This window comes from Perognathus longimembris, chromosome 11 (genome assembly GCF_023159225.1).
Source record: "Perognathus longimembris pacificus isolate PPM17 chromosome 11, ASM2315922v1, whole genome shotgun sequence".
Taxonomy (NCBI): domain Eukaryota; kingdom Metazoa; phylum Chordata; class Mammalia; order Rodentia; family Heteromyidae; genus Perognathus; species Perognathus longimembris.
The window spans coordinates 62,943,418-63,231,775 of NC_063171.1; the positions used below are offsets into that span (position 1 = coordinate 62,943,418).

General features: G+C 41.4%; 2 protein-coding genes and 1 long non-coding RNA gene across 7 annotated transcripts in view; 1 reads left to right on the plus strand and 2 right to left on the minus strand.

Moving 5' to 3' along the window:
- Positions 1-13,658: 13,658 nt before the first annotated feature.
- Positions 13,659-139,692, minus strand: Nek7 (NIMA related kinase 7). Of its 2 annotated transcripts, none has more exons than XM_048357371.1 (10): positions 139,409-139,692; positions 86,319-86,403; positions 67,274-67,414; positions 63,135-63,197; positions 61,180-61,290; positions 47,909-48,017; positions 47,011-47,118; positions 34,087-34,181; positions 30,082-30,195; positions 13,659-16,556 (listed from the first exon to the last, which is right to left on the minus strand). In XM_048357371.1, exons 2-10 carry the CDS (start codon positions 86,373-86,375, stop codon positions 16,446-16,448), a joined length of 909 nt encoding a protein of 302 aa, XP_048213328.1. In that variant the 5' UTR covers positions 86,376-86,403; positions 139,409-139,692; the 3' UTR covers positions 13,659-16,445. The 2 variants fall into 2 exon arrangements, with proteins under 2 accessions (XP_048213328.1, XP_048213329.1); XM_048357372.1 differs by lacking the exon at positions 139,409-139,692 and adding an exon at positions 123,029-123,047 and having other exon boundaries at positions 86,319-86,405.
- On the plus strand, positions 122,159-143,863 carry LOC125359579. Its single transcript, XR_007212580.1, has 3 exons — positions 122,159-122,178; positions 131,018-131,021; positions 142,221-143,863. It is a non-coding gene; the product is annotated as an uncharacterized LOC125359579 (long non-coding RNA).
- Positions 143,864-276,101: 132,238 nt separating this feature from the next.
- Lhx9 (LIM homeobox 9) overlaps positions 276,102-288,358 on the minus strand; it is a 20,310-nt gene continuing 8,053 nt past the window's right edge. For 2 of the 4 annotated variants that reach the window (XM_048357204.1, XM_048357203.1), the window contains 3 exons: positions 287,524-287,879; positions 281,309-281,511; positions 276,102-276,834 (listed from right to left, as the gene is read on the minus strand). In XM_048357204.1, coding sequence (XP_048213161.1) covers positions 276,778-276,834; positions 281,309-281,511; positions 287,524-287,879 — 616 coding nt within the window. In that variant the 3' untranslated portion in view covers positions 276,102-276,777. Of the gene's footprint in view, positions 276,835-279,568; positions 279,827-281,308; positions 281,512-287,523; positions 287,880-288,358 lie in introns of those variants that run through there. The other 2 variants (XM_048357202.1, XM_048357201.1) reach the window with 1 other exon arrangement.

The window sequence follows — 288,358 nt, forward strand, 5'->3', positions numbered from 1 at the left end:
GGCACTGGTACAAGGCTATGCTTGATATTTTAAAGGAAATATTACTTTTAAGTCTCTGGATTTTTTTTTAAAGTGGAGTACATATCCTAAAAATGAAAAGTATCACCACATACAATTCAAAACTAGCTCAAATCTTCTAAAGACAATACCAACCAAAGCACATACAAAGCAGAGCTGATAAATTTCTGTAGTACACAGTATTATCGTGAAGTACAATGCATCCCAGGCTTCTCTGAGCAGATGGTGGAGTCGAGAGCATGGCCGACAGGCCTGTCCCAGGAAAGCTGGGGCAACACTGCCTTTCCCAACCCCATGGGCCCTTCATGGGCCCTTCTCATTCTATACCAGGTTTACTGGCTAGATCTGCTACCATTCCTAGTGTTGTGAAGTCAGCAAGCTAGCATGCATTGGGAAAAATGGTTTTTATTAAATTTCATTAAAAAAAACTAGTATCTTATATTGATGGCTTACAGACACTTATTTCTAAAAGCCGTTGCTTTGGGTCAGGTACCAGTGGCTCACATCTATCATCGTAGCTAGTGAGGTGGCTGAGATCTCAGGATCTCAGTTCAAAGCCAGCCCTGACAGGAAACTCTATGAGACACTTATCTCCAATTAGCCACAAAAAAGCCAGTTGGAGACGTGGCTCAAGTGGCAGAGTGCTGCCCTTGAACAAAAAAAGCTAAGGGACAGACCCAGGTTCTGAGTTCAAACCCCAGTATCATCACACACACACACACACACACACACACACACACACACACACACACACACGATACTTTCCTGTACCTTGTTTCCAAATATATAGTCAAGGTTAATATGGTCTCTGTATGATACAACTCAAGTTTATTTCATATTGCTAGCATTGGATAGCAAACTTATAGTTCAGGAAATAATAGCATGTTTAAAGAATATAAGTGACACTTTTAAACGCCTCATTTTTAAGTGCCACTCGAATTTCTGTAGTTGAATATGTGAAAAGACCCTATCTTGGCTTTCAACGCACACACACACTTGCACACACACACACACATACACCCTGCCACACACAGACATACATAAGCAGGCCGCACGTTTTCTTTTAGCCTTTAGGAGATTAAAATTTGATTTTCTCCCCCCAAGCTAGTGGAGGGGTTGGAATTGAAATCAAACTGCTCTCTGCTTCCCCAAATCCTAGGCACGAGGGTCGTTTCTTCTGACTGGCTGTCCCCGGAGAGAATGAAAGCGCAGGGGGCGGAGGCGCGGCGGCGGCCAGCACCTGCGCAGGCTGCCGGATCAATGGTCAGCACCAGCGGGGCTCTGTTTAATGAAGCCTACACCGGTGTCACTGCCTGGCTCACAACAGTGGGTAGCTCTGGTGCCAACACAGAAAAAGCGCTATCCATTGGAACACAAAAATAATTGCTTCATTTTGCGGGTACAAAGATAGAAATCTGATTTTGTGTGTGTGTGTGTGTGTGTGTGTGTGTGTGTGTGTGTGTACATGAGAGCGAGCTTTCAATTCTTAACTGGAAGTGAGCATCGCTCAGAACACAGCGTAAAACATGATAGAGATTGTGCAAGGCGAGCCAGCTCACAGACCTCCGGGAGAGCCACCAAGAGGGCTTTATAGTCCCGGAATGGCAGGCTCAGTCAGCAAAAATGCACCCCAAAAACATACTCTCAGTGAGAGAGGGAGAGAGAGAGAGAGAGAGAGAGAGAGAGAGAGAGAGAGAGAGAGAGAGAGAGAGAGAGAGAGAGAGAGAACAGTTGTTTTCATTTGTGCTTTTTCCCTGATAAAGTGTTTTGACAAATCAACAGAAGCAGGGAGGAAAATACCCACTGACATGATTTACACCTAATTTATCTCATTATTGCTTCATTATTATGGGGGAGCTCAGCGGGGCACCCTTCCTCAATGCTGTACTTGGCATACACTTGAGAGTTATCGGGAAAATGGAAGTGACAGGCCGAGCTCCTTAGCTATTACAGGTTTCAATTTTCTTGGATTTCCTCACTTTGGACAATTACCAAAAAATAAGTTAGTTTACTCCTTTGCTAATGTGTTTATAGTATCGCTGAGACTGAAACTATGGCACAATTTCTTTGAGACATTAGGATAATGCAGCCTAAAACTAAGCAATCCCCATGCTGTATGTAGGCTGTACTGATGGCTCCCACCTGTATCCTAGCTACACAGAAGGTTGAGATCTGAAGGATTCTAGTTCAAAGTCAGCCTATAGAGAAAAGTACATGAGAGTCCATCTCCAAAAATTACCAGCAAAAAGCTAGGCCAGAGGTGTGGCGCAAGTGGTAGGATGTCAGACAAGCGGCCAAGCCTAGCAAGGTTGGGATCCTGGGCTTAAACCCCAATAATGCAATAAATAAATAAATATGAGGAATGTATCTAAGCACCATGCCTGATGAGTGGCCACTCAGAACACAAATTAAATGAAATATTTACTGTACGCCAATGAGAAGGAGATAAGAATATGCTTATTTCTGCTCTGTAACACAGTTCTGGATTTTCTCCGCAAGTTCCTATGCTTTTTACTGTTCACCTTGAGTCAAATCCAGAAAATTATTACTTGGACTATCGCATGGAAGTGTTTTCTCTAGCAAACACCAAGGTTCTGATAGTCATTCACATGTCTGTCTGCATCATTTTGAGTTGATCATCGCAAACTTCACTTTTTCTTCACTGTTTATTTTTTTTTAAATCTTATTGTAAGGGCTGGGGATATGGCCTAGTGGCAAGAGAGCTTGCCTCGTATACATGAGGCCCTGGGTTTGATTCCTCAGCACCACATATACAGAAAATGGCCAGAAGTGGCGCTGTGGCTCAAGTGGCAGAGTGCTAACCTTGAGCAAGAAGAATCCAGGGACAGCGCTCAGGCCCTGAGTCCAAGGGCCAGGACTGGCAAAAAAAAAACAAAAAACAAAACTTATTGTAAAGGTGCTGTATAGAGGGGTTACAGTTACCTAAGTTAGGAAATGAGTACATTTTCTTTAGAACTATGGCACCCCATTCCTTCATTTTCTCCCAATTTTTCCTCTCCTGATTTCTCTTCCTCCCCTCCAAGTTCATTTCCCACTGCTGAATTAGTTCACCCTTTGTTTTATATATGGATATACAGTTTTCCCATTTATTCATGACACTGTAGTTTCCAACACTTATTTCAGCAACTCCTGAATATAAGTTGAATACTTTTGAATATCAGTTGAATGTCAGTACATAATGCATTTGTCAATTTATTTCTGGAATCTGTTCTATCTATTCATCTATCTGTTTGTCTTTGTGCCCAAACTCTAATGCTTCATTTACTCTCTATATGATGTCTTCAAATCAAGTATTGTGATGTGGTTTTTGTTCTTTGAGCTCAAGACTGTGTCACCAATTGTGGGTCTTTTGTGAGTCCATGTGAATCTCAGGATAGCTTTTCGCTGAGAATATCGTGAGTATTCTGACTTTGGGTACTATGGACACTTTCACAGTAGTTAAACTCATGAATATGTAGGTATTCCCATCTTGTAGTATCTTCTTCAACAGAATATTCAATGTAGAGGCCTTTTATTTCCTTACTGAAGTATATTACTAAAATTTAACTTTTTACTTTAGGTATTAGGTAGAGTCTTTAGATTTCTTTGTGCAAGGAGTCATATTATCTACAGATAGATGGTTCAACCTCAGCCCTCCTGTTTGCAAGCCTTTTATTTTTCTTGCCTAATAGCTCTGGCAAAAATTTCTAGTACTATGATGAATAATACAATACTAGAGTGGTGAGTACTGGCACACTTGTCTTATTCCTATTCTTGTAGATGCTTTTAGTTTCTATTTGGTATAATATTGAGCTACTGGCTTTTCAAATATAGCATTTATTATAGTCAGCCAAAATCCTTCCATATGTAACCTTTTACATACTTTGTTTTTAAAAAATCATGAGTATGTGTTGAATTTTCTATCTATTGAGGCAGTATCATAACGTTCTGATTCTGTTCATATGATGTATTATGCTTTTTGCTTTAGGTGTGTTGGATTACACTGTCATCTTTGGGATAAACCAACTTTATTGTGGCGTCTCATTCTTTTCATGTTCTCCTGAAATTGATTTGCTTGTGCTTTATTAAGTATTTTTGCATCTATATTCATCTGAGATATTAGTGTATAACTTCTTCCTTTTTATTTTTGTGTTTTGATAAGAGATTAATGCTGCTGAGAAAGTCAGTTCTGATGTACTTTGAGAAGACTTGAAATTAACTTTTAAAAATTTGGTAAAATTCAGCACAAAGTCATCTAATCCTGGGTTTTTCTTCTTGGGAGATCTTCTATTCTTTTTTTCTTTTCTGCAGTACTGGAATTGAACTCAGGGCTTCATATTTACTAGGCAGGTGCTCTACCACTTGAGCCATGCTGCTACACCTTTTTCACACACTATTTTGAAAACAGGATTTTGCTTTGTACCTGGGCATGTACCTGCACCACTATTTTAGATTTCTGTCATAGCTAAAATGTCAACTGTGCACCACCATGCCCACCTAACATTTCAGAAAGGATCTCTCAAACTCTGTCCAGTCTGGCCTTAAACCACAATCTACCTGACCATAGATAGCCTCCCAAGTAGTCAGGTTCTTCCTAGGGTAGGATCTGGAGAATATCAGGCATTCTCCTCTGTCATTCTGATCCTCCCACCCTATGCTTTCATTTGTAAGTCCATGCTACAATATACACACACCAGGGCTCCCAAAACTATGACAAATTCTAGGGCTGGGAAGGGGAAGATACAGTATGAACGGATAAAACTTTTCTTCCAGAAACAATTGGTATGCTAAAAAATGGTGAACATTTACTAAAGGCCAAAAGAGCCAGCTTTTATGGACAATTACTAAGTAACATGCATTTATGATTTGTGCATAAAACCAAGTTATGATGGTAACAAAGCAAAGTCCATTGGATGAAGCAGGACTATATATCCATACTGATAAAAAATAATAATAAGGTATTATGTGAGCTGTATGCACAGGAAATTTCCTTATAGAGAAATGCCCAATTAATACACAGAGGAAAAGAAGGAATTGGAAAGTCACCCCGACAACAATGAGAGCACCTATTTAAAACAGCAGAGAATGAGGCTGGGTACAGTAGTAGCTCACACCTATAATCTCAACTACTTAGGAGGCAATGCTTGGGAATATCATGGTTTGAGGTCTGACTAAGCAAAAAGTTGGTGGGACTCCATCCCAATCAAGAGTCCAGGTATAGTGGCACATGACTATGATTTCAGCTACAAGGGAAGCCACAGATAAGAGGAGGATGGTCCACATTGTCTTGGCAAAAAAAAAAATGTGGGGCCTTATCACAAAAATAATAACAAAATGAATAAAGAGCTGGAGTCATGGCTCAAGTGGCAGAGCACAAGTGCAGGGCAGAACTCTGAGCTCAAACACCAGCTTAAAAACCAAAACAAAATGATACAACAACAAGATGAAAAAAAAAAAGGATCCTTGGGTAGTATGGGGGCTAAAGAAGATTGTAGGGAAATATAACGCTGCATATCCTTGGAAGTACCCACGCACTGCATTCTATTAATTACAAAGGAAAAAAAATCCCCACAAAATTGAATAGTTAAGGTCAGCAACTTACCGAGTGATGGGCAAACTGACAGTCTTGCTTCAGGAAATGCTGGCCTGAGACCAATCCGCATCACTCCTGTGTTGGAACTGCCAGAATCTAATCACGAAGAAATGCCAGGCAAACCCAGATTGAAGGGCACTGCCCAAAATAACGGGTTTGTACTTTTCAAAACTGTCAAGGTCACAAAGGACAAAGAAGGAGCTCAGGCGCTTTTCCAAGATGAGAGTGAACGAAGAGCTATGCTGACTAAATATACTGATCATCATTTGAAGTCCAGATGAAAAGCTAAAAATAATTTGGGCGCAAATTACCAACATTTAAATATTACTTGGGAGGTAGATGGTAGTATTGAATCGATGCTAGTCAGGTATTATTGTGGGAGTTGTGTGGGAGAGGGCCTCTGTCTTTTGTTTTGTTTTTTGGCCAGTCCTGGGCCTTGAACTGAGGGCCTGAGCACTGTCCCTGGCTTCTTCTTGCTCAAGGCTAGCACTCTACCACTTGAGCCACAGAGCCCTTTCTGGCCGTTTTCTATATATGTGGTGGTGGGGAATCGAACCCAGGGCTTCATGTATACAAAGCAAGTACTCTTGCCACTAGACCATATTCCCAGAGGGCCTCTGTCTTTCAGGAAAGAGATGTTAAACTGTCTGGGTACAATAGAGTATGTGTGCAACTAACACTCAACTGGTTCAAAGTAATTATATATGGCAAAAGAGTGACAATGTGGGGAAGTGGGCTGAAGAATTCATAGGTTTCATTTGTTTGGCTGGTGTTTTGTTTTTGTTAGTCTTGTAATTTGTCTATAACTTGTATTGATTTCCAAATTAAAGTTTTTTTTTCAATGTCCATAAAGCCAGCCTAAAGCAAAAATAAGTTATTTTAATGAGAAAAAAAACTCTGATTTTTTTTTGTTTGGAAGGATAAGGACAAAAATATATTAAAATTGCTAAGGAATAACCTATGTTGGCTGCCTCCTTTGATGTCTTTCTCCCAAAGGTTGATCAAAGTTAACAGCTTAGTTTATATCACTTCTCACTTACCTGGTAACTGAAACATATTGAGATACTCTCTTTCAAAAATGTTGGCAGTATTTGGGTTTGAACTCGGGGCCTTGAGCTTGTTCACTTGACTGGCATCAAACTATTTTGTGCTACATCTCTAGCCTAGCCTTTTGCTGCCTAAGCTGGGTCTGAACTGGGATCCTTCAAATCTCAGCCTCCTGAGTAAGCTAAGATTACACGAGTGAACCACAAGTGTCTGGCGCACTTTCCTATAGTTGCTGTTGTTTTCAAATAGAACCATCACACTAGTGGCTTGAAACTCATTGTGTGGAAAAATAAAGGAATTAGGAAAATGAGTTAAAATTAGTCTCATCCTTTCATTAACAATAGGAGCCTGGCAAACCATTTATTCAAACAGTGCCCTAATCAAAGACCTTGACATTCTTTTGCCAATTCTTTGTCCCCTGTGTGTAAAAGGTGTATAAACAACATCACAGAAAGATAGAATTGGTAAGATGATGGTCTCTGTTAATTGCTGCTTTTGTTTCTATAATGGATTCCCCAAACTGAGATTGTAAGCGCATTTATTTAGTGCATTTAACAGATCTGCCACATGGTTTTGATTTATTTAACTTCAATTTATTTTAAGCTTGCTGGTACAGAAAAGCAAAAAGTATGGGACAGCATGCAATGTTCCCACACATGTACATGCCGTGTACTGCTTGTCAGGTTGAACATGCGTCTTTCTCAAGCATGTGACATTTCTACGATGAAAACGTCAGAAGCTCTTCCCTCGCTTGTGAGAAGTATCTAGTACATTGCAGATAGTGACAGTCACCATCAGGTAGTTGCTACTGCCCTGGGCACAGCACACAGAGTGCATTTCTCTATCTCCACTACAAAGGCCATCATGTTTCAGATTTATTGTCCAATTTCTTCATTGTTGATAAATGACTGTCTACTGCTGTGAACTTTCCATTTATATTTTGTTATATATTTTGTTATATTTTGGTTTTTCTATTTGCTTGATTTGGGGCTTATCAATTTTCAGATATTCACTTACAAATGGCTCCCTGTTCATTATTTGCATTGTAATATTGCTCATGGTATTCATCAACCTATGGTGTACACTGCCTCCCTCTTATTTCTATGTTCAAGTGTGATTTTTCCATTCAGTCTCCTATTTAACGCTGTAACGCTATAATTGGAAGATGATTTTCATTAATATATATTAATTGTGTATCTTCATGGGTACAATGCACATATCCAACCAAACATCCAATTTGCTGTGGTCATTTCCAGCCACCACAACCTCAAACATGTCCAGTCTCCAGCAATCAGTATTCCACTTTCAGGTCCATGGTTTTTAGGCTCCACATTTGGGAAAGAGTGGGTGATCTGGTCTGGGGCTCTTCTTTATTTGGAGAGTTATTATTTGTGCTTCGATCTTGTTGCTTGTTACTAGTCTAGAAAGGTTTATTTTTGTCGTGTGGTTAAGTTCTGGTAAGTTGTATGTTCAGCAAGGTCTCCATTACACCTACAATTTCAAATTTGTCTGCATAGTTTTTCAAAAACAACTCATAAAGAGCTATGTTTCGGTGGCATTGCTTATAATGTCTTTCCCACTTAGCACTAATTTCATCTTCAAATTGAATTTTTATTTATGATATATTAATGAGGTCAACCATGTTCATCAGTGGCTGTTAATCCCTTTTCAGATATTGATGGAAAATGTCTCAAATTCTGAGCATCATGTTTTCCATGGTGTTAAGAGTTTGCCTTTGCTCCACAGAGGGTTTTAGCTTGCTAGATTTCACTGTTCAGTTTTTGCTCTCCTTTCTTGTAGTCAGGAGTTCCTATCCAGAGAACTTTATTGCCTGCACTGTCTTGAATTGCTTCCTCTGTTTCTTCCCATAGGTTGAGGTCTTATATCTAGGTCTTTAATCCATCTTGAGCTTATTTTTGTCCAAGGTAACAAGGAGGAGTCAAGTTTCAGACTTCAGTGTTCACAGCGTCATTTATTGGCCTCACTGCCATATTTCAGTGCTTGGCTTGGGCGTCCAGTGAGGAGACAGCTGGCTTCAATGTGTGTGTTTATTTCTTGGATGTCTGTTCTGCTCTGGGTGTACAGGTCTGCTTTTCTGCCAGCCTCCTGCTGTATAGTTGGTATGAATATGTGGTATTGCCTGAAATCAGGTATCATGATGGATTGGTTTCTTCTACTCTCTCGTTTAAATTTGCTTCGGCTCTTCAAGGTCTTTTGTACTTACATATGAGTTCCAAAGTTAATTTCTCTAGTTCTGTGAACAATGCCATTGATATTTTGGAGGTGACTATATTAAATATGTAGACCAGTATGGGTAGTATGGCTATTTTAACAGTATTTCTTCCAATCCATAAATATGTAGGAATTTCCATTCTTCAGTGTCTTCTTCATTTTTTCTCCTGTATTTATCGTTTTTGTTTGCTTAGTGAATTGGATCTCCAGATAGTTTATTTGACTGATCTTGCCACTGCAAATGGAAGTGCTTTTCTGATTTCTTCCTAGTCGGATTTGTTGTCACACAGATAGAAATGTGACTGTTATATGTTGATGATACAATCATCACCCACAAATAGGGCAGGGACTTCATTCTGCTGCTGCTCTGCCTGGAGGGGCATACGAAGGCACTGCCCGTGCAGGGACTCTGCCTCACTCTGGCTGTGTGCTGCTTCTACTCATTCTTGGATGTGAACTATAAGGTCATTGAGAGAAGAGACTCCGAGGCTGAGGCACCATCCATCCCTGGTGTGCACAGCTGGAGGCTGAGGTTCTCCCAGGTGGACATGAAGCACAGGAGACTGCAGCAGTGCAGATCCTTCTGTGGTTCCCACCCCTGGCTGCCCTGCACTTGTCAGCCACGTGCAGCAGTCAGGACTGTTAGAGATCCTACCCCTCCTTTCCCTGTGTTGCATCTGAGTGGGTGCTACTTTCCAATGGAGCCACCAGTGCTAGAGGCCCTGGCTAGTAACTAAACTGACATGAAGAGTGCTGAGAAAATTCCCATCACCCCACAGGAGCCACTGCTTGGATGGCAAGAGGAATAGCCAGTGTGTACCCCACCACAGTTGTCCCTGCCATGTCTATCTGAGCTGTTTAGATGCCCTCGGCCTTGCGTGGCCCACAGAAACAGTGTTTGTCACTTGTATATGCTATATAGTCTGCCATAATATACTGGCAGGCAGAGAAGGAACAGGGAAACTGAACTATGGTGCCCAGCTAAAATCAAAGCCAGTGTTACACCTTCCTTCAAGAGAATGTCATTCACTATGACATAAAAATGGTAGAGTTATCTTCTTCATCATATGCACAAATCACAATTATAAGGACATAAGATTGATAGAAAAAAGCAAGGTAATGTGGCATCTCCAAAGGATCATAATTTTCTAGCAATAGATTAAATATAAATCAAAGTGCATGAAATGACTGGTAAAGAATTTAATAGTATTCCTCACAGCTCAATGAGATAGAAGGGATTGCAGAGAAATAGTTAAGAAGACAATATTAAACAAAAGGACAAAACCCCTGCATCTTTGGAATACCTTAAAATGAGATGGTGAAGTTTGGGGCATAGAGAACCCACTGGGAAATACATGGGAATCCTGATACATAAGGCTTATAAACCTCAAATACACATGAACTGGAAAGATCTTTACTGCCACACACTCTACTCAAAACTCAAAAAGGATGAGACAGAGAAAGAACTTGAAAATCTGGCAGAGGAAATTACCATTCGTATGCCCCTCCAGGCAGAGCAGCAGCAGAATCATGGTGTTCACTCCCCATCTGCCCTATCAGCAGCAAGCACCCCAGCACGGCACAGGAAGGGATGTTAGGAAGCACACGAGCGTGTAGCTCCAGTCCTGGCACTAGCTCAGTGCTAGTCACACATTGGGTCAGGAAAGATACGTCCAAGTCTCCTGACATCCCTTCCACTCCAGGTCACAACACCCACCTCCAATACCACAGGGCCCTGCAGTGTTTAAGTTGATTATTCCTGTTAGTCAAACTGGGTTCCATGAGGAGCTATCCAAGTAACCACTACAGGTGGGTACCCCCTTGGGGTCTCAGTGACTGGACTAAGCAGGGAGTTTTAACTCCGGGCGAGTGCAAATTGAGACAACCATCTCCTTTCCATGAAGGCTCCCAACTGCAACATATCTGCTGTTCATTGAACACACAATATTATATCACTCACTGGGAGATATATTGAGATGAGACCAAATCCTCTTCCAAAGGGAGGCTTCTGTTAAGGTTTCTGTTACTTACTAAGAGAGCGGGCTACTAGCCTGTGAAGAGGGTTGAACGGCTTCAGTAGCTAGGACTGGCTGCTTCAACCTTGGGGGTCCTGCAGGATTCTCCCTTGCACCCTTACCCCCTGCAAAAGGGAGAGTCTCACACCCCAGCTGTGGAGTTCGGGTGAAGGGTATTGAGATCTTTGGTGTGTTACTGTCCTGAGTTGTCTGGATCTTGGAAGGCTCCAATCACTCTAGCTGATTTTCAGTGCTCTCAGAATCACACACCTCACAATACGGCTATGCACCTGTTCATCATCTCCACAGAGATAGTGCAGAGCACTGCTAAAGTTTTGCATTTCCCCCTATTTTCTCCTCACGTTTTTCCTCTCTATTTCAAATTTCACACCGCTGATTCACCTGCCGTTTGTTTTTCTATCCAGCATGAGTTAGGTGTCTAAGTTCATTTCCATGAGCTGTACCAGTACCTTCCATTTAGCAAAACATAAACAGGCTTTCCCACAAATAGAAGTCACCTCTCGGATGTGAAATTCTCATGATGCATAGGGGTGACCTTTTAGCTCTTCTCCACTAGTCTCTCCTCCTATCCCTCCTTAACACCATCCTGCCTTAATTAGCTTTGTAGAAACTCTTCATTTTGATAGGTCAAATTCAGTCTATTTTTATTTTATTTTTTCCCATATGAACTTGACATCATTTGATTTGGGTTAATAAAAAAAGATCTGAATTGATTTGTATTACAAATATTAGTGTATGATATTTATGTCAATTGTCTCAAGCAAGGACAAGTGTTCTTCCTCTCCGTCTAGGATTTGTTTTCTGTCTCTCAAGAACTTCTGTTTTCCTTTAGGTGTCTTCCATCTTTCTTTTAGAATTAATTCTAATGCATTTTCATTTTAGCTTTTATGTGATCTTTTTCTCCAACTTTTATAACTAATTGGTTTTGTAGAGAAAAAATATCTCCCAACACACCATCCCTTCTCCCCCAGATAAGCAAGCTTCTTTTGGCTCAAGGTCTCTGCCAGGCATTCTTTCCCCTCCTGGTCATCTTACCGTCATTTGTTCCTCTGCTTGGCCATCTTACCTGCATTCCTTTAGTTGGCTCCTCTTCATCCTTTTAAGACCAGAGTTAGCCACCATTTCTTTAGAGTTTAAGGTTAGCTGGATTTTTGGTTTTTTCCTAGCACAGAGAGAACCACCTAAATATTCTGGCCCTATGGTGTGAAAGAGCTTGAGGTATTTGCAAAACAAGACCAGTGGGGCTGGAATAGAGAGAATAGGCCTAAGAGGTTGGAAGGGAGGCAGAGCAGGTGCATGTGGCCTCTCTACTCTTAGCAAACATTTATCGAGCATTCCTTTTGTAATTTTTACATTGTAATACATTTCACAAGGACACCACCTGCAGTATTTCTATACACAGGTAGAAAATTTATAGCCCTACTGCATATGAAAACGTATGGATTAGAGAAATTCAACCATTTATCTACACATCTGGAAAGGGATGGACGACACAATGATTTCCTATCCACTGTAACACTGAGGATGAAAATAATTTACTCAAAGGGGGTGATGCTGATGAAGGTACCTTGTATTCATAAACTGCTTTGTCCAACAGCCCTTCTTTTGTACAACTGCTTGCAGATTATAAAAACTAAAAGAAAACAACTTACTCAAACCTTAGGGTTTCAAATTGTAACTCCAAATTTTCCCTTCACCGTATCTTCTAAGGTTTAAAATTAGGCTCGCATACTCAAGGGAACAATGAAATCAGACAACTAAAAAGAAAACTCATCAGATAAGCTCCTCATTTAAGAACAATAGTACAAGCCAGGTGCCAGTGGGTCACACCTGTAATACTAGCTACTCAGGAGACTGAGACCTATAGCTGGACTAATAAATACAAGTATAAATATATTTGACTTTCCTGGCATTAACAGACATGCTTTTCTGGTGGAGAGTATTCCCAGGGCCTTGCTCTCTCTTGGCCTACTTGCTCAGGTGGCACTCTACCACTTTAGTCATGCTTCTAAGCCAAGCTTTGCGCTGGTTAATTGGAAATGGGATCTCATGGACTTTTCTGCCCAGCCTAGATTCAAACCATGAGCCTTCAGATCTCAGCCTCCAGCCTTGTAGGACTGTAGGTGTGAGTCTATAGAAAATTTGTAACTGGTCTCAAACACCATCAAATGGTTTAAGTTTGCTATTTATTTTACAATTATAGCCTCTCTCTCTCTCTCTTTCTCTCTCTCAGACCAATGGCTCATTAATACAAATCACAGGGTATAAAACAAGCTGTTGACTTAAGACTGTCTGACGGGCGATCCTGCTGTGAAGACTGCCCATTGGGCTGGCAGGATTTCCCCTCCTAAATCATTTCAGGCTCAGTGTCTGCAGTCAGAATAGCAATCCTTAGTTATGAAGGGAAAAGAACATTTAATATATAAACTTAAACTATCTGCAATACCTTTAGCAGTCCATTGCATGACAAGAAATCTTCTGCCTCAATTTTAAATTCAAAAGGCTAATACTGGAAAGTGAATATTGCTTTTCTAACTTTCAGGCAGCTTCTTGTACTCGCAAGCAGCTCATGGGGGATGGATGGGACTAGAAGCTCTGAGTCGGCGGGAGCTCTGCCTCCACGCGCTAGTGTCCGTCCTCGGGCCACAGTGAAGGAAATGCCGAAGAGCTGGTTCTGTAGGCAATGAAACAATGAAAATCTGTGGAAATGAAACAATGCAGACTTCACAGAAAAATGGACACTCAAATTCTAGAGTACTCGTTTTTTATTTTTATAAATTTATATTAGGATATTGTACAGTTTCAAAGCTAACAACAGAATCTTTTTGTATGTGTATTTAAAGCATTAACAAAATAAAAGTCTTTCACAAAAGAAGTTCATGTTACAGTACTATTGAAATATGAGGCACAGAGTAATTATGCACTTGTGGGTTATAAACAATACATTCATTTTAACGAATAAACATTTAATGTGGTAACAACATTTTGGTTAAAATAAATATCATGGTAAGTGTCAACAGCAACACCTGAAGTACAAGGCTACAAGAAAGGTGTTTTGTGATAGATCCTATGCAGAACGGTAGAGCACATGGGGAGTGGTTGTATTATCTACTAACTTCATAATCATTGCACACTTCGGAGCCCTTTGTTTATACGGGGACATACCACACGCACCACTCCTCAGCCTCCACGTGCGGCACGCAGTCACTCGCCCCTCCCCAGGGCATCCTGGGTACCATGGTCTGAGCAAGGTTTGGAATAGGATGGACCTTGCATCGACAGCTTCTTAAATCAACGCCAATGTTTTGCTTAGTGTAACATCTGCTTAGAAACAGAAATATAAAAAGAATTTTTAATCAGTAATTATAATGACTAGAGCTGCTAATCACACCCATCGTTCCTTGAAATGATCCCACTGGAAATTAAATTGGGCTTTCTACCATAGCTTCTTCAGGTAAACAGGAACATTCTGATTAAAAAGGAGATATTGTATCTGAAACAAAGAGCTTCCGCACAAGGAAAATAGTCATATATTTCCCTGACAATTAAAGTTTTCCCTAGCTATTTCTTTGTAGAAGCTAGCTTCATAGAAAAGAGAAGGACAGCTTAAATCTCCACTCAGAAGGCTCTGTGAGGGGTTAAGCTAATAAAGCTTACATCCATGTATGCTTCAAGACTGAAAGAAAAAGTCAACATTTCATCTCAATTATATGAAAATGATTACAATTATGGTCAACACAAACAAGTCTACTGGTTCTTTCTTCTGGGTACAAGCTTCTGGTGCTTAGTATGAAGGTTCTGAGTCATGAGAGTCTGGTAAACAGCTTCATAAAAGAGACCGGCAAGGTTTCCTTTGCTTATTTAGTCCAAGATAAAACTACCCTTCAGATATCCATATGGAACCAGGCAAACTATTAAACACAAAAGGTTTTATACCTTTTTGACATGTATATATGCTTAGAGTTCACACATTTGAGCAAATGAAAATACAAAACTATGTGGAGAAACAAAACGTGTAGCTCTCCCGGCTGACATGAGCTCTCTGAAGACCAGGCCTCCTGGATGGCAGGATGGCCGGGCCACGGGTGGTGGTGGGTTGGTGACGCACACAGAGACCTTCTCAGTGACGGTCACTGACCTCGGGTTTCACAGTTCTGAGCGACTGGTGGCTATGGTATGAAGGCACTCAGAAAAACCGGTCTCCAGCACTTACTACACTCAGCCCATTTCCTTCAACTAAATTAAGCATTCCCCTCTCTATTGTCTTCAGGCACAAATACACTACTTCACTCAAAGCTTTTCCACAAAATGTTCCTCTCATTACAGCCTGGCTATAGTAATGGCCAGTTTCCATGTCCTTAAACATGTTCTAAAATCACTGCCAATTATCCACATACACAGGTACACTGTAACACACATACTCACTTCCTCTCTGACAAGACAAAACACATGCATACCAGGTGGCCAAAATTTTAAAAAGTTTAAAAACTATTTTCAATTTCAATGGGCATCACGTTCTCAGAAAAATCTGAAACACAAATGGCTAAAATGCACACATAATATAAATAAGAAAGTAATTTGAAGAATATAAAAAATTTTCAGGGGAAAAATCAGAATTTCAATAAAATCTATGAATAAAAACATGCTTACATTATTGTGTACAATTATGACTTAAAATGCATTTAGACTCATAGAGAAATTGAAATATAGTACTGCAAGATTACTTGAAGAATATTTTTCAAATGTACAAACAGTAATAAAAACACACAGAAAAGGCCTTAGGCAATATGGAACTTAAAAATTACTATCACACCAGCCAAATGGATCCTTAACCACTTTTTAAATGGATTCATTTGTACCACTTAAATGCTGAGAAGATCAAAGCTATTAAAAGACTCTTCAGTGTCCAAATCACATTTTACCCCCACACCTTTTCACATTTAATAGTTGCACTCTGAATGTGTAAGCTAAGAATTTTGAATGTTTCTCAAATACTTTGTTTATATTTAGCGTAAGAAGTATATTTAAAAGATAAATGCTAAGAACTAAAACACATACTTCGAACTTAAAAGAAAATTCACACGCATTCACAACCGTGTTTATCTCAGTGTCCACAAGCAACTAGCAAGCGAAGGAGGCCGGTGTTCAGACACTTCTCAGGTTTCCAATCGCTCTGACGAAGGCCAAGGCGCACCCTCCCTATCTGGCACCGATGGTCTATCTCCACACAATTTACCACCAGAAAAAAATGCAAGTCATTCTTAAAACCCTTTAGGCATGAGAGACTATCTCCTTTCCCTACCTTTCTACTGTGCAATTTGATCATCCGGAAGCCATTCTGGGGGGGTTTCCCAGAAGGTGCAACAGATTGGTACAAAATGAAACATCTGAAAACTGGTTAAGGATTCAAAGCCCACTGGCTCTGAAGCACGAATCTTGACAGGCAGACACACACGGGGAGGTATGATTTGCAGAAATACTTGACGCTGTCCGGGTGACGTTCCTCACGAGCCACGCGCTCAGCTGCTGGCGGTGCACGAGTGCATCCTCTTGGCCACGTCATACACATAGGTGACGTCCGGCCGCTTCTCCGGGTCTGGGTAGATGCACATGTTAACTAACTGTCGGAGCTGAGGAGGAAGCAACAGGACAGGCTTTAACCAACTCCTCGGGGCTGGGAACAGTTAGCTATTGATGAGCAAAGCCTATTCCTTTTTCTGGGGATGCTGTGAATAATCTTACGGTCCGCTCAGTGTCCCAGGAGGCAGTAATTCGAGGGAGAAGCAGTTCCCACCGACGGAGGCTTTCAGCAAGTACCAAAAGCAGCAGGTGTTTCCCTGTCCGACTCTGGTTAAGTGCACACACACAGGCCTGGGCTTGATCTAGAACTGAGGACCTTAGCCTGGACTCTTAAGTTCAAATTTTCATAAGAGACAATGGGAGTAGATATCTAGCATATATATTTATTATGAGTTAGTTCATATAAATATTTATGAATATAAAGTTTTATATTTTATGTAGGGAAACCGTTCCTCCAAACTAAAGCAGTAAACTGTCAGGAAGATTATAAATATCATTTTAGACTTACACTGTGTTAAGTAGTATTTAAGTATCCCGTCTTTATCCAGAAGGTTGAGATTTATTTCACCAAAATAGCACATCTCAGTAAATTAAGAAAATATCTTCTTGTCGTATGGTACAGATCCACCAATTAGAAATGTATAAGGTGTAGCTGGGCACTGGTGGCTCAGGCCTGTAATTCTAGACACTTTGGAGGCTGAGCTCTACGAGACTACAATTGCACGCCAGCCCAGGCAGAAAAGTTTGCTCGACTCTATACCCAAAATAACCAGTGAAAGCTAGACTAGAGAGATCAAGTGGTAAAGCACCAGCCAAGCAAGTGTGAGGTCTTGAGTTCAAACTGAACTGCTGCCGTAATGCTGCCACAAAGCAAAACAAACAACAGAAAAATCAGTACAGGGTTTTCTCTCAACTCTAATTGACATCAGTTTAGGAAACCACCTTCTTTACCCTGTGATCTGTCCTATTTGGGTTCTTTTGCCTTGTACCTTGCATCTTTAGGAATAATTAAGCATTCTGAAAACTTGTATTGGATCTTTTCAGCAAATGTATCAGCACTTAGTAAATGATCAAGTTAGCATCGTGTCTTGACAGTCCTCAATTCTTACAAGTTTTGCGAAACGAATGACGAAATGTGGCTGAAGGCTGTTGACACTACTGTGTGACTGGAGCTGGGGAGAAAGGCCATCATGACAGAAATCAAGGCCTGTCCCTGGGGGCTGCCAGATGCTGGCTTTGGTGAGGAGACAAAGGGCCCTCTGGGAGTCACTGGCTCTGGGAGTCACTTTCTCCAAGTATTCAACAGTGAGGAGGCAGCAGATGGCTGGCCGGTAAGAGATCTCCCAGTTCTCATTCCTTCAGCTGTGTCAGTCTAGCAGAACAAAGGTTGCTGACTGGACTGCAGCCACACCTCTGTAAGCTCTCCACGAGGGGCAGTAACTTCATACCCAACGGGAGGACCTGGAGGTGTCACGCTCTGCAGACAGGCAGACAGCAGTGGTACAAACTGCTGGGCAGTGAACCTCAGGCATTGTCCTGAGCTCGTGTGAATCCAGGGGGTGGGATGTTACCAGCTAAACTAAAAACAGGTGCATCCACCCATGCACAATTCAGGAAGCAGTAGGACAAGCCTGATAGAATGATGCTACCTTAAGAAAGACAGTGGGTTGTAAGAAGTAATTAGATGTTTTGTTTAGAGACAAAGGACAGGCAGGGAAAGATAACTATTGCACAAAAATCATTCCATTTAACCAGAAGATACAGTAGTGACTTTTTTTAAACTTCCCAACACTGCCATGTCCTTTAAAGCTAGTTTTGATTTGTTAATTTGTTTTGTTTTTGTTGCCAGTCCTGGGGTGTGGACTCAGTGTCTGAGCACTGTCCCTGGCTTCTTTTTGCTCAAGGCTAGCACTCTGCCACTTGAGCCACAGCTCCACTTCCAGGTTTTTTCTATATATATGGTGCTGAGGAATCGAAGGGCTCCATGTATAGGAGGCGAGCACTTTACCACTAGGCCATATTCCCAGCCTAAATCTAGTTTTGAAAGCTCCCTTTTCCTGTACGGTATTTCAGAAGAGAGTGGAAATTCCAACCTACTGACAATAACTAACTAGCCCCTGGCCTGAAGAAAAAAGCCACAGCAATGGGGGAAATCATGCGACGCAAAGGCAGGTGAAGAAAACAGTGACTGAGCAGGTATACAAATTTAGATATGCAAAATATGAAAAGCACATCACAATAGGTATGAACCAGCCAGTCAGTTTAACTTTTCCTAACCAAAATCTCCCAGGATTCCCATCTGCCCTGGCAGTGGGCCCCTCCCTCGGCGGCCACGCAAGTAATTCCTGGAGGATGGGCCCTGGTGCCACCACAGGGCCGGTCCTCAGAAGATGGTCTGGAGAAGGGCACTGGGTCGCTCCCAGATGACAAGGACAGCATGACTCCCTTCTCTGTCCTGCCCTTCTCGTGCCTTCCTTCCTGTCTCACTCGCTCCTGTGCTCACTCATTTGTTCATTCGAGCAAGGCCTTTGGAGTGTTTGTTGGTGTGCTAGACACTTCATTAGGTGATCAGAATAAAGCAGCAAATGAAGCAGAGGAAGCACCTGCCCTTCTACAGTTTACAACCCAGTGAAGGAGGAAGTCGTCCGCAGACTTGCAGGTGAGCCGCAAAGCTCTAAGTGTCGCGCAGGCACTCAAACTCTCGGCTCGCCGCGCTCACGGAGCTGTGAGTCGCTCCAGTCAGCACGGAGGAGCAGCAGCTGACGGCCGCACTGCAGGCGCTGGAGCCACTGTGGAGCCTCGGGCGCCTCTGACACTTCAGGAAGCATCGGCCGAGCTCCGGGATCACCAGGCCTTGGCCGCACACTGCATTTCATGCTGTGCTTCTCAGCAGCACAGTCAGCCCGGCCTTGCAATGCCCATGACGTCAGAAATGGGCGCACACGCCCGTCCTCTCACGCCTGTCATTCCCACATTCAGCTTGGCGTTCTGAGATGACATCCAATCAGGTCAGGAGCTGGGGTTTGAAGGCAGGGCTGGGTGCTTGCTAGGCAGGAGCTGTACCTGCGGGCCACACACCCACACCCCACCACCTTTGTTCTTTTAGCCTTACTTGTCAGATAGGGTCTCATGCTTTTTGCCCAGGGCCAGCCTCAAACTGCAATCTCCTACCTCTACCTCCTGGGTAACATGGGCCGTCGGTCTCTGCCTTCCTGCCGGCCTTGCATGGAAATCCTCAGTTGCCTATGACAGGTGAGAGCAACCACACTCAACCTCTGCCTGGTGTTTAGGTCGCTCCTCGGCCCCAGTGCCTGCCTCAGAGCTGGATTTCAGCCTTCACCTTCATCTCCGCGTGTGCATGGAGCGTGTGTATGTCCTCCTGGCCTCCGCTGTGCCTGTCACACAGTGTCCCCTGGCTGGGCTGAAGAGCCAACGGGCAACTTGCACCCTAGAGGACAGGGCAGGGTTTATGGAGGCGGCCCCCGAGCTGAGGCGTGAAGAATGGATGCAATCCATGTGGTGGGAATGAGCTTAAGGAAACAGACTGGCTACGGGTACTCAGCCTGAGAGAGTTAGGTGTGAGGTAGATGGCAGCAACAAGCACTTGGGTGAGGAGGGAGCAGAAGACAACACAGATGTAAGGAGTTTAGAGTGGATTCCTACAGGCAACAGGAGGGAGACATTAGTAAAGCTTCGCTTCAGAACCTCTTTTATTGGTACTGTCAAAAATAGACCCCAAAGAGACCACCACTAGCAGAAGACTCAGATTCCCCAGAGAGGTCAGGCATGAAATATTACTCATGAGACAGCTTCATCCAGGGCAAATGGGAGAAGAGTTCTCATACATCCATTTGGTCTTGTTTAAGAGCAGATATCACTCTTGGTTATAAAAAGATCTCTTACCTCCAAAGAACCCTAACATGTTAGCTATTATTGTTTTTTTTTTTTAAATTTTTGTTGGTACACAAGTTTGAACTCAGAACCTCACTGAACGTTCACTCATCTTGCTCACTTGGCTGGAGCTCTAACCACCGGAGCAGTCCTACTTCCAGTCCTGCTTTTTGCTTGTTGTTTTGGAGACCTTTCTGCCTAGGCTGGCTTTGAACCACATCCTCCCAATTTCAGCTTCCTGAGTAGACAGGATTATAGGCAGAAGCCACTGATGTCTGGCTATTCTTTTATTTTTAATTGTTTCTAAAGCACCGTCATCCTCCCACACCAATCTCATTTCACAGGTATGTTAAAAAGTAGACAGTAAAACCTGAGCCAGGTCATTGGGTATTAGTGCAGGTCTTTTCCCATCTTATTGTGGAGAGCTGGCTTAATTCCACTTAGTCACTTAGTTCTCGTGATGACTACAACAGCCCTGCACGCTTAACAAGCTCCATAACACCAACTGACTGGCTGAATTTCACAACATCTCTGGTCCCTCAGGTTGAGGTAGCCTCTGAGTTCCAATAAGGGATCTGAGTTACCAGGTACTAACAGGAAGTATCCATTCCGAGGTGGTCAAGGTAAGTGAGAAAAGTGAATTCTCCTGCAGTTTATTCCACTGAGAAACTGCTCTGACCTCCATCAGGTATACCCAGTAGCACAGTGTAGCAAACATCACTAAAGGAGTCAACTAACTTTTCTGTTCATGTTTTCTAGCAAGTCAACAGATTAGAATCCAGGTCCTTGCCAAAGACTATATAACTCTGAACACTGGTAGGTCCCACAAAGCACCTGCTAAGAGAGAATGACTCTGTGCTGCATATAATTCATCTTTACAGCTTTAGATAAGCTAAGTTCTATACTTATTTTTACTCACCAGATGACCCCAAGGGCACATACTGACAATATCCATACAAGTTGACTATCCTGGCAAATCACCTTTCCAAACTGCTTTAATGCTTGTTTTTTATTCTATCAATTATCACTTTGACATCTGGAGAAAACTGCTGCTAGGGACACTGACTCATTACCCAGGGACCCTTACACGAGATATCTTTGTCTTAACAGTAGGAAAATGTTCTTTTAGCTGAGGCGTTGCTATTTCTTGTTCCGTTTCCTTTTGTGCTGTGAGACAAAGGAAGCAATAACCAAACGAGAAACTCTACTACAGCACCTGGTCGCCATGGGACAGGGATCTCATCTGCACTGTTCCAACCCTGGACTTCACTGTTTCTTCCTGTTTCTCTTCTCTATTTATTGCTCTATTTTTTTCTGTAAGTCATCTCAAATCTTTCGTAAAAAGAAAAAATGGTGGATTTAAAATTATATAGTAAGAGATTTACATAGGCTCAGTTTTCAATTTGATGGACTTTTCCTTGGCACATATATCCAAATACTGGTTGCTCCAAAAATAGACTTAAATTGGCGTGAGGGAAAAATCAGCTGCAATATAGGCTTTTGGCATAGGAAGAAAAAAAAATCACAACAAATCATTTGATATCTGAACCACCATGAAGTAACAATTTGGATGAAAATGCAAATTAGTATGGATCCATATGTAGTCTTTCATTACATGAAGAATTAAAGGTATATAAACATGGTCACACCTTATTCCTTCCTCTTTCAATGTATACAAAATTATGATAACATTCAGATGACAGTCACATTTTCCATATCATGATGAAGAGGACCAGAGGGCACCTCTATCATACAAACCAAGAATAGTTTTGATAGAGGTCAGCACTCATTACAGAAATAACAAAGCCTTTAGCTTTGCCAGCCAGGACTCAATTTTTAGGTTGTTAGATAACTACGCACTTCAGGTAAAATCATTTGGTTGTTCAGGGATGAACTTTTTGGAGCTGGCATACACTTTCAGAGGCTGCTACAGTGACTTAGATGTGCCACATTATTAGTGTTTCTAAAACTCCAACAGATCAATGAAAATACAGATCCTAGAGAATTTCCAGATCAAAAGCCAACTCTTAGGTTCTGTAAGATAATTGTGGACTTCCAATACATGCTGACAGATCAGAGAGAAAAGGATTTACTCAAAACCTTTCTACACATTTTCACATGACTTAGTTTATTCTGGTTCTCATGACTATTCCACGGGTGGGAGCTATTATTCCTATAATTTTATGGAGTAGTAATGTTCCTGTGGTTAAAGACCCGGACTCACACCTGAAACAAAACAACCTAACTTCAGACTCAAGCTTCTGGATACTATGATGTACTGCCATAGAAAAATTCTAACTCGGTCTGCAGGTTTCCTCATCGCTACCTCTGCACACATGTGGATTGCTTTCCACACAGTAGAGAGCAGACAACTAGGCTAATTTTCAAAAGATAGCTCTAAAGCAGATGGTCAAAATAGAAACCAATAGAATTTGTCTTGGGCTCCAAAATGAGATAAGAGACAGGCCTTCTTTATCCATAATAGATCCACTTAAACAGTGACACAAACATCCAGTTGATTTTGTGACTAGTGTGGCAATTTTGATGTCATTTTAATCTGTCTCATTCATTAAAGTGGCATTAACTCTTCCAAACAAAATGTATATGAATTTTAATCTGAATAATGTCCTCATTCTAGATGATACACTTATATTACAAGGGTATAGGATATTGCTTGATGGTAGAGCACTTACCTAGCATGCACAAGGCTCTGAGTACAATGCCCACTATCAGAAAACAAACAAAAACCTACTGATATAGACCTTATATAAATTAAAAATATTAAATCATCAAAGTAAAATTATTATGCAGCAATCTCCCTCATCTCTGTTTTAGATTTTTTTTTTAAAGTTCCTACAGAGCTTTGGAAGAAGGCAAGTTACTTCAAAACTCAAATTATCCACTACAATGAAGTTCCAAGGATTATATTATTAACTGTCCTTAAGAAAAAGATGTTAAGATAATAAAGTTAAAATTCTCTCTCTGTTATTTTATCTCAGGTTTCAGTTTCTAAGAATGTTAGGCAATCATTAGCTGAAATTTTTTGCTATGCTGGAATTGAAGCACACAGCTTTCCATTTATCACTTTAAAATATAGAACCAATATTCATGGCCATGGCATTCCAACATGTATAAAAAGAAGAGCAAATAAAAAAAGTATTTCATGGTTTATATTGTCTGACAAATTTTATTTATGTTGTGCTAGCTCCTGTTTATTATAAATGTGTACTTTATTTTTTTAATTATCCTATGGAACTTGTTAAACATAAGCAGAAATAAAGGTCTGCATGCACAAGAGCCTTTCCAAAATCAGAGAAAACTGCTTAATTCAGGTGTTCCAGAGATAGTAAAAAGGCAACACAGAAACACTTAAATAAGTAAGATATTATAAAGTAAAATAAAATGGAGTCTCTAAGATTTCTAAAAGACTAAAAAATTAATTTTCTCAATGAATCAGATAACATACTAATATATTTTGATCTACATATTTCTAAAAAACATGAAAACACATAGGTCAAGAATAGAAATATTAAAGAAAATGTTAAGAGTCATTGTTGTCAGGGTGATAACCCAATTACAGATCAAGTTCAGTCACGTACAGGGTATAACAATACGGCTCTTTGTGCATTATAGCTCTAGGTCACTAGCACAACTCTCAATAGAATAATAAAGACTAGTGCTACTGTACTGTTTCTTTTTCACCCCATCTTAATCCCTCTGAGACCAATTATGTTATATCAGCCTCCCAGATATATCCAATTTCCATCTACCCAAGGACATATTTTAGCGCCCCCAAAGTGGGTCTAATGCATTAAAGTACGCTATATTTTGGAGCTTTAGATATTTATACAAAATGATTAGGTGTATCTAAGCTGCACACTAACATCTCACTAGTGAGAGGCTTGGGGGAAGAGGGAAAAGGAAAAAGTAGTCCTACACAGACAGAAGGCAATGTAATGTCTATATTTCACAACTGAAGATCACTCAGTATCTTTTAAAAACTCAAAGTCTTGCAGAAAGTTGCATGTTTTACCAGATCCCACAGGATGTGTGAAATGCAGGGAGTCAGTTTGGATTCGTGTCTTTAAGGAGCAAGTCTCCACTGTCACTTCTGAAGCACAAGTGAACAGAGGGACTACTTAAATATATTTTTAAACAAAAATGGAACATTCATAATTTAAAGATTAATGTTACATGGCAATTTTTAGTATAGAGAAGCCAATTGCACTTATGTGATGAGAATACCAAAGTTAATAAAATGATTCAACAAGGAAACTCAAATGCTCAGTGTTTGGCATAATATTGGGTGCTAATTTTACTAAATAATAAGCATAACTGCACATTTTAGAAGCTGAATTTTCTTACCTCACTTGACATTTGACTGCATAATTACAGATGCTACAGAAATGTCTGAACAGCTTTAACTTCAAGTGGTACTTGTGCCACATAGTAAATATAACGTACTTCATTTAAGTGTCCGTGAAATAATATATTAGTAAGAATTTTCCAGCATCAACTTAAGTAACACAAGCTAATTTCCAGTAATAATTCTAGGGAATTCATATAATTCTATCAACATCTAAGAATCTAGCAACTGTAGAAGAATTTACTGAGACAAAAAGTTTTTAAAAGTTACTTTAACTTCAAAGATGGGAAAAATAATCTCTACCTGGTATTCCCACCCTGCATTTTCTCATTTATCTTAGCTTTATTCTATGGTGGTTCTTTTACAAGCCAAAAGATAAAGGCCGTAATTTTGCCACTGACTCAAATTTTGAAACATCCTCTAAACAATTTCTGAATTTAAAAAAATGTTAGGTTAAAAAAATTGCTCATAATCTTTACAGGTTTGATACAGCATTTTCCTGTCCTTAATAATGAACATTTAGAACATGAAATACAGGTAAAATTACAACAAGCAATAACACATTGCTCAGTGTATTACTCTGATGCCTGACTTGAGAAGCATGTAGATTTCTATACTCTAACATGCAAAAGCCAACAGCAGGCCCAATCCAGCCTCTCACTGACTGCGCCTCTGCCCTCCACACGTCCCCCTCCATGGCAGGGTGAGAATGCAAAAGATCCAAGTGAGGAGCTGGTAAGTCTCCTATGTGGTAAGCTCAGTGACAGACTCCCTAGGGGCTCCTGCAGCACAGGGACAGAAGAAGGGAAGGGGAGAGGGAGGGGGGGAAGGGAGGGAGGGAGGGAGGGAGGGAGGGAGGGAGGGAGGGACCAACTGGAGGATCCTAAGGCTGACACTGGCCCTCACACTGAACGCATCTCCACTTGCTACCATGTAGAGTGGGAAGTAGGCCACCACCCATCTCTAACCAAAATCCCAGTGATATGGATTACAGAAAATGATTACTTCAAAAGCTGGAAAACAAATTCTGGAATTCATTTTTATCAAAGCCACTTAACTATGTCATACTCTCCAATGACTTAAGACATATCTGAAATCAGTGTAATGCAATTAAAAATGTATTGTTATGAATATATAATCAAGTGCAGGAAAGCTGCTACCATTCTTACTCTTCGTCTTTGATTTCAAATCCTCGGGAAAACAAGGGTTTTTGTTTCTGGAACAATGATGGTTGAGGCAGAGTGCTTGCATACTTGCAAGGAGCAGCAGGAGGATGCTGTCAGGCTGCACTGCTGTGCTATGTTGCCAGAGAGGAAAGAAAAAGCCTGCTCTCCTGCCTCTGTTCTCTTAACTTCATGAAAGAGAAGGAAGAGAGCAACTGGCCCAGATCCATGAGCAATGCTGTAATGAAGGTCCTCTTGATTACCAAGAAGCGTTAGCCATGTTCCCCATGTGTTATGGGTGCTCAAAGTTTTTTCCCTCCAAGCATGGTTTTGCAGTCTTTAACTTCCTAGTCCCCTGCTCTATTTTCTCAAACCAAGCCCTCCATTTTCATTGTCATCTTTTATGTGCCCATCTGCAAACCCTGCTGCTCTTGACTTCTCAGAACTTTCTCCCAAACCTATCCATCCCATGTTTTTACCAAGACTTTCATGACGTGATTTAAAGAATAAATATATAATTGTGATGACCATTCCAGTGACAAAGAAGGAAAAAGCTCTGTCCTGATTCCCAATAATTATCCATGGGCATTTCTGATGACAATGCTTACCTAAAAGAATGAAAAGCATACAAGGCACGACACTGGCAAGAGAAAACTATCACATCTGCTACTGTATTTCTTGAGTAATTTTTGCTTTTCTACATAGTCCTTTGGAGATCTTTCTCTCATTCAAACTGGACTGATTAAGTCATTCACTTTTTAAAAATGTATTCCTTTAATCTCACTCCTATACTTCCTCAATTAGTGGTCCAACTTTTAAAAATGTTTCAGGCCCTAGAGAAACAGAACAAACGCCAGAGAACTGTTCTTTGGGGGCAGAAGCTGGGCAGTGTGGAAGGGAACACGTGTGTCAAGAAACAACGCAGGAAAAGGGGCCTGGGAAGGGTCCAGAGGAGATGATGGCCAAGCTGTGCTGCAAAGGGGATGGATAAATTTACCTAGTAAAGAGCAGAGCAGGCGGTCCCGCAGAAAGAGGAAACAAGATCCAGGAAAGCGTGAGGTTTGTGGAACTTCTACTAGAACTGGCATTGAAAAGTGAAGGGAAAAAAAGAATTGTCTTTTGACTTGCAGGTATTTATATAGTGTCTTCTAATCATCAACACATTTAATTTACACAAAGAGATATCTCAGGGAAGACATCGGCTTTCAACCCAAGATTCTTGTTGACTGCAGTAGTTCCACACTGATACATAACTTAAAACAGAAAGCATATGATGCTCAAAAAACTATAATGAAATGATCTAAGTCAAAAACTATGTACTCCCTAACAGCCTTCATATGCAGGTTAAATAGTTTAATCTGGAGCTCTAATACTATGTATGTTATAACAGCATAATTCAAAAGAAACATTCTGACATACAGGCTCATTCTTATTTTGGGTTTTTAAAACTAACTGGTACTTTTGTTTTAAACAATAACATAAGAAATTTTAAAAGATACAACCTTCTAAACTCTCTCATGGAGTTATTACAAAATGACTATATCAAGCATAAGCTTCCTTAAGATTCCTATCAACTGACTGACTAGCAGACATAGCTCAGGTTCTTATGCAATGTTCACTTCAAACTCTCCTGGAACAGGAGCCTTCAGAAGCTCAGTAGCAGCTAAGTACATTTGTCAAGCTCTCAAATATATATTGACCAAATTCATTTACTTACTACTTTTATTGTTTAAGTTATAATGCCTTGCCACTTTGGCTATATAATGGACACTTCCCTGGTCTTTTAATTAAAAGTACACTATTGAAAAACTTTGGGCTTTGCTTTTCATTGGTTCCTGTATTTAGTTAGCTATACTAACAAATTAAACTCAAATTATAGTTTATATATTTATATATATATGTATGTGTATATATAGATATATATATATGGCCTACCTTATTTTTAAAAAATTAAGAAATTATGTTAGCAACAAATCTTCTCAGGTTTTAGTTGCTACAATGGATTTTGAATAATTGTTTTACAAATTGAGTTTCCACTTAAGGAAAGAAAATGTTTATTAGTATACCTGCATTTCAAAGCTTTTGTTCTGAGACATTTTCTACATAACTGATCAGATTAAAGTAACACTGTTATAGAGTCTGCCTATTTTTCACATTCATTCTTGAGTAAAAAAATCATTTCCTGTTTACCTATTATGATATTGTACCTTTCTATTGCATCTGGGCATGGCAACAGATTTTACCAATACAAGGGACCGCACTCTTTTTTGGAAGACACACCATATGTGTTTTGCTTTATAGCTCTTTTAAAAACGGGTAACTCTACAGAGCAAAGTAAAAAGTGGAATCTATTTTCCTTTCCCAACCCGAAGACCTTCTATCTGGGCCAGACTTTGATATTTGCCCCTTGGCTGAGAATCCACATCTCCAACTTCACACTTAGCTGCAGTGAAGTAGCCCCGCAGGCAGGCCGACTTCAACGAACCACTAGTGGTATCATCATTAAAATCCTGCTGAAGGTCACCATGGTAACCGCCTGCTGAGGCCTCACGGCTGCACTCCGCATCTCCTAATCAGCTACCATGTGAAATGCAAATTCAGACAGTCTGAAAATTAGTCAAGAAGAATAGGGGATGAGGATGCAGATATGTGAAATATTCATGTGCTTCGTGGAAAAAAGAAGACAGCATGAATGACACAACAAAGAAAGGCCCCTGACATTCTTGCTATCATTTTGCATTATTGTTCACACCCTACTCTATTTCTGGGCTGAGAGTTCTGAAGTTGGTTTTGTGAAGTGCCATATTTATATTCTATACCCAAAATAGTAATTAAAAGCAGCTAACATAACAGCATTAACACCAAATAAAGATAATACCTCTAAATTACCATGGCTGCCTTTTAAGAGTGTATTCTAATTACCTAAATAAAAATGCCATGAGACAATAAACTGGGCATCATTGATTATCAGTATCAAAACCATAAGAAGAAAACATGAAGCAGAAATGCTTTATACGTGGTTTTAAGAAAATTCTGTGGAGATATTTATTATTCAAGTTACACAGACTGAAATTTCTCTATACATTGCTAAGACCAAATGCTGTTCATTTCCTTCACAATAGAACGACAGGCAGGATTACCTAATAAGTGAACATTCTAATTGTTTCACATTTTCCTTTGCTCCTCTCCATTTTCCTGGGGCAAAATATCTGTTGCTCATGAGGTGAGATGTCCTCTGAGACAGTGCTTTCTCTGGGCGGGGCCCAGATGCACAGGCCAGAAAGAACTATGGGAACACACCTTAGTTGACTTGAGAGTCCATTTCTGTATATTTTCTCCATAAATACAGGTGCAATCAGGGTGCGCTAGGATAAGATCTTTTTTTTTTTTTTCTATATATGTGGCGCTGAGGAATAGAACCTAGGGCTTCATGTATACGAGGCAAACACTCTTACCACTAGGCCATATTCCCAGCCCCTAGGATAAGATCTGAGTTGCTTTATTCAATGGAGAACTGGATGCTGGGTAGTGCCAAAACAACTCATTTCAGTGGGATACCAAGGCAAGCAAGGATTCATGTCTCAAAAATGTTTAAAATTCCATCCATTCTATCCAATATAACCTCAAACTATTTATCCATGGTACTGACTGTAGCATTAAGGCACTCAGAACACAGACAGGTATCACTACAGGGGAAGAATAAAGCTTAAAGTACAAGGTTGCAACAGAGAGCTAGAAGATGGATGTTTCAGAATTCAGAAAACTCAGATGGGAGGGAAACTCTGTGATGTTTGCTGGTCTGGATGGTGAGAAGGAGGGGTTGGCCTGCTGAGAGGGGGCCATCAGGGTGAGGTAAGGGTCACCAGACATGCTCAGTAACCACAGCCTGGGAGTGGGCACTGGTCCTTCCCTCCTGTGTCCGGTCCACTGCAGCCACGCACTACGCCCCTCACACCCAGGAAGTGGCCAGTTTCACGCCACATGTTGCATTGTGTCCCCTCCTCATTATGATGGCAGTCAACTCTAAGCAGCAAGAGGCTAAAAACTGCTGCTTCTATCGCGTGTGCTATTCCACTGGATTTCTGGGTATAATTCTGTAATCAAACACGCACATTGCAAAGTGAACAAGAAACACATGGACTGAGGGGGACTTACTTCTTCTGAGTAGTGATCTGAAGGAAGAGGTGGGTAGTCGCACTGCTCTATTTTCTTACACAGCGAGTATAAATTCATCTTGTCACCATAGAAAGGACTCTGTAGTGCAGCCATCTGAAAAAGGTCCCCAATGAAACTGATAGAGCAACACAGTAACTTTACAGGGCAATTTCAGCACGTACATAACACTGGGGTGGCAAATAAGTATAAACACATTAAATAAAATTATCTGATCATTGTAATTTTCATGTAAATCTCTTTCTGAGGATTACTAAGTACTAGGAATCTACAATTCAAGTTTTGGTTATGTGATTTTTTTCTAGCACATCTAAAATTCCCTAAAATGAAGGTATATTTAGCATATTTCTTTAGATACACAACATTAAACAAAATTAAGAAACAGGATGTATCACTTAAGAATGCTTTCCATGTATAATGCCATAAAAAATGACTGGCATAGCATGACAAATAGACATCACAATGTATAGCACAATTATATAATGATTGGAACCTAAGAACCATAAAGCAGATGTAAAACTGAATTATAACCCAGGAATGGCTTAATGAACAGAATGAATGCATGTCTTCTTCTACTGGATCCTATATTCTGTAGGAAAGATTATTCTGAGAAGGGAAAAAAGGAAGAAATCTGAGTAACTGATCTCAAATAGTTTACAATGAGTTAGAACCTTTTCTTTTGATAATATCTCAAAAACACTGAATACGTTCAAAAAGCCTACAAATCATAGGTATCACTTAAGGCATCCAAATGAGAGTTTGATGCAGAAAAAACATGACTCAGAGGATGAACAACATTCAAAAAACAGACATTATTATTGAACTTAAATTTATTTTAGGACACGGCCCTAACTTGACATTTAAAGTGCAAGCAAATGCTATGTGGTAAGTAGGGTTACAAACTAAAAATTCAATTTAAAATGTTCACATCCTGTTCAGAACCTTCTGAATCTTTGAACCGCAGCAGCACGGATCCAACATGGAGCGCCAGGCTGCCCAAAGCCAGTCACCCTTTTCTACATGTGCTAATAAGTTTGATTTTGGAAGGACAATGTGTACATTCCCCAGACAGGCAGAGTGTGGGTGAAACACGCTGGTCCATGCTGTGCTACTCAGTGAGCGTCAGTGGGGACAGGACAAGCTGAAAATGGCTCTCATCTGTCTTCCGTGCTCCAGACAGGGTTTAACTCCTTCAGAGCCTTGGCTGGGAGAACAGGCCCGGAAAGCAGCTCAACAAACTGGTAACCAGCCTCCATGCAATATAAAACCTACAGAAACCTACACAGACCAACCAAGGAATAGCTGTTCCACATGGCAAGAAAAACAAGAGAAGGAAATTTAAATCTCCCCTACAACAGAAAACACACTAGCAAAGAGGAAACTTTTAAAGAAGGAACCATGATATTTTTAAATTTAAAATGCAAGGATGCTTCATAATGAATAGAATGTTCAAAATGCCATCTTAAAAAATGCATTGTGTTTATAAACTATAATCTCCTTACTCTCTAAAAAGCCTTCAGTAAATGTACACATATTCATTATCATATGCTAGGAGTTCATTATACTACTTTTGTCTCAATACTGCAGTGTTAAAAAAAAAAAAAAAAAACCTGAATGTCCCCTAAGGAGTTAAACAGGAATAGTATATTTTCATGCATCTCCTGCTTTGACAGATGAAAAATGTCAACTGTCCTGTTTTTATTTTCAAGCTTTTGCACTATTCATCTGGTTCATTAGTGCATCTCGATGCTGCCCCTGACAGCTGCTCGCCCTCTCCTCCCAGCAGCTGAATTTTTCAGGCTAATTTGATCCTCCACACTGAGACGATCGCTAGAATGATTGACTTGCTCCCTGACCTCCAGGGTCTGACTTTGCTGATTAGTATTCCGGGGGTGTCGGAGGGACGAAAGCCCACTGTCTGTCTTCGGGGCTGGTGGCAGCTCTCTTTTTTTTTGAACTGTAAGCCACCAACCTACAACCCTGGAAGGATGCAATTGCTGCGCCGAACAATAAAGGAAATGTGTAAAACCCACTTTTCCATGTAAAGGTCCGTGTAGCAAAAGCTCAGCGTCTTGATTTTAATTAGTAAAGTCTACTTTGTTGCATATCAATTAAAACTGCACTCCTAGGGTTTTTTTTTTAATATAAAGGTTTCAGAACTATTTGAAAGTCTAATTTTCTGAGTTTAAAATATGTTTTCAGAAAAAGCTCCCTACTCTTCATTGTTAGCAGTAATCTCTTAGTAGGTTCCAATATTAAAAAAAAATCTATATGATGTTATGTGCAATTTTTTAAAGCTGAATTGACAGATATTTCTATTAACATTACATTCCAATGTAACTAAAAAGATAGAACACATTAAATTAAATCTTTAGACAAATTATAATTCTTGCATAGAGTAGCTGAGAAAATGCATTAAGGTGAAAACTATTGTTAGCATGACACTTCCACTAGTGTCATGGAAATACACAACTCATGAATGCAGAAATGGCCAAGGAAGTAACTTCTACTTTAATGATCACTTTAACAGTATATAAAATTTGGAGCTTATCTTTCAAAGACAAATTCACTTCAGTTGACATGAGTTTGCTAGCCCTAAAAGCATTGTGCAACCTTGCCCCCTAAACATTAATCAGCTCAACTCAAGAGATTTTTATTAATAAACTTAATCTCATTACTGGGAACTAACCTGTTACTTTCTTTTAGGTATTTAAATGAAAAGATGTTCCTTGGATAGTATTCAACTATAACCTAAAGGACTCCAAGGTGACCAAGCAGGAAGACATCTTACAGACACCAAGTGATTAATTTTAAAATTAGAGGAACACTGTTCTCCAGCTGATTCTTTTTCAACACTTCACCAATTCACAGAATATAAGACAGTGAGTGAAAAATACCTTGTCGTTCCATTTTTGTATGCAAACCATTTTACTACATCACCATTTCATAAAATCACACAAAGAAAATTGAGAAGATTTTACTTGAGTAATCATGTCTTTGATTTGGAGTAGTCATTAGTTACATTAGTAGGAAGACTAAAATAAATCATCTCAGCTGCCAGAAATTAACTGGACTCTGCAGTTAGTATAATAACAAAAGATCATAATATAAATTAACAAAGGCACCTACACTTCTAAGTTATGGTGGTCCAATGAAAACAGATGACCTCATTTTCTACTCAAGTCTCAAGAATAAAGAAATAAACCAAAAAGAAAAAGTAAGACATACAGTTTTCTCCCTATCCACAATATATTCCCTTATTGAGATATGAAAATTATTATACACATTGAGCATATTCACGTTATTAAAACAGAGGTAGACTAATTTCAATTAACAGCTTGGAATCAAAGTCTGTTATCCTGTCATCTGATAAAATAATAAAATGATAGTCACTAACTTGAGATTCTCTTCAATGCTGTTGCTCTATAAAATGGTATGAAAAGTGTTTGTTAATAGTATGCTTTCTTCTCTGTTCAAATTATTCCACAGCAGTAGTTCTAGAGACTGGACTTACACAGTTCCATCTTCCTTTGATACAGCAGAGTCCTTCCTCAAGCTTTGCCAATACAAATTATGACTCATGAAATCTATTTTAAGTGATCACCTACAAGAATTGTCAATTTGTATACCAGCCTTAAAGCTGAATAATACATGAAACAAAACACTGATAAATCCATTTCATTATTACTTTCCTGAGATACTCTAAACAAGCTTTTCCACAGATGTTTAAATATCTACTTTATTGACATAAAAGTTCATATTTAGAAAAATAACATTTTCACCAAAAAGACACTGAAAATCAATTAGAAGTTAATGTGTAGGTGTCTATTACTATTAAATTCAGTGATAAAAAGTGACTAGCTCGATAAGCTCATTCTTCCTGATTTAACAGCTGATTCTGAACATGATGCAGGAGAGGTGTGCGCTGCGAGGGCAAGACAAGCAAGCAACACGCAGCACTGCCTGGGACTGCCCGGCCCTACGTACCTCGTACAGCAGGCAGCCAAGAGACCAGATGTCAGACTTGAAGTTGTATCCATTCTCGTGTATTCTCTCTGGAGACATGTAATAAGGGGTACCCACTGAAAACACACAACAAATGCAACAAGGAATGTGAACATGAAAATGCACCTATCAAAAAAAACATACTATTTTATTTAAAAAACAAACATGTCACTAGATAATGAGTAGGATTGCAAACTATTCTTGAGAACATTCAGAAGTATTTAATCTCCTCTTTACTCCTTGACCATTATAAAGTGCACGGATACTAATACCATAATAAAAAGGCTGTGGTGTTTTAAACTTGAAATTATACTCCTTTGGTCAATAGAGTTAGAATTTAAGGAGCATAATTAAGGCGGGAGGGGGGGGAGGAATTGTAACAACAACAACAAAAACCCACCTAAAAGGTTCATAGTGGCTTTGCTTTCTGTTTCTAAAACATGGTTTTCGTATCCCAAATAATTAAACATGATAACTTAAGCAATTTACTTTAAGCCAATAGCAGTGTGAGGTAATTCAGGAGAAGCTGTACAAAATCAGTTATACTTGCTAACTTTTACAGAAGTATCCCTGAGGACATGGTCCCACTACAAATGTGCTCACAGTGGTACCATAGTTACCCCACTGCAACACAGGAACATCGCACACGAGGTTATGCATGTGAAACCACCCCAGTTCCGGAAAAGTTCTCAGCTCCCACTACTACTGAGACAATTTTAGAGACTTTTTATTCAAGTGTTTTTAGAAGTACTTAGTACTAAAATACTATGACATTTTTCTCTTTCTATAGCTCTTTTAGAAAGTATCAATATTGTTTGAAAATAAGCAAAAGTATTTTACACAGTAAAAACATTTAACCGACATTCAAGATGAATGACAATTCAAGTTTAAGGGCTATAGTCTCACCACTAGCCAGCAGTAGGTTTTTGCCTAACAGAAAGTCAAAATCTAGAAACAATATTTAGGAATCTTATCTACCAGAGAAAATGGCTGCTACTCATGAAGAAAAGAGCATTCTGCTTTTTCTATTAATTTTCAAGAACTCTCCAGGTACATACTGTAAACCTTAATGAGATTAACTCTCAATACTAATAACCAAGGGTTTTGGAGACAGTAAAGAACCACATCAATAATCAAAGCACTTTCCTCAAAGGCAGGAATCACTTCTCCAAAAGAATGAAGTTATAACCTAAGTAAGCTTGTGTGAAAACTATTCCAGGCTAACACCAAGAACACCATGGGCCACGTATCAAGCAAGACTACCAGCATTCCATTTTCACCAGTAATGGCTACATTAGTCACAATGCATTAGAGAGAGAATTGTTCATGAAAGAAGCAAAAGAGGAAGCACACAAGCACACCTCAATAAGCCTGGCTCTTCAGTTAGGAAGTTACGGAGGCAAGTTTAATTGCAGTATTCACCTCGAGACACAAATTTATCAATTTCAAGGAGTGTCAAGAAAACAGAAGAGCTAGGTTGAAAGTACTGTGACTGCGTAAAGCCATCTAGCTTTGGGAGTTCTGACCACTTTCTCCTGCAGTTTGCATAAGCAACACCAATGACGGGAAGCAGTTACAGCCTCTCTCCACTTAAGGAAGGCAGGTAGGTAGTGTTGGAATAATGAGCAGGCTCTGCCGAGGCTCCTGGTTTCAGGATATAAAGCAAGCGACTGGCAGTGAGGAATGTGCACAGCGGCTTCACGGAACCCACAGGGGGCAGCTGCAAACACTGAGGCTTGAAGGTTCAGAGTTTACCCAAAGCAAAGGCAATTTTAACCAGGAGCTCTGGGAAGCCTGCTGATACATTAGGGGTTTGATATGAGTGTGAAAGATTGATGACGGGGAAAAGGAAGAACAAATGCTAGCATTTTACAGAGATTAGCCCCAGCATAACACCTTAACTACAACACCAACAGAACTCACCGCCACGACCCACAAGTGAAGGGAGCAGAAAAAGAACCATTAGGCATTCCAAACTAACACGAACAAGATTTCAAAGTGCAAAAGGGCCTTGTGTAGTGTGCTGCTGGAGGTCATCATGAAAGGTGACACACTCAGTGCTGCTATTTCAAGCCTAGACATGATACTCCCTCATATGATAAAGAACGAACACGCTTATCCTGTATAGACATGTTTTGTTACAATGTACACACTGCAGTCATCTTCAATGCATATGAATATGTAAAGCTAATAAGCATGTTACTCACCTCTTGATCGACACAGTTCCAAAACAGTCATTACATAAGAAGTAGCACTCTGCACTCCAGCTAACAACTGGGTAAATTCATAATCAACCATCAAGCACAGGGGGCCCTAAGAGAGGGGCAGTGGCACGGTTTCCCTCTGCCATGCTCCCCCATGCCCTCCACTCTGGACCCAGCTCTTCTGCTGACTGACACTGAGCAGAGACATTCAGCACCACCCCAGCAGAAGCTGATTCGTCTTTACCCCCTCTCACTCTAGGGGCCTGAAGTTCCCAAGCTCAGGAAGGTGTATACTACATCCAAATGCAGCACTATATTTTCAACATTTCAAACTTAATGAAGATATAATTATGTCCTAAAATCCCTTTAAAAAAAAAAAGAAATCCATGACAGCTCTGCCTATGATTACTGTTGCCTAAAGAACGTTGTGACTTCATTTAACAGCGACATAAGAGGAGTTGTGGAGAGCGACGCTGAGACATTACAGCCATCTGCAAAAGACTGCACACTGAGGAGCTTGCATTGAGAAGGCTGCACAATCCCACTTACTGTCCAATGCTTTACAGCCAGGGTAAAATAGGAAGACACTTTGCAATAGCATATACTTGTACCGTTTTAGCCTCCACACAACGTGAGTCAACATGAGTAAGGAATGGGCAATACTATATAAAACAAGAAAAGGCTTGAGATGAGAGGAAAATTGCCACAACTGATAATATTATCTGAACTTTCTTTCATCTATATCAACACTTTATTATAGGCTCTACTAACGCAAGTCAATCATTCAAAGGCAAAAGTATTTTTATGACATTATATGAAATATATTTATATGGTATATGCTCTATAAACAGTTGCATTCTAATTATTCTGAATAAAATGAAGACCAGTTTGTAGTATGTTCAAGAGAGCCAACAAACTTTGCTTGCAGAGACTGCTGTTGGGAAGATACGACTAAAGTAATACCATTTCGGTAGAACAGACCATATACAGAATCTTTTCAATACTTTGACTAAAACTTAAGCACTTTAATCCCTGCAAAAAGTTGAATAAGGAGGGCTGGGAAGATGGCCTAGTGGCAAGAGCACTTGCCTCATATACATGAAGCCCTGGGTTCGATTCCCCAGCACCACATATACAGAAAACGGCCAGAAGTGGCGCTGTGGTTCAAGTGGCAGAGTGCTAGCCTTGAGCAAAAAGAAGCCAGGGACAGTGCTCAGGCCCTGAGTTCAAGGCCCAGGACTGGCCCAAAAAAAAAAAAGTTGAATAAGGAAAACGAAGGATGACTACAGATTCTGCATATACAGCTAGAGTTCAGTTGTTTCTTCATGTCCTTTTAAAGGAAAGAGGTAAAGCAAAACTGGTTCTGGGTCAGGAGGCCTCCCATCTTAACCCAGATCCAGCGAGATGGGTGCATGCCACAGGGAACCATGGGAGACCCGGTGAGACCGGTGTGTGCTGGAAGACACCCTGGGAGACCCTTTGTGCTCTCAAGTTCCACAGCACTACAACTGTGCATAACTCTATGTGGAAAATTAAATGAAATCAATAATAAATGCTTAATCTATTATTTAGGCCAGAGTGTTCTAAATCAGAGAATACAAACTAGCCAAGTCAGCTCAAGAAACACTGCCTCCTTAGAACTAGTACAAAAATACAGAAAAGAAGGCTTTGAACGTACCTTGTTTGGGAAATTAAAAGGGACAAGTCACCTTATGCCTCAGTTTGATGAAACTACACACACAACCAGAGAATAGTATTTTCTTTTTTTTTTTCTTTATAACTAGTCAACCATGCATTATATTGGCAGACTAAAAGGAGAGTCTGTATTTCATAGTTAGTATTATCTGGAGTCAATATGGAATAGCTAAATGGTAGATCAATGCTTAGGACGTTTAAAAAATATTGTATGCCAGGTCACAGGCACACTTGATAATATTTAGAGGCTTTAATGGTGCTGAAGAGAAATCTCAGCACCTTATGTTACAGTTTGTTTATTCTGCTCTAGGCACTGTAATGAATTCACCACATGTATTATTTTAGTGAATTTTAACAAATGTCTATCAGACCATACCTCACGGCATATACTGTTCTAGGTGCTGAGAAGACAGAAATAAAGAAGACAAATCCTTGACTGTGGGAGATCCCTATTCAAGCAAAACAGACACTATTTTTTTATTGTTATCATAAAGGTTGATATACACAGAGATTATGGTTGCATGAGTCAGGTAAGGAGTGTACTTCTTTCTGGACAATGTCACCCCTTCCCTCACGCTCTCCCCATTTTTAATTCCCATCCTACCCACAAGTTGTAAAAGTTCATTTTCAACATAGTGTCCAGTCAGTACCATTGCTACATTTGTTCGCCTCAAACAGACACTACTAAGAGAGAGCTCTGCATCTATATAGCTATCTATGCTATTACGTTGCTTTGGGAAAGAATCATAGGGCACTCAGACAACAAGTGACCAAAGATCACACAACGGGCATAGTGTGGACCTAGAAACCAAACTCAGGACGTTCTGTGCGTAGGAGACGGTTATTTCATTAAACCTGATGGGCTCACTATGAAATGACTGGAGAGTAGCTGTAGCACTCTAAATTAAATTGTCTAAAGTGAAAGACAGGCATGAAGTTCCAGGTTCAAGGGACTACACATGGAAATTCTGTCACTCTGCAGCTACTCTGACTGTTTTAAATAAATCCTTGCTATGGCGGCTGAGAGGTTAAATGTGCATAGTTTAAAATTAGGTAATCGCTCCTTACTGAAGCAATTATTCAAACCAGGAAAGGCTGAAAGTTAAAAATAACTCATTGCAAGCAGCCTCAGCGCTGACTGAACATATGCTGCCCTCCCGGCTCCACGCCACCTTGAACAATGAAGGGGAAAAGCCAGAGACAGACCCACAGGGAGGTGCGAGGGAAAGGTGTGGGAAAAACAAGTGTGTGACCACAGGTGGCACCTGGCACCAAAGAAGAAACTGTTTGCATGTCTGGTCCAAGAGCATTCCTTTTCCACGCTGAAATCAGAGGATGCATCACACTTGGAAAGTGTGGGGACCACGAATTGTACACTCAGGAGACTCCAGTGTGAAAATTCTGATATCTAGCTTGAAGGATCGCCCATGCATTCACTCTGCGGGCAGGATCACCGAATCAGAGAACCATTTGTCTCACTGTGAAAGATAACAGGAGTTCAAGAAACCCATGACAACATGGCATAATTTCTCCCAAAGGCTTATTTGTCTAGCTATAGGATCAATATCAGAGCATTGTAGTTAAATTTCTTTAAAAAATGTTTTCCACCTGCAAGATGTAGAACAAATACAAGAACAAAACTTACACATGTATATGCAAAAAGAACATTCTCTAGCTTTTGCCTTCTGGGGATACTATGAAAGAAAGCAAAGGCCACACCCAAACATTTGCCATCTACCTTCTCTCGCGTTTCTCCTCTTCATGAGAGCAAGCGGAAATACAGAAAGCAGCTCCATGCACACGTCCACAAACACAGCTTAGGTGTTAGGTACAGAGGTTTTTCTCACACAGAAGATACACTCCTCCCCCCCCCCAAGTTATTTATAGAAGTCTTTGGGACACATTATGTAATAAAACTTCATAGCTGAGTTTTCCCTAATTGAGTCTCACTACAATTATTTTTTGCCCCCCTTACATCCGCTGAGCAGCACGAGTACTGGAAAAAATGAGAAGCCCCTTCTGGATTAAACTTTATAGCATGTAATTTTGAAAGTATCAAAATGCTTGATGTTGAAATCAGGAAGCCATTCTTCCATTCCAACTTTTCAACCATTTGCACTTGACCAGCCTGCAAGACACAAACGACTGTGCAGCTGTCAAGTCTACTGCAAGGATGCGCTAGGCAGAATTCTGGCCCTGGGATCTTTGCTCCCTGCTGTTATGCTTGCTTAGATTATAGTACATGGCAAAGGATTTGCAGATATCAAGCTTCAGACCTAAAAACAGAAATTATCCAAGTCAGTGAGAAAAGTCAGTGGTCAGTGAGACAAGCAACAGAGGACAGGAGTGACTGGAATCATAAAAGTCACTGGCATTGGATGTTTTAAAGTTTGAGAATGCTAGCTTTGAAAGTAAAGGAAGGGAGCCCCAAAGCCTAGGAATTGGGGCAGCCTTCAGGCTTAAGTGAGTGAACAGGAACCTCAGCCTTACACCACCAAAAAAAAAAACAAAACATAATTCTGCCAAGAACCTAACAGTAAACAAATAGTTCTCCCCTGCAGAATGCTAGGGTCCTGAAGACGCCCTGAGTACCGAGGTTAGCCTAGCGAGAGCAACAGTCACGTCTGCAAAACAATACATTTCTGTCATTTATTCCACCAATTAGTAATAGTGTAGCAGTAGTAGTAATGCATTTGGGGCAGTGACAGAAAATAACCCCTAATGTGCTGGCTCCTGCCCGGCGTGGGGCAGGGATGCGCAGATCAATGCTCTGAGCTCCAGAACAAGAACCACACCAGGGCTACAGAACAAGGGCGAGGGCTCAAAACACACTTCACTTCCAAGAGCTCACTGCATCACCCAGACAGGGTCTTGATTTCTGTTTTCTTTTCTTTTCTTTTTTCTTTTTCTTCAGAAGAGAAGAGGTAGGTGAGCAGAAGTCAATCACTCACTCATGATAGGAATAATAATATGACAGATGAAGAACTCTTAGTGACTGATGCAATTCCTTAATAACCACACCCACTTCTAAGTTCACTGAATTAGGGATTCGAAATAGAAAGCAGTGAAGATAGTATTGGCATTTAGCCCAACGATGGTGTTTGGAAGTAGGAGAGTAAAAATGTTTAGTTAAAATATTTTAAGGAGCCCAATAGCTATACCCTTATGAACACATAAGATGATGCTAAGTGAAATGAACTCCATGTTATGGAAACGATTGTTATATCACAGTTATAACTACTTTCAATGTCCCATGTGTATCTGTAGCTACTATTATTGACGATGTTCTTGTATCACCTTCCTGTGGTTGTACCTACACTATCTCTGTAATCTTATCTGAGTATATTGGAAACCATGTATACTGGTATTGGAACTAGGAAATTGAAAGGGAATAACAAAATTGAGAGACACAGGGTAAAAAAAGAAAATCAACTACAGAAGCAATACTTGCAAAACTGTTTGGTGTAAGTGAACTGAACACCTCAGGGGGGGGAAGGGAAAGGGGGAGGAGAGTGGGGAGGGTACGAGGGACGAGGTAACAAACAGTACAAGTAATGTATCCAATGCCTAACGTATGAAACTATAACCTCTCTGTACATCAGTTTGATAAGAAAAATTTGAAAAAAAAATAAAATAAAACTGTTTCTATTATGAGACATTGAATTTTAAAATAAATAAATAAATAAAATATTTTAAGTCGCTCCATATTCGGTCCTTATCACATGCATGGTACTGCTGTGCACACACTGAGCCAGAGAAAAGAATCCCACGGATCATTCTGGATTTAAAGGCAATCTCTACACCCAGAATTTCTCAATTCGGAAGATGAAAACTCCCCAGGGCTCCTACTTCCTCAGACCTACCCTCCATCCCATAAAGAGAGTTTATATTTATTCTTGGTTGTACTAGCTACCAATATGCCACACAGGAGGGAAAGGAACACCAAGAATACTAAAAAATAAAATGACGAAATGAGGTTAGTTTTCCCTTCTCTCTGGGACATGAACAGTACTCACTTTTATTTTCCCTGGTCAGGGAAACAGGCGCTGCTAGGTTTAGAGAAAGAAGCACGACTAGAAGCCATCTAGGTTACGCTCAAGCAGTTTAGTTAAGAGCCAGTAAGAGACTCTGTGCACCTTTCCCCTTAGGGAATCACAAAAAGGTAAGGTAACACAAAAGCTGCCTGAAATGCCAAGTCACCATCTGGAGGGAGGGCCGCTGTCCTGAAAAGGAACACAGGCCCGCAAATGACACTAGGTAACAAGAGATATTTTACGGATGAGCAATGGACTTTTGGTTTTGATTTTTTGGTATTTTATTCTGCAGTATAATTTCACTTATACTTAATAACCGTTAATGTATCCTTTATAAAAAATAAATACATGTATCCTTTATGATTATGCTGTCTTTATACTCCATTCATGCAAACAGATATTTATTAATCATGTTGTGTTATGCCCTCTTTTTTTTTTTTTTTTTTTGGCCAGTCCTGGGGCTTGGACTCAGGGCCTGAGCACTGTCCCTGGCTTCTTTTTGCTCAAGGCTAGCACTCTGCCACTTGAGCCACAGCGCCACTTCTGGCCATTTTCTGTATATGTGGTGCTGGGGAATCGAACCTAGGGCCTCATGTATATGAGGCAAGCACTCTTGCCACTAGGCCATATCCCCAGCCCGTGTTATGCCCTCTTTGAGGCATCTGGATCATACCAGGGAACTGAAACCGCAAAGATTTATATCATGAAGGTTGTCTTAGCTGGAACATATAGACAACAAGTACGAAGTGTAAGTTGCATAGACTGTTAGAAGATCATGATAGGGAGATTACAAGAGGGAAGGGATCAGGAACTCCAGAGATGGACTGGGAGCCGAGGGTCATGCATAGTACTAAATGGAAGGATCCTCATCACCTGGTCCTCAGCAACTACTCTACCCATAAGACAACACTGACAGCAGGAAACTGCTCAGAAACTGAAAAATACTGGGCTGGAAATGGGGCTTAGCAGCAGAGTGCTTGGCTAGCACGCTCGAAGCCCTGGGTTCGATTCTTCAGCACCACATAAATAGAAAAAGCCAGAAGTGGCGCTGTGGTTCAAGAAGTAGCGTGCTAGCCTTGAGCAAAAAGAAGCCAGGGACAGTGCTAAGGCCCTGTCCAAGCCCCAAGACTGGCCAAAAAAAAAAAAGAAATTGTAAAATACTATACACACACTCACCATCACCACTGATATTGTTGATACTTAGTTGCAACAGCAGACTCATGTGTCACTATGATTGGAAACATAGGTAGTTTGATATGGTTTCACTAGAAATCATAATGCACATTTGGACTATATAAAAAATTATAATTTTTTTGCTGACGTAGTCAAAATATCTGATCTCTTAACCAGCTGGCTCTGAATTGGAATATTTACATATACTGAAAGAGAATGAAAAGTGGGGTAAGAAACAGAAATGCACCAAAAGTGTATTCTGCCTCTTATGTGTGTCCTAATGTCACAAGATTAGTTAAGAAGAGTCACCTCTTCAACTAAAGCTGCTGGTGGGCAGAATGGCCAGGAGAGCAGATTTCAGTATCCCACAGGTCTCTTTCCTATTTTTTCCTCTTGTTTTATTTTTTCAACTCTTGAAGCAGCAAGAGCCCTCAAGCACAAAAAGAAGCAAACATATATGTTCCTATATAGGCTGCTAAACAATATGAGAAAAGATAAGATTATTTCAAAAAGAATAACAACTAATCAGAAAAGTTAAACAAAGCAGTTAAGGGAACTTATCATTCTCTAGCATGCTAACAAAGCATCATAGTTTTCTGTTTGCTTCACAATGAACTATTTCTCCCACACAAGGTCAGCTCCCTGAAGAAAGAAGCCTGTCTTGCTCAGGCTACCTTCCTCATCATCTGGGTAACACAGGTGGTGAAGCTGACCTCTGAGTTAATCAAGTGAGAAAATGCCATAAGGTACTGATCAAATGGAAAACTAAAGCGTGTGTGATAGTGAACTCAGCCTAGAGAGCCACAAAACGCTCTCTCCTCCTGCTCCACAGCCCCTTTAACTCTCTAAGTTTCACTTCCTCAGTCATGTGCAGAATTCTTACATCTGTACAAATCTTACACGTTGAATCATCTGCAGACTGCAAGGAACTATCATAGACATCATCACCCACCTGCCGAAGCACAGGGAGCGCTATATGACTGAGGTATGTTTGACCAATGAACAAACAACACTTGAACAGACCAGAGAAAATCTAGACAATGCCTACAAGTAGGATGGGAAGTGAGAAATAAATGAAATAGCATAAAAGTGCTATAGGCCCTCCACCAAAGCTTTCCAAATTGCAGGTCAGGCATTCATGAATGAATTGTGACATCAACTTAGACGACATTGTTTTTCAGGAAAATGAAATTACATGCATAAAGCAGAACAGACCTCAGAATGCAGAAAACGGTTGTGTGAGATTTCTGCTTCCATTACTCAAGGCTGTGGTCCTATGAGACCACTACATTGTTGGGGATTATCTCGAAGAAATGTAAAAGTCACCGACATTGGCTCAGAAATCTCAATACAAGGGAAAGCAATGCCGTCACAACAGTTTCCTAATGTTTCTTATATCTGTGACTTTGACAACCAGTATGAAAGAAAACAAGGCAAAATTCATAAGGAATATGTATAATACCTACATAAATCTCCATAGCCCCACGGCCTATCTAAATCAGTGTGAAAACACTAAATGAAAATCTTAAGTAACAAAAGGGAGGATGAAAGTACAAAAATAAAAGAACCAAGAATCACAGATCACAGCACCAATAAACCGCTGTTCTGCAGGGTGATGAGTGCTGACGTAGTATACCAGAACACCCAAAGAAAACAGACACGAACTGGACACAGAAAGGCCTGAAAGCAGCAATCAATTCTGGGTATTTTTAATCTCCAGTGTTGATCAAAGTTCCTGGCTGCCTTCAACTTGCATCCTGTTAACTCTTCATGAAAACCTTGTCAAAGCTTAGAACACAATGTGAATTCCTCTTAAACCTGGCTCTGCCTCTCTCCCTTCAGCTGTTCCAGAAAACCTTCTGCAGGCAAAGCTATCCATCAGTCATCCTGAGACACCTCTCACATTCCAGGCCATTTTACAGCCATGTCTTTTGACCCTTTAGATCTCGGTTCAAACACCACCTCCTCAGAGGCCTGCCCCAGCTCACCCCTGCCGAAGTAGTTCCCCTTCTAGTCATTCTCTAGCATGCTAACAAATCATCTTATTTCTCTATTTGCTTCACAATTATCTGTTTTTTCCACAAGGTCGGTTCCCTGAAGAAAGAGACCTCTCGTGCTCAGGCTATCTCCCCTGTCTCCCTAGAACAGCATCTGGTTAACACAGGTGCTGGAGCTGACCTTTGAGTGAATCGAGTCAGGTATTTTAGCAGAATGAATAAGTGGCAGAGAGAGAACCCTCCTCTTCTCCTCCTCCTGCAACAGCAGCACCACGGCAATACTAACTTCACATTAATACAGTGTATTAAATTACATTTTCACACTCATAAGTGAGGGACTTGTTAAGGATCAATTAAGGATTAAGGGACAAACATAGGATGGTTATTTGCCATATTTCTTTGTCACAAATCTAGCAGCTGAGTTTTAGAAAGTTAATAAATGACTTATCAAGGTCTTAGGGAGCAATATGCACACAAATTCAGGTGTGCTGCCTCCAAGCTATTCTCAGGTTCAGACAAAGCAAAAGGAACAAGATAATGAGGTGGGGAAGAACGCCCAGTACAAGCACAGCGTGAATACAATGCGAGAGGGCCAAACTTCAGAGGCCTTCAAGGCTGGGCCCACAAAGTGGCATGAAGTTCTTCAGGAAACAAGGAACTACCAATGACTTAGGGAAAGGTGACCTCATCAAGAAGGACGTAGTAGAAATATGCAGATTGGATTAAAGAATACTAGAACAAACAAAGGGCTCTTTGTCCATGCTAGTAAGTAATTATAAATTAAGGCAGTGGAATGCAAAGTAAACACACTGTAAGGTATCAGGCGGTGGTAACGAGCAGCCAATGTGAAAAACAAACAAATAAATAATGAATAAATAAAAAGGATCTTCTCCCACTTTGAGGATCTATCATGGTTTGATTATTCAACCCTCATCAGAATAATATTGGTAACTTTTAACCCTTGCATTGGAGAGTTATTACTATTGTATGTTGTCATACTTTTCAGAAATAGAATAATCAGAAGTTATGGCAGAATGACAGATTTCACTGTATGTTGCTCTGTTCTCATGAATTCAAATGATATAGAAATGCAAAATCAAGACACTAGAAAAATCCCAATGACTTGCCAATTTCTCAAAGATTGTTAAATAGAAAATATTCTAGAAGTACAAATTCCAGTTAATGAATTATAAGAAGTTAATACTATTATTTGATTTCTGAACTCTATATGTAATTCATATATATACATATATACACATATATGTATATATATGAAAGCAAAGTAAAAATGTATATTTGCATTTTAAATTCCTGAAAACATCTCTAGGAGAGATGTTAAGTAAAACAATGTTTCTTTATAAACTATATATATGCCTCATTTATTTGGAATTTCACCAAAATTAGGTTTTCCGGTCTATAGTAACCACAATTCACGGTAAACATTTCAAACTATCACTATTGTATAGTATTGTTGAGTGTTTAGGAGATGCTCTCTTCTAGAAGCGTCTCTTCATTGTGTTGTCCTATCTCTATTACAAGTGGACAAAAACAAGGCTCCATGGTGAGAGTAAAAACTAGGTTTATCAGCAGTTTTTTTGTGTTTAAATGAGTGCCTGTCTGCGGACAAGCTACCAGGAGTGCCTAACCATCAACTTACCTACCACAGCACCATGCGAATCCACTCAGGACATCACCACTAATGTGAGTAGTTCATTGAGAATAGATGAGCTTGGACTTCTCTTTGTAACTATGAGCAACATGATTTTTTTAAAGACCTAAATGAAAGTCCACTGTGGCTCTTACCTAAAGAATGTGCAGCTGTGGTTTTGGAGCTGAAAAACCGACCGAGCCCCAGATCTCCCAGTTTCACTACCCCAGTGGCTGTGATGAACACATTGGCTGGTTTTATGTCTGTGAATAAACAAAGACACCATGTGGAAGAACGTTAAATGGGAAGAAACTTCATTTCATGGTAGGATTTTAAATGCAGCATTGACATTAAAGTTGCAATTTTAAACCAAGCACTTCAGTTTGAATAATTCTATCCATTCTCAATCCTCTCATAAACAATCATCTGAGAGACATGACAAAGGGTGTTATTAATCCCATCTGAAGAATCTATTTTCAAATAGCTTCTCAGGAAATTCAATGCACAAAATTTGTGTGCTACTTTTACCGATTTTGGATTTTAAATTATGATTTAACACAGTTGTGCATATGATTATCTCTTTAGATTGCTTAAAGAGCTTTGAGTCTGTTCCCTGCCTGCAGTGGATCAGTTGGGTAACGATCTGCCCAACCGCCTGGCTGGGACTCCCAAATATGACAGACCGAATGCTAGAGACGAGATTCTAAGTGGCCAGAGCGTGCATTATTCATCTGAAGGAGGAAAAAGAAAAGAAAACCATCACGGAAACCCACTTTTTTCCTAGTTCATACTTAATACTTTCCCACACCTTTCTTTTCTTTACAACAGAAGCTGGAAGCTTGTCAGAAAGTCAGGAAAAATACCGTGTCCATTCTGACTTAAAAACCAGTGAGCGAGCTGTACCTAAAGGGTTCTGATTCTGATGAAATTCTAATTAGGAGATACTCTGCCATGGTGAAAGTCACATGTTGCCAAGTTTCTTAAGGACCGGTGTGACTGAGAGTGACAGGAAGTCTGTGACAGGAAGTCTCAGTCCTTGCTGACACGCCTTACCTCTGTGCATGACTCTCCGGGAGTGCATGTGCTCCAGCGCACTACACAGCTGCACAAAGTACTTCCAGACCGTTCTCTCCGGAATCAGCCTCTTCTGCTTCTTAAAGTGCTTTGGAAAAAATTCAAAATAATCATTATGAGAATTGAAGTTTAAGACTGGATTCTGCCAGGCAAAAATCCCAAAGAAAGAAAACCACGTCTACCTTTATCTACTCATGATCAATATCATACATCATTTTCTACACTGACATGATTCCTATGGTTCCACAAGTTAACAAACGCCAGAAAGAAGCCAGAAGCCAGTGGTTTACAGCTGTAATCCCAGCCACTCAGGAGGCTGAGGCCTGAGATCTGGTTCCAAACCAGCCAAGACAGGGAAGTCCATGAGACTCAGCTCCAATTCACCATCAAAAAAGCCAGAAGTAGATCTGTGTGGTTCAAGTGGTAGAGCACTTTTTGAAGAAAAAAACAAACGCTCAGCATGAAAGGAAGGAAGAGAGGGGAGAAGGGAAGAATGGAGGAAGGGGAGGTGGGTGGGAAGGAGGGAAGGAAAGGAAGAGGAAAAGGAAAAGACAGAAAAGCCAAGAAGAAAAAGTCCAGAAATCTAAAGGTAATTACATTCATTAAAAGATAATATTCTCCTGGCAGGTTGTAGTAAAGAATTCCGTTTAAATAGTGAAGCTCCAGCTAATTTGAAATATCTACTAAGATATTAAAGGGATTTATGTAAAAAGTTTTTATGATATTCCTGCACACTGACAGGCAACACGCACTGGAATGGTCTAATTCCACAGAAGTGAAATCCTGGAAGAGCGCTGGGGTGAGCAGCTAAGAGCTTTAACAGGCTACTACTTAGGAGAGTACAGAAATTACTGAACAGTTGCAGAATCGAAACTCATATTTACACCCCTCTTTCACTATCAAACCTTCTAGACTATACTAATAATGTACACAAGAACAAAGTTCTTTATATAAAAGACATGTTTCAAAAGCAAAAATGCAAGCTGGGTGCTGGTGGCGCATGTCTGTTGTAATCCTAGCTACTCAGGAGGCTGAGAGCTAAAGATCACCGCTGGAAGGCAGCCCAGGCAGGAAAGTCTGTAAGACTCTTATCTCCAATAAACTACTCAGAAAGGCCAAGAAGAGGCGCTGTGGCTCAAGTGGCAGAGTGCTAGCCTTGAGCAAAATAAGTCTAGGAACAGCACCCAGGTCTTGAGTTCAAGCCCCAGGACTGGCAAAAAGAAAAAAAAAAAAGGAAAAACGCAATTAATTTCACACAGATTTCCACAACATTTTCTAGTAATTTTAACTTTTTAAAATATACACACTATATTAGATGTCAGATTCTAAACATGCTCTTTAATACATTTTATCACAGAAACATGGCATATTGACAAGACAAACATGATTTTTCACAACTGAATATGGAGAAACTATACGTGAGAAAATCCAAAGCTACCACCCACTCAGTTTTTACATCTGTGACCAGAGGAGGGCAGGCTGAAAGCAAACAGTTCAAGGAAATCCACTTCACACTTAGCAAAAGACCATTAGCCACGGCCTCACATGCAGGCAACGGAGCAAAAATACATCTTTAAAGCATGCCAACTACCTTTGGCTAGTCTGGATTATAGTACATTTATAGAAATGAATTTGTTTTCCATTTCACTAGCTATTGCATCAGTAACGCTGTATCCTATAAACAAAATAAGAATTGACCAGTCAGATGGTAATTTAAAAAGCCAATCAGGACCTTGGTAAATTTGACAACCTCTCACATCCTGTTTGGATAGGAAGTGTTTGTGACTGCACCGTGCCAACATCAACTGCCATCCGAAGACGCGAGGCTGCAAACTCAGTTCTTTACACATCATTTTCTCTGAGACTTGGAAGGAGGCCAAGCACGGAATGTGCGTGTGCACCCCCCCCCCCCACTCATTAGCATTTCAGAGGACTGTTTGATGTCACCAGGAAGATGGGACCTGATTTCTTTGCATTCAAAAATAAATATACCATATCTTGTAAGCATCAGGCCATGAAAGAGAAATTGTATACTTTACTATGAATTCTAATCTCATCCTAATTATAATTCACTTAGAAACTTACACTTTTTAAGTCTCACAATTCAAAACTAAATACGAAAGAAGAAGTATAAGGAAAAATTGCCTTCAAAATGTACATTAGAGATATTAGACCAAGATGCCTTGGGTTCATATTATTTTTTTTGAGACTGTCTATTACAAGTTAAAAATGACAACAATACACAAACTGAAATCTAATGCTACCTAGACAGAATGCTCTGGGAAGACTACAGCCAGTGAAGTAAGGGAACACAGAAGGATAATTTATAAACTTTATTTTGTCATAAAAGAAAGGCAGTTTGATTATTCCATTTCTAAGGACTGTGTAAGCATTTGTGGTTTGCCAGTATTCTTGAAGGACAGGTTTTCTTGGTCGGTGCTATTGGGACAAGAAGCGCTGACAGAAAGCCTGACCACTGGATCTCACTGCTGACTGTCTCTTAAAAGAACAAGACCCATAAAACATAATGAAAATGTCCATTTTTTAAATGTTTGTCTTACCACTACAAAGCAGGAATTTACAGGTTAACATATTACCAAAAAAACAAAACCAAACCGCAATTCTCTCCTAAAACTTGTTCTAATAAAACATCTTTCAAATTTTCCAAACAGATTTACTGTTCAAAAATCCTATTTCCTCCTGAAAAAGGCAGCCCTATATAATTATAAGCACTACTAACCAATCAAGATTGTTAAAGATTGGTATCATATTTATAAAGACAAAAAAGATTATGATAGGAAATTTTCGGCTTGTGGATGCTACAAAACACAATTTTAACTTTGTCTGTCTATAAGTAACAATCAACTGTAACATAATTTTTAATTTTGTCTTAATATATGCTAGTCTTCAAATATGGCTTCCTTTTTAACATTTTCTCCCTTGTGGAAATGAATTCCAGGAAACGGAAACAAGAGGATTTTTTCTTCATTGTTATCTTTCCTTTTTATCTTGTTTGTTTTTCTGTTTTAGAGAGGGTAAGTGGGCACAGAAATGGAGGGAGAAAGGGTGAACAAATTCAACTACAGTACTCACTAGACACTATGTTGAAAATGAACTATACAATTTGTGGGTGGGGACTGGAAGGAAAAACTGAGAGTGAGGGAAGGGGTGACACTGTCCAAAAAGAAATGTACTCTTTGCCTGACTTATGTAGCTGTAACCCCTCTGTACATATGTAATGATAATTATATTATTAAAAATTATATGATAATTATGTAATAAGAAATTTAAAAATATAGTCTCTATCATATTACCTATATGAAAACTGTATATCATTCAAATAGAAAAACCACATATAACAAAAATCTAATCAACTCATAAATTTACATACCAACACTGGATTACACTGTTTGCTCATTTATGTGTAAAAAAAAGACTACGTACATTTCACTTGGGAAAATTCAGTGTACCTGGTATCACATTTGCACCTCGTATCCAAGTGATTTGTATTTAAACAAGGAGACCAGTAGATGCAAGCTGCTTCTACCAAAATGGTTAAGGAAATGCCCCTTAACTGTCAAGACCCCTCAAGTGATGAAATGTCCTCTTACAAAGCGAAGGTACAGACCAAACCCAATTGTACAATGGACCATCTGCCTAAGTTCTGTTCTTCTGACCAGGTAACCTGGCTCTGCCGTCAAGATACTGCACTAGGGCAGAGAAAGTGTGACTTTTTTTTCCTTTCTTAAAAAATCGTCTTTAAGTAGTTGTACAAATGAGTTGCCATTTACCAAAGCACTTTATGAAGCCTTATCCTTATCAATGCCACTCCCTTTCAACATTCTCACCCATCCCTCTCCTACCTATCCCTCCCCTCACTCTTCCTAATTTTTTTGGACATACATTTGACTCTTATCTGCAATTTCCCCTGCTTCTCCTATTCATTCATCTACTTTGCCTCTGACCCCTTTCAAGAACCTGCTTTCTTGTGTTTATTTAATTGAACTTTTACTTTGTCTTTCTAAGAAAGACACTATTCAAGATCTCCCTTGAGTCTATCATATTCCGGTTAATTCATTTGTATACGCTTGCATACTACCCAATGTGTTTATTTATGTTATGAGTTTGTAATCCCAATCTAGCTTCTACATAGAAGGCCAAACATGGATCCTTTATCTCTCTGGGTCTGGCTTACTTCACGTAATTTTTTCCAAGTCTTTTCATTTCTTTACATATGACACAGTATCATTCTTTCTAAAGGATAAGTAAAATTCTATTGTGTATCTATCCCACATTTTCCTGATCCATTTATCCACTACTGAGGGGCATCTGTGCTGATTGTATACCTTGGCTACGGTGAACACGGCCGCAGTGAACATGGCTGTGCTGACTGGCTTTCCTGCATCCTGGTTTGTAAGTTTTGCAATTCTAACTGTCTTCCTTAAGAAATCTCTGGAGGAGCTTCAATACTAGTAAGCTGCATAAGTTCATCAAGGACCTTGATTTACAAACAACATTCATATCCGTGACACAGAGAAAGATTGAAGCCCAAGGTATGGCAGTCTGTAAGAAAGATAATTTCAGGCAAAATATGGGTACCACAAACAGTGGCTCCCCAGGCACACACCCCTGCAGCCGGGTCAGTCCTGTTCCCATCTGCACACCTTCCCGCTGTTACCTCAACCATCTCATCATTTCTCTTAACAATGGGGCCACAGCTGGGTAACTGGTCCTTAGAAGCAATACTAAATTTCCTTAGCAATATACTGCTGCAGTTTTCACTTTATTTACAGAAAGGAAAACCAACAAATGTGATGTGGGCATCCGATACATTTTTGAAGAGGACTGGGAAAAATGGCAATTCCCTGATACGAAGTAATGAAGTTATCAGAGAACTAGAATTACAGGCACCAGCTGTTCTCCACTGCCTCCAAGTATGTATCCAGCAGAAGTGAGTTATGTTAAGGTAAGGAAGCATGTCCTACCTGGAAGTACTGCTACAAACAAGCAATAACCTTCCTTTAAAAACAGGTCTGGTGCCAAAGCTAAACACCAACTGAACCAGCACCGGCTCTCTGTTTCTTCACTGTGCTAATTAGTGTGGAGATGACCTGTGAAGTTCCTGCCACCACTAAATATAATCTGTGGTTCTAAAACCTCAGCCACAAATAAAACTAAAGTAAAAATGGCCACTTGGCATTAGCGTACCCTTAAAAATGATGGTATGACCATCCTTCATATGCCTAGTTGTGAAAACATCCAAAGCCCCAGAGATTCTCCTTGTGTCATGTATGCAATATTCTACTGGCTCTTTAGATACAATGCCACGTAGCTAGAAGCGCTTTGTATTCAACTTGTTATTGGGTCAAGTGTTTCTTACCAGTAGGTGTTTTTTGTTTTGTTTTGTTTTTTCCAGTCCTGGGGCTTGGACTCAGGGCCTGAGCGCTGTCCCTGGCTTCTTTTTGCTCAAGGCTAGCACTCTGCCACTTGAGCCACAGTGTCACTTCTGGCTGTTTTCTGTATATGTGGTGCTGGGGAATTGAACCCAGGGCTTCATGTATGTGAGGCAAGCACTCTTGCCAGTAGGCCATATTCCCAGCTCTCACAAGTAGTTTTTAAAACTCACTTTGCAGCCATGTTGACAGAATGAATGCAGAGACTGGAAATAGGGACAATAACTGACTCTTCTAAGTGTGACATTATTGGTGCACTTCCTAGGCAGGAACTCTACCTCTTGAGCCACATTCTTAGCCCTCTATGCTTTCATTATTTTACAAACAGGGTCTTACTTTCTGCTCCTGCTGGCCAAGATGGAAATTCTCCTATTTATACTTGTGCACATTTAGTATGAAAAGCTCATGTTCCTGCACCCAGTTTTCTTTACATCTCCTTTACTTTTTTGCCCCAGGCTAGCCTCACCTGGCTGTCCTTCTGATCTTAGCCCCCTGAGAGGCTAGGATTACACGTATGAGTCACCATGTCCAGTTGTGCTCTTATCATATAGCAATCTTTCTATGGAAACACCTTCTTAAAGTATTTTGATATATTGACAGACTTCTCTGCACTCATTAACACAATTCCATGGAAATTACATATGTAGAGTATATCTAAATTAAATTTTTTGTATATTAACACTGATTTGCAGTTATGTGGGTGTATTTACTGTCTGAATAAAACTCAGGTACCTTAGGCAGTTCTGATGGATCACTTTGTCACCCTAGCTACTTGGAAATTGCAGTGCAAGGACAGCTCAGGTAAAGTCTAGCAATTACCTCACTTAATAAGCCAGACACGGTGTTTCACAGCTATAATCCCAGTTATGTATGTGAGAGGCACAGACAGTCCAAGGCCGATACCAGGCAAAAACACAAAACCTTATCTGAAAAATGATTAAAGTAAAAAAAAAAAGGGGGGGGACTATCTAGATTTTTTTCCTTTCTTTATTGTCAAAGTGTGGTATAGAGGGATTACAGATTCATATGAAAGGCAGTGAGTACATTTCTTGTTCTACTTGTTACCTCCTCCCTCATTTCTCCACCTCCCCCTTCCCCCTTCTCCTCTCCCCACAAGAGTTGTATGGTTGGTTTACACCAAATGGTTTTGTAAGTGTTGCTTTTTGAATGGTTTGTCTTTTTGTTCTTTGTCTCTCGATTTTGGTATTCCCTCTCCCTTCCCCAGTTCTAATACCCATATAAATAGTATCCGGGGTACTCAGATGAGATACAGTGGTAGGGGGGTACAACCACAGGAAGGGAACACAAGAGAAACAAAACAATCAAAGAAGCAAAAAGACAAGGAAAAAGAGGGAAAAAAAATACGAGTCCACATGGCATGTTGAAAATAATTAAAACAGTGGTGTAACTCTTGTTTCCGTAACGTGGAGTTCATTTCACTTGGCATCTTCTTATGTGGTCATATGGGTGTAGCTATTGGGGTACTTTGATCTTCTACCATGACTAGCCTAACCATGTACTAGCTATTCCCTATGAGGGACACCATAGGATTTATGTTTCTTTGGGTCTGGGTCACTTCACTTAGTATGATTTTTTTCCAAGTCTTTCTATTTCCTTACGAATGGGGCTGCGTCATTCCTTCTGACGGAGGCATAGGATTCCATTGTGTATACGTACCATATTTTCCTGATCCACTCGTCTACTGAGGGGCATCTTGGTTGGTTCCATGTTTTAGCAATGACGAGTTGTGCTGCAATGAACATAGTTGTGCTGGTGGCTTCAGTGTGGTCTTGCTGTGGTCTTTTGGGTAGATGCCCAAAAGAGGGGCTGCTGAGTCCCAGGGGAGCTCTATGTTTAGCCTTTTTAGAAACCTCCACACTGCTTTCCAGAGGGGTTGAACAAGTTTGCATTCTCACCAACAACGTAGTAGGGTTCTAGATAAAGGCATTACAACTACAATAAGGAATGAGCCCTGCATGGCTGCAGTTTGGATAATTCTTAGGAAAAGCTTTCCATTACTAACATGCACAGGGTGGGGAAAGGCCTTCCAGTACTTCAAATGCTCTCTCTCCTGCATCAGAGTACTAGAGATAAAGTGAGATTTTCAAAAAGTATAAAGTTAATCTTCAGGACAACACAGAGGATCACAAAGAGAATGAAAGTATTTGCCTCTTTAGGAGGTTTTGTTCTCGTCAGATCAGACAACAGCAAGATAGAGGGATGTTTTAATTTTCTTAATGAGCAAAGAGAACAGCAGAACAATAATGATGCATGAAAGTCTCCGAATAGAAATCCAAATGAACAGAAATAAGTTGCTCAAAACAAGAGAATCTGTATCTCCTCTCTTTACTAGCTGTCGGCAGCTACTAGAACTTGTGCGTCACACAGTTTGCAACAGTGGCTTCAGATCAACATCATCATCACAAGTCCGGAACAAGGAACTCCTCTAAGTTTTCCTAAGTAAACACAGCTCAAATTTACAACCTTCGAGTTACACTGACCAAACGTGAACTTACTGCAACCTTAAGTGCTAAGCTATTCACTATCCAACTGCTTCGGTACAGAATGCATGTGTAATGTTGCTCTGTAAAAGTATTCTTGTAGGTAGCACCCCTGTATATATACACACACATGTAATAAGCAAATGTATGTGAACACATATAGTTGTGTATGTAAAGGAACCTACGTGTCTGTATGTGTATTTAGAATACTCACCTGTATATACATTCAGATAGCATCACTAATGGGCAGCCCTCACATTCAGAACACCTCTGAAGTAAAATCTAAGGCGATGAAACCCAACCCAAAGGGCTCAGTGGAGACAGCAGCACCTGCCAACACTTGCAATTCTCGAGGCTGTCTGGCCTGGGCTACGCATGAGCCGAGGCTGCAGCGTAAGGTGTTTCAGTGAGCAGTAAATCAGTTATCAAAGGCAGATGGTGCTACTGGGAGGTTTCATTGCTTTTGGGGTTCCAAAGGTTGACACCGTAAGAGACACTACAGGGTTTCATTTCTCACGCAACCCTTAATTTGGAAAAGTAAAATAAAAATGTGTCTTTTTGTTAATTTACCGAAGTCTGTGCTAAGCTGTACCTCACTCTCCAAACGTCCCAAGTCCTCCCCCCTGAATAGGAGCCAGGTGTGTCAGTACCATCCCCACACTACACACACACTCCGGGGCAGAAAGAATCTCAATTTCCTCATCAGCTGACTTGGCAAAAATCAAAGGGGACATCCTCCTGGGTAGGCCCTGCCTATTCAGAGGAGTCCTTCCAAGAAATCAGTGTGATCTGAACCAGAGAGGGTCTCCTGCGGGCCTTCCAGCAACCAATGCCAGTCAGATGACCTGGAGGTAACAATCAGGAAGCTGGGAGGGCCTTTGTCTGCCCAGCAGCAGAAGCATGGCAAACAGCCTGAGCCTCTGGGAGCTGCAGCTGCTACCTGTACTCTGTTTGCTAGGGCTGCAAGTCAGCCTACTAACAAAGCCCTACACCCCTGACCACAGAAATGATGAGTTTAAAGAATATTTTTTAAACTGCTGCATTTGTGGTATTTTGCCATATAGTGCACATGTGCGTGCACACATGCACACACACACAGACACACACACACACCCCTAATATTTAGTACAGTAGCAAATACTAAAAATCAAAATGTAAAACTAAGTTTATGACTGTAGTTTATTGGCTGTGTAAAGAAAAGGGTTTTGAAGCTCTATAGATTTAAAGAGAATGATACACAAGTGCTAAGTGCTAACAAGTAGAAATACAAAGTTAAGAATTCAAGAAGATGGCTTAGTTCTATCTAGCCTCTATCTTCTATCTAGCCCATGTCTTCTATTTAGCCAGTATCTTGTGACATTATTAAGCTCTTTTGGCAGAGACCAAACTTCTGTATTTCCTTCTAAAGAGATTTATTATATAAGGTTGTACTTTGTGTTACTGGTAGTCTAGCAAAATGTACATTTAAAAAAAATACACACATAGGCCTATATTACATTTTCTATTTGTCTCAAACTAAGTCTCTACCAGGCCCTTGCACACACAGGTGTTTCCCACAATGCAGTGAATGAGGCCCTCTTGCAAAGGGGTTATGAGAGTTTGAAACACTTTCCCACTTGTGCTGACAAGCAGAAACAAACAGAACTCTGGTTCTCATGGGGGAGGGGGGACTGGCCTCCCATCCTCTGCATGGCATTCATCGGAATGGGGAAACAAACAGTCGTTTCAGACCAAAGAAAACGTACAGCATACACAGCAAGACCTCACTGAAATCTGACGGTTTTGTAAGTATTTTACTTTAAAATTCTGATTGCTGATAACGAAGAAACGTATGATGAAGAATTCTGGATTTCCTTTTATCCTAAAACTCATCTGGGAAGTATTTCATCTGACCACAGCCTCAGGTACTCCTCTGTCACTAATTAGAGAAATACTGAATATTTCAATGAAAAATTGCTTAATTATATTTGTCAGTCTGCTCTAAACCAATTAATTATTTACTTGTAAAAATCTTTGATGCAATGCTATCCAGAGGTTCACTTCTGGAATGCAGACCAGAAGCTATATTTCCTCTTCTACCCCAATTAAGCTGAAAAGTCCCGAGAGTGAAGCACACTGTTGTGGTACACAATGATTTACAACATTACCCACTATAAAGAAACGAATCACTTTCTTATTTAATGCTATCCTTTATCAAGTCACTGTCATGTTCCTTCACAAAAGGACATCGGTGAATTTTTTTTTCCTAATGTAGTCACTCCTACAGAGAACCGCTTAAGAACCAAAAGAAATCTAGAATTTCTTAACTGCGCCTTCCTCTATCTTCTGTGTCCGAGCTCTGCCCACTCTAGTGCAGGCACAGCTCGTGCCATCTGAGCAGAGCGGACAGATAGGGAGGTGTCAGGTCTGTCACACGCTGGCCCTGAAACAACAGAGGAGTGAGTGCAGAGGGGTAGAAGACTCCGGCTCGCTGGGCTCCTCCTCTCAGCCAGGCAGCTGCGGGGAAACCCTGCACAGTCTGGTGAGCAAACCCCGCCCAGTACTAAAAATCAGTGAAAAATAGCCATGCCCCCCACCATGAGACCACATGACTAAGTGCTGCGAGGAAGGGCATTCCAAGGATACTCGTGCCAGACAGGCAAGCTAGGGGCCAAAGGGAAAGGCCTGGGGACATAACAGGAGTGAAGACCTGCACGCAAACAGACATAACCTGGATAAGGATGGAGAAGAATGTCCCACGAACTATGGATGTGAACACCAACAAGAAGGAAAAATACAACACGTGAAGGATGTGAATGGTCCAGGTGCCAGAGAACAAACAAAGTAGTCACACAATACAAAGTAGTTACAAATCCATACAAACTAGAGCCATGAGAGGGATTCACTATAGTCAGGACGCAGAGACCCCCCAGAGAGCGAGGCTCTCCCAGGCAAGCTGGCACCCGGTAAGCCCATAGAGAAGTATTTTAAGGGAATGAAAAGCAGAGCCCAGCGCTTTGGAGAAATGAAGCAGTAAGCTCGTGCTCATGACTGCTCAGAATTCTGTTTTTCTGACTCTGTCTTACTAACGGGGAATGATTTTACTCACTTTCCCATCTCCTCTAGGGAAGTGATCTAAAACACTAACCAAGTTTCGGGCAAAGAATTTGCTATTTGTTTTACTCTCTTATAAGAACTACAATATGTTCATGGCTGTCTGGTAAAACATTGCATTTGTGTATTTGATTTCTTTATAAAATTATGAGTATCATTACTACTATTCATTAATTTGCAAAAGCTTTAGTTGGTGGATGGCTGCTTCACCTAATGGTGGGAAGTCTCTAAAACAGACTTAGATGACTTCAAACACAGACAGTTCAGAGCATTCAGCGGCTAATGACAACATTAACTTCTCATATAGCACTTTATTAGAGAAAGCTCTGGTAAACTGTCAACTTACAGATGAGAAAATTAAGAGAAGGTTAGTGACTTGGGAGTCAAGAGCAGCTAACATTCCAACACAAAACTCCCCCTCAAGAGCAGAATTTTTAACCACTGAGCACCAGTATCAGAAAAGTATGCTCATAAGAAAGTATATATTGTGCATCTATTAATGTTTTTTCCTAGGGACAATGTCCAGGGCATTTATCAGTCTTCCACAGGAACTCTATAAAACTAAAATATCAAGGCAATTAAAGGAAAACTGAGTTTTTGCATCAGAAAAACCTGATTTCACAAATATCAGTGTGTTTGTTTTATTTCTTTGGTAGTTTTGGGTACTAGTTGTGGGGCTTGAAAACAGCCTTTTTCACTAAAGGTTAATGTTCCACCACTTGAGACACAGCTCCACTTCTGGCTTTTTGGTGGTTAATTGGAAATAAGAGTTCCAAAGACTTCTCTACCAGGCTGGTTTTAAACCATGATCCTCAGATCTCAAACTGGGTACTCAGCTTAAAAAATATCAGTTCTATTTGCGAGTAACAATCTTCTGCTTCTAAAATGTCAAGTTTAATTCCCAGAATCCTTAGAAAGATTAACTCAGGTAACATGTATAAACGAACAGATTCAGGAACTCTTCACTGTTTCAGAACCCAGACCATTCAGAAATCTGCCCAGGAAAGCAATACTTTATGAAAAACAACCCAGGAAACCAGCCTACAATCTCCACGCACAAACCAGAAGCTAAATAACAACTCATATAATAATCTGCCTGAAATTTTTTGATAAAAATACCATTTTAACCAAACTTTCAAAGTATTTTCTTATTCAAACTACCTTGTGATTTATTAGGGATGATGGAATTAACATACAATGAAGGTAGTTAAGATTTACATAGTAAACTTACATTCAAACTAAGATATAGTCTCAGAATCTGATTTATAAACTGAATGCTAAGTGATCTGCAATATCTAAGTCTTAATTGTAAGTCTTGTACCTGAGTCTTGATTACAGCTATGACCAACTGGAGAAAGCCATGTACTCATAACCAATCATGTAAGAAGATGCTCTCTCTGTCCACTTAGAGTGGAGCCCCAAAGTTGCCTGTGTGTAGCAAGCAGTAAGTACTTCAGAGTAGCTCATGATACTGCCACCAAGTACTCTTTATCTCCTCAAGCATGGGGAAACTGGATAAGCTTTTTCCTCAAAATCAGAGTTGGTACACCTCAATTACCATATTATCACAGACATTTATGTGACAGAAGTTATAAACAATAACAAGAAACAGAGCAGCAACATTTACACAGCCTCAATCTCTGTGAGGCTGAGTGACACTATTCTAAATTCTTAAGTATTAATTGTGACAACAGCCCTATGAAGTGTGTTCTCTTATTATATTTTAGAGAAAATAATAGCATGGAGAAGTAACGTGCCCAAAGACAAGCAGTTCTTAAGTTATTGTTCTTTGGGATTTGTATAACTGGCAAAACCCAACTAGCACACACTTAGAACAGAAAGCTAAACTTCCCGCAATCAGGATGGGGTGCAGATGCAAGGTCTTATGTGATCAGTCCCTCCCAGGAAGAGGCTACCCCAGATGTTTCCCTGCCCTTCTTTCCTGATGTCCAAAAGACTGAGGACGGAGGATGGTCTGCTCGGAAAAATGAAGCTGAAAAATTGCAGTTTCAGAAGAAAAGTCTCCAGGCCTGTTTTCAAATTGGTTCTGAAGTGTTTTTCTCTTTAAGTGACTAGCTTCAGAAGCATTCTTTTCACATACTACACGTTTAGCATTATGTTGGGTTCTTTAAGTACCTAATGTGCCTACATATTTCACACAATTCTGTGAGGAAAGAATAAAACTAATGTAAAAAGACTTTACCTTTATCATTCTGGAGAGATCACCAGCATCTGCTAATTCCAAAACTATGTTGAGTTCATTATCTTCAATGAATGATGCATAATATTTAATTACATTCGGGTGGTTGAGTTGCTGAGGAAGAAAACAGTAACAAAAAAAAATTCTTTTATTTTAAGTTCCAAAGAACCATTGCAGGTTTTTAACTGAAGAATATTATATCTATTTCATTTATAAATTATAGAAATTATTTTATTTTTAACCTACTGAATTTTGAAACAAAGACTGCAATGTTTTGTGGTTGTTTTGGTGGTTTTGTCTTGCCAGAACTTAGTGCCTAGGCACTGTCCCTCGAGCTTCTTCTGCTCAAGGCAGGCACTCTATCACTTGATCCACAGCACCACTTCTGGCCTTCTCAGAGTAGTTTACTGAAGATGAAAGTTTCACGGACTGTCCTGCCCAAGCTGGCTTCAAACAGTGATCCTTAGGTCTCAGCCTCATGAGTAGCTAGGATTACAGGCGTGAGCCACCAGCCCCAGCTAAATACTGCAATTATTGAAAGTAAAACTAGAAGAGTTAATTTTACTTTAATATTCTTAAATAGAAATAATTTTTTACTTAGAACTTTTAAAGTACTTCTATCTCCAACAGACATAAAAGTAGTTGCAATAAGTTAATGGGATGCTTTAATCACTAACTGGTAGGAATTATATCCTTAATGAAAACTGGCATTTAAGGGCATTAAATAAAACATCTTTGCTACCCTACTTTGAAGTTATTGCTAGCCTGAGCATAAACCTAGCCAACACAAAAGAGCAATGCATATCTACTACACTATATCTAAATACTGTTTATGCATGAAACTATATAAGTATAAATAATGTGTATATGTAGCTTGATTCTTAATGTTCCTAAAATTATTCACCTTATAAAAATATATCCACTGTCCATACATACTTATAATCTTTCTGTTCAATCTTTAAATCAGTTAACAGAGGACAAATCATTCCTCAAAGGAAATTATTCATAGCTGGGTGTGCTGGCACCCAGCTGTTGTGGAGGTAGAAGTAAGTAGAATTCAAGTTTGAAACAGCCTGGGGAAAACCAGCAAGACCTTATTTCCAAAACAAAGAAAAAAAACAAAAGGTCTAACTAAGGGTCTCTTCTCAAGTGGTACAATCCTTGCCTAGTATGCTCAAGGCCCTGAGTTCAATCTGCAGTACAGGAACAAAAAAGAAAATCACTCATGATTTTCCTCTTTTTTTTTCTACTACAAGTTTTCTTCCATATTTACTGTAGGGATATGTTGTCTTCTATAATAAAATTTTATTCATATTTAAACTAATTACTTCAAATGACAAGAAATAAGTACATGTAACACAAGTTTGGGGCTTTACTCTTGGTCTTTTGGGATAAAGCTAATAACTAATAACACAAATAGATGGTATGAAAACCAGCACATCCTACCTACAAAGTAAAAATGTAGCATAAGGCACAGCATTTCATAAAAGAACTATATGAAGAAAGAAGCAGTGCAGAAACAACTGGGATCTCACACTTCAGTGGAAGGAAATCTAAAAAGCTAGTTCTGACCTCTTTTTACTTCTCCTTTCCAAGTGTGGAAAGAAAGGCTTAAAAATATTACTTTTAAAAGAGAGGTGAACCACGTGGCCTAGTCCATAGTCTCGATGTAACATCTTGAGCTAAAGCTAGTATGCATCTGAAATGCTTAACTTTTAAAATACATCTACTTGGCACCGTCCAGAAAAAAACTTCTTATGCCTATTTATCTATTCCCTACTTCAAAAAAGCAGATGCTACCCAATGTTTAAACTGATTAAACTGTTTTTCTCTAAAGCAAAAAGATAGATATGCTTCAGTACAGTCACATTCTAACTCAGGAAATACAATTTTCTGCTTTTGCAATATTTTGATAGATCATTTGTCAACATGTCTAGTAATGGTTCATGTTTATTTACCTTAAGTAGATCTATTTCTTTGATGCAATCAGCACGTGCTTTGGCATCCATTAAATCAAATATCTAAAAACAGAACCCAGAATTATTTATAAAGTAATAAATTATATTTCAGCCTTCCATGTCAATTCATTATAACACTACAGTTGCACATATAGTATACTACATATAGTCCACAGATGTCCACAGAATACATTTCATTATCAACTGTAGGGATCTGTGGGTACTTCATTTCATGTTCCCACTGACGCTTACAGCTTTCCCTCCATCAAAGTTAGTAGTAAAAGTGGAAGAAGACAACAGCTAGACATCTATTGACACTCAAGTAGAGTCCAAATGAATAGAATGCACGTTCTACTCACAAAGGCTGTGAAAGGATAGTTAATAGACACTAAACATATTTTATGAACTACTTCACCTAATTCTCATTTAATCCTCATGAGAGCATACTATTCCTAATCTCATGTTAAGATGCACAAAAGGTCACAGAGCTAATTAACTGGAGCAAGCAGGATTGATTCTCAGAGCCACTCGATAAGAGCCCAAGCTCTGAGCCATTAATCCACCGGTGAGGATCATTTCTAAAAGGACTAATACATGTAATCTAGATAGGGAGAATACCATTGAAAGTGGGTGAAAATTCATTCCTTGAAGAGGGATGTTATGAAATTTTACTGTTTTAAACACAAAGCATAGAAAGATATACAGTACATAAATAGATACACAGTATGTGTGGTATTACATTTTCACCGAGGGATTAACCAGGTGTCTGTCTTAAAGAGCTCATTGAGGCTGGCATGAGTAGCTCACATCTATAATCCTAGCTACTCAGGAGGCTGACATGTGAAGATCATGGTTTGAGGCCAAGCCTAGCAAGAAAGTCTATGAGACTCTTATCTCCAATAACTACCAAAAAGTTGTAAGTGGTTCAAGTAGCAGAACTAGTGGTCTTGAGGGGGGAAAAAAAAAAGCTCAGGGACAGTGTCCAGACCCTTAGTTCAAGCCACAGGGAAAAAATTTTTTAAAAGGCTCAGAAGGAAGAAAAGGTTGAAAATTATGAATATATGAAATGCACAAAATTAAATCATACAACCAAAGGATAGATCTCTGAAAAATCATCTCTCAAAGTTCTAAATATATAGAAAACAAAAATTTTAAGATATGCAAGATATTTCAGAAAATTCCAAGTAAGTCAATATTGCAAGCCAATATTGGTCAGTATTTTAAAGTAACAACATTTTGCCAGGCACTGATGGCTCAGGCCAGTAATCCTAGCTACTGAAGAGGCTGAATCCATGGCTTGCGGTTCAAAGCCAGGCCAGGTAGGAAAGTTTGTGAGACTGATAATCAACAAGAAGGAAATTGTCATCAAGGTGGAAGGCAGGGAGACAAGGAAGGTAAGTCAGTATACAGAATTTCAAAATTATTTCATCAAGTGAACTGTCAAAAGAAGTAAAGAATCTGGACAAAAGTCCCAGAGTACTTAAAAGAAAATAAAAGAATATACTACTGAAGTAGTATATCAGCATATGAACTCAACGGAAGTATTCATTCAGGAAGGAATCTAACAGAGCTGGGAACGGTACTGGAGCTCTTGGGACAAGTAACACAGCCTTAAAATAGCAAGTTAGATGAGGAAGTTCAATAGATGATTCTTTAGGAATTTGTAAGGCTTGGCTTATGAGTCATCAGCAAGGAAAGTCATCCGGCTAACAGTATTTTTTTTTTAATTGACTTGTGAGCCACAGAGATGACTTTAAAAAAAAAAAAAAAAAGATGAGTCATGGCCTTTCTTTTCAGTACAAGTGTAACACATGGGGAGAATCAACAACATGTCTGAAATGAAAATGCATTTCTCCTCACACAGGCTGGGAGACATGTGTCTCTAATTAAATAAATGAAGTATAACTTTAGAATATCATTTCTCTCTTGTATAAGATAGTTACTGTTCAAATTAGGAGATGCCACAGCATTAATGCCCAACAAAGAAAAGAGGAACAGCAAATTCTGAAAGACTACACTGTAATTTCCTACAGCAACTTCAGCGCAGTGGGGGGGGGGGGGGCGGGACACACAGACGAACTTGTCACTGAAACTGGCTGGACTCCTGATGGCTCAAAGTAATCAAGCCTCTTCAGACTTTCAATCTGCAGAAAGTAAAGTGCAGTCAAGTAGGAACAATTTGGATGGCACTATCACAGACCTAAGAAAGTTTTTGTTCTTCCTACTTCCATCCTTCCTGCCCCCTTCTTAATACTTCTGGTGACAAGTGTGATGACTAAATAAGAGTAAACATCACTAGAGACAAGACTGAGTGTGGTCTCTCACACTCACAACCAGTGAGAAGACAGAAAAGGGGCCAAGGACCTACTCGTGAATTCCTTCATCCATCTTCCAGTTTGAACTCAAGGCTCTGCACGTACTAGGCAGGCGCTCTACCGTCTGAGCCGTACCTTCAGCCCACTTTTTTGCTCTGGTTATTTAGGAGACAAGATCTTGCTTTTGACCCAGGCTGACTTGGACCAGGATCCTCCTGCCTGTACTTCCTACCACAGATGGAAAGACTCAACATTGTACCCAGTTTTGTTTTCTTTTCCTGTTGCGATGGGGAATTTGAGCTTTCTGACCGGCTAGAATTGTAGTCCTCCTGACCTCAGCCTCCCGCGTGGCTGGCGGGCAGTCTCAGGGCACTGCACTCAGCATCTGGCCAGAGCGAGGTGAGGCCTTAGCAAGCTCTGCCTCACAAGGAGGTAGGATTTCAGACAAGGGCCACCAGCCTCCCTCCAGCCTTGACTTACGTCTGGCACATGGGCTTTTTTGAATGCTGAGTTTGTAATTGTCTTTTGAAATACTGAAATCTAAAGATTGTTGTTACCTTACCTGAGAATCTATTTCCTCAATACTCACAGATTCACAGTAGCCATTTAATATATTTCACAAATGAATTAAAGAGCTCTTTAGTAAAGGAATAATCGTTCCCCAAACCATAGGTTTCAAAATACGAATTACTGCATTCTGTGTTGCATCTTCTTTACTAGTATGTTAGAAGGAAGTGAGTAATTCTTGTATTGTGCACATGACAAAGTAAATGAGTCATTCTGGTCACAATGCTCAGCATTAATTAGTGGCACCCATGCTTGCTCTATGGCTCTTCATCTCTACTTAGGCCCAAATGAGACAGACGTTCTTGAATGAGAATATCAGGAAAGAGACCCAAGAATACCTGAATCACTGTTTATAATAGCCAACAACTGTAAAAAGCCTAAACCCCAGGTAATAAGAACTGAATATTATACAGCACTGAAAAGGATAAAATACAGCCACGTGCCTTCAACATGGGTTAACTGCCCAAAGATGTTAGATGAGAAAAGTACATGTATATTTATAATTACATATTAACTAATTCTTGTATGTAAAACTTATACTTTGTATCATATGCTACATTATACACACATTTCACTTAAAGATTGAAAATTAGGGTACGTAAGTACAGGGAGCAGACTCCTGTGAAATAAGAATATGAAAGTCAGGGCAGGACTTAGGAAGGAAAGAAGGGGAACAGGGAAAAGTTGAACAAATATGAAAAATATAGAAGAGCCCAGATAGGAGAATAAACTGATCCACAACGCTACTAATTACATATGGAGACTAAGTGGGGTGCCAGTCATCTAATTTTACTAACTTCATTTCTCTCCCAAGTAAATAAAGCTCCCCTCATCCTTTGTTCAGTCATTGTCAGGGTAGCTTGACTGCCACTTACTAACGTCAGACACTTCGTTTATGAATAAATCTTCCGCTGTGATGCCTACAGAGGTAGAACTTCAGCTGAGGATTTCATGGCTAGTTAAATGTCCACTTGGAAGTAATGGTAGCAACTTAAAATCTACAAGTATGCTTCATAAAGTTTCTTAGAGCATTCCAATTACTGCTGGATACGGGTGGATAGCAATGACTGTTAAAGCCTGGAAGTTGTGTTAAAACTGAAACTTCATGTCCACTCTACATTACTCTTCCTTCAAAGTTTTAAAAGACAATATTCATTCTTTCCTAGCACGCTCCACTTTCATCCCGGGAATATTTTTCTCTATCTAGTTGTCATATATGATAATGTTATGTGGGTTTCTATCATTAAGTCATCTTACCTGCACTTTTTTTAAAGCTACCGATACTCCATCCAAGAGACAGGCTGCTCTGTAAACTTCACTAAATTGTCCGCGACCAATTTTCTTCTCTATTCGAAAGTTGGCTAATGTATTATAGCCCATATCTGGTCGTAAGGCCTTCTGTAATTAAAAAAAAAAAAAAACAACAACAAAGAAAAGAAAAGAAAGCAAAAAGTCAGAAAATTTTTCAATCACACAAAACTGTCACCACTTTCACTTCCATAGCTGATATCTAGCGAAGCCTGCAAATAGCTAAATGACAAATACTTATTGAACACCTACACCTGCCAGGCACTTTTATATATTCTTAAGGACACAGCAGCAGACTAAACCGAAAATAATCTGCACTTGAGGAATGTACACCATTGGGGCAGGGCCAATAGTAAGACACACTTGAAATGTGTCCAGTGTGTGAAACCAGAAAGGGTAAGGCCACAGAAAATCAAGCATTTTGAAATGCTAGATAACAATTCCCTTGTATTTCCTTTCCACCGAGCTCATCCTATCTGACATTTCTCTCATGTTTATTGTTTAAATAGACCTTTTATGTACCCACTTAGTCCAACCTGCCAACTAACACTTGGAACACTTTTTACCTTCCTGGTTATTTTTTGTTTCTGTAAAAAGAAAAAAAAATTAACAAAGACTTTACCACCACCTCCTCACCTTCAGAAATAATATTTTTATTGTTTTGTAGTGTGGGTACAAAGCTGTTTCCTTGTGATGGACCGTGTGTTAGGCCCAGTGCTAACTGCCAGGGAAACAGATGACTCAGACATGTTTGGTGCTGTTAAGTAGCCTAAGCGAATATGTGGACCAGGCGGTGCCCCTGTGCAGGGCGGAAGATGCCATGCGCAGGGAGTCACGGAGTCGTGGTCACTATGTGTGGAGACAAAGCCCAAGTGACCAATGTGACCTTTTTGTTCACTCGTGTGTTCACGGGCTCGTTGGTTCCCTCACTGAGTTTACCGGTAATAAACATCAACACAAGAATGGGAAATCCTGGACAGTCAGAACCTGTACCCAGCAATGCCAATACTGCTCTCACGCTCCTCGTAGCTCTTGGTTTAGTATCTCTCCTGATAAGATAGGATAAAATCGCCAGCTGGGGTATCAGAAGCCTTGCTCTCGTCTTTTGGGGGTTTTTCTAAGGCTCCTGAATTGTTGGCGAGTACACCTTCCCAGCCGTTAGCAGCCTTCTTCACAACCACTGTGGGTCCTCTGCCCTGGGCCAGCCTCGAGTAACATGGCATCGCAGTGGGGCCCAACTCATCTTCTAGCAGGGCTGAATACTAGAGCCTCGTCCGTGCACTTCACTGCGAGGCCTACAAACAATCTTGCGTTAAAGATGACAAGCCGTATCCTGACCTAGGCAAAGGGCTACTCTGATAGGTCACAGTCACTACATAAATCCCAGGAGTACATTTCATTTTGTTACTGCATCAGGCTACCAAAAACTACAAAATTCTGCCATGGAAATTTGTAATCCAAATCCAAAGTATCTCAAAAAGAGTAAAGAAAAGAACAACCATTTCTGATATTATAGTTTTCTTCTTCTAAAAATCAAACTGTTGTCAAAAAAACCACTGATCTAACATATACAAAATAACAATAATACAAAAATCCAAAAACTGACTTCCTAAAATACAAGATCATGAGATAATTTTTATGATAGTAAAAAAATAACAACTACTACAACAATAACTGTAGCTCAGCTGAGACATACATTAGGGTTTTGTACCTCACCTAACTCAAGTCTCATGCCATGGAACTTGTATCTGGCCGAGTCCCCAGTATCCCACGCTATACTTGCAAAGTCACTAAGGTCATCCCCATAAGATGCAACATCATGAAATCTACCTCGTGATCCACAGCTACTTTCAAGTTTGTGTTCTTTGGTTAAATATAAACTGATAGACGGATGCCAGTGGCTCACACCTGTAATCCTAGCTATGCAGGAAGTTGAGATCTAAGGATCAAATCACAGTTCAAAGCTGGCCCCGGCAGGAATATCTGCTAGACTCTCATCTCCTATTAACCACCAAAAAAAACAGAAGTGGAGCTGTGACTCAAGTAGTGGGGCACTAGCCTTTAGCAAAAAAGCTCAGAGACAGTGCCCAGACCCTGAGTTCAAGAGTCAGGACCAGCACAAAATAATAATAATTAATTACTATTATGATAATAATAACTTATTATCATTTATCAATTAATTTAAATAAAGTGAGAAGATTGGGAGTATACCTTAAGGTACAGCGCCTGCTTAGTAAGCACAAAGCTATGAATTCAACCCTTGGTACCACTAAGAAATTTGAGAAGAGATACATGTTTAAAAAAAAAAGAGTATATTATAAGAAAAACTTGTGAGATTTGCCACGCTTGCCATTTATAAAGCTTCTTGTCACTGAGTTTATAATTGCACAGTGAGAAAATGGCATGTACTTACCAGAAGAAATTACAAACTACCATCTCTTGGATACAAGGGGTAGCAATATATTAAAGTAGTTAAACTTTAACAATAACTTTTATTTTAAAAGGAGTGATTTTTTTTTAACTGCCCAGGCTTTTCTAAGCAAATTCTGTTTGTAGACAGACATACCTACATAGGTACACACACAGATGAGAGAGACAAACACACTGTGTTAGCATGTAACATCCAAGAATGAGAATCCTTCTCCCCTTTACACAGGGACCACTTCTTTCTCTTGATGAAGACTTGTCAGTCTCCACAGTGAATGGAACGGCGTCATATAATCCACACACTGGAGATCTGACTGGGAATCCTATCTTCTGTCTGCACAATAACCTGACAAATATTAGCGCGAACTGCTAAGGCACTGTGACAACCGCATGCTGAGAGCAAAGTCTCACTAATGTGTTTTGGCATGCAGGTTTGTAATCACACATTTACATATGCAATGACCTACATTTGCATGTCAGATCACACACTGTCTTGGTCTATTAAGACTGGGCACCTCCCTGTGCTTGGCGGCCAGAGTGGTGAGCCAGGGCCAGAGGGCGGTGTTTTTTGGCAGTTGAGGGATGAACTGCCACCAAGGATTAGGTTGATATGGCCTGAGCATTAGACACTTCATTAGACGTAATCTGTTTAACAGTGGGCAGTGTATGTAAACTTCACAGCCCATTTGCGGCACCTTTGTCCCCCCATGGCCTTTCTTCAAAGGGCAGTGTGGGTGAATGACAGCTTGTCTCATCTGCTCCCGTGTCCCGTCACCCGGCGAAGATGTGGAGGGCTGACGTGAGAAGGGGCATAGCTGCACATCTGCACTACCCTTGGGTCTCTGCCACACTACAATGTGCGTAAAAGCAGCTCGCCTCAGTAAGAGGAGGGCTCCTGTAGCAGATCATCAGGCAGGTAACAAACCTACTTCAGTAATGACCACAGGATACGGTACCCTTGCTTCATTTCGATGAATTGGGTCCCTCTATAGATTGAGGGATCAAACAGATCTAGTAGAGCATTGCATTAAGTGTGGTGAATAAAAGATGGGGTCATTACTTGAGTTCCACTCAGGAAAGAACTACTTGTAGGTTACCTGATTATCCAATACATGTATGATTCGATAGAGACAGAGATGCATGTGTTTATAGATATATACCTACATCTCTCTACAGCTATACCTACTCCTATACCTACCTATAAGTACAACATATTAGTTTAGTATTTTGAATTGTACTGAGAATAAGTCAGCCAAAAAATGAAATTTAAATTCATATAAAATAGAAAACAAGGTTGGTTTGTTTTTATTTGCTGCTGTTTGTTGTTGTTTTTTTGCCTTGTTTGTTCATTTATCTGTCTTTGGGAGGGTAAAGGAGTGCACAGAAATGGAGAGACAAAGGATGAACAAATGCAGCAGTGGTACTCACTAGACACTGTCGAAAATGAACTATACGGCTTGTAGGTGGAGAAAGCGAGAAAACCTGGGAGAGAGCAAGGGAAGCAGAGACATTGTCCAAAAAGAAATGTCCTCTTTACCTGACTTATTTAACTGTAACCCCTCTGTACATCATCTTTCTGATAACAATGAAACATCTTAAAGAGAAAAATCACTTAAACTGATTTTTGGGTTTTTTTGCTCTTCTCCATTCAGAGTCTTGGCGAGTCTCATTTTCTGAAATGCACAAAATGGCAACTCTGTATTTGACACTTCCATCCTCCATGAGAGTAAAAGCCTTTCTCTCTGCCATTCTAAAATGAGGATGAGGAGGCCTTCTCTGGGACAGGATGGGTCTGCCCCCCCGCCCCCCACACTGACCCGCCCCAGAGGTGCACCATATATGATCGAGTGCGTCATGCGTGCTGGCCCCGGCAAGTTCTTCCAAAGACCTTTTTTTTTTTTTTCACAACAAGTCAAACACAAATCATCTCTGGACTTGGTTCCACAGCTAGCATTCTTACACTGGCATCCTCAGCTCGGTGGCAGCTGGATTTGTTGGCTCCTGCCTCGGTACAAGCAGAGCAATTGGCAGCAGTCATCCAGCTCTACAGAGTCCTTCAAGCTCGGGCCCTGTGCTAGGAAATACACCGTACTTACTAGCTTCAAATGAATTGTTTCCACTGCAACTATTTGTGAGTCACCACACAGTGGATTTCTCAAAGGCAGAGATCACGTTTTTTGTTTGCACCTAAGTGTCATGAATTAGAGGAATATTCTCTAACTTGACAGAATGTTTCTAAAGAACTTAATGAGTGTAGAATGCAGGAGCTAACAGGGCTTGGCAGTCATTATGGATGCTCTCTATGGACAACCCAGTATGGGAGCTGCACGGTGCAAGGGAAAGAAGACCCGGCCCACGAGGCACTTGCCCCTGCCTCTACCACCTTCCCACGGGAGGATTAAAGGAGCTCCCTTGAGCCCCCACTGGAAGTGGAATTGTTGGCAATAAATCAGTCTTTTGAGAGACAAGATAAGCACTGAACACGGGGCTTTCCATCCATCTTGCCCAAAAGCCTGTAAGGCCTGCGCTCAACTCCTGGTTATCATTGTTTTGAGCCGGGCAAGCCGTCCTCATCTCTTCTACTCTGATAAACGAAAGGAAAGCCTATGTCCATGACTGTGTCTCTGTGAGGTGGTACGGATGAAGCAACGAGGCAAAGCCAGGCACTCCCCATCCCACCTGTCGGCTGTGACAACTCTACAGTAAGGACCTCATTCTCATGCCAGGGCACCGGTGTCACAGCTCCTCCTCAGTTCATGCCAGGGCTCCTATGTCACACATCTGGCTTTGTGTGTTCTAGTTTTCAAGACTAGAATTATTTGTTAGTCTCAACCTTAATTTTCTTCCCAATCCCTCGTTCTCTGGGCCATGACTGGAGTCTGTCTGTCTCTTCATATATAGCAGCAGCACACTTAACAGCAGTTCCAAGTGTCACCCAACCCTGAATTCGGTAGTCCAGCTGAGCTAATGCACTTTCTCATGGATTATGTTCCTGGTTCACAAAGGAAAATAACCTAGACACTTAGCTACAAGGCTACTTTGGTGACAACAGTGTCATCCTAGCCATAATCCTTTTAGCAATAATTAGGAAAAAACAGTAGGCAAAACCATACTTTTGTGAAAATTATGTTAACTAGTTAGAATATACTTAAAGTTAAGTTCAAAATAAGAAACTGAGGGGGCTGAGGTTATGGCCTGGGTTCAATTCCCCAGCACCACATATACAGAAAATGGCCAGAAGTGGCGCTGTGGCTCAAGTGGCAGAGTGCTAGCCTTGAGCAAAAAGAAGCCAGGGGCAGTGCTCAGGCCCTGAGTCCAAGGCCCAGGACTGGCAAAATAATAATAATAATAATAATAATAATAATAATAATAATAAACTGAAAAGCAGAATAACTGAGCTATGGCCCATAGAACACTGAGGATGAGATCACATGCTCTTCCTGACAGATTAAATTGGAAGAGTCCAGAGCTAATTCAGCACTCAATGGCTTCTTCCAACATTTACTTAATAAATATTATGTGCCCAATACAAGTGTTTTCAAACACTCATTTCTGGATACAGTCTCAAAATATAATCGATGTGATAAAAATTTATGAGTAAGTTGCTTTTTAATATTATTTTTAATATTGGTAGCTAGCTACAACTCCTTGCTTAACAGAATTAATCCTGTCCTTGAGAGTGCTAGTATTTCATTTTATGGTAATATAATAGTGGCACAAATATTACTCTTTTTTTTTTTTTTTTGGCCAGTCCTGGGCCTTGGACTCAGGGCCTGAGCACTGTCCCTGGCTTCTTTTTGCTCAAGGCTAGCACTCTGCCGCTTGAGCCACAGCGCTGCTTCTGGCCATTTTCTGTATATGTGGTGCTGGGGAATCGAACCTAGGGCCTCGTGTATCTGAGGCAGGCACTCTTGCCACTAGGCTATAGCCCCAGCCCACAAATATTACTCTTAAATAATAGTTCTTGAGCAATCCGAGCCTATATTTACTAACAGGCTCTATGATAAAGCATTCTGAGATCTCGTAAACAAAGAATACCCAGAATCATACCCAGAATCATATGTGGCAAGTAAGAAACTCAAGGCTGAAGTGATAAAGCTTTGTGCAATACCATTAATCTTGTGAGTCCTTATTCATGAATGCCTCATTGATATACATGCACTCTAGTCATATAGCCCTGAATCATGCAAAGTACAGAAACTGCAGTTAACTCTGACATATCAGTTTCCATTTACTGGGCTCCCTCCCTTTAAATACTTTTCATTTTAAAATAAAACTCATCCTGTGTCCTACTGGCTCTTATTCTCACATGCACAGACCTTCTTAAACAACTAATAATTTCCTAGAACTAAGTTAATTCCTTTAATTTGCTTTCTAAGTTAAGGGGCATTACTGAGCAGTGAGATAACTCAGCGAAACATTATGAGAATTCTCTCTGGGAAAATTACCAGAGTCACAGCATGAACTCAGTAATCTCCCCAGAGAAAAAATTATGTCCTGGTAATTCCTAGAGGTATTGTTATCAATGATCTAATACACAAACCAGTATTAATTACAATGTTTAATGCTATTCATAGGGTTTCCATTGTTACTGTAATTCATCTTCCTAGTGATTTTCATTTTACTCCTTCCTTAAATTAATAGTTTACATTTTATATTAATATTATTGAATTTCCCCAAAATTAAAACATAACAAAAGTTTAAAACCACCCTCAATTTTATTTAGCAATGAGGTTCATACTATGATGTTATTTTTTTTAAAGATACTGTTCCAGGTGCCAGTGGCTCATGCCTGTAATCCTAGCAACTCAGGAGGCTGAGATCATGGGTCATTGAATTATGGATCAAAGCCAGCCCAGACAGAAAAGTGTTTGAGACTTTTATTTCCAACTAATCACTAAAAAGCCAGAAGTAAAACTGTGACTCAAATAGTAGAGCACTACTCTTGAGCAAAAAAAGCTCAGGGACAGTTTCCTAGGCCCTGAGCTCAAACCCCGGGATTGGCACCCAAAACAAAATTGCTGTACTAATCTCCAAACTATACAAATCAGAATAATTTCTGACAATACCCACCTATCACATATTATTCTCTATAAAGTTCACTAGAAACGCCCCCCCCCCTAAAAAAGATAAGGGTAATTAGGAGGGAAAATGTGGCACAGAAAATGCGACAGGTAGAAAATCTATGAGTCAAGACCGTTCATGGAAGCATGCTGTCACGGTCCTCATTGTGGTTGTTATCACCACCACCATTTTCACACACACAATGTGCCAAGAATAAGTGAAAGAACACTGCTCCCCCTCTGTGAGGTGCTAACTATGATGCTTCTCCTCTACTGATAGGAAAACAGAGGCTCACACCCACTGAATCAATCACCCTCCAATGCCGAGCTCGGAAGTGGGAGAGCAACCTGGACCCCCAACAATGTGACTTGAGAGTTCATGTGCCACACAACCATCCATCCTTCCCATTCCATCCAGCTCCTCTGTGTGCTCTTCCCCACAAATGAGGACGCTTCACAGGGTACCGCCCTCAGCCTCTTCTGCTCACTTGCTTCCATCACTGTGGGCAAGCGGCCTCATCGGCCCAGCTCCCTCCCTTGCTGCTTAGAAAGGTAGCATCAGTGAAGACCAATGAATGGAACAGAACCCAGAAATAAAACCATACCAGTAACAGTTAGCTAATTTTTGGCAAAAAGAATAAAAATGTATATACTAGAGAGAAGACGATCTATTCAACATATGGTCCTGGGAAAACTGGCTGTCTACATGCAAGAGACTGAAACTACTCCTGTCTCTTTCATCCCACCCAAGTCAACTCCAATGGATTAAACTGAAACCACCATCAGAAAATACAGATAGACAGACATAGGTGCGGGTAATTATTTTCTGAATAACTTGCCAATTGCCTTGAGAATAAGAGCAAGAATTGACAAGTGCATAAAATTACGGTTTCTGCAGAACAAATGAACCAATAATCAGAATCCACAGACAGTCCATAGAACGGGAACTATTCAACAGATAAAGGATTAATATCTAGAATACTCAGTAACTTCCAAATACTAACAGTAAAATAAAAAACACCAGTTAGTAGGTTGGCAAATGAACTGAAAAGATAGTTGAAATGAAAAAAAAATGCAATGGCTAATAGAAACTCTCTCTCTCTCTCTCTCTCTCTCTCTCTCTCACACACACACACACACACACACACACACACACACACACACACACACCCCTCTTGGAGCATTACTCAGTTGTAAAGAAAAGTGAAATAAGTCATCTCTAGGAAAGTGAATAGAGCTGGAGGGCTTTATGTTGACCCAACTAAGCAGAGTTCATACAGCCAAGTACTACATGGTTCACTGATTCATGGACTCTAAACCTAAAATGAGGATGCTGGCAATAATACTAATAATAGGACATGAATATAAAAGGGAAGACGAGTGGGGGGGAGGGGAAGAAGAAAGGATACTGAGGAATGAAGGAGATGCAGCACATTACATGTACATGTATGGAGAGAGCATAATGAAACCCAACAAACACTGGGAAAGCTGGAAGGAAGAAGAGAAGTGCAGAAATACAGTGGGGGAGGTGAGCAGGCTCAGAGCATACTGTAAAGTGTACTGTTGCCTTTTTGTTGTTTTGTTTGGTTTTGGCCATGCCAGTGTCTGAACCAAGGGCCTTCCTTGTCCATCCTAGGCAAGCACTTTAGCACAGAGCTCTATTCCCCAGCCCTTGGATTTTTTGTTTATACTGACTGGCCTCAAACTTAATATCGTCTGTGTCTGCTCAAGTATTGGGATTACAGGTAAACACCACCACATCCAGCACCACTGAGTTCTAACAATCACAGGCGCTCATTCAAGGTTGCTCAAACCAACTTCTGCATGAAACTGTGGTCTTACACTAAAAAAACTTTCACCACTGACGACACATCTAAAATTCCACCTTTCGAAATCTAAGCTAAATTGTGAATCTCATGGGAGTTCTGTTCTCTTTAAAAACAAAGATCAATTTATTTTTTAAAAGTCCTATTCACCAGGTAAATATATAGCTCTAATATCAGAACCACCCTGAAAAATAAATGATTTCTTCATTTATTATAAAATCTCGGTGTCAAGTTTTAAATTCAATTCCAAATAAAGTAGGACAGCTAGTCTGATTAGTCTCATCTTTGCCTACATTACTCTGAACAGATTGCTGAAACAGTAATTTCAAGAAAACAGGCAAAAGGGTCTTCCCTGTGCACTCATTCTTTTCAAAACCATCAACATTTCTCAAGACACTTTTTTTTTTCTTTTTTGGCAGTACTGGGATTTGAACTCAGGGCCTGTGCTTTCTAGGCAGGTGCTATTAAGCCATACCCAAACAAGCCATTTCCTGGAATTATGAAGAACTCTTACTACTATAAATTTTTGTATTTAATTTTATTGTCAAGGTGAATGTACAGAGGGGATACAGTCACATACATAAGGTAGTGAGTACATTTCTTGTTATACTTGTTACTCCCTCCCTCATTTTTCTCCCACCTCCCTTCCCCACAATCCACCCCACCATTATGAAGCATTTAAATTAATCTAAATTCAAAGATAACCCAAATATAGTTTAAATATTTTTAAATAATTTCATGACAGTTGCTTAGTATTCTATATTGCCATAAAGTCATCTAAAATAACTGTGAAGTAACTGAAATTCACATATGACATAAAGCTTGATCTACTTTTAGATGAACAGATAAAAATTAAATCAATCTCTAACACAGAGTAAAAAAAGACAAACAACTACAAAAGCAAGACTTGCAAAACTGGTGTAAATGAACTGATCAACTCATGGGGGAGGAAGGAAAAGGAGGAGGGGGGAGGGGGGAATGAGGGACGAGGTAACAAACAGTACAAGAAATGTATCCAATGCCTAATGTATGAAACTGTAACCTCTCTGTAATTCAGTTTGATAGTAAAAACTTAAAAAAATAAACCAATCTCTAATTAGAGACAAATTATCTACTCAATAAACATTTGTTGATAACCCACTGCTGTTCTTTCATTGATATGAAATATGATATATAAAGGAGAACAATACAGAATAGTTTATTCTTGCCTATTAAAGGCATGCTAGTGTAAAAAGCCAACCATAATCAGCACTTTTCTCAGCATAATCTTCGTATTGTCTTCCAAATTATATATTTCCTCTACTACAATATTTTCCCTAGGGTCCTTACCATTAAACCCCTTCTACAAGTAATATGCAATATAATGAGCCTTTAAGCTCATTATGTCCTGTTAGTGACTAAGTGTCCCTGAACACCACCTGAGACCACCAGCCTACCACCTTGGACTCAGAGATGAAAGAAAGCACGTGACAATCTAGATATCACTGCTTGGGTTAAGTCCAAAAGAGGGAACGGCACAGGACACAATGGGAGAAGTCAAGGGTGATCATGACAGAGAATTTCCAAGCTGTGTAAAAACAGAGAACTCATCTTAAATGAAATAAGAAGTCAGAAGCAACAATGAGAAGAACATAATGAAATGTATATTTCAGGAAAAATGACACGTGGTGCACTGGAAAGAAAGGACTATGGATGGTAAAATGAGGGGTAAGGAGACCAGTTAGAGCTGGTATGATAATCTAGGAATGAAGTAACAATAATCTGAATGGGTAGTATGAGACTCCCCTGCCTCTAGCTTGAGCACTAGATGGACAATAGTAATAATCACAAACTAAAGTGCCACTCCTAGGCAAAATAGAACACATCTCATTTTGAATAAACATTTGAGAACCCTATAAAAATATCAAGACACAAAATAATGGAGGTAACAGGACCAGCTCAGGAATATTTGAGGAGCTTTCTCTGGAAAAGCTAAATGTCTGGCTTGGCATCAGACAAAGAGCTTCAGTCGCTTCACCTGTAAAGTATGAACAGCTATGCTTTACATAGTGGCTGTTAGAATTAAATGAGACATTGTATTTGAAAGGCTGGCACAAGGTAGGTGCATCGTAAAAGCTAATGAGTCAGCAGGTGCTGGTGGCAGGAGCCAAACTATGGCCTAGGATGAAGATGGTAAGGGTGAACAAGGTGTTTTCAGCTAATCTAATGAGGTAATGAGGGGGTCAGAGAATGAGCAGTAAAAACAGGGTTTGGAAAAGTCCTCAGTTGGATGGCATCAGCCCTGAGTTGCAGTACTGCACACTTGCCCACATTGCAGGAAAAGGGGGAGCAATCGGAGGGGCATCTTCCTGGGAAGGGTTCTATTCCTACATCCTAACACTGGGGAAGGGGGAGAGGAGGAATCTACGAGAACAGCCTCTGCTTAAGAGGGAAAGCAAGGAGAAGGAGAAAGCAGCAGACAAGGGGGAAGGGTCTGAGACGCTCCTAAGAAACAATGTGGGTGGTTTACATGTATAATCTAAGAATAATTCCAAAGATGCATGTGTTATTTTGATAGTCACTGAAAAGAAAATGAAGAGTTGAGGCCAAATTTGTATTCATTCAACAAATGTTTATTGACTAGCCAGTATGTCCCGCCCTGGGGGTGAGGAAAGCCCTTATACTCAAAGAGCTGAAAAATGGTGAGCAAAATCAAAAGTGATAAGGCAATACATTCTATGAAAAAAAATATATACAGGGAAGTCATACTGTGCAGGTAAAAAGGTTCACATTAGAGTGAGTGATCCAAAATGGTGATACTTAAATACATACTTGAAGATGAATGAGAAAACCAGTGGAAAACTACCAGAAAGCTTTAACTGAATATTGCTGAACAGAAACTTGTTTTTTTTTTTTGTTTTTTTTTGCTTTGCCAGTCTTGGGCCTTGAACTCAGGGCCTGAGCACTGTCCCTGGCTTCTTTTTGCTCAAGGCTAGCACTCTACCACTTGAGCTCAGAGCACCACTTCTGGCCGTTTTCTATATAGGTGTGGTTCTGGGGAATTGAACCCAGGGCGTCATGGATACGAGGCGAGCACTTTCGCCACGAGGCCATATTCCCAGCCCTGAACTGAAACTTCTTGAGATTCACTGACTGCTATGATAGAAAAGACGCTTGCCGCCAACAGAACCAAGGTCACGTGATGCAAGTGGCAGCAATGGAGGAGGCAGTGAGAGCCAATTCTATGCACATTTTTAGAAATAAAGTCAACAATACCTGATGAATTAAATACAAAATAGGAGAGAAAAGGAGGAAGCCCAGAATGTGTTTGCCACAGCAACAACGCAGATTTGCACCAAGACACAGAAGATTGGAGGCAGAAGAGTTTCAAGGCAAATATTTAAAGTTCTTTTCAGACACATTAGGGTGAAGGCAGACAAATCGGAGGTTGAGCAGGCATTGGATATTTGACATCAGAAGAGTCAGAGATCTAGGCTGAGGTGACTCTGAAAGGCCCCTGAGCCCAGCAAGACACGAGAAAACCAAGATGCCTAGAAGCCAAAAAAAAAAAAAAAAAACAAGGAAAAGGTTCAAAAGAGGAGCATAAGCTCAACTGTGTGCCCAGGCAGCTGATAAGTCACACTGGGTGGATTAAGCAATGGTGAGGCAATAGCCCAGGCAGGAGCAGCTTAGACCTAGTGGGAGAAAAAGCTTTCCTGGGGTAAATTAGAGAGAGAAAGGAGAATTAATAATGGGAGAACTATAGATAATTCGCTGTAGGAACTGTGTATAGAGGAAAACAAAGCAACTTCTGAGTCCACTCATGTTGGGCTCTGGCTATACCTTTAAGGGGCAGTCCCGAGAGGCCTGCCTCTTCTCCCGCCCTGGGGCTACTTGGCTACCCCCTTCCGGGTCTAGAACCGGAAGAGGTAGCAAACCAGCCCCGCCAGGACCAAGGGGCGGTCCTATGGGATGTGGTGACCGCCCATAGAGGAAGTTCTGTGACATCACTATGATGGGCAGCTTATCAGCCTATCGCTAGTATGCAGCTAGTCCCTCCCCTTCCTGCTGCCATAACTGTTATATAAACCCCTCCCCTGAGTAAATCCGGTGGACCTTCCAGAAGCTTACCCCAAGACACCCGTGTGACTCCCGTGTCGTTCTTTAAGTGTGCGAGGGGAGGAGGGGCATCTCGTGACTACGCACCGCCAAGGTTTGCACATTGGGCCGCACTCCAGCTTTCTGCAGGGCGGGACAGGGCGGAAACGCGCGAGGGTGAAAGGGGTCCCGACACACTTGGGAGTCTTTCCTTTTACCTTGCTTTGCTGTTTAGACTGGAGACACCAGAATGGCAGTCCACTAATGGGAAGGATTTAGAAGAAGGTGCTAAACTGAGTGGGGACAGCGATGGGGGCTGGCACTCCTGGGGAGTGAGAGCACTGTGAAAACAGAAGTCACTCTTCACAAGACAGCAGCTGGGGAGGACAGGCCATGGGGGAGGGGGCACCTGATAGGAACTGAAAAGTTCTTTTCTGACTGCTCCAAGTTTTTCAGGAAAATGGGAAGCAGGGAAACAGTATCACCGGAGAGTGAGGTGGAAGGTGCAGTATATAATGGGTGGGTCAAGACGAGGAAGCTGGAGAGTTTCGCAATGGAGAGAGTTCAGTTAGAAGACAAGGATGTCACTGCAGAGAGGCACAGCCCCTACTGAAGGTTCCCAGTGGTGAATTACACTCCAGTAAGAATCTTTCCTCAAAACGGCTACCACTCATTCCCCTGCTCTTACATCAGCAGTTACTCAAGGAAGAAATTACTACAAGGAGAACAGCATCTGACCTTCCTAAAGGCTTGAGCCAGGCACTGGTGGCGAGTAGATAACAATTTTATGGGATTCCATCTTCAATTTACCAGCAAAATGCCATACTAGAGGCATGGCTCAACCGGTAGACATCAGCATGAACAAGAAAGCAGAGTGAGAGTGTGAGTTCAAACCCTGGTACAAGAAGGAAGGGAGGGAAAAAAGGAGGGAAGGAGAGGGAAAAGTCCTCCAAACATACAAGTTATATTGAATGCTATATGACAGATACCTTTCACTTACTGAAGAAAGTTTTGTGGTTCTTATATCTCAAAGAATAAATCCAGCAGAAGCTAAAGAGAGAGGGAGGTAATACATTGATCAAGTCCAAAGATCTTACCATTCAATGGAGTTCCCAGGGCTCTCTTCTTTCTGGCCCACAGTGAACTCTACTATCCTGAACACACTTTCAGGTACTTTCTGTCTCATATCTTCACACTCACTTCACAGAGCGGCAAGATACTGCCAAGAAACTGCCAAGAAACTGAGGGAGGTTGTTCTACCTTACTGATGGAGTTAGAAGACTTTCAAACAACATTTCTAACCCTTCCAAAGCTGTAAAAGTAAAAACTGTCCATTTTTTCAATGTGGGCAGATCTGAGACGTCTTCCCGCATTCATAAATAGCCAAAGTGTTACACTATCTAGAAACTGACCCCACAAAGAAATAATAACCTGAGATTCTGACCAGTACAATTAAAACTGATCTTTCCAGAAATTCTTAGCATTCTTTCATACTATAATAGCTTTATATTTAACTCTTTAACAACAACAAACAAGGAATGTTCCAGTCATCTATATATAGATCAATCTGTAATCCTAGCTACTCAGGAAGTGAAAATCGAGAGGCTCATGTTTTCAAGTCAACCTGGGAAGAAAAGTCCATGAGATTCCATCACCAATTAACTAGTCAAAGGATAAATAATTAAATAAATAAATGAACAATAACAGCCAGACTTCAGACACTGCCCAAGTGGTAGAGTACCAGTATGATCAAAAAAAGCAAACAGAATGAGCATGAGGCCCTGATTTCAAGCCCCAGAATTGAGGGGGTTAGACTGAGTAGGGGGAGATCCCTCTTTACTTAATAACCACAAATCAAAAACTTATAAACTTCCACTTGTATTATAAATGCTGCAACAACCCCAGGGTTTCAAACTAGATTTATAGTATTTTTTTAATTTCTCTGTCACAATGTTTTATGTAATCTGAATTAAATAGAAATAAAGCTAAGCCTATTTTGCTCCATAAATAGCAGCCAATAAAAATATACTGGATAAGAAAGGAGTCAGAATATCCCTCAGTGCCCTCCAGACAAAGCCAAGAAGGTAAGGGAGGAAGCACACAGAAGAGAAAAGGAAAAGAGACAATAGAAAATTAATTTTCCATAAGCTTGAGAGAATAGTGAAAAAAAATCAATAAAGGTATGGCTATATTATAAAACTTAAGAAAAAAAAGAATTCATACCGTACTAAAAATGAGACCACATATTATGTATTATAAGTATTCCTCTCAAAAAAAAAACACAAAAGAAAAGAAAGGATTTGGTAAGAATACACATCTGTCATCATTATAACGGTGAGCTGGTATTTGACACTTGGGAAGCTGACTTTTTTAGATTTCTGTTTATGTCCCGGTTCTATTAGCATTACAAAAGTGAAAGAAGTCATGGAGCTAACCATATGTTGCCCTATCACCCCCATTATACAGGCCAATGATGTGGAACAAAACAAAAGGGAGGTTGTCAACCCTGAGCAGAGGCTGTCTTCCCCGGTCTTCTCAAGTAAGGCCACGGAGAGCAGCAACATTTTTCAAAGACTTAATAAGCAATAACGCCTATAAGCTCTTGTCAGGTAATCTTTCTCTGTCTCACACCATCAGTCTGGAGGCAGAGAGGGGAATAAAGTCCCCGCACACATGCCACAGGCAGCCATAGCCCAGATGACACTTGCCTACATCCTACGGGGAAGCCGTCCAGCAACACAGGAGGCAGCAGCAGGAGGCAGCAGCGAAAGGAATGGTGTGAAAGGAGACGCAGAACCCTTTCTGTAATTTGGAAATTTATACCATGTGGTAGCCTGGTGTCTCATAAGAAAACAATTACTTTTATTTTTGCCTCCTACTGCCATTCCGACCTTTCCTGGTTGGCGAGTCACTAGGAGGCAAAAGAAAATGTTTCGTTGTTTTTTGTTTAAGTTTGAAACAGTAATGCTCAAAACTGTGATTTCAGAATCGTAACATGACCTACCTAATATTAGCAGGTGTGTTTTTATTGTCTTCACTGGAAATAATGTAACACAAAATAAAGAATCTATGTTGGTTTGGGAAATTGATATAGAAATATATAGCTAGTAGAAGTTATTTAATGTAAGTTTGATAATATCATTTATGGCCATTACACAAATACAGACATAAATATTTAAAAAAAAAAAAAACTGAACAAAACTTACTAGCAGACAGGAGCCAGTGGCTCACGCCTGTAATCCTAGCTACCCGGAGGCTGAGATCTGAGGATCAAGGTTTGAAGCCAGCCTGGGCAGGAAAGTCTGTGAGACTCATCGCCAATTAATCACAGAAAAAGCCAAAAGTGGTGCTGTGGCTCAAGTGGTAGAGGGGCTAGCCTTGAGCAAAAGGAGCTCAGGGACAGCACCCAGGCCCAGAGTTCAAGCCCCAGATCCAGCAAAAAACAAACAAAAATCAACTAGGGATTACAATTCAATGGTAGAGCACCTGCCCACCATTCACAGGAGCTACATTTGATCATCATTGCTGAATGAGTGAACAATCTTCCTGAAATTAAAATATTCACTTTAAACAAAAGGTCTGTATTCTCAGTACAGAGAATTTCACCTACAAATAATGAAGAAAAGCAAAAATTTTTTTAAAAGCACCATTAATGGCAAACCGAAGCATGTTAATGCTAAGAGGTTCCTGAGTGGTCTCCGTGATATACTCTCACTCAGTCTCTGCTACAGGTGAGAGGCTGACGTCCACTGGGCCCCAGGGCAACTTCACAAGATGAGAGGGGGAAATATCCCTGGGAACATGTCTAGTAGAAGAGGTTCAGAGATGAAGCGGCCAGCTCTGAAGAAGGGAAGAGCAGACAAAGCCTCATGGCAGATGGCATTTTTCTTAGATGGCCTTTGAAAGATGGGAAGAATTTCAAAAATTAGAGGGGACTAGGGAGGGTGCAAAATGAGTAGTGTCATAAAAAAGAAGAGATGGTTTTTGTTGGCAGTATTTTCTGAACTTTGCTCCTACAAGTCAATGGATGAATTTAAAATAAATAAATAAGGAATCCAGGTAGGTAGCTCCGACCTACAACACTAGCCACCTGGGAGAGAAAGGTCAGCAGGATTCAGTTTGAGATAATCTTGGGGGAAGACGTTTGTGAGATCTTGTTCAGCAAACAAGCTCCGTATGGTGGCAATCCCCACTGTGGGAGGCACAGGTAGTGGAGTTTGGTCTTAAGGCAGCTTAGGCAAAGACAAAAAAAAAAAAACTCTGTAGATAAAAAAATAACACGCAAAAATGGACTGGAAGCATCTTGGCATCACTGGCTCACGCCTGTAATCCCAGCTACTCGGGAGGCTGAAATCTGAAGATCACGGCTAAAAGCCAGCCTGCGCAGGAAAGTCTGTGAGACTCTTATCAGAAGGCCAGAAATGGAGCTGTGACTCAAGTGGCAGAATGCTACAAACAGCCTTGATCACAAAGCTGAGGGACAGCACCCAAACCTTGAGTTCAAGCCCCAGGACCCACACACGTACACACACACACACACACACACACACACACACACACACACACACACACGGATGGGAGTGAGGGAATGCTGGAAGAGGGTCTCTCAAGAAAAGGGTTCCATAAGTTTGAAAAGCATTCTACCATATACACTTAATGGTATAATATACTTATGAGGGGTATGCCATACCACACTGGTATAAGAAAGAGTCTAAAGAGATCCTGTCTCGTTTTCCCCAAGTGTCTCAAAACCTATGTGACTACAGATCTCATCTGAAAGAAATTCCATCAGTTCCTCAGACACTTTGAGAAGTACTGTCCAAGTAACACTAGACAACAAACCAATGGACCTGGGATAGAGATTTGGCATCTATTATAAGAGGTATCAAACACCACATTGACACATAGTTTTGAGAGAAAAGAGCAGTTGAGCATGGTGGTGCACTCTCCCAGAAGAGATGAGGCAGAAAGAGGCAGGAGATCATAAATTTGTGGCCAGCCAAGGCAAAGCGCAAGTAGTAGAGTGCTCACCTAGCAAGTACAAAGCTCTATGTTCAATACCCAATATTGAGAAAAAAATTATTTTCAACATGCCATTAATACTGACACTTATGAGAAGCATCAGTAACAAATGGGGCATGCTAAATGATGAACTCCAATAGTACATGAGTATGGGCATTTCTTACTGTAACACTCTTTTTGCTTCATCTCACATGAAACAAGGAAGACATAAAGGAGAAGGAACATCGCCAGTGAAGAGAGAGAAAATAACAATAGGGAGTTATAAGCAAGGCAAGATCCGCTACCAAGGCAGAGGCAGGTAGCAAATGCACAGGCCCAGCTTCACCTTTCTTTCCCTCCTCCCTAAGGCCTACTCACCATCTCTGAAGCCTACAGATCATCCAAATTGAGTTAAATAGCAAAGCTACCCTTTGTTTGACGAGATCTTTCATGAGACCTAAGCATTATATAGTATTTAAAGATCGGCAACACTGACAAAACCCTGAAAATTCAAAGTGCTGTTTGCGTCCTAAAGGAACTGTAGGTGCATTGCTTCCTTACTCATCCATTTCATGTGCCCACATAATTAGAATAAACTACCTGTGGTTGGAAGTGGGGAACAGGTGGGCCTTGCATTCCTTGTGATTGCTCATCCATTGTCTGCAGCCACAGAAACTTTGGAACTCTGTAAAAAAAAAAAAAATGCAGTCAAAATTTGTAAAAGACACAATGATTACTAAGTCATGACAGTCATCATCTGCCCCAAACATCATCTGATGAATCCAAGGCCCCTTCAGCCCCCAGAGGTACGCGCCGCCCCCACCATTTCCCAGCACGTGCTGCTGTCGTACAGATCAATGGTGTTTCCCTTTGTCCAGCGCTTTATGAAAACATCAGGTGTGGCTCTCTGTAATCAAGCTAACTACCTGAGCTTCCAAAGTGTACCCTTCCTTCATATCCCAAAAATATTAGTCCTTTCAGTACTTCTATTCATTTATTCTAATGCAATGCTTACTTTGAGTTTTCAGTTTAAACTTGTAAGGCTAATCCTTATGAGATTATTATTTGAGCTTCTTGGTGTAATCAACTTGATAAGCGCATGCTGAAGATCAACAATATGCCTGGCACATCACAAAAATCTTGTGACCCAAACCCTTTAAAAGCCAATAAGAAATGTTCAGGACCTGGGTAATTTGTATTCCCAGCACTTTCACCTACCCCTGTGACTTAGTCTTTTGAAGACCTTACCAATGGTATCTTTGATTAACTAATGAACAGAAATTCCAATTTTTTTATTTTATTGTTACTGTAAATGTGACTACAGAGGGCTTACAGTCACATAAGTCGGACAACAAGTACATTTCTTTTTGAATAGTGTCACCACTTCCCTCATTTTCTCCCAGGTTTTTCCTCCTGACCACCCCCCCCCCCAACACACACACACACACAAGGTGTATAGTTCATTTTCAACGTAGTGTCTAGTGGGTATTACTGCTGCATCTCTTCATCCTTTGTCCAACCATTTCTATGCCTCCCTTACCCTCCCCCAAACACAAACTTACATACAAGACAAAAGGTACAGAAAACAAAAATAGTGATGGGGGGAGCAATATGGCAAAAAAATAAATAAATAAACCTTGTTTCCATTTCTTAGAGTTCAAGAAATTCTAGGTTTAAAGTCATCAAAGTAATCAATCTATGATAAGCAATTTGGACACTATTGATAAATTGTTTCCCTACTATAAGGTCTGTTATAGATAGTATATTATCATATCAGCTTTACTGTTTTACCTTTCATATTAAGATGTACATGGCTGGGAATATGGCCTAGTGGCAAGAGTGCTTGCCTCCTACACATGAAGCTCTCGGTTCGATTCCCCAGCACCACATATATGGAAAACGGCCAGAAGGGGCGCTGTGGCTCAGGTGGCGGAGTGCTAGCCTTGAGCAGGAAGAAGCCAGGGACAGTGCTCAGGCCGAGTCCAAGGCCCAGGACTGGCCAAAAGAAAAAAAAAAAAAAAGATGTACAATCCACTTGGAATTAAGTTTTTGTAGAAGGCAAAACCAGTATTTATTTTTCCTTATGGCAACACAACTGATCTCAAGCCATACAGTGGGCATGTGTGTACATACACAGTCATCTGATACAAGGCAAAGATGGCGGCAGCAATGCAGTATGGCAAAGGACAAGAGCATATACAGAGCATATACATGCACACATTGTGTGTACACACATACATGCACACAACTGGCCCTCTGTAAAGGCAAGGTTTTGACTGTTTTTAACACATAGATTTCTTTTCTTGGCAATACAATTCCTCAGGCAACACGATGTAACAACTACTTACACAACATCTACTTTGCACCAGATGAAAGAAATCTAGAGAGAGTTTAACATGTACGGAGGAAGTGTGTATGTCACAGGTTAAATCTATGAGACTTAACTATTTAAGTCCTATTCTATACAAGGGACTTGAGTTATCTTTGGGTTTTGAGGTCTGTGGGGGATGGGAAGGCCTGGGAACCAATGCCTCACGGTCATGAGGAGCCTGTATGTCCATGTCTCACTCTGCACTCTTTCTGTCTCTGCTAACCCCAATATTTCACTGTATGGTGCCCATATTACCCACATGGCAGTGCCATATGTATATGGCTTCTACTAAATCCAATCATGGCAACAGTTGCCATACCTGAATTATAAATATAAAGCCTTGATATCTCTTTAATTGCATAACTGATTTGTTATCCATTTTAGAACAGTTTACCTGTTTCCAAACAACATGTTAACATCCCACAGCCTGACTGATCCTATAAACACACTGAGAAATCCGGTGCTAGAGTAGAAGGAGATGCCTTCGTCGTATCTACGGATGCATGACAATCTCTAAGTAAATAAAATACACAAGAAAAAAACTAAAATAAAACAAAAACTCAGGATTAAAAGCAACCTAAGGTGATTTAATCTAACAGTCTGGACAAGAAAAATTATTCCTACAGTGTATCAAACAACACCACAGAGCTTGGGAAATCAGACTCTGTATAACATTCCATACTGACTAAGTACAAGGAATTAAAATCAACAGAAGCGTATTTGCATGGCACCTAATGTGGGTCCACGTCCTGCATTGATAATGCTCTTATCTCTTTCCACTGCTCACTGCACACATGAAGCAAAGGCAATTTAATATGTGAAATACACCTCAGATGGTCAGGTTTTTAGATTAGGAATTTTAAAGAACAGGATTGTCTACCATTGTTTTCCCAGCCCTTGGGTCAATGTCTGCTACAAATAAGTGACTGAATGGGTATTCTCTTAGTGACTGAATGTGTACATATGCCGGTCTCAAAGCACATACTTCTACAAATATAAAGTCAATGGAAAGACAATATATTAAGTTCAACAACTTTCATACTCAAATCTTTACGCAACAGGGAAGTTGCCCCAACAAAGAGGCTGCTTGAGCTGAGATTCAAATAATGAGAAGGAAAAAATAACAAGGTTTACAGAGAAGATGGAATTCTAGGAAGAGGAAAGAGCACATCAAAATACTCAAATTTACAACCCAACACCTTAAAAGCAATTTCAAATTGGTAGACAGTGGAGTAGTAGTAGCAAACATTAGCACTTCCAAAAAAGTGACACACCCAAAAAAGTAATTCTGATATTTACACTATCCAGTTGGTATCAGGGAACTAATGCTGGGTTTTAAGCAGCTTAAGGAGAATGTATAACTGTTTTTGAAAGAGAATTTGACAATAAAGCATAGCAGAGAGAACAGAAGCGCAGCAGAAGCCAGTCACCAGGCTACTGAGACAATCCAGGTAAGAGACAGTAAAAGCCAATCAGCACCAAAATCCTGCTCTTCCTCCGCCAGCTTTCCACACAACTGAACTGCACACTTCCTGAGGCTTCCCGGGACTTCACACCCTCGTGGCTTTCCTCCTATAGCACAGTTTTGCCTTCTAAGTTCCTTCTATCTAGCTTACACATGCCATGCGTGTGTGTCCCAAGACAGCCTCCTACACTTTCTCCTCAGATCAGCTTTGAATACTACCCAAATGCACCAAGTTGCGTCCTCATCTGAGTTACAGAGCTTGCACCTAATGCCTGCCTGGCATTTTCTCCAGAGGGATCTCAAGGTTAATGGCAAGGTGAGCTCTCACGCCCCACCAATGAACTTGCAGAATCTGGAATGACCCAATTATCTGTCTCGCCTACTAACAGGTCTTTAGTCATGCATGACTTTGTAGCATCATCTGGAAATTTTTAGTCCACTGAATTAACTCAGATCCTATCAATGTTACCCTGTCCTTATTCTATATTTTAAAAATCACATCCTTTAATAAAGATCACCAATAATTTCGTCGTGGTCACAGAGATGAATATGAGAGTCCCAAAATTCTAATTTTCACCTTAAGAGTTAAAACCTTAAAACTGGTACAAATAACATGTTGTTTTCCTTAAAACTGCTTTCAAGAAAAACTTCTCTGAAAAACCACAATTTGTCTGTTGCTCATTCAAGTAAAAGTAGTATACCGGGAAAACAGCAGCTATCCCACTTTGGCTCCAAACGACTATATAAATATTGTTCCTTGATACGACTTTTGATTTCCTATAGTAATGCTTTAAATGTGCTTCTCAAGTCACACATCATTAAAAGGCATGTCAAGTGTTTGAAAATGGAGATTCAGTAAGAATGTTTCTATCACATTGGCCTTGCCAAGGCTTTTTTGTATTTTTTTTCAAGTGCTAGAGATGGAACCGGGACTCCTGTATGCCAGGCAAGCATCTACCATGAGATACATCCTCATCCCAAGACACTAGAAGTGAGACTGCACTTTTTCTTTTCAATTATCACCGCCTAACAGGTAAAAAGCACAAAGGCTCATACAATTTGGTGCCCCTGCACTGAATCAAGCTACACACCAGTAGCTTTGCTAATAAAGCCTTTTACATTAAAATTATGTTCATCATGAAGACCACATAAAAAGGTCTCAAGGAAGCCCACTCAGAAGCTCATGCCTATAAAGCTATCTACTAAGGAGACTCTAATGAGAGGATTAAAGTTTGAGGCTAGCCCAAGCAGATTAGAGATTCCATCTCCAATTAGATGGAAAAAAAAAAACCAAACTTGCTTTAAAAAGAGAACCCTACTCTCACCTCTTCCTAAGAAGTGTGCATTCCACTTTGAGAAGAGCTAAGTGCGTGCATCTTTCATGTTTACCTTCCTTGTCTCTTTGCTCCCCCTGTGCAACCACTTGTAAGTGCCACTTGCTCTTTTTCTGAAGTCTGTCTCCATTTGTCTTTCTCCATTGTCACAAATAGTACCTCACAACAAGGTATTATGTCTCCACCTGGGACTATAATAGTACTATTTGGTCTCTCTCTTACCATACTCTCCACATTGGTATTTTTAAAACATGTATCAAATCACGACACTCCAGTTGTTCTTAGAATAAAATGCAAGTGCTTTCCAAACACTGAGAGACTGTGCCTGCCTCTCCGGCCTGGCTCAGGGCAGCCCTCTCGCCACTGACCTTGCGGGGATGGAAACGCCCTTCTACTCCTGAAAAGGCCCCTAACATCGGGGCCTTTGCATCTGCTATCCTGTATACCCAGAGTTCCTAAAGAGAAGATCAAATGCAGGCCTTCCCTAGCCACTGCCCCACAGTGCCTCTCTCCTAAGCGTCTTTATCTTAAATAGCATCACTGTCCATATCTGCCCAGCAATGACAACAATGTGCATTTGTCTCCTTTGTTGCTGGTCATCCTGACCCCTGGGCCCACTGCTCAGCAATTACCCAGCTAGAATAAGCACTGGATGAACACCCGGGGACTGCATGAAAAGTGAACAGAAATAGAGAGGGAAGGAAAACTGCAGAGTTATTTATTGGAGAAGCATTATGTTCAGGACTGGTGACTGGACTGGTATGGCTGGTGACAGGAAGAAGACGTGATTCCAAGATTTTAGCGGGAGAGAAGGAAAACAACATAAAAACAAGGGGGGGGGCTCTGGGGAAGCACAACATAGAGGATTCAAGAAAATGTAACTGGAAATCACTAGGACAAACACATACACACAAAAGCTCCTGTAACAGCCCAAATTTGCCAAGTAGAATCCTGGGAGAGTGGAGCTCAATACATTGTCTTGGAATTCTCAAGCCACGTGTTGTTTACTAGGAGCTAAAACTGGAAACAGTTCTATGAAGCACATGATAGCCCCCACGTCTTTCAAACCCAACAAATGTTCACACATATATCCATAAACTCAGTACAAATTAAAGTAAAACAATCTCCTATTTTTGTGTTTAATAACATAGTTAACAGAAAAGTACAAAATTAGGAATCTGAACTGGGAACAGACACAAAAACTACCTCCATAACAAGACCATTTAGTTCTCAGAACTCAGGTCTACCAGTGAACCAGTTTTTAAGGATTCATATGATTCAAATAAAATTATTCAACAAAATATATTAACTAAATGTAATTGTAATTGACACTGAATTAGCTAACCATCAAAGATTGAACACTGAAACATTATAGTACCTTTCCAAACAAAAATAAATTCCTTAGTTCCCACATTTAATTCATCAAATTCTTTAAATTAGCACTCTGAGTAAACAGTAACTAATTAAATCTTGCTAAGTGTATACTTCTTCATGAATGGAATATTATTTGAATGGAAGAGCTAAAACTAACATGTTCACCTTTGTAAAAACCTTACTGAGAACAGGTTTTATTCTACACCTACACATATTCTCAGTGAATTTCATCTTTAAAAATTTAGTATTTTGCACAAATTGACCTAAAAGAAATTAATTACACATCTCAAAACATTAACCTGATTCTTGACAAATTATAAAATATAGATGAAAAACTAGTGTAGTAAATTTTAAAAAGATAAACATTCTGCATGAAAGTCATTTAGTGAACTTTTCTTGAGAATTTTTGTCGAAAAAAAGTTTAACTAGAGACAGATATTTCAAAATCATAATAAAGAATGTTAATCTAAAGAAAAATATCCCTTAATTCTTCCAACAAAACTTATTTAACAGCGGGGCACTAGTGGTTCACACCTGTAATCCTAGGTATTCAGGAGGCTGAGGTCTGAGGATTGTGGTTCAAAGCTAGCCTGTGCAGGAAAGTCCATGAGATGCTTATCTCCAATTAACCAACAAAAAGCTGGAAATGGATCTGTGGCTCAAATGGTAGAGCACTAGCCCTTAGCACAAAAGATTAGAGCTGGCATCCGGGCCCTTAGTTTAAGCCCAAGGACAGGCATAAAAAAAATTAAAATAATAACAACAATGAATGAAGATACAAAAGCTAGTCAAGTCAATCCCACACTTCAAATTCAACTTTTAATGTAAACATCAAACGGAAACCCAATTTGACCGAAAAGGACACCCATACATTCTACTCATTGAAAATCCTACCTCTTTACATTTTAAAATATGTTCATCATACCCCATCATTTCTTCATGTAGTAGGAAATCTTAAATATGAAACAGTGGATATGAATTTGAAGACATACTTCACATAAACAGCTTCAGGCAAAGTCTTTTTTTTTTTAATTTTTTCACAATTCTAAAAGGCTGAAGTACACTAGCCCAAATTCAATAGTTTCCTTTTCTTGGAGTGAATTTTCCCTTCACTCTTCAAGGTTACTCCAAAAAATGATCAGTATTCCTTCAAGGCATGTAAGATTTAAATATCCTTCAAGAATATTAATAAGACATGTAGTTTTTTTTTTAAACGGATCATGAACTTTTAAAGAACAAAATCGAAAGAAGACCAACCATACTAGAACAGTAACACTTTTTCCATCCAGCAGAAAGTCTAACTTAGCTATATGTCTGCATACGTGACACATAAAACATGAGCAGACATAATGGAAATTTTAGGGCGTCTGATACTTGGCAGCGTCTGAATACTTTGGTCCACAACCAAGTATTTTTCTTGGCCCTAAATCACTATTCAACAGGAATATTCCTGACCTCACCCTCCCGCCCGCACTTCACTGAATCATTCAGTATTTCCCATAATCAAGCAAGTGACATGTCCATCACAAGTGCAAGGAAAAGGAAATGCTTAGATTCAACAGCTCCTTTTTATGCTTTTGTGTTCTAATAGACAAAAAAAAAAAGATCTTTGAAAAGAATGATGGAGGGCTGGGAATATGGCCTAGTGGCAAGAGTGCTCACCTAGTATACATGAAGCCCTGGGTTTGATTCCCCAGCACCACATATATAGAAAATGGCCAGAAGTGGTGCTGTGGCTCAAGTGGCAGAGTGCTAGCCTTGAGCAAAAAGAAGCCAGGGACAGTGCCCAGGCCCTGAGTCCAAGGCCCAGGACTGGCAAAAAAAAAAAAAAAAAAAAAAAAAGAAAGAAAAGAAAAGAATGATGGAATGTTTCTGGAGCATTCAATCTCAATCTCTACAGTTAAAAACAGGGGCTTCCCACCAAAATTGGTTCGTACTGCATTTTCCACGTAAAGGAAGCAGTGCTCTTTGGAGACATGGGTGGTTCCCGGGCTAAGCATAGGAAAGTACAAGCTGTGACTGAACCATCCTGAGCCCAAAAAAACAAAGCTGCACTCAAAGAACAATGGGGACATATAAAAGTATATAGAAGCCAGCTTTATTTTGGAAAGTTTGTGAATACCAGGGTATGGTGCACAAAACAAAACAAGAATCCATATCCATATGTCTATAAACTCCTAAGTTAGTAAAAATGGGAAAGGAGGATCAATTACTAAAAGAATGCTGCATATAGCAAATAAGTATGTGTCTAATAGCTACAATAAAAACATATTAAAGATAGCTTAATACACTATATTCTAATGTGTGAACATCCTAATATATGAACATATTAAATTAAAAACATCATTTTGCATGAAAAATGTATAAAATTATCTTTAGACTATTCTATATATGTGTACAGGTAAGACAAAGGATATAGCCAACCTTTGCTTTCATGACAACAGTATTGTCATTCAGAACAAACCTTCTTGTGAAGACACGTGTGTGTGTATGTGTGTGTGTTCATTTGAGTGCAGCATTAAGTGAATGAACTCATAGACCATTAGAGAAGCAAGATGTGTGGGATGAAGGAAAGGCAGAGGATTGAGTCCAGCACAACGCTTGCTTTTTCTACTGAGTGTTGTGTTGATAGTCAAGGGAAACCCCGGGTGCTGGGAGACGGCTTAGCAATTCATTCATCCTTTTGGAACAGAGAAACAAATATATACATGTATATGTGTGTGTGTGTGTGTATGTATACATACATACCTATATATGTATATGTACATACATATATGTATACATATATACATATATATACACATATATATACATATATATGTGTATATATAGTCCAGGGCTCAACAAAAGGCTCTCCTCCAGGATTTGAGGAGAGACCCTCAACTCTATAAGCAAGACCACAGCATTAACTCAAATCTTGAAGGCAGACTGAGGTGATCCCACAGGTAGTTACTGCCTCCAGACATCCGCTGGAACCAGTGAAATACTCTCTGGAGAAGATAAAAATCTTAGGTTCCAAATCATTTCTATAAACAATTTCCTATATATAATAGTCAACATAAAATAAACGTAACCAAGCACTCACACAAACAAGATCCCCATGAAGAAAAACTAGCACAATAAGCAGAGCAAAATGATCTCGGACAGAAAGCTAAAGAGGGATATAGGAAGGAATGTTAAAAAACAAAAAGTCAAGCATGGCAGCAGGGAAACCTCAATTAAGTATCATCTGCATGAAACAGTAGACGGAAATGACTGTGGAACTTAAAGTGCTACCAGAACTGAAATACCAGAAAATCGATCTACAGAGGGGAATAAATGGAGGCAGAATCTTGGGTTTCTATTTACAGACATATAATACCCTCAGACTCAGAATTCCACCAGCCACACAATCACCCTGTGTAACTTTATGATCACCCCGTCCCCTGATCCCTGACAAGTGGTAATGAGCGCTGTGCCTCTGGAGTTTTGTCTTTCCCGGGTCGTAGAGTTGAAGAAGCCTACTGCACACGATTCACTCACATAGCTCGGTGCATTTAAGATTCCTCTATTGTGCTCCAAATACTTTACTCACTTTTTTTCTTTCTTTTTGCCAATACCAAGGTTTGAATGCAGGGCTGACACTTGCTCAGCCATTAGCTCTTGCACACAACTGCTCTACCATTAGAGCCACACCTCTACCCTGGTCGACGGAAGGCGGAGTCCTGTGGACTTCTCTAATGGGTCTGGCTTCCAAGCGTGATGGCCACATCCCAGCCTCCCGAGTGTCCAGGATGGCAAGCCCCGAGTCACTGCCACGCAGTCAGGTGTTCAGAAGCCAACTATTTATTCGACCTCCAAATGAAGGGCATTTGAATTGCTTCCATTTTGCAGGAATTAGAAATTAAGCCCTTGCAGACACTTACATACAGGTTTACTTGGGTAAATATATAGGAATACAGCTTCCAGGTAATACTCGCTTTATTAAGTTAAAAATGTCTATGAAACAGAAGCTCGTTATCTGATATGACAAGATCAGGGCAGAAAATAAAGCACATGTAACCATCCTGCAGCTTCGGAACTTCCTATTGTCTCAGCAAAGCTCGCCTTACTCTTGCACGTTTACTAGTTTACAAGTCAGTAACAACACACTGAAATGAGTTTTTAATTTTTACAAAAGATAAATTCTGATTTTGTGGCTAAGCAGACATTACCTTCACAAGAAATTAGCATGGATTTAAAATTAATTACCAGCTAACTGGTGGCAATAAATACAATATTTTCATTGAAAGTTAAGCTCATAAAGACACTTACAAAGTCTGACTACAAAATATTAAGCAATCAATAGTTGTAAATACTTTCAAACAGTAGGACACAACTTACTCTGTGTTTTGTGTGTGTGCATGCAAGCACACATAAGCACATGTGTGTTTAAACTGTTAAGTTTTTTGATATGGGATAATTTATGCCCAATTTTTTTCAAGGCATTGAAATAAGAAGTTCATAGCACTTGGAAAGCATCTTTTCTTTGAACTAAATCTTGAGAGCTGTTGCTGTACTTCAGACATGTTCTCTAAAACATTTGATCATTTCCCATTTGGGCAACACACTGAGAAAGGACTCTATATTAAAATGCAGACTAAGTGTCTATGAAAATATCAAAAGTAAGAAAAATTAAGGTCGGGATAATCAGGACTAATGTTTTTTATTATGGTTCTTGCTGACACCTGCTGGCTCAATGTTATCTTCTTCGCTGTCAGACATCAATACTTGTAAGAGTCTTACACAAAGGCATATAGCCATAAAACAGAATTGCAACTCAAATTTCAACGAGTTTACCTAATACTAACAGTTGTCTGTTACCCTTGGTTTTAAGTCTTCTTATTTAGTTATGAAAATTAATATGGAAGCTAAAGTTTTCTTAGCTCCAAAAGCCAACAAATCATGCTAACAGACCTTAAAAATGGAAATAAAAATGTGGATGTCTTTAAAAAATATTAAGCAGGATGATTACATTGGTATGTTTCAGCAAACTCCAAATCCTATCCAGACAAACTATAAAGTAAGACTAGGTGTGTGTCCTTACTAAGACCTCCAAATGTCAACCCCTACCTTCTCTTTTCCTTTCCTTCAAAGTCATTTCAAACAAATACAAAGCTGTTTGGGAAACTAAGATTCAAAGAAGCACAGTTCAAAGCTAGCCGGGGTAAAAAAAAGTTTCCAAGATCCCCTTCTCAATGAAGAGCTGGACATGGTGGTGCCCATTACCCAAGCCACACAGAAGCCTGCCATAGGTGATCACACCTAAGCCTGGGTCAGCATGTGCCAGGGTGGGAGGCATGCCCCTCCCCCCACCGCCAAGAAAAGAGCCAAAGTCAAGCTGGAGGACTTGGCTCAGCAGTAAGAGCATCCACTTATCATGCAAGCATGACTTAAAGTCAACCCCCAACTGACTACAAGAAAAATAACATGACAGAACAGCAACACTACCTACCCTCTTTCTATAAGTTTCTGTTTCACATTGCTAATATCAAGCAATTATCATTTTAAATGTCAACTGGGAAGGAAAAACCTAGTCACTGTCTTTATACTTGTCTTTTATCTTTTTATTGTCCTTCTCTAGATGAAGAAATCTATTAAGAATTAGGCTCCATACGACACTACTAGCTAGGAAGAAGTGTTTTAGACTCAAGGTTGTATATGAGAAAGCCAAAACATACATATACTTGGCATACCCATGTACACATTCATATACATATAAATGTATAATTCATATATATCTAAAATGCATGAGTATATGGCACGAGCTAATATTTTGTCCTTCATTTATTATACACCAGTCTGTTTCTCCCACAGTGAATGGTTACTTAAACCTGAATAAGGACTACTCTACAATAGATCATTTTCAACAAATAACTGAAAATCGGGAGGTCTAAATCTGACTAGCTATCCAAATCACCTATAGAGTTTCCATCTCCTTGTCCTCCTCCTCTTTCTTTCCTTCCTTCTTTCTTCCTCCTTTTCAATACATATGCTTACACACTCCCATCCCCAATTACTGAAAAGCTGTGAGGGAGAACATCACTTTTCTTATAAACTGACAAACACATAAAAATACGATCGCAACACAATGTGCTTACTCGCTTTAACTTAAGCAGGCAGTGGGCTGGGGCTCCTTTAGTTTGACTCTTTCTGTCCAAGTGCACCACTGTAGCTCAAAGTGAGGAACAAACTGCACTTGAGCTTGGCTCCACTAATAAGGCTGTGTTGGAACATAGACAAAGTATCTTGTGCTCAACATGAGTCTGCTTTAGCAGAAGAAAAAAAAAAAAAAAGCAAGTTGTTCCAACAAGGACATCTACCAAGGATGCTCTAGATAGGAATCTTCCTGTTAACATCTATTATTATGTTACTACATTTTAAAACAGAAAGAAACTTGGAGGGAATAAATACATCTCTCTCCTACTCCCAGGTTCCTCTTCTAAACATCCTGTTTCCCTTTTCAAAACAGATCTACAGTCACCCAATCGTTTTAAATCCACATAAAATTTGGTTTCTTCCCCAAATTGCAATGTTTAGACAGTATCTATAAATACCTTGATTTTTTTTCTAGTATGAGAGCTTAAAACTCAGAGCCTCACACTCTTGCTTGGATTTTTGCTCAAACCTGGCGCTCTAACACTTGAGCCATGCCTCCACTTCTGGCCTTTTGCTGGTTAACTGCTGAGCTCTATCTGCACAAGACAGCCTCAAACCTCAATTCTCAAATTTCAGCCTCCTGAGTAGCTAAGATTATTGGGTGGCGCCACCAGCACCCAGCTCTGAGTTATAAAATCACACATACATAGATTTAGGCTACTGATTTTTTTTAAGAAAATCAAACAAAAAAAGAGAGCCAAAAAAGTATTAACATGTTTTGTGTTTAGAGTTCACTACTATATCATCAAAATACAATGACTACAATTTACCTTCTTAAACGTTATCTATGAATAAAAAAAAACTAACACAAGGAAAGACAAAAGGACAGCCCAGAAAGTCTGACTGCAGTCTGTCACTCTCACTGTCCCATGTTAAAATAGCAGCTTCTTGGGCTGGGAATATGCCCTAGTGGCAAGAGAGCTTGCCTCGTATACATGAAGCCCTGGGTTCAATTCCCCAGTACCACATATACGGAAAACAGCCAGAAGGGGCGCTGTGGCTCAAGTGGCAGAGTGCTAGCCTTGAGCGGGAAGAAGCCAGGGACAGTGCTCAGGCCCTGAGTCCAAGGCCCAGGACTGGCCAAAAAAAAAAAAAAAATCAGAATCAATATTTTATTCTAAAAGCACTTGTACTTCAAATATGCCAGTTCTCACCTTAAAAAAGAGAAATGGCAGGAAAACTTTTTCCCCAAAAGTTAATTACTTCTACTTTTTTTCCTTGTCTCTTTAGGTCTTTTGAACAGGAAAGGTCTGGAAGGAACACCATGGCTTAGCCCTTCCAGTGGAAGGAAGACCATGGAAGCCAAGCACCACCTGCCTGGAGAGGCTGTGCTCATGGCATTACACAGGTGCTACAGTCATCAGTTTCCAACCCCAAAATAACACCTTCGCAGTAATGAGTTTCCACTCCCTGGTTTCAGGCAACTCACTGGTTGACTGACAGGATTGTGAAGTGAGGACAGTGCCAAAACAACCTCTCCAGTCCTCCTTGTGAACAAAGACTGGGTCACATTGTTTCTCATATTCCTGACAACACCCAGGACAGTACTAAAACTTTAATATGATGATTGATGCCTGTGAACATTTAAAGCCTAAGCCAGTGGAACTAATATGGAACTCTAGTGTTGCCGTGCCTACGTCTGAGTTATTTCTGGTTTGGAAATAGACGTGGCTGAAGTACCTCTGACTTTTTAGGTACAGCCAAAAAGAGTCAGCAGACTAGGATGCCCTAAGGTGAACGATTGTAATAAACTGTCCTCAGGCATGAAACTTTAGCTCAGTGCTAAATCCACACTACAGTGCTCTTTGTGATTGTCCCAGAGTTTATTAAAAGCCTTTGCTGAACAAAGGGTACTCCGTTCTCATGGCTTTGAACCAGGGTTTGACTCAAACCAACCAGGATGTAAGCTTGACTGTGACAACTACTTGTTTCCTATGCATAGCTCTGTGTAAGAAGTCACAGCTCCTGCTAGAACTGCCTCTCAACACGCACATATTTCTGCTGCATAAACCGGGGTGGGCGGGGGGGGGGCCTCTAGGTCACCTGTGCTGTCCTGTCCTGTTACACCACCCACAAGATGAAGTTCCAGAAAGGGAAGAAAATGGGGGCTAAAAAGCTACTTAGTAAGTCAAGTAAAAGTAATAAGAGAACTCTTCCTTAAGCTACAGCCAATTCCTTAGAACATTAATAATAATTAGTTCTATACAAATATTTCTATCATTATAGTTCAAATCTGAAGTAGAGAAAAGCAAACTTTTCTTTAAAACAGCCACATGGTAAATAAATATTTAAAATTTCTGAGATATCATCACATGGTCTCTTTGCCAAGTCTATTCTGTGATGGCAAAGCAGCTGATGATGATAAGAGACAGGAATCATACGTACTAATAAAACTTTATTTACAAAAGGCTAGTTTTGGGGCTGGGGATATAGCCTAGTGGCAAGAGTGCCTGCCTCGGATACACGAGGCCCTAGGTTCGATTCCCCAGCACCACATATAGAGAAAACGGCCAGAAGCGGCGCTGTGGCTCAAGTGGCAGAGTTCTAGCCTTGAGCGGGAAGAAGCCAGGGACAGTGCTCAGGCCCTGAGTCCAAGGCCCAGGACTGGCCAAAAAAAAAAGGCTAGTTTTGCAAATAAAATAAATAAATTTTAATTAATGAATTTTAAGCAGAAAATAGAAAATTTATAAACAGAAACGTATACCAACCTATTTAATTTATCTAAGAGGAATGCAATATTTACAACTATCTGACTATAATTTTTTTTTTTTTTGGCCAGTCCTGGGCCTTGGACTCAGGGCCTGAGCACTGTCCTTGGCTTCTTCCCGCTCAAGGCTAGCACTCTGCCACTTGAGCCACAGCGCCGCTTCTGGCCGTTTTCTGTATATGTGGTGCTGGGGAATCGAACCTAGGGCCTCGTGTATCCGAGGCAGGCACTCTTGCCACTAGGCTATATCCCCAGCCCTGACTATAAATTTGATATGATCTGGGAATAAAATTCTGCTGAGACCTACTCATTTATGTTCTTAAACCCTCCTTACCACAACTCACACAAAGGCAACCCTGTTCCACTACAAAAGCCACAAATGAAGAAATATTACACAATAAAGGCAAACCTATTTTATGTACTTCACATCATATGAAACATTCTCTACCTAGAGTCTTATGGGTCACAACAACCCAATATGCATTTTAAAAATCTCCAGAGAGGGCACCATAAGTCTAATATTTCCAGTAATCTAAGAAGCCAAGACAGAGCAGCTGCTAGCAGGATGAAAGGCAAAGAAGAGATTTTGGCAGGCTCACTGGGGACAAGAGCATAGAGATGGGGATAAATACTCTAGGCATTCAGTGAAGACCCTAGAACATCCACTCAACCAAGGTGCAAGGTATTTCTCACCAAAAAAAAACTTGTTCCTCTTTGCACATGGGAACACCACCTATAGCCTCTAAAGATTCCGTGTACAATGTGTGGTATGCAGTGTGGGGGGGTGGTATTTATCTTTCCCACACTTCAGGGTTAGAATCTACAGTCTCATACTTGGTAGGCTAGACACTCTACAACTTGGGCCACGTCGCTAGCCCTGTTTTTCCTTGATCAGTTTATGTTCTTGTTGGTAGTTTACATTCTACAAGGACTTATTTTAGCGTGACAAAGTCAAAGTAAGGAGAAATGGAGAAGAGAGAGAAATATTTCCTGCTCCCCAAGCACAATACAGGAGTCAGAGACTCAAAATGGTGGTTCCTATCTACAGATTTTATTCTTTTTGACCTGGGCAAATATATGCAGCCTTGTCAAGCTAGCAACTCCTAATCCTTAGGACAATGATAATGGGTAGATAAAAATGGGTGAAGTACCCCCAAACCCCAGGTAACTTTCAAGACTGACATTCCTCCTGCTTCTACCCATTATGAAGAGTTTCCAGATTTTTTACCATTTCAAAGGAAAGGAAAGATCTAGACAACCAATCCTACATTTTAAAGAAGTCAGCTTTAGATAGTCCACAAATCCAGTAATTAAACATTAAAAAGGACAAATGATAAGAGTTTGTTGTTTCTGTTTACTGCCTAATTTTAACTTCTGAGTCTAGACCATTTGATATTGTTAAAAGTCACACGACTTTCCTGTCTCTCCATCTATATATTCTAATCGTTTCCCTAACAACTTCTGCCCCTTACCATCTTAAAGGGTGCAGGAGTGTCAAGGGTCTGTTTTCTATAGATGCCTTGTATTGAGAATGGACTTGTTGGCCCTACCTGGGAAATGAGAAGACAGAAAAGTCATTTTCCCATCTAATTTAGGAGGTGGCATGGGAAATTCAGATGACAAGAAATCCCAGTTAGCTAGCTGCCATGACCAGACCCCAAAGACAATCAGACAAGAAGACCTCAATTTGTTCTTTCACTGCTAGACTTGTTGATCACATTAAGAAAGAATCCAAACTGCAAGTTTGTGCATGTATAGAACAAGATGCTGACATGATCATACAGACTGGATTAAAGAACTAAATATTAAAAATAAAATTTTCACTGTTTTGAAGAAAATAAGTATCTTCATGAATTCTAGGTAGAGAAAAATATACTTTAGGGAAAGTATACTTACTTGTGTGTGTATATAATATATATTTATATATTTATACATATCTATATATACATATTACAAAATGAAACACTAATATATTCAGCTACATTAAAATCAGAAATAGCTGTTCATCAAGAGGAACAACTCAGGGAAAGAGAGGGCGAGTCTGCTTGGAATAGATTGTAAACATGTGTAGAAATGTGACAAGGAAGTCTTTCCTTGTATAACTAATGTGAGTTAATAGCAGAAAGAGAAAAGGAAGGGACATTTGGAAGAGTGAAAAAAGAAGTTATAGTTTAAGGAGGGAAAATATGAGTAATGTATTAAGAACTCCATAAGCTTTAAAAATTGGCAAAAGTAACAGATCATTTTCAGAAAAGCACTTGAAAAAATAATATCTGTCCAAACCTAAGGATAGGAAAACATTTCAAATCCACTGGTTGGGTTAAAAAAATTTAAATCTGGCCAAATAAAAATAAGATACAGAGAACTCAAACTCACAAACCACAGTTAGGAATGTTAAAAAAAAATCTATGTGTTATACAACTCACCATGTCCTCCCACAGGTATATGCTCTAGAAACACTCAAAAGTGCACAAAGACATACATAAGAAATTCAAGGCCAGGGCCTGGCACTGGTGGCTCACACCAGCAACAATGGAAGCATAAAGTAGGCAGACTGAAGCTTAGGAGTACACCAAGACAGGAAGGGAGACCCCACCCTAAAAATAACCAATGAAGCCAGGGGCCGCTGGCTCAAACCTGTAATCCTAGCTACTTAGGAGGCTGAAGTCTGAGGACCACAGTTCAAAGCCAGCCTGTGAAACTCTTGTCTCTAACAAACTACTCAGAAAAAGCCAGAAGTGGTGCTGCAGCTCAGCTCAAGTGGTAGACTACCACTCTTGAGCACCAAAGAGGCTCAGCAACAGCACCCAGGCCCTGAGTTCAAGCCTCAAGATTGGGGGGGAATTGAAAGCCAGTGCTAGAGGCGGCTCAGCAGTATTATCACAGCCTAGTAAGCACAAGACCCTGACCCGCAAATGCTACCAACAAATCATATAAATATATTTATATATACATATTTATTTATACATATGTAAACATGTATCTATATATACATTCTAAGTACAGCACTAAAAACAGTGCTGCCCTAGAAGCAATGAATAACTTCTAAGTTGCCAGACCCAAACAAATATATTTTTGTTTGTGGGTGATCCTAGGCTTCAACTCAGAGTCTGGACACTGTCCTTGAACTCTTTTGCTTAAGGCTAGCACTCTACCAGTTGAGTCACAGCTCCGCTTCTGGCTTCTGGGGTAGGTAATTGGAGACAAGAGTCTCACAGACTTTCCTGTCTGGGCTGGCTTCAAACCATTAACCCCAGATCTCAGCCTCCTGAGATCTGAGTAGCTAGGATGACAGGTGTGAGCCACCAGCACCCCGAGGGATCCGAAGAAAAGTTTGAAAACACAAAATTTGCCTTCATCTTAAAAGCCCTTAATCTGAATGCTTAAAGAGGCCCCTAAGTGGGTCATGAGATATTTGTTCTCAGGCTGAGAAGTTGTATACAAATTGTTCCCTGGAAAGAATTTTCAACCAAAAGTTATAAATACCAACCTCAGGATTAATAACGGAAAGTCTGACCTAGCACTAGCCTGACTACAGTGCAGCTCGGAAGCGTCACACTGCTTACTGTTGGTCCAACTGTTACAGCAAATGTCAGGGCTGGACAGGTACAGCGTTCCCCTCAGGGATGCCTTAAGCGCAACGTACCAAACTCCTGTTCAAGTGAGAATTTAAGACATCAAAATTAAGCAGAAATAACAGAGTAAACTTTTAAAGGGCTACCTCAAGTAACATTCTTTTCCTGCTGGACACTCAAGCCTGCAAAATCAAAATGTGTACTAAGCTGAAATACAGTTCTACACTGACCTTCTTTCCTAAGCAAACTGTTTACAGGATTTCAAGACCTCCAGTGAGAAATAAATTTTACTGAAATGTTCGCAGGCACGTACATTAGCACAACAGTCCTGCGCTGCTCCTTCAAGCATGCAGGTCAGGGTCGTCACGGAGGACAGGTGGGGGTCCAAGGTCTGGTTTGAGCCCTTCCACACAGAACCAGCCATGTGCCACTCGCCCACACCACCAAGTGCACCAGTATGAAAGAGCTGTGTTAATTCTGAAAGTAGAGCTCACGTGTAAAATGATATTATCACTATTTCAGATGCAGCATTTACAAATTTCCTAGGCTCATGCTTTATTATTAATATCAATTCTTAGTTAGGTGAGGAGAGTCAAGTGTGCCCCGTGCTCTTGAATGGCCTCGTGGAATGGAGGAGAGCATGAGGTCCAGCCATCTTCTGATCCTATCCCCATCCTCGGCTACCGGTGAAGGCAGACATGACCACCACGTGGCTTCAGGACAGTGGCCCACTGCCTGGTAAGAGGGCCAGGTTTGCTGACTACTTACTACAGAACTGGCTGAGCCCTTACCCCTAAGTTCCTCAGTGCCACTAGGCTCACCGTCTGCACAGACAGCAGCCAGGTCTGTGGGCAAGACAATCAGCATGGCCTTGCTCTCTTCAGAAAGCTGTGGGCTCACCTACTTAAGTCTCCATTAGCTGTGGGAAGCCAACATGCTAAGTAGCCCTTTCATCTGCAATCTTGTTATTCTATGGATTCTCTACAAAGCCTTCACTCTAAGAAGACAAAAGCAAAGTGCATCAAGCAGAACACTGAGAAGGCTAACAACTGTTCTGGAATGCCGTCTCCAGAAGCTGGGCAGAAGCAACGTGGATGGATGTGGGCACTAAGACAGAGGCTGCCACAGAGATGAATGGGATCTGCCCCCAAGAAATTCTGTGTCAAAGCTCAACTATGGAAACCCTAGAAAAGCAAGTGTTGGCTGAAAGCAGAGCAGTCAAGCTGAGACCCAAAGTACTTCTAGAGAACCAGACTCTTCTACGGCAATCGATCCAGCTCTACTAGAAGAGGGAAGCTGCTTGCTGGGAAACCTTAGAAGAAACCACTGCCTCCATACCTCCACTCTGAGGTACTGAAGAGAGAGGGGGCTGTGATGGTAACTCGTGTCACCACGCACTGGGAAGGCTACCGGAGGAAAGGCAGGGAGGGACACTAACCTATAAGGCTGTTTTGGTTTACTGATGTTCACATGGTCATGAGCTAGGAGCTGTTTGTATAAATGCATCCTTACATGTGAATTAGCAGTTCGTTTTGGATACATCTACTGTTCAGTAGTTGATATTTTGTTTTCAAACTACAGAATGATACTCTTGGTAAAATGAAAATTAAGGTGTTTTTTAATTGCCTATTTTTATATCCTATGACTACTGTAATCAATGTAGAAGTTTTTAGATATTATAAATGGTCTTCTCTAAGCACTAACTACTCTTGCTGTGGCAAATAGATGAAGATTTTGTTTTACTTTTGCTTTTTATCTGTAAAACAAATATCATGATTACACATTCATATTTTATAGGTAGCTGCATATATCACTTAAATGTACAGTATTTTTTTGTTTTTCCTCTCTTTAAGAAAAAAATCATTCAATTGACTACACTTGGAGATGAACACAAGGAGAAACCAAAGTTACTACAGCCACACCAGAGGGGATGCGGGCCAGAGCCATGCACGTCACTGTGTCAATGGGAAGGCAGGCCCGGGACTCAGGCTTGACTGAGTCAATTCATGGGAGTGATCTCAGTGATCATGATCTGCTTGCAGAGAGGAGTGGGGGAGACCTGTGTGACAGGGTGGTTAGCCAGATCCCTCCCAGAGCAGACAACAGAAGCCACACAATTCCAGTAGAAGAAACGAAATCACAACAGTGATAAGGAGTTTGAGACGTGTACACATGACCTCGCTAAAATCACATATGGCAATGCAAAGGGCTAACAGGAGGTGGCAGCCCACAATGCATGGCTTCTCACCAACTCAACTCAGTTGTTTCCTGGTACTCAGACTGTTCCAGACATTGGGGATGTGACCGACTCATAAATGAATGATACAAGACACCCCCTTTGGGCCTTGCTAATACCTTTCTCTCAGTGATTGAGAAGATCAGTTTACCTTCTCCTGATTGTAGGTTCAAGACAAGTTTACTAAGCGGCCACAAAGATATCTGAATTCTCCTGCTCTTCCCACCAAAGATCAGAAGCTCGGAAAGCCCCTCTCACTTCAGGAATGACTTGCTTCCACTACAGTGATTCTATAGTGTTGATAAACAATATATACTTCCCCTAGGCTATACCTAGGCTATACCACCCAGTGGACACCCAGGCTCTCAAGTGTTATCTGGCAATGAAGTTCAAGCCCTTGAGCAAATGGCCAGAAACATATCCTTAACTTGGGCTGTGCAACCTTTATCCCTTGTAAGTCACAATGGATAATACTCATCTTCAACAATACCCTGGTGAAGAAGATAAAGTAATACTGGATAAATTAATACTACTGGCTGGATAAAATGATCCACACATCTCACAAGGAAGGGTGCTAAATGATTATCTGTAATATGATCCTTTGGACTTTTATTCAATTCACTGGTAAACGTTCTGAGTCCACGACCCTCAAGTCAGTGACTGAGATGAATGTTGCTAGTAGCAAACCTCACCACACATCATACAAGGCAAATGGACACACTTGACAATATCATCTCCTATAAGTTTTGAGGGAATGGCATACTCATGAAAATTCAGTGTGACCAAGAAGGTGCACAGGCAAAGAGGAAAATCTACCTATTGTAGTCCCCAATCTTCTGTTATCAGGAACCCCAAACATCCTGTGTCTTGAGGCACTTCAGCAGTGAGTATACAGGCAATCAACAAGGTCCAAGTAGCATGAGTACCTTGAGACTGTACGACAGCTGCCCAGTGTGACAAAAAGCCATCCTTACCACCTGCTTCAAGTGTGTCAAGCAGTAGGCCCTTGGGTTCCTCAGTGCCTGGCCAGACAGGCACACGTCATCTCTCAAAGCTCAGTCCATGCTGATGGTGGTCCTGCAGTTTGCTGCAGGAACTGAACCCCTGGCTTTGACAGCCAAGTCTGTCTGTTTCTCATGGCTACAGAGCTAGGGCAGCCAGCCCGCCTGCTGCCGACTTTGTTGTTTCCTTCGGAATCGTGGCCACTCCTTGCCAGCCACATGATCGCTCACAAACAATATAAAAAGAACTGCTTGTACTTTACATTGCATCCTGCCATTTCAGAGCCATTAAAGGAAATTAGAAAGACAGAGAGCTTAATAAATCTGAATATTCGATTTGATGGATTTAATGCTATCTTTTTAACCAAATATCACAAATAACCAGTATGCCTTACGATCACCTGAGTTCATTGTTAAACGTAAAATTAAGGAAGCCGGAAGTAATAGTTCATTAGCTATGGAAATAATTTCAAACACCACCTTTGAAAAGGAGAAACTATTTCTACTAATCATTTCACTGTTCTGAATATTTTAACTGTAAGTTTAAATAGAATGACCAACCCTTAGCAAAATGATCTGGTAATCTTTCAGCTGGTAAGGGAACACAGCGTCATTTATGTCTTTTCCTGTATTATACAGCTCCTTTGAGATAAGGCTGTCTTCTAGGGCCAAGATTCTGTGTACTTCTGTTAACCAATGATTTACAGATCCTGATTTTTACTCTTAATACTACAGCATAAAACCACTGTACAGCTTTTAAGAAACTGAAATTGAAATGACAACTAATCTGGATGACAACGGACAACAACCACAAAGTGAAAGTTCTTTTTTTAGTAGAACTTCAATACAAAATTTTATTTATGTGCCCATGTGTACTACCTATGTTTAAATTACGTTTTATGCTACCTCATTGAAACAAGTAACAGGAGGGCAAACTGCTTTTCTCCTACATCTGGACACTATCCAATGTTACTCCTTCAACAATGTATAGTTAATACTTAAACTTATCATCCAAACTGCAGAAACTCATGCTGCCCTTCACTGTAGGCAAGTTATTTGCTTCCTCATCAAACTCAACAACTCTCAGCTTCCAAAGGATGTTTTCCCGGGGGGACAATGCACAGTTGTTAGGGCTGTGTGGTCTTAATTTTTAAGAACACAAGGAAACATACAAGAATGAATTTATACTTCCGTGTGTATGGCTTCCATGTATTACTTTGTCCTCAGTTACAACATTTTCATTTGTATGAGAAAATTTTCAAAATATTTTGAATGTTCAAATCGGTTTAGGCATAAAGAAAAACCCAAATCAGCTGGGCACCAGTGGTTCATGCCAGTAATGCTACTCAGGAGGCTGAAATTTGAGGATGGCAGTTCAAAGCCAGCCTGGGCAGGACAGTCTGTAAGACTTTTACCTCCAATTAACCACCAAAAACCCAGACGTGGAGGTGTGGTACAAGTGGTAGAATGCTGGCCTTGAGCACAAAAGCTCACATTCGGCAGTTAGACCCTGATTTCGAGCCCCAGGACAGGCACCAAAAAGACAAAGAAAAAGGAAGACATGAAAACAAAGCAAACTTCCTTTGAGCTATGTTCCTGTTGTGTCTCCAGGAGCAAAGCCCTTTCCACACATCAGCAGACACCAGAGGTCACTCAGAAAAGCTGAGGACAGCTCCCAAGTCCACTAGAACCTGAGAACACCTGCAAACCAACGTTTCCAAGGGAAAAAAATTAAGCAGCCACCACCACAGGGTTCAGAGTTCCAAAGAGAAGCTTATTTTCCACTTCTGGTAATTTACTAATGTGTATGCCAGACCACTCTTCCCCTCTACGTTTGGACTTCTTGATTTAGGACTCCTCAATTATCACTGACACTGATCTCTCCATTGAAGCTTTTACTCAATTCCACTATCTGTGTCACATAAGCGTGATTTGTTAAGGGCCTATGGCATGCCAGGTACTACACTAGGCATGTGACCACCTACACAAAATGGCATGGTCTCTGCCCACAGGGAACTTGCAACCAAGTTACAAATCCTGACTTGACAAGTAAGGGAAAATGTGTATAGTTTCAGAAATGAGAAACACAAGGTACCAGGAGAGCACATAACAAAATATGTGCAGAAGGTTTGCAAGAGAGCTCTCCTACAAGGAAGTCACTCCTTCAGGTCTTAAGAAGTCTGAAGTATGAGAACGGAGAACTCAGAACTCGTCAGAGGAGGATTCCAAGTCCCTCTGCCAGTACACAAGTGGCCCTGTGCCAGCCATCACAGGCTTTATTCACTATATCTCAACAGGCTCTTCTGAATTCCTACTGTTTTTAGGTTAAAACACTGTAATATAAGAAATGAGTCTCTTAATTCTACAAATCACAAGGTGTTTTTGTTGCTGCTGTTTTGCCAGTCCTGGGGCTCAAACTCAGGGCCTGAGCTTTTTTGCTCACAGCTAGTGCTCTACCACTGTGAGCTACAGCTCCACCCCCATTTTTCTGATGGTTAATTGGACATAAAAGTCTCAAGACCTTGCCTGCCCTGGCTGGCTTCAAAGTATGATTTTCAGATCTTAGCCTCCTGAGTAGCTAAGATTACAGGTGTGAGCCACCAGTACCCAGTCAGGTCGGAAGTTTTGATGAAGCTAACAGAAAAGGTTACTGAGACACATTTTGACTTCAGACAATTTACTTGTGATTTCCTAGAAAAGAATAATGGGGGCTGGGGATATGGCCTAGTGGCAAGAGTGCCTGCCTCATATACATGAGGCCCTGGGTTCAATTCCCCAGCACCACATATACAGAAAATGGCCAGAAGTGGCGCTGTGGCTCAAGTGGCAGAGTGCTAGCCTTGAGCAAGAACAAGCCAGGGACAGTGCTCAGGCCCTGAGTCCAGGCCCCAGGACTGGCCAAAAAAAAAAAAAAAAAAAGAATAATGGGGGAAAAAATACCTCTTAAGTCATTTTTATGTCATTTCGCAAATTTGGACCACATAAAAAAGAAGTGACAATCCGGTAACATTTCATTAAAACACAAGTATCTGCCATAAAATATAGTTTAGACCAACTGAACCAAATTGTCACTAATGACAAAGTTAAATATTTTTTAAACCCTGTCAAATGCTTCTCTCCTAAGAAAAGAATGAATACATAGAAGAAGGACAGTAACTACTAAGTTCTTAAAAGAAATACCTCAGAGCAGAAATGAGGACATTTTTAATCATGTATCTAGTTCCTGTATTAACAGGTTCATTTATATTTTCTAAGCACAACACTGCAGCATTATTTTCTAAAGTAAACTTCCCAAGTACCTTTTAGAAAGTATCTTGCCACACGGACTTTCACAGAATCACCAATCATGTTCTGTTTTGGTTAATAATACTCCTGTGATTTCATTAGTGAAAGCAAGGGTAATCTTATTGTTGTTTTGTGTGTATGTTTATTTTAATGTTAATAAAATGACTTCAAATACAAACCAAATTTCCCTAAGAATTCTTTTTTTATTTCTTTTTTTTCTTATTTATTGTCAAAGTGATGTACAGAGAGGTTACAGTTTCATACATTAGGCCTGGGGTACATTTCTTGTACTATTTGTTACCTCCTCCCTCATTCCCGCCTCCCCCTTAAGAATTCTTAAGGCAACTGTTAGTCACATATCCTCTAGATCTTTAAATGACCAAGAAAAATAAAGAAACAGCTCTATATAAGTAGTTTGGTTATTTAAAATAAAAGATACAGTCTGAATTTCCCAACAAAAGCAATGTAAGATTTGTCTCCTAGTCAAACAGGATGGCAAGAAGTTAGTCAAGCCATCCACGGAGGAGATGGAATTGGGAACTGGTAAGCACTGCTTCAGCTCCTCCTGGAAACTGGCACTTAGTCATAAAACCCTAAGCCAGTTACTATGAAGAGCTCCTGGGAGAGGGAAAGACAGAGCACTGCTAGTAGCAGTGCCTTTCCCATGTGTGAAAACTGACTGATCAGTAAGTTCAAAACCTTGCATACTACTTAAGATACATAAAAATTGGTGAGTATTGAGCAACAGTAACATTTATACATTTTAAACTCAAGTATCTCCCCTGTATCTCATCACAAAATCATTGTTTAAAAGCTATCATCGGTGAACAATAATAATCCAGGCCCCTCTGACACACATCATGTCCAAGAAGTCCAGGATAATGCCCAACACACCACATTTCCACTTGGGACATCCTTTGGGGGAAAGCTTTCTTTGCTACCGGGTTTTCAGGCCACTTTCAGCGTTGAGGATGACGTGGAGCCATTAAAATGCCCCCCTAGCATCACAAACTGTCTCACCGGCACTGTGTTCCCCAGCAGACCCTCAAATACCTGCTAAAGGAGTAAAACAAACAAACAAAAATAACGCCTATCCGATTCCACTTTGTCTTATGAACTTGAAGAATACTGGTAGATTGTAAATACTAATTTACAGTCAGATGAGGAGCAGAGATTTGAAGCCCTATCAATTCACTTTCAAATACGTTTAGGACATCATCATTAACTATACAAATGTTAATTTACTATACCTTGAAACTGTTTCTAGATAGAATGTTTAGAAAGTTAGCAAGAATCAGAGTCGCTGATTAAGTTAACAATCCTCAACTACCTCTGTCACTACATCACTCTTCTATTTAAAATTTTCACGATGAGGTTCAGCTAGCATGTGTACCATAAAATGGGGGGTGGGGGTGAGATTCAGGAATTCTCTACAAAACTTAGAATAAAGTTCAAATTTCTTAGCCTGGAGCCACATGCCCATAGTTTCACAACGTAGAACTTGACTCCTTGTTTGAAACAGATACTAAGGATAAAAGAGGAAAACCCACCACCTGACACTGGAGTTTTTCAACTCATAACCCAGTGAAGAAGTGTTCAGAAATATCTGTCAGAACACAGCCAAGAGAAAATCAAGAAAGTCTCAAATTTGAGGCTATTCAATCCAACTTCTGAAGACTAGTTCTCCAACAGGAAGTTATGGGGTTGGTTTCTCATTTTACAAACACTACCACTTTTGCAATTATAAGAAGAATGAGTCAGAGCCTCGGGTCCCACTATTTCTGCCAATATGGTCCATTTCTGAGCTTCAAAAATCTAAATATCCCTACCACAATTGATTCCCTTCAAAGCTGGGCACAAGCCGTAAGTTCCCAGAGGGCCTTCGTGGAATCCATTCAAAACCAAGAGGGACTTCCCTTTTCTTTGAGGTTCCTAGAGTGGCCCTATCCTGTGGTCTATGCTTATGACACTGACGGACTTCCTTATATGCAGGTCATGGCACCATCAATGGGGGGGGGGGGGGTGTCTAGAGTCCTCACAGTAACAGTCTTAACAGCAACAGACTGCTCTGACTCTGCCATTACATCTCAGTTATTATATTTTTACAATAAGACTTCTCAGAATACAACGAATAGTTGTTGAATACTGACTGGATTGTATTCTACTAAACCATTTCAAGTCTAAGAAAGTTTTAAGTAGACAGTTAATGTGGAACAAAAACCAAAGTTGAAAAGTAACTGTTTCTAAAATCTGGAAAACCAAACAATACTGGAAAAAAAAACTAACCCTAAAATCTTTGCATTGCTTTTTTGTTTCCCAGATTAACTACTGGTAGAACATATTGATATTGAAGGCCGCAGGCCTACAGTATGAATATGAGCAAAACAACCAACCTGAGGTTTTCATTGATTATATCACCTTGGTCTATAAGAGAAAAGCAGGTATATACAAATCAATCAATCTCTCCCGCTCCACACACACACCCCCCCCCTTCCTTCATGACTCTCTCTCACTGACATTCTGTCCATTCAAAGCCTAGGAGATTAGAACAGCCTGGTCCATTTAGATACATAGGTTAAAATGGATCTTTAATACATGATCCCAAATAAGAGAAAAACCCAAAACAGTAATGAAAAATGTATTAGCACCTGTCTAAGAAGAACTTCCTCACTGAAAACTGAACATCACTATGCCCATGTCTAATTCTGCTGGGAATTACAGTCAACTTTTTCAAAGCTGATTATTCTGATGATACTATGGCATTTGACTTCTTCCTATCTTGATTATTTTACTCTTTCCTCCCATAAAAAGAACATCCTGGTAAACATATACCTACATCCTATTTAAAATCTCAAGCTTTTAATGCTAGTTTTTTACATAAATCCATTTTTAAATTCACATATTTCATTAAGTTTTACTATTAAAACAAAACTCGGGGCCTAAGATATTGCAATATTTTATCAATACACCTCTTACCTTTTCTCGTGTCATTTTTAAAGAACTGACTTGCTTTACTCCATTATATGTTAATAAAATATACTTTGCATTCAGGTTGTAGATTACTCCAAAAGCCTAGTGAAATTTGTCTGTAATCTGTTCTGTAAAAATACTGAATGAAATCAAAGTATTGCAACCTTGTGAGTTCCAAACTTTCTGTTTTGTTATTGTTTGTTTCTTTGGTATCTTTAACATAACAAGATTCTCACAAACATATGGAACAAAGGTGAGAAAGCACTGCATTATAACAGAGAGGATGAGTATCTAAACCAGGCTAACAAGGTCATTTTTTGAAATGTCTGACTCACCTCTTGAGCCTCTGTTACCTCAAACAGCAATTGAAGGCACTGGATTACATGATCTCCAAGCTCTTTTCTAGCCTCAAAAGTCCACTCAATTCTAATTTACTCAGAAGTAAATAAATGGTGACACTGTATTGACATTTTCAATCAAAGAACAACCCTAAAAGAGGAATTGGGGGTGTCGTGGATTCGTTATACCCTTAAGCAAAGACTTACCAGTAATACATGCTTATTTCATAGACACCCTGACTGAAAACTTCTCTTGGAAGAGAGAATTACTGAAGAATAGTCCATGATCAATTCATCTGAAATGTAATAAAATAGGATAGTTTATCTCTGCTTACAATGAACTATCAATTACATGGCTGAGTGCACCCCTAACATAATGTTTCCTTTTACTTTTTTCCCTGAACTACTTAAAGATAATGTAATATTTGAAGGTTTCAATTTATAGTTAGTTATCTTGTCACAGACACATGGGAAATACATGTTTAAAGTTAATGAGAAAACTATATAAAATGGGTGACTTCAGTTCTAGACTCTGTCCCCTTTCAATACCTCTGATGTAGATATTTCTCTTACATTAAAATGAACTCAATCATACAGCAACTGGATATTCAGGGCATCAAGTACAGACAGTTTTTCCACTAAAGTCAACACTGAAAAACGTGTGGGCTATAAGCAGCCTATTACTTATTCACACTTTTATTTTTAGTAAATTACTATAAAAACACAGTTCTTAATAGTACAGATTAACAGCTGTTAATCTGTTGAAGAAAATAATGTACTCTAACTGAAAATACCCCAAGAGTTCTCATTGTGATTCTCCAACAAGCAAAAGCCATACTTATTTGACTATATTCTTAAAATATTATGGAAATTACCAAAAAGTATCACATGGGCATAATTACTGCTGGCAAGAAAATGCTAGGGCCACGGTGGGAGGGATGTGCTAAGTAACAACAACAATTATGAATTATAGTTCTGCCTCTAGCACTTGCAAGCAAATGAAAGCTTGGAAGATGCTATGCCTCCCTCGCTGTGTATCTGAGACCATATGTCAGGGAGGACAAGCCTTCCCAGGCCTCCAGCCACCCTTCCCAAGACAAGAACCATCCCTTCTTCATCCCCAACCGTTTTCCAGCATGCCTCAGTGTGCACTCCAACAAGCCTCCATGTACATGCTGAATAAATAACAAAAATGTCAGCAACATACCCAGATTCTGAATTAGGACATGATGTATTATTGTTAACTTTCACTGTAAGGCAAAGGCCTCTAAATATTAGTTTGCACTGAAAGCTTTTTTTAACTCAAAACCCAAAGAGGGGGAGGGGAGTTCTTGTTTCCTATTGTCTTGAATGTTTCCAAATGCTGTTTGTATTCTTCAAGCAGCAGAGCAGCTAAAAGGCTTTAGTGACATTTCACACTTACTGGGCTGCACTCTTCAAAAAGATTCCTCAGAAGACTAAGCATAGAGCTCCCCTATGACCCAGCAGCCCCACTTTTGGGCATCTACCCAAAAGACCACAAACAAGAACACACTAAAGCCACCAGCACAACAGTGTTCATCACAGCACAATTTGTCATAGCTAGAATTTGGAACCAGCCCAGATGCCCCTCAGTAGATGAATGGATCAGGAAAATGTGGTACATATACACAATGGAATTTTATGCCTCTAACAGAAAGAATGACATTGCCCCATTTATAAGGAAATGGAAGGACTTGGAAAAAATTATTCTAAGTGAAGTGAGCCAGACCCAAAGAAACATGGACTCTATGGTCTCCCTCATAGGGAATAATTAGCACAGGTTTAGGCTAGTCACAGCAGAGGATCACAAGAGCCCAATAGCTATACCCTTATGAACACAAAAGATGATGCTAAGTGAAATGAACTCCATGTTATGGAAACGACTGTCATATCACTGTTGTAATTACTTTCAACATGCCATGTGAAACCATAGCTTCTATTGTTGATGATCCCCTTGTATCCCTTTCTGTGGTTGTACCTGCACTATCTCTGTATCTTATCTGAGTACATTGGAAACCATGTATACAGGTATTAGAACTAGGAAACTGAAAGGGAATACCAAAATCGAGAGACACGAGGTAAAAAAGACAAACGATTACAAAAGCAATACTTGCAAAACTGCTTAGTGTAAATCTACTGAACAACTCATGGGGGGAAAGGGAGAGGGGGAGGGGGAGAGGGGAATGAGGGAGGAGGTAACAAACAGTACAAGGAATGTATCCAATGCCTAATGTATGAAGCTGTAACTGCTCTGTATATGTTTGACAATAAAATTTAAAAAAAAAAAAAAAGCTTTCTGTAGGCTTTTTCCCACAGTATCATAACAGAGTGAGTGGGAAAAAAATTCTAGATTGCAGATAAGAAACCCCAAGGTTATACAGTGGGTTTCCTGCCTCCCATCACTCAGTATTGTGTTGTCTGCTTGTGTGTGTTTACACACACAGCCCACCCAGTCCAGTATCACATGAGCTTCTTCTTGGCAGGAGAAAGACCACAGAGCTCTGCATGTGAACCAACATTTCTCAAACTCTGTAAAGCCACAGGTCAAGGCTAGGGTTTCACAGACTGCACAGGCCATCCGCAAGACCACAGGAAAACCATGTTTAGTTCAAAACTCAACCACATCCTGGGGAGCTCTGGGCCAGCTTCAGATCCCCAAATCCCTAAATTTTCCTGCACGAACACTCCTCTGCTGATGGAGTCTTCTTCATGCGTGTTGCTTTATCTCAAGGATAATTCCCTATCTACTGTATCCCCTCACTAACCAAGAAACTTTATCAATCAAGAATCTTAAACTTACTGTAAGACTTCAAGACGCTGGCTAAACAAAACAAAAAAGCAAATTCAGAAGAGCACCTATTTCATTTGAAAAGCCACATAGTATATTTAACATTTAAAAAAAACTACACAACACACACACACACACACACACACACACACACACACACACACTGCTCTATAAAACACCATGACTTGTTAGTGGGTACTCCATGATGGGAGGGACAGGGAAGGGAGGGAAGGAAAGAGGAAGTGAGAGGGGGAGAGGAGGAGATAATAACATGGGAAATGTAAAGAAAAGGAAAAAATAATGGGGGAGGCAATATCCATAGCCAAATTCACCTGCCAAAATATTACGCTTAACAATAATAGGGTTTTTTTCTCTCAAAGACTCCTCAGGGATCCAAAATGCTAAGGGTATATTACAAGCCCTGAAAGAGAGCCCTAGGGAATTTTTCCCCAAATTTGTCTAAGTATAAATGTTTTAATGTAGTGTTTTCTAGGAAAAGCCTGATAATCTGTTGAACAAAGTTTCGTCAATATGTGACCAAAATGCTCACCTTTGTTCCGAAGTTTAGCAGGCGTTGTTATTATGAATACAGTAACTCAAAGAGGAAAAAAAAGGAGGATGAGGAGGAAGAAGGAAGGAGGAGCAACAGCAGTTATCTGCTCAAGAGCAGGAACTGGAAGATTATTACTCAATTTCAAAAGTAAAAAATTTTAAAAAAATAATAATAGTCTGAGAGTTGGGTACCAGGCTAAGTGTCTATAATCCTAGCCACCTGAGATGCTGATATCTGAGATAAACTCATTAGTTATCAAAATTTTAATAAAATTATAGAATAGGTCTTGACTTTATCTAATGGTTGTCTTCATTAAATTCTACTTTGTAATTCATATTGCCACTTCTCTCTTTTCTGTTGCTTTCCTTAAAACCCTTGCCTTGCTTTTTTTGTTCTTAGCCTCCCTAGATTGATTTCAAAAGGATATCTTTTTTAAAGCACACAACTGTGGATTGTTTTTACATCTGTGTATTTTTAAAAGCTGTTTAACACATTGTATAGAAAATGTTTAATGACACTGAGTTTTTTTCCCCTTGCTATTTTTCTTCATTGCTTGCCGCAAGGACATTTTCTTGCTTTGATCTTATCTAGCTAGTTAGAAAATAAGTATATATCCTGCTCTGCTTTGAAATTCTGCTAGTGGTGACTCCAAGCTGTTCAAAGGTGCCCTGCAATCAGACTTTCACTCATTATCAAAGTGAAATTAAATCCATCTTCTGGCACACAAGCCATGTCAGCTGAGGGTTGATCTTGCCTGCACTTTTCTCTTCCCCATAAGGCTCCAATCTTAGTTCTCAGATTATAGGTTTTCTAACTACAGCCTATCTATGTTATTTCCTGCGTGCCTGTACTACTTCCAATTCTGCACAACATCTGTTTAGCCTACTTATAAATGTAACACATCTCAATGTTTATCACCAGAGCATTTGTGCAGCAATGTTCCTCTCCAATATAATTTCAGAAAACTAACTTTAATTGTTCATCTTCAAGAAAATGTTTAGGGGCTCATATGAAACATCCTTTCTCCTTTAAAAAAATCTAAAAATACTCTACTGACGTCATATGCGAATAATTATCTGGATGTGTATGTGTCATTTTTACCACAACTCTTTGCTTTGTTCTCTTTGGACTATGAAGTAATTGTTGATTACTTCAGACGTTTAATAATACCAAAGAAAACACTCTGATACCTTCCAATTCTTTTTTTGTTTTGTCTTTTTATGCCAGTCCTGGGGCTTGAAATAAGGGTCTGAGCACTATTTCTGAGTTTTTGTGCTCAAGGCAGTGATCTATCACTTGAGCCACAGCTCCACTTTGGGCTTTTGGGTGATTAATTAGAAATAAAAAGTCACACAGACTTTCCTGCCCAGGCTGTCTTTGAACTGTGATTCAGATCTCAGCCACCTGAGTAGCTAGGATTACAGGCACGAACCACTGGCACACAGCTCCAGTTTCTTGATGAAGAACCTACTTAATTCCAGTAACTTAGTTTCATCAATTACTGGTTTGGAATTGCCCGTGTATTAATTATTCCTTTTTCTGTACTTTATTGAAATAAGTAACACTACCAAAGTGAATCATTACTGTAAAGAGCATTATAATTAATCACTTTATCTACTTTTATCATTTCTACACAAGAGGCATCATTTTGCTTTATCATCAATAAACAAGACTGCTGGTTCTCATGCTCAAATTTCCTTTAATGGTAAGTCCCTTGATTATTTAGATCAATAATTATGTACTTTCTGCTGGCATATAGCCTGCCTTCTGCACACTGACTATAAAAACAAACAAACCTGGAATCGTATTTCCAACTCGACCGTATCTTTCTGTCTGATGTCTCAAGTCTCTATTCACTTGCTTTCTTACTGGGTGGCACTGTCACATGCCAGCCCATACAATTCCGCAGGTCACACCAGCTCTTTCTATGTCCTTACGTGCACGTAGGCTCTCGGTCTTATTAATTCTACTTCCCAAATAGCTTTCTGCTCAACCCAGTCCCTCATGACATCTGCTCATTACTATTCCTAGCCGTGTATATTCATACATGCAGATGTATATGTAATGACCCCTCTAAAGTAAAAATCTAATGACTACGTCATACTCCTGCCTACAACTATTTAATAAGTAAAACATAATTTTCTTAGATCCAATCTTACTTGCAGGCGCTGTCCCCAATATAAACACCACACTGCAGACTTGACAAACCACTTACTCTTCCTCCTGCCAGGTTATTTCAGACTTACATGCTCTGACCCAAATAGGCTGTACAATCTTACAGAAGGAGCTTCCCTGAGGCATCTTGGCTAACTCTGCTTTCTACTCAGGAAGTCCTGTGTGAAACACTATTAAGTATTTGTCAGTATATACTGGGGAATCAGTTATCAGTCCATCTGAGATCCTACCCATAATCTAAACACATGAAGCAACAACAACTTAAACACTGATCTGTTTATTCCTTATTTGTACAACTCTAGTACACAAAAATCCCATAAATATCTGAATAACCAAGGAAACTTAGATGAAGAAAAAAAAAGTCATTATAAAAGCTACAGTCAGGAAAATTAATTCAAGTTTAGCCAGGTGCTCCTGGTTCATACCTGTACTTCTAGCTTACACAGGAGACTAAGATGAGAGTCACAGTTTGAAGCCAGCACTAGCAAGAAAGTCTAAGGCTCTACCTCCAATCCAGCAGCACAAAAGCTGGGTTAGATGATGGCTCAAATGACGGAATGCCAGAAGGAAAAGGGCCAAGCAAAAGTTCAAAGCCCTGAGTTCAAGCCCCAGTACCACCACCCACTACCACCACAAATTAATTAATTAATTAATTAATTTAATTTAATTTAAAAGTCACCTGAGCACCTAGTTTTGCCTGATTAAAGATAAAGTATATGCCTCATTCCTCTGTTTCCTCCGGAAAATTTGATTCACGTATTGAGTAAGTTCTCAATTCTTACTACAGAAAGCATCAAGTACGGGACATGTTCCACAGGGAACACTGGAAGAATAAATTGATGATCATAAAGATGTTCATTAGTACAGGAATGCAAGTTAGTTCTATTTCTTCTGATTAGCTTCACAGAAGAACCTCTCTATCAGAAGGCAAAAGGCAGATGATCTCTACACTTGTGTACTTGTTTAGGTTAACTGTGGGCACAGCACGATCTTTCAAACATCTCACACGTGTCTGCTATGCACAAGGACAAGTCAAGTTTGCCAAAGCCCATGCTTACTACACTGCATTAAAGTATATATCATGGCAAACAAACTGACATAGCAAGTGAAGATGAAGACTTTGGACACTTCTTCTAAACTTGACTACTTTGTTAGTAGTACTTCTACCATAAAAATGTTGATAAGAACCTATGGAATGCAGGCATGTACACAGAAATACTGACATTGTTGTGAATAATTTACTGTAATTCATTTACCAACTTTTGTAACAAGTACTGACAGAAAAATAATCAAAAAAGAACAATACTTACTTAAATAAGACAAAAGGGAAACAATAGGATTTTCTGAAATAACAATTTTAAATATTTTATCCTTACAGGAAGCCTTATTAACTGCTCGTATTTATTCACTTAACATTTTTGCACATCTCCTCTATTGCAAACACGGTTCTGCTCCTGGATCATTCCTGAGCTTCCTAAGTCCTCTTTCCTGGACATACTCCAGTATGTACAATAAAGTATAGGTAGCTGTAAGACCTTTCTCATCAATCACTGTTTGTGATGCACCTACTAAGTATTGGAGAAAAGGAGCCCTGAGCTAAGCCGAAGAGCAAGAACTGCCGATCTTCTGATGTCCTCTCCAGTGAACTTTGTCACTCTCAGGACCAAGCCCTGATTGCATTCTTACACCTTGAGTCACAACACAGTCTATTTCATAAATAACTAGGTTAGTAGGACATAATCAGTGCTTAACAAAGAAAAAACACTAATGCGTCACTTCTTCCAAACACATGCCTTCCCAGCCTACCCCACACATACACTTTAAAACTGCATAATAATTTATCTCTGAATTTGTTTTCTTATTTATCAAATTATTCCCAATGCAAATTAAGATTGAGAACAGAGAAGAGAGGAAAGAAAAGCCAGGTGTTGGCGGCTCACGCCTGTAATCCTAGCTACTCAGGAGGTTGAGATCTGAGGATTGCGGTTCAAAGCCAGCCCAGACAGGAAAGTTTGTGAGACTCTTATCTCCAATTAACTGCCAGAAAACCACAAGTGGCATTATGGCTCAAGTGGTAGAGTGCTAGCCTTGTGCTGAAGAACTCAAGGACAGCACCTAACCCCAGAGTTCAAGCCCCATGACCGACCAAAAACAATTAAAAAAAAATAAAAGAGGAAGGAGAAACAAGTATTTAAAAAACAAACAAAAAAACCTCTGACAGCCACATAAACAATCTTTAATACCAAGATTTTTTCAAAGTATCTTTAAGGTAAATCAGTTACGTTTTATGTGTCAAAATTCACCGTCTGCACTTACATTCTCGTTTATGTCTTAGAAGTGCATGAACTACTCTAATGAACTATTCAAAGTTAACCTAGGAGGCACTAAGAAAACGTTCTCACCAAACTCTGCCAAATTATTTTAATCCTGACCTGCACCATCTTGCAGTCGCTCACTTGCTCTTTTACAGACCAGAATATCAGGCCAAGCTATGTTATATGTCTTTTAATTTAAATATATATATACCAGAAAACAAATGTAAACTATCCTTTTAGTTACATTTACCTTATGAAAATTTGATTTAGGGGCTGGGAATGTGGCTTAGCAACAGAGTGCTTGCCAAGCATACATGAGGCCCTGGGTTCGATTCCCCAGCACCACATATACAGAAAACGGCCAGAAGCGGCGCTGTGGCTCAGGTGGCAGAGTGCTGGCCTTGAGCAAAAAGAAGCCAGGGACAGTGCTCAGGCCCTGAGTCCAAGCCCCAGGACTGGCAGAAAAAAAAAAAAAGAAAGAAAATTTGATTTAATAATATGTTACCCAAGATTAAGGGTTACAGTAAGGGTTACTATTTTAAATTAACAAAGTAGTAAATACAATGTTATTTACTATTAAGATACTCAAACACTGAAAACTGTGTACAATGTCAATCACATCACTAATATCTAGCTGAGTTATTTGCAGAACCCTTCTGAACCTGACAAAAACCGTTACTTTAACTATAAAGTAAGTATTGAATAGACAGTATGTAACTAAGGGGCTTTAAAAACAGATTTATTGGAGATAGAAATAATACTATTTGGGAGTTCACAAGAAAAATACCTTGTTAACTTTTTAGTTTCCCCTAGTATTTTAGAATTGAGTCACCTTTCAATAAAACTATCTTTGATAAGGGAGCATGGGTGAACAAAACACACCAACACACACACACACACACACACACACACACACACGGGCATGCACCTGCCACCAGTGTGACCCAACGCTGCCTCTGTAAGAGCTGAAACGAGCTCTGCCCAGGCCACCTCCTTGGGTGCCACTGGAAATCCACATGACCACTCACCTACTAGACAGTGTCACCAAGATATGCCACAGGCACCCCACACACAAGCTAAGAGACCCATCCTCCCCCTCCATACAAAGATAAAGATACTGTTACTGACCTTAGTTTGTATAAATGTAGATTTAGGCAGAATTAAGGGAGTTACTCTACCCACGGTATTTAAACAGCAGGATTTTCTCAACTCAAAGCCAGACTGATTAATATTTCTTCTTTGTTCTTTCAGCAGTAGGCATTTGTGAAATTTTACAAGACCTGTATCTGTCTCCTCTCTCCTCTCTTTCACTCACCCTCTCTCTGTGTCCCTCTCCCCCTCTCTCTCTCTCTCTCCCCACTAGATCTTGAACTCCTGAGCTTTTTTGGTCAAGGATAGCTAGCACTCTGCTGCTTAATTTAAGATCAAAGTATTGAAGACTTTCCTTTCCTGGGCTGGCTTTGAACCACAATCCTAAGATCTAAGCCTCCTGAATAGCTACATCCGGCTCTCACTGTCCCTAGTCAACAAGTAGGCATTTGTACAACTTTGATGTTCAGTTGACTTGCAGGAAGTATACATGGACGTACCCATATGATTGCTTTTACACCAAGGTGGCATGGAAAGTCCAGCTGCAAGCATATTTGTAATAAAGATGCAAAACTTCTAAAACCAAATGGGATAAAGTTTGTTCCTCCTAGCTCTCACGACCATGCTCTTACTGCTTGTAAGAAACTACAAGAGTCCATGTTGTGGAAGAATTAGAAAGTATTCCAATGAGTGAAAAGATGTCCCTGTCCTTAAGAAGCAGTAAACACTTTGACAGATGTAAAATAAGTCCCTAGAAACTACAAGAAAGTTAAGTCTCTAACTTTTTTATTTTGGATCATTTCAATAAAATGCTCTGGTGGAGGGTGAAGGAAAAGAGCACGGCAGTTGGAGAGATCTCATACGGCCATCTGCTCAAATTACCATCACCCTAGCCAAAATAATCAGTGCAGGCTGTCCAGGCTCCTTAGCTCTCTCCTCTCCAACTCATTAAGTTAGTCTCAGAGCACAATTGAAACATATGTCTACCTCTGAAAATACAAAAAGCAGCCAGGTACCAGTGGCTCATACCTGCAGATACACTGAGGATCATGGTTCAAAGCCAGCCCGGGCAGTAAATCTGTGAGACTCTTGTCTCCAATAAACCTCCAAAATGCAGGAAGTGGGGCTGTTGCTCAAGTGGTTGAACACCAACCCTGAGCAAAAAAAAAAAAAGTTCAGGGACAAAATCCAAGCCCAATCCCAGGACCAATGCACAAGCTTGCACACGCGCGTGTGCGCACACACATACACACACACACACACAGAGGGGGGGGGGGAATACAAAAAGCTAAAGCAATTTCTGCCCTGTAGAGTATACAGGGGAGACATGGAGAAATGCAGAAGCAGGCTTTTCAGCACAAAGAAGCAAGGACTATAGCTGATACCTTCACAGGGCAAGAGGTCATGGGACAATGTCAGGGTCCAGTCAGCTGTCAGGGACAGGCAAGGGCTTGCAGAGAAGAGAACACCAGTAAGCCCTAATGGACTAAGACAAAATGAGGACTATTCTAGACCAAAGTGAGGAACAATTAGGGAATCACAAGCTACAAACAGTGCTACAAACATGTGATACCAGACCAGCCAGAGCCAAAGCTCAAATTATAAAGTATATTTAAGAACCGAGGAGGTTAGAAATGAACCTGAGACATAAGGAAAGACTTTTAACAAAAGAGAAAAACATACCTAGGTGTAAGCAAATATAAGTAGTTGGAAGATTTCTTCCAACTAAGTATTTCTTCCAAATAAATTCAACTGATGCTAAAGAGAATGATTTTTTTAAGTACAATCCTGGGCAATGCCTAAGTATATCATGATATGGGTTTAGTCTATTTGTAAAGTAGTTCTCAAAAATAGATGTGTTAAAGTTAAGCTTGAGGTAGAGTGGTATAGTACATAACTGTAATCTCAGCTACTCAAGAGGCAGCAGTTCAAATCCAGTCTGGGGGACACATTACCAAAACCCCTTCTCAAGGAGTAAGCCAAGCAGAGCCACACATAGCCATCGGTAGTATGATTTGGGTCTGAAGCTGGCTCCAGGCAACAACAAAAAACCCTATATAAAAAGTAACTAATGCGTAAAGGGTCAGAGGGTAGGCTCACAAAGGTAGAGCAGTCTAGCTAGCATGAGGCCCAGTACCACAAAAGCACATAAATACATACATACATACATGCATAAAAAGTGTGGTATGTAAGATTTATAAAGGAATACATCTTTTAGCAATGCCCCCCCTTGAGGTCTAATCTACAATTACTTTGATTCTATGTTGATGCTAACTCCTGATTTGCCATTGACTAAGAACCAAATAAGATCACAAAGCACTACAGTTTTTGTTGATTTTATAATCAAAATTTGAAAAGATAAAGGCAAAATAATCTCATAATCACATCACAGGAGAAAAAAGGGTTCAGTCTTCCCAGTGCTGTATTCAAGGCCTTGCTTAACTCTGTCTCTGGAGGCCTTCCAACTTAATTTCCTCCTGCTGCTTTATTAATTCAGGAGCATATATGCTATCTTTGATTCATCTGCACACACCCTAAGTATGTGAAAGGTTTTATAAAGTAATTTTTAACATGGTGACTACTTTTTTAAACTTCTAACAATAAAAACTATGCAAAAAGATGTTAACATGGCCTGTACAGAATGGAAACGTCTCACTAGGCTAGCCTGATGGCCACGAATCAAATTAAAGTCTTCTATCAAGGCGCAATTAGTAATTACTCTTAAGGAAATAATTTCAAGTAGTAACCTAGTTATTTCCTTATTTAATTCTACCTTTTCTTCACGAGGCAATTTACCGTTATAGTAACAAAATGGCGTTAACCTGACACATGAGCAACTGAAAGGAAGAAGGGTGGTCTTTTGTTCATAGAGGGCCAGAAGGACAAGGCCTTAAAGAAAGGAGTCTAAGAATGCTAGTGACTGTGACCCTCAAATCAATTGAAGTTGACTTTTGGCCCTGTTTTCACTCATGTCCTAATTCCAGAAAATCAGCTCTCACATGGTAGCCAATGCCTCCAACATATTTAATCACAAAACTCGCCTCTGTCATCACTCCATCCCTACTCACACATACCTAGTCTATGTCTGACATACCCATGTTTTTCCTAATTCTGGTCCCCATCTGAACCCACAGATCTGTCAGAGCTTATTTCAGATTCAAGACACAGAGACCAGCCTGCCATCCTTAGATTCCCCAATGTCCCCACAGTGCCCAGACTCTCACCTATTCCACCAAGCGAGACCTCCTTCCCACTACGGCCTGCAGAGGCACGCGCCTGGCGCTCAGCCTGGGCTTCCCTGAAAGCAAGTGCTCATCTGCTGTGGACATTCTCTCGCTGCTAGGACTTGCCCAGACCTCCTGTTCCCTCCAGAGCCTGGCAAACAGGCACCTGCCAGCTCTGAATGGCCAGTTCTGACAAGAATGGTGCAAGGCCGCGTAGGAAACATAAATATGTACCGGATGTGATTCACATCTTCCAGATGCTGATATTACAAGGAAGACATTAAGACAAGTACCTCTCCAGTAACAGACAAAAATATTCTGAAGACCGAAAGGCACAGAATAAATAGGGATTTCTTTATTTGTTTGTACAATCATTGAGCAAAGCTTAATGACTTTAAGAAACTGAGAGGGAATAACTGAAATTGAGAACATGCATTAAAAATGGTAAGAAAGGCAAAAAAAAAAAAAAAAAAGCAGAGCAGCCAGGAGTACAAAATGTATCCAAAACTCAGTAATCATGATATGACTAAACTGAGGAGGAATACAGAAATAGATCTGAAAAGGTAGGTCAGGACCAGGCTGAAAGCAGGAGCCCTCATTAAAGATAGGCAAGCCAAGCAGTAGGATACAATGTTAGGTAGTTCATGTGTTCTCATATTGTACAAGTAATAAATGCTAAAATATTCAGAAATAACTAAGGCTGGATATTTGCTTTGATACAGAATATAATCTTCTAGACTTAAAGGGTAATCTAAATACTTGAGAGTAATCCCAGGTGCTTTCTAATAATGAAAACTTGGCAAATTAACTTGAGATCTCTGTGCAAAACTGGGAAGAATCTTTATAGACACTGGTTGACTGAAATTTACCTGCTTTCTAAGATCAACCAACACAAGTAGAGGTTACTGGGGAATACTTCTATCTAGGATTAATTAACCCCAAACACTACAAAAACGCAGAAGCCTAGAAACGAATGCATAAATCGAATGACACATACTTACCACCTTAATTTCTAACTAAAAGAGCACTAGCCAACTATGGCACAGCCTACACACACTAACTCAGTTCCACAATTATATAAAACCCTATGAAGAGTAAACAGCATATGAAGTTACTAGCCCAACTTCCTCTCTCATACTTTCTGCACCATTCTCTCCCTTCAGAATGCCGCTTTTATCCTCCTACTTGGTCATGACCCCTGACATCCCTCCCCAAAACACTACTGCTTGACCAGCTTTTCCTTCTCATATCTCCTGTAATCCCTTTCTTAAACTCAACCATTCCGGTTCACTGTCAGCTACCTACTCACAACCTCCAAAGTATTCCCTAGCCTGTGAATGAACAGTGAGATGGAGGAGGGAAACAAAAATAAAAGGAGGAGGGGGGAAAAAGCATATAAGTGAATGTAATCACAGAACTGTTTATCTTACAGCTCCTGGCAGGCTCCAGAGATCATATGGTCTGTTCTCTGCTGTCAGGAAAATATGACTCCCACATTCAGAGAAGCTCATATTGATTTGAAACTGAGTTTAGCAGCAAATGCTGTGCAGTCAACTGGATCATCTTTTGCACATTCTTAAAATACATATGCAGTTGTCCTACAACATTCACAAAATAGAAACTCTGGAAATCACACATTCTGAACATAATAACCACATGGTCAAAAAAGGCCTAAAAATGGGGCACTGCCTGCAGGACTGAGCCACTACACTCCTTCCTTAAGTGTGAAATGTGATCTTATCTGCTGTTGGCTACCTATCAACAACCTTCAATTTTCCTAAGGGGGAGGGGGGGGGCGCGGGAAGAGGTGCTGGGCACCTTGCAAGAAACTGAGGAAGAAATGGAAAACAAAGAAACCCAGTGAATGTAATGCCAGAACCTTGTTCTGCCCAGGAGACATAAGCCCCAAATTTCCTTCCTATCATTAGTATATCTTTACAGACCAGCTCTTTTTTATTATCTGAACTATGAATTACACTAACAATGTCCTCCCCCAAGACTAGACACTCAACTCTTAAACTGAGTTCTATGTCTATTCATTTCACTCATATTAAGTATCAAACCTTGTGTTTGGCCTTTGGAAAGATACAAAATTGAACCTGAAGTTAATTGAGAATTGCTAAACCTCTCCTGTTGAGCAGCTTCTTCTAATAGTATATGAAGAGAAAAAGAAATTGCTAATTTGTAGAAAAGCAGCCAATTAGGTAATTGCAAATTATAAAACTTGCAGATGGCAGGATAAGCTGATAAACCAAAATCTTCTAGGGTACAAAATGGGGGGGCAGGGGAATACAAAACAGCGAGGAAGAAAGGACCAAAAAATGAGGAAGTAAAAAGGTGACACTGAATCTTTGACATCACAACCTCACAACAAACAAAAAGCAGGCCCACCCATCAGGGAGCCATTTTCAAGCACTCCAAGTCTCACTATTTGACGAGCAGAAAGATGGCTCAGGGTGATGGAGACGGGCTCAAGTGCTGTCTTCCTGTAGTATGCCCATACTATATGCTTTCTTTCCCTGCCAGATTTCCTTTCTAATATACTTTCCTATCCCTTTACCATATTCACGTCTTATGTGATTTCTTCTCTTGCCAAATGCAAGGACACTAGTCAACTTAGCTGCCTTCAATTTCCTGTCACATATTCTGCGACATTGATCATGAAGTTAGGGATTAAATGTGTCTTGTTCTGACTTGGTCAGAAACAAAAAGTATCTGTGCTGCCTATCAGCTGCAAATTTAAAAGAAAAATCACTGATAGGAGGAGTCTTTTAAACTATCAAATAGATTTTCTGGGATAAATGATATCATTTGTATGATGTTCTTCTGTAGGCCTGTGTCCACTCAGAGAGAGGAAAGTTAGAAGGCATCAACATACCAAATGGAAATAAAGCAGTCATGGAAAAAGGAGCCGGTTACTCATCAGAATGTTCCTGATCATCTTCCAGCATGGTCAGATATTCAATAGAAAGGCTTAGCACATCTAAGCTGCAGAACAAGACATAGAGAAGGAGAAGTAGGTCTCAGACAGTGGTAACTAGAGGCAAAAGCTCTAGGTGACAAGCAAAGGGTTTATGTGCCTTGGAGGATGGGGTGGCGGGCAACTCAGGAGCAAGGGAAGTGGTAAGCTTTCACTCTGAGCCGAGAAATACTGTAAAAATGCCAAAAAGGGTGAGAAGAGCATAGACCACAGAGTACACTAACAAGAGTAGTTTACTTGAGATGCAACGAACATTCAGACTTACTTCCTTTTCACTTGGTTTGAAATATATGTAATATTTCTCTGCTAGACTCAATTATTATTCATAAAATATTTATAATTCCTTGGTAATTAGAGCTTAACAATGACTTCATAACACCTATTCATGTTTTGAACAGAGACATTATTTACACAAGCTAGAAGAGATAAGGTCTTCTAAAGTACTGCACATTTGTGGCTATGAATGATTTCAACAGTGGGAAAAGATGCTCATTATAAAACAAAACCAAAGATACCTGGGATCTGTCAGTGTGGCCTAAGGGACACTGGTATGAGAAGCATCTACACTGCTAATTCACCAAGCGAATTTCCATCCCAGAGCAATCTGTACAATTCTGTGCATAGAAATCACCAGGGAACTTTCTTTCAACGTATCAATGCACAGGGCAATCTGATACAGGTATCCTGAGATCCAGAGTTTGAGAATCATTTTTGACCACTACACAAATTGTGTTGAAAGTATCTGAAAAGAAATCCTAGGTCTAGCTGATTAACTTCCAACCATTCTCCTTCACAAAAACTGTCACTGAACAGGAAGCCCATGGAATAAACAAAGCAGAACTAAGTTCTAACAGATAAAGGAAACAAAGGCATTGAAGATCTCTGAGTGAGAGAGGGGGAAGAAATTAAGAGGGAGAGCATGGAATTTCTGATGCACACCAAAATTTCACAGGAAGCAATGAGAGCAGATTCATTTTCAATATATTAAAGTGGTTAACAAACTAAAATGATGTCCAACTCCTATGAATAAATGGATGTGTCATACAAGGAAATATTACAGACAGCACTGTAATCAACTCCTGAATTTTCTGGCCATTCCTATTTATTCTGCCTATTACCTGGAAGTAAGAGATCTTTCTTAGGAGTAGCCTCCATACTAGCAAATTGTTCTTCTTTGACCCTAATTGAAAATGAAGATATGACAAACTCTAATGCTCCTCATTTCTGAGGCAACAGAAACACTTCACAAGTGCAAAAATCAGGCATTCCAATATTTGTAAGGTTCACAGGAAAGGAAACCTGCCACGTGGTGCAGGTAAAGAAGAGTTTATTGGGGGGAGAGCAAACTACCAGCCCACACAAGATGGAGGCATGGGAGACAGGGGAAGAAAGAAGAGAAAAAGAGGGAAAGACAGCAAAAGAGAAAAGGAAAGAGAGCGGGGACTGTTGAGCCAGATTATATAGGGAAAGGCGGGAGGTATGGCCAGGTGGATTGGATGTGACCTCAGAGGAGGAGGGAACTGCCTCCAGGTGTGCCAGTTACCTAGGTAACTCAAGTACTGGACTGAAACCAGTGGGAGGCATCTGCATGGAGCCCTCCTGAGGGTGGACCTTACATTCTGGCCTTTTACTACTTATGAAAAAGGGCTCTCTCTGGCTACTTGCTGTGGGCAAGGAGCATGGACATTAGATGTGGCTCCTCTGGGAGAAGGCAAGCAGCAGCTTTCCCTTGGTGGTAGATGCCAGTCCTTGAATGAAGCCTGGAAGAAGTTTCATGAGGCAGGGGCTGTAACTTATTAGGACTTGACCACAAATACTTCTCAGAGTTATTTCTCTAAAGCCACCCACTTTTTCCTTTGGCTTGTGGAGTAGATCAAACCCAGAATGGCTAGCCTTTGAGAAGGAATCTAGATGGGGGTCCCTGGAATCCAGCCTGCGTCACACTCTCGAGAGCACAAGCCAAAAGGTTGGGCCATTGAACTGATTTTCTAGCATATAAGGCATTCTGACTTTGTGGAGTAGTCTGGTGAGGACATAGGAGTCCATAAGAACAAAGATGGGGGTCCACATGGACATAGACAGGGGGTCCACATGGTCGTAGAGTCAAATGCTAAATTCAGGCATCCCTGAAATGACAACAGACTGGCCACAAAGGCATAAGGGGTCCCTCTGGCATGGTCAGACAAACAGAGGACCTGTAGACGAGAGTCACTCACCAGACATAGAGAGGAGATGGTGTGGTGGGTGCATAGCCAGCAATGGTAAAGGCAAGCAGTCGGGCCTGAGTTTCCTCCAGCTTTGGGCAGTTTGGTCCCAGGAGGGGCAGTCAAGGAGGCGAATTAACCATCAGAAGAGAAGAGGGAGGAGGGGATCCAGTGATTCCTGACTCTGTCCCCTTGTTTTGGCACCAGAGGTAAGGTTCCCCCAGAAAGGAAACCCACCACATGGCGCAGGCAAAGAAGAGTTTATTGGGGGGAGAGAGCCAACTACCAGCCCACACAAGATGGAGGCATGGGGAGACAGGGGAAGGAAGAAGAGAAAAAGAGGGAAAGAGAGCAAATGAGGAAAGGAAAGAGAGCAGGGACCGTGTTGAGCTGGAATATATAGGGAAAGGTGGGAGGTATGGCCAGGTGGATTGGATGTGACCTCAGAGAAGGGGGAGGTAACGGCCTCCAGATGTGCCAGTTACCTAGGTAACTCAGGTACTAGACACAGACTTAAACAGGTAGGGAGCATCTGCATGGAGCCCTTCCAGGGTGGACCTTACAATATTCACTCTCTTAATACAGCATTGAAGGACCTGACATGCACAATCAAAAAAGTGTGATGCTGTCACTGGATCAGCAAATCCTTACTGAAAGTACACCATGAACAAACAAGGTTGTGCTAACGCAGGACAAGTGCAAACACTGTCAAGCAGCACCGCTAAACTTACACATGGCATTATGACTACTATGAAACTAAGAGCATACCATCCTGAAATGAAAACTCAACAAATATGGAAACTAGTGAAACACAGATTAGCAAGGCCATATCCTTGAGTTGCAGTTTTTCTCATGTGAAATGAAAAGTCCATTTTAAACAACTTGTCAATTTCCTTCTAGTTCAGAAGTATTTGAGAAATCTGCAAAGTATTAATTAATGGAACATGCATTGATGGACAACTACAGAAACTACAAGATGATAATGGAAAATAGAAAATTTGGCTAGGAACATTCACTTTACAACCGTGATCGAGTACTCACTAACTACGTATTATAAAGGCACGAGATAAATTTGGGTGTCTTTATCTCTCAGATACAAACCTTACATAGGCTTAAAAATCTTAAGACCAACAAGACAAAATATTTGAATATCTCTTGTATAATAGCAAAGCTGAATGAAAAAGTCTAAAGCATTAGGGAGGTATCTTTACAGGAACAGAAGAAAACAGTGGTGCACACAAGAAAGAATACCGTGCGACAGAGAAAAAGAATAGATGGCATGTCTATAAACCAAGACAAGAAAAGGACTGCCAGGAATATCAGAGAGCATTCATCCTCCCGAGCAAACACCTTGATTTCTGACTTGTTTTAAGTCATACAGTTTCTACTAACAGGTTCTAGTATCCTGGAAACTAATGTAAGTGTTAAGACTTGGGGCCAGGAGCCTCCAGGTCCAGTTCCATCAAGTAAGGGAGAAAATTAGGAACAGTGGCATGATCCTTCTGCCCATCCCTTGATCTGGTCAGTGGTTGTGTGGTTCTAATCAAAGTAATAGGAGTAACTTCCTAGGAAGCCTAGTACTGGGACACTGTGCTAGAAGACTGACCTTCTTCATAACCATAAAAATCTACTAAAGAGTGTGTGATAAAAATAAGTGAATGTATAAAGTGGACAGCCCTGTAACAAAAGGCAATCTATCAACAGCAATTTGAAGTTAATAACAGTCTGTCAAAATACGTATCAGATATAAAAAAATCTTAGTAAAACTTTTTATTAAGTTTATATTAATACATGGTAAAAGCTAACTGCATATGTGAATAAACATGCATTAATTAATTAAACGAAAATCAGCCACGCACCAGTGGCTCATGCCTGTCATCCTAGCTACTCAGGAGGCTGAGATCTGGGGTTTGCAGTTCGAAGGCAGCCTGGGCAGAAAAGTCTGTGAGACTCTTACCTCAAATAAACTCCTCAGAAAAAGCCAGAAGTGGCACTGTGGCTAAAGTGATAGAGTGCTAGCCTTGAGTACTAAGCAGCTCAGGGGCAGCACCAAAACCCCAAGTTCAAGCCCCCAAGACCCACCCAAAATAATAATAATACACACACACACATAAAACAGAGGATATGGGCCTTTGTTATGGTTACTACATTAAAAAAAATCAGAGTAATTTACCTAGTTAAATTTTAAGATGTGAAAAAATCATTTCAATAATTAAAAAGCAAATCAGAATTATAACTATACTAAAGAGAACATTTTTAATTTTGCCATTTTTAATCAGTAAAGATCTCACAACTTCCATTTTTTTGCTCAGAATATAGACCCCAGGACACATGTGGTTTTATCTACCTGAGAATCAAGGATTGCTTGCCTCTCTCCACCCACCAAAAAATCCATGAAAACATTAACTCAAATGTAGGAACCATTAGATTATGAATATGGAAATCCTAGGGCAAGGCGAAAGGAGAATTCAAGCCAGGCAAGCAGAAAGGACAGGGAAACAGGGAGAGGCACTGTTCAGACAAGGCTGGGTCACAGCATGGGTGACAGGACCTGTCATCAGAAGAAACTGCTAGCAGAAGTGTTTTCCACCCCTGCAAGGTCCTAAGAATAGAGAAACAGGTGAAATGAAACTAACACATACAAAGTCTGGTACCATGTGTTCATTTACTCTTCAAAGCACCCATGTATGAGCTGAGAAAATTATAGTCTGGACAAATTAAAACAACCTTATCACGATGGTAAATTAAGAAAACAAGCCAGGGCATTCACGGTGCCTCATCTTTTTGATATCATGATAAACACAGAAAATGGTAATGTATGTGCAGAAGGGTTAGATAAGAAAAGGTTGCTTACAGCTAGAGGCAACTAGCCAGGAAGTTGTGAAATGGCCCAGGGCCCACTTGGCCTCCCGGAGGGATCTCGGGGGTCTGTATTCCCACACCCAGGGCCTCCTGGCTGGGGCTGAAGAATTTACCCTGTGATTTCAAAGTGCTTGTTTTCCATTCCATTCCACTGCTCCTTGGTAGTGCACCCGGATCAGCCAACTCCTACAGGAGGAGTTCTGACTTCCTGCCCAAGGCCATACACACACCTGCACCGAGGGCCCTCCTCTCAGCACTGGCCCTTTTCCAAAACCACCATGACAGGACAGAGAGGAGAGAGAGAGAGAGAGAGAGAGAGAGAGAGAGACAGAGAGAGAGAGAGAGAGAGAGAGAGAGAGAGAGGAGGGAGAACACCACCTTTTTTCTGTTAAAAAAAAAAGTCGTTATATAAACAACTAAGTCCACTTTTCTTTAAAAGGACAAAATAGGCCTTGCTCTGTCAGAAAGTCCCTCCAAGGTAACAAAGGTGGTCATACTAATAGGCTTAAAAATCAAAACTAATTAAAGAAACATGCCAAAACTCCCTCATACAAAGAGTGCTACTAGTCAATCAAGTAGATTACTGACTAGCATCAGATTCCACCTTGGCCCTGAGATCAAATCCAGGACCACATTAAAAAAAACAACAAAAAAACAACTTTGTGAACCCCAACTCTATGCAAAAGCATCCTGAAAAGAACAAAATAGTGCTTAACTACTGTGCATACATGTCCAGTGGCAATTTACAAAAGAGCTTATTCACCAAGGAGCAAATATGCAGGTCTAAATAATTAAGATTTATACACTGTCCTGCTGGACACTCTGGGTAACCGTTACTACAAAATAGTTCATTGTATAAGCATGCTACATAAATAGCATGACAGCAGTTACTTTGACAAGTTCTCTGCTCAAACACAGGAGTGCTCTGTGGACATCTATCTTTTCATCCCCAGTGCTCACTCAAAACCATGAAACAGTCTCTAAATGTTTTCTTTGAAAGCAAAACTACTTTGTGAAAATACAGAATACGTAAAATATGCAACATATACAATATGTGAATACCATTTGTACATTGTATATAATATATACTATATAGTATTATATAATGTATATAATACTATGCGTATTTAATACTACTTATATTGATATATATGTAAAGTAATAGTATTTATATTTTAATTTATTTTAATACTATTGATATTTCAATACTATTTATATTGATATATAATATGTAAGTTAAGAGTAGTGCCAAGAGAGAAATTAGTAGAAGTTTCATAACATTAAGAATAAATAATGCATAGGGTACTACTGGTGGCTCATATCTGTAATCCTAGTAAGGAGGCTAAGACCTAAGGATCACCGTTGTAAACCACCCGGAGCAGACAAATATGCAAAATTCTTATCTCTAATGAGCCCATAAAAAGGTGGAAGTGAAGGTGTGGCTCAAATGGTTGAGTCCCAACCTTGCATTATAAAAAGTCAAGCAAGCAGGGGCAGGAGGCCCTGAGTTCAAGCCCCAATACCAGCACAAAAATAAATATATCTATCTATCTATATCTATATATATACATATAAATGTAAATGACGTAGGTTTTAAAATTCTGAGTTGCCACTATATCCCACAAAGGCATATATATATTTGATTATAATTATATAACCAAATGTTATTCATCCACATTCTCCATGGATGAATAAAGTCGGTGGAGGAGGAAGACTTGAGTCAACCTCAGAAGTGTAAAGAAATACTTCTTGGAAAAGTTTGCGGTGTATTTATAGAAATGCACGTACAGTAACTGCATTAGTATAAAGCCAACTCATGACACAAGGTACAGCATTGTCTAGCTGTTCCAGCGTGCTATACCATGTTTAGAGGTGGAGTGGAGACAATAGCTGCCCACAGAGCTCTCAGTCACACAAGCACGCACAAGCACAAGCGCACACACACACACACTAAACGTTTTCATTTGGATGGAACCAGGCGTGGGGAGAGAATACTTGGGGCAGATGCAGCCATGCAACACATTGTTTTAAAACCCTAAACCTGTTGTTAAAAAAGGAGGAGGGGGGAGGGCAATCTTAGAGACTTTTCAGTAAATAGTAAGCAGTTCAGCGTTGCGGATGAGGCACCGGGAAGGTGGAGTTGGGGGTTCAGGGGCCACCGGATGAGAAGGCTGCTTTCAGGATCTGCGCCTCGGGAGTCTGGTTTTTCACTTACTGACCGGTCTGGCCTCGTCCACGGGGCACGCAGCCTTCATACCAGGCGTGCTTTCCTCATACTTGGCGAGGTGGGGGGGGGGGGGGGGGGGGGGAGGGGGAGAGGGGGGCACTAGGCTGGAAGGGAACTCCTCAAACCGTACAGCCAATAGAGACGTGTGAGGGAAAGTCAACCCAGACAGTGATGGACGCATCGCCCCCGCAGCGCCGGGGTCTCCGTCTCCCCCGACGGTTTCACAGCAAAGCCCAGGGCGGTCACAGACTATATTTAGTCTGCTGATCAGCTTGGTCTCCTCCTGTGGGGTTTCACGAGAAGAGTGCTGGGTTCGAGGAGCGGCGAAATCGGGGGAACCAGAAGGGCACAGAGGAAACAGGAGCCCTCGGCCCCTTTATTTTTACACACAGATTGCACAAGAACCAGCCAGGGCTCGGGTCCCTCCAGGAGCCCACGTCCCGGAGGGGAGGAGCTTGCACTCCCGCGTCGCGACCCGACCCGGCCCGGCCCGGTAGGAAGTACCCGCCCCGGCTAGAGAAGCCCCAGGCGTACTCGCCACTCATTGGCTGCCAGGGCTGTCAGTGTCGCCCTCCCCTTCCCCCCGAGGGCGGGGCTTCTTGCCAGAGAGTGGAATCTCAGGCTGGGACCTCTCGGAGGGTCTTCCCCTTCATCCTCCATTCCCCCAGAACGACAAGCTTGGTTTCGTTTTGTTCTGTCTCGCTCCTCTTACAATCCCCACGCAATCTCCCTGTCCTCCAAAAGGCAAAGCTTTTCCAGAGTTCCCCAACATCTCTCCCCAACTGGGGCTCCAGTAAATAATTAAGAGGATGCAGCGCTCCCAGACAGCCCATTCCGGGAGACTGGCCCCCTGGAACGAGAATACTGGGGTGCACTTGGCAGGAAGTGCTACAAAGCCCGACAGGGTCCACCGAACCTCTTGTTCTGCTGGTCGATGGTTTCGGGGTTTGTACAATCGTCTCAAACATCCTGTAAACTTCTCGGGTGCAAGTAATATGCCATAGTTCTAAGCACACCAGCATCAACTAGCTCGTGGTCCTATACAGGCCAAAATAATGATGCACATATCTGGAACATTATTCTCTAATGCGACCTACCAGGACATGATTCAGTCGCCTGCAGGGAAAACATACACTTCTTGGAAACGCATATATCTCTCAAAGAAGTAATTAGATCCAGTACTTGTAAATCGCCGTGGGTATTCACTGTAGGTACACCGTGCTCCTCTATAAACTATGAACCTCTTGACAGATTTTTTCCAACTGCATCCTTTTAAGATTAGTAATCTTAAAGGAACGGCAGTCATTTCAGAAGTGAAATTTCAAAGAAAAGTTTTTCCGTGAAAAAAAAATCACAGCAAACCCATTTTCATTTTATTTCGGTGTTTGCGATTGAGGCTCAGATGTTCAGTGAACATAGCCTTAGTATTCATGCCTAGCTGCGGCTAAGGAATGGCACAATTCATCCGTCCACACGTCATCTCCCAAGGCCTCCCAACACGGAAAACACAGGCAACGGGAATTCTTTACCACCTCACCTGCTGCAGCTTCTAGGAGTTTTCCAGAAGCTATGCTGCAAACCGTGTGGCCTTTCAACTTGTCTAAACTTCCTGTGGCTTCCCTCTTGCGCGTCTCTCTCTCTCTCTCTCTCTCTCTCTCTCTCTCTCTCTCTCTCTCTCTCTCTCTCTCTCTCTCCCGCCCCACCCTCCCCTTTTCCCCTCTCTTTTCTCTTTCCTTCTCTCCCTCTCCTCTCCCACTCCCCACCCCCTGTGCTTCAACGATCAATCATTTTCCTGTTCCATCGCCACAGTCAGCACCGACGCTCGCTTGTGCCTCGGTGTCCTACCTGGTGTCTAAACCTGGTTCTCCCTACAAACGCATTCTCCTCCTCCCCGCAGGTCTCAGGCCGGACCCGCACTGGCCGGCCACAGCTGGGATTTCCCCCCGCCCCCCCCCCCCCCAGCACCCGTCCCTCTCCCGCAATGAACCTCGCGGCGGTTCCCAGTCGGGCTTCTGCAGAATCCTGACAGATGAGCTCAGCCAATCAGCGAGGGATAAATAACTGACGCCACCAATCGGCTTCCGCCGGGGGGCGGGACTTCGCCCAAGTTCCCCAGGTCCCGAAACCAAAGACCTGTTGCGGCGGCCGCGGGGGCCGCGGAGTTTCTTAGTTACGCGGCGCCGGCAGTGGCCTCGGCCCGTGCCCGGCTCCGAGTTCGTGCCGCCACGACTGCCACGGTCGCCACCCCCGGGACCAACCCCCCCCCTCATCGCCCGCTCGGCTCCAGCGCGGCACGCCCCGCCCCGCCTCCCGCCACCCCCCCTCCCGGGCCGGGAATCCCGAGGCCGCCCGCGCAGTCCCGACCAACCGGTCCCGGGTCCTCCGCGCCGGGGCTGCGGCGCTCCCGACCACGACTCACCTAGAAGTGGGGGCTTCTCCGCGCTCCCGCCCTCGAGGGCCCGGGGTGGCGCGGGCAGCTGGGCCAGGCGTAGCCGTGCGGAGGCCCTCAGGGCCGGAGGTGGAGAGACGCTGAGGCTGCGAGGCCCGGAGCCGGTCGGCTACCTCCCGCCGCGCCGCGCCGCGCCGCCCCCGCGGACGCTGCAGGCTCGGCTCCCGCCCCGCGCACGGCAACGCGCGTCCCCGGAGCGAGCCTAGCGGCGGCCCATCCTCCGCGCGCCCGCGCCGCCTCCCGCCGCAGCCGCCGCCGCCGCCGCTGCTGTCAGGAGTGTAAACATCCCGGCATCCCCGGGGAGGGGGGCGGGGCCGGGCTCGGCCACGCCCCTACCCTGTCCGCGCTGGGAAAGGCTCCGCCCCCGTCGCTGTCCGCGCAGGAGGAGGCCCCGCCCCCTGCGGCGATCCGCGCGCAGAGAGGCCACGCCCCTCCCCGCGGGCCGGGGGCCGAGCGGCCGTCCTCGGGCCTCTCCCCGGCTCGGGTCTGGCTCTCCGCCGAGCCGGGACGGCTGCATTAGAGGAAGTTGACCCCGACCTCTATGGCCCAGCGGTTTCCACCGCGCCTGTCCTGACTGCGGGGCGGGGCGGGGCGGGGCGGGGAGGACGGCCCTCCCGAGCCGGGCCCCCGCGGGGTGCGGGATCTGAGGGGTCCCCGCACGCGCGGGCCGAGTGCGTCCGGACGCCCGGCTCGGGGCGGAGGGGGGTGGGGGGGATGTGGGTGTGAATGTCGTTAGCCGGTCCTGGACGTGCACACACGTGCATTTCCTCCCTCCGGAGACCTGACCGGCGCCCCAGTGCTGCTCCTAAGCAGACCCGGGTCCGCAGCTCCCCGGGGCGCGGGCGGGCCGGTCCCCCTCGCTGGGACCCCCGCGACTCGCCTGTAATCCCAGCCACTCGGGAGGCTGAGATCCTGTGAGACTCTCATCTCCAGGTGAACCACCCGAAAGCCTGAGGTGGGGCTGTGGCTAGCCTGGAAGCCTTGATCAGAAAGGCTCAGAGGAGGCGCCCAGGCCCGGAGTTCAAGTCCCACCACCGACAAATTTAAAAAAAAGGGGGGGGTCATAATTCCTATCCAAAGGGCCACAGGTAGAGTTAAGTGAGATCAAGAAAAGTGTCTGAACCTAACACAGAGACTGGCCTGTAAGAAAAGCTTGTTGGTAACAGCTGTTGTCATTCCTAGGTGGGTTTTTTTTTTTCCCCGTTGGCTTGGTTTTCCTGCCAAATCAATTAGAACCAAGAATGAGATTGTTGCTCAATCATTTAAAGTGCTGAAGCTATGTCATTAAGACGGGGGAAGTTCAACTTTTAGAAAGCAAATATTCAAGATCTCAAGAGGAGACACTGGCTCAAGTGGGTTAAGCAATGGTCGTCGATGTGTTAGGTGAGGGTCTGGGGGATGAGGGTGTACCGGTGTACAAGACACGACGTCCCTGGTCACACAGAACTTACATAGTAGTGGGGAAGGCAAGAAACAAATTCCAATAAACACCTGCTCTGTCGGATGGTGAGTCATTGTAAAATAATGCCAAGGAGGGGCAAGAGTTCTGTGTGAAGTATGTTTATCCAGGAAGGTCATGCTTACATGGGAGCCAGACCTGAAGAAGTAAGAAAACAAGCCATGTGGATGTCCAGGGATAGAGCCTTTTACATGGGTGCTCACACCTGTAATCCTTGTGACTCAGGAAGCTGATATCTGAGGACCTTGGTTCAAAGTCAACCCACACAGAAAAAAAATAAAAATCTCCAAGAATCTTATTGACAAGCAGCAAAAAAGTCCAAAGTAGAGCTATGGTTCAGGTGGTAGAGTGCCAGCCTTAAGCAAAAAAGCTAAGCAAGAGCACAAGGCCCTGCGTTTAAGCCCTAGTAGTGGCACAAGGAAAAAGAGACAGACAGAGAAGGGAGGGAGGAAGGAAGGGAGGGAAGGAAGTAAAAGCAGTGAAGACATCAGTATGGCTGGAATCCAGTGAAGGGGGCTGGGGTACAAGAGCAGAACAGAAGTAGTACTTTGTTACTTCTAAAACTTATCCTGAATAAACGGAGAGAGCTGTTGGAAGAGCAACAAAACCTGATTTGGACTGGGAGAAAGTAACTGTGCTGTAGAAAACAAAGACTGCCCTGGATAGGAGCAACTAGAATCTCCAGACTATAGTAATAATCAAAATAGAACATAATGATGAATTTAGACCAAAATGTACATGGGAGAGAAAGTAAGAATAAGATTCAGAGGATAATTCTAAGAGCCAACAAGATTTGTTGTTAAGTATGGGATACAATAAGAGGTAAGGAATGAAACTGATGAAGTTGGCATTTAAATTAGATCACATACAACTGTCAATCAGGTAGGCACAATGCCAAATGAAACCTACTCAGGGACACTATAGGAAAAAGAACAAGATATCCTTCAGATAAAGACAGTTGTTCTGAGACAGGAAGCATGGGTAAAGGTTTTTCTTTAATATTCTGCATAATCTCTGAGAAGATGTAGATTGATAGGCAATAACAGTTTAAATAAATTAAGCCCAGTTTAAATAAACTACAGATTCATCTACAGATGAAATATTCCACTGATATAAGCAAAAGCCATACCGTATGAAAATTGATTTCGTGAATTCTGGTGCTCCATGCCTATAATCCTAGCTACTTGTGTGGCTGAAATCTGAGAATCAAGGTCCAAAGCCAGAAAGTCCATGAGACTCATCTCCATTTAACCATCAAAAAGTTGGAAGTAGAGCTGTGGCCCAAGTGGTAGAGTGCTGCTAGCCTTGAGGAAGAAAAAAAAGAAAAAAGTTAATGGACAGTGCCCAGGCCCCGAGTTCAAACTCTACTTCTCCCCATGCATACACGTGTACGTGTGTGGGGTGCATACGCGCACACACACACACACACACACAGATACGTTCATGAATGCCCAATGGATACTAATAGTTTGTGTATAGGAAGACTCCTATCAGTAGCTACTTGATGGGCAGCGTTGAAATAATCTGATAAATCTTATCTCTCCACTTTCAACACTACAGCTAAATAGTGATACAGTATTTCAAAGACTAGAAATCCTATGAAAAGTGAATCCTCTGCACTTTGTACCTGTCTATCACTTTGCTTCTGGATAAGGAGAGTTGTTCTCAGCCCCTGGCCTCCTGATCTGGAGCAAATGCTAATGGAAAGTCTCCTGCCAGAAGACTCCCCTGTGGTCCAAGGAATGTAAGAGCAGAGCCAGCTTTTATTGTTTTCCTACTTGGCTCTTCCACCACCATCCCTCCACCACAGCCGTTAATTACAGTCCTTTTTCTGTGAGCTGCTTCATGTTTATACTGATGACTATGCAATACATGACCTACCACAAGGACTTTGCTCTAAGTGGTATTTGATGATCATACCTAAAACTTCCCTGTTCACACCAAGTCCTCATGTTGTGTTCTTCATACAGCTTTACTCCACACAATATTTTTTATTATCAGAACCATTTTTCTCCATAAACTAAACCCAAACAGATTTCAGATATCAGATTAGATTCAGTGTAAATATAAGGAGAAAAGATTACTAGAAAAAAAATTCCCCTACAGAAGAATAATGAAGGAATAGTAAAGAAATTATTCTGTCTTGAGAGAGATCCCAGCCTCAGGGGTAGACCAGCACAAGTCTACCCTTCTTGATTGAAACGTAGTGCTGGCAACAGGTGTACATGCAAAGCCACTAGTGATCCTGGCTGCCAGTGAATTTGGCAGCCAAGTGGTGATGAGGCTTAGTCAAGCTGTTGAAATGTCTGGACTAAAAGTGGGCCGAAGGGATAAAGTCAGAGGGCAGACAGCAGACAACCCGAGGGAGATGGCTTTTCTCTGGCCTTGGCAGCAGTCCTCGTATAGTGTCAGAAAATAAATATCATGCTTTGAAAACGCCCATGTAAAATATTAGAAAGTCACTTTCACACTTACCATCCATTGTAAGTAGACCATGTGGATTAGCTTGCCTTCAGTGCATGGTCCCCTCAAATGCCTAGAACTCAGAATCACAGAAAAGACAACTCAGCTATGTTCCAATTATCTAGTGATGATATTTCAAGAATACTGTTCATGGTTAAAAATAGCAGCATACTAACTGTGGTTTTCTCCTGGCTATTTCTGCAGTCATTATAAGACTGAATAGACATCTCAATACACTCCATATAGCACAGATGAAATAGATATTATATATAATGTAGGGAAGTGAAACATGTTCTATTCATTGCAAAACGGGAAGGAAAAAAAAACAGTACGACTAGCAGTTTGTTTCCATAATGATTCCTTTGCTCAACAGAATTCTACTGAGTTGATGTTTCTTGACTCTTACTATAAAAGTTGATGGGCCAGGCACTGGTGGCTCACACCACCTCCAGATCAGAGTTCAAAACCATTCTAGGCAAGAAAGGCGGTAAGACTTTATCTCTAATTAATCACACACACCGACAACAACAAAAGGAAGTGGAGCTGTGACTCGAATGAAAAAGCTAAGGGATACTGCCCAGTGCTAGCATTAAAAGAAAAAGAAAGATGAAGGGCCAAGGCCAATACGTAGGGAGCAGTAAGTCAGAGCAATGCAGGAAATATATTTATAAGTTCTTTTCCTTCTTGTACACTTTACCCTTGGTGGGGAGGCAAACTGTGAAACTATTTCATGAGACATCATTTCCGCAGCTTTGGGGTCATTTTCTATCATAGTGTTGGCAAGAGAGTGGGGCTCATATATTGGTCAAACATCAAGGACTTTTTTAAGTTGCAGGTGTCTTTGAGATATTTTGTATATAAGTACCTATCCACCTATAACTAGGATGCAGTAAATACTTGAAGTTTGCAAAGTAAAATGGGAAGATCTCAGAGAGGTGGGATTAACTTTTCTCTTCTTCTTTCAACTGTCTCTTCTCACAGATCTGCTGTGGTGACCCCACACTCTGCCTTTGGGATGTGGCAGATCCACTTAGGTCTGAGCATTAGGTCTTGAGCAGCACTCACTTTCCTAATGGAAAAGAAAATGGAAAATACTAAGTCTATTGACTTGAGGTATTTCCTCATACTTCCATTGAGAGCCTACTCTCTTGTTACATACCCAACAGCCTGTCCTGAGTTAGTAGAATCCAAGAAGTGAAAAATGACCCTCACTATAGTTCAGAAAAATGTTATAACCTGTGAATTTGTTTTTTAAAGCCATCTTTTCTGGTGAAAACACTATATCTTTTACATTTCCAGCCCTCCTTGTTCATACTTAAGCATTGGCTGCTTATAATAACATGCTCCTTCCCTCTTGCTCTTCAGTTGTTCTACTTAATGGCTGAAATATACTTATAAAATACTTTAGTTGGTCAAAGAGAGGGGGAAGATGAATAAAGAGAGAAAGGGTAGGAAAATGCAGCCATACTATTCAATATACACAGGTAGAAAGGAAATAGGAAAATTGACGGTCATGTGGGGTTGCGTTAGATGAGGGAGAAGAATGGAAGGGGTCACGTGACATTGGTCAAGATGCACTGTACTCATAAATGGACACGTTGTGCTGAAACACATTTGTACAACTACTTAAAGATATTTTAACGCAATTTAAAAATAAAATGAAATATCTCAGTAGTGTTCACTTGTTCATTTTCAGTGTTAATGTCCAAAGTGCTTGCACATATATATTAGCTGCAAGTAAAATCAGGTTTCGAATGAGGCCACATCCAATCCAAAGGTATGCTGGAGACTGGCCTCTCCTGCCCAGGGCTCTTTATAACAATAAGTCTGGTTAATCATAAGCAGTTCAGGGGAAGCCTGATTCCTGGCCCTGGGTTCAGCCACACCAGAAGTCAGCCTCTTCATAGAGTGCTCAGCTGTATAAGGGAATGCACTGGTTCTCGATTTACTTTTGTAGTTTAAATACTTTCCATCCCCCCAATCCACAGTCTAACCAGTGTTATGTTGCATCCCTTAGCCAGCCAGGAGAGATGGACAACTAACTGGGTTATAAGGGTCATTCTGCGGAGGAGACGAAGGCAAAAAGGGCTCAACAAGTAGTGGACTTTGCCACTTCTATAGTGCCACTTGTATAGTGCCACTTCTATCTATAGGACCTTCTATAGTGAGCTCGGCACCTTTACAAGCTTCTGCCTTCAGGGCCACCTGGAACATTCTCCAAGGCCTTTTCTTCACTGTAGAACAAACTTAATGATACTTAACATAGAGAGTTGCTGTGCATATTGAATGAGATAAAGTATATAAAGTGCTTGACCACCATTATTATGATTACATTTCATTGTGACAAAGAAAACACACATTAGATTTTTCCCAATTTCAAAATCATGGAGCTTATTGCTTTGTTTTTAACCTTATCAAACAGTTCTGACATGATTCCTGAAATAGTTCCTTGTCTAAGAGCACTACATCAAGTTGGGGGATATTTCTCTTGAGAAGCAAGTATTAGGAGATAGTTGGTATAAAACCAGATTCTGGGAGCTGAGAGGTTGTGCAAAACTGAACAGATGTGAACACACCCCTTTAGTAAATAATTTTACGTATTCAAGAATGAACTGAAAATTATTGTTCATCCAAATGGTGGTTAAATTATTAAGACAGTCTCTGTCTAGTGCATAGATGTGTGAAAAAATTATTCAACCTTAGTAATTTCCAGCAAAATGCAAATAAATCACAATGAAATATTATAACACCATTCATATTAGAATGATGGTTATTTAGAAAGATAGCAATTATTGGTAGAGAAATGGTGGGAATGTAAATTACTTATGGCCATTTTTAGATGATTATAAAATTCCCTTAAAAATTAGGAATAGAGACTGAGAAGCGGTGGCTCCTTCCTGTAATCCTCACCCCATGGGAGGCTGAGATCTGAGGGTTACTATTAGAAGCCAGGCCAGGCAGGGAAGTCTGTAAGACTCTTATCTCCAATAAACTGTTTCTTTTTTAAAGACAGAAGTGGAGCTAGCTCAAGTGCTAGCCTTGAGTGACAAAAGTAATGGAGCGTGCCATGGCTCTAGTTCAAGAGAGAGACTTCAAGCTCTGGTGCGGGCGCAAAACAGTTGGAAATGGAACTACCATGTGATGTAGCCACACACATCTGAGTTTATGTCCAGTATCGCTACAGCCACCGTGCGGAAGCAACAGTTAGGCCCCGTGTTCATGACCACCCTCCTCATAACAGCCAAGCTATGGAAACAACCTCGGTGACAGTCAATGGATGAAAAGGATTATTTTTAAGAAGGCGTCTTTTCACAGTGGGATATTATTCCACTCAAATAAGAGAGTCCCTCATCCGTAACAACATAGAAGAACCTGCTGGGGTGGGGGGGTGACGTGACGTGAAATAAGCCAGACACAGACACACACTCGGAAGCCACACCCATAGTTAATCACAGGCAGTAGACCATGTGGAGGGACAATGCTGGCCAAGGGCCACACAGCCCTTCACTTAGATAAGTAGAATACATGCCACTCCAGTATCTGCTGCATGACAAGGTGACTCTAGTATGTTCAGAGCTTCTAAAACACCAAATTTCAAATGTTCATGCCACAAAAAGCTATAGGCATGTAAACTGCTATACATATAGGTGTGTATCCTATATAATATGCCTGTTATATATTACACATCATATGTACTATACATAATCTATGATATATATTATATGTAATATATAATCTATAAATGAGCCTGATTTTCATCATTCCACAATGTGCACACTTAACTCACTAAAAATACGAAAGTTATCAGTTCAAGCTAATAAAAATGCCAAGTTGTTTACATGTAATTATTTAGGCAACTGAACAGTGATACGGGGGTTGTTTCTTCCTTCTTTTCATAGGCTGACACTAACACCAGGAGCTGAGAATCTTTTGAAATCTCCTGTTTCCATGTACCTGCCCTCAACACATCATAAATTAGAGCTGAGCTAAGAATTCACCCGTAACAATCTAGGGTTTTAAATACCCGAATTTACTTTGACTTGATTAAATGCATTTACTTCTTCAACAAATATTTACCAAACACTCATCTTAAATGATGAGGTATCTCAGTGAGCACACTGGTTAATGATAAGACTTCCCTTCTAAGCAGTTTTTACACCTCCTGCACAAGTATACTTTCTACAAAATGAACAACTTATGGATTGATCTTTCTCCTCTGAAACACATGTAACACTGTCACTGAAGGAAAAGGATAAGTATGGATGCTACTATGCTATCTTTTCCTACTTCCAAAATTACACAGATTAACCAATAATTCAAGAAAACTTCCTGTGCGGTTGACTAGTGACTGAAGCTGTCAGAGCAATGGGTGTAGACAGTAGCAAGACAACGTGAGTGACTCAGGGCCTGGAAGGCAGAGTCAGCGTTCGCTCACATGATCGTCTTCCATGAAGGTGAAAGATTAGACATTTCATTCAGGCAGTTCACCTGCAAGAAAGGAAAGGGTCTTGAGAAAAGTACTGAAATTACTATTTCAAATTCATAATCAGAAAAAAAGGTAGCCCATGTGAACAAACACATGTGTGTCAAAATCTGTAGCTAAGTGCTGTAATCCTAGCTAGTCAGGAGGCTGAGATCTGAGGATTGTGGTTTGAAGCCAGCCCAGGCAGGAAAGTCCAAGAGAGTCTTACCTCCAATTAACCAAAAGAAGCTGGAAGTGGAACTGTGGCTCAAAACAGCACAAAGCCCAGGCCAAAGTTCAAGCCACAGTACTGCCATTAAAAAAAAAAAAAAGCTTGGCTCCAGAGGTTCATGTCTGTAGTCCTAGCTACTCTGGAGATTGATGTCCTCAGAGGACTGTGGTTCAAAGCCAGCTTGGGCAGAAAAGTCTATGAGACTCTTATCTACAGTAAACTACTCAGAAAAGGCTGGAAATAGCACTGTAACTCAAGTGGTAGAGCACTAGCCTTGAGCACAAAGAGGCTCAGGGAAAGTGCCTAGGCCCTGAGTTCAAGCCCCAGGACTGGCAAGGAAAACAAAAAAAAAAAAGGAGGAAAGAGAGAATAGAATATGAGAATTTGATGTAGTTAAGTTGAAAACTGACCAAGGCATTATAAAAATAGTTTGTATGACAATTTACATTCACACAACATGGTAATATAAAACCAGATGGGTGTTTTGGTCATCTCCTAAGGAAGTGAAGTGCTTAGAAAAATTTTGACAGTTCTTTGTCTATGAAATTCTTAAATCCACCTCAATCAAAATAATAGTGAAGTTTGCATTTTGTAATTGGAAGTAATTTTAATGAAATAAAATCCTTAAAAATCTTACAGTCATAATAACATATTAAACATTGAAAGTTACACACACACACACACACACACACACACACACACACACAAACTAATGAGTCAGGCAGGAGTGGCTTATGCCTATAATCCTACATAATCAGGAGGCTGAGATACAGAGGATCACAATTTGAAGCCAATCCAGGCAGAAAAGTTTGAGGGACTGTATATGAAATAAACCAATGAAAAAGTAAGCTGGGAGCATGGGTCAAGTCTTCGAGTACAAGCTGAGCAAGTGCAAAGGCCCTGAGATCAAACTCTGGTACATACAAAGAAAGAAAGGCAATGGTTTCTTTTCTCTATTTTCTAGTATTAGGCCCTTAATGTAAATTTAGTACAATCTGGAATCAAAATTTGTAATTCTCCAGGTTGCTATGCTAATATATTTTTCTACTAGAATGAAACAGGAAGTCCTTGGTACCACTATACTAGGTAAATATTCATTTTATATTAATGCTAATATTAGTATTAATTCAGTGTTTAATTGTCAGCTTAAAATCAGGGCTACCTCTCTGAAGAGAAATCTAGCAGGAAAGACTAAATAAACAAATAGAGTCAACTTGGCAAGGTTTTCCTTTTCGTATTTTTCAAGAATTACACTACAAAATGGTTCAAGATGCTAATATTAATTTAGTTCTTATTAAAACTACCTTCTTTTTCTTTTTTAAGCTAAATGAGGTTTCTTTCCCTCTAAATTCATCATCATGACAGCACAGCCAGGGCCGTCCCTGGAGGCAGGTGGCAATCCAGCTCATTAATCTGGCGGGCAGGACACTTTCAAGACTGATGGGCTTTCTTGTTTCACAAGTCAGTCAGCAGACCTGCCGTGTGCTCGCTGAGGTGGGAGACCAGAGCCAGCCATTCAGAGCGATCGAAAGCCACGTGCCCCAACCACACAGAGCGGGAAAAGCAGGAGCACACATGTCTTACCAAAATGGCATTCTGCTTCACAGGTTAACTTTGCAAAGTAAAGTGGGGGGGGGGGGGGGGGGGAAAAACAACCCTGAGATTTATTATTCAAAGACGAGCTCCCCACACAGGAAAAACAATGCCTAGAGTCATAAAGTGAGTTTCAGTTACACACACACACACACACATACACACACACACACCCCACATCATCATAGAGGAAGTGCTCTTCTATACATGCGTGCATACTCTCGAAGAAAAAAAGAAATTGTCTTTGGACCGGTGTCTTATCATAGAAAAATGTTTGAAGAGGTAATTCTGAACCATTGTTTTGCCTACTTCAATTCTGCAACAATAGCTACTTACAACTATTTTTTAAGATTTCATGTAGAGTAGCATTCAGCTCTTGAGGATTTAATGAAGCCTCCTTGTCAAGGTGTCAAAGGTCAACCCATCTTAGTCAGCTTATTCTAGAGTCTGAACACTTCTACCACCCAAAAGTCAAAACTAAAGAATAGAAACCCCCAAAGTAGTGTACTGTTAAGATTTGGTAAAACTTAGAGACATGGATGCAGACAACTGAATCACTGCTTGAAAGTTGTCATGAAAAAGAAAATTCGCACGGGATTTTGTTCAAAAGAAGACTGAAGTTATTTCTTTACATTCATTTTATTGTTCATGATTTTCATTTCTCCTTGTAAGATCCATCTTGTACCAATAAGTGAGTGGGACAGACATTTCATTGCTTCTGGTCAGGTTGAATATCATATTTGAGGGGGGAAATCACAAAAGACTGTTGTGACTCATTATATTCCAATGTCCGAGTCAAAATCTCCAGGTTCCATTTCGCTTGCAGCTATGACCTGACTTCGGCCACGGCCATAAGCTAACAGGGGGAAGGAAACAGCCTCTCTGAAATTCCCATTTATGTAAATGTGTGGTTGGGTAGGTTGGCTGAAAAGCTTTCAGTGGGGACAACACCAGGTATGGCTTGGCAGTGTGGCTTGATCAAGTTCCTAGCACAAGGGTATAACTGATCCAGCCAGCAGACGCCATTTTCCTAGCAGTCAGTAAACATTAACAAGAGTTCTTTTCAAGCCTGGTCTGCAGCATGCTTTTAGCCATTAGTCTTAGAAACAGCTTGAAGCCTTTTGTTTGGTTGGTATTGTTGTTTTTCCTCAGCACTCTCAAAGCTAACCTCTTCTTGTCAGATTTCCAATATAATTTCACTAATCACTTTCTGTTTATCAAAGTTGAATTTATCTTCCATTCCTTGCATCTAGCCCCCAGGGTGAATACCAGCTCTGAGGACAGCATCTCTCTTAACCTATTTTTATGCCACAGACTGGATGATTCAGAAAGGAAAGAGATATATTCGGATAGTTTTAGAGACTTGGGAAGTTCAAAGTGAAAGCATGGCAGGTTGGTTTCTGGTTTAAATTTGAGGACTGGTTGGGACCTCATGTGGCAGAAAATCAGGGCAGAGAGAAAATCAGGGCAGAGGTACCCGGTACCTCTTCCCACAGACCTTGTGGTAGCATTCATCCAACACCTCTAACAAGCAACTCAGGAAGGGGATTGTGAGGATCATTGGAGGTCAGCCTGGGAGGAGTTAGGAAGACTCTCATCTCCACAAGCTAAGTGGACATTACAGTGCTCCCAGCTACTGGGGGGGGGGGGGGGGGGGATAGGGAGGAGAATCCCAGTCTGTGGCAATCCCTTGGCAAAAACTCAGAACTTTTTAAAAATCAAAAAGGGCAGAAAACCCACAGCAAATGCTTGGAAGTGCTGAATTTTGCTATTTTAAAAAAGACGACTTTGGCTAACAAGGGAGAAATAGATGGAAAGTGGCCAAGAGTAGATATAAAAAAAGAAGGCTTGGCAAAAATTCAGGCTACATGTGCTAGTGGACTGAACCAGAGCATAACAGTGGTAATAGAAAATGTAAGATCGGTGTAAGATAGAAGACACACAGACAGATAGATAGATAGTAGAGGAATAATAGATGGGGGAGAGAGAGAGAGAGAGAGAGAGAGAGAGAGAGATTGCAGTATTGGGTACTCTACTACTGAGTACTACTGAGCTACCTCCAGCCCTTTTTTTGTGCTGGTTATTTTGTACATTGTCTTGTTTACTGCACAGGGCTGTGTCAAGATCATGACCTACCTCTTTTAGACTTGGCATCAATTGTACCCCCTTTGTCACACTTGTTACATCCTCCTCTCCCCTCTCCCTCCCCCAATAGCATCCTCAGCAAGTTTCCTTGTTCTGTTTTCATAGTTGCAAATAACCTAATTTGACAGTGTTCAGCTTCCTCTATCCTTTCTCTCTCAGGCACCCAGCCCAGCCCCTTGTCCCCACCCACCCACTGAGTGTCTTTCTCTCTTTCTCTTTCAGTGCATGACCCCAATGATCAGCAACTCCTATTGAGTTTCTCTGTGCTGTTCTCACACATACTTACGATGAATTACATAGTTATTCAACTTTTTATTTTTTCTTTCATCTTTGCCAGTTTGAGAGGGAAAGAACTAAAGGGTTATCTTGTTAGTTTGATTCACAGTTCCTTGATTGTTTATAAACCTACACCCTTTTTTCCATGTTTATCAATAATGAATACACATTTCACCATAATCGACTGCCAGTTTTTTTTTTGTTTTGTTTTGTTTTTACTTTTTTTTTTTTTTTTTGGCCAGTCCTGGGCCTTGGACTCAGGGCCTGAGCACTATCCCTGGCTTCTTCCCGCTCAAGGCTAGCACTCCTCCACTTGAGCCACAGTGCTGCTTCTGGCCGTTTTCTGTATATGTGGTGCTGGGGAATCGAACCTAGGGCCTCGTGTATCCGAGGTAGGCACTCTTGCCGCTAGGCTATATCCCCAGCCGACTGCCAGTTTTTAAATTGTTCAGTAGACATATGAGTGTAAGTGTGTTGGTAAAGATGAATTCAACCCCAGACAAATGAATCTTTTATTTGAAATTACCAATCTAAAAGGTAGCACATTTAACTGATAAAATACTTTCTACTTATAAAGGACCTCAGAGATATTATACCTATTCATATATTTCAAATGTGCCTCTTGTGCTGTGTTTTGTTCTTCGAAGGTTAGGAATCAGTGTGTTTGGTATAATATATAATACTTCACAAGGTCTAACACTTAACATTCATCCAACAAAATATTAAGCTAATTTTCTTCTAACATATTTTATTTGTAAATCAGGAAGAAACCCAAAAACAAGTTAAGCTACTTTTACAAACCTCTTAGATAACTGCAGGGCTGGCGTGTTGATAAAAAATGATCAATAGTATAATCAGAAAACACAAGAGTAAGTAGCTTTGAGCAAAACATTTAGTCAAAATGACATGCTCAGAGTACCACATAATACCGTGGAAGACTAAAATGACACATTTTTTCCTTTGTTGTTGTCTTTTGTTATATGGTGACTCTCTCCCCATTCAACCACAGTCTACCTTTACCTGAGAGTAGACTAAAGGTGAACGCAAACAAACAGACAACAAAGAAACACCTGAATATTCAACATTTCAGTTCTGGAAATATGTATTTGAAATTTGTGTCAGGTACAACAGATGAATATCCAAGTTTTTCAATTGAAAGCCGTGTTGATCTAAGCCATGGAGAAAAGCAAATTTTCCTTCTATCCTTGCCTTGCTTTTTTATTGTACAGAACAATGGATTTCATCATGACATTTTCACACATACATGTAATGAACTTGATCATATTCTTCTTCCATCGCACTCTTGTTTCCCTCTCTTCTCCACCTTCTCCTAAATAGGCTCAGTTTAGGCTCATGTCTCTTTACTCATTTGAACTTATAGGTCTAGACTGTAGATATGAGAGGAAAACATGTATTTTTCTTAACCTGATGATGGAGCATTCCATCTACTTTCCTGAAGATGATACAATTCATTCTTCTTGTGGCTAAATAATATGCCATTGTGTATACATACCACGTTTTTTTTTTCTTCTCTCATAGGCTGATGGATACCTACACTGAGTCCTTTGCTTGATTATTGTGAATAATGCTGCCATAAATATGTGTGTGAAGGTGTCTCTATTGTATGCTGACTTACTCTCCCTTGGGTTTATTCACGAGGAATGTGTCATACAATGGCATGGTAGGTCAATTTGTAGATATATTTTCTGAGGGTCCTCCAGCCTGGCTTCCATAGCAGCTGCACTGATTTACATTCCTACCAAAGAGTGCAAATGATATAAGGGTTTTTCTCCTCTCCCCACCCCACGCCCCATCTTCATGCCAGAATTTGCTAGTATGTTTTCTCCATGGTAGCCATGCTGACTGGAGTGAGGTGGAATCTCAATGTGGTTTGTTGGTTTTTGTTTTGTTTTGCCAGTCCTGGGGCTTGGACTCAGCGCCTGAGCACTGTCCCTGGCTTCTTTTTGCTCAAGGCTAGCACTCTGCCACTTGAGCCACAGCACCACTTCTGGCCATTTTCTATATATGTGGTGCTGGGGAATTGAACCCAGGGCTTCATGTATACGAGGCAAGCACTCTTGCCACTAGGCCATATTCCCAGCCTTCAATGTGGTTTTGATAAGCACTTCCTTTATATCTAAGGATACTGAACAATTCTTCATGAGTTTTTTTTGTCACTTGTATTTTTTAAAATTATTCGATTTCTGCCGTTGGGGAATACTTGAAGCTCTTTATGTATTCTGAATATGAATCCCTTTTCAGACGAAGAACTTTCAAGGAATTTTCTCCCATTCTGTAGACCACCTCTCCACTTGGGACTGTTGTCCCTGATGTGCAGATTACTTTGGTCTAATCTCATTCCTGAGCTACTGGAGTCCTACTTGGAAAAATAGTCATCTGTGTCTATGTCTTGTAGTATTTCCCCTATTTTTTCCTCTAGTCATCTCAAAGCTTCAATCCTAGATCACAAGGTGGTGTTGTCTCCCTGAAAAGGAGGGGATGTCTTCCTGAGTTAACAGTGAGAGACTGGCATGGTGGGAGGAGACAAAGGCAGAGTTTCCCGGGAAATTGGAGACTGAACTGCCTTCCGCAAGGTGACAAAGGCTGGGTCTCAAGTGATAACTCTGTGAAACCACCAAAGAGATGCCACAGGCTACAGTGTGAGGGCTTCCTGCTTCCTGCTGAAGCTCTGGGAAGAAACCTCACGCACCAGAACCAAACCACTCCACCCTAACAATAATCCGCAGGAAAATGGGAAGGACCAATGAGCAAAGAGGCCAAGATCTGGATATGCAGCTGTGGTTGTCAGACAAAACACTGGATGCCCAGATGCAATTGATTATCAGGTAAAGAATGATGTTTCGAAGTGTAACTATCAGCCTGGCACTGTGGCTCACAATTATAATCCTAGCTACTGAGGACGCTGAGATCTGAGGATCGCCGTTTGAAGCCAGCGCAGCCTGGAAAGTCTCTGAGTCTCTTATCTCCAATAACCATGCAAAAGTTGGAAATGTGGTTGAGCTGTGGCTCAACTGTTGGAGCACTAGCCTTGAGCAAAGAAACTCAGAGACAGTGCCCAGTCTCTGAGTTCAAGCCACCCAGTACCAGCACACACACACACACACACACACACACACACACACACACACGCTGCAATTATTGTATATTGTATACTTGTATGAAATACTACTTGCTATTTATCTAAATCCGTATTTTTATTTATTAAATTTTAAGGCTGAGAAAGAGCTAAAAACTGGTAGCTAGAAAAATTACTGTCTGCTATATTGGGCAACAGATTATGTTTCAAATTAAAATTACTATTCACCAGTAAGCTTGCCATTTAACTTTTCTGTGCTTTCAAAACTTTAATTTTTCTAATTACAAGTTTCTGCCTATTATGGCACTCACAGCCTAGGCTTTATGAAATGACTGATACTGAGATCCACGTTCATCTTTCCCATTAAGAAAAAAATAAGAACTCTGATTGACTTTTCTAACTTCACTGATTAACCTTTGTAGATTATAAATGCACAAGAATCATCTGAACAATGTTTTATGAGATTTAGACTCCTAACACCAGCTAGTTACTAATTACCAGAAAAGACCTGACCTAGAGGTCACTATTAATACTAAAAGTGATGTAAGATGCATAGCAAACGTATTACATAATCACTGTTTTAAGTGTTAAAAGGTGAAGCATTGAACGATCACTTGCCAACAGATTTGGCCCTATTGATGGTTCACATTTTTTTTTTCAAAATGAGTTTAAAGAGTAACCAATTAGAAAGCTTGTGAGAGTAACCAATAGGAAAGCAAGCTTTAATTCCTAACATTCCATTCGGTTTACAATATATAATAAACCTTGGGGCTACCACTTTTCACTAGCCCTGCAAATTAGCTTGTCTACTTCTAGGCTGGAAACCAAGCCAAGAATGAAGTGTTAAAAGAGGTCAACATGGTCTCTTTCTTGTTTATAATTTCTGCAGACCACACTATGCTATAGTTAGGAGCAAAGAATGAGAAAAGTTTTGGGAGAGCAGCTCCATGATTTACACTCTGAAGAATTTGACAGTGATAGGCAAGCTCTGAGGTCTCAATGACTTCCTTGGTTGAATGCCAGCAACCAAGTCCCGGGTATTTAAAGTTCATCCTCCTTGAGCCTTCTGTATTTTGTACACGCAGTGCGGATCTGTGAAAATATGTTTCTCAGAACTGCTTAGATATAGGGCATAATTTATTTTTTGGACAGTTCTTCACAGACTATTTATGTGATAGAATATTGACTGTCTACATTTCTTTGATTCTATTCCACTAACAAACCATTGGAGGACTTTAGAACATTGTAAGTCAGTTCTCGGGGATAAGATAATGAAGCGATACTACCTATGTGCAAAATGTAATCGAAAAGTTATGTAACAGATTATATTAAATGCACACTCAGATGAGTTGTAAATTTATATAAATAATCTAAAAATTATGTTCAATAATGTAATAATATTTATTGACTCTCAATAGTGGATCCCTACTTTGGCCAAAAATTGTTGCAAATAGTCTTTTAATAAAACAGGTAAGAAACTTTTTTTTTCAAATTTTTATTATCAAACTGATGTACAGAGAGGTTACAGTTTCATACGTTAGGCTTTGGATACATTTCTTGTGTTGTTTGTTACCTTGTCCCTTCCCCCCCTCCCTCCTCCCACTTTCCCTTTCCCCCCCTGAGGTGTTCAGTTCACTTACACCAAACAGTTTTGCAAGTATTGCTTTTGTAGTTGTTTGTCTTTTTTTTACCCTGTGTCTCTCAATTTTGGTATTCCCTTTCAATTTCCTAGTTCCAATACCAGTATACACGGTTTCCAATATACTCAGATAAGATTACAGAGATAGTGTAGGTACAACCACAGGAAGGTGATACAAGAACATCATCAATAATAGAAGCTACAGATACAGATGGGATGTTGAAGGTAGTTACAACTGTGGAATAACAATCATTTCCATAACATGGAGTTCATTTCACTTAGCATCATCTTATGTGATCATAAGGGTATAGCTATTGGGCCCTTGTGATGCTCTGCTATGACTTGCCTAAACCAAAACAGGTAAGAAACTTATATTCTAGTGAATGGAGGAATCTTTGATGTATATACCTTAGATGTATCCCAGGGTTGAAGGACTAGATACCTAGGTGAGTTAAGGTTAGTGGAAGTAAAGATTCTCAAAAAAATATTAGAATAATCTTACTCTGTTGGAAATGAACTATACAACATGGAAGGAGAGAAGAAAGGGAAAAATAGGGGAGGAGTGACACTGTTCAGAGAGAAATGTATTCATTACCTGACGTATATAACTGTGACCCCTCTGTAATCGCCTTTATTGTAAATAATATATAATGTAATATTACATAGATAAATAATATAAATAAATAACCTCAATTCTCATTTATAAACAGACAGACTTTTGCTGGTTGCCAGTGGCTAACATCTATAATCCTAGCTAGTCAGGTGGCTGAGCTCTGAGGTACACAGTTTGCAGCCAGCCTAGGCAGGAAAGCCCAGAGGATTCTTATCTCCATTAACCACCAGAAAATCTGGAAATGGAGCTGTGGGCTCCAGTGGTAGAGCATTAGTCTTGAGCACAAAAGGTCAGAGACAGCACCTAAACCCTGAGTTCAAATCCCTGGGTTGGCACAAAAAGCAAAAGTAAAAGAAATGTACAGACTTTTGATATCTATGTGAATACTCTACCATGGCAATTCAACTTGAACATTGTGTTTTCTGTCAACTGGTAAGTATGAACACTTGTATTCCACCATTTTTTCATTTTAGTAAAAGTTTCTGGAAGAGGTGCTATGGCTCAACATGTTAGAGCACTAGCCTTGAGCAAAAAGAGCTCAGGGATAGCACCCAGGCCCTGAGTCCACGCCCCATGACTGACAAAAAAACAACCACCCACAACGTTTTGTGTACTGTTTTGGTTGTTCACTGCTCAAAACAACTTACTCTCAGGAGGAATCAAGACTGAGACACCAGAATGCAGGATAGGATGGCAGCCCTCCATTAGAATCCGCAGAGCTAATTCAGAATGACACATTTGCTCCTACATGAAAGTATCAAAAACGTGCTTCACTTTTTTCTTGGAATTCACTCATATAATTACCCCAGAGGAAATGTGTACCTGAACAGTTGTTACTTTTTGATTCAGTTCTTTATCTATAATTACCATCTTCTATTAATTCCCATTTACTTGCCAGTCCCTCCTATAAAAGGGTTTTCAAGTTACTGATTTCGTAAGAAATGCAATCTACTCCTTGCCAGTACCATCCTTTTTTCTACAATTAGTATTTCTAATCATATTAGACATGTTTTCAGTATCTAGAGAGGAAACATACTCCCCACAGCTATCATGAACCATTAACTTTAATTAAAATTTACAAGTCTAATGTTATTGCATCTGCTAAAAGCATTAACTTCCATGTTCATTACCAAAATGTTAATGTTGCATTAAAATAAAGTTCCCTTTTGACAGTTCATCCATAGTTTAATTATTTATTTTCTTGGGGAATACATTCAAAAATTTAAAGAGAACACTATGAAGTCAAATTAAAAATGAGTTGGAATACAAAACGGCTAAGGAGCCAACATTATGGTTCAGATAAAGGTGTTTGAGATGGTTTAACTCTGGATTTAAGCTAAATATTTCCTTCTGAGAGATTTGTTTTTAGAATATTTCCTCTGGTGTTTTATCAGCTATTTTATCATGATAATACTAGTATTTATACTTCATTCCTACATTCCATTCCCAAGAATTCACAAGGCTACACAATCTTTTATTCCTGCAAATCATATGAAAGGAAAATTTCTTGTGTTTTCTTTTACAATATTGCCTTACTCTCTAAAATGTATTTACTTCAACAAGTTGCCCCATATACTTATGAGCATATGAATAAGAGTAATGAAAGGAGTCAGGTCCCAGTGGCTCATGTCTATAATCCTAGCTTCTCAGAAGGCTGAAATCTGAGGACTACAGTTCAAAGCCAGCCCAGGCAGAAAAGTCCTTTTGACTCTTATCTCCACTGAAAAGCTGGAAGAGGAGCTGTGGCTCAAGTGGTAGAGCGCTAGGTTTAAGCAAAAGAGCTCAGAAACAAAGCACAAGCCTGAGTTTAAGTCCCAGAACCAAGACAAAAATTTAGTGATCAATTCAATTCTCAGTGATCTACATGAAAACATGAAAGCAATGAGCTACTATACATGTGTCTGTCTGTCTGTATGTATGTATGTGTGTGTGGACATATATATATAATTCAGGTCCTCATGTTTTTGCTTGGCTTTTTAGCCCAAAGCCGGTGTTCTACCACTTGAGTCACACCTCCACTTATGGCTTTCTGCTAGATGATTGGAGATAAGAGTCTTGAAGATTTGTCTACTGGAGCTAATTTCGAACCTAGATTTTCAGGTCTCAGCCTTTTGACTAAGCTAGGGTTACAGGTGTTTACCACCTGGGCTCCCAGAGTGAATACCATCAGTGAATCTCATGTTTCACCCAAAGGAGCTACATCTTTAATAATATGGCTAGCATTATCCTGTTGGGTGAAAACTAGAAAGGTATTCTACATATGTAAGTTTCTGTAAGTGAGTCCATTTATCAATGAGATACATGTATTCTTCTAAAATAAGAACCTATTTGGAGCAGAATGAAGTGTTAATCCAGTTGACAGGTCATAGACCTAACTGGTGTTGTGGTTGTTTTCTTTTTTCCAATCACTGTGTCACATAGCCCAGAACTGTCTTGGGTGGATAGAAGGCAGTTAATAAATATTTGTTGACTAATTAAATGGCATTTTAAATTTTTATTTATTTTCTGGTCCTGGCTCGAACGCTAGTCTTGGGCGCTGTCCTCGATCTTCTTTTGCTTATGAGATGTGAGGAAAGGTTAGCAAAACAAGAAGGCTATATGCTAGTGCAGATGTTTTGCAGAGCTGATGGTGACCAGTTTTGCCTGCTTTTACTTGAGACTTGCTACGTGACAACAAGTGGAAGTCAAAGCTAAAAGGAGGGAGGGGAGGAGAGCAGTGGTCCCTTCAAAGACTGAGACAACAGGCCAGCTCCAGAAACCTAGTGTTCAGGGCCCATCAAACAGCCACCCCGAAACTCATCCTGCACCAGTCCTTGGGCTCCTATCCCAGGTGCACCATGGAAGGGCAGAACCTGGATTGAGGCATTGCCAGGTAGAAGCAAAGAAAGCCCAGAGGAACAAGGAAATCAAACATTTTGGCAAGAAATACAAAGCAAGATTAAAATAAGCATTTGCCTCATGACGTTGAAAAGATTAAGCAAATGAGTATAGCACAGGACTGAAAACAGTACATTACCTATCAGAAAGGACATTAATAAGGAAAGTTTATTGTTTTTTGTTTTATTTGGCCAGTCCTGGGGCTTGGACTCAGGGCCTGAGCACTGTCCCTGGCTTCTTTTTGCTCAAGGCTAGCACTCTGCCACTTGAGCCACAGCGCCACTTCTGGCCATTTTCTGTATATGTGGTGCTGGGGAATCGAACCCAGGGCCTCATGTATACGAGGCAAGCACCCTTGCCACTAGGCCATATCCCCAGCCCCAGGAAAGTTTATTGTTGTTATCACTATTACTGGTATTGTTATTAAATATAAAATAAGAGGGAGAGACAGACAGACAGACAGACAAAGGGAGAGGACTCATTGTATTGTGAGAAATTATGGTAAGAATGGCTACATTAAAGTGATGTAAGCCAGGCTCAGAAGAACACAGGTCACATGTGAGACATAAATATAAATCTATACATGAACACATACAGGATTATATGCATAGACAGATAGATAATATTGGTGACAGATGATAGAAGAAAGCGGGTACCGGTGGCTCACGCCTGTCATCCCAGTTACTCAGGAGGCTGAGATCTGGAGATCATGGTTCAAAGTTAGTCCAGGCAGAAAAGTCCATGAGACTCTTATCTCCAATAAACTACTCAGGAAAGGCCAGAAGTGGTGCTGTGGCTAATGTGGCCAAACATTAGCTTTGAGCACAAAGAGGCTCAGGGACAGCACCCGGGCCCTGAGTTCAAGCCCCAAGACTAGCAAAAAGAAAAAAAGATGATAGAAGTTAGATAGTAGAATGATAGAAATGTATAGTTCTAGATATGTAATCAGTCTGGCTTAAGGATGATATATGCACGTATGAGACACCATGGGGAAACCCTTTGAACAGTAAGCATACACTTTAATAAAAAAGAATATTAGGAAACTGAAATGTCTTGTCTGGGGTATAGGCGCGAGTGGGAGGGGCAAGAAAATGGAGAAGGAGAGAGACTATGGTGCATACTTTACGTCTGTGTGTGAAAATGGAGCAAGGAAACTTGATGAGACTGGTTTGGGGAGGGGGAGATGAGCCGAGGGAAGAAGACGAAGGGGTGATTCTGATCAAGATATAGTGTATTCATAAGTAGATATGTCAAATGAAGCCTCCTTCGTGCGATAAACTGAGCCTATTTTTTTTTAAAGAAACTAACCATAAAGATAGGCGACTCTGATTAGAGGTTATGATTTCTAAGTTATTAAATTATAACAGGAAGTCATTTTAAGCGAAATAAGTTTAGGGCAGTAGCCCTCTAGGTATACTTTGCCTGCAGGGTCACCTAAGATGTGGTCAAACGGCAGATTCCAGAACATTTTCTTTAAAAAAATGTTTTAATAGAATTGGACAATTGGCCCTGCAAATTGGTTGCGGGGGGGGGGTGGGTGGGGGGTTTCTTTCAAGTTTCCTAGACAACTCTGGTGTGTCTGCTCCCATCTCTGGGGTGAGGGAGAGGAGAAATGCTGGCTAGCGGGGAAGAAGGCCTGCGTGGCGGCGGGATAACTCAAATGGCTGCTGAGGCCCCTCGGGAGGAAGGGCAGACAGGGTGGAGGAGAGGCCCAGGAAGTGGGGGACAGTCAGTGCAAAAATGGGTCAAGTACAGTGAGGCTGTTCATAGCAAAGGAGCTGGCATGAGCATGGGGTGCCGACTAATGACATAAGTCTCGCTGGCTTCTCAGCTGACCCCGATGCAGGATGGTGCTGATTGTGAAAGGCACAATTCTTTTTTGGAAAGAATCTAGGAGAGACTGTGGTTATAAGAGAATAAGAAGCTTCCACTGAAGAAGGCTGAATTGTCTCGGGGATCTTGTACGCCAGGTGCGATTTGACAAGCATGGTGCTTTGTGCAGAAAAGCTGTGTGCACACAGGAGACCTTGGTTTTGGTTAAATGTGGTGATGTGTTCTGTGAAGTGATATTCTTGGATATAAGTCAGGAGTCCACAGAAACACCAACACACCCATGTTTCTTGTTGCACAATTCGCCATACTCATCTCATGGAAAAAGCCCACATACTCTACAATTGATGAATGGACCCAAAGATGTGGTGAACACCTACAGGATCTTTTCTTTAGCACGTAATATATGTTAACAAAATCATTCCTTTAAGTCACAAAGATATGGAGTGACTTGTTAAACCAGAATGGATAAGTGACACAAAAGCTGAATTCATTTTGGGGATCATACACATCAAATGTTATATGATAAGTACAGTACAATGGAATAGTATTCAACCAAAGAGAAGAATTGAATTATATTATTTGCAAAAACTGAGTGAATCTGAAGACTATCATATGCAGTCAGCCGGGCTCTTTCATATGTGGATGCTAGATCTAAAAGGAAACATGTAAGTGAACACCTATTCATTTTTAAGTATGTAATAGGTTAGCAAAATCATTCTTTTGGGTAACAAAAACATGAAGTCGCTTGTTAGACAACCAAAGATAAGTGATACAAATGCTAAATTATTTCAAGCATTTTATATGTCAAATGCTATTTGACAAGTACAGTGCTTTGCGCAAATTCTTTCAGTGTTCTCAACAAATATTACCAAATATGTTTTAGCTTTGAGAAAACTATGCTAGAGTCTCCCACTTCATAAAGCTAATCTACGCTATATAAGGGGAAGACGGACAAGCCACAATGCTGCCTGCAATCTGAGTTTGGAATGTGGGCAGGGCTATTGCTTGCCAGAATAAACACAGGAACTCAGGAAAGGAGTAGGAAGTACAAGAAGATGGCAGTACATCACCTTGACAATAAAATTAAATTTAAAAAAAAAAGCAAGAAAAGAAGAAGGCAACCCCAGGTTTGGAGGAAGATGGTCGGAGGGCTTAGGTCTAGAGATGTAAAAATGGAAGTTAATAGAATATAAATAACAAGTAATACCTTGATACTTGATGAAATCATACCAGAAACGAATCCTTATTCGGGGAACACAGAGAGCGTGACACTCTTATTTGGGTAAGAGTTTAAGATGTGAAGAAAGGAAATGCGGAAAGAAAGAAAACCAACCAAGAATGAAATGAAATTCCTAGGGCAAAGTAATTCCAAAAGAGGCGAGATTGACCAGTAGTTTCAAGTTCTACAGACAAGTGACATCATGCCTTACCATGGGCGATGAACTCAATGACAGAACTCTCAATGGTGCAGTGTCACCGACTTGAATGAGATGGGAGAGAATGGAAACAGGGAAGGGCATGACGCACATTTTCCCTTTGAAAATGACTGGAAAGAAATACAGCTAATGACTTATGCAAAAAGCTGGCTCACCCAACTAAAATGTCCAGGAGTATTTTGAGCTTTAGTCATTGCTGGATAGACTGAGCAGCCTAGTGATGCTGGTAGCATCCAGGTTCTTCCCGTTTCTCTTCCTCTCGAATCTGCCTCTCACTCTCCACTGAGCTCTTCCCTTGTGTTGGCAGGCAGTCTGTTACAGCATTGTATATGTATGTGAGCTCTTAACTTTGGATAAGACGATCTACAATCTCAATTAATGAGGGGGAAAAATTCCCAAAAGTTGAGTCTGATTGGCACTAATTTGGCCTGACTTGGGGCACATGTCCTTTCCGAATGAACCAGCCCTGCCTAGGTATCTAGAGGGCTTCCTGAGGGGAGGTTGGGACTACAAGAAGACAGCGGGGAATGGCACTGAGAGAGAAGGATGATATTTCAGCAGCGAATGCAACAAATCATCCTGGCGATTGTGAACTGGCACCTCAGGAAGCTTGCCTGTAGAGGCGACAGGAAAGAAAACTACAGCAATAATGGAGCTTGATCGAGAGCTCAGGAAGAAGAGACCGTTGAAGCAGGGGAGCAGCAGATGTCCGATGGAGAGGGGAATGGATGAAAGGCCTCTCTGAAGGAGGAATCAATTGGCTCACAGAACAGCTGGAAGAATTAACTTGGAGCTGGATGAGAGGCAACTCTTCCTCTGAGACCAGACAGGAGGCAGTACATGCGGGTACAGATAGGAGTTCGCTTTCAGAAGGAAGAGCAGGAAATTCTGGAATTTATGTCTCATGACTGCTGTTTGATCTGTAGTTTGGAAGAGAGGTCAGATGCAGAGATTGGATAGGAGTAGTTCGCTGTGGAAGGAATTAGCTGGTGGACAATAGGCAAATGACTTATGATAATGTTAGGGTTTAATGGAAGTCCCCATTTAATTTTGTCTCAATATGCATATCATTATGGATTTCACCGAAAAGACAGAATATAGATGCCAGCCCATACAGTAGAAATTTGAGATAAAATGATCCCCAAAAGACCTCCAAGGATACTTTAATTCCCTTACTGGCTAGAAATAGGACTTAGTTGTGGAAAACAAGAATCTGTCTTTGTTGAGAAAACTGATGAATATACTCACTTGATGTTCTACAACCTATGTAGTATTGATGATATGAACAGAACTGATCTCAAGATATTTTCTTTTACCTAGGTGGCTCCTATTAAACTATTAAAATAGTTTGAGAAAAGAGTGAGCAAGAATATAAGAGAAAGGAGCTCCGAGAAGATAAGCTAAGAAGATACTGTACTCATTTTTATATGATCTTTGAATATTGAATTGGAATTCTGAACTTTGTGCATGGTGGATGCTCTGGTTTGCACACTAACTGTCCTCCAAAAGCCTATGTGATACAGGTTTGGCCCTACCAGAGACACTGGTGAGGGTTGGGGAACTTAAGTAGGTAAGGCCTTGTGAGAGATCTTTAGGTCATTGGGGAGTGTATCTTTGAAGGCGATTATAAGACTCTCCCCTTCCTGCTTTTCTTCTTTGCTACCTGGTTAGGAGGTAAGCATTTTGGTATCTCATGAAACTCCCTTTCACTGCTGTTGTACATGTTTAACCAAGGCTGAGAGCCATGAGGCTATTCAATCTTGCATTGCAAACTCTACCACTGTGAGCCAAAAGCAAGCTAGTCTGTCTGCAAGCCAGTTCACTCAGGTTTATCATTACAGTAATGGGAAACTTATGAACACAATGGCTTGTTTGGTTGCATTGCAAGGTGTACTGGACCAGGCCTGTTTCCAACTTGAAATGATGCAAGCAGACTAGGATAAATGGAATGTGTAAGCTAGAGCCCAGAAATGGAAGCACTCTGGCAACCACACCCCTAGGAAAGATTAAGCAGCTCAGAAATTGTACTTCAAACTAAACTTAAGTTCTTATGGAAGGCATACACACCAGGGTAAGCCTCTTAACATTTATTTAAATAGTATGAGAAAAGAAAATCCATGTGACTAAAATAAGCCATAAAACAAGCTTTATTTGACATGCTGCATTTCACAGAAGCTATTATTTTGGAACTCTGTTACATTGGAAAAAACAACATTAGATGTTCATCTTATTTTTTATTCAATTAATGTGGTTCCTTTCAGGAATTAGGTATAGCTGACACACAAGAATGACTGTAATTGGTTAACATCAATCTGCTCTTTAATGCCTCCTTTGTAGATGGATATTGTTTGGACTCCACAGTAGGAAATACATTAGGGAAAGTACAGATCACAGTTATCATTCTCTGGGAAATTTTGTTCATGTGAGGGAAAAACATCGTCCTCCCTTACACCAGTTCCAGCTTTGGGCTTTGGGTAGTGAAGGTATTTTTATTCCAGTTCACTACTGGATTTCTTTATCCTTATAATAATCTGTGAGAAAGCACAGAAGGTGTTAACCCCATTCTGGTAGCTTCTAAAATACGTGGTTTGGGCCAGACTTATGTAGTCAGTAATGCATAGCTTCTCAACCCAGTTGTTCTGACACATGTTGAGAGATCTTGATCATCAGAGTACTTGGGCAACAGAAAAGATGACAATGCTTTCCTCCCCTCCACAGGCAAGAGCAGATGCTTCCATGCGCGGTAATCACCATTTTCCATTGTGCAATCACAGGGAAATACGAGAGTCTGCAGAGGCAGATCAGAGTCGGCCTCCTGCTGTGGAACTGGTTCGACCTCAGGCCATCGTCTCTTCTAGAAAACCAGGGCATCCATCCTCATACACAAACGTCTTTATTTTTTTTTAAGGCAAGAATTATACAAATGTCTGCTTAGCTCACTGCATTCAGGATTCACTTAGTTGTGCAATGGGTTAGTCACTTTCTAAGCAAAGTTGGTACCTCACTACGTCTGTACAGGAAGAAAGAGTCAGTGGGCCCCGGGTGGAAAAATACCAGCCAAGGAGCCTCTCAGTCCATTAGCATCTGCCCAGCCAATTTATATAAATATACATATTACCTCACCATCTTTGACTTGAGCACCAGATCTTCCAAATTATCCTTGGCACATGGCTTAGTGGCCACAATTCCCATCCAGCACCCGCGCCCTTTGGAGATGGGACGCTCTCCCTTCTCCCACCCACTGCTTTGAACCGGGGCTACATGGTGACTCACTACGGGTAACAGAATGTGGTGGTAACGTTGATATTGCTGAATGTGAGAGCCCAAATCGCAAAATATCTTACACTTTCCATCCTGAGCCTTTTAGATTGACTTATTTTTTTATTTTCGCTGGTCCTGGCCCCAAGTCTAGGCCTGGGCACTATCCCTTAGCTCCTTTGGCTCAGGTTAGCACTTTACCACTTGAGCTGCATCTACCACTTTGATTTTTGCCCTAGATGACACAGCACAGAGAATTCCAGGGCAAGAAATCAGCTGCAGAAAGAGCTCCTCCATGCCTGTTCCTACCAAGCCCAGAGAATGAATGGAGCAGAATGAAGAAATCTTGGAGGAAACAAAAGATTTTTTTGTACTGAAACAATCCAGGTGGTTTTGAGAAATCATTGTAACTGTATGGAGTCACATATTTGGGGGTGCTTGTTATGTAGCAATAGCTGACTATCTGATAAAGAACTCTAGGGGAAATGATAAATCTCCAGATGTTTCTGCAGCTGCTGATCCTTTCTGGCCTTAAAGAAATCTTTCAGATACTTTTAGAAACCCTAAAAGTAAGATGATGACAGTTTCAGATTATTTTCACATATTTTTTTGAATACTTAGATTCATTGGCCCTTTCTAAAACCTACTTTTAGACATGCAAATGTTTCGCTTTTGGAAATCTTTCAAACTACATGCCATTTTTTTTTCCAAGTGGGAGAAATATGTATGATTTAAGAGAGTACTTTCTGGCAGTGAAAAGACTATTGGGAGAAAGCACATCATTTCTGAAGGGCCAAGAAATGAATTTAGCCAATCAGCACATTCTTCTCTTTTTTTCTCTCTTCTCTTTTCCTTTGTTTTCTTTCTTCCTCTTTCCCACCCTCCTTCCTTCCCTCTTTCCTCCTTTCTTCCATTCTTTCCTTTTCTTTCGCTTATTTCTCTTTCATTTTTTTTTGTAGGATGCAAAGGTACAGTTTGTACCTTCGGAAGAAAGTACAAATGGTAGATTTTCTCTTACCTTAATTTATCTCACTTAAATATCATTTTGTTTAGTATCTCCTTAATGCCAAATAATATACCTACAGACATCATTTTGAGAACTAGGATAAGAAAAGGCATATTTTTAGGAAGTCTTTTTTGTAATGCTGTAGACCAAGGTATGCTGGCTTCTGGACTTTGTAAAGTTACCTAAGTGTGAAGGCCGATAGCAAGTCTTCTAAAGAGTACTTTACTAAAACATGAACCTTCTGGAGCATATTTTCTGGAAACAGATGCTTTCAAACATCTCATTTTATCCTTTGGTTGTCTCTGGACTCTACAAAGTAGGACTGCTTGTTTAAAAAAAATCAACTATTGATCTGAAAAGAAGTTGGTATCAAATACTCAATTCCTGAAAGTCAGGCAAATTAAGGTAATTTTTTTTGCACATTTAAATGTTACTACCATTCCTAACTCATTCCACTCAACCCCTTGAGCCTTTTAGCTCTTAAAACTGTCTGGAAAGCAGAATGGACTTTAAAAAATTATTTTTATGGGGGAAAAATGAAAACACATTTTACTTTCCTTTATGAGAGAAGGTGCACCTTTCTGTCGTTGGTGAGAGACTAAGGGTAGACTCTGACTTCTGTTTGGATTTCCTCCTACAGAGAGAGCCCACAGCCGATCACCTCTCACTTCTGAAACTCTGTCAAAATGCCTGCACCAACTCCAACTTGGCTTCAGTCAACACTTCTGGCTCCCTTGCCTTTTTTAACCCTACAGTAGCATATGTATCTTTAGCTTAACTCTTTCCTAGCACTCTCTGCCCTGTTTCTCTCCCTGAGCTTATGGAATAGGAGTTGTGATGGTGTGTACTTGTCAGAATAAGTTACAATTTGGGGCAAAAAACTGTGTCTCGAACCCACTCAGGAACTAGAATATTGCCTTGTAAAACAGTGCAGCCCCTCTATTAATGCTTAATTATAAGGCCAAAATCGGGACACTGTTTTATAGGCTCTTTTAAGGTATTAAAAAAAAATAAGGTTTTTCATCTTGGAAACTATCAAAAGAAGTTAAAATTTTCCTAGCTGCCAGTAGGCTGGCTCTGGTGGTACCAGGACTGTACTTGGTCAGGATCTCAAAGCCCCAGAGAAATGTATGCTGCACATTTTCTCAGCCTCTATTCTCTTCCTCAGGAATGAGACCGCAAACCTGAGCCAGGAAATCTCAGTTCCGATTCCTGCCAGGCAAGGCCATCGGGATTCCCAGAGAGGGTACGACTGATTGAATGCTGATGCCGTTGGCTTCTCTGCTCTTTAAGGCACTCCAGGTAAAAGGCTACAGCCTCATGTCCTCTCCCATCCTTTCTCAAATATCTACAAGAGCCTCCACTCGCCTGTTGCCTGTGTAACCACAAACCACCAGCTCTGCCCTGGTCTCTCAATGCAACGATGCTGTTCTGAGAAGGAATAGAGTTGTCTAACTGTGAAGACATGGTTCGAATTTGACAAAGGATCTGGGATGGGTGTTGTTTTCCTGTAAGTGGAGATTTGATCTCTTCACTGCATCCTACCTTCAGTTTTGCTCATTTCAGAGCCAGTCACCAGTGGCTCATGCCTGTCATCCTAGCCACTCAGGAGGCTGAGATCTGAGGATCCCAGTTCGAAGCCTGAGTAGACAAACCTGCCAGACTCATCTCCAGGGAAAGGCCAGACGTGAAGGTGTAACTCAAGTGGTAGAGAGCCTTGAGCAAAACAGCTAAGGGATAGATAGCGCCCTGGCCCTGACTTCAAGCCCCAGTACCAGTTTGACCCCTTTAGGACTGATAAGCCTCTGAGAGAGCAGGTTTCCAGTGCCAGAATTTAGACCTGATAGACGAGAGCCTGTTTGGATTAAGTGATATCAAAAACGCACAGGGAGCTGATTGCTTCCAGAGTCCTTAGTGCTCTGCGTTCACATTCTCAGACTCAGAATCCCCAGCCAGGTGGTTGCTGTCTGGCCTAAGACAAACTCACCGAATCCCTCCCAAGTCACAGCTGACGACAGCATTGAGTGTGGCTGGACACCCAGGGAGAAATAAACTGAGGAAAATCGGGTCCCTCTCACATAGGATCGCTAGCTTTGAAAAGAGAGAGGAAGAATGTTATTACACCATGGAATTCTATGCTTCCCTCAGAAAGAAATGGCATTGCCCCATTCATGAGGAAACAGAAAGACTTGGAAAAAATTATACTCAGTGAAGTAAGGTAGACCCAAAGGAACCTAGGCTACATGGTTTCCCTCATTTGTCATACCTAGAATGTGCCTATAAACCTACAAGTAAATCCAGTGGACAGTAAGACAAATAATTACACCTGGACATGATTAATTAAACGGCAGTCTAAACATTCACCCAGTGAGAACAAAGGAGGATATTCTTAGGAGCATATGTGCATAGGATCATATAAAATGATGCTTGTTGAAATGAACTCCAAGAAATGGAAATAAGAAGCTTTTTGTTATACTGTTTGTGGTTCTTTATTTTTCTTTTCTTCTTTCATTTTTTTCCTTTGGTTTATTCCCTTCTGTTGCCAGTTTTTATTTCCGTACCCTTTGTCTTATATATGTTTAGCTGATTTGAGGAGGGGAAGAGAAAGCAGAGAAATGGTAGGACAAAGGGTGAACAATTTAGCAGTGAAACCCACTAGATGCTATGTTGGAAATGAACTATACAACTTTGCGGGGAGGGAAATCAAGAAGGGAAAAACTGGGAGAGAATGAGGGAGGGGTTGATACTGTTCAAAAGGAAGTGGACTCATTCCCTGACTCATGTAACTATAATCCCTCTATACATCACCTTTACAATAATTTTTTTTCTAAAAAGAAGGAAATGTTGAATATGACAGAAGAAAAAGGCAAAAAAGACTGCTATTTTTAAAAATTGACCATTTAAGCCTAGTGCCTATAGCTCACACCCATAATCCTAGCTACTCAGGAGGCTGAGAGCTGAGGATCAAGGTTCAAAACCAGCCCAGGAAAGAAAGTCTCTGAGATTCTTGTGTCCAATTAAGTACCAAAAAAGCCAAAAGTAGAGCTGTTAGACCAAACTGTAGAGCACCAGCCTTGAGTGAAAATATCTCAGACACAAAGTAAAGGCCCTGAGTTCATGCCTCAGGACCAATACACACACACACACACACACACACACACACACACACACACACACACACACACACACAGAGAGAGAGAGAGAGAGAGAGAGAGAGAGAGAGTGTTGAAGCTGGACACTGTGGCTCAAGCCTGTAATCCTAGCTTCTCAGGAGAAGAGATTAGAAAACCATGGCTTGAGGGTCAGCCTGGGAAAAATATAAGTGCACAAGCCCCTTTTCAACTAAAGACTGAGTACGGTGACACGTCCCTATAATCCCAGCCACGGCAGAAGTACAAGAGCAGGGCACATCCCGTCACCTCCAGCGAGACGGGAGATACCCACGCTAGCCCCGACATAAAGTAAGAACCTACCTAGAAGATAATCAATGCAAAGAAACGGCTAGAATATGTCTCAAGTGGTAGAGCACCAGGTTAGAAGGTTAGAGACCTTGAGTTCAAGCCTAAATAAATATTTGCCATATTACTTTTTTTTAGGTATATTTACCCCTCACAATTTTTTAGAGTGGAAAGAATTCATACTAAATATCATCTATTTACATGATAACTGTAAGTTTCTAACCAGGCACCAGTGGCTTGTAGCTAATATCCTAGCTATCCAGGAGGCCACAGCTCCATTTCTAGCCTTTTTTTGGGGGGGGGGTAGTTAATTGGAGTTAAGAGAGTCTCAGAGATGTTCCTGCCCAGGCTGACTTTGAACAGTGATCCTCAGATCTCAGCATCCTGAATAGCTAGGATTACAGGTGTGAGCCACTGGTGCCCAGCCAGCACTTTTAATAGAAAAGCCAACCCTAATTAAGCTGGAGATGTCCAAAGGAGATGTTGGCTGAGATGATAAACATGGCTTCTACCAACCAAAGGAGGCTTTGTTCTGGTCATGAGGTGAGCACTAATGAACTGCACTATGGTGTAGCTCAGAGCCCTCTCAACCCAATTCTGCATGTCCCATGCCACAAAATGTATAACAAAACATCTCCCCATTCACATTGGTCCAAATATAGACAAAGACATGGCAGACTTCATAACTTAAGATTATCTCATCAATTTTTCTCCCTAGCAATCACAGCCCATGGTTTTGAAAGACTGAATTTGGGTGAATACTTAGCAGCTCTTTGTTTTAATGTTTACTTCATTGCCATACTGAATATTTTAAACTGTCCTCTAATTCCTCACATTTCTGAGCCTAAGAGTAAACTGAAAGTTCTAGCACAAGCCAACAGTTTTGGAAATGTGGTTCAAAGTTTGACATGGCTGCTTTCAGAAAAAAAAGTGTTAAAACTGCCAATAAATCAAGAAAATGAAGAGAGAAGACAGACCATGTCCCCAAAGCTCCAAGTAGAGTTTTAGCAACACGAATAACTCTTAGGGCTTAGGAGGCTGTTAAACCTTTTCTTTACAAGTATTCTTAAGCTCCTTTGAGACTGTTCACTGAACACACAGATGCTCATAATATCTTGATGAGTCAATCAATGTTTAATTGCAGAATCAAATTCTAAGTCCTTGCAGACTGGGAAAAAAATTCATTTTGTCATCTTCACTTATAAGTTTGGCAAGCAACTATAGACTATAAAGACTGTAAGGTGAAATAAGTTCAGATGAATGGTTGAACTTGGACTTACGAGGTAAGTCTCAAAAGTTCAGAGATGTGCCACATCTAATTAGCCAAATAATCTATTGACAAATTTCCATGTAAACCTTTGTTTAAACAAACACCATGAAGTACCGGTCTATGTCGTTGCTTAAGCTGGGATACTGCAAGTATGTGTTCCCTGGATTCAAGGTGCTTACAGTAAAAATGCAGAAGGAAGTCTGAAATGGCTTTCAGGTAGATGCTACTCGTTTGGCTGACACTGATTACTTAGGTCGATGACATGATCGTGTGATAAAGGTGTTCTCTACTTCCAGGATCTGAGGTGTGGTCAGCTTGTGCAGCCGTTGGCAGTATTTCAGGGTGCTGAGTGTGGAAACCCAAGGCTTTCCTCTGGTTCCCATTGCTTCCTCTGAAGCTGAAGAATCGCCACCAGCCCCTCCCCAGCCTATTCAATTGTATGAAGAGGTCCGTAGCTCCCTTTGGGTTTTGTACCGGTCCTGGGACTTGAACTCAGGGCCTCAGCTTCTTTTGCTCAAGGTTAGCACTCTACCATTTTGAGTGACAGTACCACTTCTGGCTTTGTCTGAGTAGTTTGTCCAGAAGAAGAATCTCATAGCCTTTCCTGCCCAGGCTGGCTTCAAACGATGATCCTCAGATCTCGGCCACCTGAGTGGCTAGGATTGCAGGCATGCGCTACCAGTATCCGGCTCTATATCTCCCTTTGTACCACAAGGGCACACTGTTGGATGGAGGGAAGATTGTCTTTTGCCTTGTGCAGCCCAGAGCCACTTAGGCCATTTTATCTATAAGTCCTCTTGTAGATCATCAGCAACCTAAGACAACCAATTCAACCTATTTCCAGACCTCACCTACAGACATTCCCAGAGAGTGTGAACCCATTCACCATGTATCTGATTGCTCCTCGCTACCTCAATGCACAATTCCCTTGACTAGGCATTGATTCTCCAAGTTGTTTTTCAGTCTTCCTCTATTCTCCACCCCCCATTTATCTCTCTACTATAGGTTTTTCTATTAAAGGGAAAAAAATCTGTATAGAAAAATAGCTTGAAGTAAATCACCAACATGCTTTCTCCGAGTATTGGGAGAATGGGTTCTTTTCATTTTCCCATGATATGGGCTCCATTCCCTTCTCATCGGTTTAACTACCTTTCATTTTTATCTTCTTGAAATGCTAAATGGTATATGGTCAAATTTTAAATGGCATGGGATGATTTTTTTCAATAAAAAGCAGAGTGGTGGAGGAAGTGAGCCCATGATAAGAATAATACGAAGAAACAAAATGGACGGCCATTATTTATCTTCTCATCATTCACCACCCCTCACCATTCTACTTCCCAGAAAACTTTCAACTATTTCTGTCGCAAGTCTGACATGTTTGTCATGAGAACAGGAGACGGATGCATTCTGACGTTTCAAATACTGTCTGCTGACTCTGTCCAGCAGACACGGTGCCGGCGGGAAAAATAATTACTCGAGTCAGAATGAAGTCAAGAAAGAGGAAAAGGAGCAGACGGAAAAGAAACCGCTGTCCTCCAAGCAATCTCAGCCTCCATAGTTACTGAGGAGGCAATGTGTTTCATGACACACATAGCCAAGTAAGACAAAGCATTTTGGCCATTGAAACAGCATGCGTGGTTAACCGATGAGCTGGAGGTCAGCGAGCGCCCTGCCTCTGTCCCTGCACGCGTGCTTTATCCGTGTGACGCACGCAAGTATTCATCGTGGTCATCGTTCCCAGACCTCTGCGGGGCTTACAGGCATCCCACGCAGACACAGCAGATTTCTGATGATTGTTTGTATTCAGACTGTGCATTCTTCTTCCTCGCACCCATTCCTGCTTTCCTAGGCTGGTCCTTAATACCTGTACCCCAAAATGTGGCGGTGAAAACAAGACAGAAGGGATTCTTTTTGTACAAGAGTCTCACAAGGAAACCTAGGGCATCTTGACAGTGTGGGGACCCCAGCTCTTTCCACCTTCCTGCTCACCCCTCCCTAGACTGTGGCCCTTTCCTGCCTGCTCACCAGACCTCCGGCGGAGCTGCTTCCACGCCTGCTGAGGACGCAGCAAGAGAGCAAGGTGGCCAGGCTGCTTTGATTTTCAGAACCCGATTGAATGGCCACACACATCTAAATGCAAGAGAAATGCTATATTTCAGAGGGTGGCCACGTACTCTGACTAGTTTTTATTATATTTCAAAAAGGAGGCTAATGGTGAGTGTATTGTGTTCTGAGGCTAGCCTGGGCAAAAAAAACAAAAAACAAAAAAAAAGTGAGACCCTAATTTGGAAAATAAAGTGGAAAGGGACTAGAGATATGAGTCCAGTGGTAGAGAGTGATACCTAGCAAGCATGGGGAATTACGTTTAAATACTAGTACCCTCCTCCTCCCCCAAAACAGGAAGATGGGATTAGTGTGGCAGGTCATGCCTAGAATCCCAGCTATCAAGAAGGCAAGACAGGGAGATCATAGCTCCAAGTCATTCCCAGGCAAAAGTGAGAGACCCTATCTAAAAACAAATTAAAGCAAAAAAGGGCCGAGGGTATGGCCCAGGGGTAGAACCCTTGCCTAGCTGGCTAGCATTAGCCAATCCTCCCCAATTTTTATCTTTACTTCCCTTTTGCAAAATGATTGCACTATCAACTATATCCACCCTATTATTTCTTATTCACATTTGTACTTTTCAATCTTATAGCCAAATCCTTATACTTACATAGTTAAAGATTTGCTCATAATTTTGCCTTCTTTTATATTTCTGAAGAACGTCTTTGCTGCTGGCTTATTGCTTGATTCTCTATGTTGGAAAAAACCCACTACTAATAATTTTATTATTGGGTAAATATTGATCAGAGTTGTTCAAAATAGTGTCAACTTCATCCTCTTCTATTAGAAACCCTGCTTCTGAACAGAAAAGAATCTTCCTAGAACCAAGCTCAAATCCAGGCTTCTTGATTACTGCTCACTAGTTTTCCCAATCATGTTATAATTTGCTTCCTGTAATTTAATGCATTTTTGTGGCACACATATTTCCTCTGTGTTTTCCATGGTTTGCCCTACCTTCTAGAAATATCTAACTGGCATTTCAGAGGTTTCTTTTCTTCTTCGGTGATATGTAAGGAAAGACTTCCTCTGCCTTCCCTATAAAAACAATAGTGCATGTTTCTTTCTGTAGTGCTCACTTATGGAAGGTACGGCTGGCCATATTAGCTTACTTTTTCTGTATCATACCCTTATGAAATAAGTACTATTATTACCCTCTTTTGTCTGTCAGAATGCTCCTCCAGGGAAGTGTCAGGGCTTGGCCCATAACACAGCCAGGAAAGCCACAGAGCTGAGTGGAACTGTGTTTGCAACCATAACCCTACGCTGACGTGCAAAAGCATTAGCAAAGTCGATACTTTCCTCAGTGTTGGTGTCCAGTTGCTTCTGTGTGGAGAATAAAATAGCTGCTGAGGACAGTATGCAGTATGAGAAGGAAAGACAGGATCAAAGCAGGAAGATGAGGCAGTGATGAACCCTGGAGTATCCTTTTGTTCCCGCTACCTTCCAGAGCAAAGACAGCATCTTGGTTTCACCAGTCTCCCTCAACATTTAGTCCAGTGTCCAGAGGCTCCGAAATAGTTACTGGATTAAATAACCCGATAATAAATTTATATGTCCTAACAATCTCGGTGTCAACCAAGAAGAATTGAATCCTAATGGTTTGATGAAGAGTAATTGAGAGGGCTGGGAATATGGCCTAGTAGCAAGAGTGCCTGCCTCATATACATGAGGCCCTGGGTTCGATTCCCCAGCACCACATATACAGAAAATGGCCAGAAGTGGCGCTGTGGCTCAAGTGGCAGAGTGCTAGCCTTGAGCAAAAAAAAGCCAGGGACAGTGCTCAGGCCCTGAGTCCAAGCCCCAGGACTGGCAAAAAAAAAAGTAATTGAGAACTGCCATGTGAAAAGGAACAAGTATAAAATTTAATTATAAAAGGCCTTTTCCTTTTCCTAGGTAAGTTCTGATCATTTTATTCCAAATAAGAAATAATACAGCAGGACACCAATGTTTCTCACCTGTAACCCTAGCACCCTAGCTACTCAGGAGGCTGAGATCTGAGAATCAGGGCTCGAAGACAGCCCAGGCAGGAAAGTTTGTGAGACATTTATCTTTAATTAACCACCAACAAGCCAGACGTGGAGCTGAGCACAAGAGGTAGAGCTCAAGGCTTTGAGGGGCAGCAGCCAGGCCTGGAGATCAAGCACCACTATCAACATAAACACAAATAAACATAAAAAAGACAGTACATCACTACAACATGCTTATCCACAGCCAATCATGAATTGCCAAATTATGGGAATGCAAATTAGAACTCTCAAGACTCAAAACTCCAACTCATATAATGTAATTTCTATGGTCAGTAAAAACTAATCATTCATCTTAAGTAACTCAAATATAAAGAATTAACGAGATGGTCCCAGTGCTCTGATTATGTATTCTTCGAGGACGACCAGTAATTCTGATTTACTGATACAGAGCATATGTTTTGCTTTCATGACATTTAGCAGGGATATGTCATTAATCAGTTTTGTTTTCTGTAAATTTGAAAATTCATTCCAAAGAGTTTCACAGAAACTCTTAATTATTGAAAGTCATGGTTCTGCCACGACATAATGTTCTGAATAATAAATACTACACTTGTGGGGATTCATTATGAAATCCATCTAGGAATCATAGCCTTCTCAATGCAAATAATAATAATAATTACACATAATAATGTTGAAGATCTAAAAAGTGGTACTGAGAATGCATTAATGAATGCAAAGGGGACAAATAACAGAGTCCATAAATGATAGCAAAATAATTCTGCAAACCTAGAGAAGTAACTAACCACTGGTCCAACGTATGGGCAGGAAATGTCTGTCACTATGGTGTTTCAGCCACCTCCACAAAAAACAGGTTGGAATCCTTTTAAAAACTTTTGTATCAGGCTGGGAATATGGCCTAGCGGTAGAGTGCTTGCCTCGCATACATGAAGCCCTGGGTTCGATTCCTCAGCACCATATATATATATATATATATAGAAAAGGCCAGAAGTGGAGCTGTGGCTCAAGTGGCAGAGTGTTAGCCTTGAGCAAGAAGAAGAAGAAGAAGAAGAAGAAGAAGAAGAAGAAGAAGAAGAAGAAGAAGAGAGGAGGAGGAGGAGGAGGAGGAGGAGGAGGAGGAGGAGGAGGAGGAGGAGGAGGAGGAGGAGGAGGAGGAGGAGGAGGAGGAGGAGGAAGAAGGAGGAGAAGAAGAAGGAGAAGAGGAAGAAGAAGCCTCCAGGGGCAGTGCTCCGGCCCTGAGTTCAAGCCCCAGGACTGGCCAAAAAAAAAAAATTATCATTATAAAAGTGATGGACAGAGGAATTACAGATACATTAGTCAGTTAAAGAGTACATTTTTGGACAATGTCACCCCTTCCCTCACTTGCTCCAAGTTTTTCCCTCCCATTCCCCCCCCAAGTTGTGTAGTTCATTTTCAACATAATGTCCAGTCAATACCACTGCTGCATTGGTTCACCCTTTGTCCCTCCATTTCTGTGCCTCTTATTACACTCCCAAAGACAGATAAATGAACAAATAGAACAAATAAAAAGAAAAACAGCAAAAAGGGCGGGGGGACTCTTGTTTTCATTTCCCAGAGTTCATTTCATAGGTTGAAATCTTAACCCCTAAATAATGGTTTTAGGAGTTGGATTCTTGGGCAATGGTCACGGGGTTGTGGGGACAGAACCTTGGTGCGAGGAGATCAGTGCTCTGCTCGAAGAGCTCTTTCATTTCCCCTACACCCAGACAGAGCTGGAAACCCCCATCTCAGAACCAGGGAAGGACCCTTGGAGATGAGAGACCACCAAGCCTCTTGGCAGCTCATGGGCTAATCTCGGTGGCGTGAGGGTTGTGCGCGCTAAGACGCACTGTCTATGGCATTTCCTTACTGGAGCGGAGTGGTTCAAGGCGGTCAATAAACACAATGCGAAATGCCTCACTTTTCGAATAATATTAAATATTACCACATAAAAACCTACGAGGTGCCATTTCTCACTTTAGCAAAAATATAACAACAAAGAACTGGGCTGGGAATGTGGCCTAGTGGTAGAGTGTTTGCCTAGCATGCATGAAGCTCTGAGTTTGATTCCACATTAACAGAAAAAGCTGGAAGGGGCACTGTGGCTCAAGAGGTAGCATGCTAGCTAGCCTTGAGCAAAAAGAAGCCAGGGACAGTGCTCAGGACTGGCAAAACAAAACAAAACAATAAAGAACTGATGCTCCCAGTGTTGGAAATTAAAAGACCTCCCATGCCTCTTGTTTTCTCTAATACTTTTGCTGTGCTATGGGTTCCCTGAGCTGAGGTGGCCAAAGAAAACCATTCTCTGCATATGGAGGCTGGGGCAGTTTCCAAAGCCTGCCTAGGGCTCCCCCTAGCGACTAAGTCAATTTATTTGCTCTGAGATACAATATTTTATTTGTATGCAAGGAGGCCAATATTTTCAAGACTATGAAATCTAAACAGAATGCCTTCCCAAAATTGCTCCGGAATTCACATGGACATCATTGATACGAATTCTGATGGAATAGAAAATTAATCTCACAATTTTAGCGTGAGAACACAAGTTCTCCAAAGACAGAGTCTAATCAAAGGAATTGTGGGATGGGGTATAATGGGGCCACCTGTAATCCTTGCACCTAGGAAGGCAGAGAAGGGAACATTTGAGCACTGCATTAAAAAAAAAGAGGGGAGGGAGAGGAAAAGAAGAAAGGGGAGGAGGGAGGAGGAAAGGTACCTTAAGACAAAACATCCCAAGCAGATCTGAATTACTGGTAGTACCACATGGATAAAATCAGTCTTTTCATCGTGGCAACATTCTGAAATTAATTCAACACCATTTTTAGGTGGATCCTATAATGATTTGCCATTTATTACCTATCAGCGTCAGCTAAAGACACTGACAGGCATGAGTTCAAGGCAACACGAGGAGAAAGCCACCCTCTGCTTTGAATTCTTCTTGTTTGCTGTGCTGAGTTACCCTAACACTCTGGGCCTCCGATTCTCAAGCCTCACTTTGCACGCGCACTGATTTCAACTGTCACCTGTGACCCAGCACTCAGCTGGCATTTGTGCACTTGTTTTCTTCTGACTACCCTGGTTTTCCTTTTGCTTCCTTGGGGCAGTAATCTCTGGGCCCCAAGTTCCTATTTTCTATGACACCATGTGCTACTACTCTTAGCTTCCATCCAACCAAAAGTTAGGAGAGGAGGGTGTTCCCCCTGCAGCCCACACCTCCACTTTGAGTTCCCCGAAGCGAGCTCTCCTCCCTGGATGCAAAGGCGATGCACAGATGCAGAACGGATGGGTGCATGGAAAGATGGAAAGTTGTGTTCCTAATGTGACTGCTCTGTCGCTTCTGCTTAGTCTAAAAATTTGAAACCCACATTTCTGATGCTGGGCTGATAACTTTATTCTCATGCTGCTTCTGAACTGTGCTGGCATTTTAGGAACAGGGTCATTACCTGAGTATCGCATAGCAAAGTCTTTCACAGTAAATGGAGGACAATGGCTTTGGCTGGTGCGGCAGGAAGTACCACAGCATCGAGGTGGCCTCATTCTGGGGTGGGGTGTCTTCTAGGCATCTCTATCTCTGAAGAGCCTACAAGAAAATACTTTGCTTTATTAACTAACATCTTTTGAGAATTCCTTCTGCTTTACAAACCCAGAGAAATGCAGTTGAAGGAAAGAGACCATGCTTAAAAGTCTCTTCAATGAGGGTCTTTTGGTGAATGAAGACTGAATAAAGTTATTGGATGCTAGTGAAAGACACAGAACAGCTGGGATTTGCTCGAGGTGACATGTCACCCGCCTGCTTGTGTGGAGAAAAAGGACACAAGGCAAGGCGACTCCCATCTTCTGTCTCCATATATTTTGAAATTATTTCGTAAAACAATACTACTAATTGGACATCACACAGAAAGCAGTTACTTCTCCTGTTCCTATTAGCATTTGCACTGTTGAAAACAAGAGCTCAACACTTTCACCTGACTGCAAATCAGTTACAAAGCTATGCTTACCACGTGTGTTTTTCTAACTACCCTGTCCTGAGAGGCTGTGAATTGCAGCAATTTGGGAGAAGAGGCTGTTTCATTAGCTCAGTGACCCATATGTATGTGTACGTGTGTGTGTTCATACTTGTGTGTGTATGCATGAGAATATTTGCGATGGTGATTAATTCTAAAATGAGGCCCCTTAGCAGCATGTCACTGAAGGGTGACGCTCCCCATCCTATTCCCCACACTCCTCTCATGAAGTGGGAGGACCAGGGAGAGCGGAACCAGGAGAACAGGAAAGTTAGGTCAGACAAGTGATAAATCAGTTGTAGAAAAATCCAAGGAGGAATTATCATACGCATTCAGTGCCCATTCTACCACGATGAATGCAGAATAACAACTTGGCATTTGTAATTATAATGATGTCCTTATAAATTATGGATCAATTCAGAAAGCAGCACTTTCGTATTTTTAAATAAACGCAGACAGTATATCCAACAACAGCAACACCAAGGGGACTTGGAAGGTCTCCATGGAATCTTAAATCCTCAAATAGAACTCACCACTTCCGTTCACACAGGCAGGAGGTATTCCTACCTTCACCATTCGCCAAAGAATTATTGTGTTGAACTTCCTTAACTGGCATCTACTCTATGATATCACTCCATCCTGTAAGGAAAAGAACCAAGACCTGAAGTATCCCCTCAGATTCCTTGAACCAAGACCTGAAGAATCGCTTCTGATTCCTTGTGAGTGGATCAGGCGATGCCTGTGCACGCAGCCTCTGCATTCACGGGTTACCTTTCATCTTCTTCCTTAGGTTCAAAACTCCTCATCTGTGTCTGTGTGGCCTATGATGCCCCAAGAGGGACCTGGTGCATGCAGACATTTGGCAAATTTTTAAACTATGACTAAGATCAGAGGCAGGCCTCTGCTGTGCTTCAGAACTAAAGAGAGCTGGAGGAATCATACTGGGGGAAAAGAAGAAAGGAAAAGAAAATCGGAGACGCCTGGATGTGGAGTCGCCATCCCCTCCGTAGTTTAACGCTACACCGACTCTTTCAGCATGTCAGAGCTCTGAGGGCCCCCGCCCCGCCCCCCCGCACGCAGGCGCACTGGCTCACAGCCCCTGCCTGATTCCTGTATCCGGGGTGATTTCCAAGGGCCATCCATTGGCCTTACACACAACCTTTTTGCATGAGTTTTTTCTTTTAATTCCTAGACTGGTATTGCCATAAATTGGGGTCATAAATAACACCTTCTACTTTTATGTTTCTCAAGGTGCCCATGTAGACATTACATATATATGATGTTTATATGTGTTATAGGTCATTTGTGCACTATATATGCAACAAATTGTGTCCATCAAATACATACATATTCAATACATTGTTACATTGTTAAAATTTGAGTTAGCCAACTCCTTTCGGTCTCACCCACTTGAAGGAGGGTCCTCACCCAGCCCTTTCCGTGAGCCCACACACTTGTCTCCCAACAAAGCTCACCCAGCAATGGCGGCTAGAGTCCGACCCTTGGTCTCCATGACACATTCAAAGAGCAAACTCGTTTCCCAGCTCCGAATCTCTTGTGCGGAAATGAGGGAAACACACAAAAAGCGTTCCCTTCAACATTCCATGCAGGTGAGCAATCCAGGCGGTGGCAAATTTCCTTATGTTCCTGTCGATTGATTCTGTCACAGTCTCTGCCTATCATCTATGTTTAAAAAATTCATAGAGGACTCCATGGATCCCCAAATAAGTCATCTGCAGGAGAGTGGAGAGTGAATACTGCTGTAGGTACCATGCCTTATAGATTTGTTTTTCCCTTAAGCTAATCATGCTAGGTCCACCAACATGAAATCTAACTTGAAATATTTGTACTCACAACAAATGTGAAAAAAAAGGATGAACAAAGGGCCGGGGGTATGACTCGAGTGGTTGAGTGCTTGCTTGGCCTGAAGTTCAAACCCCGGAACTTCAGGGGGTGGGGAGAAGTTTAAAGGAAAAAAAACAAGGAAAACCATTTACCCACTGGTGACTTGATGACACCCATGACTCTGTTTTTGGCATAGTGATCAGAGAATTGTCCAGGAGACTTAACAAGCTAGAAATAGAAATTTCCTTCATTTGCCGGATAACACAGAGATGTATATTTAAGTTTTGGCAGAATACTTACATTTACTACCAATATCAATATCACAGAATACCATAAAGCATAGAGTTAACTACAAAAACAAATGATTTAATTCAAAGTTCTAAGGTTTAGTCTTAGCTATCTTGTGGTACTATTTCTTTAGGTTTAGGAATTTTGACCATACTTAAGAGAAAATAATACCATGACTTAACAAATATTTCCTGTGTATCTTTTCAAACATGGAAGCATGTATTTTCTCTGCTGACAACTGACAGCCCTGGAGAGTCATTTCTCTTCTTTGAGTCTTAGTTTAACTACAGAATAAAGCTTTTAGGCAGGTATTTCCCAGAACTCTGTCACCATACCTGAGAGCTTTATTGTACAGGTCAGAATAAATATAGCTTGCATATGAAAATTACTTCACAAGAATAAAATCCTTTCATAGCTTTACTAATGGTTCAAGATGACTGGGAAAACATACATGTCATTATTTTAGGCTGTTTGGTAGATTCTTTTTAAAAAGCTGAAAAGCAGGTTAGACTATAAAGGGACTCTCCTATTTAGGGAAAGGAGGCAAAGATAGCTTTGCTTATGTCTGGTGAGGTTAAAGCTGGCTTGCTAACTTCCCTAATCAATATCAAGTGACCTTTCAGACTCCCTGAATAACATTATTAGAATTTAGGTGCCCCCCCATCAACAGTGGGCTCTCATGAGTTCATGCTCTGTTATGTTCATGAATTAATTTGAATTAATTCAAGCTAGTTGTTATAATCAGGCCAATTTTCTTTATTTCAAGTTTACTGGTTGGTTTAGAAACACATGAAAAGAAAGAACAAGGCTGCCAGCACTGGAAAAAAAAAAAAAGATAATCATGAAAACAATGGTTTTTACATGAGTGTGCATTCTCAGAAACACTTGGAGAAATTATCATTCACTGAAAGCTGCTTTCTCCTGACAGGTAAAGATGATGGCTAATCAAACTGAAATTTGCATTGTTGGGAGAAAAATAAAAGTATTTTTCTAGATCTGATGAATAATTAACACAACTTATTCACAAAGCAGATGGAAAGCTCATCAAAATGTTTCAAGACTTCAAAGAATCCTATTTACCCCCTTTTATGTCACCTGAGAAACTTTAAGGCTGTTAGGGTTTCCTCTTTGTTCTTCAGAATGAACCCAAACTAGTTCACCTTGATGACAATTACCCATTCTTTTAAAGTTGGAAGGGAAAAAGGCAAAGTGGGGAGACAAAGAAACAGAAGCAATGGAAAGTTTGGGAGGGAAGAGATAGAGAGGATCAGGGTATGAGACCAGCCTAGATATAAACATGACACTCCATCTCAATCAGTAGCTGGTCTTGGTAGTGAATACCTGTAATTCTACCTATGCAGGAAGTAAAAATAGGCAGATTATGGTCCAGGCAAGCCCCAGGAACACAGATGAGATCCTATTGCAAAATAACTAAGGCAAAAAGGGCTGGGGACATGGTTCAAGTGGTACAACACCTGCCCAACAATGCCGAGACCCTGAAATCAACCTCCAGTAACCCTAATGCATGTTATATTTCAGAGAAGAAATGTCTCATTTATGCTTGTATCTGTTTTTTTATGAGTTGAATTTTTGTCATTGCATATAGTTCCCTTTATTTCTATTAGAAATTGTATGCATATGGGCGCACGTGTGTGTATTTTTATATTAGCAACAAAAAAGAAAACCAATCCTAGAGTAACCATGGAGTCTCTTATAAACACCAAATGTGATTGTGCAGGTAGACATAGAATTGTTTATTCTCCATTTTGCTTTGACAATTTTGAACTTGTTTTTGTACTGTAACAAAGAGACAGACATTGATGCAGGAAAACACGCCGAGAAAATCAAAAGGCAGCATGATTTGCACAGATGAACACTCAGAGAAGGTTCTAGAAGGAACAGTGTACGTTGTTATTCCTGCCTCAGTAAGTTGCCAGCAGCCTGAAGCTGACTGACCTCAACTCATGGAACCTCCCTACCTCTCATCACCTCAGAATCTCACAGTCCCATGGAGTCACTTCAGCTTCTGACGCTTTATCATTACACGGCCCCGTACAGGGGTTTGAAACTTTTCTTATTCCAAGACGTCCCTTTCTGTGTTCTTAAACCCCAACGGACAGTGCAATGAAAACATAACGTGTTCCCTTACATGCCATCGATGTCCACGTCTGCCGCTCACCTATGTCAATTGCCTCATCCATTGTCGTCTCCCCTCTCCCTCCATCCATCTCCCGCCTGAGCCACGGATGGACTGACTTGCTGGTTGGTACAGGGCTTTGAACTCATGCTTGCTCAGCTGTTGCACGACCACTTGAGCCATGTTTCTCGCTCAACTTTTTGATGAATATTGTGGAGATGGGGGTCTCACGGACTTTGCTGACAAGGCTGACTTCAAATGGCAGACCCCCAGATCTCAGCCTCCTGAATAGCTAGGATTATAGGCATGAGCCACAAGTGTCTAGCTCTATCTCCTGATCTTGCTGTATTCAATTCTGTCTTGTGTGGGCAGGCTGTTTCTTGGGATTTTTGTTGCTGTTGTTTTGTTTGGGGGTTGTTGGTTGGTTTTGGGTTTGTTTTTTCTTTTTGTCTTTCCATGATGACCTTTATTTTGTGTAATTTTCTTGCCCAAAATATCCTTCTGCCTAGTCATGTCAACCTTAATTCAGCACATAATTTACTACATATATAAGTATGGATGTGCATGCGTGTGTATGTGCATACACACATATTTTTATTAAAGTGTACCTTTATTTTGTGCCTTTGCTGGGTCTGGATCTCAGGGCCTGGGTGCTGTCCCTGAACTGGCTTGCTCAAGGCTTGTGCTGTACCACTTGAGCCACTGCTCCACTCTGGCTTTTTGATATTGAAGATAAAAGTCTCACAGACTTCCTTGACGAGGCTGGCTTTGAACCGTGATCCTCTAATCTCAGCCTCCTGAGTCGCTAGGGTTACAGGCATGAGCCACCGGGGCCCGGCTTTGAAGTGTAACTTTTAATTTCCATGTCCTTATTGAAGCCTCATGTACACAGTGATCTTGTTTTCACTTACTCTGTCTGGCTAGCTTGCCACGGTCCTTATGCATTTTCTACCTCCCTCATAACTTAGCGTTGCGCAATCTGTTGAATACTAATGGCAGCGGTTGGAGTCCTCGCGTGTGAAGGCCAGCAGTGGGGATGTGGAGGAGTGTGGAGAAGTGAAGATGAGTGTGTACTCGAGGATAAGAGAATAGACACTGTAACAAAACAATACCACAAGAGAACCCAGAGAAGGGGATGCAAATGGCGAAGCTCAAAGCGTTACCACAGGCAGAAAGACAATGCAGGGTACCCGTCCTGCTGGCTCTGAGTTCTGCAGTCTTGTTACACTGGAAAAAAATAGCTCTTTTACTGTGAATACAATTATGCCCCAAATAATTTATATAGCCCCCTTATGTTTAAATGGCTATCATCCCCCAAATGGTTATTTTATTGAAATGTTTAAACCTATACATCTCCCTCCTATGTTTCCTCATCTCAGGACAGCAAAAACATCCCAGCAAAGGAGAGCATGTGTTCCCAGGTGGGCTGGCAATAATCACTCTCGGACTTTGAAGCCTTGATCACCGTCTGCTACTACGACACACTCCAACCTTGACTCACGAATATCTTGATGGAAGACCCCACAAAGCGGGTCAGGTGAAAAAACCGAAGTGCTCTGAGCAAGCAGGAGTCAGCCATTTTCTGATGTAGCCAACTTCAAATCATGAGGTAAAATATGATTGTATTTGTGATCAAACACAAGTGTTTTTCAACACAGTGTATCATTTATTACTTATTTTTCCATAGCTTCAAACACTCACAGCTGTTGTTTTGCCATGCATGTCAGTAGATAAGATCTGGAAGGGTGGGGGAGTGTCAGACCTTATGCTATCCATCAAAATGTGTTGACACATTAACATCAGTACAGAAGACGGCTTCCGTTTCCTCTCCAGCTTCCTCTCACTCTCATTGGTATTTAACATGTCGGGTGAGCTCTCTTTGTCACTTTGACGAGAAGAGGAGCAATTGTTGAGTCCGTGGTTAACTTGTATTATTTTCTTTTCATGAAAACAAACTGCAAATTCTGGAGTGACTCCTCTTGCATAGACTTATCCTGACCTGTGCCTCCAAATGTCAACAGACTCTCTGCCCTAACCTCGCCCTTCTAATCTACAGCAAGGATTTGCTTACGGATCTTTTCTGATGGCTCTCAAGCCATGGCCTTCACAAAGGGTCCATAGGGTTAATTCTGGGTCTGATGGGGAAAACTGGCTTCTCACGTGGGCCACACACCAGCAATGAACTCCCAGGTACGCAAGTCAGCACGAAGACTCTCAGGCATGAACACTGGGTAGCTCTCCAAGGCAGACCTGCAGCTCTTGTGAAGCCAATACTCACTAAATGTCGGAGTCACCTGTCATGTGATGCAAAGACATCTACCGTGATCAACGCTGCCTAGTTCGATAATTATCTGTACAACTCAGAGGAGTCAATGATGTCAGAACAACACAGATTTTAAAATAAAACAGAAATGGCTCCCACATATTGCGAGCTTACCTTGCACCAAGAACCATGGCTAGTGTTTTGAAATACTGGGTGCTGGTGGCTCACACCTGTAATCCTAACTCCTCAGGAGGTTAAGATCTACGGATCCAAGTTTAAAGCCAAGCTTGGCAGGAAAGCCCATGAGACTCTTACCTCCAATTAACCAGAAAAACACTGAAAATGGAGCTGTGGCTCATGTGGCAGAGAGCCAGCTTGAGAGAGAGAGAGAGAAAAAAGCCAAGGAAGACTGCCCAGTCCCTGAGTTCAAGCCCCAGGACTGGCGCACATATGCAAAATTTCACTTAGTCCTTTGGGATAGATATTATTATTATTATTATCTTCATTTTCTGCTGTATAAGAAACTGAGGTATAAATCAACTAAATCCCTCACCTGGGTCATACAACTCTAGGCATTTATTTGATCCAGAACCCACTTGAATCCTGTTTCATTCCAAGTGTATGAATTTAGCCAATCACTTGGCTAAATTTCCTTGCTATTCTAAGCCTTACACTATTTCTCTTAAAAGAGATAAACTGTCCTGAAAGCTGAGAAGAAAACGAATCCTTCTTTACTCTGCTTAGGTTCCAGCTCAAGGGGAAACGTCGAGTGTCTGGGAACTCGGGAGGAAAGGGTGCTTTAAAGAAAACAACAGACCACAGCTATAAAGAGTCAGATGGCCAACATCTGCACGCACTGTGGCTGAGCTGAAAATGCTGCTGTGTGAATTACAGAGGTAGGACAAATTCTTCACCCTGTTCTGAGTTGGCCCAGCTGCCTGCCTTCAGCGTTTCTGGCCGTGTCCTCCCTCGGAGCCCATGGGCCTTTGCACGCGCATGAGGCCCGGCAGCCCCAAGGACGGTCCTGCGGGCTTTCTGTTTTGTTTCCACGTCACTTTGTTTATGTGCTCATGTGGGGAAGGACCTCTCATAATGTTTGATGGCTCTTTCCATCTCCTTCTCTCCTCTGCACAGGCAATGCCCCCTGTGTAAACCATAGCAGTTATGGAGGGATTTGTTCTTTGGGACGTTTCCTGGGGTCCCCTGTTCGCCAGGGTCTTGAATGCCTTATGATGTTTGTGAGCCATACAACCTCCCTGGCAGTAGCTCCCCAAAACACAAATGCATCAGGACAGGTTTCTGTTAACGAGTTGAAGTTCTATACCAGATTTTTACATCCTGGGCAGATTTTTTTTTTAAGCAATGCTTGCTTTTAGTAGTGCTTTTATTTATTTTTTCTTATTTATTGTCAAAGTGATGTACAGAGAGGTTACAGTTTCATATGTTAGGCCTTGGGTACATTTCTTAAGTTGTTTGTTACCTCCTCCCTCATTCCCCCTCCCCATCCCCTTTTCCCTCTCCCTCCATGAGTTGTTCAGTTGGTTTACATCAAATAGTTTTGCAAGTATTGCTTTTGGAGTCATTTGTCTTTTTATCCTTTGTCTCTCTATTATGATATTCGCTTTCACTTTCCTAGTTCTAATACCAGTATATACAGTTTCCACTGTACTCAGATAAGATACAGTGATAGCGCGGGTACAACCACAGGAAGGGGATACAAGAGGATCATCAACAATAGAAGCTACGGTTTCACATGGCATGTTGAAAGTAATTACAACAGTGATCTAACAGTCGTTTCCATAACATGGAGTTCATTTCACTTGGCATCATCTTATGCATTCATAGGGGTATAGCTATTAGGCTCTTGTGATCCTCTGCTGTGACTAGCCTAAACCTGTGCTAATTATTCCCTATGAGGGAGACCATAGAGTCCATGTTTCTTTGGGTCTGGCTCACTTCACTTAGTATAATTTTTTCCAAGTCCTTCCATTTCCTTATGAACGGGGCAATGTCATTCTTTCTGATAGAGGCATACAATTCCATTGTGTATATGTACCACATTTTCCTGATCCATTCATCTACTGAGGGGCATCTGGGTTGGTTCTATATTTTAGCTATGACAAATTGTGCTGCGATGAACATTGTTGTGCTGGTGGCTTTAGTGTGTTCTTGTTGAGTTGAAGTTCTATACCAGATTTTTACATCTTGAGCAGATTTTTTTTCAACAATGCTTGCTTTTAGTAGTGCTTTTAATCGTGTGTGTGTGCACGTGTGCACACACTCGTGCTGGTACTGGGGGCTTGAATGCAGGACTTCATATTCCTTCTTGACTTGTTTTTATTTTTGGAGCTCTACCACTTGAGCCACACTCTACTTCTGGCATTTTTGATGGCAAACTGCAGATATGAGTGTCATGGATTTGTTTTCTGGGGCTGGCTTTGAACCTTAATCCTCTGATCAGAACTAAGAAGCTAGGATTGCAGGTAAGCCACCAGCACCTGCTTGCCTTTAACCCTTGCATAATGATCATGCTGCAATGTAGCATGAAACGTAACTAGAACAGTGAAACAATGATGCCGAGTCCCACAGATGGGGCCAGAGAAGGCCCGGAGCATTTAACACAATAGCACAGAACACGTGCCACATCCCTGTCTAGCTGGTGGCTAATTTCACAGATGGAGAATGCGGAGAGTCAGAGGTAACCTGACTCACTTACACTCATGTAGTTAGGAAGTAGAAGACACTGTTAAAACCTAGGTCTGCTGGGTGCTGGTGGCTCATGCCTATAATCCTAGGACTCTGCAGGCCAAAGCTTGAGGATCAAAGTTTGAAGACAGTGTGGGCAGGAAAGACCATGAGACTTATCTCCCATGCACACAAAAAAGCTGGAAATGGAGCAATGGCTCAAGTGGTAGAGCACGAGCTCCTTCTCTAAAGATGACAGAAAATTGCAAGGAAGGTGAAGAGTCAGAAGGGAACACAAAGAAAGGAAGAGAACATGTCCAAAGCCTTCCTAATACCATAGCACAACAATGACTGTATTGCTCAAGCAATGTGGAGGATAGACAAGTATCTTAACTATTTCAGAATGTTTATTTTTGTTAAGTTGAAATATTTGGCAATGAGAATAATAAGCCAATAAAATCAACTTTATGATAATTTTTGTGTTAAAATAATACAAAGCAGGAGCTGGGGAGGGGGGGTGTAGTTTGGTGGTAAAGCTCCCTCTTAGAATGCACCAAGTCCTAGGTTCAACCTTCCAGCAATAAGGTGGGGGAAGTTCTTCCATATCCAATCCTCTTTAAATCAGAAGAATCTTTATTATATTTTCTCCTAATGACAATTCATCTTAATCTTACCTGGCTATACAATTTTTTATGTAAATAAATACTTTTTACCTGGTGTGGTGGTTCAATCTATTAGCCTAGCACCCAGGAGACAGAGGCGGGATGATTGGAAGTTTGAGGCCAGCATGAGCTATGTAGTCACGCTCTGTCAAAAACGACACACATATACAAATAAATGAGTGTCACCTTACGTCAAACAGATTCATTAAATTTTATGAAAACCAACATATAAATGCATTTTTTTTCTAGTTGGTTTTAATATAATACTTGTAATTAATACAATAAAATGACATCTTTAGTCAAGAATTTCATTTTATATTATGCCAGGACAAATGAGGTCCAACCTCCATTAGTTAGATTTAGATGTCAGTATTTAAATCTGTACCAAGTAACTACCTCAAAAATGTCTAGCAATAATTAATGATATACATGTATTAACTTTTCAACGTTGAAAGTATCTTTTTTGTGTGGGATTTCTAGGGCTTGGACTCAGGGCCTCAGCACTGTCTCTTAGCTTTTTCACTTAAGGCTGACAATCTACCACTTGAGCTATACCTCCATATCCAGCTTTTTGGTGGTTAACTGAAGATAAGAGTCTCACAGACTTTCCTTTTATGGGTTGGCTTTGAACCACGAGCCTCAGAGCTCAGCCTCATAAGTAGCTAAGATCATAGGTGTAAGCTACCAGAAGCTGGCTTCGAAGTACTTTTGATATACATATAAGTACACAGAAACACTGGACAGATATATTTCTAAACATCTACCTTAATCTGCTATGTGCATATATGTCAAGCTATTAATGGTTTCGGGTGTTTTTGTAAATGATGGAATACTTAGAAAATTGTTTCCTTCCTTTTGTTTTCAAGCTAATCACTCATTACTTTTATAATCAGGAAGGGCTACTTTTAAACATTCTCAAATTCTATTTCACTTTCCATCTCTATTTTGATATTTGTTCTATTTTACTTATTTAAATAACTATACCAATACTAGTTAAGTCAAAGGCTACCTGCTTCCAAAATAACTAAATATTGGATGCAGTAAAGTGAGACAATGATTTGTGAACCTTAACTCTACAAAGCAATATATAAAAGAAGTGACAGTTCAGGAACATCTAAGAACTACCACAGCCATCTCAATAAGCACAATTAGTTATTAGCTGGACAAAGATAATTGTAAAACAACAATAATAAATGAGGCTTAAGAAACAAATAGGAGGAGCAAGCTAAAGAACCACATGGTTTTATCTCTGGATGCAGAAAAAGCATTTGATAAAATCCAGCACCCATTTATGCTAAAAGCCCTGGAAAAACTGGGATTCCAGGGAACATTCCTGAATATAATCAAGACAGTTTATGACAAACCAACAGCAAGCATAACTCTAAATGGTGAAAAACTAAAGCCATTCCCTTTAAAATCAGGAACAAGGCAGGGATGTCCACTCTCTCCCCTGCTCTTCAACATAGTACTAGAATTCCTAGCCAGAGCAATCAGGCAAGAAGAAAATATAAAGGGGATCCAAGTAGGTAAAGATGAAGTTAAACTCTCTCTCTTCGCAGATGACATGATCCTATACCTAAAGTATCCCATAGACTCTACCCCCAAGCTACTAGAGCTGATCCAAAACTTTGGCAAAGTTGCAGGATATAAAATAAACCTTCAAAAATCAATGCCTTTCTGTATGCTAACGACCCGAAGACCGAGACTGATATCAGGAAAGCAACCCCCTTTGCAATAGCCTCCAAAAACATAAAATACCTAGGAATAACCTTAACCAAAGAAGTGAAAGACCTCTTTGAGGAGAACTTTAAAACCTTGAAAAATGAAATTAAGTCAGAACTAAGGAAATGGAAAAACCTCCCATGCTCCTGGATTGGGAGGATTAATATAATCAAAATGGCAATATTGCCAAAGGCTATCTACAAATTCAATGCAATACCCATTAATATCCCAACACCATTTTTTGATGAAATAGAGGAAGCAATCCAGAAATTCATATGGAATAATAAAAGACCTATAATAGCAAAAACAATCCTAAGCAGAAAGAACAGTGCTGGAGGAATTACAATACCCAACTTCAAGATGTATTATAAAGCTATAGTAATAAAAACAGCTTGGTATTGGCACCAGAACAGGCCTGAAGACCAATGGAACAGAATTGAAGACCCAGGAATGAACCCACAGAACTATGCCTACTTAATCTTTGATAAAGGGGCTAAGACAATAGTTTGGAAGAAAGATAGCCTCTTTAACAAATTGTGCTGGAAAAACTGGCTCAACACATGCAACAAACTAAAACTAGATCCTTATATATCACCCTGCACCAAAATCAATTCCAAATGGATTAAAGACCTCGAAATCAAAACAGACACCCTGAAAACACTAAAGGAAGGAGTAGGAGAAACACTTGGGCTCCTTGGCACAGGACAGAACTTCCTGAACAAAGACCCAGAAAGGCTACAAATCAAAGAAAGGTTGGACAAATGGGACTGAATCAAACTGCAGAGCTTCTGCATGGCAAAGGACATAGCTTGCAAGATAAACAGAAAGCCCACAGACTGGGAGAAGATCTTTACCGGCCATTCAACAGACAAAGGCCTCATATCTAAAATATATGCAGAACTAAAAAAATTACTTTCCTCCAAAACAAAACCGCAAAGAACTAATAGCCCACTCATCAAGTGGGCTAAAGACCTACAAAGAGACTTCTTCTCTGATGAGGAAATGAGAATGGCCAAGAGACATATGAAAAAGTGCTCTACATCACTGGCCATAAAGGAAATGCAAATCAAAACAACATTGAGATTCCATCTCATCCGAGTAAGAATGTCATATATCAAGAAAACTAACAATAACAGTTGTTGGAGGGGATGTGGCCAAAAGGGAACCCTACTTCATTGTTGGTAGGAATGTAAACTGGTTCAGCCACTCTGGCAAGCAGTATGGAGAGTCCTCAGAAGGCTAAATGTAGAACTCCCCTATGACCCAGCAACCCCACTTTTGGGTATTTATCCAAAAAACTACAAACAAAATCACAGTAAAGCCACCAGCACAACAATGTTCATTGCAGCGCAATTTGTCATAGCGAGAATCTGGAACCAACCCAGATGCCCCTCCGTAGACGAATGGATCAGGAAAATGTGGTACATATACACAATGGAATTTTATGCCTCTATCAGAAAGAATGACATTGCCCCATTTGTAAGGAAATGGAAGGACTTGGAAAAAATTATACTAAGTGAAATGAGCCAGACCCAAAGAAACATGGACTCTATGGTCTCCCTTATTGGGAATAATTAGCACAGGTTTAGGCAAGTCACAACAGAGGATCACAAGAGCCCAATAGCTATACCCTTATGATCACAAAAGATGATGCTAAGTGAAATGAACTCCATTTTATGAAAATGATTGTTATATCACAGTTGTAACTACTTTCAACATCCCATGTGTATCTGCAGTTTCTACTATTGATGATGTTCGTGTATCACCTTCTTGTGATTGTATCTACACTATCTCTGTAATCTTATCAGAGTGTATGGGAAACAGTGTGTACTGGTATTAGAATTAGGAAATTCAAAGGGAATACCAAAATTGAGAGACAAAGGTAAAATACGAGAAACAACAAAAGCAATACTTGCAAAACTGTTTGGTGTAAGTGAACTGAACACCTCGGGGGGGGGGGGGGGAAAGGGGAGGGGGGAGGGGGGTATGAGGGATAAGGTAACAAACAGTACAAGAAATCTATCCAATGCCTAACGTATGAAACTGTAACCTCTCTGTACATCAGTTTTATAAAAAAAAAACTTTAAAAAAAAGAAACAAATGGGAAAAAACTTATGCTGGAATATTAAATTTATTTTCCTTGTGAAGCGAAGCTCTGAGACCTTCTAAGGCCATTTCAACTCTAGAATTCTGAGTCTATGAATTTAGACTTTTATTACGTTAGATTTTTGTCTTGAACATATATTAGCCATATAAAGGAGTTTCACTGTGATATTTCTATCTACTCATATATTGTACTTCAGTCAAAATTCATCTCCTTTTACTTTTTCTTACCCTTCTCTCAACATTTTTTTTACAATTATTTTAATGGGTTTCATTATTTTTGAGGAAAGTAGTCACAACCTTGAAAACATGAACATGGAGATCTATGCTGCATTTTCTCTACCTCCATATATTCCAGGATACTATTATTCTATTATCTTTCTGGTGAGTAGAACATCCTTGCAAGGAAGTAGGTTCTAGAAGAATGAGATGGAATCCTTCCGTCATTATGGTTATTTACTTTAATGTGGAGAGTATATATAACCAGTGCTTTTTAAAAATATTTATAAAGCTATCTGAATCTAGGTGCCAACATCTCAGGCATGTAATTCTAGCCACTTAGGAGGCTGGAGTTGGGAGAATTATGATTCAAGACCAGCCTGGGCAGAAAAGTTTGCCAAACAATTCGTCAATGGATTGCTGGTTGTAATGGTGAACACTTACCATCCTGGTTGTACTGGTCATATAACCAGGTTGTACCACCAGGAAGACAAAGAGAACAATCAGGCCTAGAGGCACACAGGCAGAAAGTGAGGTGCTATCTTAAAAAATAACCAGCAAAAAGCAGGGCTCAGTGAAAAGAGTACCTGCCTACCAAGTTCAAGGTCAGGATTTAAACTCTAGTACCTTCGAAAATAAATAAATAAAATCTTTAGATAAAAAGCTAATCAATGGGTTGGATGCTCATAGTTCACTAGCTACTCAGGAGGCTAAGATCTGAGGATTGCAGTTCAGAACCAGCCTAGGCAGGAAAGTTCTTGAGAGTCTTCTCTCCAATTAACCACCAAAAAGCTAGAGATGGAGCTGTGGCTCAAGTGGTAGAACACTAGCTCAGAGACAGAGTGCAGGTCCTGAGTTCAAGCTCCATGACCAGCAAAAAAAAGAAAAAAGGAAAGGAAAGAAGAATTTATACATCATAAAGCACAAATGAATGTATCATTCTTTTGCTTCATTAAACACACTATAATGAAAAAAAATTGAGGAAAGCAACTAAAATTCTCAAGGAATTCAGTTGCATCTTAAGAAGATTTTATATATTTTTCCTCAGTCTGAGATAAATAATGTTGAATTGCTGAATACAAAGGCTGAGTAGGAAAATAAATAAGAAAATATTTAAAATATAAAAAGTAGAGTGAATTGCATAAAAGAAATAGCTACTTTGTCTTATAAGGAATAAAGAATAGTTTGCAATAAAACAGTACAAAAGTTTGAATTTAAATATAGGTAAGCCATGCTTATCGTGACAAATATGCACTAAAAGTTACATGTTAAATTTAGGGAAATATTTTCCTAGTAAGTGTATGGGGAAAAAAGCGACTATTTGAAGTGAAAGAAACTCCTCTTTCTGTTCCCAAGGATTTCAATCTCTTTCAAAATTGCCAGTTTTCCAAGGGTGAAGTTTTGTATATGACTGTCTCCTAATGAAAAATTATTACCGGCTTAAAACCTTGTTATAAAGTCTTCTAACAGTTGGCTCCTGAAAGCTTAAAAAGAAGAGTAGTTTGTGCTTCTTTAACTTTGGGGGTTTGTCTTTCTTAGAAAGCTATTGTGCTTTCTTAGAATAGCACTTACCTGTCCACTGTGAAAGGGACCCCTGTCCGGAGCCAGTACCATACTTTAAGCTATTACTGTGTACTTTTGAAATTAATTCTCAGCTCTATTATTTTCAGGAGAAAAAACTGAGAAGGGAAAACAGTAGGGTGAAATACTTAAAATAAGCAGATTATCTTCTCCTCTGTTAATTTTATAACCTAGGGTGCCTTTATATCCTTATAAGCCAGAAATAAAAAAAAAAGGGACATTCCAATTTTTTTCTCTATCCATCACTCTACGTGAGCATCTTACAATTCAATCGCTTCAAATGAAGGATTATTTCAGATAAAATGTAACTATCAAATTTCTTTGAATGTCTAAACTGTAAATATTTCCAAATATACCCTGTGGCAGGCACCATACAGCTTTCGTGGCTTTAACTTTCCTGGGAACCCCATGAAATGAGCCAACAGAAGTTCCTTGCCTTTGACAGGAAACATAGCCTGACAGTAGGCTAAGTCCAGGCTGCAGGGGTGAAACTTGTCTGGGATTCTCTATCTCCAAGCATCATGCTGATTTCTTAAAATGCAGTCCACATACCTGCTGGATTAAAAACATGCTAATTTTTATTTTTAAAAAAATGTAAAAGGCACATCGAGATTCTGATCAAGATTAATGACTCCAAGTCTCCTATTTCATTAAGTTCTGCAAATGAATCTCCTGTTTCTTGAGTCAAAGAACAATAAAAAGCTTTACATCACACTTCACCTCTTGGCTCCATGGACAATGCCCTTCGGGCTCTCTTCTTACAGACTCTGCCCGCTTTGTTCTCGTTGGCTGGCATAATCATCGCCTTTGCCATGCTCGCAACAGAGGAAGAAACATTCCCTTTCTCAGCAGAGATGAATTTTGCTCCAGGAAAACAAACAATGACAGTTCACCATGGAAGTATATTACATTTGCCTAAATGAGGTAGCATTGATTCAGCACTCAAGCTCAATTATTCAGAGAGAGAGAGAATGTGAGAGAGACAGACAGACAGACAGACAAAGAGATAATAACTGTATCAATGCTCCATAGGAAATTGCATCTAAAACTTCTTTTCTGCTGAGTGCCCATGGCTCAGGCCTGCTAGCTACTTAGTTGGCTGAGATTTGAGGATCACTCTTTGAAACAAGCCTGGGCAGGAAAGTCTGTGAGTCTCTTTATCTCCAATTAACAAGCAAAAAAAAAAAAAATGTAACTGGAGAAAGCAAAGGAAGGAGCGACATTATCAGCAACAAAAGAAGAAAGAAATGTAGTCATACCTGACATGAAATGGTAAGCCCTCTGTATGACACCTTAAAAATAAGGATAAACGTCTATTAAAAAGAAATCTGGACGTGTTGGAGGTGTGGCTCCAGTGAGCACCAGTCTTGAGTGAAAGAGCTAAGGGACAGAAGCGAGGCTAAATTCAAGCCCAAGTACTGGCACAAAAACAAACCAAAACACCTTTTATTCTTTCTCATTTGTGAAGGCATCAAGGCATTCCTATAGCTGGTAGATGGCAGGGTGAGAACATCAGTCCAAAGACTCAGTTGCTCTCAGTGCAATGACACTCGTGTTCTGGCTTTTGTTTGTACCGCTAGGTTCTGGGTGGACTTAAAAGGAATGTATATTGCAAGGAAAAGACTTTCAAATATTCAGTAGGTGAGGGGAAGAAGGAAAGAAGCAGAAATAACAACAAAATGTGATAACATCCTCACAAATTGGGAAGATGATACTGAGAAAGGGAAATGTGGGGAAAGGAAAGCCCAGCCTAAATGATGAATGGAATGTGTCTCCTCTGCTGGAGAAGAGATGGGACTTCCACCAAGGGGGCCACGGGGTGGAAGAGGTGCATAGGTGAGAGGATAATATGTAAATGGAGCTGCCTGTCAGCTACCCACAGGCAGATGCTTGCAGGAATCAGCATGCTGAGGGAGCAAAGATCTCAACCTCTTTGCAGTCAAACTACTTATAGATCTTCCCAGAGGGAATCCATAGTGAAGAACTTGAAGAACAGGAGTGGAAAATGATCTTCTTTCCAGATTCATTCTCCTCTGAGTCATGATCCTGAATCAGTTGTAGCTATGACAGCATAAGGATGATGATTCAGGGGTGTGGTGTGTGTGTGTGTGTGTGTGTGTGTGTGTGTGTGTGTGTGTGTGCACGCGCGCGCGCACGCGCTGGTCCTGGGCTTGAACTTGGGTCCTCGGTGCTAACCCTGATCTTTTTTTCCTCAAGGCTAGTGTTCTACCACTTAAGCCACAGGTCTAGTTCCAGTTTTTTAATGGTCAATTAGAGATAAGAGTCACAGACTCGGCAGACCAAGATGGCTTTGAACTATGATCCTTAGATCCCAGCCTCCTGAGTAGCTAGGATTGCAGGCCTGAGCCACTAGTGCCCAGCTGATGAGGTAGTTTTTTAAAGCTTCTTAGTTGACCTTGGATCATGATGTCATGGGTGATGACTGCTCACTCCTAAACAGTACTGTACAGTCCATTTCTAAGGGAAGACTTTCCCCTGGCTCTTCCCCACCTCTTTCAGGTATGTGTGTTGTAAGATGTCAAAACATCCTCTCCCTCTCTGTGGCTTTCTTTGTGTTTTAAGGGTATCTTGATTGTCTTCTCTTTGCAAAAGTGTTATCACTAACAGAGAGCTTGCCCTCTACCTACCATAAAATGGAGCGAATGGAGGTTTTTTTGCAGATTATTTCCAGTATTGGGGGGCAGGGTGGGGGATTCCCATCGAGCTATTAACATATTATGTTTCTGACAGAAATCCAATCTCATTATTAGTCAATGGGAGGCTGGGCTGCTCAGCTGAAGGTGACCTGAGTGACACTTACAGTCAGATTCATCCAGAATCCATTTAATTCAAGACTGCAGAGCATGTCTGGGCCGCTCATTATCCTTCTCTGAGAGAGGATGAATTCATTCTCACTTCCCCATTGTTGGAAGATTTAATCAGCACTATACTCGCTACCTATAGTATAATTCAGAATTTTTTCTTTTTTTTGCTCAGTGCAGACTCTTGTGCTTTTCACTTAAATAATGTACTCAGTATAAAATTTGAAAGCAATGCATTTTCTCAATGACTGTGAAAGTGTCTATGGATACGGCGGAAGCCAAAAAAATAAATAAAGCCTTTAGCCATACAGGGGAGCTGAGAGTAGAAACTGGGGATTGGATCACATGATTGTCATAGGATCACACATTAAAATAAAGCTGAACAAGCTTCCAAAAATTGTGCAAGCCAGTATGGTTAATTTTTATGATAGTGACAGTAGCAAGGTAGAATGTGGTTAGGAGACCTGATATGGGGGGGGGAGGGGTGGTAACTGTAGCATCATTTACAATTCCTTGTGGTTCTCTCACATTTCTGTATTTTTTTTAACTAGTGATACTGACTGCCTTTGTTTCTGATGATAGTCTCAAGGATGCTTCATAGCGAGTATATTTAGAAGGTAGAGATCATACATCTCTCCCAGCAGAGGGCAGGAAGATTCACCTGTCCCAGATAAAATGTTCAGGTTCTATAAGGTTTGGGGTCCTCTTCTAACCCACCGAAACTGTGAATGCCATGATGACCGCTTCACATCACCTCACAGGGACTCGGGCTCTAAGAACTGGACAAGGAAAGACACTACTATTGCTCTAAGGAAGTTGTTTTTCTCTGAAGACCCCAAAGTCTCTTCTACCAGGATCCATGTAAGTGAGAAGATAGCTTGTCTGCTAGTAAGCAACATAAATATATCAACCTGTTGTGTGTATGTGTGTGTTACTAGGGTTTAAATGTATGGTCTTGTTTTTGTTACAGAGGTATCCTACCACTTGAGCCACACACTCAATCCTTTCTGGCTTTTCTTTCTTTCTTAGGTAGGTCTCATGTCTTTATGAGCCAGCCTCAGACCATGATCCTCCTGCTTATGGCCTCCCATTCAGATAGCATCACTGGTGTGCAGCAACACGCCTAGCTGATTGATGGAAATGGCATCTCCCTAACTTTTTGCTCAGGTTGACTTCAAAAGATAGTCCTCCTGATCTCTGCCTCCTTCATAGCTGGGATTACAGGTATGAACCACCTTGGGAAACCTTTATAGTTCTTTACAGAGTAGCCCTTCAATGGTCATGAGCAGAAGCCCTTTGATGTGATTGTTCTGTCATTTCAAAGATACAGAAGAACTGCTTTTGACAATCCTTTTCGCTTATAAAAACAAGCTTTCTTGCAATGTTCTGTGAGGTTTATGTTTTGGTTGGAAACCCAGAACCTCCAGATAGCAGGCATATGCTGTGAGTTTCATTTGTCACAGCATTTGTTAATAGAAGGCAGGCAAAAGACCAATGAGATATCAGTAGATAGACAAATCAATAGATTGATAGCTCAATGTCACTGCCATGAAAATATCCCCATACAATGCATAGTTATTTTTGCTACTTAAAATAAGAAAGAAATGGAACAAGATTGAAGTGAAAGGCCTATTTGCAAAAAGACCTGTAGCTATTTATCACTTATTAAGAAATCTAGCTGGAGGTATATAGCTCAGAGGTACAAAAATTAGCCAGAATGTGAAAGGTCCTGGGTTCTATCTAGAGAACTGCAAAAAGAAATAGGGGAGAGTGAGGGAAAGAAGGAGAGAGAGAGAGAGAGAGAGAGAGAGAGAGAGAGAGAGAGAGAGAGAGAGAGAGAAAGAAAGAAAGAAAGAAAGAAAGAAAGAAAGAAAGAAAGAAAGAAAGAAAGAAAGAAAGAAAGAGAAAGAGAGAAAAGCAGAAAGAGAGGGGCAGAGAGAAGAAGTGGGGAGGGAAGAAAGGAAAGAATGAAGGAGCCTTTGGGGAAGAAAGAAAGAAAGAAACTAGCTTTCTGACAACCTGGTGACTTCTTAAAAACAAATTATCTTTAAACTGGAGTCATGGCACACACCTATAATCCCAGCACTTGAGAGCCATTAAATAAATAATAACCAAGCATGCAGATACAAAGAGAACAAATGTCAATAGTTTTAGGGAGTGACAGCTAATGTGTCCCCTGGACCAGGCACAGGAGACCCCTCTCTGTTTACACCTATTTCTAGATGTAATCAGAGCCTGTGTCTATAGAAGGTTTGGCACCATGAAAGGATGGATGAAGCAAAGCAGACAGCTTTCCCCAGAGTGACCTGATACCACTGAATCCAGAAAGGACACAAACACCACACTAACGCCAGTTGGTGTCACTCCTCTGCCTGGTTATTGAGTAAGACATTGATGTGTGTGCCTGCTTTTGTGCTCTTGGCTATCTGGCTTTCAGTTGGAATGGAATCTGCACCATCAGCTCTCTGGGTCCAAGGCCTTCAAACTATACCACTGGCCTCCTCAGCCTCCAGCGCAAATAATTAACTCATCACCGTGGGATTCTCAGCCTCCATAATCCTCTGAACCAAAGCCTTAGACTCAATCTTTCTAGATTTTATGTATATACCATGTGTTACATATAAATATGCACTCTAAATAGCAAATAAAACCCCTATACACATATACACCCACATACACTGCATTGGTTCTGGGAAACCCCTAATATATTTTGTAACAATGTTCTGTATTTGTATGATACTTGATGTCATTTGAGCCTTCCAACATCTTTAGAAGTGACATTGATCAAGATACATTGTTCTCACAAATGGACCTGTTGAATCCTTTTGTGCAACTACTTAAGGATTATTTTTAATTTTTTAAAATTAAGCCAGGCCCTGGTAGCTCACGCCTGTAATCCTAGCTACTCAGGAGGCTGAGACCTGAGAAACACAGTTCGAAGCCTGCTGGAGCAGGAAAGTCTGTGACTCTCTTATCTACAATTAACCACTAGAAAACCGGAAATGGAGCGGAGACACAAAATGGTAGCGCATTTGCCATAAGTAGAAAAGCTCTGGGACAGTGCCCAGGCCCTGAGTACAAGTCCCATAACCAACCAAAACCAACAAAAAACATTTTTAATTTAAAACAAAACCTCTTTTGTAAGCCAGAAATACAATCATTATTTTCCCATTTCCTAATGGGGAAAATGAAATTCCTGCCTTAAATATTCATATCAATTTGGACATAATTAAAATAATAAATCTTAGCTAGGTATATCACACACGCACACACACACACACACACACACACACACACACACACACTTGTAATCTCCACATTCAAGAGGTTGAGGAACAAGAGTTTGAAGCCAGCCTAGACAGCACAGTGAGTTCCAGGTTATCCAAGACTACCGAGCAGGATTTAGTCTCAAAAAATAAAGTAGTAGTATTGGTAATAATAATAAATCTTACTCTATTTTCCCCACCCCATTTCACTTTGCTGATCATACCTGTTAAATAAGAATTTATAACACTCACTGAGATAATTTTAAGGGCAGAAATGATGATTGTATTCAGATGCTAGCCAACATTAAATACTGTGTCAAGGTTTTGCCAGTAGACAAAGAATTGCATGTCTGTTTACATTGAATGCTCAGTCAGCTTGAAAAATGGAAGCCTTGCTTGGATTTAGTAACCCATGTGCTTTATGGGAAGAGGTCACAAAAGGAGGGGAAGTTCAAAACATTATTCTTTGAATCTAGCATAGTACCAGGAGCTCACGTAACCCTGCCATTGTTAGCTCACTGACAATAAATTTCCTAGTTGGGCCATTTCACATGAAATAAGCATTTAGGAACATGTTCTCCATTTTAAATCATCTATCGGTGATGGCTCTTTGCTTTACTCTCACAGATCTTAATTATAAAGGTAAACATTAGTTCTAACAGCTAGATCTTCCTTCAGCATTTTTCTCAACACCACTCGATCAATTTTGACAAGCAAGTATCTATAAAAACATAACCCCTTTAATATGTCTGCTAAATTAGCTTGTTGCTATGTATTAACTTAAAACATGACTTTAGCAGTTACAGCAACATGCAAAAACAGATGGGATGTCTGAAAGGTGCTCTGGGGATGCACATTGATTTTATTGTCTTAATGAGACCAATTTTGGAATCATTCTAATTTCAAGTCCTATGCCACAGTAGGGAATAATGTTTTCCTGTTTACAGAAAAATATGAAAATTCTCAAGCCAAAACAATATTCTCCAGTGGATAGGTGTGACATACATCTAAAAAGAAAACAATCCTGGTAACTCAAAATGTGTGTTCATACTGCCTGATGTCTATGCAGCTTCTGAAAGGAAAGTTGCTATTCTTTATTGCTTATTTTTTCACCTAGAAGAAGCTGAACAAGAGCCCAGTATTGGTAGCTCAGGCCCATAATCCTAGCTCTATTCAGGTGGCTGAGTTCTAAAGACTACCACAGTGCAAAGCCAGCCTGGGTAAACAAATCTGAGAGACTCCAGTCTCCAATTAACCAGCAAAAAGCTACAAGTCGAGCTGGTAAAGCACTTGTCTAGCAAGTGTAATGTCCAGGGTTCAATCCCCAGTACCAAAAAAAAAAAGACAAAAAATAAAAAATACAGTTGTTGTTTTTTAAAAGCGACAAGTGGAGGCATGGCTGAAGCAATAGTGGGCCAGCCCTGAGCCAAAGAGCTAAAGGACAGCAGAAGACCTTAAGTTCAAATCCCAGTACCAAAACAACAACAACAAAATTTCAAGAGGGTGGAACAAATTTCAACGAAGAAAAACAGTGAATATAAAAGTACGAAGTTTTCGTCCAATGCTTAGTTCCATGGGTTCCTTTGTAATCTGCTTCATTAACTCCCTATCAAACTTCAAGATTTGAAAGGAAAACTTTTAGCACCACAAAACATCTATTGGTGCATCAAATATGTAGTTACCCATCCTAGAAGCCTGGCATTGTAGGAAATAGTGTAATATGGAGGATATAAATGAGCTCTACCTCCCGAATTTATAGTCAAGAAACTGAATAAAGTAAAATAAATTAAGATAAGAAAGGAAACTAAAGACTCCTGGTACTTGACCTGAAATGCCTGGGGCCTCCTATATCATAAATCACTGTCTAGTTGGTGTTTGGTTTTGCTCCTATAGAGTATAATATCTACCATCTGTAATGTTTTTACAGATTATCTAAATGCAACTTTAGTCTCTGTCTCATCCAGATATTTATTTTCCAACAAAGTCTCATGTTAAGAGCAAAAATCTTCCCTTGATCTTCCAGCCAGTAGGCCTTAGAGATTCTTCACGAATAAAATAGCTGAAAGACAGCAAGGGTGTTTTAACTTGAGAGTCCATGTCTTCTGGTGTTATACCTTTATCCAGCCGTTCAGTGTTTGAAAATGAAACACTGAAAATAAAAGGGTCACTATGGCTGCCGTCTTTTTTTTTATGGTTGCCATCTTGATTGCCTTTCTCTGTCTGGTCCACATCATTAAGGAAAGTTCTAAAAAAAAAAATTCTCCTAAAAGAGTAAGTCATTGGGCTGGGAATATGGCCTAGTGGTAAACTACTCACCTTGGATACATGAAGCCCTGGGTTCCACTCCTCAGCACCACATATATAGAAAAATCCAGAAGTGCTGCTGTGGCTCAAGTGGCAGAGTGCTAGCCTTGAGCAAAAAGAAGCCAGGGACAGTGCTCAGGCCCTGAGTTCAAGCCCCAGGGCTGGCAAAAAAAAAAAAAAAAAAAAAAAAACAAAGAGTAAGTCATTATTGAGAGGCTATCAGAATAACACTGCCCACTCAAATTTTCTACATCCTATGGGTAAAGCATTTGAGATATAATAAAAATCATATTTTCACCTCAAAATAGATATTTAGTACAACTATACATGCAGGTTGATATGTAGTGGTTTACAACAGATTTTGTGCCTTCAGGATAATGGCTTTTAGAATGAAAGTTAAGATATGTAAAAACACTATGACAAGATGGATGCAGTTTGATATTTTCATTTATATCGGTTTATGGACTAAGGCATGCCGCTAAGTACTTGACATAAAAAGAAAAGGTGGATCAAATTCCTTTAGAGGGATAGAACGGAGAAAGTCTATGGGAATGCAGTTACATTAAGCTTACACATGATGGAACATGACATATGGCCGTACGATGCTAAATTTCTTTTTTGATTACTTTAGATGGTTCTTATTTCATGGTTTTGTGAAAGCATGGAATGTCTTACAGGAGACATCACACAAAAATTCCTATGTAATGTACTTGTACTTGGTAGGTGTTGTTGGATGGTAAATCTACATCGTACTCATGACTCATTCAAAGGCACATTTACGGTAGGGGAAGGAGCAGAGCACACATACCGAAGAACAGGAATAAATTTAATTTATCCTTGAAAAAAGGAGACAGAAGCCGGGTACCAGTGGCTCATGCCTACAATCCTAGCAACTCAAGAGGCTGAGATCTGAGAATTATGGTTCAAAGCCAGCTCTGGCAGGAAAGTCTGTGAGACTCTCCAGTTAATTGCCAAAAAAAGGAAGGCTAGAAGTAGTGGTAGAGCATTAGCCTTGAGCAAGAAAAGGTAAAGGACAGTGTCCAGACCCTGAATTTAAGCCTGAGGACTGGCATACACACACACGTGCGTGCACACACACACACACACACACACACACGATAGATACGGTGGTACACATCTGCACTTCCAGCTCTCAAGAGGTTAGGGCAGGGCTATCACAAATTCAAGGCCATCCTGAACTGCATAGTGAAATCCTGTCTCAGAAAATCAAAACAAAACATTACTTTAATGCTGATGGGGAACAGTGATTGCAATATTGTGATGTAAGCCCCCAGTTTTAACACCTAAAGGTGCTTCGCGATTGCCTGAACTCTAGAAAATTCCGCACAAAAACCAGCTTTTCTATTCACTTGCTAAATCAGAGGAGAGGTGACAACCATTGAAAGCTAACTAGCACCTCTACCAAACTGATGTTTTGTTCTTGGGAGAGCTAATTATTATTCCAACTTTCTTGGCTTAAGTATCTTGAATTTTTTCCACTTGCTTCTGCCTGGGGCACAGAGAATAACAAGAGCCAACACAAGGCTTTCCCTGAGTTACATTAATGAAATAACCCAGCCATGTTTGAATAGAATTGTTTGTCATCAAATATACATGAAGGAGCAATGTCTTACCTGAGTAGACATGACAATTTAGCTTGGTGCTTTCCATCCCGGCAACACGATCGTACACATATTAGCAAGACCGCTGGTGTCATCAACAACAGATGCAGAATTAAAAGTGTTGACAGGTTTCATCCAGTATTTGGGCCTAAAGTATTTTCTACCACATCTAAATCCCACCTCTCAAAAATAAATAAATAGATAGATAAATACATAAATATAAATAAATAAATAACTGCCTAAACAACTGTTCTCTAAGGAACTGTTCATTACAAAAAACATTACCTTTTGTTTCTTGCTTTGATTGAACGCATAGATTAAATAGATTTCCTTGAACTGGCTTTCGAGGATGGGGAAGGGTCAATGTCAACTGCTTCTCAGAGAAGAGGTCCTAAACAGTTCCTTAAAATTTCAGATAAACTTGGAACGTAAAAATGGTCACTAAACCTGCTGAAATAACTTCAAGAATAACTATATTAACAATGCACCACGTAAATATGCATCAAAACATCACGTGGTATGCATCACCTTAAACACTTTTCTATTTGGAAAAAAATGCATGTAATTGAAACTTGCAAGAATTAAATAAAGGAGGATAATGAAAAGCATGGTGATTGAAATAAAACCAGTGATTTGTTGGATATCTATTATAATTTGAAATAAGCTTTAAATAATTTAAAGGTCATTCTTTCTCCCTTCCTTCCTTCCTTCCTTCTTTCCTTCCTTCCTTCCTTCCTTCCTTCCTTCCTTCCTTCCTTCCTTCCTTCCTTCCTTCCTTCCTTCTTCCTTCCTCTCTCTCTTTCCTTTTTAAGCACACATCTGATGCCTTTTGTGCTCTGGCATCTCTCCCTTTGGGATTTTCCTGCTTGGCCCTGCCGGGGCTGTCAGCCTTCTGACATAGGGGTTGCTCTTCACCAGCCCGGCTAATCAGAATCCTTCACTCTTTAGTTAGTGATTTATTCCATCAATGAGCTTTAGATCCAAGGCAGAGGCATCAGAATTTTCCTCTGGGAAACCTCTTGGGGGATATGGGCTTTTTGGGTTCACTAGCTGTGGGAACACAATCAACCTGGAACTGGGAGTGGTATATTTGCTATGGTCACAGAGGAAGAGTATTTCTGACAACACAGCTAAGAGAAAGAAAGAAAGAAAGAAAGAAAGAAAGAAAGAAAGAAAGAAAGAAAGAAAGAAAGAAAGAAAGAAAGAAAGAAAGAAAGAAAGAAAGAAAGAAAGGAAAGGAAAGGAAAGGAAGGAAGGAAGGAAGGAAGGAAGGAAGGAAGGAAGGAAGGAAGGAAAGAAGGAAGGAAGGAAGGAAGGGTTGAATGATGGCAGAAGAGGAAGAGGGTAAGAGAGAGGGAGAGAGAGAAAGGTGATCACAGAGAAAGCCCTAGTTCTAGCCAAGCCTGAACGCAACACACCTTATACTCTGCAGTTATGTGAGCTGTCAAATACGTGTGTGTGTGTGTGTGTGTGTGTGTGTGTGTGTGTGTGTGTGTGTGTGTGTGTGTGACGATGCTTGGGCTAAATTAAGGGTCTGGGCACTGTTCCTTAGCTCTTTTGCTCAAGATGATTACTCTACCACTTGAGTCACAGTTCCACTTCTAGCTTTTATGGTAGTTAATTAGAAGATTCTCATAGACTTTCCTGCCTGGGCTAGCTTTGAACTGTTATCTTCAGATCTCAACCTTCTGGGTAAGTACTGTAGAGTTTCTTTATGTTTTTTGTTAGTTTGTGTGTTTTCCTTAAGCTGATTTAGATTGGAAAATGGCATTTTTTCCTTTAAAAGGCCAAGAGTAAATACACTTTAGATTGTTTTCACATGCCACACAGTCTTTACTGAAGCTACCCAACTCTGAGTATGCAAGCAATCACAGGCAATATGTGAACAAATGAGCACAATTGTGCCCCATAAAACTCTTGGTATGCACACTGAACTTAGCATTTCATATGATTCTCATGTGTCATGAAGTATTGTTTTTGTTTTCTTTTGTCCTCATTGTTTAAATGTAAGAACTCTTCTGAGTTCCCAGGCTGCCCTCACCAGCCCAGGGGTGAGATTCAGCTCACAAGCTGTGTTTTACCCATCCCTGATCTAATGATCATGTCCCCTAAGAACCAGTACAACCCCACTTTTCTGATAACACACACAGATTTATTTCCCCATAGGGGCCCCTTTCCACATTCTCTGCTATCCAGCATGGGTATAGTTGACTCTGCCCTTGTTACTAAATGTGATCCCATTGGTTTAAGACAATAAGAGAATTCCAGCTTGCTTGTCACAGAATCGAATCAGCAAGTGACCCAAGACTGGACCTAACCCCATGAGATGTGAGGAACATTTGCCAGGGCATCTGAGAAAGAAGCTTGCTCTCTCTTCCTGCAACGCCCCCTCCATGCCTCAAACTATTTAAGAAGAGAAGGTATCTACTCTGATAATGTTAGAAATGAGAGCTCGAAGCTGAATTGCTGCAATCAATAAAAGAAAAGAAAGAAGAGGGAAAGGGAGGTAAGGGGAGACCAGAGGAGAGAGAAAACAAAAGGGAAGAGGAGGGAAGGGAAAGGGAAAAGAGAGGAGAGAAAAGATAAGAGGTGAGAGGGGAATGAAGGGGAAGAGAGGAGGGAAGAAGAGGAGAGGGGAGGTAGGAGAAAGAAACACCACCTTTTAAGTCTGATCATGCAGCCAACATAATGACTGACTGGCTCACTGATTATGCTGAACCTCATCCCTAGCTGATCCTGACCGATGGTGGTGGCTCGTGCCTGTCATCCGAGCTACTCAGGAGGCTGAGATCTAAGGATCATGGTTGAAAGCCAGCCAGGGCAGGAAATATTCTTATCTCCCATTAACTTCCAGAAAACTGGAAGTGGAGCTGTGGCAAAGGCAGTGCCCAGGCCCTGAGCTCAAACCCCCAATCAACAACAAAAGATGAATTTTCTGAAACAGGTTTCTACATCTTACAATGGAAAGAATCCCAACATATTTAAGGAGGAAAAAAAAAAAAACTCAAAGAGAACAACTAGCAGAGTGCTTCATGTCAGAGCAGCATGGTCAGTGAGGTCAAGTTTGGGGTCAGATCCTCAACTCAGGTTCAGGTACTTCATTTGACCTGTTTATCAAGAGTTCTTTTGACTCTACTGGAACTAATTCATACCAGAGGCATAAAAAGGCAGAATGCTTATTTGTAAAAAAAAAAATCTCTGCTCAATGGCACACTTGGAAAAATCCTGAGCTCCTCACCACAGCTGCATGGCCCTCCATGGTCAGTGCCCCTAGCCAGTGGCGTCCTTGCTCTTCCCCAACTAACACGTGAGAAGAATTTCCCCATTGTCTTTGCTCTGTCTAAACCATTCTTCATTTTGATCTTCGTATGGCTCCCTCTCCTTTTAATTACTTCTCTCCATGACTATCACTTCTGATTTGTCCTTCTCTGATCACCCTATCTAAAACAGCAATGTATCCTCCTCTTCCACGTGCACAATCCCGTCCTGATTGTTTGTTTGTTTGTTTTGCTGGTTGTGGGGCTTGAACTCAGGGCCTGGGCACTGTCTCCTTGAGCCATAGAACTACTTCTGGGTTTTTCTGAGTACTTTAGTTTATTGGAGATAAGCCTCAGATCTCAGCCTCCTGAGTAGCTGGGATTATGAATGTGAGTCACTGGTGCCTGGCTAATCCCATCTATTTTTTTGGTGGGGGGGGGAGTGGAATTTCTTCTTTTTACTTTATTTAAGTAGTTTTACAAAGGACTTGGTATTTAACAAAGCAATATATGAGTACAATGTATCTTGATCAGTGTCTATCTTTCAGTATTCCACCTATCCCTCCCAATGTCTTCCTTTCTTTTATCTTTTTTTCTTATTTATTGTCAAAGTGATGTACACAGAGGTTACAGTTTCATATGTTAGGCATTGGATACATTTCTTGTACTGTCTGTTACCTCCTCTCTCATTCCCCCTCCCCACAATCCCATCTATTTTTGCCCCGTAGTTTTTCCTATGTTGATTCATAAAGTTTTCATCTGGCTACAATTATACCATTATTATTTTTAATCTTGTTTCCCTACTAGAATGAAGGTGTCATGAGGATAGGCGCTTTGCCAAGCTTCTTGACATGAAGATACTTTGCACATTGCCTAGAATAAAGCCTGACATTCAATAAGTAAGTACTGATAAATGAAAGGAAGAAGAGAGGGAGGAAGGAAGGAAGGAAGGAAGGAAGGAAGGAAGGAAGGAAGGAAGGAAGGAAGGAAGGAAGGAAGGAGAAGCCACCCAATGATTCATTATTTGTGCCAAAATATACCTAAAGGAATCTGAAGTGCTGCTGCTGGAATATTGTAGCAACACTTACCAAGGGTAATCCAGCAGCAGACAATGGAACTTTTTACGTGGAGATCGTTAGGTAGTTCACAAGCAAAGATCTTGCTCATAAAATCTGTGTAAGGGGAAAATCCCACAAATATACAACATCTGTTCCTTAGCGTTCTTTCCGGTTTTGTTTCCATGAAGGCTGAGATACCACAGCTAACTCCCACAAAAGGTCGCCCCATGATTTTCAGGGAAGGTAGGAACCTGCTTTTCCAACTGTACTATACAGGAGCTTGGGATTTCTGGGTACCTAGTCTGTTTGTTTTTTCCATCTAAAAAGTCATCTGAAATGTGTAGTTCCTATGCACCTGTCACAAATAGTTTTAAAATAAATAAATAATGAGAAAAATTTAAATTCAGCCAATGCACAAATTAATACACCCAGAAAACCAAGTGATTGTCACAAGGAACTAGAACCAACAAAGGATGGGTGCCTTCCTGTTCTTTTCTTATGGTTTTTTTTTTTTATCTTTAAGTAGTTGTACAAATGAGGTGCCATTTAACAAAGCAGTTTATGAATGCATCTTGATCAGTGTCACCCACCTCAACATTTCCACCCCCCTTCAACCCACTGTTCTTCATTTTGTGGTCCATACAATGCATTCTTGTCTGCATTCTTTCCCCTTTCCCCGCTTCATTTGTCTACCTCTCTCTCCTTGGCCCCATCCCCCCTTGCAAGTACCCATTTCCTGATGCTTATTTTATTGGGCTTTGGGCTTTGGCCTTGTCTTGCTAAAAAAATTACACTGTGTGTACTCTCCATTGAGTCTGTTGTACTTCAGTTAATTCGTAATACACTGTTGGTGGGCATGGAAGTTGGTTCAACCACTCTGGAGAGCAGTATGGAAGTTCCTCAGAAAACTAAACCTAGAGCTCCCTAGGACCCAGCAATGCCTCTCCTGGGTACTGATCCAATTGACCACAAAGCGGGCTACACTAAAGCTACCAGCCTAACCATGTTCCTTGCAGCACTATTCACCATGGCCAAGATACGGAACCATCCCAGATGCCCCTCATGGGTAAATGGATCAAGACCTCCTGTTCTTAACTAAAACACGTCCTTGCCCTGAAAATGCATGTGCATTGGGCCCTAGGGATTTGACTCCTTGGTAATGGTGTCTTTGCAGATGGAGTCAAACTCCAATGAGGTTGTAGTAGATGAGGGTGGTCCCTAATGACTGCAGGGGTGGAGAGGCTGGACAGAGGCACACAGGAAGGGGCCATGTGGTAATGGAAGCAGTGACTGGAGAGATAGCTATGAGATGAGGGAAGCCCAGGACAACCAGCCAGAGCTGAAGCTAAGAGGAAAGCTTGGGCCAAAGACCCTTTCCAACCTCCAGTAGAAGCCAGCCTGCCAACTCCTTGGTTCTACCCTCCCAGCCTCCTCCAGAATGGTGAGGGAATTCCTATCTGTCGGGGATGGCTATACCTTTAAGACCTGGGGTTGCTTGGCTGTTATCCACTCCTACCTTCTCCCTGAGTCTGGAACCTCCCCCGGAAGGGGAAGCCAAACCAGCCCCGGCTCTCGTCTGCAAGCACATGTCTCCTAATGGCGCCAGCCTGAGCCCAGAGGACCGGTCCTGGGGCGACTGTGATCTCCGCCTCTGCAGGAAGTTCCATGACATCACTGTGATGGACAGTTCATCAGCCAATCGTTAACACCCAGTTAGTCCCTCCTCTTCCTGCCGCCATTACTGTTATATAAACCCCTCCCCTGAATAAAACTTTGGGAAGTTCCTGAAGCTTATTCCGAGATGCCCACGGGTACCCCGCCTCCTTGGTGGGTATAGGGGGAAAGGGAGAGTATTCTCGTGGCCACATCCGGTCCAGAGCTTACCTGTGGCCCTCGCTACCGCATTACTTCCTGCTGGCCAGAGGCTATGCGTGAGAGCGAAAGGGGAACACACGGAGGGGGCAAATAGGCCCAGGATCTCCATGGAAGGAGGTATAGAGTTAGCCTGGCATCTCTCCACCATCTTAAACCAGTCGTACATCACAGTGGGCTTCAAGAAGCAATACATTCCCAGTTGAAAATGTGAACAAACTCAACCGTCAGTTTGATTGCTTATTCTGTTCATTAGCAAAGTGTAGCCAGTAACATCAGGCTTACATCAAGCAGCAGTTTGGGGTACAAAAAGGAGTGTTAAGACTAGTGGCTTCATATCTATCACAGCCGCCTAAACCAGGAACAAAGGGGAGAAGATAGCTAGCTTCCACAGATTTGCATCTACATTTCTCCCAGTACCCAGATGCCGACGAGAACTGGCGGCAGGCATTTTACAAGAGCCACCTTGAACTGCTCAGTCAGTGCTGCCATCCTAACACACCAGCCATTGCACTTTCTATATGTTAGCCTCTATGCTAGATCTTTTCTTTTTAAATAAGCATGCAATTTTTGCTTGGTGCTGGTGGCTCATGCCTGTAATCCTAGTAACTTGGGAGGCTAAGATCTGGGGAATCACAGTTCAAAGCCAGTCTGGGCAGGAAAGTCCATGAGACTCTTTTCTCCAGTTAACCACCAGAAAACTAGAAGTGGTGCTGTGGCTCAAAGTGGTAGATTGCTAGCCTTGAGCAGAAAAGCTCAGAGACAGCACCCAGGCCCTGAGTTCAAGCCCCATCAGAGAGAGAGAGAGAGAGAGGAATGCACTTTTGAGTAACTTTTTTTTTTTCCAGTCCTGGGCCTTGGACTCAGGGCCTGAGCACTGTCCCTGGCTTCTTTTTGCTCAAGGCTAGCACTCTGCCACTTGATCCACAGCGCCACTTCTGGCCATTTTCTATATATGTGGTGCTGGGTAATTGAACCCAGGGCTTCATGTATACGAGGCAAGCACTCTTGCCACTAGGCCATATTCCCAGCCCCGAGTAACCATTTCTTTAGGAAGCAGTATAACATTCTACCTTTACTTAATTTGTTGAGCATTTCTTAATAAGGATTCCTAATAAGGCCAACCATGCCTTTTGTTTCCAGAGCATTCCAAAATCATCTTCCCTCCCTCATAACTGTCTACTGTCTGTATGTAATTTGACACTTCAAACTACAGCTAATGACAAGTCCTAGTGTGTAAAACAGGTTCTGCCACCTGGACAGATCTTACCACTTAGCAGGAAGCCAGACAAATCCCACGAGTGAAGTAAGATTTGGTACAGTATGCTCTGCCTGGTCTCCCCCACCCCACCGCCCCACTTCCATCCTAAAAACACACCCAAAAAGGAAATTAACCTTGGAGTTTCTGAAGCATAAATAGTTCAAACCCAGAATCTTTCCTTCTTTGGGTTATGAAAGAAAAACGTCAGAATTCAAAGCATCATGATGCTCACTGCCTGAGAAATAAAAATGTGAGTTTATAGGAGGCAGGCCTACCTGCCTGTCAGGGAGCAGCAAAGCCTGGGCTTCTGGAAGGAAGAGCCCTTAAATTGAGGAAGAACCTCATACCAAGCTGTTTGGTATAAGCCTACAATGTAGGCTTTCCTAGAGTTGCACTCAGACAATGGGGAAGGTCAAGAGAGCCCATCCATCTCTGGTTAATCACATGGAATTGAATCAGAAGTCTGTGTGTGTGTGTGTGTGTATGTTTATGTGCATGTAGATATATATGTTTATGTGTGTGTACATATATAGGTATATATATGTATATATACATATATATGGAGAGAGAGATGGTAACTCTAGCGTAGGGGGTAGAAGGAGGACAAACTTTAAGTCATAAACATACTGGTTATGTTTAGAACCTGAGTGAAGAGGTTCTGTCATATTTTTGTGGGATTATTCAGGAAACTGTAAAAACCACTGTCTACAACAGCTAGTGAGACCCAGAAATTCACCTGTCTCCTAGTTATCCACCTAGAAAAGTTTCAAGGGATCTCTTGGGAGAAACCCTGTCCTAGATAATGCTACTTATTTTGAGGAAAAAAAATAACTTCTTTTAGGAAGGTTTATGTCTTTTCTGAGCTAAAGCAGTAAGAACCTCACTAGAATTCATCCTAGAGCTTATCTCATCTTTAGAACATAACAAAAGGGCTTCATGTATTGGGTAAGATTAGAATCCCAGAGAAAGTGAGTGACTTTGAGGTATTGGCTGACAAACTTGAAAAATCAAATGAAGGCATAGCAATTAGTGCTGCATAATAGTCTAGGAATATTGTTCATGTTCCCAGGAGATAGATAAGAAATATTAACTGTTTTATATTTAAACTTCAGATTCTCAAATGAATATCAAAGGCATTTTCATAGAACACAAATATGCAAAGATAAAATATGTCAAGAAGTATCAAGAGCTGAGTGCCAGTGGCTCATGCCTATGTAGTCCTAACTACTCAGGAAGCTGAGATTTGAGGATCGTGGTTCAAAGCCAGCCTGAACAGGAAATCTTGTGAGATTTTTTTTATCTCCAATTAACCACAAAAAGCCAGAAGTGAAGCTTCAGTTCAAGTGGTAGAGTGCTAGTCTTGAGCACAAAAGCTCAGGGGCAGTGTCCAGGCCCTGAGTTCAAACTCCAGAAATAGTGCTCTCTCTCTCTCTCTCACTCTCGCTCTCTTCTCTCGATAGATAGATAGATAGATAGATAGATAGATAGACAGACAGACAGACAGACAGATAGATAGATAGATAGGTAGGTAGGTAGATATGCTACAACTAGATATTATGGCTCATGCTTACAGTCCTAGCTACTTAGGAGGCTGATATCAGAGGATCACAGTTGGAGGACATATTGGGGTGGGGGGAAATGTTTCTTCTTAACCAATAGCTGGGTAGAGTGGTATATGCCTGTCATCCTGTCTACGTGGGAGGCTGAGATAAAGAGGATTGTGGTTCTAGACCAGCTCAAGAAGAAAAGTCCGTGAGATTTCATTTCAGTAGAAGAAATTGGGTGTCATGATGCATACCTGTATCTCAGATATGGCAAAAAGGGGGAAATATGAGAGTTATGATCCAATCATGCACTCAGGTAAGAAGTAATATTTTTATCTCAAAAACAACCACTGCAAAAAGGGCATGGAGAAGTGGCTCCGTTCTGGGCAGAGGACCTGCCTAGCAAACACGTAGCCCTGAAATTCTAACACCATTAAACACACCAACCACAATTAAGTTTGCTTCATTCTAGGAATACCAGGATGGCTAAACATCTAAGGACTAATAAAAATAATACATCATATAAATAGAATCAAGGACAAGAATCACATCATTATCTCCATAGTTTCAGAAAAAGCCTTTGATGAAATCCACTATCCCTCATGAAAGTTCTTGTACAAACAAGCAATAGAAGACTTAGCCTGCATCATGAGAGAAGTTCTCTCTAACAGACCTATGGCCACCATTTTACTGAGTGGGGAAAAAACTGAAAGTATTTTATCTGAAACTAAGAATCAAGGGAGTCTGCTGGCACTATTCTTGCTAAGTATAATGCTTGAAATTTTCCAGAGCAAGAAGGTTATAAAATGAAACCAAAAGGATACAAATAGGAAGAGGTTGAATTAGCTCTGTTTGCAAATTATCTGTTCCTGTGCTTGGGCCCTAAAAATCCACAGAAGTCTCTAGAGCTGACAAATACTTAAAGTAGCAAGATTCAAAACATCAACATATAAAAGTCAGATTTTTGTTTGTATACCAACAATGAGTTCGTTGAAAAAAGAACTCAGGTAAACAATTTCATTCAAATAACTTTAAAAAACACACCTATGCATAAATTTACCAAAAAAAAATTAAAGACTTCTTTATGAAAACTATAAAGCACTAAGTCTTGAAATCACTAAAAAAAAATGTTTATGTGTTGGCAAAATCAATATGGTTAGCATAGCCATAATAGCAAAATTAATATACAGACTCAATTCAGTCCCCATCAAATTTTCATTTTTCACAGAAATTAAAAAATTATACAGTTCATATGAAAATATAAAAAAAAAACCCGAATAGCCAAAGTTGTCCTGAGCAAGAAAAGGAATCATTCTAGAGGTTTCACAGAACCTGACCTCAAGCAATACTACAGAGCCATAGTAATAAAACCAGCATGGTGCCGGAACAAAAACCAATGAATGGGTAGATTAGACGATGTAGAAATAAGTTCAAACATCTACTTCCATCTGGTTCTTGACAAGAAAGCAAAATAGCCACTTTAAAAAGTAGTACTGGGAAAAATAAGCACCTACTTGACATGACAGAAAAAACAATCAACCTATCAGCCTGTAGAATGTTAAAAAATGTCTTCACCAGATGCATGTCATCATCAGAGGATTCATTTCTAGAACACACAAAGAACTCAAAAAGAATAATCAAGAAAGAAAATGACCCGACTAATAAATGAGCAATGGAGCTGAATAGACACTATAGAAATGAAAAGTACAAATAGGCAATGAATACATGAAAAAAAAGGCATTCACCATCCTTAACCATCACAGAAATGCAGATCCAAACCAAGATTCCATCTCAATCACTGTTATCCATCAGAATGACTATCATCAATAAAACAAATGAAATGTTTATCACATAAACATTATCTTATATTTTCACTGTATCCAAATTATAAAATCAGCCTAGGTGCCCATCAACAGATGAATAAAGAACGTATGATATTCAATAAGGTATTATGCAGCCATAAAGCAGGATGAAACTATGTCATTCACAGGAAAATACATGGAAACTGTTAACTAAAATAAATGAGGCTAGGTGAAATAAGCCAGTCTCACAAAGACTCGGATGAGGTGGTATCTCTCTTACGTGGAATATAGGAGAAGGCAAGACATGCTAATAATATAGGAAATACTAGGATGCATGGGCAGGAAAAAGAGATATGAAAAAGTAATAGAGGAGTGGATATGATACATGTGTATATTATATGCATGTGTGGAAATACTACAATGAAACTCTTCATTTAGACAATGCATGCTAACATAATTTTAACTGAAAACAACTAATAATCCCTTTGATAAATTGCTACTGTCTCTTGTCTTTACCAAAATAAAAGATAAAATAGTCATTGGCTCTTGTTCTTGTATGGGTTGTACCATTGACTTACAGGATGACAGTTGCTGTTGTTAGCTCTTCTGGTATATATGTAGCCTTGAGAATTTACAAACATTAGCCACTGACTCCATCAAAATTTACATTACTAGTCTGGAGTAGGTGTGAAATGCTGAATTGTCCAGAACAATGCTTTTTAGGAGAAGTAACCCAGCTGGTTTCGAATTTACACTCCTCCCTTGCCTACTGAGAGCCCGGAGTATAGATGTGTGGCACTATGCCCATTTCACAACAAAGGTTTAAAGAAATTTGTTATTTCACATTAAAACAAAATTAATCCAGGCTCTTGCCTGTAATCCTAGCTACTCCGGAGGGAGAGATCTGAGGATCCTGATTCACGGCCAGCCCGGACAGGAAAGTTTGTGGGACTCTTATCTCCCATCACCCGCCAAAAAGCCAGAAATGGTTCAAGTGGTAGAGCACGAGCCTTGAGCAAATAAAGCTGAAGACCCTGAGTTCAAGCCCTAGGAATAGCACCCCCCAAAAAAATTTAAATTCTGAAAACAGCTATCATTTGGTGATTCTGCCTTCTGATCACAATTCCTCTCAGCTGGCTCCTAGGCCTGTCTCATCTCCCCGCCCCTTGCTCTGAAGTAGAAAGGCTGCTTTTGAGGGCGACTTCTTATGGAGTCACAGTCCTCCTTTCAGGCTGGTTAACTAAGGACTCCGGTTGCCTAAGCAACCAGTTCTTGCTCATGGCTGCCCCAGTTTCCTCTTCACCCCAGTTCTGCACTCAGTACAGCAACAACCTTCTAGAAAGCATCTTGCTGCAACACCTGCTGCACAACACTGCCTTTGCCACAACAGAGAGAGAACGACCCTTGCAAACACATCATCCCATCCCCATCCTTCCTCTGCCTAGAGCCAACCCAACCTCCTCTTCCCACACAGTGATTAGGATGCTGCCTGCCTCCGTCCTCCACGCCTTCCCAGGCTGGGCCTCAGCGGCTGACACAGTAAGCACCAGCTAAGATGCTCACATCCTCCTGAGATGTCCCCAGCTCACTGGAATTCCCTCACCTGCCATCTTCCGTAGGGGACTCCTGGCCACCTGCTACAATAGATCCCCCACTCCTGCGCTCCGGCGGTACCCTGGCTCACTACCCTGCTTGCTGTTTTCTTAATTCTTCCCACTACCAATTATTTAAAATTCATCCATTTCTTTGTATGTGATCTTCTCACGTCAGCCTGCTTGTCTAATTCTCTGTATCTTGAGCATTCATAACAGTGCCTGCCCCACAGTAAGGGCTCAATAACTATTTATGAAGGAATAGAATGTCATCTATCCATGCAACATTTGCAAGCACTACCAGGGGGCAAAAATGCAAAAATAATTAGTACAGGTTTAGGTAAGTCACAGTAGAGGATCACAAGAGCCCAATAGCTATACCCCTATGAATGCATAAGATGATGCTAAGTGAAATGAACTCCATGTTATGGAAACGACTGTTATATCACTGTTGTAATCCCTTTCAACGTGCCATGTGAAACCGTAACTTCTATTTTTGATGATCCTCTTCTATCCCCTTCCTGTGGTTGTACCCTCACTATCACTGTATCTCATCTGAGTACATTGGAAACCATGTATACTGGTATTAGAACTAGGGAAGTGAAAGGGAATACCAAAATTGAGAGACACCGGGTAAAAAAGACAAACAACTACAAAAGCAATACTTGCAAAACCGTTTGGTGTAAATGAACTGAACAACTCATGGGGGGGAAAGGGAAAGGGGGAGGGGGGAGGCAGGAATGAGGGAGGAGGTAACAAACAGTACAAGAAATGTATCCAATGCCTAACGTATGAAACTGTAACCTCTCTGTACATCAGTTTGACAATAAAATTTTAAAAAATAAATAAAATTTAATGAAATTTTTAAAAATGCAAAAATGAGTAACTAGAATGTGATGGTTCATTTTGTGGGAACTTGACTGGGCCACAGGTTTTCCAGATACCTGGCTCGACATGACTTCTGAGCTTTTCTGTAATGTTGTTAGTGGAAGAATTTAGCATTTGACCTTGTGTACATAGTAAAGTAGAGTGTTCTTGTCCCAATGAAGAGGGAGGGGTCAAGTAGAAGAAAAGGGCAGGGGAAGATTGGACTGGCTGAACTACACAGTCAGCCTTCTAGGCCTTCTTTTTGTGTGTGTATGCTGGTCCTAGAGCTTGAACTCAGGGCCTCCTGCTCTTGCTTGACTCGTGGACTTTTTTGCCCAGGTTGGCTTCAAACTGCAGTTCTCAGATCTCAGCATTAAGTGGGGAGTTTTAGGTGTGCGCTACCAGCACCTGGCTGTCTTAGGCCTTCTAAGAACATTGGACTCTACAATGCCAGCCTCCAGGAAGTCCTGTGGACAGCAGGTTGTGGAATTCAAAACCAAGAGTGTTTATACCTCATAACGTGTGTGTGTGTGTGTCTGTGTGTGTGTGTGTGTGTGTGTGTGTGTGTGTGTGTGTTCTGCTCTGTTTCGCTGGAGAACTATGGCTAACCCTGAGACAAGCCATATTTGTTTACTAGAATTACTGGTTCCAGAAGTGATTGTCCCTGAATTCAGCTCTCAAATTAACTTAGGTGCAGTGTCAACTCCAGCCAACACAATGATGCTAAATTCTATTGGGAAAATAATAGGTGTTGGGGATAAATATACTTATTAAGTAGTCAAAACATTTTTTTTCATGAGAAAAACAAAACAAAGAAACAGTAGGCAAAGGGAGATCTTACCTACCAGGCAATAAAGCATCTGTGTAAAGAACTCAGGATGGAGAAGACAGATGAATTCAAGAATAGAAATCTCTAGGGAAAAGAAAATAAGGATGTCTCTCATAAATAGGTATCCTGTCATATTGAAAAAAATGGTAATAATTTTCCTCTAAGAGAATAAATTCTACATAACAAGGTTAAAGTATTAGAAAACATTTACAAAATGTACTATATTTAATTAATTGACTCCTTAAATGTGTAAAAATATTTTGCCAAGTTATTAGAAAAGATTAATGCTTTGGTAGAAAGTAAGTCTAAAAATGTACAAAGTGGCAATGTACTTAGCACTTACAAGATCAAAAAATTACAGACAGCATGTATACATCCTGGCTAGTGAGAATATTATGTAGCAGTAAAAATGATCCTGTAGGGGTATATAAATTAACATATGAGAGTGAACAAAACATTATGAAATGAAAACACATTAACAGAATGAAAATATAAATGCAATAGACATAGGATTATACTATATTATTAGAAAATCTCTAACCAATTAATAGAACATGAATAGTTGCTATGTCTAATGATATTTTGGGGTTTGTTTTGTGCTTAGCTATACTTTCTAGTTGTTCTGCACTGGGTATTTATTGTTTAAACAGAGAGAAAAACTGAACTCTTTTGTGGGAGGGAACTTAATTACTGACATCACCTGGGCTATAGGCTTTTATGTAAGTCTAGTTTTATGAACAAAATCTAGATTTAAAATGCCATCATCTTCTCAAGTTGAAATAAAAACATGACATATTCCCTACACATAGGTCCAATATTCCTGGCTTTCCAATGCTCACAGCCCTTCTTTAAATTTTGGTTCCTACTAAGCAATGCAGTCGATAAAGAGGCTTTGAAAAGGAAAAAAAAATACAGCAATAAAGTGTGACAGGATAATGCAGTGATTGGAAGGTAATGAACTCCAGAGACATCAAAAGTTTGATATATTGCTGGGCACAACTTTTTCCCTTGGGTGTAATTAAAATCTGAAAAGCTTGACCCGGAGTAGCTGATATAAATAATCCTTGCAGATAAATATGTTTCCAACTGCCACTCGGGTGTTGTGTTCATATTCAATTACACTACACGAGAAAAACATAACTGACAACCAATCGCTGGTGGCTCCTTCTTGCTATGCTGGTTACTCGAAAATGCAGAAGATCGTGGTTCAAAACCAGCTCAGGCAGAAAAACATGTGGGATTCTAGGTCCAAACTAACCAGCAAAACACTGGGTCTGGAGGTATGGCTCCAGTAGTACAGCCCAGGCGAGCAAGCAGACCAAGCAGTCATGAAGCACTGGATTCAAGCCCTTTACTGACCAAAATAAATAAATAATAACTAATATGAAAATAATAACTAATATGAAATAATAATACGAATAAATAATAACTAATATGAGCCAAGTAGCTCAAGTGATAGAGTGCCCAGCCTAGAAAATACAAGGCCCTGAGTTCAAACCCCAGCACTAGCAATAATAATAATAACAACAACAACAATAACAAAACAGTTTGGGTGCCAGGCGTTCGTGGCTCACATTTGTAATCTTAACTATTCAGGAGGCTGAGAAGTGAGGATCACAGTTCAAAGCCAGCCAGGGCAGGAAAGTCCTGAGGCTCTTATTTCCAATTAACCACCAGAAAACGGGAAGTGTCGAGGTGGCTCAAAGTGGTAGAGCGCTAGCCTTGAGCAAAAAAACTCAGGGTTAGTGACCAAGCCCTGAGTTCAAGCCATGCAATTGACAAAAATTAAAAATAAAACAGTTGGAGTAAGTGAGAGTGAATATAGTGCAAGCAGTTTATTGGCATGTGTGAAAATAGAATGATGAAACTTGTTGAAATTGTTTTAAGAAGGGGTGGCATGGGGAGAACACGGAGGGAGTACATTTGATCAGGATACACGGCATACATGTCAGGAGAGCTTGCAACATCATGAAGGTGTGCTAATTAAAGAAAAGGACTGGAGGGGCTGGGAATAGGGCCTAGTGGCAAGAGTGCCTGCCTCATATACATGAAGCCCTAGGTTCGAATCCTCAGCACCACATATATAGAAAAGACCAGAAGTGGTGCTGTGGCTCAAGTGGCAGAGTGCTAGCCTTGAGCAAAGAGAAGCCAGGGACAGTGCTCAGGCCCTGAGTCCAAGCCCCAGGACTGGCAAAAAAAAAAAAAAAAAGAATGAAAAGAAAGAAAGGACTGGAACTGACTCCGAATTAAGCTTTAGGACCAATCAGAGCAGCCCATGGGGGCAATCCTAACTCAAACAAATGTACCAGATTAATTAAAGCAACTATAACCACTGCTGATATGGTTAACATATCTCCTTTGTTAGGCCAGATGACCTTTCATAGCTTTTAGGTCAGGAAAATAAGCCTGTTAAACATTTCACGTTTAAACATGTCAGCTGGGGTGGATTCAACACATAGAATTTAAATCGGAACACTTGCACCTCATGGAGATCCTAAGTTTGAGAACCCAGTTTCTTTAAAGGAAAAGCATCCTAATCATGGAACATTTAAAACCAGGTCCTGATCGTTTCCATCGACTTCCTGACTTGATGGTGTCGGGGCTGCAGTGTTGTAAAGCGCCCTCTCCTCCACAGGGTAGGCGGAAGATCTGGGGACCCAGGAGCTGACCCAGGAGCTGGCTTCTGGGTAACTGAGGGTTGGGTGTCTGCAGATGTTGGGTGTTGACATCGGTGGAATGTACACATGGCTCATTCTACAGCTCTCCATTCGGGTGACATTTTCAATCACAAGTTGGGTTAGGTTGAGGTTGTTTTTTTTTCTCCCAAAACTATTGGTCTCAGAAATAGTTTCTACACATGGATCATTCAGTATTACTGTATATTACACGCAGGTAAGGTAAAAGGCTCATTGTAAGTTAACACACACATTAACACACACACAGAGCATATTTGGTGAGAAACATGATATCATTTCTTTCGTTTTTTTCTACTTCTTTCTTTCTTTTTAAGTTTTTTCAGTCATGGGGCTTGAACTCAGTGCCTAGGCGCTATCCCTGAGCTTTTTTCAGTCAAGGCTAGCGCTCTACCACCTCGAGCCCCAGCTCCACTTCCAGTTTTCTGGTGATGAATTGGAGATTAAGAGTCTCACAGACGTTCCTGCCCTGGCTGGCTTCAAACCACGATCCTCAGATCTCAGCCTCCTGAGTAGCTAGCATGACAGATGTGAGCCACGGGCACCTGGCTACTACCTCCTTTCTGAACAGAGCCATGGTTAGCAGCACCTGAGAAAGGCAGGAAGGCGGTAGGGTGAGGGAGGATGGTCGGAAGGCCCAGCGGTGCCTCTGGAGAGGAAGAATAACTTCTAATATCCCACAGCACAGCACGGTACAGCAGGGTGACAATGGCTGACAACCGTCGGGATAGCTCAAAATTGCCAGTTGGGAGGATTTGAATGTCACCAATGCCCACACAGAAATGCCACACACTTGAGGTGATAGGCAACCCAGTTACACTGATCTGATCAGCACACGATGTGCGCGTGCACTGAAATGCCATCCTTCACTCCACATCGCCACTGGATATTTTTCCCAAAATGCCATGTGAGTCTCAAATTTGGGGAATGAGTTCCCTCCTACTGATTCATCATGCACATTAATATATTAACTTCTGCTAACAATAAAGTATGGGGAAATGTTTTCTCCCTCAATCCTTCATTCAAGATTTTTATTCCTCTCTCTTTGATTAAGTTTCTCTACTAGTGATTAAAGGTCATTCAACACTTGCGAGGCCACTTAGACACTTTGGGGTTGGTTGTCTGCTCATTGTGATCCTAAAGTTTCTTTAAACACAGCCTTCCCTTAGGCAGAGGAAAGGATGAATAGAAAATAATTAGAACTGTACCAGAAATGAGCCAGTGAAATCCCGAAATGGAATATGATTGAGAGTTCTGAAATCGACCAGTTAGAATGGATGCATTATAACTGTCAGCGGCTTCAGGAAAACTCGCAGCATGAAAAGGTGCTAAGCCATTCAAGGCCTGGAAACTGCAATGTGAAGACTTGCCGTGAATATGTTTGGTACAATTAAAGCCAAAAAGTCATAATAAAAAATAATGTAAGTGAGATTGTCACTTTCACCAGGAGTCGCTGAAGACCCAGAGTGAAAATAAGTTTGGTTTGATCTCCTTGCTCTGCTGTTTCTCCAACTCAACCCAGACAGAAATCCTGCTGACAGGCTCAGAGCGTACCTCCCAGCCGTTCTAAGTGGCGAGTGCCACTCCAGCAATGGTCCCCCATGGCATTCCACACACGCATGACTTCCGTGACCTCACTCTGTCCACACCTTCCCAAAGAATTCCAGGACACCTATAACAAAATGGCCGTCCCAAACCAAGTTATTACTTCCCCCTGTGTCCCATAGCAGACAAGAAAGACTCTAGACTTTGACCAAGTCTCTTTTACTACCCACCTCCTGCCCCTTTCCTTCCATATTCTCCCAGTTTTCAGTTCTCTATCATACTCAGACTAAGGTATTTATCAATTTATAAACACACATACACCATTATGTGTTCCTTGTACAGTTCGGTGGTTACTTCTTGGTCCTTCTGTTGGTTGAGTGTGCATGCCATTTTTTATTTAATATTTCTACTTTCTCAAAAAGCTCTAGCTTATCCATTTTTCACAACTGTAAAACCTTCAGAGAAGAAATTCAGAGGTAAATGCCTTGCTCATCCAACAGGTTTTTAATTCAGTCTTAAATCGTCGTACTAATATAGGACATGTATGAGATCTGTGTTACTTTATTTCCAAATTTCTTGTATTTTGAAGATTTCTGATAATCTCACATAAATACCTTATTGTAATACAACATGGATATTACTTCCTCTCTTTTACGGTTAAAAAAAATCCCCTTATTTATGCACCCAAAAAGAGCGAAGAATTCCTGTAGGTGTTGTGTTCAAAGTACGCTGAAATACTCAAATAAATCTTTAAGGGGCTCATAAATAATGGAAAAGACCAACAACCTAGCTCAATTATACCAGAAAGTAATTGCTCCAAGACACACATTATATCATTTGCTTTTTCAAAAAAAAAAGCATCTGAAGTATAAATTTAACCTCCATTCTCTCTGTTCATGGCTTCAAGAAAGGCCTTTCTGGCAAAGGTGAAATTTTCCATGCTCAGTTTTAGCCTAAAGGAAAAATATTGATGAAGGGTTGAAGAAAATGCTCACCAATGACTAATGAGTTATGAAGGGTAAAAAAATGTTTTTAATTCTATTATATAGAAATTATTTTGGGAGAACCTAGCCAGTACAAAATGTTTATTTTAATGTCCCTATGTGAATATTTTATATAAGAAAAGTGATGAAGCAATTTGGAGACATTTATTTTCTTCGTGTGTGTGTGTGTGTGTGTGTATGTGTGTGTGTGTGTGTGTGTGTGTGTGTGTGTGTGTGTGTGTGTGTGTGCCAGTCCTGGGGCTTGAACTCGGGGCCTGGGAACTGTTCCTTAGCTTTTTTGCTCAAGGCTGGCACTCTACCTCTTGAGCTACAGTTTCATTTCTGGATTTTGGTGGTTAATTGGAGATAAGAGTCTTACAAATTTTCCTGCCCAGGCTGGCTTTGTACCTCAATCCTCAGATCCCAGCTTCCTGAGTAGCTAGGATTACAGGCGTGAGCCACCAGCACCTGGCTTTATTTTCACCCTAAGATAAAATAGCAATGTTGGTATAATACCTAGAATGTTGACATCAGCTACATAAACTTCATAAGCTTCATAAACTTATTCTCAAAATTTTTCAGACACACCAAACTATGTTAATAAATAGAAACCTGAATTTTAACCTCAACTAAATTTACCATTTTGGTGTTTCAGTCTCTGTCTTAGCAGGAAGTAAGACTTTGTGAGCCATTTGTGACATCTTGTGTCTGCTTCAGAGTTTACTGTAACTGTACCCGGCCAACATTCCAAACCCTGGGATCACACCTCCCTCATGGCCTCCCAGATTAACCCCATCTTAGTTTAACTCTCTTCCATGAAGAGACTTCCCATAGCCATGTGTTGTGTTCTTCGATTTCAGTTTGTAAAATCAGCAGCACAAGAGTCAGATCTGTTCCTAAATTTACTTCCTCCCAAACTCACAGTGCAAAAAAAGTGACCTTGACAATTACACACTGTATTCCTACCCCATCCTGCCCCTCAGTGAGCTTGTCAAAAATAACCTCTGTCGGGGGCTACAAGGCCTGTCATCCTAGCTACTCAGGCGGCTGAGACCTGAGGATTGTGGTTCATAGCTAGCCTGGGCAGGAAAGTGTGGAGACCCAATAAGCCACCAAAAAGCTGAAAGTGGAGCTGTGGCTCAAGTGGTAGCGAACCAGCCTTGAGTGGGAGAGCTAAAGGAGGCCCCCGTTCAAGCCCCCACATTCTCACCAGAATAAAAGAAAAAAAGAATAACCTCTGTGGAAAACATCCTTACAGACCAGCAAGCTAACCGAACTAGAAAAAAACGAAACCACGATGCAAGCAAGACGTCATGATTCCATGTAGATTGGAATTTCCAAGTCATTGTCTTCCAAAACAGGAAAATCAAATATTAGAAGATTCAGACTTTAAGATAGCGTGGTCTAAGGTAGATGTGGGAGCGATCACGAGATTTCCTTTTCCACTTCTCGGCAAGAATTTGTGCATGACTTAAGGAACCTGGACGGCTCTTTCCTAGCAGCCAACGAAGACGTCAAGGAGCAGCTGGGTTACCACGAGGGAGAGTGTGGCCTGCTCGCTCGCCCGGTGACATCGCCCTACCTCTGTCCCAGCAGACTCACGGTCTGCTTCTCTGGCTATCTCCACCCGTGGGCTACCCCCTAAAATTCTCCTAAGAAAAGTCGAAAATCCTCCACAGAGCCGTTCTTATCTCCCCTTTCAAAGGCTGCTTTAAGACATGTTTAAAACCTCCCCTTGCAGCTAGCCACTGGAGAGATTTTGATAAAGAGCTTTGCCTTGCAAAGATAAGTACGCAGAAGATAATCGTACCAGGAAGCCAGGATTTTTCCCTCAGTGTGGGATCATTTTTCAAAAATCAATCTAACGTGGCCAATTAATGTGTCGGAGAATAGCATGCCTTCAAAGAGATAAATACCGGGGCCTTCTTCTCTTTCAAATAAATGACATCCTGAGGCTCACAGGATGTTCTTGGGGAATTCTTTCCTGACACTGAAATAAATACATGTGATTCATCATGAGAGAATTAGGAACCAGCACTCCGCTACCTGCCTTCCTCCTAGCGAGAGGCGAGGCCCTGATTTCCACAGCCCCACTGCCCTGGACCACGCCCTGGGGGCCGCTTGTTTGGAACCCAAGCAAAGCCTGGCACCCTGACCTACACACACACACACACACACACACACACACACACACACACACACACACACACACACACCCTTTCTACTCACCGCGACTCCTGCAGCCTTTCCAAATCTCAACCTAAGTGTGTTTAAAATCTGGGAGAGGAAGTGGAGGTTTAAAGATGGGTACTGAAAGGCGAAAGCCATGGGCAGTCCTTCATGTTGGACATCCCTCCCACACTTGCCGGGTCTTAGGTACAGGACCCTATCACCTCCGTTTACCCTTCGCTAATAGTTTTCCTTAAATAAAGTTGGGAGGCACAGAAATGGAGGGACAAAGGGAGAACAAATGCAGTAGTGGGCCTCATTAGAAAATGAACTGTATCCAACTTGTGGGTGGGGATGGGGAAGAAAAACTGGGAGAGAGGAAGTGAAGGGGTGACAGTGTCCAAAAAGAAATGGGGGGCTGGGGATATGGCCAAGTGGTAGAGTGCTTGCCTCGAATACATGAGGCCCTGGGTTCAATTCCCCAGCACCACATATATAGAAAATGGCCAGAAGTGGCGCTGTGGCTCAAGTGGCAGAGTGCTAGCCTTGAGCAAAAAGAAGCCAGGGACAGTGCTCAGGCCCTGAGTCCACGCCCCAGGACTGGCAACAAACAAAACAAAACAAAAAATGTGCTCTTTACCTGACTTATGTAACTGTAACTCCTCTGTACATCACCTTTATAATAACAATAAAAGTTAAAAAAGAAATAAGAGCCATTTAGTCCATCTCCAAACTGCTGATAGTTTTTAAATACCTTTTCCTATTTCTCCTCAGTGCATTCACATACTCACATAAATACCTTCTTTATTGGTGTGGAAACCTCACGGCCACCAAATCTAAGACTATCACCCAGTTGGTGGTTTGAAATTGCTTATTGCTTCATCGTCTTCAATTCAGCCACCGATCCATCCCATGGGCCCCAGATGATACAATCAGCCAGTATTCACACCATTCCACTATCTAACAGGCTCCTACCTCACCCATTCTAGTGCCTTATCTCACCTGTTCCAGTGGCTATCTAGCCTCTGTAGGCATTGGAATTTGCATCTCTGAATATTATTCAAACAGATGTCCTTACTGGTGTGCAAGGTTGTATGTTTATATGCAGCCCACGAGGGGAGGCTACAACGGGTGTCCGCTGCATGGCTTCTAACCTCTAAGACAGTATGAGGCATCGAACGGGGTCACAGTTGAGCAAATACTTAATAGTTGGGGGGGGATGATTATCAGAAAAAAGTCTGTGGGTTTGGAAGCATGGCTCAGTTGGTTAGAGTACTAAATTAGAGGGGAGGGAGGGAGGGAGGGAGGGAGGGAGGGAGGGAGGGAGGAAGGAAGGAAGGAAGGAAGGAAGGAAGGAAGGAAGGAAGGAAGGAAGGAAGGAAGGAAGGAAGGAAGGAGAAAGAAAAAGAAGTTGCTGCTACTCAGAGTTCTCAGGCATATGAATAAAGAAAGAGTGAAAATATAATTTCATTCTGCCTGCATGCTAAATAAAACTCCTGTTCCTTATTATGGCCTAAGAGGTGGAAATATTTTTTATATATAAAAAGGTTTAAATTTTTATTTTATTTTATTTTTTACAGAGGGCAAGGATTGGTGGAAGAAAGAATATGACTTTGTTAAGGCTAAAAAAAGCTCTTTTTTTCCCCATTTAACTGGGTCCTGGGCTTGATTATAAACTCCCTGGGGGGAAATGCAGTGGGCAGTTGACTTTCTCAGCACACACAGAAAGAGATATTTTAATGAGGAGAGATCTTTGGACTCTGCTTCTCCAGACACACACACACACACACACACACACACACACACACACACACACACACACACACACACACTGTGCACAGAAATCTCTAAGAGGGTCTCCTTAAATAAACATGATTTCAAATCCACATACATTTGTATGTGTTCTTCCCTGAGCACGATCTACCCTGAAGGGAACCATTTTAAGTCATATTTTGAGGGTGACGGGCTACAGGCAGCAGCAACTCAGAAGCGCAGAGCTAGCTTGGAGTTGGGGAATGTCCTCACCATGTCACTTAGGCCTAGAGCGACCCTCTCCCAATCCTGAGCCCCCGTCTCCAGCCTCCGTCTTCCCGTGGCTCTGTTGGGAGTTCCTCCTCTGCTTCCTCTTGCTAGGAGACTGCTTCCCTGGCTAGCTGCACGCATTGCTTTTCCCAACAGTTCCATCCCCATCTCTGTTCCCCGGCCTCCCGCTGCTCCCCCAAGGCCCTGACTGCTTCCATTTACCACAGAATATCAGACAAGCAGAGGCCAAAGCTATTTTCAGCATCCAAGCAGCACGTTTCAAACAACAGAGGGGAGCGCACCCTTGAGAACCTCTTCCGAGTGGTTCACTATTCGTGCAGCAAGTTCTGGAAGGCCATTTCTTCTCGCTTCACAGGCAAGAAGCCAGTCAGACTTTCAGGGCAAGCTGTCTCAGAACTTGTTTTGACTTTCTTTTTTTTGGGGGGGTGGGGTGGGCAGAGGGGGCCTCTTTTCTTCCATCGATTGGCAAGTAGAGATTTTTTTTTTTTCCCCTAGTATTTCCTGCAGCTCGGTTTTCTTTAATTGCCATGTGCGCTGTAAGGTCGCACACATTCCTCTTGATAAAGTTGTGGGGTTTTCATGGCTCTGGCTTAATGTCGTATAGCCAACGGCTAACTTTTTAGAGAAACGTTTGGTCCATCTGTCTTCACACCAAAGCACAGCTGACCACGTCTCCTCGGAGGGTTTTCAGACAGCCCCCAGCACACGTCTGATCTCTGCTCTGCCTGACTGAATTCCATCAATAGCCTGTCCTGGGGCCACAGAATGATATGGAAACGGACCAGAAAGCATGCACGGAGTGTGTTTAACGATCCTCAGAGCACTCCCATAGGAAAGCCCTGTTGAATCCACCTCGCAGATAGCTGGCCAGTCACCCAGTCCTCTCTCTTCCTTACGTGCGGTTTTCTACCATCTTATCACTCACATGTCCAAAGGAAGCTGATTTACTATTCCTCAATGGCCTAAAATACCAACACAATCATTTGTCAAAGAACTGCTTCCCCCTCATTTAAACATTCTACTTAGGAGTATCGCTTTATTTTAGTTTAGTTTTTTTTTTTTTTCTTTTAGAGACAGAGTATCACTGTGGAGCCAGATCGGCTTTGAACTTTCAACTCACCCTCTACCTCCAAGCGTTGGGACCGAAAGGGTGGTTCCTCTCACTCATAGCTTCCAGAAGCTTCATTAAGGTTTGCTCAAGATAGGAGACCACTTCTTTCCAATCTATTATTAAGGAAAAGATGGCTGGGTGCTGGTGTCTCACGCCTGTCATCCTTGCTACTCAGGAGGCTGAGATCTGAGGACCATCGTTTGAAGCCAGCTCAGGCGGACAAATCTGAGACTCTTGACCTTCAATTAAGAGCGAAAGGCCAGAAGTGGGGTTGTGGCTTGAGTAGTAGAACACCAGCCTTGAATCAAAATGTCTCAGCAAGAGCAGAGAACCTGAGTTCAAATCCCAGTACCGACACAAAAGAAAATGATTATTTATGTAAACCTCTGACATTTTATAATGAGTAAGAGTTTTCAGAGGATTACTGATAACTTTAAACCAAAAAGAACTCATCTGCAGGGAATCTAATTAATACGCAAGAAGTAGTATTTAAACACTTTCGGCGGTTCTCTTCTCTCCTCCCCCTCCCCTTTCCCTCCCCTCTCCCTCCTCTCCTTTCTCTCTCTTTCCCTCTCACTCTCCCCCTTTCCCCTCTTCCCTCCCCCTCCCTCCTATCCCTCTCACTCTCAGGAAATACCAGTATTTTTAATTCAGGGTTTTGCCTGTGCATGGCCGGCTCACTACCACTTGAGCCCTGTCTCAGCCCTTTTTACATTTTAGATTCGTTATCAGGTAGGTTCTCTGGATCTTTGCCCTGTGGCCTGTGTTCCTCCTTCCTATGCCTCTCAAACAGCTGGAGTCTCACCAACATTTTGTCCATGCTGGCCTTGAACCATGGTCCTCCCTGTCTCTGCCTCTCAAGTAGCTAGGATTACAGGCATGAGCCACCGGCTATTTTCTCTCTTTGATGAGATGATATTTGGTGGCAAGGACATAAACTAAGAAGTCAGTTCTGAGTTCCAACTCAGGTCTATTTACGCCCAGTGTATGGTCTGGGAGAAGTTAGCTGCCAGAGCCTTAGTTTCTTCATCTGTAAGTGAATATGATAAACCTTGTTGCTAGAGGCTCGTATGAGATTATATATGCAAATACATGCAAAGTAGTCATCATGGTGCCTGACATAGAACATTCACTAAGACATAGAATTGGTGTCATAGATTTGAATCCATAGTTACTTATGTTTCGAAATGGTCAGACATATCTAACAGAATACACAGCCCCTGGATGAATATGTTCACAGACCAGTCTATCCATCCATGTCTTTCTTTTTAGCTTCGGCACTGACATAGCACTTACATAAAATAAAAACCAAGCATGTGTGTAAACTAAGCTTTAAATCAAGACGTGTCGGTACTAGAAATGGCCGCGTCCCATGGCTATTCCCGGGTCACGGTAGTCTACGCAGATGCTACACAAGCAGACGCCAGGCCCCAGACGGGGACCCCAGGAAAGGGGCCAAGCGAGAAGAGAACTGTAAGACTCAACAGCAAGGCCATTTCAAGCGAGTCCCGTCCTGCCCTGCTCCTGGAGGGGACTCTGGTGCCCGGAGTGTGCCCGGGCTGGGCCTGGAGCCAGGTGAGGGAGCCCCGCTGGGAGACCCCCGAATGGGGGGGGTGAGAAGGCCAGCCATATGGCCTCCAGAGACAGTGAGAGTCCCACGACCCAAGGCCAGGGCACACCGCAGTGGGGGGAAACGGATGGGGTGAAGGTCATCTGAGCAGCCCTGGTGGGGCCTGGAGATTCCGCCACCGCTGAGCTCCGCCCTCAACAGGACCCTTTGTGCAAGGCTGCAAGAGGCAATGCTGAGCAAGCACAGAAGAAAGAAAGAAGCCGCATTTTTTTCCTCTTTGCCTGCTTTGTACTCATCCGAGGATATCTTCGCTCACAAGGACTGCAGCTTTTTATCAGGAAGCACTCCCTTTATGTATTTTCACTTTTGTTTCCTGCTTGTTTAGGTTCCAGTCTCCACCCAGATCCAGATCCGTGTCCAGGCGTTTTCTTCTAGTGGTTTTACAGTTTCAGCATTAGGTTGAGGTCTTTGATCCATTTTCCAGCTGATGGTATGAGATGAGAAACCAAATTCATTGTCTTCATATTTCTGTTGTTTTCTCAACACCATTTATCAAAAAGACAGCGAGCCAAGCCAAGTGACAACCTGTTCACAGAAAGAAAATACTTACAGAGCAAATGTCTAGTAACCGGCTAAGAATGAAAATGTAAGGAGCTCAACTGGATTGAGAAAAACCAGAATCAAGTAACTCTATTAAAAGTCATTATCAAATGTTACCTGACCGTTTACAACTCCAAACAATAAGAATAATAAACATAAATATACTACCCAATTCTCCACATTATGAATGAAAACGTGAAGCTCGGAAGAATGGTTTTGGCAGCTTAGAGACTGAAAGAATGGAATGACCAAAGGTCATACGGTCAATAAATTGAAGAATTAGGATTCACTCCCAATGGCCTTTGTAATTCACCAAACAGAAGCACCATGCAGGGAGCTGGTGGTTCACACCTGTAATCTTGGCTACTCAGGAGGCTGAGATCTGAAGACTGCAGTTCAAAGCCAGCCCAGGTAGGAAAGGCTGAAAGACACTTATCTCCAATTAACCACCCAAAAACAAGAAGTAGAACTGTGGCTCAAAGTGGTAGCGCATTAGCCTTGAGCAAGAGCTCAGGGACAGCACCCAGGCCCTGAGTTCAACCACTAATGCCCCCAAAATTATATGCATATACTATATATACTACACATACATACACTATATAGTATGTGTGTGTATATTCACATACTGTGTGTGTTTTTTAAGGGTATTTAATTTGGACTCTGAGCATGTTTCATTATGTGATTCTGGCCTCATATACTTAGGCTGGGAATAAAACCTTAAATGAGCTTGTTCCTCCCATTTGTTAAACTCTTTTATTAAATACTTTTATTATTACTATAAAGGTGATGTACAGAGGGGTGATAGATATATAAGTCAGGTAAAGAGTACATTTCTTTTTGGACAATGTCACCCCTTCCCTCGCTCAGTCCCAGTTTTTCCCTCTGGTCCTCAGCAACACAGTGTACAGTTCATTTTCAACGATGTCGAGGGAATAGCACTGCTGTGTTGGTCCACTCCTTGTTCCCCTATTCTTTCCATCCTGAAGACTAATCTAATCTTGTGTGTGTTCTTACCTATAGGAACATGTGAGAACAACCTTTGAATAAATGTATCTATACACAGGACAGTATGTGCCACACAAATCACACCCATTAAGTTTAGAGATTCTATGGGAAACATTATTTTCTCCATGTGTACAAAGTTATACCACCTTAGAGTGCCCTGTTCCTTGGCTGTCTGCTCACTGGCCATGTGTCCAGATCCAAGCGGAATACTGGAACCTGGGTTTTTCCACTCACATGGGAAAACAGGTTCTTTAACACCATTCTGTTCCTACTCCTAGTCTGAGTGCCAAGAAAAATGAGTTCATTTCAACCAAATATTGTAAGAGTTTTACAATAAGAGTTAGGATTTTCTTGCCCATCCTACTTATTTTTTTTCTTTAGCATACATCCAGTTCCAAAGGAATAAATTCAATCATTTCTATTCTTCTTCTTCTTCTTCTTGCAAAAATCTACACTTCTCTGCAATGGCAGATTGCCACGGAAAGCAGGGTCGTTCAGTGTCTCCCTTGTGAATACACTCTGGGGCTGCTGGCAAAAGGCTGAAAGGACCATTTCTCAAGTAGCACTTGGGAGCCAAGAGGGTCCTAAAATCTAAGTGTCTCTACTTTTACTGGGTGGAAAACATTAAATTTTTTTGAACCTGGAGAAAGTTTTTCACTAGGTTTTCTCTTACACAGTCTTCACAGTTAAGAACAACACCCATCAAAGAACTCTGACTAGCGCATTATTGGTATAGCAATACAGTTCTTCTGAAAATGCCACCAATTTTTAAGGCATTTTTCCTGACTCCTATCAAATTTGTGCCTTTATCATCTGAATTGTGAAGGTATCATTTTCATAAATCTTCACTAGCAGTGCCATTGAATTAAATGCTTGCTTACAAAAGATTTGATTTTTAAGCCAGCAAGATGTACATTAATACAATTACAAACGTATTTGTTAAAAGGACAAACAAGACAAAAAGGAAAAATCCAGCAACAAGGAAAAAGTAAATATTTGTTTACATAACAAAGCGGTACATTGTATTATGTGAAAGCAATGTACTTAAAAAAAATGGGGGACTGGGAATGTGGCTTCATGGTAGAATGCTTGCTTAGCATGCATGAAACCCTGGGTTCAATTCCTTGGTACCACATAAACAGAAAAAGCCAGAAGTGAGCTTTAGCTCAAGTGGTAGAGTGCTAGCCTTGAGCAAAAGAAGCTCAGGGACAGTGCTCAGGCCCTGAGTTCAAGCCTGAGGACTGGCAAAAAAAAAATGCTATCATTTATCACATGTCCCTGTACAACTTTGACACCTTATCAAAGGGGAGCCAGCTGCTGGCAGCTCCCACCTACAGTTCTAACTAGTCAGGAGGCAGAAACCTGAGGACCAAGGATGAAAGCTAGACACGTCAGGAAGGTCTGTGAGACTCATCTCCAATCAACCATCAGGGAAAAAAAAGCCAGAAATGGTGCTGTGGCTCAAGTGGTAGAGTACCATGCCAGCCTCAAGTGAAAAAGCTAAGGGACAGTGCTTAGGCCCTGAGTTCAAGCCCTGGTAATCACACACACACACACATACACACACACATACACACACGCATGCACACACATGTACACAAACACTCACATACTCATCAAAGAAGGGGGAGTAAGAACCTCAACTTTCTCTAAAGAAAACGTAAGTGTGACTGGATTCTAGGGAGAATGCCCAGATGCATTTCCATACTGGCTGACTGAGCTGCAGAAATCATGTAACAGCTAGAAGACTGAAACACAGCCAGTCTCCACCAAGTCTTCCGTGAGAGCACTGACATCCTTGACATCAGCTGGGCAGAGGCGGCTCACGTTGTCAGGACTGCCTCTCTGGGTTCAAGTTTCTTTCCTCAGAAATAGGCTCTTCTAAGAGTGTGTGTCCTGAGACCCCTTTTCCTTGCCCTGCTCCTCCATCAACCTGTATATGCTTTAAAAACTCCTCACGGTCCTTAGTCAGCAAGAAGTTACTGAGTGCTGAGAGGCGCTCGCTTGTACCAGGCTGCCCCTGTTACTTACAAGCTCCTCTACTGGCATCTGACCGTGACCGTGGCCTCCTTCTCTGGCTTTGCACATCACAACGGAGAGAGGGTCAAATACCTCTCTAAGAAAACATCTAAGGAAAACTCACTGGGAATTTTCACCATAATCTATGGCAGCACTTAACTGGAGGTCGAAATTTTTCATCCTAAGTTGAAAACAGGAGACTCCTTCTTCATTGTACTTAGTCAACTGAGATCTCTGAAGAACCACCTAACAGATAATGCATTTTGTCCATTTAAGGAAAGTGATCTCGTGAAGATATGATTGCTTTCCTTTCTGTGAGGCCAGGAAAAGACAGGACACCAATCTGCTTGGAATTAAGCAACCGTGACTGGACGTAACAGTTGAGATGTGACCATGACCGAAGAGACTCAGTCATTCCCCTGACATTCTTCAGAGTACATAGGAATTGTTCATAGTAAATAAGAATTGTTCATGTAAAAACATTTCTTATCTATTTTTATTTAATTACTAGCTGATAACTAATTGACCAGACATTGATTGATCATCACCATGCAGCATTTTTTTAAAAGTTCCATGTACTCTGATTTGCTCATAATTTGTCCAGTGAAAAATGCAATTGACTGATTAGTATGTACCATGTGATCTCACTAGTATTATTACCTATACCCATAGCCAAATTATAACATGTTTTAAACATATTTTAGACATGTTTACAATATACATCTTTTGTAGACACACAAGTACCTTCTAGACACAGACACACAGACATTAAGTATGTGTTATATTCATAATCAAGAGAAGGGAGCATTTTGTTTTGCTTTTGGCCTTGAAGTCATGATCCTTCTGTGTGTATGCACACGCATGTGTGTGTGCATGTGTGTATGTGCGTGTGTCAGTCCTAGGTCTTGAACTCAGGGACTGGGCACTGACCCTGAGCTTTTCTTCTCAAAGCTAATATTTACCATAGCTCCACTTCTGGCTTTGGGGTGGTTAATTAGAGATAAAGGTCTCTCAGGTTTTTTTATTCCTGCAAGGGCTGGCTTCAAACTTTGATCCTAAGTAGCTGGGATTATAGGCGTGAGATACCAGCATCTGGAGAGAGTGCAGCAAGAGGGAGAGGAACACACATACAGACACACAGAAACACGTGGACACACACATGATCTGAGCACCATTCAGCTAACAGACAAATAGGCTGAGACTAATACACTTACTCTTCCCTGCCCACAAACCCAACTTCCCCTCCTTGTAGTCCGAGAGAGGAGCCAAATGATGCAAGCTAGCTCCTAACTACTCATGACTCTTCATGACTCTGGGCCCTTCGCCTGTGATGATGATGCTCATGGCGTCGGAAGCACCCTTCTCAGGTCTCACAGTGCACCTGTTCCACCAGTGTGCCTGTGATCCTGAAGCAACGTCCAGCACGGCCCTGAGGGAGCCGCAGCTTCCGCGGATTCCAGCTTCCCATGTCATGGATGCTTTCCAGTGAGCTTTCTTATCTCAGCCATCTCTCTTTATATCCTCCCCATCTGCATGGTGTAATGCTTGGTGCCCTTTGACGATGGGTGAATTTGCTGAGTGGATCAGCGGAGCAATTCATGGAGTCATCTGACAGAAAGTTAAAAAGTGCCAGTCACTTTATGGCTGCTCTCTGAAAAATTCAAGTCTCTAAAAACTCACCTGTGATCTGCTGTCTTTCTAGATTAAGAGACCAGTTCAGATGTTCCATGACAAGACTAATGTATGCATTTACCACTGAGGAATTCCAATCCCAACAATCTAATATCTGTTCCAAGAGGGTCCAGGACATCAGAAATATACCCAGATAGTGCTGTGGGGTTTGAAGGCGGTGTGGAAGAGAGAGAGACAGAGAGAGACAGAGACAGAGAGAGACAGACACAGAGACAGATAGACAGAGAGGGAGGGAGGACCAGTCCTGGGGCTTGAACGTGGTTGTTCCTTCAGCTTTTTCATTCAAGGTTGGTGTGACACTCTACCACTTGAGCCACAGCTCCACTCCTGACCTTTTGCTGGTTAATTCGAGATCTGAGTTTCATGGACTTTGCTGCCTGAGCTGGCTTTAAACCACAATCCTCAGATCTCAGGCCCCCGAGTAACTAAGATCACAGGCTTGAGTCATAGGAACCCAGTTGGTATTACAGTGTTTTATCATCTTGACCGAAGACAGAAATCATCTTCCTTACTAGGTACTTCCACTCAATAAGAAGATATTAAATGAATTTTTGTTTAAATTGGTTTAATTTAATTAATCAATTAACTTTAATTTGTAATTGAGAACGACCGATCTCCTGTCAGCTGCCCTCTGTCTGAATGAACACCAAAATGTATCTTCATGGTAAGATACAAAAAAAAAGAATCTGCCTAATTAATGAACTCTCGTGTAGCTTCCTTTAATTACAAGAAACTTGAGGTTCTGACCTGGAGATACAAAGTGCTCTCATATTTCTTCGATTTCTTGATTTCCTGGTGTCTCTTCGCCTGGCAGAATGAAGTCCCCCCCAGAGGGGAGAGGCCAGCGCAGTGCCGGAGCAGACATGTCGGGCTCTGTGAGGAAGGCCACAGACACTGTGGGTTTTTCCAGTGGCGGAGGAGGGATAACAGGGTGACAGGAATCAGATGTCCTCAAGCCATCCTCAGATCTCACCTTCGATAGTGTTCCACAATATTACACTAGAAACCTTATCATTGCCACTGTCTTGACCACATGGGTCCACTCTGTCCAAAGATTGTCTTTCTATGCTTCTTCCTCTGGGCCAGGCCCAAATGAACACACATGCTAGTTTGCATGGAGATTCCTTTTCACATCTTACGCGCATTCCTAAAGACCATTCCAACCCCATAGCCAGATTGCAGGTGCAAAGCCGTGCCCCAGGGTGCTAATTCCACTGGGAGATGACTCCTTCCTTCCAGAAGTGCATGTTCTGCCGCTGAGGACCTTTCTACTTACAAGATGGTTATCATGTGGTGTTTTCCGGGCTTACTCGTGGCTCACGGATTCTGCCCTGTTATAAATCAACAATTACTACCGATTCCACACATCCTGGGTGTGAAGCAAATGCGTGCTTCTGTCCATCTTGAACTCATCATTTCCCAGTTCTGTTCTACAGAGTGCTAGCATAAGAAGAGACCTGGGAGAGGAAGATGGCGCCACCACAGTAGGGAGACACCCCGACTCGCTCCAACTGAATAGCGAGCTGGGAACTCCAGCACCCAACACCCCATCAAGAACCCAGCAAAACCAGCAGCCAGAAGCAGCGGAGAAACGCAGGAAACAAAAAGGAGCAAAAAAGAAGAGCCGAAAACCTACATGGAGCCGGAGAATCTCCGGGTCACCCTTCCCCCACCAGCCAACCCTGGCCTGAACAGGACCAGGCTGGGAAAGGGGACCCGGTGAACGGCAGACCAACTGCCGGGACAGCAGAGTCCAGACAGCGAGACTCCACGGACACCAGGGAGAGTGCGGACCAAGACACACGGCGACGGCGGCGATGGGAAGTTCAGGCCCACACCGGGAATGGACGGACGTAAGCAGCTGGGGAACCCAGTGGTGCGGAAGGAGAGAGCCAGGGCCGCCACCACCACCTTTCGCCACACCCGAAGGACCAACGGCGGCACAGGACACACACACAATCCAGGACCAGTGAGTCCCCCATTACCCCCTCCTCCAACGGGAGACCAGCTATCAGAGACCCAAACCCTACAAAGAAGCTAGATCTCCCTCCCTCCCCGTCCCCACCCCGAGGGAACAAAGAACCTCCAAATCAGGCGGGAAGCTCCCATCAGGCGCTGGGAAGTCACAGGAGTTTAGCAGGGGAAGGGCGGAGCAGCCCCAAGGCCGCCCAGGAGCCTGAACTGGCCGAACCAGCCCTGCCCCCTTCCCAACAGGGGCCGGGGGAGGCCAGCAGTGTAAGCCCCACCCGAGGCGCCTGGACCTCGCGGACCTTTACAACTAAAATCACAGGTGCTGGTGGGCAATACCAGCACAGCAGGGACACCTGGGCCTGATCACGCCCCCCCCCCCCCCGCAGTGGAAGCGCAGTCTGAGGGCGCTAACCCGCGGCTGGACAGTTGATCCCACTGGGCCCACACATACCGCCCCCCCACAGCAGACTCGCAGGAGGGCGCAAGCACAACCCAACAACCTGGGGCTCGCTCTGGTAGGCATACCCCGCTCAGGTGGGCGGGGCCTCCGGTGACAGCGCCCGCTCTGGTAGGCACGCCTACACAGGAGGCGAGAGCCCACCAGCGGCAGCGACCACTCAGTTTGGAACATTTCACACAAGTGTGTGGGCCGCCCCTCAACAACACTGGCCCAGAGAGGTCCACACAGGAGGGCGAACCACCTGAGAGGTGAGCTCCTCTGACCAAGATACAAAGTGGAAAAAAGAACCAAAGAAGAGATAAGCCTCCACGCCACGCTGAATCAGCGACCAGCAAACCCCCACCAGGGGCACACTAGGGTCAGCACAACACAGCGGCTGGACACTATCCTGCAGAGAAAGACACAGAACCTACCGGCCTCCAAGAGCAGGGAGAGTGACCACCTTAGCAACAACCGAGAAGGTCACGCTCACCCATTGGGAAGCAAGGTCCAACAGCCAAACCCAAACCCAGAGCCAGGACACCAGGACACAAGGCTCCCACCAGCGGACCAGCGGGAAACAACACAAAACCAAACCAGAGAAGCCACCCACAGATCCCCAGATGTGCAAATCACAAAGAAATATAACACAGCTCATCAAAGAGCAAGCCAACTCACCAGCTCCAAAAAACAACACGACTGAAGAGGAGATGGAGAATAAAAAAGCAAATGAGGCCATGTTAACAGAAATAAGGGAAATCGTCAGAATCGAAATCAGAAAACAATTCCAGGAGTGTCTTGAAGGACATCCAGGAAGCCAAGAAAGAAATGGAAGCAAAAATGGATACAATGCAAGCCTCCTTTAAAGAAGACCTTAACATCCTGAGAAGTGAAATGCATGAAAAAATAGATTTAAAATACAGCTCTTTAAAGGAAGAAATTTCCACGATCAGAGCTGATCTGACAACCATAAATAGCTCTCTGACATCCATAAACTCCGCAATTGAATCCACAGAACAAAGAACCGACCATATGGAATCCAGAATCTCTCGCTTGGACAATGAAGCAGCCGACAACAACCAGAAAATGACCACACTCCAAGAAACACTGAAGCTTCAGGGAAGACTAATCCAAGAACTAATGGACAAAGACAAGAGATATAACCTGCACATAATTGGAATAGAAGAAGGAGCCGAATACCAGAGCAGAGGGCTTCATCATATTTTCAATAAAGTTATTGAAGAAAACTTCCCCAATCTCACAAGGGACCCCATCCAGGTAACCGAAGCCTATAGGACACCTGGCAGGCCAGGCCCCAGAAAAGCCACCCCAAGGCACATAATATTCAAGACTTCAGTTCTCAAGAATAAAGAGCAAATTCTGAATGCAGCCAAAGCGAAGAAAGAAATTTTCTACAATGGGAAGAGGATCCAACAGCAGACCTCTCCACACAAACTTACCAAGCTCGAAGTGAGTGGAAGAACACCATCCAAGTAATACAGGCTAACAATATGCAACCTTGGATCAAATATCCAGTGAAATTGGAGTTCACATTCGAAGGGAAAACCAGACCTTTCCATACCAAAGAGGATCTAAAGGAGTATGTGAATAAAAAACCAGCCCTACAGCGAATTCTAAGAGGGGAAACCCACCTAACAGAGATTGTACAAGAGACACAGACAGAAACAGAAAGAAACTACAATAGCCAAAGCCCAGCAGAAAGAACAGCTCACTAAAGACAAGGAAGAAAAATAAAAAAGAGGAAAAATCAGCCCAACAAGAAAATGGAAGGAGAAAAACACTCTTATCCTTGATCTCTTTGAATATCTCTTTGAATATAAATGGTTTAAACTCTCCGATAAAGAGGAGCAGACTGGCAGAATGGATCCGCAAACAAAAAGTTGACATCTGTTGTCTACAAGAGACACCTTACAGCAAGGGACAAAAACAGGCTCCAAATGAAAGGATGGAGCAAGATCTTCCAAGCAAACGCACCTACCAAAACGGCAGGTATAGCCATCCTGATCTCAGACAAGCTGGACTTTTCATTAAAATCAACTCAAAAAGACAAAGAAGGACACTACATTTTAATACAAGGAAAAATCCAGAATCAAGACATCACGGTGATAAATGTATACTCACCAAACAAAAGAGGCCCTACATATGTCAAGCAAATTCTCACAGAATTACAGAACAAGATAGACGCAAACACAATCATAGTGGGTGACTTTAATATCCCACTCTCTCCAAGAGACAGATCCAACACTCAGAGGATTAGCAAGGGAGCTGAGGACCTAAGTAACACCATATCGCAAATGGATCTGACAGATCTATACAGAATCTTTCACCCTACAGAGACCCAATACACCTTCTTCTCAGCAGCCTATGGATCATACTCCAAAACAGACCATGTCATAGCCCACACAAAGAACCTCAGCAAATACAAAAGTATTGACGTCATCCCATGTATTATATCTGATCACAGTGGATTAAAGGTAACCCTCAATAAGAACGGTTACCACAGAGGCTATACACATTCTTGGAGGCTAAACCCCACACTGTTATCCAATACTTGGGCCACAGACCAAATTAAAGATGAAATCAACGAATTCATAAGCCACAATGACAATGAAAATACATCACAAAGAAATCTATGGGACACAGCTAAGGCAGTACTGAGGGGCAAGATCATTGCCCTCAGCACTCACATTAAAAGAATGGAAGCAGAGCAGGTGAATAACCTCATGATTTAACTAAAACGACTGGAGAAACAAGAAATGACTGAATCTAATTCGACTAGGAGGAGACAGATCACAAAGATTAAAGAAGAGATAAATCTGATTGAAAATAGAAAGACCATTCAACAAATAAATAAGACTAAAAGCTGGTTCTTTGAGAAAATAAATAAAATTGGCAGACCCCTCGCAAGACTTACAAAAAAAAAGAAGAGAAGAGACTCATATACGTAAAATCAGAGACTCCACCAGAAAAATTACAACAAGTACACACGATAGTCAAACAATCATGAGGAGCTATTTCCAAAACCTCTACTCAGCAAAAAACAATAATTTTACAGAAATGGATCAATTCTTAGAGAAGTACAAACTGCCCAAACTGAACCAAGAAGAAATAAATCAACTAAATAAACCAATAACTTACAGTGAGATACAGGAGGTAATCAAGAACCTCCCAACAAAGAAAAGCCCAGGCCCAGATGAATTCACCAACAAATTCTACAAAACCTTTAGTGAGGAGCTAATACCAATGTTCCTCAAACTCTTCCGTGAAATAGAAACAGAGGGAGAAATCCCAAACTCACTCTATGAAGCTAATATCACACTCATTCCCAAACCAGGCAAAGATCCAACAAAAAAAGAGAACTACAGACCAATATCACTAATGAACACAGACGCAAAGCTCCTCAATAAAATATTAGCTAACAGGACCCAGAAACTGATCAAGAAAAGTATACATCATGACCAAGTAGGCTTCATCCCACAGTCACAAGGATGGTTCAACATCTGTAAATCAATCAACGTAATTCACCACATAAACAGAACTAAAATCAAGAATCACATTGTTATCTCAGTCGATGCTCAAAAAGCCTTTGACAAAATACAACATCCATACTTATTAAAAGCTTTGGAGAGAACAGGAATAGATGGAACGTTCCTCAAAACAATTAAAGCCATATACAACAGACCAACTGCTAATATCATATTAAATGGAGAGAAACTTAAATCATTCCCCCTAAATTCAGGAACAAGAAAAGGATGCCCACACTCCCCACTTCTTTTCAACATAGTGCTGGAATTCCTAGCCATAGCAATAAGGCAAGAGGAGGACATCAAAGGGATCCACATCGGCAAGGAAGAAATCAAGTTATCCCTATTCGCAGACGACATGATCTTACATCTGAAGGACCCAAAAAACTCAGTCCCCAAACTCCTACACCTAATAAACCATTTTGGCAAAGTAGCAGGATACAAAATCAATCCACAAAAGTCAGTAGCTTTTCTGTACACCAGCAATATACAAACAGAAAAGGAAATTATGGAAACAATTCCATGTACAGTAGCCAAAAAAAAAAAAAGTACCTAGGGATCAACTTAACCAAGGACATGATGGACTTATTTAATGAAAATTATAAAAATCTAATAAGGGAAATCAAAGAAGACACAAGGAGATGGAAAGACCTCTCATGCTCATGGGTAGGCAGAATCAATATAGTGAAAATGGCCATATTGCCCAAATTGTTATGCAAATTCAATGCAATCCTTATCAAAATCCCAGCCACATTCTTCACTGAAATAGAGAAACCAATCCATAAATTCATATGGAACAGCAAAAGACCTAGAATAGCCAAAGCAATTCTAGGCAAAAAAAGCAGTGCAGGAGGTATCACAATACCAGACTTCAAGCTCTACTACAAGGCCATCATAACAAACAGCATGGTATTGGTATAAAAACAGATCGGAAGACCAATGGATTAGAATTGAAGATCCAGAAATAAAACCGCACTCTTACAGCCAGCTGATATTCGACAAAGGAGCTAAAGACATACAATGGAATAAACATAGCCTCTTCAACTACTGGTGCTGGGAGAACTGGGCAGCCATATGCAGAAAACTCAAAGTAGACCCAAGCCTATCACCATGCACCAAGATCAACTCAAAATGGATCAAGGACCTCAATATCAGACCTGAAACCCTGAAATTACTGAAGGACAGAGTAGGAAAGATGCTAGAACTTATAGGCACAGGAAGGAACTTCCTGAATAAAGTCCCAGGGCCACAACAAATAGGGGAAAGACTCGACAAATGGTACTACTACAAATGAAAAAGTTTCTGCACAGCTAAGGACATAGCCACCAAAACAGAAAGACAGCCAACCATATGGGAAAGGATCTTTACCAGCACAGCAACAGACAGAGGTCTAATATCTGTCATCTACAGAGAACTCAAAAAACTAAGCCCCTCCAAGCCCAATAAACCTATTAGGAAATGGGCAAAGGAGCTAAAGAGAGACTTCACAAGAGAAGAAATAAAAATGGCAAAGAAACATATGAGGAAATGTTCAACATCCCTGGTAGTAAAGGAAATGCAAATAAAAACAACCCTGAGATACCACCTCACTCCAGTTAGAATGGCCTATACTCTGAACTCAGGCAACAACAAATGCTGGAGGGGGTGTGGGGAAAGAGGAACCCTTCTCCATTGTTGGTGGGAGTGCAAATTAGTACAACCACTGTGGAGAACAGTACGGAGCTTTCTCAAAAAGCTCAATATAGACCTACCCTATGACCCAGCCATACCACTCCTAGGCATCTATCCTAAATAGCAAGTCCCAAGATACCAAAAAGACATTTGTACTTTCATGTTTATCGCGGCACAATTCACAATAGCCAAAATATGGAAACAACCCAGATGCCCCTCCACAGATGAATGGATCCAAAAAATATGGTACCTATACACAATGGAATACTACATAGCGATTAGGAATGGTGAAATATTATTATTCGCAGGGAAATGGTCAGAACCTGAACAAATAATGTTGAGCGAGACAAGCCTAGAACACAGAAAACAAAGGGGCATGATCTCCCTGATATATGACTGTTAACAAAGGGAGACGGAGAGACAGTAGAGACCAAGTCTGTGAAACCAAAAACTGCTTGTCAAATAGTATTTCCCACAGGATTGGGGCAGTGACCCAACAGTATGTAATTAAAACCAAACAATTACTCAACACATAAAGGTCAAAAATTGACCTCTCAGTGGAATACAATAGCTCAAAATCAATGTATGTACATTCATATAAGACTACTGTCGACATATTGTCTAATATCGACATTACATTTAAAGCCCTAGGCGAATTTTCTTAGGCGTGGCCACGTGGCTACTGTCTATGTTCTTGATACATTGTATATTGTATATATGTCTACCTGACCTAGAGAAGGGAAAAACAGGGCGTAAGAAATCACAAGAAATGTACACACTCCCCTACTATGTAACTGTACCCTTTTTGCACAACACCCTGTCCAAAAAAATTTGCGTTCAATTAATAAATAAATTAAATTTTAAAAAAAGAAAAGTAGGGGGGGAAAAACCCTCACTAGTGATTCCTTTTTGCCCTTTGATAACATAAATGGGGTAGGGTGTTAATCATTTTCTTTTTACCCTTTACCTTCCTCTTCTACCCCCTTCCAACCCATTTTAAAGCCAAAAGACCTCCATTGTCCATAGCTTTGAGAGCAGTGTGTTCAAAAGAACATACTATAAGACTAGAATGTTTGAAGTATAGGCAAATATTACCAATATTTATTTGTTTGTTTCATTTCTTGCCAGTCCTGGGGCTTGGACTCAGGGCCTGAGCACTGTCCCTCACTGCTTTTTGCTCAAGGCTAGCACTCTGCCACTTGAGGCATAGTGCCACTACTGGCATTTTCTATTTATGTGGTGCTGAGGAATTGAACCCAGGGCTTCATGCATGCAAGGCAAGCACTCTACCACTAAGCCATATTCCCAGCCCCTACCAATATTGATGTATGTATTTAAGTGGATTGGGTTGTTAATGACAATCTCAGATAAAAGTAAAATTCTGGGAAGCCTGGGCATGGTGCTACATATCTGTAATCCCAGCTGATCCCAAACTTGCATTGGCAGAAACACAGCACTGTGAAACATGAAGTAAAACAGCTATGAGTTCAAATCTCAGTAGTGGGGCCAAGGGAATCCATAAATTGCCTGTTCAAAAAACAACAATGGTTTGGTTCTATTTCCCCTTTCCCCCTTCTCTCTCTTCCTCCCTCTTTCTCTCCGTCTCTCTGTCTCTGTCTCTCTTTGTCCTGGGGCATGAACTCTGGGCCTGACCACTCCCTGAGCTTCTTTGGCTCAAAGTTAGCACTCTACCACTTGAGCCACAGCACCACTTCCTGCTTTTTCTGTGTATGTGGTGCTGAGGAATCGAACCCAGGGCTTCACGCATGCTAGGCAAGCATTCTACCCCTAAGCCACATTCCCAGCCCTTTCTTTTCTTTTTTGATGTGTTTTCTACTTGAAAGGTTTTGTTGTTGTTGTTGTTGTTGTTTTGAGAAAGAGAACACCATAACATTACTCTCAAAAGTAAAATTTTGTCATTGTTGTTGGTCTTGGGTCTTGAACTCAGGGCCTGGAAGCACTTTTTGGCTCAAGGCTTATGATCTATCCCTTTGAGCCACAGTGCTACTTCCAGTTTTCTGGTGGTTCATTGGTGATAAGAGGCTCATGGAAACAAACAGTACAAGTAATGGATACAATGCCTAACGTATGAAACTGTAACCTCTCTGTATATCAGTTTGATAATAAAAATTTGAAAAACAAACAAACAAACCAAAAAAAAAAAAAACGAAGAGACCTGCTACCCGCCTAACAGTCAATACTTCCCATCCCACGGAGCTAGGGGAAAGAGAACTATTTGGGATATCATTCTAGCTTTCTCCTCATTTCCCACGTGATCCAATGCAGCGCTCTCTCTGCATCTCCACAGGTCTTGAGCGGTCCAGTAGGAAAGCACATGGCTCTGCCAGGAGCCGGCGCCAGTGGCCCACACCCGTAATCCTAGGTACTCAGGAGGCTGACCTCTGAGTCACAGGTTAAAGGCAGCCTGGGCAGGAAGTCTGAGTGGGACTCCTTATCTCCAATTAACCGTTCAAAAAGCAGAAATAGAGCTGTGGCTCAAAGTGATCGAGCACTAGCCTTGAGCCAAAGAGCTTAGGGACAGCACCCAGACCCTGAGTTTAAGACCCAGGATGGACACACACACACACACACACACACACACACACACACACACACACACACACACACGACTCTGCAAAGGCATTCACATGACACACAGATTAAGAGTGTTTATCTTTCAGGCTAAAAAAAAAAATCTATTTGCAAAATTTAATTTCCACAAAGGTGCCATACTGCATGTCAAATCAGAAGACCCTATGTTTAAGAGTGAAGCCTGCAATTAACTAGCCCCTGCCCTTCCAAGAGTAAAATGTTAAAAAAAAAAAAGTTTCCTTTAAAATGTTGAAATTAGGGCTGGGAATATGGCCTACTGGCAAAGAGTGCTTGCCTCCTATACATGAAGCCCTGGGTTCAATTCCCTAGCACCACATATATAGAAAATGGGCAGAAGTGGTAGAGTGCTAGCCTTGAGCAAAAAGAAGCCAGGGACAGTGCTCAGGCCCCGAGTCCAAAGCCCAGGACTGGCAAAAAAATAAAACAAAAAATTAAAAATGTTGAAATTATTCTGCAAATTTAGACATGATAAATATTACTTTATTTGGTCAAATCTTTGAATTATGAGTCAAAATATTTTAAGACAATATTTCTTTCCTGGATCATATGTTAATATCAGTCCAAATCTGTATCCTAAAAGCCAATTCAAAAAGATGTGTCAATATTTATTCATTTGCTAATTTGTTTTTGAACCATTAATGTGATAGCAATGGAACTAGGCTTAACTCACAAGTTATTTGAGGAAATCATTTCTTTACTGAAGGAGAAACACAGTATCAATACTTGGCCCAAAGGAACTGACCAACAAATGCTACTAGTTCTTAAAAAATATATAGTTTAAGAGCTATTCTTTGAAAGGATGTTTAGAGTGTTTGTTGTTGTTGTTATTGTTATTACCACTACTACTACTATTAAACACTCAAAACTTCACCTAAAGAGATTGACGATGTACATAATTATGTGAAAGTCTCCATAACATTGCGTACAGAAAAGTCAGTTAGCTAGAACATTTCTGTATTAGAAAGAACTTTCCTCAGTTCATTAACCATCATCTTGTGGCATCCCAGTGTCATTAGAAATTATATTTTAAAGCACAGCCCTAATTTGATCACACAGACGTAGCTTAATTCTTTTCAACGAAATGTAGTCTTCCACTTCTTACAGCCATCATAGTGCTGAGGATATAATAATATGCACCTAACAAATACTTGTTAAATCTTAAAAGAACTGAGAAGGACAGTGGACAGTCTGAGGTCCCAAAAGATATAGGTCAGCCAGGTGCTGGTGGCTCACACCTATAATCCTAACTCCTCAGATCTGAGTAGCAGTAGAGGTTGCAGTAAAGGCAGTTGGGGAGAGAAAGGTAGACTCATAGGAATCAGAGACACAACTCTAGTTCCGCTCCTTTGGAGGAAGTTGCTGGGGAATTAGAATGTGGAGAAGATCCCCTCCAGAACAAACCTTGAAGTCCTCATCTCCTTCCAAGAGCCCAGTATAGGGAGTCCGTCTGGGAGTGACCAGGCCCCAGAACATTGCTGAACACAACAGAGACACCTGCAACTGAAGGCGATCAACAGCTGGGGTGTGGCCAGAAAAGTCCAAAAGAGCTTCTGCCCCGCCCATCGTCAGCCCCAGGCCACGGAGGGAATTCTCTAGGCCCTAGCTAGCCCTGAGAAGAAAGGGCTAACGCTTCACACTGTGAATAGAAATAGACACATTTGATGAGGGCCCCTAGTCTGTAGAATGTACAGTGAATCCGACTCAAAAATAACAAGACAATTGGACTCATCCATTAAAAAAAATGATACTGCACCACTTGTAAAGAAATGAAAAGTGTGAAAACCAAGAATGTAGCCCCCCTGAGCTCCTAGAAACAATAGGGCTTGTAAAATTTCACTGTCTTAGAGTTTACTCTTAGCTTCTATAACTCCATTTTGGTGACTCCATGCTGGAGGGCTGCACCCGCGAGACTAGTTCCTTGTAATCTGACATTTTAAAATATATGTAGCCCTTGTTCCTCTCTGTATCTAGGTAGCCACCATAGTAGTAGATACAGAAATGCCATGGCGACTGCCAGGTTGGTCCACTTATGATTGCGTCCTGGATTGTTTTAGCCCGCTCGTGCTTGCTCAGTTGATATTAGAGGAACATGGTAACAATTATAAAAATAAAGTTGCTATTAGGTCAGCCTGGCTGTGAAATTCTGCTTCTGTGAATGGCTTGTTTAACCCACTTGTGACTTGCTCTACCCCCGGCGTTAACCCCTGTGTCTGTGCTACGTGCCCACCTGCTGTAGAACACATAGCTTCTACCTTTAACAACCCAGCCCTGCGGTGGCTCATGGCTGTTCTTTACCATCCCAATGGTGGAGAGCAGACGCTCTGCACAGCTAAGTAAAGACTCCTAGCCCAATTGACTGAGTTCTGGTGATTTGATTGTCATGAGTTCGAGTCCTGAGTGACCAGGATACAACAAAAAAAGACCTAGGGGGAGAATATAGATTAAATAAACTAAGTCAGGCTTGGAGAGACAAAGGATGTATACATGCTTTCTGGAAGGTGTGGGTGCTAGATTTAGTTTATAAACTGACATGTGAACACGCTGAGTGGTAGGCAAGTGTATACAAATATATTGACTAAACTAAGATAGACTCAAGGGAAATCTCAAATCGTGTAATGCCTTCGAGAGGCAAAATCAAAGCTCAGCAAAATAAAACAGCAGGAGGCAGGTACTGAGGAGGGAGTCAAGGGGGAAAGGTGGACAGAAGAAGAGGGAAAGACGAGGAGAACGCCATGTTGGTGACCATCTGTTTTTGTGTACAGAAAAGTATCTGCAAACATTCCTTTTCACATTGATGATCATCTTTAGGTAGTAGAAAGGAGCTGCCGTTCAAGGCATCTTGATCAGCGCCCCCACTTTCGGCATTCCCCCCCATCCCTCCCAACCCCAACCCTTCCTCACTTCTCTTAATTTTGTGGGATGTATGTTGACATTTTTTTTTGTCAGTCATGGGGCTTGAACTCAGGGCCTGGACACTGTCCCTGAGCTCTTTTCTTGCTAGTGCTCTACCACTTTAAGCCACAGTGCCCCTTCTGAGTTTTTTGAGGGGTTCACTGGAGATAAGAGTCTCATGGCAACTTTTCTGCATGGACTGGCTTTGAACCGCAATCCTCAGATCTCAGCCTACTGAGTAGCTAGGATTACAGGCATGAGCTACCAGCCCCACATAGACTTTTGTGACTGTATTTTCCTACCTTCTTCTTCCACTCATCCCACCCATACCCCCATTTTGAGTACCCACATCCTGGTGTCTCTTTTGTTAGATGGCGAGTTAGCCTTGCTAAGGAACGACATCATTTGAGCTCTCCGCTGAACCTACCATATTTCAGTTAATCTGTTTGTGTACGCTTGGATACCACCCTGATGGAGACGCATGTGTTTATGACACAGGAGAGAAAACATACAGCTTGGCTTTCCAAGCCTGAGCCCGCTCCTTCTGGATTTCCTTCTGCAGCCAGCCCTTGCCCCAAGGCCTCCCGCTGCTGTCTCATATGATCTTTCTCTCTCCCGTGGCCTCTCCCCTACCCAGCGCCTCTTCCACTTCAGGACACGCCTCTCCTCTTTCCTCTTCCCTGAGCCTCTCAGGCCCCTCCCTCAGGCAGAATTCATTTGCTCCTCATCTGTATTCTCCGGGCACCACATCGCTCCTTCCTTATCATATTCTGTTATGGTTATGTCACTTACATGTCTATGAAATTTATTTTTTCCAAAAAGAACTTATTTATTACCATGGCCTGCCACTGAGCTGGCATGGGGCAGGTACAGAATTTATTGAATGAAACTGTGCATTCAAAACTATTTTCAGGTGACTTGCAAGTTCCGTTCAACACAGAAGCAGTGCACATTCATAGGCAAGAATCCAAACCTGGTCAGATCAGATCACATTGGTTTGTGTCGTGGCTCGTGTCACAATAAGAAATTATTTAATTGTTTCATTTCTCTGTTATTTGGTTCCTTCCTGTGTACAACATTGACAATAGCTCTTTAAATTTGGAAGTGTAAGCAAAATCATGCCTGTCTAGTATGTCATCTGTAATACTTGATGCCTGTTCAGGGCTAAATAGGTACTAGTTTCACACAAATTCCATCAGATTCACGTGAAGACTCTGGGGGGTACCTTTTCTAATTGCTATCATCAGTGTGTAAAGGGACTGTAGAGCTCTGGCCAAATGGAGTCAGTAGTTAAATCCCCAGGAAGGAGAGGAAGGAGCATTAGAAGCCACAAACTTAGAATAAGCAGAACAAGTCTTAAGCCAAACTTGGCAGAGGCCGTTTGAGAGATCACACTGTGTTAGCTCTCATTTCACCTCTCTGCGTCCCTGCTCTCCTACCTGTAAAATGGCTATTCATCTATGGACCCTGAAAGAGATAGCACGAGCCTCGTGGTGTGTTACAGACTCAAAAAAATACCAGTTAGCACTACTCTAGGAGCCTTCCAGGGCTAATAGTCTAAATGTGTGTCATTGAGCAACTTGTAGAAGAACCTTGATTCTAATCAATAGTGCCCACAACTACAAGAAAGTATGATTGACTGTAAGAGACAGCCATTCCTCATATAAGAATGTCTTCATAGCCTCTGCATGGAATGTCGAAAAAAGAGAAGCACAAACTTGGAGATACGACAGTGTTTATCCAACTCTGAATCAAAAGAGAGAAAGAGACTCTAAATCTAGATGAGTCCCAGAAGAAACATTGGGAAACAGGCAAAGCTCACAGGATTTACTGTGATGTCATTGAACAATCAGTCAAGCCCAAGCAAGATGGATCACGCCCTTAATCTCAGCTACTCAGGAGGCTGAGATCTGAGGGTCACAGTTTGAAGCCAGCTCCGGTAGGAAAGTCCATCAGACTCATCTCCAGTTACCCACCAGAAAACTGGAAGTACGGCTAAGGCTCAAAGCCAGCCCTGGCTTTTCCAATTAACAACCAAAAAACTGAAAGTGGAGCTGTGGCTCAAAGTGGTAGAGTGCTAGTCTCGAGCAAAAAGAGCTCAGGGACAGCACTCATGTCCTGAGTTCAAGCCCTATGATGGACTTTTTTTTTTTAAGTTGCTCAAATAAGTCCAACTCTGATTGCTGAGACTCCGTAATCATCAAGTACTACTACATTCATAAATATGTCCTTTCTGAAATCTCTGACTAGCAGAGACAAATGTCCACCTACTGAAAGGGCACAGTGTTAGGCAATTAATCAATTATCTGTTTTGAAAAAAAATTATGTTTGTTGTTATTATTAATTTCATTGACATAACACAAACTCAAATATCCCTCTAAGATCCAGAAGATGGGGCAATGAAACTCAAAGCAGAATACCAGGCCCCAGGGTGTAGAAACCATTGCTTCCCTGCGCAAGCCAATCCAGCTGACCCGCAACCGGCAGGATGGTATCCGTGATGCCTATAGAAATATATTTACACCTGTAATCCTAGCTACTCAGGAGGCTGAGATCTGAGGCTCACTGTTCAAAGCCAGCCAGGACAGGAAAGTTCATGAGACTGTTATCTCCAGTGAACCACCAGAAAATCAGAAGTGGCACTAGCCTTGAGCAAAAGAGTTCAGGGACAGTGTGCCCAGGCCCTGAGTTCAAGCAGTCCAGCTGACCAAAAAAGAAAAAAATATATCTAAGTCTTGCTGAAATGCTTTGTAAAAGTTAGTGAGACAGAGGAACGGCTACTAAAGAAGAAAGGCTTTCCACTCTCTGCCATCAAATACTACCACACCCACAAGAGATTATTTTAAAGTATTGTAGTGAAAATAGAACTGCTGCATTTTATCTTCTTAAAATATAGTCCTATCAGCCCTGGGAGAGAAGCAAGCCACATGCCTTCGGAGTGTTTGGAGCGCAAGAACTGCCGAGAGTTTCACAGTTTACTTCTTGGTTGAAGACGCTCTCAAAATAGGGAGCCGTGTTGAGAAGCTTCTTGGCAAGATGAAACACGCAAGCCAAAAGGCATGCGGAACGTGCAAAAGAGAAGCGAGCCCCGGAGTTGCGTTTCCAAAAATCGACCGTATGAAAACATACACTCTATTAAGCAAAGAGAGGGGCTCCCCCTTCCACTTGCTCGCAAGAAGGAGGAGGTGTGAAACGCTGCAGCCTCCAGAGAGCAATGTTTAGATCACGGCGGAGGATGGGATTCACACATCGCATCCCTTCCTACACTCGTCCAGACCCACGCAGGAGAAGCATTCATTCCGCAGTTCCGGAAATGCTCGGGGAATCCACGTACCTTCACCAAAGGTACAGCCTTTCTTTCTTTCTCTCTCTCTCTCTCTCTCTCTCTCTTCATTTCCTTCTTTCTTTCTTCCTTTCCTTCTTTCTCCCTCCCTCCCTTCCTTCCTTCTCCCTTCCTTCCGTTTCTTTCTTTCCTTCCTGTCTCTCTCTCTCTTTCTCTCTCTCTCTGTCATATCTCTAGCTTACCAACATGCTACTAAATGGAACCGTGGCCACATTTGCGGAAAATCTTTAAGTTGCAATTTCCTCAAATAATAAAAATCATAATGAAGTTGATACATGCTAAACATACTGAATTCATATTCATGGATTCAAAAACAAAGCTAAAATGAACTCCGCCTTAGTATCTTTCATAATTCCAATGTAATTGCCAAAGCAAAAGACCCAGAAGGCTACCAAACCTTTTACGCATAAACAGAGAGATCAAAAACTCACACCAAGTCAACCAAACGACTTTTCAACATGGCAGAGTGACAGAAAGAGCCGGGCTGAATTAGCAATCGGTTCTAGTGTATTATATCCACCCACATGCCCACAGGAATGCACCACACCTGGACCACTCTGCAATGTATTCATTTGCTAGAGGCCTCCTTAAATCAACCTCATCATGGAGTCTCCTTGGCTAGGCCCACTGGCTCATCTCTGTAATCCTAGATACTTAGGAAGCTGAAATCATGAGGTTCAAAACCAGCCTAGGCCAAAAGTTCACAGGACCTCCTCCCTAGAAGCAGTTGGGTATGGTAGCCTGCACCTGGAATTCCAGCTACATGGGAGGCTCAGATCAGAGGGGATTCCCCACTCTAGGGCAAGATAACTTCCTGGACAGAAGCAGCTGGGTATGGTGGGGCACACCTGTCGTCCAGGACACAAGGGGAATTGTAATATCAGAGCATCACAGTTCAGGGGAAGAGGAAGGAGGGGGAGGAAAGGGGGGAGAGGGAGGAGAGGAGGAAGGAAGAGAGGGGAGAGGGAGGGAGAGGAAAGGGGAGGAGAGGGAAGGAAGGGGGAGGAGGGGAGATGGGAGGGGAGGAGAGAGAAGGGAGGAGGGGTAAGGGGGGGAGAGAGGCAAAGGGACCCAGAGCCCACCTGGCCCAGCACCTCCGCTTCAGCTTTGTATGTCCAAACCTCCTGCTTCCTTCCTTCTGCTGGGCTTTACTCAGCTCCCACCAGGCACCATCCGAGTTGGCTGTGCCCAGAAGAGCTCTGCAGACGTGTCCCGCTCCTGTGCGTGTTCTTAGCCTTGAAAGATGGATGACTGGTTCTCCCGCTCACCACACTTTTTAATGATTTGCCACACTGAACTGCCAAAAAAGCCCCCACGGCTCCAAACCCCTATTAAGCCTTGTAATAATAGGGTTCTCCTCAGAACAACTCCCCCCGCCCCCCAAGAGTACCTGAGTCAACTGACTGGCTGTGTCACAAATCCCAACAAGCTCCCCCAGGTCTCCACGCCCCCCCCCCAAGAGTCACATCCCCAAACAGCCAGCCCCAGGGTTCAAATGCAAGTCAGACCCACGCCAAGATCTTGCAAGGGCCGACTTCCATCCTTTGGTACAATTGTGAAGATACAGATATAGATAGATATAGATATATTGGTAATTCACTTTTGAAGACTTGAGTCTTACCTCTGCTTTCCTCTGTGGGGCCGGCGATTATTCTGAGAGTTCATGCTCTCATTGTAAACAGGTGCAAAGGTCCTGAGGTCTCTTGTGCTTGGAATTCATCTGTGCTGTCAATGAAGTTTTGTTCTCTTACCAGCAGGGTCCTTTTCTGCCTTTCCTCCAAGCGAAAACTTCCTGCCAGATGCCACGTGCAGACAACAAGCCTGAAAAATTACCTCCCAGAGTTTAAGGGCTATTAAATAGGCAATTGTTGGTATCTCTCTCCCTCCCTCTCTCTCTCTGCCTTTCTCCTTCTCCCTCTCCCTCCATCCATCCCTGTCTCTCTGCCTCTCTCCTCTCTCTCTCTCTCTCTTTTCCTTCTCTCTCCACAAGTATTTTTTTTAATTCTATAGGTTTTTAACTCCCTAAAAGTGTTTGTATAACGTCTCCAGCCTGGCAGAGCTCTCAAGCAAATGACGCACTCGCCTTGGTGGCCAGGGCCGTTGGCAGGGTACGTAGTGCTGCTTGGAGACTGTTAGGTGATCTGGATTCCTTGGAGTCAATTCTAAGCCTATGTTTTGATTATTAACTAACTCCTAGGAATACATAAACTCTGTGTGTGTGCGCACGCGCGTGCGCACGCGCGTGTGCTTTTGAAAGATGAAAAAGCAGAACCCAAGTTTCACAAAGTCCGGGAATCTCATCTGCCTGCTCTCTGTCCCACGCATCTGGACCAGTGCCAGGCGCAAGGGAGGTCCTCAAAATATGTGCTGGGGCTTCTGCCTGTAATCCTCGCTTCTCAGGAGGCTGAGATCTGAGGCTTTAGAGTTTGAAGCCAGCCCAGGCAAGAAAGTTCATGAGACTCTTCTCTCCAGTTAACCAGCAAAAAGCCAGAAGTGGAGCTGTGGCTCAAGAGGTAGAGCTCCAGCCTTGAGCAAAAAAAGCTAAGGATAGCAACCAGGCTCTGAGTTCAAGCCCCGGTTCTGGCACCCAAAGCAAAACAAAACATGTTTGTGGAACAAATTAAGACTCATGAGCCTGGCATGGTGACTTACACCTTTAGTCCTAGCTACCCAGGAGGGTAGAACCTGGGCAAAAGGCCAGCCTGGGCAAAAATTTCACAAAGCCTTCTAGCAACTGATAAAAGCGGAGACGCTTCAAAGGATCTTAATGGGCTATACTCACCTGTACCAGATTTTATCGCCTAGTTTTATCACCCCAAACCCAAAGATGGCAAGAGTTTTCCCACTCTTGGTGCTGCTGTTTGGGCTGGCCTGGAGGCATAACGATGGATGGAATGCCTTGTAGTTTGGAGCACCCGATGCTACGCAGAGGTTCTGGTTGTTTCCAGAACCAGCGAGGCCCTCCACGTACATGTAATCCAGCCCCAGGTACACACGAAGTGTCATTAGCCTCCCTTTGCTTGGCCTCGTGCTGACATGGCTCCTTTCTCTCCACTCCCTGTCTACTTTTATGTTCTTCCTTTACATGAATCCCAGGCTTCAACTAAATTAACGGGCTCTCTTTAATGACGCATATTGTTTGTTCCGATCTGAGCTACTGCTCCAACTTTTCCCTCATTCGTATACGCGTGCTTCTCCTGATAGTCAACACGTCAGTCCTTAAATTTTCTTTAACACCCACATCATATACTCAGAACTCTCTTTACAATCATTTCAGCCTGAAATGGTTCTATGCATATAATGATTATATTTCTTTATCTTTCTTTTCCACAAAAGGCAGTAGCAAGCCTTAGCCAGTAACTTGCTATAGCAATCAATAGCACATCAAGAATAGACAAAAGATCACATTTTCTCATTCCTCTTTCTGGTTTTCATAAGGTTTCCGATCGTACATTTTACCCCAATTTATCTAATGTTTCTACCCAGAACAAAACTGCAGGTTTCTCCATGATAGTCACCATATCACAATCATGGATTTAATTCTCTAGAGCTGCGCTCCCTAGACTACACTAGCAATATCACCTTGAGCTTGCTAGAAAGTTCCATTGTTATATGAATCATATACACTGAATAGTCTCGTTGAATAGAAATTCCTATTGAGTAGAAATTCTGGGGTAGGGAGCCCCGGAAATATGCTTTGCCAAGCCTTCAGATGATTCAGCTCTGAGGTGGGGGGACTGGTGCTTCAAAGCATGGCAAACAGCCCCCTGTGCCTCCAGACAATCCAGCTTCACCCAGCACACCTGTGACCTGCCTGGCACTGCATTAGGAATACAAGGTAAATAAGGTACACGTGGTACCTGACCCCCCCCCCCGCCCCACTGCAACTGTAAGACCAGTGAGCAGACAGACATTATTGAGCGATCTCATGAATAAATATCAAATGGCAGCTGTCATAAGCTGTAGAAAGAGAGGACTCGTGAGCCCTTACAATGCCACAGAACCTTAGAATGCAGACTTGATCTTGTCTGAGGCGTGCTTCTGAAACAGTGACACTTAAGCTGGTATTGCAGGATAAATGTGGGTCTCATAGGTGAGGGGTGGGGGTCAAAGCACTTCCTTGGCAGAGGGAACAGCATGTGCGAAGCATATTGCAATTATGGTGAGCAACACTGGTAGCCGGTCACTGGTGTCTCACATCCATAATCCTAGCTACTCAGGAGGCTGAGATCTAAGGATCCCAGCTTAAAGCCAGCCCCAGGCTGAAAAGTCCATAAGACTCTTATCTCCAATTAAACTAGCCCAGAAGTGGAGGTGTGGCTCAAATGGTAGAACACCAGCCTGGAGCCAAAAAGCCAAGCAAGAGTGTGAGGCCCTGATTTCAAACCCCAGGATTGACACACAATAAATAAATTGATTAATTGTAATCGTAATAATGTTATAATAAATAAAAATGTCTGACAGGGAGGACTGGGGAAAGTTAGTTGGCAATAGGATTGTAGTTATCTGATGAACAAATCACCAGGGAATATGAACTCAAGGAGGCAGGAGAGGCAGGGGCAGATGAGTTCGACACTTGTGTTGTCCATGGAGGAAAGGATGCTGGCTGACAGGGCAGGAAGAACACAAGAGAAAACAAGCTTAGGTAAAAGGATGTAAAAGTTCTCAGACTATAATGACTGGCTACTAGAGCTGATGGTTTGTATGATGGAGAAGTAAAAATGGCATTCCCTAAAATAGCCCACACTGGACAGGAAGTGGTGTTGGGAATGATCAGCAGACTAATCAACTTAAAAATAGAAGAAGATTGGATCATGCTGTAAGGCTCCTGGAAATGCCACCATCTGTGGACGAAGTGGACCTTCTTCCCGAGACCGACTGGACAAGCGGCTGCATCTTGGTGGGATATTTCAGCAAGTGGTTGGTTCCGACCTCATCTAACACATTCTCTATGTTCTGGGAAATAGAGGCTCAGTGTCTAGAAGGGGGGGGGGGGAGGTAGGGTGGAGCGACATCAAGGAAGAGATGGCAAAGAGGTGAGAGAAGAGTGGGGGAAAGATTCATTGAATCCGAGAAATAGAATCCCAAGGAGATGGTGAAGCCCCGATGATGAGCTTACCACCATGACCCTCCAACCCAGGTGCAAAGTTCTCTCACAGAGCTCAGGTCTTTTCACTAGTCACCGAGAAAGTACGCAGGCTTAGCCATGTTGGAATTTCTGTCCTCATGAGGTAAAAAGATGGAGGGAGAGCATTTAGAGTATCGCAAAAGGTTCTGGGGGGGGGGGGGGGCGGGGGGAAGCAGAATGAATGCTGAGTGACGAATTGATTGCATTCTATAAATATTTTTCTTCTTTAAAACATCCTGTGTAAGCATCATCACCGCAAGACCATCCGACCTGCAGTTGTGTACCACAGTAACCTTATCCCAATTCTAACCTTGCTTCGAGGCAGCCCCCCCCCCAACCACTCCAGCACTGGCTTGAAATTTTGGCTGTCACCTCCTCTCTTCCTAAGTTCCATTTGATGAGCCCAGGCCGCAGTGCGCCTGGCTGGACTGGCCAGGCCTGACCCCGGGGAAGCGTTCCCAGGATCTCATTACTGGTGACCTGATTGGGAATGAAAGGGCTTGAGTGACGCCTGTGGCACTGAGAAAAGCCACCGTGTCCCTTCTACAGCCGCCTGCTCCTTAGCACGGGTCAAAGCCAGCTGCTGTCTGTCTCACCTGGGTGAGACATAGCTTCCCTTTGAGCCAGAGAAGAACGGGCCCGTGGCCCTGGAAAGAGCGTTCAGAGGAAAGCTGGGCAGGGAAGGAGGGCCGAGCAGGCCAGGAGTCCTCAGAGAAAGAATCCAGAGGTAGCACAACGTATTCTAACAGTGTCTCCATAATCTCTGCCCTCCTGGGCCTTCCCTTCTTGTTCAGTACCTGTATTCCTAGGGTCACACGAGGAACTATTATTGCAAAGGATGGAGAAGGAAATTTATGGGTCACCTCCTAGTGAGTCCAGGGACTTGGGGCCAACTACACGGCCTGTGAGCTTGGGGGCAGCAGCAGACACAAACCCGGCCTTGGTTTGGAAGCACCGCTGGGTTCCCTCAAGGTGGGAAAGGCAGTGCCCCCTTCTTGGAGTGGAAAACACAGCCTAAAATCACTCGAAGAAAACCCTTTCTTCTCCTGTCCTGCGGGACTGTCCCATGCGCCATGCTAGGGGGTCAGGGGCCTGCAACTCTCCACTGTGGAGTGCAGTTAGGAACTAGGATCGCTTCTCGACTCCTGGCCCTCCAGACTAACTCCTGCACACCCTACATTGCGTTTTCCTTCTCTCACAACTCATCCTTATTCTAATATTTGGTTTCCTAAAGAATGCCCTTCATGAAAGCAAAACTCAGACAAAACATCCCATGAGAAACAAGTCATGTCACAGCTACCAGCAATCAAAGGGTAAAGACACAAAGAACATTCCAGAATGCTTGCTCTTCCCGTGGCTCGGAGGACTCTTCCTGGTGGATGTAGATACAAAGAACTGAGGACGGGGAGCACTGGAGAACGAGGCTCAGGAGAGTAACTAGTCTTCTACAAAAGGAAGTTCCATTTAGCCAGCATTCCTTTTGTGCCAGTTCTGGGGCTTGAACTCAGGGCCAGAGCACTGTCCCTGAGCGTTTGTGTTCAAGGTTAGCACTCTACCACTTGAGCCTCAGCTTTACTTCTGGCGTTTTGGTATTGGACAAAAGATTCTTACGGACTTTCCTACTCCATCTGGACTTGGACCACATCCTCGAATTTGAGCCTCTTGAGTGGGTAGGATTACAGGCATGAGCCACTGGTGCCTGGCCATTAAGCCAACTTTTGCATAATGTGTTCTCAAACTTGTTGATCTCAGGAAACTCCATACACGTTTTTGTTTGTTTGTTTGTTTGTTGCCAGTCCTGGGCCTTGGACTCAGGGCCTGAGCACTGTCCCTGGCTTCTTTTTGCTCAAGGCTAGCACTCTGCCACTTGAGCCACAGCGCCACTTCTGGCCATTTTCTGTATATGCGGTGCTGGGGAATCGAACCCAGGGACTCATGTATATGAGGCAAGCACTCTTGCCACTAGGCCATATCCCCAGCCCCTCCATACACTTTTGTAATAACCTTAAAATCTTCATATTCCGGGTTGTTTATATGAATATTTTTGTTGTATTAAGAAACTCAAACTGATATCCCATTTTAGACCCACTTCCCATGTTTATATTTGCGTGGTGCAGTATATAAAGAAAGTATGGCCTTCCATGGATCTGTAGTTGGAAGAGAGAGAAGCACTGCCTTTCAGACAACTGTGGGTGATTTTATTTGGCATGCACCAAAACTTGACAGTGATAGTTTGTTGGAGAAGTACAGTGTAGAATCTAGAGCATCAACAAGCGTCTCTCATTCTGCATGCTCGTGTGAAAGAACATGTGGACGCAGAAGCTAACATCTTGGAATTGTGGTGGGTATCCCTCTGAACTGGTCAGAGCCCTGAGAGTATCTTGAGAACTCCCAAGAGTGACAGGACCACTTTCAGGAGATTCTTGCTTTAGAATCTCCGTGAGCAATTTGCGTGACCCTGGCATGGAAAGGAAGGATTCCACTACAAGACAATGAGTTTAGTAGTATTGCCTCCATCTCTTAAACCCATGTTTTTCACTGTGTAGAAGCTAGACTGGAATGATGAGACTACAAAGTCCAGAAGAGCGTTCTTACTTCCTCTGTGTGGTTAGGAGGAACCTGAATACTGAGCAAGATGAGAGCAGAGAGGCCAGGCTGAAGCCAGCCTGCTGGTTTACTAGGATGAATAATGGGAACCTTGGGCACAGGTCTCATTTTTACTGCCTGGTTATTCTTCTTAACACACAGGCCAACAGGAGAACACCATACCTAAGCGTGAATGGGCTTCTGTGTGTCCCAGAGGAGCAAGAATCTTTTTATAATTTGGTATTATTTTCCAGCCAGATCCATTAGTATATATCTGGCCTTAAAAGAAGGTACTTTAGAGGTAAGAATGTAAGACAAAGCCAAGCATTGTGGCTCCTTCCTATAATCCTAACTACTCAGGAGGCTGAGATATCTGATGATTATAGTTCAAAGCCACTCTGTGCAGAAAAGGCTGAGACTCTTATCTCCAATTAACTACCCCCAAATTGGAAGTGGCTCAAAATGGTAGAGCGCTAGCCTTGAGCACAAGAGCTCAGGGACATCACTCAGGCCCAAAGTTCAAGTTCCATGACTGACCACGGGGGGAAAAAGAAGGTAAGACAACCTAAAAAAAACCAATGAGAAGAAACAACTTAGTGTGGTCATGCCAGCCTCTAAGGACCGCATTCTTGGCCTTATGCAGTGCACAGTACCTGGAGTCCTATCCAATCTTTCAATAGCTGGGGAATGGTTACATGAGTTACAGTCTATCTACATAATGGTTTAATAGGATGTCACTGCAAATAATAACTAACAGTGGGAGAATGATTATGATGTAATTATACAATGGTGGTGTAAAGGTAAGAGACAAAATGGCTTCCAGATACCCACAAGGTGGCAAGGACTCAATGTCCCCAACACGGTGGGTCCCACAGAAACATGCTCACCAGCCTTGCAGTTCTGTGTTCACTCAACCTAAGTAGATCGCTGTTCGTATTGAGTCTGCTTTGAACGAAACTTGATCAGACTTCTTTCAAACGTGTTTCTGTTTGGACATGTTCAGTTTCGGCACACCGCCTCCCTCCACCACCCCCAAAGCCCAGGAGTTCTCAACGGGTGTCACAGAACCACATTCAGGGTGATGGAGAAGGGACAAGCAGTATGGGGGTGGGGGGGAGTCCCTGTTTCTTTATTCCTACTGCAGCCAGAATAAATGATTCCTATATAAGAGAATTTTGGCAAGATTTCTTTGGATAGAAGTATTCTACAGTAACATAAACTTCATTTCACTACCATAGTTCCTACCACCTGTACAGGTAGAGTTCAAGATCTCCATAAAAATGGACATTCTTTTCCTCTTCCGCTTTATCTCATGGGTTGGGATTGGTACACCCGGCACTCGGGGACTACTTTCCAATCCTGATCTCGCAAAGACGTCTTTTTCTGTCCCTCCCAGCCTTGTGCCATCTGTAAAGATGATTAGCTTGACAGCTCTGTCCTTAAACTGATTCAATAATAAAAATGTTGAAAATAATAAAGTCCTTGAGGAAACCCCCAGACACCTCCCACAGGGTGTATTAATTCATTAATTGGTGCTCTCTGGGACTGGCTTTTCAAGTCGCTGCTCCATCTGTATGACTCTATACGGTGGACCTCTCACCTGCAGCCTAAATTGAGATCCAAAGATGCCTGGGACACAGGGACGCGTGTGAGAAGAGGAAACTTGTGGGAATGTCTGTGCAGGGCCTTCGTTCCAGAGGACAAGAAGGATGTTCTGCGGACGCACAGACGCGCACAATGGAGGAAACTCAGATTGTTTCTCTTCGCACCTTCTTTTCACCACCAAAATAGCCTTAATCTTATCTATTTTATATATTCCGTTCTGTGGGGGAACGTGTAGTGAGCAAGGCTCCTCGCCTTAGAAAAACACGAGAACAAGTGACCTAAAATATTTCCCCCTACAAGTCTGATCATAATTTGAAAGTTCACCTGTCTCAAAGGGAAAGAAAAACAACAACAAAGCTTCAGAACTTCTTATTTTAAAGTTCATTCGCTGTTCTTTAATCCTCGCGGCTGGGAATATCTCCAGGCTTTTATCTAAAGGTCATATTTATTTTCTTAATAGAGGGATGACCCGTTATATTGACCACCATGATTCTCGAAGAGGTCATGCTTAATTAATAAGGATGGCTATCATCCGCTTGGTAGAGGACATTAATGCCGGTTTTCTAAATTGAAGGAGACAATACCACAGTTCTCCTTGAAGGGCAGGGACGGGTGTGGGCGCTGCTTTCTGGGCGGGGCAGGCGCCTTCTCCAGCGCAGACATTCGCAGCGGCTTCATGCAAAGGCTGCACCGTTCGGCTGGGGAGAGCTCCGAGGTTTGATGCCAAACGTCGTTCCTCAGATGCAATTAATTTTGCACTCTGAGTTTATACACTGATAAGGTGAGCCTGTTGGGCTAACGTCGCATGGAGCCACGTAATACTTGATGCTGGTAGGATGGTAACATGTAGCTCGACACTAATGCAGCACCAATGAAACATTTGTGTTTACTAGATATGAGATTTAGAATATTTGTACTTACTAAAATGAGAAACTAAGAAACATCCATGTTTACTAAAATGTGAGATTTTTTTTTTTTTTTTGGCCTGACAATAAGTCTGTTCAAGCTGGGCACTTGTGGCTCACGCCTGTAATCCCAGCTACTCCGGAAGCTGAGATCTGAAGGTTGTGATTCAAAGCCAATCCAGTCAGGAAAGGCCCTGAGACTCTACCTTCAGAGAACCACCAGAAAACCAGAAGTGGTGCTGTGGCTCAAAGTGGTAGAGCACTGCCCTTGAGCAAAAGACCTTAGGAACAGCACCCAGGCCCTGAGTTCAAGCCCCATGACTGACAAAAAAAAAAAAAAGGTCTGTTCACATTAAAATACTATTCATCAAAATGAATCCCAGGAAATGGAAATAGGCAGGGGGTAGCGGGGGGGGGGGGGCTGGTGGTGTCGGTGGTTTTTGTTTTTGCTTTTTGTTGTTGTTGTTGTTGTTGTTCTGTCTTGTGGGACAGGTAAAGGTGCACAAAAATGGAGAGAGGAAAAGTGAGCAAATGCAGGGGCTGGGGATATGGCCTAGTGGCAAGAGTGCAGAAAATGGCCAGAAGTGGCGCTGTGGCTCCAGTGGCAGAGTGCTAGCCTTGAGCAAAAAGAAGCCAAGGACAGTGCTCGGGCCCTGAGTCCAAGGCCCAGGACAGGCAAAAAAAAAAAAAAAAGTGAGCAAATGCAAGCCTGGTACTCAGTAGACACTATGACAATGAACTACATGACTTGTGGGCAGGGACGGGAGGAGAGACAAAGAAAGCAAAGGAAGGGGTGAATTTGTCCAAAAAGCAACATACTTATTACCTGACTTACAAACCAATAACCCCTCTCTACAAGACCTTATTAATAACAATACAATTATGTTTAAAGAAAGGAGGAGGAGGAGGAAACTCAAGTAAACTCCTAGTCTTTTCCCAAATCAAGGCACAGAACTGAAACAGACAACTGACTAACTACCTCTCAATACCGGCAGGTATTGTGATCGTAGTCAAGGTTGTATTACACTACTGGAGAATGATTCGATGCTTCTTCGAGCTTTTTCGTGTCTTTCCAGATGCCTCCAAAAATTCTATGGCAGCAATGACTTTCCTGTCATTCTGTGTAGTTTTTTTTTGTTGTTGTTTGTTTAATCTAAAAATGGTCATACAAGGGAGTTGCGATTTACCATGTCTATTTATGTGCACAGTGCATCTTAATTAATCACCCTTACATTATTCTCTCTTCCAGTCCCACACATCCTCCCCCCCCCCCACTGGTCATATCAAGTTTTCCATCCTTGTTCTCACATGTACATTGAGTATTGTTATTATCATTTTATATACTGAATATTATGACTGTATTCATTCACTGGTTCTTTTTTTCACTCATCTTCCCTCTCTCTCCACTAACCCCGCCATCACTAAACTATGAGTTTTAACAAACATTTCCTTGTATAAATTGTATGTGGATGTTACATGATGGTTTGGGATTGTGAGTAATTTTATGTCTTATCATTTTTCCCTCACAAGCATGAGGTACACAGCAAGTAATGAAAAGAATTTGTAAGATACACAAGAAATAATTGAAAGTATGTTATAATTAGAAAATACATTGTGTGTAAAAACATGGCAGTGGGAATTAGCAGGAGATGTGCTGAGAATAAATGAGGAGTCAGTGTGGGGAAGAAAGGAAAAATTAACTGAAGGGAAAGAGTGACATTGTCCAAAAAGAAATGCACCCTTTACCTGACTTGTGTAACTGTAACCCTTCTGTACATCACCTTTATATTAGCAATAAAAAGTGAAAAATAGACTGAAAAGTTATATTTTTAATAAAATCTTACCCAGAAGTTTATACTTAATCATATCTAAGAAGGGACAAACCATCATATTTCAACAGAAAGACATAAGTATAAATCTACCTATACTTTACAGTTAGAGCACCTAGCTTTCTAAGGCCAATATCTTATTACATCCTATAAGACGTAGGTGGACAGATCAGTTGAACAGAATAATAGTAGGAGGTTTCAACACCCATGGTCCTCACAGGACGGATTATCTAGATAAACACTCAAAAAATGAACATTAGAATTAAACTGTATTCTAGAACACATGGACTTCCAAAACTTATGGGGCTGGGAATATGGCCTAGTGGTAAAGTGCTCACCGCATATACATGAAGCCCTGGGTTCGATTCCTCAGCACCACATATGTAGAAAAAGTCGGAAGTGGCACTGTGGCTCAAGTGGTACAGTGCCAGCCTTGAGCAAAAAGAAGCCAGGGCCAGTGCTCAGGCCCTAAGTCCAAGCCGCAGGACTGGCAAACAAAACAAAACTTAAAGAACACTGGACATTCTGCCCTATACTTGTACAACACATAGTCCATCATCAGTGCATGGAACTTTTGATGGAATAGAGCATATATTAGGCCACAGTTTAACAAATGCTAGTTGAATAGTGCACCTGAAATGACTTTGAGCTCCGGTAGCAGATGCATATGTGCTCAATGTAACCAGTCAGGACTGTACAGGTGGGGCAACAGTGATGTAAATTGAGTCCATTGAAAAGATGATGCATCAAGCTACTCCAAGGAACAATACCTTGATAAAAGAAAGAGAAGGAACGTACAACACAGCCATGGGGGGATGGGAGGCCGAAGACGGAAGACAAAACTTGGGAGACATCTGCCCCAAATAGGTAGTTGCACAGAGAGAAAATCTTCAGCATCAAGCTCTATCTTTCCAACTAGAAATCCCCTCTCCCATGTTTCCTCCTGCAGCACGTCTCTGAGTTCCTCTGTTGCTGGCTTATCACAGATGTGTTCATTCTCAACTCTTTGTCGCTCACACTCGAAGTTTTACTTGAAATGGTTCAGTTCAGGGTAGATCTTGCTCAGGGAAGAGAGCATAAAATGAATGATTTGAAAGCATATTTGTTTAAGGAGTCACTATTTATTTACGCGGAATGAAATTAGAAGTCAGCAACGAAAGAAACTTTTGAAATTATACAAACAAAACTACTATTTCATGGACATTAAGAAAGTCAGAGAGAAATTTTAAAAACTACTCAAAACGCATGAAAACAGAGATACAGGATTCCAGAACCTGGGGGACACAGCAGAAGCAGTATGTCCAAGGAAACTTACATCCGAAAAAGGAAGAATTTTTTTTTGGGGGGGGGGGCCAGTCCTGGGCCTTGGACTCAGGGTCTGAGCACTGTCCCTGGCTTCTTTTTTGCTCAAGGCTAGCACTCTACCACTTGAGCCACAGCGCCACTTCTGGCCGTTTTCTGTATATGTGGTGATAGGGAATCAATGTGCTGAGGAATCAATGTGCTGAGGAATCAAACCCAAGGCTTTGTGTATACAAAGCGAGCACTCTTGCCACTAGGCCATGTCCCCAGCCCCAAAAAAGAAGAATTTTAAATAAGCAACCTAACAATGCCTCCCAACAACAAGGATGAGCCGCACCTGAGAGACGGGAAAAACAACGAAGAGTAAAGCAGACATAAACTACAGACTTAATTTTTTTTTTTCAAAAGATCAATGAAAGGAAAAGTTGGTCTAGAATTATCAAGCCAAAAGAAACAAAGACATAGTGAAAGTTAAAGATTAAAAAAGAAGATAAGACAACCAATACTACTGAATCATTCGGTATAATTTCAAGAAAAAACTAGGCTACCAAATTAGAAAGACCTTAAAGAAACAGACTAATTTCTGCAAGCTAAAACTAAATGCAGGGCTGGGGGTATGGCCTAGTGGCAAGAGTGCCTGCCTCATATACATGAGGCCCTGGGTTCGATTCCCCAGCACCACATATACAGAAAATGGCCAGAAGGGGCACTGTGGCTCAAGTGGCAGAGTGCTAGCCTTGAGCAAAAAAAAGAAGCCAGGGACAGTGCTCAGGCCCTGAGTCCAAGCCCCAGGACTGGCCAAAAAAAAAAAAAAAAAACTAAATGCAGAGAACATGAAAAACCTGGAGACCAATAATATGTAATGAGAGTTTCTACATTGCACAAAAATTCCCTCAACAAAGAACAAACCAGGAGCAGACGGCCTCATTCCTGAACTTTACGAAACACCGGACTGCCAGTTCCTCCCAAACTATCCCATAGAACTGAAGGATGGAGAGCCCTCCAAGTGAGGTGGCTCTACATGTTTTGTGATTGGCTGAATTACTATTGCTAAAATGTCCACATTACTCAAAGTGATCTTCAGATTCCATTTTAATTGCCATGAAAATACTGTCATTCTTACAGAACTAAAAACACAACATGATCCTAAAATGCATATGGTAGCACCAAAAACCCTAAAGGGCCAAAAAACAAAGCTAGAGGATCATGTCTATTTCTCAACACATATATATTATATTATATTATACTATATTAACATATTTAATATAATGTTATGTATAATGCTAATTATAAATGTATTATAATATATATAAAATGAACTCAAAATATTTTTTTAAATATTGATACTCTGAAACTATTGGGGGGGAAAAAAGGGAAAATGCAATCATTTTCTGTACAAAATTGCCTGGGAAGCATAGAGCACAGGAAACAAAAGCAATGTGGACAGATGGGATTGTATCAAATTGAAAAGCTTCTGCGCAAGAAAAGTGTAAATAATCACCAGAGAAAAGTGATAACATACAGAATGGGAGAAAATACTTGCTAACTATTCATCTGATAGAGGGGTCGATATCCAGAACCTATCCTCAACAGCTAATAATAAAAAGCAAAAGTAATCCAACTTGAAATTTTGAAAACAATCTGAATAGAGAATTCTCAAAAGAAAATATACAAATGGCCAGTAAATATATGTAACAGGGACCTGTTCCTCCAAACAGTGCAATCTCAAGTTAGAAAGGCTAATCTAAAAAATGATAATAACAAATGTTGGCAAAATGTTAGAGAAAATGGAACTTTTATACACTACAGGTGACAGTGTAAATGAGCATATTTATTGTGGAGGGCAGGATAGGGGCTCGTCAGAAAGCTAAAAGATCTATCTTACGATCTAGCTAGTTTATTCCATAGAGACAAAACCCTGGAAATCCATCTGCAAGCTAGATTTTATCTTTACAATTTAAGCATTTCTTCTAATTTTTTTGTCTTATATATTCTTGTTATGGTGTGGATTTTTTAATTTTTGAGGTATAAAATTAATAAAAGTATGTTTCTATACCAACTTTCCATGGGTTGGAAGAATTGCAAACAAATGACAGCTAGGCACTACCTAACGTCTCACGGAGAACGTTCTCTCCCTTCTAGCTCTCATACCTCTCTGTAAAGGCTATTATTCCATGTCGTTTAGATATAATCTTTTAAATTTTTGTGAACAACGGCTCTACTCTTTTTTTTGGGGGGGGGGGCAGCTCTAAACTATCCATGTAGCCTTCAGAAAATGTGTCCCTCCAGTTAAGAAGGCTTGGTTCTATTGAACAAGGGCAAGGTAAAGAGACAGCACAGCAGAGCAATTATCTGGGTCAAAGACATAGACGAAATAGGTTTGGGTAACAAAGTCGCCTAAGAAGATTCCACAAGGAAAAGGAGAAGGAGGTAATGGAGACACTGACGACAGCACCTCTCCAAAAAAAAATAAAATAAAATAAAATGGGGTGACTAATGTCATTAACAGACATGAAGAAATCCAGACCCTTGCCAAAGAGAAACGATGGGTTTCATTTTACTTCTGCTGTACTCCAAGCAGTATCAGAGAAGTCAGGTGGAAAACGTCCCAAGAAATAGAGTTGGAGTGATTGCTGGGAAGTTGAATGTGTAGGAAAGAATGTGGTTTCCATGGAAGCCAGGGAGCATGCGCAGAGGAAGCCAGGGAGCATGCGCAGAGGAGCTGTGAGCCTGGAGCAAAAGCAGCAGGTGCTTGACCTTCTGGGAGAAGCAAGTCAAAGAGGATGTCAAATGTGGATGGAAAGGCAAGGCGGAGAAAAGACGGGGCCCACGCGAGGAGTAAAGACCAGATCACTGCTGACTTCAAGGGTGATGGGGACACAGGTGGGGTGGAAGAATCTCAGGGGTAACGATGAAAAGCAATTAATACAACGATTAAAAACTGTGGATTTTTTTAAAACCCTCCATGAAGTCAGAGTGTGCTTTTTTTTAATAGTTGCAATCTTTCCAAATGGAATACAAATTTCAGAAAGGCTGATTTTAGATGCTGTCGTGTTGCTTCAGTGAGAGGTTGCTTCAGCCATGATAGCAATGGAAGAATAAATCCATGGAGAAAAAATAAATAAAAGAAATGTTGACCTCTGTGCTTCTCCGAGGAAGGCCCACAATTGTCTTATAAATCAAATTGTGACATGGGAATTTGATCCCACGATGCAGAGAAGGCGCATTTTGAGAGGCTGACCCCGGAGTCTTTATTAGAAAGCCAGTGACTGCGGGTGGACTCCTGTCCCCAGAAAACTTGCAGCCTGGGACATACTTGGTACTGTTAGAAAACGGAGCCATGAAGGTAGGAGGGTAAAGAAAGAGCAGGAAGACAATCTCAACAAGCCTGGCCAACTCTAATGAAGAGCTGCAGAGGGGGGCCACAGTGACCTGAAGAGAGCCAGGAGACACACGTCGTGGCTCAGAACGGTGGTGGAGCGGGTTGCCATAGGTTCATGGTCAGGGGCCGGCTCACAGGGAGCGCAAGAGTCCCATGAGTTCATGGTATGGGTCCGGCAGGTCCAGCCACCGAGTGTCCAGGTCCTCACCTCTACCTCTAGGAATTCAGGTCCAACCACCACCTGCGGGTGGGACTTCACCTTCATCCACCAAGAAGCCAAGATGGCACCACTTAGACCCAATTCCCTATCATCCACCGCGTGGCCAAGATGGTGCCAGCTACCCCCATTATCTTCACTTCAAAAAAAACCTACATGTATCTAAATGTGTTCCATTTTGGAAATTTGAACCCGAAAGTCTAGTAAGGCTCCTTCAGCACACAGAACGGTTCTACAGATGTATTATGGCTAAGTTAAAAATGAAAACAAAAGCCAAGTCCATGGTAAGACCTTTGATAGTCTCCAAGCTAAGGCATCCCAGAAAAAATAGAAAACACCAGTGCTCAGCACAAACGCTTCATAATCCAACATGTGAGAGCTAGGCTTTCAGACATTTAAAGGTGTGTATATAGGCTGGGAGTGTGGCTCAAGTGGTAGAGAACCTGCCTAGCAAGGAAACCAACCCCTGAACTCACACCCTAGTAGTGCCCGCCCATACCAAATCCCATATAAACGAAGATAAAATAGTATAGGTGGTCATTTAGATCCTTGAGATCTAATTCTATTTACATAGGATTCCCTCCTGGCATGACATGGTGGGTATTTATGTGTCCAATTCAGGCTCAAATAACTATATTTATATTTCATGTCACCTAACAAATTCCCTGAAATCTAGTCACTTTAATACCACTCCATTTGAAACAAAATGTCCTTAAACTTGTAGAGAGCAAGGAAAGGGATGACATTGTCCAGAAAGAAATGAAGTCTTTACCTGACTTATGTAACTGTAACCCCTCCTTTATAATAACCCACCTTTATAATAACAATAAAAAATTTTTCAAAAAAAAACAATTATTTTGGAATTGTGAAAAAGTGTTTTTCTACTGTTCTTCCTTTGGTAAGCAACTCAGTCCAACAACGACCAAAAAAAAAAAAAAGCCTTTTTATTGAGATAGAAACTTAGGTGAACAAAGAAGTTCCAAACAGCAACAAAGTTATTAGAAAATGTTGTGGCCAAACTGGAAAGAAAAAAGGAGCAGCTTGCAGTGAGCCTGGATGGATTACTACTGCCTTAGCAAGGAACCTGGGTAGATTAGTGCTGCCTTAGCAGGAAAGCTCTGGAAAGCACAGCTAAGGCGAAGTAGGCCAGTTCCTATTTCTCATTTGAATTTTTTTTTAAAGCCAATATTTTGCCTTTTTTGTTTTGATTTTAATTAAAAACTGTTTTAATGGGTTTCAGCAAGAAAATACTTAACACACACACTTGCAACAAGCTCCTCATGTGGAATTTAAGACAAAAACTGAAAAGAGCACTACATCAAAAGCTTTGGGTATATTAAAATATCATGAAGCATACTCAGAAATAACTATCTATTTGTATTCTTTGTATCTATTTGTATTGCAAAAAAAACAAGCTGTTGCCATTTATATTATAGAAAAACACCATCGCTTAGTTATCTCATAACATTTTGAGGCTTTTTTTTTAAATAGCTGATAAGATGCCTCAAATGTTGCATCTAGAAGAGTTTCTGGAATTTGTCTTCCCCAGGCTGGCTTTGAACCAGGATCCTCAGATCTCAGCCTCTTGAGTAACTAGGATTACAGGAGGAAGCCACCTGCACCTGGTTGAAAGCACAACTCCTGTTTGCAGAATTCAGACAACTTCAGTGGCTTGGAACCCTCTAAAGCTGTTGTGCTTTTTCCAAAAAAAAAAAAAAAAAAAAAAAGTCACATTTCAAAAGGACCATTTATTCTACAGTATTAAAGTTTAGTGGACAATAAATACAACTTTAAGTGATCCAAGCTGTCAAAAACATTGAATGCCAGAGTCACGGCTTGATAACCCATCATAATTTTTGCTGCATTGGAGAAGGAAAAGCAGCAGAATGAAGATGATGAACTGAAGGCAATCTCGCCTTTGAATGTCTTCCTCTCTGTACATTAGCTATAAAAACAACTTAAATATCCTTAGAGGTTAATATTTCCTGGTTCAATAGGAAAGCATCCAAAAATAATATACTTATATTATATTAACATTATAATTATGTAACATTATAGTATTACTCATACATAATATAAGGCAACAGAGACCAGAGCATCTTATTTGTAGCAAATTTTATTTTCAAATAACCATAAAAGGTATCCAGTTACTCATCAGATTAATATATAAGATCATGCAATATGTAAACAGAAAGTTCCCAAGGAAAGAAACATTCCTGACAATTCTAATATGGGGAGGGAAAGTACAGAGCAATGCATACTGGGAATGTTCTACCTATGGCAAATATCTGGATCTTTATTCTTGCCTGCTTTGTGTCATTCAGCATGAGATAAAATGGAATGCAAAGAAGCAAAAATTAATAATCCAAGAGGAGATACATGGTGACAGAGGGCATAATTATATTAATATTCACAGAGAAATGTGGCAAATTAGGGAGCCTGGTTTGATTTAAAAGTATCTATTTTGCAACAGAGTTTAAAAAAAAAAAAGAAAGAAAGAAAAGAATAGTGGCAATCATGTTGTTACTTACATCAGCATTCAGAGCCTTGGGACTATCATGCATGGTTCTGAATGTTGTGTTTTAATCCTTGCTATGAAATTGGATAAAATGAAATGAAAAATTTTCCCAGGCAGCATTCAAAAATGATATATTTAACTTAGAATTTTATTTTCAAAATAAGGAGAATCATAATTTTATTTTGAAAAAGAAATGTTATAAAATGGCAAAGGAGGTATGATTTTTAAAGGCTTAAAATCAATAGCAAACCATAAAGAAAACAACATCATATATATACATATATATGTGTATATGTGTATGTATATATACATATATATGTGTGCATATATATATTCAAAGGATTGCCCACCACAGGAGCATTTTGTTAAATAGTTTCTATCTTCTGAATTGAGGCCCTAATACTAAGAATAGAAAAAGAGATCTATATGACCAAACTGGAGTTTATTGGTATTTATGGCCTCGAAGAAAATACAATGGCATTTTATTCATTTGGACTAAATGTTAGTTTATTCTCTCCCCCTGATGCCTAGAGACTAAACTGTCTCAAGTACACCATTTTTCTACGAGTAAAGCTAACATTGTAACATGCTTTAAGAAATGTAATAACAAAATTCTATACAAAACTAAGTGTTTATGACAACAGTTATCATCCCTAAAATTCTCTTTAAGTGCTAGAATAACATGAGTCCAAATTTCTACTTCAGAACATCCCATTTTTGACCCCTCTACCACAATGACCTTCATAGGTACACGATAGTAGAAAATGGCATAATACTATCAGGTGCCTAATTTTTTTTTTAAGAAAATGCTTTCACTCCAAAGAATGTACAATAGAGTCCACTGGGATTTGGTTAAGTAAAGCTATTTGCTTTTCAGGTAATGAAAATCACCAAGGTGATTTGAGAGTACTTACTTTGGTTATGAAGTCTTACTCTTATTTGAGTATCAAAAAGTCTATTAGCATTAGAATGGTTTTAGCCAACCAAAGCTTACAGACACTAACTCTTCTGTAAACCTATTTATCTGTGCCCACATCAGTTTACCAGAAGCAAGATTAGACTAAGCATCTGGGAGGTAGAAGCCAAAATATCATGCACCCATGGAAAAAGTTCGCATTTCTTCTGCTCCATGCCAAACAAATTTTCAGTCACCCAGACACAAGATGGTTGTGTTTCATCAGAAAGCCTTAAAAACCTTCCAGCTTGGCATCATGTGCATTTTCTCTCTACTCACTCACATAATTTCTACTCTTTGCCTATCTTAACACACACACACACACACACACACACACACACACACACACACGTGCGCGCGCACGCACTATGCCTGTTTCAAATTCATATTCTTTTTTTCAGATGTCTAATTTCCCTCTTCAGTCTCTTCCTGTATTTCGCATGCCAGACAAATATTTAAAGGTCTGTAGAACCAGGCAAGATTCCAAAATACGTCTCCCTGAAATTGCCATGGGTGACATAACAGGAGTAGAAGGTAAAGCTTAAAGAACAATGATTTGAAAAGGCTGCTTGGAAACATATTGGGAAATCCATTTACATTGCTAGAGTCATAGATAGAGCTTTACTGTGGCCTAAACTCTCATGTGGCTGAAAACAAACAAACATTATCTCATGCTCACTCAGAATGGTCTACTTGCCAGGGGGTATTGCTTCTATTTATTAGTAGCAAATATTTGTCTCTCCTTTCTAAATTCCTTTATTTCTGTTTTAGTAATCAGGAAATCAAAGCATTGAAGAAAACATTCAAAATTCTGAGCACATACATAAGGGAAATATTTAATGTCTGTCATTCATAAACACATAATTTACATAGGGATTGTATATAATAAAAAATTTCATCATAATAATGAAAATTTTTCGGAAAGTATTTTATATGTTAATTTGTTTAACATAGGCTTTGGATATACAGCTAAATATGAAGAGTTTTTTAAAGTCTTTCTTCAAGTATTCCCTTAAACAATTAACAAACAAAAAAATCTTATTCCTAAATATTTGTTTTTCCTTTCACTTCTTCCTTTGCTTGTAATATTGTCAGTAACTTGAATGACACAAAGATTGGACCTTCTCATAGTGCAGAATATATTCGTATATTCAATAAATTTTCTCATTGCATAGTGAATATGTAAACTCATAGAGGATCTATACATTTTACCCTAAATAATCTTAAAAAGTTGCTAAATTTTTACACAGTAATTTATTCTGAGGTTTTCTTTTATGTAATTTGGGTTTACTTGTGATTTTTAAAATAGGTGTAAATTGAATACAACAAATAAAAATAAGTCATGAGAAGTAGTAAAACCAAGAAAGTAACTTCACCCTAGACTAACCAGGATTGAATCTCATTATGTTGTCTGAGGTTTATTTTTTTCGTAAGCATAACAAGTTGTAAATATTCTATGCTGTCTCCTTAAGACAGCCTTTGAAATTAACTTCAACCATGTGTGTTTAACATAAAGCTAACTATGTTTGCGTCAAATCAAATGTTTATTAATGAAAGCTATTTTTTATACAAGAAACAGCAAAGATAAGCCATCATTACAGAGATGTATACTAGAGGTGACAGATGTAAAAATTCATGCAGAGGCTTCTCCTTCCAAAGGAAATAGTAGACAATAATAATCAAATTACTGGGTTTTGAACTCTATCTTCTTAAGTGAGTGATAGTTTCTCTTTGAATTTACAAGTGGAAAATGTCATTAACAGATAGGACTAATACACATTAGCAAGCAGGTGGGATGGGTGCTTGTGAACTTTATTTTACAACTACTGTGCTTGACAAATGTGCGGGATTTTTTTTTTTAATAATAATGTTCTCCAAATATGGGGTGGGTATATTACTGCCAGGTTGCTCTGGTTTTATACATGGTTTATCTAGTTCTTTTTTTAAGCCGCATAATTTAAGCCTTTATTTGTGTCAGACATCATAAAGAACAGAAAGTTTGTTAACATTCAATAGATGACATTTAAGTCTCATTCTCTCTCTGGCTCTCTCTCTCTCTCTCTCTCTCTCTCTCTCTCTCTCTCTCTTTCTCTCTTGGCTCAATAAATCTTTTAAATGTATGATTATCATAACCTAATAGTGTCTTTGTCTTCACTGCAGTGGATTTCCGATCAAACTTTTCCCCTTCTTTTAATACTTTAGGGAATTTTCAAACGTCGGGATGTTTGGCTGTAATGCCCCAAGATTTGTTCTCCCTGAAAGAAATCATAGTGACAATTTATTAACTACAGAGCAACTTGGCTTGTAGGGGTCTTCAATTTCTATTTAGATTTACAAATATCCATTTGTGCTCAATAGACCTGACATTAAATCTTAATCATATTTAAGGCTTCTTTTCATGCAATTACTCTATCTGCTAATTTATCTTTTTATTTTAAAAATTGAATGGATGTAAATCAGTGGGGCATTACTTTTATTAGAAGCAAACATATTTAAAGGTAATTTCGAGATTGAATTACACTTGCATATGCAATGGTGTGTGCATTTATGGATCAGAAGTTTGAACAGCTAACGTCTCTTTGGATGTTTGAATATTTTTCTAATTACACTACCATTTTCGTAGCTTAGACACATAGATATTGAACACACACTAGTACAGGTAAAACTTCAATAAACTCATGGGAAATAAAACTCCTTAGATTCAAAATGGTTTATTCACACAAATTTAATAGGATATATCACAATTGTTTGGTCCATAAATATTTAGGGGCAATAGTTTCTATACAATGCAATTTATCAATAAACAAAGAAACATTGGACAATTTTGCTAGACCACTTACTGTACTATAAACACGAAGCTCAATATATAAGATTATTGAATTTATCAACTATATTTGAAAGAGTGCACAACTGCTTTCTATGACATGTTTGTCCCCTCTAACAGGATACACCATAAAAAGGGTTTCAGAAATAAGAGGTAAAACAGTACAAAACTAGAGAGGTGTCAAAAGGGCTTAAAACAGTTCATTTAACAAAGAACACATAGATCCTGATTTTTCACAAACTTACTCCCAAGTTAGATCATAAGGCACGTATGAGAACTGAGTTATAATTAGTCTACTTAATAAAGTAGATCTAGAGTACCATAGATTGTTCTGTCAAAGAACAAAATTTATAAGTATCAATAATTTACCTGTAAAGTGTGTTCATAAGATCTCAGCCTTACCAAGTTGTTTGGTCTGGTTAGTGGGTAAATGCCCAAAATGTAATAGAAATACGAAAAGTCAAGATTTAAGCTCCATATAAGATGATAACCACACTTGCTAAATATATAATGGCAATCACACCTTTCTTCTGTTACAGTGTTAACTTATCTTCCATCCTCTTTATTTTTTTTTAAAAAATAAGCTACTTTCTGTGCTAATTTTCTAAAGACCCTGAGCAAAAGTTACAATAATGCACTTTAAAGTGGGCAGTGAACTGTCAGTATGTAACCACACATTTATACAGCCAGAAGGACACCTTTAAAAATCTATTAAATAGCCACCTAGACCACCAGAGCAGATTTAAGGGGTCCAAAATAAAGTGGAGAATTTGTGCAAAGTTATTCTTAACAATCCACTAAAGCAAGACGTATATCTTGACTTCTTTCTTTAATTACCTTAGGAAATCCACAATCTAATTGGTATTTAACTACAACAGAAGCATAGCATTGAACATTCACCACTGCCCAGACCATTAAGATTTTACCTTAAATTAAAAGGAAAAAAAATGCTACTGTAAACTAGGAAATATATTCAGATCAGCATCCACGAGGCTTCTGAGTTTATCTACTTGAAGATTTATAACTTCAAAATCTCAATGTCAGAGATGCTTTTTGTTTGTTTGTTTTTTTGGTACATAAATCAACCTGTGCCAAAATAAAACGAAGTAAAGCAAGACCAAGGTATTCTTTTTGTTGATAATAGCTTATTGGGTCTATGGGAGGGGCTGTGACACATTATTTATATAACTAGAATGCCAGTTACAATATTGTGGTACAGGTGAAGCCAACCAAAGCCAATTAGTAGAGCTACTAATTAAAAAAATTTTAAACCAATTTCTGACTTCTTAAAAAATTATATTTTGCTTATTTCCATTTTCCCTGGAGGGAAAAAAGGTAACAGAAAGAATGGTCTCAGAACTCGGTTTTGGGGTTGTTTTTGTTTTTCTTTAGCACGAGAAGGTCAAAAAATACAGAATTTCAAATTCTAGGTAGAATTTGGATGCATACACAGGGAGTTTAGGTATTTTTAAGCTAAAATAGCTAAGTCCAAAGTTTAGTGGATTGTACATTCCTAGGAAAAGATTACCCACCCAATTGCTCATCACTACTAAAATTTGCTATTATTAGTACTTTAGTTTAATCACATTCCTCTTTGGAATTAACCGTTCTGGTGAAAAATAGCAATACTCAGTATATTCTTTTTCAGTTTAAATTCTCTTAAGTGTGCAGCTTTCAAAATTTAGTAATCACTTACAATTCAAGATTAAAAAATAACGAATTAATATTCTAGTTCATTATTCACCTAATCATTTAAGCAGGAATATGATTAATCATCCATTATAATAACCACTCTTACTTGTTTTTCCTTTGAGACTCTGGAAATAAGTAACATACAATTTTAAGAGGCACTTATATTAGAATGATTAAAAACTTCCCTTACCGATTGAAAATTCTAATTAGGTTTTTGTTGTTGTTTAAAAAAAAAAAAAAGAAAGAAAGAAAAGAAAAGAATACAAGTCAAGTAGACAAGCTATGTTCCTTTAAAGGAGACCACACTGTAAACTCATTACCAAGTGGCTGTAGATGCTACACACCGAGCTGTCATTTATATCCCCCAAATGTCTTATGGGTGAGAAGGGATTGGGGGGGGGGGGAGTCTTGTAATAATAAAATAATAATAATAATTAGAATAATAATAGTAAGAAGAGGAAAGCAAAGCCATGTTAGAAGAGGTTGGTTAAGGTAGTTTGTGGGGGGCTCCCCGGCTGGTGGCTGTCCAGGGAAGAGGTCACGGCTGTCACTACAGTTAGGGTGGGATTAGTCAGGTCTGTTAAAGTGGTCGCTGTGCCCGGTGGAGTGAGACCGCCGCTGTCCGCCGAGGGCGGGGCCGGAAGTGAGGAGCCATCGGCTTTATCGACACCCCCATTCTCCTGCCGCAAAAGGTTCCTTCTGAATTTGGCTCGAGCGTTTTGGAACCAAACCTGCAAACCAATCCCAGTGGATTTCTTTACCAATTTTTCTTTTCTTTTCTTTTCTTTTTTCTTTTTTGAATTATCTGTTTTCCTTTTTTTTTTCTTTCCTACTTTTTTTTTTCAAATTATCTATTTCTTCTTTAAAAAAAAAAAAAAGACATATCTTTCCCTCTTGGGAGGAGAAAGGTTTTCCCTCTCTTTTAAGACAAAGAAATGGAAGTAATACTATAGGGTTTTGTGTTTTTTTTTTTTCTTTATCAACTGTATACATATTCTAACCCCCATAGTTACCAAGTGCAGCTTGGGAGGCTGGAAAGGAGACACACGGATAAGGGGGCGGGGAGAGCTACCCTTATTCCTCCACCGCTCTTTTGAGAATAGAGAAAAGAAAGACCACTAAAAGTATCTCAAATGCAGAACCACTTTGGTGAAATGGATATCACCCTCACAGAGTTTAAGCTGCTCCTGAGCCTAACAATAAATACCCTTCACATTGGGGGAACAGGAAAAGAAAAACTTTTGCAGTGCCCCAACAGGGTGAACCCAACATTATACATCAGAATTGTGAGTATGAGTGTGACTCTGTGTGTGTGTGTGTGTGTGTGTGTGCCATTACTGGGACTAGAACTCAGGACCTGCAGTGTATTATCCCTTAGCTGCTTGATTCAAGGCCAGAGCTCTAACACTTGAGCCACAACTTCACTTCTAGCTTTTTGGTAGTTAATGGGAGATAAGAATCTCCCAGAACTTACTGTCTAGGTTGGCTTCAAATCAGAATCACCAAATGCTGGCCACCTAAGTAGCTAGGATTACAGGTATGAGCCAACAGCACCCAGCTGTGGCAGAATGGTTCATGCCTGCTATCTGTCACTGAGGAGCTGACAAACGGCCCATGACAACCTGTTGTAACTGTATAGTCACACAGTCTTACCATGGTGACTTTGAAGAAACAACTAGACAGCAGAATTAGCACCCCACTTTTAATTACCGTTTGTTAAAATGGGGGAAAATACTTGCTCCCACTGGTCACTGAGACACTAATGATACTTGGCTTTTCAGGAGTTGAGGAAAAGGGTAGGGGGGGGGAATCCAGCTGAACTTTCAAGGTCATGGCAGGACACTGCTGCCCTGGGGCGGCGCCGCCAGCTCCCTCACCAATCAGAGCACTGGATCGAATGGGAATGGCCATCTCTAGAGCCATGGCGATGCCAACCTTGGCATTTGCATAGCAAACTTCATGCCGGCTTGGGAGGGAGAGCCTTATCCCCATCTATAGGGAGACTATGGCTGAATCTTAAGATAAAAATAAAATAAAAGCCTGGCTCTCTTTCTGGGGTGCCCTCTAGGGAGCCCCTACAAAATCTCAGTGTACCCTGTAAGGAGACAACTAGGAAAAACTGATCCGAAGCAGACCAGCTACTCAGGGAGGAGGTCTATGCACTAGCACGGGGAAGGGAAATGGGTACACAGCCAACGATGGAAGCATCTTACCTGCAAAACTCTTTTGGTCAAGCCTGTTTTCTGAGCCAGCTGCTTGAGGTCCTTGGCGTCTGGGTTGTGGTTGATGGCAAAGTAGGATTTCATGGTCCGCAGCTGGTGGTGCTTGAAAGAGGTGCGCATGCGCTTGGTCTTCTGCGAGGGGGGGTAAGGCTGCTGGTCCCGGTCCAAGTGGTCTGCCTCGTTCTCATTACAACCTGTTGCAGTAAGAGGGTGCAAACAGGGGTCAGAGGCCTGGCTGGGGAGGGGGGCACCTGCCAGTGAACATAAAGCATCAGATACCAAGTTCAAGTCCTGGACACTCTCTCTCTCTCTTTCACACACACACACACACACACACACACACACACACACACACACACACACACACAACATAACGGCTCAGCAAAACCTCTTGCAGGCTGGCTATGGCAGCTGCTTCTGATAATGAAGACACAGGGAAAGGCCTGTCAATCCACTGAGGGATGGTCATCTAGACTGACAGCCAGCCAAACTAGACTGTAAAGGTGAGCACAAACCCCTTCACACACTAGCAAAATACACCAGATACATCCATCCCGCATCAATCCTGAGGGCCCACCAATGAAAGGGGCTAAGTAACTACCGATTTTTAACATTTCCTCATCTTTCTAGCACTTTCTCCATCAGGACGAAGAACCGTCTGGTAAAGATGGAAGCATTCAGGAAAAAAAAAAATTTAATTGGCAAGTCTTATGTAATCCTTGGGATATTATTTCGGAGAGTCTTTCCTGCTACGCTTCATCAGCATTGGGTATGTGAGAAAGAAAGTACTTTTCCTCTGGAGGTATTCTAAGGAATATTTTTGGAAGAGGATGAGTCCAGCCTCCTCCTCCCTGGGCTCCACACCTGAAGCCCTCCCCACAGCTTAGGGGGTGAAAGTCCTTCCTTCCAAGCTCAGATCTTAGTCCCTGCTGCCCTGGATACGTGGGAGTAGGAAGCGAGCGGTGGCACGAACTGGGGTTTCAGAGAGAATGCAGCATCCTCTCTCCTCCCCTAAAGCCTTCCTTGGTACCAAGGGCAAAATAAGTCAGCTTTGAGCCCAGCTACAAAGTCTTCCTTTCCGGGATGGAAAGCTGCACATTGAAAAGGTGATTTCTCAACATCTCATAGCTCTGCACAGGAAATACAACGACCAAGTGAAAACGCTTAGCGAAGTATTTATGGAGAGGCCAACTTGGCAAATTCAAGTCCCTATCCGTTTCTAAACCCTGATTTTATCTGTGTATCTAACGCCCGTCATATCTGATCGTTCGGTGCTTTCTTGCATTGCTTAAAAATCAACTGGGTCATATCACTCGGCAAGGAAAACCCTTGACTCTGAAGAAGAGTGGAGCATCTATGAATATTACTCCCATCCTCTTTTTTAAAATGTGTTTTGTGCCTGCTGTCCTCTGATGATAGTCATTTTTTGTGGACTATCCAGAAAATCAGTATATAGATGTAGGTATACAAATAGAGGGCTATTATATATTCAGTAAACACATTTATATATATATATTCAGAAAATACTATACAGTCATCAACCAAATGATCAATCTCATGTGAAGCTTTTTTAACAAGACATTCTCCCTAATAAAGCTAAGCATGAACTCGTGTCTCATACATATATATACACACACACACATATTTACACATATACACATATAGGAAGACACATAATTGGACAAAAGAGCAGGTGGTATGTTCTTTGAGGGAAGAGGGTACATAAAAGAATATATCTTGTTCTCCTTTGGCTCTCCTTAGTCCAACAGAAGACTAGAACTCAATAAATATTCAATCAAGATTGTGTGTGTGTGTGTGTTTGCTGGCCCTGAGGCTTGAGCCCATGGCCTAGGCCCTGAGCTTTTTGGTTCAAGGCGTGTACTCAACCATGTGAACCACAGGTCCACTTCCGGCTTTTACGTAGTTAATTAGAGATAAGGATCTCATAGAACTTATGTCTGGGCTGGCTTCAAATCAGAATCACCAAATCTTGGCCTCCTGAATAGCTATGATAACAAGCATGAGCCAACTCCACCACGCTTTTCAACCAAGATCTTAAACTCTCTATTCATCAACAAAATTGAAAGTCATTACTCATGCAAAAATCAAATCACTTGAAATGGAATATAAGCCAGGTACCTGCATTCAAGCCCTGAGCCTTACTGTCTGTACACCCACCGGAATGGTAATGGATTTCCAGAGCTAACCGGGAGAATACACTTTACATTTTATCCTATTTCAGCTCAATGGAACTAGGTCAAGTTCAAACTGTCAGCAGAATTGCGCTTCTATAACCTGAAATGGGCAAGACCTCATCTCCTGGCTGGCTATGAAACTCCACTTCCATCCAGTAAACAGAGCCATATTTCTCAAGCAGGTTACCGATGTGCCCACATTGAAAGGGTCCAAGAGCCATGTGCTAGGCACTGGGGTCTTCTTTAAGGGAGATCTCATTTCTGTCATACATGAGAAATTTCTCCCAAACAGCACATCAGATTGAATACCACACTTGGGAGAGAAGCCTTAGCTTGATGTTTAAATTATGGCTTTGTTCATTCTCCTTCCTCCCATCCCATGGTACAATTTCTCAGAAAGAAAAACGGCTCCCCACTTAGCTACATAATCATTTGTCTTTGCAATGAATTTTTTAATCCACAGTAAGATTGGATGGAATTGATTTCCTGACTATGTTCCCTTGTCCATGGTTACTGATTTAAAACTCAGCAGAGCATTTTAGGGTGTTAAGTACAATTGCCAGGGCTTGTCTTCATGCGAAATTACACAATTTGGTGTGGAAGAATAGGGAATGTCAGGACTTTATTAAATAAATATTACTATAAACAATTTCCATGAGGCTATGTTGGCACTGGTATTATGCCACTTAATAGACAACCTATTTCTTCCTCGAAGTATGTCAGTTCATTATGCCATGCTGTCTGCATTTATTGACAAATGCATCATATATACTTCAAATGACTGGTCCATTCCCCCCACCCCCACCATCTATTCCTAAGCTTTAGGGGTATGTTCCCATGAAAAACATGCCTTAGATGTCCACCTATAAGTATACACCTGCCACTATTAAAGTTTATAAGATCTCTGTCTTTTATTTCCAGTCGCTAAGGGATGGTCACTTACTCGAAAGGTTTATAAACCTTCTGAGAATTAATGGACGCCTGGGAGGCCACTAGGGGGCAGTGGCAGGCCGGTTTAACAACCCAAGGCCTCAGAAGTTTGGGGGAGGAAAAAAAAAAAAAGACTTCTATGGAAAGGAGATACTGAGAAATGGCAAAAATAAATAAAGTCTCTTTAATTAATAATAAATTATTCATGTAGGACTTATCTACCCTAGACTAAATCTTCTCAGCTCTGGAGGGCTTTATTTCAACCCGGTATTTCAGATAAACTTTCCATGTGTCTAAAATATCTGGGAGATTAATTTACACAGAGTTACAAACTCAATCAGAAAACTTATCATGCCATTTGTCTTCTATTAAGCCCTCACTGTCCCTGGACAAGTCTATGTCTTCTTTGATTGTTTTTTGAATCATAACCATGCTTTTGCATACATGTTTTTAAAAACACCACTGGGTAAATTATATTTTGGTTCCTATTAATGTTACCCTCTATGAGACTCTACATTAAAACAGAAATGGCCATGCAAAACCCAAAGAAGGCTAAAATGATGAGTTAGAACTGGGGGCCTGTTTGACTTTTGACATTTTAGCATATGCCTAATTTGCTGAAGGGTTTCTGTCGAAAGTTGTGTAACAAACTGGGATTAAAATCATAAAGAGATTTTTTTATGGGTGGGTGAGAAGGGCGATTTCTGGTGAGGTATCTTTAAACCAATTCTTTAGGACAACCTTCACTTAATCTTAAAGAAACATATAGTTTCCTCCTCTCTGAGGGAAAAGTCTAGAAAGGATGGGATGGGTGTTAGGGGGAGAGGGGCCTGGGAGAAGGTGTGGGGGAGGTCAGCAACTTTTCCTTCTTTCACGATCCAGACCTCAGCTTTCTCTCCAACTGGCTCTTTTTGACTATTTGACCTAGAAATTGCCCTACTCATTTGCAAAACTAAAGGTCGAAGTCGCTCCAGAGGAGATTTTCATCCTAAGAAATAAATTCTCTTCGGAGAAGAGGAACTAAATTGATTGTTCTTAAAGCTCCCTGGAACTTTTGAACATAAAGATCCAGGGCAAAATCAAATTTAGCTAATTGGATTAAACAAGCGGAAAGCCAGGCTTGCTCATAGTTTAGCTAGAAATCTCCACTCTTCTCTACTTATCGGGCAAAAGTTACACACACACACACACCACCACCACCACCACCACCACCACCACCACCACCACCACCACCACCTTCTCTCTCATTAAGATCCTGGTGGGTGGATCTGGAGTCCAACGCCATCTTCTATTACTAAAGAACAATTCGTGCTCTGCTTTTCCTGCCGCGGGGACTATGCATCAAAGAATACAACTGAGGCAGGCACGGGGCAAAGTGGCCCCTAAGAAAAGCCACCGCCCAGCCGGGAGGGGAAGGGAAAGCCACTATAGCTCCCCCCACCCCCCCTCCACTTGGCCAAACTTGGGCTTCCCGCTACCCTCACACCTACGCCAGAGCCTAGGCAGAGCTGGGTGCCTTTTGTCTTGATGCATTTACCCTGGCATGAACCCACTAGAGGCAAAAGCAGTCTCTCCAGGCTGCATTCCTCCTCTCTGGGAGTGGACACGGCTGGCCGTGCCCAACCAGAATGGGTTTGTGGTCTTTAGTGAGAAAGACAATCCCAGGAGAGGACGTGGCAGAGGCCAGAGCCCGGCCCGGCCCGGCCCTGCCCGGCCCTGCCCGGCCCTGCCGGACTGCGCCCGCCCTGCTTTCCCTCTGCCCGGGGGACTTCAGGCAAGTCACTTCACTGAATACTTGTCCTTGAGCATTGATTTACAACACAGCCTCACCAGACGTGAGAGCCAGAAGAGAGAAATGGGCATGGTGTGTGCCATGGATACCCACGCTTTGCAGGATAGTTGGGGTGGTCGTGATCCTACAGATGTGGTTGTCACAAGATGAGAAGGAGGTCCTGCTTTCTGAATACCCCCCACCCCCAAAGACAGATCTGGGCCCAGAGAATAAGAACCATGAAGGCTGTTAAGCTTGGGAAAGTTAGCCGGGACTTTCTTTCCCCAGTGGCTGAAGCTCCCCAGAAGGGCTTCCATCCACGCCGCATTATGTAATGCCCTACTTACATAATGTAAGATGATGCTCCGCAGAGCCTCCCGGCCTCCCCCACCGGAGGATGAGCCCCGGACACCCGCTCAAACAAGAATAAAGGGGGGAGTGGGTCTCCCAAAGCAAGGAACAGAGTGTGCTCAGCCTGCTGCCACGTTTTTGTGTCTGAGAGACACCCCTAAGCCCCACCAGTTGGCCTTCTCTGAAGGGTTCCCTTCATGGGTGGGTGACGGTGGATCCTAAGACCCACCCGAGACTCAGCCCCCCCCCCGGGGGGGGGAGGGAGATTTCCACCCCTAAGGCTGCAGGGAATCTACTTTACAACCCTCTTGCCAATTGTGTTGCTGATTAACTCTGGGCGGGTGGACCACAGCCTCAGCCGGGGCCAGACAGATGGGTTGGGCTCTGAAGTTTTGTGGGTTGGGTTTTTCTTGTTGTTGTTGTTTTGTGTTGTTTTGAAACCTCCTCTAGGAGCTATAATTGGGCTTCCACAAAAGGAATTGCCCTAGGGCTGTTTTGCTCTAACTGGGAGCCAGACACGAATGGGCTCATTAACGAAGAGGCAACGCAGCTCTTTGGTTCTGCCAGTTTGTCGGGGAACACACCACCGGGACTCTTGCTTAAATAGATGTGGTGGGTTTCTTTTCTTTCTTTCTCTTTCTTTTCTTTCCTTCTTTCTTTCTTTCTTTCTTTCTTTCTTTCTTTCTTTCTTTCTTTCTTTCTTTCCTTTTCTTTTTTTGCCACACAATCAAACAACAAGTGCCATACCCCTCCCGCTGGCCTTCTTCCCTCTTTCCCTTCCCTGCCCCCCTCTCTCTTCCCCTTCCACTTCCTTCCACCCCCGTGGGGAAGTTCTAGCCAGAGGGAGACAATGGGGGGGGGGTGGGGAGCAAAGTCTCCTCTTTCAGCAGGCTCTAGGACAGACCCCCGCCAGTCCGGAGACCAGGGCCGTTGGGGGCAGGTGAGGGGTCGGGACCCACCTGAGTTGTAATTGACGATGTCCACTCCCAGCGCCGGGCTTTTCCGCTTCCGGGGCCGCCCCTTCTGCACGGTGCCCGTGCCATTGAAGTAAGGCAGGGCCAGGCCGCCGCTCTTGGCCGCCAGCTCGGTGTAGCTCAGCTGCGGCGGGTACTCCCCTTGCAAGAGGCTCTCGAAGTGGGCGCGGCAGTACACCAGGCTGTCCTTCATGCCGAAATGGTCGCCCGTGGTCAGGGTCTTGTTGCAGGTGGAGCAGGTGAAGCAGCTTAAGTGGTAGACGGAGTCTCGGGCGCGCATGACCATCTCCGAGGCAGAAATGCCAAGGTGGCAGCGGGCACATCTCTGCACAGAGAACCTTCTGGAAGCAAACAGAAAAGTCAGGGTGCTGGATGATGCAAGGAAGGGCCATCTAGTACCCGCAGCACCTGAGTTTTGTCTGCAAACTTCTAAAGTGGAGACCTGGGAAGGCTCCAGGGAGCACACACCTGGACCTGGTTTGGACATCCGAGGTATTTGCTAACAGTCCGCTGGAGGTGGACAATGGTCCTCCCGTTAAAGCTGGGTGGACGGAAAACTAGCCTGCACCTTCTGTGGCTGCAAGCCAGGCAGTAATAGCTCATGCCTATAATCCTGGCTACTCAGGAGACTAACACCGCGGACAGAGGTACAAAGTCAACCTAGGCAGGAAAGTCCTTGGGAGTCTGATCTTCAATTAACTAGTCGCCAAAGAAGTGGAGAGGTGGCTCAAGTGGTGGACTGTCAGCCTTGAGCATATAAAGCTAAGGAACAGCACCCAAGCCCTGAGTTCAAGCTCCAGTAATGGCAAATAATAATAAT

Excerpts from the sequence above, each read along its gene's own strand:
- Nek7 (XM_048357371.1), bottom strand. The coding sequence starts at position 86,375 with ATGGATGAGCAATCACAAGGAATGCAAGGCCCACCTGTTCCCCACTTC. Across the intron at positions 61,291-63,134 it reads AAGAAATAGATCTACTTAAG|CAACTCAACCACCCGAATGT; the intron begins GTAAATAAACAT and ends TTTCTTCCTCAG. Across the intron at positions 34,182-47,010 it reads CACAGCTGCACATTCTTTAG|TGGGTACCCCTTATTACATG; the intron begins GTAAGAGCCACA and ends GTGTGTTTTCAG.